Source organism: Heteronotia binoei, chromosome 11, assembly GCF_032191835.1.
Source record: "Heteronotia binoei isolate CCM8104 ecotype False Entrance Well chromosome 11, APGP_CSIRO_Hbin_v1, whole genome shotgun sequence".
NCBI classification, from domain to species: Eukaryota; Metazoa; Chordata; class Lepidosauria; order Squamata; family Gekkonidae; genus Heteronotia; species Heteronotia binoei.
The window spans coordinates 53,251,461-53,511,746 of NC_083233.1; the positions used below are offsets into that span (position 1 = coordinate 53,251,461).

General features: G+C 43.3%; 6 protein-coding genes across 11 annotated transcripts; 3 read left to right on the plus strand and 3 right to left on the minus strand.

The window, feature by feature from the left end:
* Positions 1-9,659: 9,659 nt before the first annotated feature.
* OSBP2 (oxysterol binding protein 2) lies at positions 9,660-162,328 on the minus strand. 4 transcript variants are annotated; one of them, XM_060249834.1, is made up of 14 exons: positions 161,901-162,328; positions 140,250-140,458; positions 65,185-65,435; positions 34,612-34,804; positions 32,285-32,405; positions 31,830-31,896; positions 27,352-27,516; positions 20,070-20,315; positions 17,812-17,932; positions 16,102-16,205; positions 14,362-14,457; positions 12,760-12,947; positions 11,151-11,371; positions 9,660-10,049 (listed from the first exon to the last, which is right to left on the minus strand). In XM_060249834.1, the coding sequence occupies exons 1-14, from the start codon at positions 162,164-162,166 to the stop codon at positions 9,907-9,909; spliced, it is 2,391 nt and encodes a 796-aa protein (XP_060105817.1). In that variant the 5' UTR covers positions 162,167-162,328; the 3' UTR covers positions 9,660-9,906. The 4 variants fall into 4 exon arrangements, with proteins under 4 accessions (XP_060105817.1, XP_060105816.1, XP_060105819.1 ...); XM_060249833.1 differs by having other exon boundaries at positions 32,285-32,408; XM_060249836.1 differs by lacking the exons at positions 140,250-140,458; positions 161,901-162,328 and adding an exon at positions 103,574-103,667.
* Positions 156,856-174,017, plus strand: LOC132579458 (fish-egg lectin-like). 3 transcript variants are annotated; one of them, XM_060249837.1, is made up of 5 exons: positions 156,856-156,946; positions 166,900-166,983; positions 170,259-170,498; positions 171,324-171,660; positions 173,741-174,017. In XM_060249837.1, exons 2-5 carry the CDS (start codon positions 166,926-166,928, stop codon positions 173,919-173,921), a joined length of 816 nt encoding a protein of 271 aa, XP_060105820.1. In that variant the 5' UTR covers positions 156,856-156,946; positions 166,900-166,925; the 3' UTR covers positions 173,922-174,017. The 3 variants fall into 3 exon arrangements, with proteins under 3 accessions (XP_060105820.1, XP_060105822.1, XP_060105821.1); XM_060249839.1 differs by having other exon boundaries at positions 156,865-156,950; XM_060249838.1 differs by having other exon boundaries at positions 156,875-156,946; positions 166,897-166,983.
* Positions 174,018-199,435: 25,418 nt separating this feature from the next.
* LOC132579492 (uncharacterized) lies at positions 199,436-219,593 on the plus strand. Its single transcript, XM_060249894.1, has 7 exons — positions 199,436-199,565; positions 203,774-204,001; positions 204,939-205,278; positions 207,536-207,675; positions 211,913-212,140; positions 213,026-213,365; positions 219,254-219,593. The coding sequence occupies exons 1-7, from the start codon at positions 199,505-199,507 to the stop codon at positions 219,396-219,398; spliced, it is 1,482 nt and encodes a 493-aa protein (XP_060105877.1). The 5' UTR covers positions 199,436-199,504; the 3' UTR covers positions 219,399-219,593.
* A 4,255-nt stretch (positions 219,594-223,848) lies between these two features.
* Positions 223,849-232,072, minus strand: C11H5orf52 (chromosome 11 C5orf52 homolog). Its single transcript, XM_060249341.1, has 3 exons — positions 231,759-232,072; positions 226,367-226,475; positions 223,849-224,164 (listed from the first exon to the last, which is right to left on the minus strand). The coding sequence occupies exons 1-3, from the start codon at positions 231,833-231,835 to the stop codon at positions 223,922-223,924; spliced, it is 429 nt and encodes a 142-aa protein (XP_060105324.1). The 5' UTR covers positions 231,836-232,072; the 3' UTR covers positions 223,849-223,921.
* A 5,862-nt stretch (positions 232,073-237,934) lies between these two features.
* DUSP18 (dual specificity phosphatase 18) lies at positions 237,935-238,568 on the plus strand. Its single transcript, XM_060249342.1, has one exon. It carries the CDS (start codon positions 237,984-237,986, stop codon positions 238,548-238,550), a length of 567 nt encoding a protein of 188 aa, XP_060105325.1. The 5' UTR covers positions 237,935-237,983; the 3' UTR covers positions 238,551-238,568.
* A 1,151-nt stretch (positions 238,569-239,719) lies between these two features.
* Positions 239,720-256,248, minus strand: LOC132579116 (synergin gamma-like). Its single transcript, XM_060249304.1, has 6 exons — positions 255,651-256,248; positions 251,967-252,037; positions 243,503-243,599; positions 241,516-241,676; positions 241,229-241,333; positions 239,720-240,122 (listed from the first exon to the last, which is right to left on the minus strand). The coding sequence occupies exons 1-6, from the start codon at positions 255,859-255,861 to the stop codon at positions 240,012-240,014; spliced, it is 756 nt and encodes a 251-aa protein (XP_060105287.1). The 5' UTR covers positions 255,862-256,248; the 3' UTR covers positions 239,720-240,011.
* Between the last annotated feature and the right edge of the window lie 4,038 nt (positions 256,249-260,286).

Genomic DNA, 260,286 nt, shown 5'->3' on the forward strand with positions numbered 1-260,286 from the left:
CCACGTGTCTCCTCTGATAAGACATTCCACCAGAATAAGGCTATGATGGGAAAAGCCCCCAACCTGGTGGATGCAAGACAGGGCTTCTGAGGACCAAGCATAGTCAAGAAATAGTATGGTGATGAGTGCAAGCACCACATGGGATTGTATTGGGAGAGGCAGTCCTTCAGGTACGCTGGTCCCAGACCATTTAGGCTTTAAAGGTTATAGCCAGCACCATGAACCTAATCCAGAAGCAAAGTGGCAACCAGTGCAGCTGCCTCAAGATTGGCTATATATTGGCAGACCAAGATGAGCTGGTCAACAGCCTGGCAGCTGCATTAAGAGTTGGGACATAAAGTCTGAGGCAGCACAAATCAGAGCTGTGTCTGCATAGACATTCAAGTCCTCTGGGTATAATAGCCATGGGAAATGCAAAGCCCACAAGAGACTGCCTCAGCTAGCCTCAACAGGCTAGCTGGAGAACTAGGCAGATGGTACACCAACAGGATACTCCCCTTTCCCTGGCACCTCATGCCAGGCCCACACATTCAATGCCAGAGATTTAAGGTGCAGGGATCCTCTGAAAGGGGAAACCCCACCTTCCTGTTCTCCTGTTCGAGGCGGATGAAGAACTGAGAAACCAAGCAGAGCTAGCTGAGTATGAGGAACAGCCTCATCAGGACCCAACACAGGTCTTGGTCAAGCAAGCCAGTTCAAAACCATCCCGTTTGATTACATCCTGAAGGACACAGCTTTGTTCCTTTTCAACTGACTTGTTTCTTATTGAGCTTTATTGTTTCGCTCATTACTGAGTAAGCACAACTTATCCCTATACATCTAGAATCGGAAAGCAACCCTCTAGTTCAGAAGCTAGGAGCTTCTTTCTCCCCTATTAGAAATTAAACACGGGTGAGATACACACTGCACAATAACCAGAGGTATTGTAGGACATCCTCAAAGCAATTTACAAATCAAATAGCTGAGAGCATCTTAGCAACTTTAATTTTAACACAGAACCTCCACAACACAGTACTGTGAAATCAGCATCTTTAATAGTTGGAAGAACTGCAACTGGCTGGTCTCAAGTCTGATATTAGGTGCTTTCACACTGGCATGCCTGTTTTACTGATCAGCTATGCTGATGCAAACAGCCTTTGACCTGCGTCAGAATATCCCACCATCATTTAAGACTGCAGCATGCACTTCGAAGTGCATGCTTAGCCATGCTGGCTGTCCTTAAAGACAATGCATGTACAAAGCAACAGAGAAACCACTCCTCAGCCTAAAAGTCCAGGCAGGACATCCTGACTGCACGCAGCATCACTTCTGGCCGTGTGCGTATTTGTGTGTGTGTGCATGGGGGTACATCAGCCACTCCTCCCTCTGCTGCCATTTCTTTGGGGAGCAGGAACTGGGAGAAGGCAGTTGTACATATGACAGCACTGCCAATGTGGCAGAAAAGCCTATTTGGCCAGCCTTACTGAATCTGTTATTCTGAGCAGAGCACATATACCAAGTGCAAGGTGTTACCGTGCTGTCTTTCCTTCACTTGACTTGCTTTCTGATCAATTAGTAGTATCTTTTATTTCAACTCTGAATTTTCAAAACATCTTTTAGTCATATTTCAAATTCATCTCCATTGTAATTGTGACTTGCAAAGTGATCAAAAACAGTGCTTACACAGCCAACCCACATTTTCTTCCCTTGCATCCCACTTTATCACCTATGAATTGCCTAAAGCCAGACATGGTTACCTGCATATAAATTTATGGGCTATTTTAATAGTTAAATGGAACCTCCATATTTGGAAGCAATGAGCCTCTGACAACTAGCCGTTGTGGACATCCCAAAGACATCTGGCTAGTCACTACTGCAAACAAGATACTGGTCTAGATGGACTTTTGGTGTTCTATGTGGAGGATACATTATACTACAGAGAACTCCATACGCTAACGTGGGGTGGGGTGGAGGACCTAGCATGCTGCAGTCTTAAATGACGGGGGGGAAATTTTGATGCAGGTCAAAGGCTGTTTGCAATATCTGTCCACCATAGCTGATCAGTCCTAACGAAAGAAATAACTACTTCGGAGTTTATTCTGTTGACAGGATGAGTACAGTCGAGCTGAACAAGTTTGCTTAAGTTAAAGGGGAGAGGCAGGCTTTAAGTTTTTGTTCCCGTTTAGGCCAAATATGGCTAAGCGACACTGAGCGGTGAACAGCGATCAGGCTCGATCCAGAGACCAGCCTGGGAGCTCGAGGCTCTTGGGACCACCCCGCGGACTTCCCCCGAGCTTGGTGCTCACGGTTTACCCGATGGTCGCAGAAAGCCCGTGCATTCCTTTGCTACCGCCCTTCTTCTGCCGAGAAAACGAGCCCTTTTCTGGAGCGGCCCAAAAAATCAAGTTCCCAACCGTAGAACGTCCCCGGACAGGGTTGCCTAGCAGCCAGGCATCGCGGGCCACTTCAAGCGCTCCCATTGGTGAGAAGTGGTACCTGTTGCCTGGCGACCATGTGACGTAAAATGAACAAGAGGCGGCGGGAAAGCAAGCGCTTTGCCGGACGTCTTGTGGTCCTCGCTCCCCCCACCCCCCAGGGACCGGACCGGGCCTGGGCGTGGGTTTGAAAGGGAAAGTTTTTGTGTGCATATGCTGAGTCCGTGTGCAGTCGTTACAACCAGTGTTCCCTCTAAGCTGAGTTAGTGTGAGCTAGTTCAGTTTTTTAGCCTCTGGTTCACACATTTTTGTTTTAGCTCAGGAAAAATGGCTCCCAGAGGAAACTAATTTATGCAGTAGCTCACGAGTTTAATGCCAGTAGCTCAAAAAGTAGAATTTTTGCCCGCAAGATTCCACAGTTTACAACCTCCCTCCAGTCACAGAGGCTAAGGAAAGGGTTATCTTTTCCAAATGGGGCTTAGCACACTTGACAGAAAAGGTTCTTTCGAATGGGTGGACAGATTTGTGTCTACGAATGTAGGGTCATGCCTCTTTTATTTCACTCATCCCCATCTCTTTTTCTTTCTTTCTTTTCCTTCTAAAACAGAAGAATCACAATAATTATTCACGTGAAGCAGAGGTCCAGGAGGGTAGCTGTATTGGCATAATTAATTATCCTATGGCAGTGTGTGTAGTATAGTCAGCAGATTCTAAGACTGTCTGGCAGCTAGAAGTTCTAGCTCTTTTAGCATTATGTGCTACTAGGTGGCAAGCTAGACTTATTTTAAGGCAAGAGATGTTTCAGAGGTGGGTTGCCATTGCCTGCCTCTGTTAGGACTCTGGTAGTCTTTGGAGGTTGCCCTTCCAAATAACTAACCATGGCGAACCCTGCTTAGCTTACAAGATTGGGCTGGCCTGGGCTATCGAGGTCAGGGTTGTGTTGGTCTGAAGCAGCAGGACAAGGTTTGAGTCCAGTGGCACCTTTGGGGAGGGACGGTGGCTCAGTGGTAGAGCATCTGCTTGGGAAGCAGAAGGTCCCAGGTTCAATCCCTGGCATCTCCAAAAAAGGGTCCAGGCAAATAGGTGTGAAAAACCTCAGCTTGAGACCCTGGAGAGCCGCTGCCGGTCTGAGTTGACAATACTGACTTTGATGGACCAAGGGTCTGAATTCAGTATAAGGCAGCTTCATATGTTCACCTTTAAGACCAACAAAGTTCTATTCTGGGTATAAGCTTTTGTGAGCACACCTACATGAACATGAAAGCTTATACCCACTATATAATTTTGATGGCCTTAAAGGTGCCACTGGACTCAAATTTTGTAAGTACAGTAATAGAAAACTGCTCTGTCTCAAAACTATAGCAACATTGACTATGCAATTGTAATGTGCAGACAGGGCTTTCTTTTGTAACAGGAACTCCTTTGCATATTGGGCCGCACACCTCTGATGTAGCCAGTCGTCCTGGAGCTTACAGTACGCCCTGCACTAAGAGCCCTGTAAGCTCTTGGAGGACTGGCTACATCAGGGGTGTGTGGCCTAATATTCAAAGGAGTTCCTGCTATAAAAAAAGCCCTGTATGAAGATAAACCATTTTAAAAAAAAGAAATTCACCACAAGAGGGAAGAAGAGATTGGATTTATACCCCACCACTACCCAAAGGAATCTCAGAGCGGCTTACAATCTTCTTTCCCTTCCTCTCCCCACAAGAAACACCCTGTAAGGGGCTGAGAGCTCTGACTGAAACGTAGAACTTTCCAAGAGCTTTGCTCTAAGTCTGCTGTTTCAGTTTAAAGTTGCATCATAGTTTTTTCAGTATCATTTATTCTCTTTCATTATTTTCCAGTTTTGTGTCTGTTTACTGAAACTGCTCTTGAGCAGAACAGCTCTGAGAGAGTTATGGCCAACCCAAGGTCACTCCAGCAGTTGCATGTGGAAGAGTGGGGAATCAAACCCGGTTCTCCCAGATAAGAGTCCGCGCACTTAACCACTACACCAAACTAGCTCTGAACCCCAGCTCCTTCTCCAATTATAGTTTATTAGTCCACAGCAGGAATCCCAGCCCAAACTGTGTTGCTTCCCATGCTTAGACAAAAGTAACATACCAGCACAGTGTAAGTTTAAAACTCCTGAATCCAAGTTTTTATTACTGTGTAAGCAAAGAGGGATCACTCACAATAATATCTGTTCAAAAGTATTACATTCAACAGCATTTAACAGTAAGGTGATGTTAAAATCCCTTGGTGGGAAAAATAGAAAGGCTACAAGTCACGGCTCTCATTAAGTGTTGTCATAACTGGGAACCCTGTAAGAGGCTGTTGGTTGAAATGGCTGCTTTGCTGAGCAGATTTCCACCACCCCATTGCCACCAAAGTGCCATATCTGAGCTATTTGCTTATGCAAAGATTCTCAGGATAAGGGGGGGTGGGCTGGTGGTGATATTTCTGCATCTTCTCAACCTACTTGAGTGATCATCTCACTACGGAAAAGCATAGATACCCCCTCCCCTAAATTACTAAATGCAATAAAAGTGGACTGAAATTTCCTGTAAGCTCTCTTGCCAGCAAAGCAGGTTTTAACATTTCTCCCGATTTTTTTCCTTGGGATCAACTGAACAGCCAAATGCATTCCATGAGTTTAAAGGCAAACTTTTAAAAGAGGAGGCTTCTTCATCCCTTTTCAAATCACCCTTCTATTTATAAAGGTTTCGAGATCATCCTTGGCTCTTTCTGTGTTCAGAAATGCTGTGCTTTTCCCAGCTGGAAGGAGATTTAGATGTGGGAGAGGGAGTCCTGAACCCTTTTCCTCTACTCTCCTGCAACACTGCATAGCTGGAGCATCAATACTTAACAAGTATTGACAGTTTCTCACTTTTTATTTTTTTCTAGCTCGCACAGTAACCAGATTCTGTTACCACTGAATCTAAGGGATGTTTTTATTGGAGGGGCAGGGTTGTTCCCAAATTCTTTGCTAACACTCATGTAGTCATCTAAACACAGAAAATAAGGCATTGGATTTGAGCTGTGTTATGCAGGCCATTGTATAAACACTGAGTCGGGCTCTTAAAAGTAAAAACAAAAACCAAAAGAAATCCCTCTGTATTGTTACATCATTAAACTGAACAGAAATAGAACAGCGCCTTCTGGCAGCTCAGCATCTATGGGAAAGTGCATCTTGGTAAAAGGGAGGCTTAATGCTTTGAGGGATCACACCAGAGGCAGTCCAGCAGATTGAACTGCGTTGGCTCAGTGGTTTTACATTGTGAGAGACTGAGGATGGAAGGTGGGGGGGTGGGGCTCACCCACTGCTTCAAGTGTGAGGCAGTCAGACAAGCAGACACACACCTTGCTTCTGAGAAAGCAACTTCTCACAATGCAATTGAATTAGTTCAATTCTCTTGTGGGCCATTCCCACACCTGAAGATGGTGAACAGTATCATCTGAATGAGACAAAAAAAAAAGCAATGTGTACATTTCAGAACCACATATACCAACTCCAGCGAAAGACAGCAAGAAAGACTGAAGGGAATTTGATGGAACCAGAGGCAACCATGATGTACACACTCATTTTTGATCTCTGGGATTATCCGGTCAGTTTTCTGATCACAACACATCACTGGAGCCTGCTGATCTCAGTGGGAAAGGGGGGGAAAGTCATACGGGACTGTGATGACTCTTGGCCCTTGGCTTATCACAGAACCATTTAAGTAAGTTCAACTGTTACTTGGGTTTTGGATTCATATATAGTGTTTACTTATGTTGCATGGTTAATTTGAATTTTTTCTTAATGTTTTTCTCCCATAAGTTACCTATTTTTGCTTTTGGGTAGTTTTGAAAAAAATGTGTATATATATGTGTGTGTGTATGAATGAGAGAACTGGCTACATCATGGGGGTGTGGCCTAATATGCAAAGGAGTTCCTGCTACAAAAAAGCCCTGTATGTGTGTTTGTGTGTGTGTATAGCATTTCTTTTTCACGAAATGACCAGAAAGCAAAATTGTGTGTGAGAAAGTGAGAGAGTGTGCGCATCATAGGCAAGAATGATTCTGTTTCCAGACTTGGGAGTTTGTGGAACTGTCTTCACACTTTGACTAACTGTCTCCCTTCTTCCCTCCCTCCAGCACACCCGATTCAAAAAGTGCTATTAATGAAAGCTATTTCTTATCCAAATTAACCTCTCCCAATTCATCTGTAGCACAACTGTTGCTCCCATGTATTGATCATTTGCTAAAATTATACACAAAGTTCCAGCTTTGGGGTATCACATCATCTCATTTTACAGATAAATCATTCTCCCACGTAGAAAAAAAATACTCATGAAAACATTACATTGGCTTAACCGAACACAGTATTTGGTAGATTTCAGCAATGCTGCAACTTCCAATCATTTCAGTGTTTCTAAATAAGACAATACATACTTTTTTTTAAGATACAGGAGTGATGGAAACAACTGAGAAGAGGCACCCTTGAAATGGGACCTTGAGATAGGTTTTTCAAGTACAAAACAGGAGAAACGCTGCTTTGAATGCTACTGTCTGGCTCAATGCAATCTTCATGAACTAGAAATACAGTCTTCCCTCAGGAAGGAACTGATTTCTTCTAGCAGAACACTTTGGAACAATCCTCTGGGAGTGTGTTCGGCGTAAACCCCCACAGAACCAAATGGGCTTGTGCGAGAGCAAGAATACAGTAAGGCCTATTAGCTTCAGTGGGAGCTTCTCCATAGATTTGACTTGACTAAATCATTTCAACCTGTGGCTTTGGAGCCAAAGTTGTTAAAGGAAACCAAATCACTAAATTAAAGAAAAGAAAACCCACAAACCAGCAGGAAGTTCTCTTGTACAAACCCTACTGAAGTGAATGGAAACTGTGTGAGAACACAGCCTAAAACCACTGCTGGCCACAGTTCACTGTTCACTTCCCAGGGTCTCACGTAAGAAAACTGTTCAACCTTGAACCTCACTACACTTTATTCATTTTTTTGTTTTAAAAAGAGAGAGCACACCGACCCTGAAAGAGGAATCAAAATTTAACGTACACGTTTGTAGTATAAAAAATTCAGACAGAGGCTCTCTTGTCTTCATAATTTTTCCCCCTCTAGTATGTACCATATAAATTTAAACAAAATAATTTTATATATATATATATTATATATATATATGTATATATAAATTAGATGCAAATAAATAAAAGATTAAAGGGTACACTGATATCAGCTGTGTCAGCACACTGACATTCAATCACATTGTTATACTGTACGGGTTATATTTTTAAATATATATATATATAGTGGATGTGGTGGATGTGTGTGTACACAAACACCCACCCACACATGTGCACATGGTGTAAATCATAGTTCCTAGGGGTGCTGTGAAGAAAGGGCTGTTAGAAGCTCCTCTGTAGCCTGGCTGAATATGAACCCTTTTGCATTGGGGGTGGGAGAGACAGCGTGGTTCCTCTTTCCCAAACTCTAAAGAGGAGTATTGCTGATGTTCTTCGTCATGGGTAGGACACGCTGTGAGATTTTCAGCTGTCTACCACAATGATATCATCTCAAGCCAGAGAAGATCTGGGCGGCTCTACGTGATTCAAAGGACATTAGATGGAACATACCTCAAGCACCGGTCAGTCACACTTAGTCCTGGTAAGCCAGTCATATTTGGAAAAGGAATATGGACTGCGGATTATCTTCTTCTAGACAAGCATTATGGCCAGGGCTGAAACCACTGGGTGCCTTTGCAGCTCTGGTCAGAGAAATGTTAACAGGCGAACAGGGAAGGATATCTCAGTAAAGAGGACAGTTCAGAGTGCCTGACTCAGCAACACAATGACCAGGCTTGAGTGGAGAAAAAGAGGTGGTATGGGCAATACTGGGAGCCAGATCCTCAACTATCTCACGAGATCCTGCTATGTGAGGACACATCTAGCATGGAGATTGCTTTCCTGGCAAAACCTGTGCATTAGTTGTGTTATGCGTGGAAACAGTGGTGTCACCACAGTCAGTATTTTAGCATTCCTCCTTGGACATATGTGTTACTTCATGGAGGCTCCTCCCCCCCTCCAATAAACATGGTGTCAAAGGGGAAGAGTATTTCTAGGTAATGTGCACCCATGTGCATCTTAGTTCTGGCTGCTCAGTCATTTACTGTGACTTGGCTATGCATCGCCTTTGTACTGCTTTTTACTGTGACTGCTGGCATGCTGACCGCCGAGGGTGCATGTGAAATACCGTCACAGTAGTGACACAGTGGGAAATTACAGACTTTATGATGGTTGGCAAGAAAAGGAGGCATGTAGTGCTAAATGGCCAGGCTGTAGGAAACGGCTGCCAATGATTCTACTTGTCTTTGCCCGACTCCTATATGGAGATTTCTACAGATAGCAAAAAGACTATTGAGGTATGCCAGGGTTCATTGCAGCTCACTTCCACTGCTCTCCTCCTAATATGCAACAGAAGAGAAAGAATCACACTTTTTTGTTGTCCTCCCCCCCTCCCTCCACAACTGTCCACAAAAGGGCATACAGTTCGGGGCTGCAAAGAACACTGTTTGCAAAGCTGGCAGTCAACTTACAGGGTGTTATTAAAAGTCTCTGTTACAGAGCAAAAAAGTTGAAGTTCTTGGAAGCCTGCTCTAGCTTGTTTTAAGGCAAGCCGTAAGTAAGGCTTGCTGCCCTGTCTCTATTAGGAATCTGATACAGAACCAAAACAAAAGACTGTGCGCCCTCTCTCCATAACACAAAACTTGTCTTTTCAGAGAAAATGGATTCTAAACAAAAATAACAACAACATAAAATTGCCTGTTGGCAGGCTCTGGATCAGAGTACTCCGAAAGCATGGAAGGAAATCTACCAACCCTTCAAGGACGCTCCTCCACCCTTTCCCAAAGAAGCAGCTGCAACTAGCACCTCAGATGCCCCATTTTTCTCTCCAGAATTCAAAGAGGGAACGGAGCACAGAGCTGCCTGCATCCTTAGAAAAGGAACCTGAATCATCAATAGACTTTAAGGAGTAATTTAAGACACACACACACAAAATGAAGAAAACCCAAAAAGAGAATCAAAACATATATCATTCCCCACAATGCGTGCATCTTTGGAAGTCAGAGCCTTGGTTAATAAAAACCAAGCCTTCACAAATATAAGGAGGCTGCAACTCCTGACACAGCAATAATGAGGTCAGGCTTAAAAAAGGAAACCAATCTCATCACCTCCTCAATCCTAATTGGTAGCTAAAAAAGTCACTTAAAAAAAATCAAATGCAATTTTATTAGTGCATAAAAATAGGTTTGGAATCCCTGTTTCATTTTTGTCTTTTTGTTTCTCTTTTTAAATTTTTCTTTTAAATATTTAAACTCTGTATTTTCTTGAAGTTTTGTGTGTTGCCAGAGAGATGCTGCTGCCTGGAGTGCTTCCGTTACTGGCTCTTGGATCCTGCAAAAAGACGAGGAGGCCCCTCCCAGCACCTGCCACCCAGCAAGGGGTGGGAGAGGAGGCTCAGAAGATATTGGGGCACATGCTCCAGTCCTGCTTCTCCTTGGCTTCCCAGTATCCACCCTTGTAAACGCAGATCAGCTCCCCCGTTGCAGGGTCTACCTTCCTTTCAAACCACAGTGGGATGTAGCCTTCATAGTCTTTGCCTATAAAGAAAGAAAACATATGCACAAAAGTTGCACATTACATTGGCTTTTCCACATGGTTTTTTTTTTCATTGAGTCTGGCCCCATACTGCTTCAGTTTATACCTTGATTTTCACATGCATTTTTGCACCTTTACTAATTCTCCCCCTTGTTCCCCCAGTTCTTTTGAGACCACTTTTATCCTGATGTTTTTCTAGAAAGCAGTTTGATGTGTTTTTCTTTGTGCATAAGGTTTCTGTCAGATCCACCCAGTCACTCCCACCCACCTCCAGTCTGCTTTCCAATGATTGGACTGTTATGGTCAGACCATTCCTCCTCCTACCCTGTTCCCCCCCCCTTAAGGCGAACGGTTTCGTTTTCTTTCTTTTTTAAAAAATGGCATGGCACACACACCCCTTTTGAAGAAATGAAACTAAAATACTGATATATTGCTAAAGTATTATAACAATAGCCTTAGCAGGGTTTCTGAATTCCCAGCTTCATTTTTTTAAAAATATAAGTCTCTAGGTTGTTACCTCAGAGATATCCCTTTTCCCCCTTATACCTTCACAAGGGAAGGGTCTAAACACCTTTTTTTTAGTGAAAGTTGGGAACTCAGAGAACCTGTTAAGCCAATTACAAACGCTCTAGCAATATACTGATACTTTAGTCTTTTTTTTTTTTTAAGGGAGGTGCTGTGACACCACAGATGACAACAACACCTTCCCTTGAAAATCCTCATTATTGAATGCAGAGGGAGGGGCAGACCAGTGGAACAGCCCTGCCCAAACTGACTCCTATGCTTGTGGATCGGCTGCCAAGAAAATCAGGCCATGCAGAAAAGCCCACGCCACAGTGAATTCAAAAGAAGGAAGCTGATATGATGGGCTCTGAATCAGAGAACTTCTCCCTGTTCTACAGCCACACACTAGCTGGAGATTTGGTTTTACTAAGTTTTGCACCAGACTTCACTGTGGCTCAGTGACACTAGTCTGCAATCGTGATACTGATTGCTATTCATCAGCATTCCTCTGTAACCAGGTAGCCAGTGGGTCATCAAACTTCCCAGCAGGTTACCTTCTGCTGACCTCAGAACTGGTCCAGGTACACTTTGACTCCTACCTTCTTCCAGGGCCACCACTGCTGCTGCTTCCCGTTGACGACGAACAGCCCTCTGCTTCTCTTCCAGCCTCTGCTTCTCTGTGTTGGCTTCATCCCACTTGCCGTTCTCCATGAGCCGCTGGTCAGGCCTTAGCCGGCTGTCTGTGGGGGCCATGCCATCCTCCATCTCATTCAGGGTCAAAGCCAGGCTGGAGAAGTAGTACATGTTTTCGGCATTCTCTCTGAAGGAGGAAGATCAATGCTTGATGTGAGTGGGAGACAGTGCCTGCTACGAGCATCCCTACCCTGCTTCCCACCATACATTAATAGTTGCTTTTAAAAGTAAAAGTCAAAAAGGGGGGACATTTGCTTCCACTGACACAACTGTTTATTTATTTAATATATTTCTATGCCACCTTTTCACCCAGGTAAAGGTAGTCCCCTGTGCAAGCACCAGTGATTTCCAACCCTGGGGTCTCCCAATTACTGCACCCCTTTGGGTGAATGACTATCTACTTCTGAAGAAACAGAATAATAGAATCATAAGAGTTGGAGAGGACCTCCAGGGTCATCTAGTCCAACCTCCAGCAAAACTGAGCAGTGACCTCATCCCCTACCACAAATGTTGTTAATATCTTGAAGGTGTCACTGGGCTCTTGCTCTTTTCTACTGCTACAGATAGACTAATATGGTTACACATTTTGATCCAGCTATCCCATCTGAGCATCGTGTTTAGGGAAACTATGATATGGTGAGTTTTCATTGAAGACAAGATTCTCCTGCCTTCCTCCTTCACTCCCAAGTTAAGTTATTTAATATTTGGCCACTGGAGCTCCATGGGAAGATAGCAGCAAGAGAAAGACGTGTACAAGATTGTCTTACACATGCAGCTAAGCACTCAGGTACTCATGCATTCTAACTGCAGTGGCATAGAAGACTTAAGAAATGGTGAGTGAGTTGCTGTTTTGGCTTTCTGCTGCAGGCAAAAAAAAAATCTTAGTCTGGACCAATATACCCTGTGCTTTCTCTTCGTTGCACCCATGAAGTTTGGTGATGAAACGTATACTCTGTAAGGAGGTTGTTAGCGGTTCAGTATCTCAGAGCCAGTATGATAAGTGCTGGATGTGGAACACTTCAGTTTTAGAGCTCTAAGTTTTATGAATGTAAGATAGTCTTATGTAATGCTGTAACTTTCAGGCTGGTCTTTGACCATAATAAATATTGGCTGACTGACTGAACACTTCAGTTCAAATCCCCATGGGCCATGAAACTGGCCAAATTATCTCAGGCCAGCCTATTTTACACACAAGGTTATTCCAAAGATAAAGTAGGCTGACTTCCCTCATCCATAAACACCTCCCCGAACATATTTGTGGGATGTGTGGACTGCAATAGTAAGAATTAGTTAAAAGGTACTCGTAGCAGATCTCCTCCCTCAGTCCCTGGAGAAGTGCTGCCTCTTGGGATACATGGATCAATGCTCTGCCTTGTAACCTGGCAACTTCAAATGTTGAGTTGCACCAATCACAGTGGGCACAGCAATGTTCCATTCACATTTCCCTCCACCTCTGAATCGCAAGACACATCTAAGTGGCTTGATAACATGCAATTCCACCCAGGTGAAACTTACGGAAGGGGGTATTTCTTCCACAGGACCCTGGGAGACAGCGTCTGGTAGACTGTTTTCGGCAGTTTGCCTTCCGTGCTGCTGCAACCCATGCTGCTCTGCACTATTTTGGAGCACTCCATCTTTTCATCCCATGTGCCAGACATAACATAGTGAGCCTTGCCTTCCGCGTCCATGACAACACCTGTCACCTGTCCAAAGGGGTTGGACAAGGGGTGGGAAGAGACAGGAGAAGGGATAAATAGCTTTGGCTCTGGTTACTTGAAACTGACACAGTCCAGCTACAAGCACCCCATGCATTTCATTGGGAGAGATCTAAACATACACTTAGCCTTTCTATGAGGAATTAGCATGGTTTCCTTCAGCTGGATTGTGCCCGCACACATTTAAGATCAACAGCAGCACTCCTTCAACAGTCAATATGCAATAATCTTTGCTGTGGAGCCCTGCTTCTACCATTAAAGCGATTTGCCTAAAGAAATAAGGTGACACATATATGCTATCACAAAAACCAAAACTGGGAGGACACAAGTGGAGAGGGGGAGGTGCTGATTACACTTGTCAGCCATCTGACAATCCGGGATCCCTATTGCTGCATCAAAGACAAGGCTCTGACCTGGATGGCCTAGGCTAGCCTGATCCCACCAGACTGCAGAAGCTAAGCAGGGTCAGCCCTGGTTAGTATTTGGATGGGAGACCACCAAGGAGTCCAGGACTCCTACACAGAGGTAGGCAATGGCACACCACCTCTGTTCATCTCTCACTTTGATTAAAACAATTTTATTTGGTAACAAATTATATTTCTTGCATCATTAATAACTTCTTTTATCTAGCCCATATATTACTTTCTACCCACCCCTCCCCCCGTTACTTGACCCCCGCCGGTGTTATTTACTTAAAATACTAATATTTAATGGTACCCTTAACTAATAAAAATAAAAATTAATATTCTCCTTTTTTCTCTAAGACTTAATCATTATCAAAAATTGTCCAATGTCCTTTTACTTTCCACTCTTTTTCTACATATTTTCTGAACTTTTTCCACTCCATCTTAAAAACTTCTAAATCACAGTCTCTTAAAATTCTTGTTAATTTGTCCATTTCACTCCACGTCATAACTTTTACAGTTCATCTCTCACTTTGAACTCTTACAAAGAGTAAGAGTCTGTCGTAAGTCAGCTGCAACTTGATGAAACTTTCCATCTCCAAAGACAAAATCTAATCTTGTCACTGTAAGTGGCTATTTTTCCTTTAGCTGTTGTTGGACTTAGTATGAAGTGGCCAAAGCCTTACAAGGTGGGGGAGTGGGTGGGATCAGCATTATAGTTACAGCAATTTTTTTGTTTGTTTGCTGCTTTTTGCACTGCAAACTGTTGTGCTATGTAGGGGCTCCCCATCACTCTGCTGAGGGTTCTCCACCCCTCTCACCCCCAGCATCTGCCCCTGGACATGCTGTTTTTGTACAGTACTGTGTTACTTTGCAAACCACCTCAACAATGTCTCTGGACAGGCAGGCTAAATAAATAAACACTCTGCACTGTGTACACTGCCAGGGTATGGAAATTGCAAATGAAGATAATTGCTTGTCTCTGGGACAGTGCCTACCTTTCGAGGAACATCCCTGGAGAAATAGCTGTAGGGGGAAAACTTCAGGTGGCATTTGTCTTTTGACTTGTAGTTGATTATTTCGATGTCACCGGACTGAAGGGGAAAATGGCAAAAATACCAATTTTAGATTTTTCTATGCATACATAATCACAGGCACAAAGTATTCTCTGATCACACCGCCCCCCCCCCCCCGAAAAAAAGCATGAGTGAACTTCCTGAGCGCGATATAAATACCAGAGGATGGCTCCTTACCCTGCCCAGCCAATATGGCCACATGGATCCATCCAACAGTAACCTTCAGGCTAGACTACTGCAATGCACTGTACATGGGTTTGTCTTTGAGGACAACTTTGAAACGCTAGCTGGTTCAGAATGCCACAGGCTCATTTATTATCAGAAGCAAGGTGGAAGATGTGTATGATACCTATGCTGTAGTCTTCCTACCAGTTACTGATTAGTTTCTTGGTTAAATTCAAGATGCTGGTCATTACCTACAAAGGCATTCATGGCCTGAGACCCACATATCTGCAGGACCACCTCTCTTGAAATGCTCTGCTGAGACAGCTTCGCTCATCTGAGCAAAGGCTTCTGAAGGTGTCACCCTGCAAAGGGGTAAGAACAACAGCTGTCTGTACCCAAGCCTTCTCTGTTGTGACTTCCACTTTGCGGAATGGCCTGCCTGACAAGGTCAGGAAGGCTCATACTTCAATTGTTCCACAGAATGAGTGAAACTGTTCATGGGGACCTTTTTAGAAAGGGCTGTAGACTTAAAGATCCGTGAACATTTTAGGCAGTTCTCTCCCCGCCCCCTTATATTGCATTGTTTACTGGATGAATACCACTGCTTTTTATTTCATTATGCTCTAACTGTGTAGGCCAGTTTGACTCATTTATTGCATTAATTATCTTTTATTATTTTATAATTCTATAATCTGCCTTGAGTCTCAAGGAGATAAAGGATGACAATAAATGAAGCAAACAAATATCTCAATTGTGCCAAGTTTTAAAATGTGCCCCATTTAGCTTATGTTACTATGTGCCAGTAGGAAATAAATGAAACACTATGAAAATGCCTGTATTACATTTTAAAATTAAAGCCAACACACTCTTTCCAACTAAAAGCAGTGGAGCATTTCTGTTTTCACCAAAATCTAATAACTCCTACAAAAGTTTAAGATGCCTCCAAGTTGCAGTTGCTTTAAAAGTAAAATATTAGCAATCATACTAATAGCTAAAAACTCACACATTTTGATACTTTTGCACAGATCCTTACACAAACAAGAATCAAGACACAGAACCCACTAATTCACCAGTTCCTGCATCAAGCTGTTTCCTTATTTTCTGTGCTGTTTCTGTTATGAGCCTGTTTGGATTGGCTGATTAACTGCTTGTCTTATGCAACAACAAGAATTCTAGTTGTATTGTACACCTGAAAGGGAATTACAGCCAAGCCTTTCTTCCTGGCTTGCACACTGTAATAGGCATATCTATCTATGCATTTCCTGCACTTGAAGTTTCCATTTAACATCTAAAACATAAAGAAGACCCATAAAAAGCATTAAGTTGTGGGTCAGGAAACTGCTATATTATTTAGACACTCCTTCCCACTGCCTGGATTCCTATCTTTACTCTCGGCACCCTTCAATTGTTGTTATTGACTGTTCCCCTAACCTTCTAATAATTGTTTAATCACTCTAGAATTCGAGGGCAGCTCTTGCTTCGCTGCTGAGCACTGACCTGGTCAATCCAGAGCTTGCCCACAATGATGTTGTGAACAGTAGAGGTCACTTTTCTCCAGATGTAGTGGTTGCCACTGGAGTGGAATTCCAGGTGGATGGCACCTACAGGGAAGGGAAGAGAGGACTGCTTCTAGGACAAAGGCATGTCTATGCATTACTAGGAGTAAGGCCCGTTGTGAAGAAAAATACAACGGGCTCTAGAAAGGAGGCTCTGGGCAAGTGCCCACCACCTCTGCTGTCTTCCCATCCACCCAAGTGAAGGCATTAACTTTCCCCCACCTCAAGGGGAGCTATCTAGAGAGCAGTTATAAATCTGAGTGATCTCCAGTGGTCTCCTAGGAGGAAATTGCATTTTACCTGTCTGAGGTCCCACTCCTCCTTAAACCCCACCCTCTCCCCACCACTTAAATATCCAGGAATTTCATAACCTGGAGTTGGCAACCTTTGTCTGTCCCTCTGACTTCAGCTTTCCATCTCCTTCCCCCTCCCTGCAGCCTCTACATAGTCTGTCTTTCTCCACAATGGGGGGGGAGAACCAAAGCAGCTTACATCATTCTCCTCTGCCCCCTTTGATCTGAACAACAACCCTGTGAGGCAGGTTAGGCTGGAAGTGTGTGACTGGTCTGAAATGAGTCAGTCAGCTTCTGTAGCAAGGACCTGGGGCCAGCAGACCCCACTCTGAAGCCTTAGCTCCTATGCCCTCCTCAAACTCCACCACAGAATCTTTTCATGGACCCCCATCCCCACTGTGTGGATTGGGGAGGGAGAGAAACTGGCAGGGATCCCAATTGCATTGAGAAAGAGAGACAGCTATTTCAAAAAAACCCCTCTTATTTACTGAGCATCAAACCCAAATGGTAAGAAAAAAATGTAAAACCTTCCAAACATAGAAGGGTCTGGGTTATGCAACATACAAAATTGACTCATAATTCTTAATTCAAGAAAATTACCGTTTTCGCACACAGCTAACCTCGCAGTCACAATCCTGTTCCCTCCGCAGCGTCCGGTCGGATTTCGCACCATCTGCGCCGGAGTTACAGGAAGTGCCGCGGCTTTTGCATAGCAAACGTAAACCGCTAAAACCCAGTTTACGTTTGCTACGCAGAAGCTGCGGCACTTCCTATGACTCCGGCGCAGATGGTGGGAAATCCGACCGGACGCTGCGAAGGGAACAGGATTATGACTGCGAGATAAGCTGTGTATGAAAACGGTATTTGTCTAATCCTATTTTAGATGCTGCTGCAATAGTGAATTCCTGTACATCCCCCTTCCCTGCAAAAATCTCACTACCCAATCCTTCCACTCTGTTCAAAAATGTAAAAGTATCTATTATGTTCCCTCTTTCCTTATTTGATTTTTATCCATGCAAAAGAAAGTCTGAAGGCAGAACACTGCAGAAGACTAATGTTCCTGTGCTTTGAGAAACAACATTGCTTGCCCCTCTAGCCATGTACTGAATGATTCTTTTTAAAAAAATTAGCTCATAATACAAGGACAAAGGGAAACCTACAATATAAAAGTTATAGAGATTCACTTGGCCTCAACACTACACACAACTAAATAAGGGATCTTGTACTATTTCCTGAAATCTGTAGTGGGCTACAAGGAAGAAGAAGAAATCCACCCAAGAGGAAATGAACTCTGCACTCTAAATTGTCAGTAAGCGGCAAGAAAGTACAACTCTGTGCCTGAAGAGCAGGGTTCTTACCCAGCGGCATGATGGAGAGATATTTGCCCCGAAACTTGCTAGCGATGGTGATTTCCTGCCACAGTGTCCAGCCCCGTCTGGAGTACACATGATGGGCTGCAGCTGGAGGGTGGTGGCTCACCTGGGAAAAACAAGCCCTGACAGTGTTACTCCCAGGGAAGCAGCAAAGCAGAGTACATATGAACATATGAAGCTGCCTTATACTGAATCAGACCCTTGGTCCATCAAAGACAGTATTGTCTTCTCAGACTGGCAGCAGCTCTCCAGGGTCTCAAGCTGAGGTTTTTCACACCTATTTGCCTGGACCCTTTTTTGGAGATGCCAGGGATTGAACCTGGGACCTTCTGCTTCCCAAGCAGATGCTCTACCACTGAGCCACAGTCCCTCCCCAGAGTAGCTTGAAAAGGCCATATCAGCCACAACCAGAGAAGGGCTGCCAGGCACGGGAAAGCCCCTTCAAAATTCATCCTCCACAGAGAAATCCACAGAGCCAGTATAGTAAAGCAAGCTCCTATGCTCCTTTGAAGAAAGTCGGCATCTCTGCATTTAGAGAGAAGAGGCTAGGAATTCTGCAGTGGAATCCCCATATTTTGACAATTCCAATACTCCACTGCTAGAATAAATGACTACTTTTTGCCTGGAGTGCATGAAGAGCTGCAATTTTGTTTCCCTAGTTATGTGGAGGTTCTGGTGTTTTGTTAAGACGACAGATAAGGAAAAAAGGAAAGGTTGGGTGCGATAGATAGCTAGAGAGACAGACAGACAAAGAGAGAGAGAGAGAGACAGATAATAGACAGATAGATAGATGACAGACAGACTGATGATAGATAGACAGATAGACGGACAGACAGATAGATGGGGGGGGGGAGGGGAGCAGGAACCTGGCTGCTGGGAGCAGCGTGGTGGAATTTCTAAGATTTCGTTGAGGCCTCCTCCACTTTCAGCAAAACCTGACTACTCATTTCCATGTTTCTCCCCCTGTCATTTTATAGACTTAAAGGTGACACAGAGCAAGGGATGTCAAGGCCCTCTGAGTTTGCATTAGGGATGTGCCACAGTGACAGATTCCTCTCCTGCATGGCTCTACCATGGACATGTTCAGTAGAGTCCGAGGCATCAGTGTCTCACTGGAGCTGGCAAGAGGAGGTCCTATTTGGATAACTGGTTTTCAGTCAGAAGATTATTAAAATCAGCTCAGGGCAGCTGGAGGGACTAGAAAGAGAAAAAAATGAAGAGGGATAAACGCTGCTGGAACTGAAAAGTCACATTGTGTGTTTGGTTTACTAGTACATACAATGACTCAGGCTGGGGACTCAGGAAAAGCATACCATACAGAAATGCCAAGATGCACACATTAAAAAAAAACTTATTGGCTTGCACCAACACAGAGCAGTGCAACAATTAGAGTCAGCCAAGAAGAAACCATTCCTGAGCAAGCAATGAACGGCAGATGGGACACAAAGCCTTCTGACCCCACTGTGGGAAACTAATACAATTAATGGAAATATATAGTTAGGCATCTTCACTCCACATGCCCTGCTTCAGGCTCAGTTTACATTGCAGCACCTTGAGCAGGAGATGGGGGACAGGACAGGGCTATCGCATTGCATTGTCCATTGCGGCAAGACAGGTCACAAGTACCCCAGATCTGATACACACCAAATTGTGACCCGAAAGAAGCTTGCTTAATCCATGAGAAAAAGTGAGATCTGAACCCAAATCTCCCATATAAACCTATTTGCTGAAGAGCAAGAAGTCTTTAAAAAGAACAACCAGAAATGAAACTCACCTCCGCATAGGGAGGAAGAGGAAGAAATGGGTCACACACCCCTCCAACTTCTTGGCCCAGGGACATGTGCATCCATGTCCGTTCATGCATAGGAAGGAAGAACGCAGTAGCCTGTGTGGGGTGGCAGCAACCTCTGGGAGCAGGTAACTGCATCAGGTGTCAGAGTCCAAGGGCCACAGGTTAAAAGGAAGACCGGCCTCCTTTTGCTCTTTATTTAGTAACATCTAAACACGTCCTTTGTGCATCCTGCCTGCCTTTCCTCCAAGGAAGGCGAGGCATTAATCTTGGGGTTATGGTGCTTCAATCTCAAAGCAGCCCTCTGCAGAGAGGCAGTGACCGTCCCAAGGATGCCCGAGTGACCTTCATGGCTGAGCAGGGATCTGAACCCAGAAACCCCTCACTCGCTAGAGTTCAGCACACCCTCCCTCATCCACTGACACCACGCCGGCTCACCAACCCATCGCTTTACCTGTTCGCAGAGTGAACGGAAGCCCAGTTCATCCAGGCGGTCCAGCTCATAGGTTTCGCCCAGGAGTGGGTTGAATGGCTTGGCTGTCCGGTGGACTGTTGTTGAGTAGGAAGACACGGAGAAAGCAGCCACAAAACACATCTGCTCTGTGGAGCTCTCACACTTGACGGCTTTGTCAAGCAGCTCATGGTATTCCAGGTCCTCTGTTAGCCTCTGCAGCATGGATAGCGGCTCATTGAAGTTTACCTGCAGAAGGTCGAGGGAGTTAATAATAGGTTATATACAGGGAGGATGAATCTGACCTCGAGACTGTGCACTGGATCCTGCAAAATATGATGCTCAGGAGCTCACAAATGCTCATGTTCTATGGTCAGACTATGATGCCACAGGAAGTGATAGCAGCTACAAGCATAGACAGCTTCAAGAGGGGACTAGATAAACATATGGAGCAGAGGTCAATCGGTGGCTATTAGCCACAGCATATTGATGGAACTTTCTGTCTGGGGCAGTGATGCTCTCTATTCTTTGTGTTTGGGGGGCAACAGTGGGAGGGCTTCTAGTTTCCTGTCTCCACTGATGGACCTCCTGATGGCACCTGGGGTTTTTGGCCACTGTGTGAAACAGAGTGTTGAACTGGATGGGCCATTGGCCTGATCCAACATGACTTCTCTTATGTTCTTATCTAGGAGACAAAGGTTTGAATTCCCACTCTTCCGTGGAAGCCTGCTGGGCCACCTTGGGCTAGCAGCATACTCTCGGTCTAACCTACCTCAAAGGTTGTTATGAAGATAAAACGAAGAACAGCAGAATGACATAAGCCACTTTGGGTCCCCCACTAGGGAGAAAAGCAGGATATCAATGAAGTAAAAGAAATAAACACCTGCTAGAACCTTTTCCAGACACTTCTCATCTTCATTCATAAGGATCAAGTAATCCCATTTTAATTCCCTCCTTCTGCCAAAGAGTTCAGGGGGTGTATATGGGTCTCTCTGCTCTACTTCATCTTCAAAAAATCTCTCAGGCCACTTAGGTCCAAGGTCACCCAGCACCTTTCACAGAAGGAGGAGGGGGATTTGAATTTGGGTCTCCCCAGCTGTACTCCAACACCCTAACTGCTCCATCACGTGGGCTCGACCATATCCAGCATTTAATGTATTCAAAGTGCTTCACCTACATTTGTCTCAGCAGTCCTTACAACGGCTTTATTGGGCAGGGCATCAGTAAATAGTGGAGAAGTTCTAAGGCGAAGAGAGGTTTAAGGCTATAAAGGCAACAGACTGACATTTTGAAATGAAAATGGAGATTTGCAGGAACCCAAATCCCACACCCCATATCACATTCTGTGTTCCCACAGAACCACAAACACACTCAGAGCCCTTGTCTTAAGGCTTTTCACCTGCAAATGTAGGGCATCAGAGATTCAATTTAATGTTTGGGCAAGTTTGGAAATAACCTTGTCTCTTCTTTCTCCCCACTTTTGATGGTCACTATTTGGCCAGAGAAACAGTTCCTCAGCTGCCTGCAAAGATGACAGCATGTGGAACACATCTCCAGAGACAGGATACTGGCATTAATTTCTCAGGCAATGGCGGGGGGGGGGGGGGGGGAATGGCCTCTTCCAAAAGAGCCTTTGCTGCTGACTCCCGCCCACACCACAGCCTGGATTTGCACATCGTCATCACAAGGAGGTGAGAGTACAAGGAGGCTGCTGGTGTGAAGGGCAAGGGAGATGGCAATTTGTCATCTGGTGAAAAAAAAAAAGCAAAAGTATGGGGGGGGGGGGGAACCAGTTGGTATTACATGGCTAAAGTGTTTCAAGAGCAAAAGAGGGACATGCTGGAGCTACTGGTACAAAACATCACGGCAGGGACTGCAGGAAGGCCAGCTGACTAGCTTTATTGGCCTGCAGGAGAAACAACAGGATGGAGTGGTTCAAACGCTTGGTTTGGGTATGGGAACCACACAGGCCACCCTCACCTTAGCCCACCTCACAGGGTTGTGGTATTGGTTCTGAGCTTCTTGAAGGAAGATGGGATACAAAAAATTATGGAATGCCTCCTACAGCTGCCATCACAGCCGGACCAGAACTCACGGTAATGACAAAGTACGTTTCTGCCTAGTCGAATGCAAACTTGCTTCCCATGGGTGCCTTCAGATTATTTAGCTTCCTGAGTTAACACCAGTTCACAGGCCTGAGTAGCCAGATGGCTACCAAGCTACTGCTCTTGCCTCCTTCTGCCAGCTTATATTCTACCACACAGTTAGAAAAAAAATTAAGGAGGAAGTAGAAATTTCTACTGATTTCTTTCTCCTAGGGCAGCCTGCTGAACTCCTGTTACATGGGGGGGGGAAGTGTCAGTGAATTTTCAGGGAAAGCTGGAGAGAGGGTGGGGGGGGAGGAAATTGGTGGAAAATGTAGGTGTTCTTCTTTGGAATGTGGTTGGATTTAAGTCCATGTCACCTTTTGAATCCTAAATTCCTCCATATTAGGCCACACACCCCTGATGTAGCCAATCCTCCAAGAGCTTACAGGGCTCTTATTACAGGACCTACTGTAAGCTCCAGGAGGATTGGCTACATCAGGGGTGTGTGACCTAATATGCAAAGGAGTTCTTGTTACAAAAAACCCCAAACCCTGGATGTATCTGATAATACCCATCACACAATCATTATTGGCATAACAAGACAACACATTCCTGAGCACTCATTCTGGGTAATCTACAGAACACTTAATAGTCACAAAGGTCTTCTAAGGACCTCGAGAAGAAGTGTTACACAGCTAAATGCTACCTTCTGCACTTTGTGGTACTGCTACAACTAGTAAAAATTTCAGTCTACTGAAGGTGATCAAAGGAAAGAAGGATTACTTTTCCAGGGTGTTTGGATAGTTCAACTTGGTTCTGTTTGAAAGATGCATAGGTTTTGAGATGTAAAAGCAGTATTGCATGTGGAAGGATTTTAAAGAGGGCAGACCTTTGATGCACTGAAATCTTTGCATAGAGACTACACAAATTTCTTGAAGGGAAATGTGCAGCATCACTGCTGCAGTAAAGTCTGCAGCTCTCACACACTCCCCCACCCAAAATACATATCAATACAAATAAAAAGATGGGAGATCAATCACAAGTCTCCTGGAGTCATACACAATTTGAGCCTGACCAAATGTCTCTTAATATCAAGGTGTCTTCTGACATTCCATTTCCCTATTTGCATTTTAATCCTGCAGGTACAGAACGTTCATATTTAACACCTGGGTGTTGAAAGACCAAGTATGTTGTTCATAAAAGTAGGCAGATTTCAAAGGCAAACTGAAATACTCATTAAAAGAAGGCACCTGAAACGAGAACAAAATTTCAGCTGAGTCACTGGCAAAAGTGACATAAGTCAACAAGATGCAAAATCAGCACCACCAGTTTATTTGCATGCTCATCTGTACGCTGAGATCATATAGTGCCAAGTCCATAAGGAACAGCAGGCATCTTATTTCTACGAGCAGCAAGCAGTCTGTTTTGCAAGAAGGGATCTTGATTCCAAATGATCCACAGCAAACAGAGCAGCCAACTGTGGAGGTGGGAGAAAGTTAGTATTGTCTTGACTTGGTGCTGCAGCAATATGTTCTCTCTCACACCCACACACCTGTGCAAAGGTTGCAATGACCAAAAAAGGGTGAGGAAGAAAATTCTAGAGTAGTTTGGGCTACTGTGCATACTGGAAGGGGAAAGTGTCAAATGGAAAATACGCTGAGATTTGGTATAGAAAGGAAACTGAAGAGGTCATGTTGGATAGCAAAATGGGTGCATTTAAAAACTGGGCAACAAGGAGCAATGAATAGTCCAGGATGCTGCAATATTGCTTCATCTAAGCTGGTGTTATCAGCAATGTGGGTGAGAGAGAGAAGTGCGAGCCACGCACACAAAAGCAGAATACTGATAGAGTTGCATTGTGGGCATGCCTTTAGTACAAGTCTTTTGTCACGTGGCCCAAATGCTCCCTGAGAAATGATAGAGATTTACTGCCATGCCAAAATGATATTACATTTCTAAATATTTCCCAGCATGGCTCCCGCGTGAATATAATCTGTTGCCACAAGCATCAGAGTAACAGATTTAAAGCTTTTAATCATTCTGTTTGGCTACTGCATCTCTTCTGCTTTGTTCTAATCATGCCCCGTGGTCTTGGATACAGGGATGATGGATAAACTGCAATCTAGGGACTGTTAAGAACAGCCTTAGCGGCTGTTACCAAGAGCATGCCCCTGTGTAGCTGGTGGGGGGGGGGGCTACAGTCTTGAAAGGGGGGACTGTGGGAGTTTGATGGGGTGGGTGGTGTCAACAGCCACCTGTTGCTAGCCCAAGAGGATGTTTGCAACAGTCAGCAAGCAAAACAAATAGCAAAACCAAAAGAGAAGCAAAATTATTTAATATATCCTCAGAAAAGCCCTTCTTTAGGGAGCTAAGGAGTTGATGTTCTCTTTGGGTAGGTTATAAAAAAGAGAGAATTGTACCCTTCATCCAGTTTATGTCCATCAGGAAAACACTGGCCCTCTCTCCAAGTGTGTGTGGGATGAGGAAGATGGACTAAGATTCTGAAGGATATCAAGGACGGAACCAGCAGGGAGAGTGCTAGCAGACCATGTTAGAAACTCCAGGGGTAGATGAGTCAAGTCAGGTTCCAATTTTGTAGGGGGCTCTTCTGGCTTAGGAGAGATCCTTTAATCAATTGAAGTGGAACTATAACACCAATTTCTCATTAGCATTGCACTGCCCCCAGGCTTCTGTCTCTGTCCCCTCACCCCTCAGCACAAGCAACTGATTTCCCACCAAGTTGCTCCACAAGTGCATTTTGACACGTGTCTCCCTCCAGTTTCCCTTGTGGCTTTGGGATGCTGTCTTTTAAGAATTAAGAAACCATGAGGGGAACTGGAGGGAGCCGTGCATCAAAATGTGCCCATGAAACAACTGGTGGGAAATCGATCGCTTCGGCTGGGGGAAAACAGAAGGGGCAGAGCAATGCTAGTGAGAAATTGGTATGAGGGTGATGGGATGTGCAGAGGGATGTAAATTGCGACTGCTCCACCATCGCAGAGGAGCCTTGGACAAGCTGTTATGGAGAGGGGACAACCTAGGCTAGAGACAGTATGCACTGATTCCAATTAATTAAAAGCCAAGGCTGCAGCACTGCCAAGTTGAGTCTTTCTGACTTTTGCCTACAACTAAAATGGCTACTACTTATGATGACTCAATAGCCCCTCCATGCTCAGAGGGAGGGAGACAGCTACAATGAATGAAGACTTGCTTTCTTGCCCTGTGTATGGCCATCCTGGTGGCATCTGGTTGGCTTCTGTAAGAAACAGGATGCTGAATGAGACGGTAATTTGATCTGATCCAGTACAGCTTTTTTTACATTCTTGTGAGAAAAGAAAAATAGATTTTTGCACAGCATTGCAGGTGCAATCAATCAGGGCCTTCAAAGTAAGGCAGAGGGCAGGAAAGATGGATAAGGATTAGTTTACTATGTAACACACACAGTGTGAGGGCCGGTTATGAAGTAAACGACAGCAATCGCAACGTTCCCTGAAAAGAGCAGCAGCAACTGCCCTGGGCTGGCCTCGTCAGGAAGCCTCTCTGCTCCATGAGCTGAGAAACACACAAGGAAGCATTCAATTACTTGCCAATTAAGAAAATCTGATCGTTCTGGAAACAGACACTGCTAGAGGCTTGTGTGCAGCTGGAACGCTGCCTGCCTTGGCCAGCTTTCCAGATGCCAGGGGACCAAGGCACACAGGCCACTTTCCTGCCTCACTTGCTTAGTGGCACAGGCCGCACAATCTCCAGTGCACATGTTCTAATTCAGTAGCCATCAAGCTGAGAGTTTTGGTAGCCACCGTGAGCCCTTAAAGGTATCCTTATTTATAATGTGAAACAAGAACAAGGCAGGCCAGAGCTCAGTGGTATAGCTGATGCTGAAGTGCAGGGAAGGGAGCCCTTTGCGTTTCTGGGAGCCACTTAATTTTTTCCAGAACTTTGAGAGCTGCCAGTCTCAAAATGGCCACTTGTGCAAAAATGAAAGCGTTCCAGAGTAGGTCTGTGGGTTCTTCGGTGTTGCTTTCCCACCACCACTGCCTCAACATGTAACTTGTCACCTTTGCATTCCCCTGGAAGATGCAAAGAGCAGCTTTGGTGCAGGGGGAAAGAGGCAACAGCATATTCCTTCCCTGGTACATGTGTGGGTGGGCATGTGAGGGAGGAGAGGCAGGTGGGAAAATGTGCTGGAGCTGTCATTTTCCCATACAGAGCAAAGGCATGCACCTCCTTTGTATGAAAGGAGACAAACTGCCATGATGGCTTTAAAGGGAAGGATCAGACAGTGATTTCAGCAGCACTGGAAGAGGGGCAGAGACCTACCCTATTTATTCAAAAGGAAGACAACCCTGAATGCAAGACGATTCTCCCCTGCCCAAATTTTTATACACACACACATGACTATTGGACATAACCACAACTTGCACGTGAATGTAAGACATATGAACATATGAAGCTGCCTTCACTGAATCAGACCCTTGGTCCATCAAAGTCAGTATTGTCTACTCAGACTGGCAGCGGCTCCCCAGAGTCTCAAGCTGAGGTTTTTCACACCTATTTACCTGGACCCTTTTTTAGTGGAGATGCCGGGGATTGAACCTGAGACCTTCTGCTTACCAAGCAGATGCTCTACCACTGAGCCACCGTCCCTCTCTCTTTGTTTTATTGATGGTATACCTATCAAAAACCTAGTCTTGCATTTGAGGAAATACAGTACTTTCAGTTGCTTGGGCAGTGGTTGGTCATTCCAAGCGACCTTCCACCCAGCCCTGCTTCCTGAGGTCTTTAATTGGAGTTGCTCTTTGAACATGAAACTGCCTTACTTGAAGTCATACCATTGATCTGTTAAGGTCAGTGTTGATACACTGGGCGAAAGGTTGCTTGGAAGCCCTTGGAAGCCCCTGCCTGAGCCCCCAGTATTATATATTTGATCTGACTCTGTAAAAGGCAGCTCCTTATATTATGAACACCACCACCCCTTATTCCTCTGCCTCTACTCCTCCTTTCTCTGCTTCCCTGCATTTGATGGATGGAACAGACTACACATTCAAATTATATTCCAGCAACAGGCTTTGCTTGTCCTAAGACTAGCAGGCCCTGCCCCCCCCCCCCACTTGCTGGGAGTGGGCCCTGTGTCTCAGAGATACATAAGCCTTGAGTTTGCACAAGGGAATAAATGGAGCAGAGACAGAAGCACATACAGGCATCGGGATCTTTGACAGTTCTTTGCCAATGCAGTTTTTCATGATGCTCCAGAGGTTAAGGCTGTAGTTGGGTTTGTCAGGGATTTGAGTTCGTCTGCTCTTCTTGGACACGACATCTTTCCCTGTAACGTCAAAGTTGGACCGAGTGGAGCACTCAAACACCTGGAGTGGAAGGAGAGGTGACAGAGGTCAAGAGCCTAAGATCTCAAATTACCTTATGGAAGTATCCCCCAGCCAACAACTCATTTTTAAAAACACTACCAAAGACAAAAATCTGAAAGGGGGAGTGGGGTTAACCACTAAACTCTACTTCCCTTTCTCTTCTGAGAGACATGATACCTCTTGAAGGGCCTCTCCATGGCATCAGTAAGAGGCCAAGAAACTCTCAAGTCCATTTGCAAAGCATCACACCCTCTTCAGTTAACCCACACTATGGGTTGACTGCCCTGATCTGGATGATCCAGGCTAGCCCAATCTTGTTAGATCTCAGAAGCTAAATAGGGTTGACCCTGGTTAGTATTTGGATGGGAGACCACCAGTGTTCCCTCTAAGCTGAGTTAGTGTGAGCTAGCTCACAGATTTTTAGCCTTCGGCTCACACATTTCTGTCTTAGCTCAGGAATGATGGCCCCAGAGCACACTAATTTATGCTGTAATTCACAACTAATACCAGCAGCTCACAACTTTAATGCCAGTAGCTCACAAAGTAGAATTTTTGCTCACAAGACTTAGAGGGAACATTGGAGACCACCAAGGGTTGCTACACAGATGCAAGCGATGGTAAACCACCTCTGAATGTCTCTTGCCTTGAAAATATAGAGCAGAGGTCCATCAGCCACAGTATTGTTGGAACTCTCTATCTGGGGCAAGTGATGCTCTGTATTCTTGGTGCTTGGGAGGAGCAACAGTGTGAGGGCTTCTAGTGTCCTGGCCCCACTGCTGGACCTCCTGATGGCACCTGGTGTTTGTTTGTTTTTTTACCACTGTGTGACACAGATGGGCCATTGGCCTGATCCAGCATGGCCTCTCTTATGTTCTTGTTCTTATGAACCCTAGAGGGCCACTGTAAGTCAGCTGCAATGAAACACCACTTTTCTCTACCACCATGGATTGGTCAGCAAAAGGCACTGAAGTCTGCAGACCTTCCCCATTTACCCCCCTCTCCCTACTAACCATTTCTGACATTGGGAAAGTCGATGGAACAGTGGGCTGCAGTGAGAAGGATAAAGGGGATGATCTTTTCTTTCCTGCTTCTTCCATCATTGAAGCTCCACTGATGGGAAGGAAGAAATTTTGCTCCTTCTCCCCATGCACTGCATCCCACTAAGCCAAGTGGCTATTACTCCACGTAGGTCCCATGGGAACTGGAAATCAACTTTCCTATGATTAGAAATGGCTGTGGGGACAATCCACAATTGCTGCACATGCTGGTTTCTAGGCCAACGGTATTTTAATGTTTCTATCCCAGCTTTTTATCCAACATTAGGATTCTCAAGGCAGAAAACCAGTGTGATAGAAGTTAAACACCTAAAAGGGGGACAGGCACAGCATCTATCTAATACTGAAGTGGGTGCCTCATGCCAGTCACAAAAGCAGCAAAACCAGGACACCAACAAGCAAGGGGTTATAGGAGTATTCATGTTCCTATACATTTGTCAGACTTGCCAGATATGCAGTAAAATATGAGTCTGGCAATAAAGTTTGTAAAAAAATAGGAAACAAACAGCAACAGCCAATAAACAGGTCTGAATAAAGGGGCAGAGACTGGATTTTTAAAAAGAAAGAACAACAGCAATAATCAACAACAGCACAGGGAACGAGTGCAACAACAGCAATAATCAACAACAGCCAGGGACACTCGGCATCTGCCCAGATCAAATGCATACTTGAACAACTGCATATAGACTGGGCGCCAAAAGGCAAGGAGACAGAGGGCCAAATGTCTTTTGGGCAGAAAATTCCAAGGTCTGGGCATCACCAAAAATGCCTCTAGGTAGCCACCTGCCATACATCAGACAGCAGTGGAACACAGAGCAGAGCTTTGGCGGAAGATCTAAACACACGGGTAGGTTCTCATGGCGACCTTGTCTTTTAGATTTCCAGGTTCCAAGTTATGATTTAAAGGTCCAAATCAGCACTTTCAGCTGGCTTAGCCTTCTCCAGGAAAGGGTGCAGCTAGCATGCTAGCCTACATTGAGCAGAAGTGCTCCTAGTTACAGAAGTCCCCTGACTATCCAGGAACATTCAATCTAAAACAGGTTGAATGCTTAACCCTGGACCAGCCATTTCACTAACCAACAGCACTTCCATCTTGCCTGGATTGTGCCAGTTTTTTAGCCTGGATCCAACCTAGCACAGATCACAGACATCGGCTCAGGACTTCCACAGTCTCCCTGGAAAGGAGATGAAAAGGAGAAAACAGAGTTGGCTATCATCAAAATATTGATGACACCTTTCCCTAAATCGCCAGAAAACTGTCCCAGGAGTTCCATGAAGATGCTGAAAACCATGGAGGACAACAGGGATGCCTGCAGATCTCCATAAACCAAAGGTCATGGAGAAGAGCAGCAATCCTCCAGAACCACCTCTGCAATCTGCCCTCCCAGAATGACTGAAAAAAACACCAGGTGCCATCAGGAGGTCCAGCAGTGAGGCCAGGACACTAGAAGCCCTCACACTGTTGCTCCTCCCAAGCACCAAGAATACAGAGCATCACTTGCCCCAGATAGAGAGTTCTGAAGTCTGCCAGACCTACCAGGAATCCCATAGGGATATTACAGTCAATGCTATCAAAAATCACTGAGTCTAGCAAAACTAATAAGGATGTCCTACAATTCCAAGCAAAAAGGTTACTGATCAGTTAAACGATGGTCGACTTGGTCTTGAAACTGGTTGGAAACCGAGTATCTGTGGAGGTGAGTCACTACTGTACGGTCAAGCATCTCCACCCCAAGTGGTATAATTGGTACCGGCAGGCTGATAGTGGGATCCAGTTTGAGCATTTTCCAATAAAGACTTCATTTAAAAAGGGCTGGTTTTGTGCCTTTTCACAGCCAAGTATTTATTATCTTCTCTGCCAGTCTGTACAGCCCTCCTCTGTCTGCTCTAATTCCTGGGGTCTTAATTCCCCAAGGATTTTATTAACATTATCTGGCTGTACAAACTGAATAGTATCCCTTTAAACATGACAAGTAGAAGCCAAGGAATGCTCAGAACCAGTTCTGCAATGGAAATAGAGTCCAAGTTATGGCAGGGAATGATTTGATCCACAAAGGGCCTTAAAAAGTGGACCAAGTAGCCCAATAAAGAATCCTCCCCGAGGATCCCAATGTAAAAGGCTCCTCCTGTCGAAATCTGGCCAGAGTCTCCCTCTTACTGTATACATCTAAAAGGAGCTCACACCAGCCTTTCAGCACCAACTTTTATTGCTACAAGTAACAGTAGCTGAGCTCATGAAAGAAGAGCTGATGTACAGGGGATAGGCAGAAGAAGTTTTTCCTTGTCCATAAGTGTATTAGATGCCTGCAAAATGAAGACAAATACTGATAGCTCAACATACAGAATAACTTTTATTCAACATAGAATAAAACTAAATTTTATTCAAGATAAGAGCTTTCGTGTGCATGCACACTTCCTCAGATACATGAAAGCTCATACCTTGAATAAAACTTTGTTGGTCTTAAAGGTGTCACTGAACTCTAACTTTGTTCTAGTGTTACAGACCAACACCGCTGCCATCCTACCTAGCTCAACATGTAAACTTATTTTGTGTATATGAAAATATTTTTCATCTATACGTTCATTTTAAAAGGCAATGTTTCTGTCTGAAATGTTGAAAAGCTACTACCAGAGTTATGCAGAACCTTGCTCCTTGACATTTTGTAGCTGTCTCTGCCCTTTGTGGTTGGATCCACCATGGCAGCCATTTTGTGGTTGTGCCCACCACCCTCTGTAAGAATTCCAAAGATGCTTGCAGGCTCAGGATGGCTGGGGACTCCTACCATAGAGACAGGCGATATCCTGTTGCTTCTGTCTCGAAATTAAGCAAAGAAGAGAACCTACTGCCTCGACTAAAAAGGCCAGTGTAGTAGATGTTGGATTGGATCCAAACTACATTTTCCATCAGCAGAATGGAACTCTTCTCCCTCATTCCTCCCACTGCAGCCCACTGAGCCCCATAAAATGCTGTTCCTGGGGGATAGATAGCCTGAGGGATGAAATGAGGGGGGGACTGCTGTGTGAAGGAAGAAATGGTGGAGATGCCAATGTAGTCTGAATCCAACTCAGTGTGTTCAACCCCTGCTCCAGCCATAAAAGTTCCCTCTTCTCTCACAAATTTTGGAAAATGCCAAAATTAGAAACAAGAGACTGATGTCTGACCCTGGTCACTCTTAGGATATGCATGCCACCATCAGGCTGGGTTCATCAAAAACATCCCCAGAGCAAAGGTTTCGGAGCCTAACTGAGTACACTCACGCTGTCCTCTAGATTCCAGTCATCAGCACGACCTTCACTGGCACTGCTCAGGTTACTGTTAGTGCGTCTGCAGAAAAAACAAAGATGATAGTGGCAGGTGAAAGGGAGCACAGTAACCTGATGCAGTGGACAAACAATACCTGTCTACTGCAGAACTTACCATTGAAGGAGACACAAAAGGTAGGTTCTCATATGTAAAATGAACTACGTCACATTCTTACCAACCCAGTTTCTGTGCCCAAATCAAGCTCCTTATTGCAGGGAAGGTGAAGTGAGCTTTGGGCAGCTTCTGTCACCCAGACAGTAAGACACAGAAAAATTGGCTGGCTGCACCAAAAGGAGTTATACCTTTCTCTTCCGGATGAATGCAACAGGTCTATTAATTTGCTGGGCAGTCTTCCAAACGTGTTGGGAGAAGACTCTTTGAAACAGCAGCACTGCCAAGTCACACCTACCTGTGGAGTTTTGAGGGATCTGCAGCTACTGTGATGAAAGATGGTGCGTCCTCCATGGCATCAAAGTATTCCGTGTCCTCATCTTCATCGCTGGCTTCCCCTTTCACGGTCAGCACATTCCCTGCTGGCACAGAAGGATGTTCGGATAAGCTTGCTGCCAAAACGCCTCCCCCTCCCCCATATCAACACATTTGGCAAGCAAAACAGAGGCAGGTGGTTCAAGAAGCAGAGATGCACGACAGAGTTCTTACATAGAATTTGTCTCTTCTGACTGAGCTCTACCAAATGCCCACCTTTAGTTCCCAGACACCCTCCCGCCTAGTAATTCTGATTCTACAGCTGTGGACCTTCAGCAGTAACCAGGGCTTTTTTTGAGAGCCAGTTGGGTGTAGTGGTTAAGTGTGCGGACTCTTATCTAAGAGAACCGGGTTTGATTCCTCACTCCTCCACTTGCACCTGCTGGAATGGCCTTGGGTCAGCCATAGCTCTCGCAGGAGTTGTCATTGAAAGGGCAGCTGCTGTGAGAGCCCTCTCAGCCCCCCACCTCACAGGGTGTCTGTTGTGGGGGGAGAAGATAAGCCCCTCTGAGTCTCTGATTGAGAGAGAAGGGCGAGGTATAAATCTGCAGTCTTCTTCTTGTAGCAGGAACTCCTTTGTATATTAGGCCACACACCCCTGATGTAGCCAGTTCTCCTGGAGCTTACAGTAGGCCCTGTACTAAGAGCCCTGTAAGCTCTTGGAGGATTGGCTACATCAGGGCGTATGGCCCAATATGCAAAGGAGTTCCTGCTACAAAAAAACCCCTGGCAGTAACTATCTTGCTTGTCATTTGCAATTGCCCCAAATCTCAGCCATCAAAAATAGGAGTCTTGTAGCACGTCCTAAGACTAACCAATTTTTACTGGATCGTGGAGTTCCATCTCGGAGAAATCTTATGCTGGAATTAAAAAAAAGTCAAGTATTTTAAGTATTACAAGACCCCTGTAATTTTGCTGTTTGTTTCTGCAGCAAAAGCCTAATAGGGGTATCCTCCTGGAATCTGTTTCCAAATATCAGATCCATATTGACAACTCTTTAATGAAGTAATGCACTCTGCCCCCCGCAAGCAGTGCACAAACACATTTGCCTTGACAACCATTACTAAATTTGGCCCCAAAGTTTCAGCTAAATCTGATTCTTAAAGTTTTCTGCACTGAAATCAACAGAAAAGCTTACTCAGCACAAAGAATAGTGTGCTTTTCAAAGCATGACATATGAGCCATCACTCAAATAAGAGCTTAAATGAAATGCCAAAGGAAGTCTATACATTATATATAACAAATGCACCCCCTCCCCCAATTACCACGGACACCTATCTAGAGCACCATCACAATGCCCGTGGTTAGACTCAAGATGGCAATCCATCAGCAAAAAATTGCCTTGCAAGTTCAGTGGGCAGATTTCATTCCTTTAGAATTGCTTTCATCGCTGTCACTGGAAATGTACTGCACACGGTAGCGCTTTAGCTTACGAGCAGTGGCCTTGTCCCATTATTGCTTTTGGTAAGCGGTGGAAGAATTAGCTTCATTCTTCACTCACCCTTGAGATTTTCCGCCTTCAAATTAATCCTGGGATACGTCCAGTCTACATGGAAGACTGCACTGTCAGAGACTGAGCCTACTCTTAAGGGGAGCCGTGGGACCAAATGACTCATTGTACAACACTGGGAAGCCGTGGCTCTTTCACGTATTGAAAATTGGACTGGAGACCTTTTAGAGGTACCAATTAAGGAGGCTGTAGCATTTAGCAGATGTGCCATTATTACTAGCATGCCTAAAGACTAGAGGTGCAGCATTGTCTGTTTTCATCTGCTCCAAGTAAAGCAGTGGAAGAATAAATTGAAGCTCAAACCAGAAAAGATGGAAAAGATGACATTGTGGGACTCTGTGAATCAGATGGATGTGGAAATGCCTCTTCTGAATGGGAGCGCAATATCCCTGAAGGATCAGGTTCATAGTCTGGATAGTCTCCTGGACCATGGATACCTTTTATCAACTTTGGCGGATTTAATAGCCTTGGCCTCTATGTCCTGCTGTTGGCCCTCCATAATAACTGATTGGCCACTGTGAGAGACATGATACTGAACTAGATGGCCACTGGTCTGATCCAGTAGGGTTCCTCCTCATACACAACTACCGGCATAACCACCGTCACACCCTTGCTCGACAGCACAGCGCAATGGAGTTTGGCTGCATTGTATTGTTCTGAGAAAGAAAGAACTTTATGCAAGGCTGGAGTAATTTCCTTTAGGGGTAGTTGGCGGAGATGAGACGGAGGTGGAAGCTCACCTTTGGGTGCGCGGGTGACAGTATTCACAGTGAGTCCTGGGGCTCCTCGGCAGGCCCGTTCCAAGCTGTTGTGCTGTTTGGCTAACTGCTCAATTGTTTCCTCAAGCCGGGTCCGCTGCTCACGCTCGTACTGGAGTGCCCGCTGCCATTTCCTGCTATGGGTCTCTGCTAACTCTAGGAAATCCCGGCAAGCCTGCAGGGAACAAAAGAACTCAGGTCACGAGTGGGGCATGAGCTGACTGCAGTAGTTTAGAAATATCTTGCTGAGGGCTGCGCTGCACGTGGCAGAAGAGAAGGACAGATATTACTGGTTTGTTTGGTTGCACTGTGCAAAACAGTAAACATACAGAATTATGCAAGTGGGTTCAAATAATCTATTTGTAGCATTTCTTGGCACGGAATCTGGACTGCAGAATTTCAGGGTACAGATTTTTTAATTAATTTGTTTTTTTAGCATAGAAGACATGGAGCCCTGATTAAAACTGGCATGATGAATCATGTTTCAGAAGACAATCCAGAATGGACAATCCAGTTTGGATGGGACATAGCATAACATGAAAACAGTGACCCCATCCTCCTATCAGCATCCCTCTCCCTTTATCTATCTATCCACAGGCATTCTATCACAGTACCCACTAATGCTCCTGCTATCCTTTTGCAACCCCAATATGCAATTTCAAAATGCTAAATGGAATAAATCATGCAAGCAGAGCACATTAAGCCTGCACACTTTACACTGTAAATATATCCGCACAACTTGGGGTTGTCTAAGCACGGGATTTTGATCTGTGGGGCACAGAGGACACACAGCCCTAGGCAAAGGCTCAGATCTTGCATATAAACAGCTGACTTTCCCCACACTCCCTCACCCATGAGGTGAACAAGAGTGGCAGTCCGCTCTCCTTGCTCTTTAGTGAAGTACACTCCAGTCGGAATGGTTGTCCCCTGGGTAAAAAATAGAGGCAGAGTACAGCAAGCTGCACCTGCCAGCTTAAAAGCCCTTCCTTTACAGGTACAAAGAAGACAGGACAGGTTCCCAGGGAGCTGGCTTGCTGGAATTCAAGGCTGCAAATACACGAGCGCATCCCCTGAACAAATTCCAGATTCTACATACTCAGGATCAGAATACATCCCTGACAATTGCAAGAAGAGTTTCTAAACCATCTGTTTAGATTTCTGTTCCATTCTATCCAAAGACAGAGAGCCAGTTTGGTGTAGTGGTTAAGTGTGCGGACTCTTATCTGGGAGAACTGGGTTTGATTCTCCGCTCCTCCACTTGCACCTGCTGGAATGGCCTTGGGTCAGTCATAGCTTTCGTAGGAGTTGTCCTTGAAAGGACAGCTGCTGTGATAGCCCTCTCAGCCCCACCCACCTCACAAGGTGTCTGTTGTGGGGGGAGAAGATATAGGAGATTGTAGGCCGCTCTGAGTCTCTGATTCAGAGAGAAGGACGGGGTATAAATCTACTGGCTTCCTCTTCTTCTAAAGGCTTTGCTAGTATTTTACATTTAAAAGCCAAGGTATACAACCCACTCACCCCACAATATAAAGGTATCAGACCCTCATCGACTAGACTTAGTCTCAGCCGCTGGACTGTGTAACACTTCTAAAAGTTATCCAGTTGAGCAGTTCTCTCAGCAAAAGTAAACCTACCTGCCCAAAATTCATAAAAGATGTAACTCTCAGCTCTGTCTTCTGGTTAGCGAAGACTCACATGTCACTACTATTGAACATTTATTAGCTAGGGTACCAGCTCCATGCTGGAAAATTCCTGGAGATTTAGGGGGTGGAATCTGGAGATTTGGGGGTTTGAAAAGGGGAGAGCCTTCAGTGGGATCAGTGGGAGAGTCTTCTGGAGATCAGCTGTAATCCCAGGAGATCTCTAGCCACCACCTGGAGATTGGGAACCCTACCTGTTTAGCCATTTAAATGAGGGAAGCAGGGGGATAAAGCTCCAACTCCCTCAGATAGTCTGCCAGCTCATGTCATCACTGATGCTGCTTAAGTGTGCGGACTCATATCTGGGAGAACTGGGTTTGATTCCCCACTTCTCCACTTGCACCTGCTGAAATGGTCTTGGGTCAGCCATAGCTCTGGCAGAGGTTGTCCTTGAAAGGGCAGCTGCTGTGAGAGCCCTCTCCAGCCCCACCCACCTCACAGGGTGTCTGTTGTGGGGGAGGAAGGTAAAGGAGATTGTGAGCCGCTCTGAGACTCTTTGGAGTGGAGGGCGGGATATAAATCCAATTTCTTCTTCTTCTCCTGTCCTCTCTGCAGCCAGCAATGGAACATCCAGATTGGGCCCAGCCTGGCCTACAGGCTGCCTGTTGCTGAACCCTAACCTACACACAGTGCCAAAAAAGTAACTTTTATGCCGCTCCTCTTCAGGTCAGAAGCTTGTCTTAGAAGGCTAAAGCAGGCAGATGAAGCTAGAGTTAGTTAAGAGGGACCCATCTCTAGTGTCAGTTTCAGATAGTAGCCTGTAGTCCTTAGTTACAGAGACTACAGTCAGGGTTTGTATTGTGGAACTGGAAAAAGAAACAAACCACAGTCCTAAAAGGTATATGGGGCGTGCGTTAAACAATGACGTTCTGGTTTATGTTGGTGGCAAAACACAAAACAAAAATGTGCTGGTCAAAACCATCAACCAGATTGTTAGATGCTTTCAAGTTGCCCATGGCAAGTAACAGTAATTTCCAGTGGCCAGGTTCAGAATGATCTGCCATATATGGCTAACAAAGATATGTGTGGGCCATGAGGCTAGCAAAAAGACAAAACAAAACAAAAGAAGAGCCTGTAACTTTTGGATTTATTTGCAAGATCACTTTACATGAAAAACTGGGAGCTTTGAAACAGCACTCTGTTGAATTTCTGCCCACATATGCAAACTTCTCTATCATGAATGCAGGAAACTGAGCTTTGTAGTATTTGCCTGATCTGACAAGGGAGGGAGGGAGAATGGGGTTGTAATCTCCGAATTACTGTGCGCAAAGCATAACTAGATTATAAATTATGCTTCATCTCCAGCAGCTCCTGCCTCAGTAATCTCTACTCATGAACCTCCAAAGCCCGATTGCAATTATCTCCTTTCCTCTACAGAACCATAATAGTCCTTTCACTGTAAGAGTCTTTAAAAGCCTCTTAAGTAAAGCTCTGTAATTACAGGTGATGTTTTGGAATGTCTTATTTGAAAACATTCCTTCTCCTACAACTGGGGACAACTGGTAATTTCCACATTAACATTCTGCCAAGCTACCAGGGTGTGTGGGCATGGTCTCTGCTTGCAGGCAGACTGCTTCTTACAGTGTAGAGAGGAAACTTCTTTTGGCAGATAGCGGATGTATGGAGACAGGGGAAGTCAGTACCACTGTCTGATTTCATGCAGCTGTAGTGGCAACATGTCACAGCAACAGGCAAGTGTTCCAAAAGGGGCTGAATGCACCAGCTCTCTTGTTAACCTGCTGCCGGTCTTTGCAATCTGTAGTTAGGTATGTGGAAGGAAAGAGCAGATTCCGTGAGAGAATGCAAACCTGAGATAGAGCGCTAATAAAAGTGCTCATCCATCCATCTGACCTTCCCTGCCTTTCATCTTAGTAAATATTAAAGACTCCTGTCATGTCATGTTCATTCACTCATCAAAAAGGATTTTATTGTTTTTAGCATGCAGACCATAAGGCTCTGGGCATTAACAGCAGTCTGTGTTATGTCCCTGACATCCTTCACATTTGTCCCAGAAACAGGAAGCTAAAGCTCTGGAAATGCTATACTGCACAGCCAGCAGGTTTGTGTTTTCCCTCCAGTGAAATAACTTCCTACTGTTGCTTGTTCAGCTGTCTGATCAGAGAGCTCGCATTCCTCTTTCCTGTCAGTGCGGGTCCCAAAGGGAGAAGAGTTTTGTAAACAGGTTGGTTAAATTGCTTTTCAGTCTTGGAACAGGAAGGTAGGAGCTCTAGCCCATTTCTACACTCCAGGAGGAAGGGTATAGCCACACTGTATATATCTTAAGGAACCTTGGGGGAGGGGCACATTTCCAAGGTCTCCCTTTGACGTGGGCTGTACCTTTTCTAAAAAAGGTTCTAGAAACACCCTTTGACAGATGCCTTACTAGTAATTTTTTAAATTTCATTTGACCCAAAGAAAAATTATGGATAGACTTCCACTAGCCAATTCTGCCCTCAAAGGACAGCTATTGGCAAATGAATGAGGAAAGGAAATCATGAAGGATGCTGCATTTGAAAAGGACGAATTGCTCTTACTGTGGGCAGGAGAGTAGAAGCCTCACTGCAGCAGACTTTGCCTAATCACTGAAGGCTTACCTCGGGCTCTCTCCTTGCACAGGCACTGTGCCAGACAAAGTCCTGTGCAGCTGAGGCCCACAAGCAGGGCTGCAAAAAGGGTGAGCAAATGGCAAAGGCCGAGGGAGACCAGCTGTCAAGGCCCTTTCCCTGTGAAATCTGCCTTGAGAAAGCCAGGCTATAAATAACATTTTAAAATAAAATAAAATACATAAAAATGCTTGTGTCTGTGTTGCAACCTCCAAGCCTTATGAAGAGTTCTGGAGAACTCTAATCCCTACATGCTGGGTTTTGTGCTCTTTGGGTTGGTCTTAATGAAAGGTATTAGACAGGATTTGTTTTTGAAGTAATTGTTGTAGCAGGGCATTGCAACTGGCTAGGCTGTGCTGCTGTCCCGCACATCCCTACTAGAGGCATGAGGGTCATGTGATCAGGAGCTAGATGGTGTCTCACAAATCACCTGCTTGGCCAATGAGACAGTAAAGAGGCAGGCTGGGTTGGAGACCAGAGGCTGAAAGTGATTCCCAGCTCCTTATCTGCTGCCCTGCCATATATCTACTACCTCAGCAGAATCAGGCTTTTACTTCCTAAGGGGTCTTCATATCCAAGGATCTATACTTAAATACCAGTAATACTTTACACAGACTGATTCAGGTGAGTAACCGTATTGGTCTGAAGCAGCAGAACAAAGTTTGAGTCCAGTGGCACCTTTAAGGCCAACAAAGTTTTATTCAAGGTATAAGCTTTTGAGCACACTTCTTAGATACCATGAAAGAGAGGTAGAGGGCAGTGTTCTCTCTAAGCTGAGTTAGCATGAGCTAGCTCACAGATTTTTAGCCTCCAGCTCATTTTTGTTTTAGCTCAGGAAGGATGACCCCAGAGCACAATAATTTATGCAGTAGCTCGCAACTTTTCTGGCAGTACCTCACAAAGTAGAATTTTTGCTCACAAGACTCTGCAGCTTACAGGGAACACTGGTAGAGGGTGAGCAGTAAATTAGCATACAGCATAATGAAGATGTTTAACTCTCAAAGGTGCCACTGGACTCAAACTCTGTTCTTACACAGACTGTAAAGGATGGCACAATCCTCTAGATAGACCTCCCCATACATACCTACCACAAATATCAACAGTTCCTTATCAGGAAAGTCTACAACAGCCTAGAACAATTCACGATCAACCAAGCTAGACACAGTCCATCCCATATGGACTATGGTGTGGTCTAACAGGTAGTGTTTGATTCCTGTACCCCCTCACCCACATTTTTTTGCAGTCCTATGCAGACACTAAAACCAGAAGCTTGGTCAAGTCCCTAGCAGGCCACCATACATAGGTACATCAGATTTGGTGGGTCTCATGTTGGATCCACAAAAAGGACATTGGACCCTAGGCAAGATCCTTGCAGATTTTTTGTTCCTCCCCGCTATATCCCCTCCTATCTCACATGACTTTTGTCCATGCAGGTCCCATGATTCCCAGAACAGCCATTTTGTGTGTTCAAAGGAGCTCCTTCCTCCCTTTTCTAACAGTGGGGAAACTAACTGGATCAAACTCCCTGATCCTCACAGTACTCAGTTTCTAAAGAAATAAAAAAATTAGCAGCCCCTTGATACACTTGCTTCAAGAGTGTTTTTACTGCTGTAAAAGTAACTGAATAACTGAAAATGGCTTTTTATTTTATTTTTTGCACTAATATGGATTTTCTTGGTAATTCATTGGCTGCATAATCAAGATCACTCAGATACATGTGTTCATTCTACCTCTGTTGTGATTTCTGTGAGGCTGGTAACTACTATCTGATTTGATCCTGTCTAAGAAGTCAATCAGTTTGCTCCTCAATTAAACGAAGAAATGAACTCTGCTGGGGCCTTGTTGGCATGCTATGCTGCTTTGAGTAGACAGTGGATCCCAGAGTGGCCAAGTCTTTCTTCCATTTTACTGGCAGCATCCTCTAGCAGGGCAAGATAGCTTAAAGCAACCTGGAGGTTCCAGATGGGTGCCATGAGACCATTCAAATCATGGCTCAGTAAAGCCACTTGTATCAATTACCTCTTCTGCCTACCCTCAGCTCTCTTCTGTAAGAGCAATGTAAATTTCATCCATGGGGCTGGCCATTCATGGGTTCATAGTCTGTTGACTGCAGAATGTGGAATATGAGAGAGAGAGAGAGATTGTTTCCCTGCCACGCACAGCCCCTTAGATCCCCTTTAACATCAAAGAAAGGAGATTAGCCAGAAGGTCAGGCAGCTTCAGCTTTTATTTTCTAATAAACCACAAATTATGATTTTCCCAGTTGCCAACCACTATCAGACTGCAGACAGGGAGACGGATGGCTTGACTGAGCTTGGGCTGGCAACTCCTGAGTTTATTGTCAGCACTTAGCAGCAGGAACAGTGTCAGTGGAACATTGCCTGAGAATCGCTGCCCTGACTTCACGGAGGCTTTCTCGCTCAATCCTGTGAGGCTAACATTTCTTGACGTTAGGTCTTAAGCTGCGTATTTGGATCAGCTTAAGGGAAGGCAGGCAAACACAGCTATCTTGTCTTTATATCTTATATATCAATATAATGAAAGTATCCCTGTGGCTTGAAGGCAGCTTTATGGGCTTGAAGCCTGGCACGTGGGTGAAGCTGTCCCTTGTCTCATGCCTCCTTTTTCACCTTTTGCCTAAATTTGTAGGCTTATGTACAGTACCTGCTACATTTTAGACATTTTTAGAAATATGAAACTGCAACAAGGAAGTTAACCGAGCAGCAGAAATCAGATTTAACAAGTGTTGAACTTGTAAGGGCTTGCAGGGGTATCTTATTCCCCCCCCCACCACCACTATTTCCTCTTCCCTGAATGGACCCATATCCCATCCTCTTTTCCTGCTTCTTTCTCTCTTTCCCACATATAAACTAACCTACCTTTCTCTGCGCCCCCCACCCCAAATATTGAGCTTTTCCTCCTGCTCTCAACTCTTTCCCAGATCTCTGTGGAGCCCGCCTGGGACCAGTTGCACAGTGGAACCTGGATGAACTTGTACGGGGCACCTCACTTTCCTCTGTATCAGCTCACCACAATATTTCCTCTTTTCTTCTTCCTGGTAGCCCCCATAGCTTCACCTTTCCCTGCTTCCCTTTCCTTCCCACCCACCATCCAACTAACCCTTTCTCTGCCTCCATCTTCAGCTATATTTATTATTTATTTACTTCACTTAGACTCTGCCTTTGTCTACAATGGGAACCCAAAGCAGCTTACATTGTTCTCCTCTCCTCAATTTTATTCTCACAAAAACCCTGTGAGTTAGACTAGACTGAGAGTGTGCGGCTGGCCCAAGGCACCATGGTAGAGTGGGAACTCAAACTTCTCTGATCCCAATACGAAAGTCTAACCACTGCACTACGCTGAATTTCATGAGGTGGCTGATGTCAAACACTGGCAAGTATCTAACAGAGTGTGTGAGTCATACAAGTCATATGGTGGTTGCTGGTAGAGCTGGCCCAGATAAGTGCTCCCTCAAAAGTCAAAACCACCCTGGAAGGGGCTCTCTCCCCTCCCTCCCCCTGCCTTTTACTGACAAAAGCCAAGACCTCAAAGCTGGCAATAATGTTGAAGTTGCCTAGGAGCCTCCACAACAGCCACTGAGAGGGTACTTTTTTAGCTACTAGTGCTGCTTCTATTATTTTGATTTTTTGTTTGTGCTGTTCTTGCATTCTTCAGGTTGGTCGAAAGATCTGCCTTATTTGTTCATGCTTCTGGTCTCTGGATTGAAGCATCCACAGATGGGGCCATTTTGAGAACTGGATACATTGACCATCCCTGGGGAGAAAGGGTGAACACTAAACTACCCTTATTCAGATAGCTTTCAGTGTTTTATTTTGACATCCCCATGTTGGATTTGGCTCTGGAGTCCTATGACATGATATGTGTGTACAGAATCTGCACCTGCCATCCTCCTCAGCTGGCTCAAATAGAGACAGGGCATGTTAGTCCCCTGTAAAAGGGGCAGGAGGGGAGAAGAGTTTGACTCTTCCTTTGCTGATGGCTTCTACAAACACAATTCAAATTCTGCAAACTAGTACTTTCTGCTGAAGTGTACATCACTCATCTGATTAATGCTGAACCTCCCAACATAGCAATTGGAGAGAACTTCATCTTGCTCACTTTTTCAAAAGAAGAGCAATCAGATGTAAACACAATTGTCCACTTCTTAGCAGATAATCCATGGTTCCTAGAGTAATCCTAATTCTGACAATCCATTCCCTTTTACAGCACTGCCCTTTTCTTACCACCCCCCACCCAATCGTGCAGCTGCTTGTGCTAACAACGCTGCCACCCTGCTTAATGCAGACCCCTGACAACTTTCCAAGTAGATTTCCTGGCAAAGGCTGGCTTCTAGAAGCAGAAGAACTAATAACAAGCACAGCTTGGAGACCTCTCGGTATAGTGGTGCATAAGATATACTTTTTGGAGCAGAGAATGATAGAAGAAACAGAACAGGGAAATTTAAACTGGGTCAGAATTCATAATGGGAAGCCATAGACTCAGCAAGAAGTGGGACACGGCAAGTTAGAGCAGGGATCAATTAATTAATTAATTAGCCAACCAGCCAGCTAACACTCAGCTGAGATGACAGCCCAGTTAATCTGAGGTGCTTTTTTGGTGAAGATAACCATAAACTCACAACCATAAAATACATGGAAAGGGAGGTGGGCAGAAGACAGCATGGCTCTTGACACAATCAGGACACTGTACCTATTTCCATTTGCAAAAGAATAAGAATATGAGATGTAACCTTGGGTCTAAAACCAGGGCACCAATAACCAGGATGCACATACCGCACAGCTGATGAAAGGACCCTTCAAACTACTACAGAAGCTTCTCAGAAAGACACAATGGCAATAAATCCCTTCTCCAAGTTAACACTGTGCAAGATTAGTGCAAGTTGTTGGTTGAGCACAGCCTAGCAGACTTGATTCTGGCAAGCAGCTTGGTGAAGCAGCATTGTCAAGGTCTCAACACCATGCAGCAGCAAATATTTGGAATTTGGTCTCATGTAAAACAGAATGCAGTCAAAATATATCCATCACAAACTCTTCCATCACAAACTCAGGATGGTGTACCCGTTATCCTCATGGCAAAGCAACATGACCCAGTTTCAGAAAGAAGAGTTCTAATCCTGGAACTTGCCTTTTTTTCCTTTTCTTTTTTTGAGCACAGACCTCAGTGGGAAAATATCGCTATCTCCAATAGGGAAAAAGTACCACCAACTATTGCTACCAGCTCTTTGAGTAAGTCAAAAATTTTGAGCTGGCTTATTTTTGCAAAGGAAAATGGGAGAGCCAAGTCCCCAAAAAAGGTTGTTTTTCTGTATCTGAGATGATGGAGCCAAATGGCCTTAATTCCCAAGTCCAAAAACAGATAAGACATTTTGCTTCTAGATGGAAAAAATTACCAGCTGTCAAAGGAAAAACATCATGTGGAATAGCAGATTTGCCATCTGAATTAAAGTGCTGAAAGCAGACTCAAAGAACTGAGGAGATTTATAATTCCCAAGGCAAAACAGCCATTAGGGTTTGTAGAATCTTTCGGGCTCAAGTGCCGTGTTCTACTGGAGAAAGTTTTTCTTCCAGACATTTCGTTCTCAGCTGCGGAGAACATCCTCAGTGGCGTTGCAGCCGGAGCAGGCGCTCTGACCTTCTTGGCTGCTGTGCATTGATGTTACCAGCCGTGAAAACCTGAAATCTTTGACAAAACAGCCATGTTTCTCTATCCACAGAATCAATGGTACAACTGGATCTTTTGGTACCAAGTACAGCCTATCATAATGAGATGCAACTCAGCTGACAAATTCCCAGAATCTCTGGCTTCTCCTTATAAGAGCTCTGCCAAAAACCACTGAAAGATTCCTGCTCTTTAAATGTGCTTCTCTCGCGCATAATTCCACTTTAGGAGTCCTGCATGGAACAATAGCCTTGGTCTTTACCTGCTAGCACAGCCATTATGTAATGATGGAATCAAAGGATCTCAGTAAAGCAGGTTGAAAGCTGTTTGAACACAAAATTCAAAATCACGTGACTTCTTAAAAATAAAACACTGCACTATTTTAGATGCATGTGAGGCACAGGGCCTGCCCATCTGTTAGCTGCTGAAGCCAACCACCACATACGCAGACTCCTGGTGAACAAAGCTGGCTTGCTGAAGAATGTGTGGGAGGGGTTGCATCTTTCTAGGCAGGAAGAAATCATGATGGGAACTTCACAGCACGCATAACGTGAGAAGTGAAATGCAAATTTCACAAGCTTGCGTATTTGGCTATGAGAAAACTGGCTGAATTAGGATGTTGAAATTTATTATTGGGGCTTTGCTCGTGCAGGGGTGAAGCCAAGATTTCACCACCATGGATCAGTTTGAAAGCTTGCTCTTCCTCTGACTGGCTTTGGAACTCTTGTAGATATTTTAATGTCAACAGAGAAATGCTTGATTGAGCATTTGTTTCAACACTAACCACTGCATGGTATTAAGGACAAATCAGACATGATGATGAAAGATTCATGAGTTGAACTGGGTTGACTGTTGCCTTATTTGTAGAAAACAGAGTTGTGTGGCTGGAAGCACAGTACAGGTAGATATAAAACTGGTGTCAGGGTCTAGTATGATTGGACAGCTGCCACAGACCCCCAGAGAGTCCAGGACCAACCCTGACTGACAGATGGGTAGAGGAAGCAAGTAGGGTATGTTGTACTTCTCCTTGGCTGGGATGTGGGGCTCTCTCAGAAATGCAAGAGGCTCTGTGACAACACTGGTCAGCACCATATCCAGCACCATATCCAAGCACCTTCATGGGCTGAACCAGTCAGCCTGTATTTATTTTACCTCATGCATCTGTATCTCACCCTCAACAAACAATGGCAACAAACCCCAATTTAACCCCAGCAACCAAGTCTGATGTAGGTTAGGTTAAGAGAGCATGACTGGACAGATCATGCAGTGAACTTCATGATTAAACAAAAATATGAATCCAGATCTCCCTTAGTCATTTAAGACTTAACTTAATACATAACAAGAAAGAAAGAAAGAAAGAAAGAAAGAAAGAAAGAAAGAAAGAAAGAAAGAAAGAAAGAAAGAAAGAAAGAAAGAAAGAAAGAAAGAAAGAAAGAAAGAAAGAAAGAAAGAAAGAAAGAAAGAAAGAAAGAAAGCTGTCATAGCAGCAATCCAAGCTTTTCTATTAGGAGCACAATGTAGTGGGAAATTTCACGGGCTGGTTACAGCAAATAGATCTGATTTCACAGCTTGTCAGGGATTAACAGAAAAATCATTAGAACTCTGCCAGTTGTTCACACAACTTACTGCATCAGGTCATCCCACGTTCAATGATGCCATGGAGCATTAGTGCTCCAATGACCTGCAGACTTTACAGAGAGAGAGTTTCCTACTTCCCCCTTTTGCCAACTGAGCTCCCCATATATTGTTCCTGAGGGGTCAGTGGATCCACAAGAACAGAGTGGGTGGCATAGTAGGGGATTGCAGCAGGAGGGGAAATGAGAGAAAATAGTCATCACTCTTTTGAAGACTTGTGCCCTTAAGTCCCTGAAACTGTGTGGCTGGAAGCACATGACTGTGTGCCATGTCATAATTAGGGAATCGTCTGGAGTCAATAGCAGGTTATGCTACCTAACTAATGGTACAAGTACTATGAAGTACTAAAACACTTAAGTTACAGAGCCAATTAACTTGATTTCAAGATAGCAGCAGTTTCATGCTAAAAGATTAAGTAGAACAGCCTCAAACTTTCCAATATAGGTTTCCAGTTTTTAGGGAGACCTTAGAATTACCAGCAAAGATACAGATGATACAGTTACACCCTTCCATGTCCACTGAAGTCAATAGGTTTAGAAGTGTTTTACTTTGCTTAGGACTGTGCTACCAGAGCTCCTGTAGGAGGTACTTACAGAGAATCCGTTAAATAACTGTCAGTGCAGTTCTATGCAGAGTTACTCCAATGTGAGCCTACTGAAATCAATAGACTTATGACTACAGTAAATCTGCATAGGGCTGCACTGCTGGTCTCACATGGGCCAGTATGGTGTTGTGGACAGAGTGGCAGAGTATGACCCTGGGCAGCCTGAGTTCAAATCCACATTTTTACCATGGAAGCTCACTGGATGATCACAAATCCCATCACAAATCCCTGCTTAGCCTATCTCACAGGGTTGTTGTTAGGAGAGAACGGAGGTTGGCAGAACAATGTTCAAGTCCCAACTGGGGAGAAAAGTGGGCTATAAATAAATAAATGCAAAAACGCAAATGAATTTCAACTTGTGAATTGGTTTTCACATGTGATTCAAGCCACTATGGTTGATCTTCAGAACATCCTGCTTATGTGGAGAGAGACAGAGATTTTGGACACATTCCACTGAGGTCTCTTAAGATCAGAGAACCCTCTGATGATTAACAGCCAGCTCTATCTCAAGTTTTAACAGCTTCCCAGTTCGGCATTTCCATTCTTCTTGAAGATCACTAAAGTCAGAGCCCAAATATTTTCTGGAATATATTGGAAGAAGATACTGGATTTATATCCCGCCCTCCACTCCGAAGAGTCTCAGAGCGGCTCGCAATCTCCTTTACCTTCCTCCCCCACAACAGACACCCTGTGAGGTGGGTGGGGCTGGAGAGGGCTCTCACAGCAGCTGCCCTTTCAAGGACAACTTCTGCCAGAGCTATGGCTGACCCAAGGCCATGCTAGCAGGTGCAAGTGGAGGAGCAGGGAATCAAACCCGGTTCTCTCAGATAAGAGTCCGCACACTTAACCACTACACCACACTTACCCACTACACCAAATATATGTTCTGGTTTGGGCAAACACTTTACAGCTGTTTTATAACTTCCCACATATATATTAGCCTAACCTACCTCACAGGGTCGTTGTCAGGATGGAAGAAAAGAAAATTATATAAGTTGCTTTGGGTCTCCCCTGGGGAGAAAGGTGGGCTACAGATAAATGAAGGAAGGAAGGAATGAAAGAATGAAAAATATTATGGAATAAGTTACAGGTTGAACATACATCACCATAGCTTTCTATGAGCCCTTTAGCAGATAAAATGACTTTATCAGTTTCTTTATATGTAGAGAATTGGGGTGGAGGGATTATAACCATCTCATCTCAAAATCTGGAGCACAAATAACCATCACTGCCTTTCATAGGAAGAAATCTGCCCTAAGGGTGAAACTGCATCTCTAAATGCAGTCAGCCTCCCGTATACACCTAGTTCAAAAATTGACGCTTTTAAAAATGATCTCTCTCTGGTGTTCAGTATATGTACAAATAATTAGACCATACAATGCTTACATGAATTTATACCTCCATCTAGAACCTTCACATATCTCTATTGCATTCCTCTATACATCTTTTTTGCTTGGTGATTTACCTGTTACATGAAGGTAAATGAAGCAGTGAAAGGTAGCTAATACACACATGAACACATATGAAGCTAGCGTATATGGAATCGGACCATCACTTCATCAGGGTCAGTACAGTCTACTCAGACTGGCAGCAGCTTTTCAGGATTTCAGGCAAAAATCTTTCGTATTACCTGCTACCTGATCCTTTTAACTGAGGATGCCACAAACTGAACTTGGACCTTCAGCATGCAAAGCAGAGGCTCTTCCACTGAGCCACAGCCCCTCCCCCTCCAGTGTCCCCAAAGCCAGAATCGCTGACAGTGTAATCATGATGCATGATCTCAGAATCTCTATTCTGCCCCCATTTATGACTCCAGCGTCAAGTGGAGGAGCAGAGGCAGGCACCCCAGGGAAAATTCCTCCATACTAACACATTCCAGTTTAATTTACAGTTTCAACTGAAAGAACACACAACAACACCATTTTCAGAAAAAGTGGAATAAAATTGGCCACAACTTTTATTGGTTACAGCTGTAGTAAGCCTTGGCACAGCATAAGGTAAGGATCCCACTCATCGACTGACCCGCCTGCCAGTCAATGCTCAGCTGGTCACCTTGGGATGGCAGGTTAGGGTTTCCACTAGGGCAGAAGCCCAGGGGTGGTCTCCCCTGCCACCTGAGCATGAGGGTAATCCCCCGGTTTACATGTCCCCGGGCTGGGCACCTCAGTCGCCCCTCACGCCAAGATCCCTTAAGAGGATCCCCATACTCTGGAAGTGGGCACGCAGGCTGATTTTCCAGAGAATGGATCCAGCCCCATGCTGATACTGCCAAGTTGTGACAAGAAAATCAAAAAGACAAACCGCATGCAACCCCTGATAAAACACCTAAATAAAGGGCTGGGAGGGTGGGCCAAGCAATCCAATGGTCAAAGAGGGCAGGAAGAGGCAATGCTGCATCCTAAGTAGCTGGTGGCCACCCCCTGCCCTCTGACCCACCCCAAAGACATTCTATAGGGCCTGCATCAAGTTATGGCAGGCCCCTGCTTCTGTGCTTGGTCTGGCCCTGCCCCTCTCTACCAGCAAAAGGCTGCCTTGCCTCTTACCCCTCCCCGTGGCCCCACAAACAGGGATCAGGGTAAATCCATATCTCTATTTGCTTCAAGTGTCCTCAGATGCAATAAATGCCATATCTTATTGTCCTCCATGGAATAAAACCGGTTTATAAGTCTCCCCAGAGAACCCTGAGAATGGTATAAGGATACTAGAGAAAAAAGACTCTTCAGGACCCCCAGCAAGCTATGGTCCCCAAGATTCTCTGATGGAAACCACAACAATTAACTTGGCATAAAACAAATGATTAGTCTGAAAAGAAAAGGAGGCAGGAATGTCCTTTTACCTAGTTATTCCAGGCTAATGACTATATATATCACTTTGCCTCCTGATCTATTTATATTCAAGGGATGAATAAAGGGTCTCTTGCATATTTCACCACACACTATACACAGAGACAAAATCCATGGTTGCTTAGAACAATATTCAGATTCCAGAGAGAAGTGTTCATAATGTGTAGAGAAATCTTCATCTTCCTTTACAAAAACTATGCTTGTGAGCATGTCACGGAACTACATTATGCAGCAACAACAAAAAAAGGGGGGGGGGAATCAGTAAATCTGGTGCCATCTGTTCATATTTATAGTCTGTTTTCCAAACAGGAAGCTCTATGTGGATTGCAAATTTTAAAATTACTACTATTAATAATGCATCTCTTAAAATGAGGCAAAGTTAGTCTTGCAGTATTGATTTATTTACTCTCATCTCTTGATTGCCTGAAAAGTGGGCAGTATTCTACCACACTGTAGAAGGTTTACTTTCTCAACATTCCTGTTCATTGCTGGAGCTCTTCATCCTGACCCCAGTGGAAAGATTAGTCCCAGAATCACAGGATCCTAATGAGAAGAATCCATGTATGTTGTGGGAAGGCTGGAGTGAGGAAGGACAAGGAGCTGAAATTGCTCCTCCTTTCTCTTCTGCAAGTGCAGCTCTGCTGAAAAGAAGGAGTACCGAAATTTCATCCTGTTGACCCTCCTCACTACAGTCTACCCAAAAAGGAAAAGCTGACCTTTTCCTCTGAATGACCCTTGCAATCCCAGTAATGGTCACTCCAAGGCACAGAAAGAGCCACAGCAATGCAGAGATGAATGTTGGAAAACACTCTGCCTTATGCACACAGAGGGTGAGATAGTGCCCAGGAACTTCTAGTGATCTGTGAGCCCCCCTCCAAAAAAAAATAAAAACACAACATTATTATAAACTCCAAATACCATCTCTGTATATTTGTACTACTGTATTATATAAAAGGTAAAGATAGCCTCCTGCGCAAGCACCGAGTCGTTACTAACCCATGAGGTGACATCACATCATGACATTTTCTTGGCAGACTGTTTACGGGATGGTTTGCCATTGCCTTCCCCAGTCATCTACACTTCCCCCTCAGCAAGCTGGGTACTCATTTTACCAACCTCAGAAGGATGGAAGGCTGAGTCAATCTTGAGCCGGCTACCTGTATTATATACAATAATGTTAATATTCATTAACGACCCCCCCCCCATTAGTGAAACTGCCAAATAAATCACTGCCAAATAAATATTGCTCTTGTGTGTTTAATATGATTTAGTATCCCGGTTTTATCTGACTCCAGTGCTAGATTATTAATCTGCTCTCCTCAAGCAGAGGAGGAGTTTATATCTTTGGTCTGACTGAAACTTTGTCTCCAGTTAGATTTTTTGTACACTGGAAGATCCTGCACTTTCATATTAGTGTGCTAATTATATGGCTTTGCCCTGACCAGGATAACCCTGGCTAACCTCATCTTGTCATGTTTCAGAGGCTAAGCCCTGCTTAGTATTTGGATGGGAGACAACCAAGGAATACCTAAATTGCTACATAGAGGCAGGTAATGACAAACCACCTCTGAACATCTCTTGCCTTGAAAATCTTATGGGATCACCATAAGTTGGCTGTGACTTGATAGCAAATAAGTAAACAAACAAATAAAAATGGCCACACTTTTTTTTTTAAAAAAAAAAAGCCTTGAGTAACATTTCTTCACACATACACAACTGATGTTTCTCAGACTGGGACTCTCAGGCCCATTAACACAGCCATACAGAGGTATGTATGAATCCACAGGCACAAATCAAACCAAAAGATCAGGAGGAGAGAAATGCTGTCCCAGGAAGTACTTTTGAAACAGCCGACTTCCCCGTTGCCAACATGAGTCTATTTTGGGCTGCACAGGAGAAGCTATTGCCAGCAACCTCACCAGGGTAAAGAGTGGGCAGATGTGCTTTATCACTGTCTCCCCCTCCTTTAGATGACGTATTCAGTAAGAGTTGCTATGCAGGTCAGGTCAGAGCAAAGGACTGGTTGCAGATCCAAAATTGTGCCAAGACAAGGGCTTGCCTCTCTTCCCGGCAGAGACCTATCAGTTACATAACAATGCACTTCCTGGGGGAAGGAAAAAGCAACGAGAACTCAGACTGCAAATTTTAAACCAATTCCAGTTAGACTCTCTGAACTGTGCAAATATGTTCAATTTATCTTATTTTGCACAATTTATTATGTCTTTGCTAGAGGGGCATGTATGTGTGGGGCCGCAAGGAGTTGGTCATGGGTTTCCTTGCAAGGAAAACAAATGATGGATTATGCAGGCAAGGGGCTGCATCCAAACAACAGCAGTCTCTGGAGGACCGCTGCCAATCTCTAGGACTATTGCTTTTTAAATCTAGAAATATAACTGAGGGGTTCAGAGTAAGGATGGAGTGTCCATACTGCAATGAAGACTGTGCACGTGCACTCGCATTAAAAGGAACAGCCTTTTGACGGGAATGATCTTGGCTCTCTTTCCTACAGCAAATGTTTTTATTGGTGGTGGGAGTTAGGGGATGTCATCATTTCACAATTGCACCATGCAGAAAGAAAGGATCTATTGAAGGAACAATGGAAAATCCTTCTGCAGGGTTTACGCTAACTATGCTGTTCTAATCCCTTTGCGCTCAATATGTAATGCTGGCTAAAAAGATTTTTTAAAAAAATCAATCAGCAAAACAGACTGAGATGCGACAAAAAAAGGAAGTATAGTCTTTAACAAGCTGCCAAAGAGAACAGCCCCTCTTATACCCAGACCCTGTGAGATGAATGAGGAGACAGGCATTGCTGTGGAGGGTCTTCGGTCAGGAGGATCTGCTAAGGTTGCTTACAGATCCAATTTACTAACAAAGTCGTTCAGAATGCTCCCCTCCCTGTGCAATTACTGCAACAGCAGGTGGTTGATGAAACTGGATGATCAATAGACAAAATAATCCCACAGGGCTGCACTCCCATTCTCAGTTCAGAGAATGTCAAGTTGCAATTCTTACTGCACAGATACGCTGTGATGTGTTGTTGCTTGTCACGACTATGACCAAGACCAGTTAGTATGCTTGCATCCTTTTATTTCTCATTAATTGTAGTTTACAGGCAAGTAAACAGAGTCAAACCATGGCTGCAGTCCAGTTCTTTACTCTTCCTCCAGCTTCCCTGAGCCAACCACTGGTGCCTTCACTCACTGTTCAACTTCCTCCTTCTTCATGCTCAATTCAGCCCTGGAAACCCTGGTATGGGGTTAGCAGGATTTCCTGGTAACAGACTTCCTTGGTCCAAAACAGCCTGCAACCTCCTCTCCAGCTCTTGTTCTTTTGCCAAAACTTCCCTTATATCTGTTGCCAGCCTGTCTGCCCCTAATTGCTCCATCAGGGAACTCAAACCACCTTTCCCCATCAGTGTCCTCAGAACACCTTGCTTAGCTTGCCCCTGTCTTAAACAGACCTCCCTCTAGTTGCATTGCTCTCCAGCAAAACTATGATGGCAACAGAATCAACTGTGTTCCAGACTCAGGAACATTTCAGGAGCATTTGCCTAGTGACCAGTTTTGAAGTTCACAATCACATTCTTCTCGAGGCACGTATGGCAGGAGACAGAATTTAAGACCGTTCCACCTTTGGGCAGAGGTGTTATGTAAATATAACATAGCAAAATCCACCCTTGTTCCTGTCATTCAGCAGTAAACCTGTAGCAGAAACATGGCCCTACACTCTCAGTCCTTTTAAAGGACCTGTGTGTTTTGTCAGGTATCATGGAGACATCTGATCAACTCAACCAATTGGCCAGCATTGCCCAGTGACTAGACTGTCAAACTATTGTCTGTCCGGGAGACCCAGGATGGAACTCCCCCTCTGCCACAAAATCTTGTCACCAACCTTGCAGGATTGTTCTGATAAGATGAATGAGGAGGAAATGATGTTGTAAGCATTGCTCCAGTAGGGTGGGAAAAAAGGGTGCAAATAAATGCCATTTTCAACTGGATGGCTTCCACTTTTTTTGCTTCTTGTCCAAAGCATACCAAGGGCTCAGAGTCACAGTATCCAGCCATACCCTATGAAAACTGAAGCCACTGGATGCTGACAAAAAGGAGTTAGGATTATGGCCTGAAAGATCCTTTTCTTTCCCTCTACTTTAAAAAAATCATCCAGCCTGATTAAGAGTCCTGGAGAACCTGAAAGCCTGCATGCTGTGTTGTGTTACTTTGGCTGACCTTAGTAAAAAGTATCACTTCTGCTTTCCTGTCAATTATTCCACTGACGTTCCACTCACTGGCCTGCAAGCTGTAATGGAAAGTGGTTTTTATTGTTAATTGCTGGTGTACATTATATGTTTTATACTGCTGGTCTATGCTGTAATGAACTATTACTACTACAATGTGGAAGAATGGTATTTACAACTGAGTTACATAAAAGAACTAGAAACTTACTTTAAGTGAAAGCTCGGCATTGGGCATGGGGCTCAGAAAGTTCCAAAAGAGCCATGGCCCCTGCTACAGCAGCCCTCTTCCCTCTATGACTATGGCCTGTCTATTCAGGTTGGGGCAGGACTCAAAGCTAGCAAAGAAATCAAGCTTATACTTAAAGTGAGGAAGAGGACGTCTGGCAGGCACCATCTCTCCATACGGCAGCATCTATACGGCCTGTGAGGAGTAACAGCATAAGCTACAATGATCCATTATTTCTTCTGAAGACCTGGAGGCAGCAGACCATCTACTTGCAACAAAAGCTGAAAACAGGAATCCAAAGAGTAACAGAATACATCAGCTGCAGCTGTCAGTGAGGGGCTCAAAATTCCCCACAGCAGCCTGGAAGCCAATGATAGCCACTAATTTCTGTAATCAAGAGCACTATAAGATGTGACAAATCTTGTTGCTTAGTTGAAGTGAGGTAGAGCCCAAGACTGCATGCCAGGTGTGTATCTTAGATCTTAAAAGTATCTCTAGTTTAATGAGCTGGGAGCAGCCTTCACAGTCCAATGAGATACCAGTTAGGATATCAGTTAGTTTGCAAGGGGCAAACTTGCCTGCATACTCCTGGCCCTCCTACCTCCCCTCATACATTGCACTGAGACTGAAGATGGGATTCTTAAACCAAGTCCAGTTGTTCAGGATCTCTGAATGCGGGCACCTTCAACAACTGACATTTGTTCCCTTCCCAGTTACCAAGATTTTTAACTGGGAGAGAACCCCAGGGGGAAGAGGCAGCAGCAAACAGTCTTATGCTCTGTTAGGCACACTGTGAGGCTCACAGACCATTAACTAACCAGCCAAAGTACAATCAGCTGTATTCTAATGCACTAGAGAGTGTTGTTTAAACAAGCAAAGGTTCTAATTGTCTGTGCTTCTGCACCCATCATTAGAAGCCCTTAATCTCTCATTAGAAACTGCTGACTCCCCCTTCCCTTCCCAATAAAAGAAATGAATGGCTGGCAGCATTCGTAACAAGGCTATCTCAGCATTTTTTCCCTGTTAGCTTTTGCGAGTGCTTTCAGGTGTTTAGAGTTCCACTGGGTCACTTCCCTAGGGCTCAAATGTACCATATCCTGTGCTACTGCAAGAATATTGTAGATTCTTCCTTAATTTGCCTGTGCTGAGCTTCTGTGTGCTTCACAAATTTTGGAACACCAAAGACCCTCCAAGGAAAGCAAACCATGCTGAAAAGCAAATTGTCCAAATACATATGATCAAATAATCAATGTTTCTTTAAATAGGTTACCAGCAGTGGAACCAGCTATCAAAACATTGGAGCCTTTAACAGTGGCACAAAAGGGAAAGGAGACTGCATTTTATGTAAAAGCATTCTTGACACTGATTTACATTTCAGAAGATTCAGGAGATGTCGCAGACACAACCCAGAACCATGATTTCTTCTTTATCACTGGCAATGTTCCAGAGGAACAACATTAAACCGAGATGACCCAGGAAGAAATTGTAGGATTCACATACAAACTAAGAGTAATAAAAATTGAATGGCACTTAAGCATTCAAATAGAAAACAATAGAGCTATTATCCAAAATATGTAAAGCAATTCTTTGAATCAAAGTTTATTAAAGTCGTCAAATGCAACACTACAAAGCTATGGTCCCAAAACATGTAAAAGTGTACTTTGCAATATTTATTCTTTTTACAAGATTAAAACCTTTCAGAAAATGAAGAATGTTTGACAAGATTTAAAATGACAGAAAGGCATAAGAGATGAGGATTAGGCGGAGGGGCAGGATACAAACCTTCGGAATATTAAAGTGGTATTACCTAAATGCTACAGCCTCCAAGGTCTTCCTTCTGTGCTCAGGGAATTACTGTTCTTACTATCCAGCTTCTTCACTGCCATGAGGACTAGAGGGCAGCTTTTAAACCAAGGTCAAGAGTCTCAGAATGCTGAACTGCCAACAGCAGGGATCTGTCTGCGGGATTTGAAGGGTTTAGCCATGCAACAAAGGTCTCTGCTAGTACAGCAAATCCCTCAATGCAGGTAATCAGATGAGCTTCAAGGGCCACTTACTGAAGGATGAATGCTGATGAGTCACTGAATGATGGCCACATAATGGCACCAGAAAAAGACATTCAATTAGGCCACAGTTCCCTCTTTCAGCATTAGGATCCACAGGCATGAAAGCAACTGATTTACTGACATGAACACTGGTGAGCTATACTTAGAGCTAACAGCAAGTAAGCAAGAATTTGTGAGAAGATTCTAGTTTCTAGGGCCAGCAGAGAGATTACACTGCTCATTCTTTAAACAGGCTTAGCATACCGGTCTGTGTGCGTGCACAAGATCCATGTACTGACAGCCAGTGTGAACAGCGGTTAGACTGGGGACACATGGATTCAAATCCATGCCCCACTACAAAGTCTACTGAGTGATATGTGGCCAGTCACTCATTCACAGCCTATCCTACTCCACAGGTTGTTGTAAGGATAAAATGGGAGTGTACACTACCCTGAATTCTCTGGGGGAAGGCTAGCCTAGAGAAAGCGGGGGCAGTAAACAAACTCCCTTGCCTCCAGCTGTCCTTCCCCTCTTGCATGATAATTTCTCTTGCCTTCCCACACGGAGAAGTACCAGTACTTGACATGGTTTGAAGAAGTCAAGACTGACTGGTCCATGGGCCAATGGATTTGTGGACACTTGAGCACTCTTAAAGGATGAGGTGCACTGTATCAGCACCAGAGTCAAGGTGACATATCACAGTCATTATTCATTAACATTAAATGTAATCCCTGTCCTACGCAGCAGCCTGTTATTAAAACAGCCTGTTCCTTGTCCTGAAGCGATGGCCCCACCGAAGAAGCTCCTTCAGAGTACAGAGTTCCTTGACACTAAAGCTTTAATTGCTTCAGATTTTACCTTCTGGGGTAGCTTCAGCATTCGCTGGTTATGATTCATTGTGCTTTAATGACTCCTGTCTTTACCTGGCTTCCCATTCCCCTCCCCCTCGCCTCCCCACAGAACACATGCAATACTGAGAAAAATGCTGTAGATAAGCCATACTTCACTGCAATTAATTGAGGACCCTAGAGTATTCTGCTGTGCCACAAGGGCACTCCACTACCCAATTATCTTTGTTCAGGAGGACAGAAAGTGAGGCTATGCCTTAGGTGACATGATTCAAAGAGCACAGTGGTGTATAGTGGCACCCCTCTCCCTTTAGAGCTGCTGAATTAGATTTATATTAAGCCTCCTTGCTTTAATTAGGGAGAAAGTCCAATTCTGGCAAATGTGGCTTCTCCCATGACTCCTACTTTATGACACAGACTGTACCTGCCAAAATGTCTCTGTCTACACAAAGGCCATGGTGTTCTCCCTGGTATGCAATCCTGCACGCATTCTCCTTTGTGACATGCATTTTGAATTCCTGGCATGCCTAAGCTGCAACAAGCATGACTGCCTGGCAATAAAGATTTTTAAGGAGCGGAAGCCAATACCCTAAAGAGCCATGTCTCATCATGCTTCTTAACACCAACACCCTGAACCGCTTTACTGTCTCTGCCCATGCTGCTGCAGTAAGCTGACAAACACAAAATGGAAGACAAAGGGCTTGACACTAGCACAGCTAAGACCCCATGATGACACAAGGACCAATAATCGGGGAGGGAGGAGGGAGGCAAGGGGCAGAAGAATATTTTGCAATTTTTAGTGCATACAGATATCACTGAAAGAGGGATGTAATTGTTTCTGTCTATTTAAGATGGTTGAGCTTCATCAGGAGTTGGCCTTGGACAACTAAACTGGAAAGAAAAGCAAAAACAGGCAAGTTAGCAAAGAGAACAAAGGGCAAGGTTGATGAAACTCTCAGTATTTAGCAACAGCTCCTATGGGAAGACAGATGTTCTTAGATACATGAAGCATTATGGAGAGAATACTGATTCCCTCCCTCCTCCATGATCCTGAAAGATAAGCTTGCATTTAAGAAAGGTAATTTTCAGCATCACATTTATACTGTGAGAGAAACAGCAGGAAAGGTTGCTGTTCATTGTCCATGACAGTTATACTTTGGTATGAATACTCTTGATGATAGCAGGGAGGGTCTGTAGCTCAGTGGTAGAGCATCTGGTTTACATGCAGAAGGTCCCTAGTTCAATGCTAGTAGGTGATGGGAAAGACCTCTCCCTGAAGACCTTGGAAAGTCATTTTCAGTCAGAATAAACAACACTGGCTTTGATAGACCAAGCATATGACTCAATGTAAGGCAGTTTCATATGCTCATGTATCTTTAAGACTAGACCTTCATTTCCATTACTGTACAGCCACCAAGACGCACAAAGAGCCTATGCCTTTTTTCAGACCAAAACATCTTCCTGGAGTGATGGCTGGCCTTCAACGTTGATTGGCAGTGAAGGGCAGAACTGGGTATTACCTTTTATATATAATTCTCCTTTTGTCTTGGCAAATCTGAGATCCCTCATTGGTTGGGACTGGGTGAGACTGTGGTGCATCAACCATTGGCCGTCAAATCATCAATCAACTGCTTGCTCTTGTGTTGCATTGGCTGATCCTGCTCTTCCGCACCCACTGCTAGGCAACTAATCTTGCTTCTTAGTAAAAAGCAACCAGCTTGCCAGTGGGGAAGGCCCTTTCAAGTCCTATTTTGGCCTTTGAGAGAGAACTCATAGGTTGACTCCACTCCTCTCTCCCACCCAAGAGGCTGTTGTTAGCCAGCAAAGCTGATTCTGTCAGTAAAAGGCAACCAACCTTGGTTCTGGCAGTTGCTGCCTCTCCCTACTCTTCCATTGTCTAAGCTGCCTGTTGCACTGCTTTGCAGTGGAAAGAAAGCCTTCTCTTGACTAGCTGAGGGACGGAGGAGGATGGAAAGAGTCATAGAAAAAGCCTTCCCACAATTGGCTGAGGGAGGGAGGAGGAGAGAAGGCTTTCTCTTGATTGGCTGAGGACTCCTCTCTATCCTCCTCTGGGAAGGAAATACCCAGTGGCAGGAGGAAAAATTGTGTCCTGTCTCAGTAGGCCAGATACAGAGAGAGAAATAGGGATTGAAGTCAACGTTATCAGAGAGAGAGAGAGAGAGTTGTTCTGAAAGGTATCTCTAAAAGCCTCTGAGAGACAACTCCTTGGGGTCAGTCCTGACTAGGGCTGCCAGTTTCAGGTTGGTGGGAAATCCCTGGAGATTCTGTGATGGAGTTTGAGGAGGGCATACAAGTTAGGGCTTCAGAGCAAGGTCTGCCAGACCCAGCTTCTTGCTGTGGAAGCTGACTGGGTGATTTCACACCAGTCACACACTTCCAGCCTCACCTATCTCACAGGGCTGTGGTGCAGATCAAAGGGGCAAGAGAAGAGTAATGTCAGCTTTTTATCCCCCCCACCTCTGTGGAGAAAGACTATTCTTTTCCTATGTAGAGGCTGCAGGGAGGGGGGAGGCAATGGAAAGCTGAAGTCAGAGGGGCAGATAAAGGGAAGGAGATAAGAATTGCCAACCCCAGGAAATTCATAGAGATTTAAGGGGTGGAGCCTGGAGACAGTGGGGTTCAAGGACGGGCGGGCTCTCAGACAGGTACAATGCCATACTACCACCTTCCAAACCAGCTATTTCCTCCTGGAGAACCACTATTGCCAACCTCCAGGTGAGGGCTGGAGACCAGTCAGAATTACAACTGCTCTCCAGATGGCAGATATCAGCTACCCTTGGGGGGGGGGAGTGAATGCCTTCACTTGGATGGGTAGGAAGACAGCAAGGGTGGGGGAGCCCTCACCCAGAGACTGTTTCTAGAGCCTGTTGTATTTTTCTTCACAATGGGTCTCATCATAATTCAGACCGTGAACAGCACAGACACTGAAAATGAGAAGCAGATACCTCAAAAGCAGAATCTACTGCCAGACTTGAACCACACAAAAGGTGAGACTCCTGACACAGTGACTTTTGAGTCAGAGACATCAACACCTGGGAGGCAACCTCCATGGAACTAGGCACGCCACAACCTCAATGGAACTAGGCACCTGCACAGAATCATAGAATCACAGAGTTGGAAGAGGCCATACATCTAGTCTAGTCCAATTCCCTGCTCAATGCAGGATCAGTCTAAAGCATCCCTGACAAGTGTTTGTACAGCCACTGCTTAAAGACTGCCAGTGAGGAGAAGCACGTCACCTCCCTCACCTCCCCACTCTTGAACAACTCTCACTGTAAAAAAGTTTTTCCTAATATCCAGCTGGTACTTATCCTCTGCTGCCAAAAGGAACAGCTCCCTGCCCTCCTCTAAGTGATAGCTCTTCAAATATTTCAGGAGAGCAATCATGTCCGCCCTCAGCCTCTTCTCCTTCAGACTGAACAATCCCAAGTCCCTCAGCCTTCCCTCACAGCACTTGATCTCCAGGCCCTGATCATCCTCATTGCTCTCCTCTGTATCTGCTCCATTCTGTTCACATTCGTTTTGAAGTGAGGCCTCCAGAACGTCACACAATATTCCAGGCGTGGCCTGACCAATGCCATGTACATCACCGTCCTAGGATATTATCATGCTGACAGAGGCAAAGCATCTGGCAAAAGTTCCTGGAGATCATCAAAGTGCTAGACTGCCAGTCTTTTGAAGGCACATGGCTTTGCAGGAGGGGTCAGAGGCAGAGCCTGAGCGATAAAACTGCAGAGTTGGCTCCAAATCTCAGACTTAAAAATGTCGGCCCCAGGGATCTGTCCAAGGTGCTGGGTTTCTGCTGTGTACTATATGTGCATTTAGTTCCTATTTGCTAGGGAGCTACTTGGCAAGGTGGGAGTCCTTGCTTCAACGCAGATCTTCACTTAGAGATTGCCCAGATCCTCTATTGGACCCATTCCAAGGATTCTGTAATGCCAGACCTTGGTATTTATTTTGGCATATGTTTGTTCCAAAACTGCAAACAGAAAACCAGAGAGGAAGCTTCAAGAGGAGGACAGGAAGGAGAGAAGTACTTTAACCCCTCCCATTCCCATTGATTCTTTGCTGCTCCCCCCACCTCAACCTACAGACTTACATGCTGGTTTTGGAGCCTGGCTAGGGGACAAAAAATATGAACAGCTGCAGGGGTGCTAAAACATTCTGAAAAGCCTTTTTAACTCCAGGATGTGTTTTCTATGCTGCATTCTAGTGATTTCTCCTCTAACCTTCTGTCTACTGAATCATCTAAAGGGACTCTTCCGGTGCTTGTCAGAATACCCTGTGCAACTCCTCTATTTACCCTGTTAATTAGTTCCTCTGAATCGGGATGCATCTCCTACACCACCTCCACACCAGATTGCTGCTTCCATCTCTGCACCTCCTGCCCATTTCTTCCTCACTCATGCAGTTCCACAGGGCTTACTCTTTTCCTTATTTAGACCTTAATTTCAACGGCATGCAGAAACACAAGACAAGATTATGATCTCATTCCTATCGCTATTCTATTCCAGCAAAAATAATTCTTTGTATGGTATATAAAGGATTTGAAAGGGGAGGGGTAGATATGTATATGTAGATTGTGTGGAACTGGACATGTTTATGTAAGGTTTATGAGTGAAGAGCCTACAAAGGTGAAAGCAGGATACAAAGAGAAGCCTACTCGGGTACTAAAAACAGAAGGAGCAGGAGGAGGTGGTTTTTCTGGAAGGGGAGGGGTCTCCATTCATAAAATTAGTCAGCCTCTGCATCTGCTGGAGCTTCTGTAAACTGGCTGGATTCTGTATTAGTCATGCACAGGAAGTGGGACTCTAAGGATAGCAAGTCAGAATTGGGGTGGGTGGGGGAAAGACTGTGTGTACTCGATATTCAGAAACACGTCACATTCTGTTTGGGTTGCTACAATGGCTGTTTATTCTTTCAAACTCAAGATTATTATGAAGCCAAGCAACTCAATTGGGAGTACTGAGATAACCCAAAGCTCCAGTTGCGGGATAGCAACAGCAAGCATAGCAACAAATATTTATTTGCTGCTTAACTTTTCCAGGTAACGCTGTCCTTAATTTATAACTAAAAGAACAACGAGATTCAATTTGTGAAATACCAGAAAATGGCCATTGTTCAAACTCTATTAAATGCTCAAGCAAATAAAATGACCTTGCAATGCCCCCTAAAAGCCTCCAAGGGTTGTCCCCCCCCCCCACTTTAAAAAGGCAGTTCTAAAAAGGAGGAGCCACTGCTGAGAAGGAATGGGCTGTGGTAGACATTCAGTGGGCAAACTTCAGCAGAGCAGTGACCAAGTGATGTCAACCAGAGGACCATAAGTGGCATATGGGCATGTACCCAGAGAAAAGGTCTTTCAGGTGAGAGCCACTCCATGAAGAACTTTAAATAATATAACACAACATCCTAAATTGAATTCAAAACCAAACCAGCAATCAATGTAGTTGTTTTAAAACAGACCTCAAAGCATCAGTTCAGAAAGAGACAGACATATTTGAAGGTTTATGGTGCAATTCTATGCAGGGTTTCTCCAGTATATTAATTTCAGTACTGTAACTCTGCCCTGTTATATATAGCAATTATAAATCACACATTACCTTGAAATACAGAACTGCATATCATCTGCATATTGATAACACCAAACCCCACAGTTCCAGATGATCTCATTCAATGATGTCATACAAGTAGAGAACAGCACAGGTGATAAAATGAATGCTTGAGGCACACTTCACAAGACAAGTTCCAAAGCATTGACTCTGCCCTTCCAGAGGATATTCTCTGAATCCGATGACAAAAAAGATCCAAAACTACTGAACAGCTATTCCTCCAATACCAATTACCTGTTGCAACCAATGAATATAAATGGAAGGTCAGTTTGGCTCAAAGGTCACCAATAAATCTAACAGTAACAACAGGGATGATTGTCCTCTGTCCTGCCTTAATGTAAATCATTCAACCAGTGCAACCAAAACTGTCTCTATTCCAAGCCCAAGCCTGAAATCAAACCAAAATAGGTCAGGCACAGATTATGGTATTTCAGAAATGCTTCACTACTACATGCCCCATTGTCTACCCCAAGAAGGAAAAACTGGAAACCCGTCTGCCTGTAATTGGCCTCAGCAACTTTAGTCAGGAAGGGTGTCTTATACAATAGTCTTATAACTGCCTCCTTCAGAGGCTTCAAGAAAACACCCTGGTCAGTGAGAAGCTAACAGGGTTTCAATATCTTTTCCTGGCATGATTTGAAATGCCAGGACAGGCATGGATCAAGAGCACAAGTGACGGCTCTCACATCCCCAAGGACTCTGTTGGCATCCACCAGCAAGATCACTATCTATAAATAAAAGGACAAGGAGATGCTTCTGACACCTCAAGTACCGGATCTACTCTTCTCTTGGCCTCCAAGCCACAGCAAAAATACTTGCAAAATCATCACCACCAGAGGCCAAAATTAACATAATTAACCTGATCAGAATTAACCTGTTTTCAAGGCACAATCCACATTAAACAATTGATTTGACAAGTCCAGCTGATATTATATTATAAAAGTACAGAAACACAAAGATTTTTATAACAAAAGGATATAAGCATCACTGAAAAAAAAATAAAGCAACCAGTCTGAGGCTGCAAAGCAAACCTGCAAGTGGAACAGTCTGGGGAAGCCTAACCTCTCTGTGTCCTCATGCAACACAACAATTGAAGTCAGTTGTTCCAGTACCTAGAAAATACAGACACTGAAATATCTACCCTTTCAGTGGTTTCTAAAGATCTGGCTTGCCTTAGTATCTGTCATGGTGGTAACAAAGGAACATTCAAACTGCAGGCCATTAGCCTGTCCTCTTGATTCCATGGCATGCCTTTCAAGAGTAGGCATTCTTTTTGCCTTGTTCCCTGCGATGTGAAAACACAAACATTTAAGCTGAACTTCACGTGGCCTCTCACAGCTCCTGAGCTTGGTGAAGCAAAAGCCTTTTGACTACTGTCTTGGTTTGCGGGAAAGCACTGAAGGAAGCTGTGAGGAAGAGGATAATGAAAACACTGGAGGAGGCCAGAAATACAGCACAAGGAAAAGGGCAGAGGAGAAGCAAAAGTTAAGGAGGCTGGCAGGTGCATGGGTCCAAGTGCCAAGAAGATTCAATTCTAACCTGCCACAGTGGAGAAGCAACAGGTATGTGGGAACTGGGACAGAGGCAGCAGATAGGTGTGAAGACAACAAACTGGTGGCTTCTTTCTGTAATGGAGATGACCAGAGTGAGGGGGTACATCAGATATGTGATCTTGATATTAATCAATGGCATGGAAGCAGTGCTCTGGGATCACCTGATTCCCACAGCAAGAAAAATTCTGATCTTGAACTGCGCCAAGTTTTCCTTCTGGTCAACAGTTTGAGCGGTGCAGGAAGATCTGTCCTTGGGACATTTATGTAGTAAGAGGCCCTGAGAGCTCTTTGGTCGAAAGGGTGAGCTCAGAATTAAAGGGAAGGCACTGACAGACAGCTCCCAAAGAAATAATGTTTTGTTAGAAAGGCCTTTAAAAATTCATATGCATTTGGCTGAGCTTTTTTTCATTAGCCTGCTCCAACTTTTAACTCACGGTGCACTCTACTGCTACTCACTCATTCATCCTTGCAGCAACTACAGTCAATTTTAGCTACTCCAAATCAACAATAACAGCAGCTGCTCTGTGGGGTGCACTATTACTATTCCCATTTCACAGCTAAACTTAGCTCATAATTTAGTGCTTGTCCAAAGCTACTCAGTTAAAAACACAGGAAGAGATCTTCTGAACCCAGGAATTCAAACTCAGGCAACACTGGCAGGGAGGGGGGTCAGATCTCAACTAAGGGATTTGAATCCCAATCCATCAAACAGCAAAGTCTGAAGCACTCCCTCCATAAGACCATGCAAGCTTGAAATGAAATAGCAGCACAAAACATTCCCAGGCTGGAACGAAAGTCATCTGAGCATACATATACTTCCTCGCACACTCACCCCGATGTGCCTACCAAATGGCTGCAGTGATTCCAGATGAATTAACACCCAATCTGGTTAGGGGAGACGACCCATGCGACCACCAGCAGCACCTACCGTGAGCCATTGTGCCCCACTTACATTGATCATAGCATTGGAGGTGATCCTGAAGAGAGTGGCCCGCTCATTGACGGCTTTGATCTTCTCCCCGCTCTCAGCAGGCAGTTTCAGGTTTTCCAGCTCACTCAGGGACCTCTGGAGAGCTGCCCCGTGCTTTGCAATGAGGTCGTTGCAAGTGCTGAGATCCTCCAGCTTACTCGAGAGGTTTTTCAGAGTGCTGTGCAGTTCACTCTTGTCAGACTGCGAGGCTGGCTCCTCATCACCGGAGTCATCTGTAGAGGGGAACGGTGGAGGGGAGGAAGAGACAAAAATGGTTTCCATGGTTACTAGCCGGACTGTATTAAAAACACAGCAATGGTATGTGCAAAGAAAAAAAAATGAAGCGAGGACTCAAATCAGAGTGAAAATTCTCCTGGCCATTCACTGCACACTCATACACACAACCATTTGATTTTCTCCTAAGTAATTCCCTCCATTCAGAGTTTGAAAGGACTTTTCCTTCTCTGCACACTTTCATCCTAAACACATTGCTTACCATGTAAACCATATGGAAGTCAATGAAACATATCTCCAAGCATCAAAGAATGCAGTAAAAAGAAATTCCCCAAAAACTAATGCTATGAGTTGTTTTATTGAAACCAACCAAATTATCACAAAAAAATGTGTAAACTTGTTGAGTTCCCGGGAATTTTTCATCAGGATGGATATTCAGAACAAAAATGGGAGAAGGGGAGAAAAACATGTTTCAGGGCAGGTTCTGAAGAAGAAGTAGATTTATATACCCCACCCTTCTTTCTGAATCAGAGTCTCAGAGCGGCTTACAATATCCTTTACCTCCCCCCCCCCCCACAACAGACACCCTGTGAGATGCGTGGGGCTGAGATAGCTCTCACAGAAGCTGCCCTTTCAAGGACAACTCTTGCGAGAGCTATGGCTAACCCAAGGCCATTCCAGCAGCTGCAAGTGAAGGAGTGGGGAATCAAACCTGGTTCTCCCAGATAAGAGTCTGCACACTTAATCACTACATCAAACTGGCTCTGATGGAAGGACTCCCTGAGACTGCAGCTTGTAGGATCTGACAATGGAATGCAAGATGTGTTACAGGTTTAACCTGATTACGTGATGCTGGAAACAAAGCTGGTTTCAGGATACACCAAAGGCTACTGAAAAGCCTTCACAAATATAAAAGGAAGCAGCTAAAACCAAGTAAGTGTGTTTAAGATAACACTTTAGGGACACATCTTCACTTCAAATACAACTCTGGTTTGGATGGCTGCCCTCCAGGGTTGTGACACAGAGGCAAGCAATGGCAAACCACCCCTGAAATGACTCTTGCATTAATCCCCCCCACCAGTCTAGCTCACCACCACCTAGTGTTGCATAATGCTAAAGGAGCTAGAATTTCTGGCTGCCAGACAATCTTAAGATCTCCTGGCTATACTACACACACGGCCATACATTAACTAGTAATAAGGCCCATTGTGAATAAAAATACAACAGACTCTAGAAAGAGGGTCTGGGTGAGTGCCCCCCCACCTTTGCTGTCTTCCCAACCACCCAAATGAAGGCATTCACTCCCCCACACCTCAGGGGGAGCTGATCTCTGCCTTCTGTATAGCAGTTGTAATTCTGAGTGATCACCAGCCCTCACCTAGAGACTGGCAACAGTGGTTCCCCAGAAGGAAATAGTATTGCACCTGTCTGAGGTCCCACCCCTCCTCAAACCCCACTCTCTCCAGGCCCCACCCCTTAAATTTCCAGTAATTTCCTAGAATTGGCAACTCTATCTCCTTCCCTTTATCTGCCCCTCTGACTTCAGCTTTCCATTACCTTCCCCCTCCCTGCAGCCTCTACATAGGAAAAGGACAGCCTTTCTCCACAGTGGGGAGGGGGGAACCAAAGCAGCTTATATCATTATCCTCTCACAACCCCATGACATGAGTTAGGCTGGAAAAAAAATCACCCAGTCAGCATTCAGAGAAAGACAGTCAGCATCCAGAGAAAGAACCTGGGTCTGGCAGACCCTGCTCTGAAGTCCTATATCTTATGCCACAGTGGCTTTCATAGTGGGGCTGCTGCTGAACAGTAGCAAGCAGTCAGGCATACAGTAGCTAACCCCCAGGTGGAGTCTGAACTGAACTCCAGACAACCGATCCCTCTCCCCATTCTGGAGGAAATAACTGATTTGGAGGGTGGACTCTATGACATTCTATTCATTTGAGGCCTCTCCCTGTACTGAGAAAAGGAGCCTGGGTTGCCTAGTAACAGCCTCTAGCTAGCACTTCCCAGGTGGCAGACTAAAGAAACACTCCCAGTGGGACCTGGCCTCCCAGGTTAATTCTATGGCCTTCAGAGGCTGTGTGTGCTGGGAGGACTTTTGTGAGACCACAGTAGCTCTGCAGCCCTTTCTGAAGCCAGTTGACAGAGAGGACACAAAGAAGTGTTGGAGATGTATCTCCCTCTGAGGTAAGACTGCTTTTGGCAATTTGTTCAACATTCCTTGGCCTAAGTAGGTAGGGGCCGGATTTGTTAGTCAACAGGAGGCCAGAGACTCTGACTGAGCCATGACGGGCCAATTATTTGTTCCCACAGATATTATCCAATAGCAGCGCTGGATTTGGTCATGTGGCAGAAGAATTATTATTATAGATTATTATTACAACTTTCTAAGAACTTGTCAGTTATACCATCTCTGTGATGGTGGCTAATGGACAATCTTCCACTACTTGCAATTTCTATAGCCCTTTCGAGACAACAGGGATTTTCCCACTTCAAACCCACTGTTGCAGGATTCTGCCAACAACTGAACCACAGCAGCTTCTGTCAACAGTGAGCAATGGGCAATATATTGCCTCTGCAATTAACAGGGAGAGTGCATGTTTTGCAGGTGGAAGGTTCCAGGTTCAGTCCAAAATTGGAGAGCTACTGCATAGGTGGAAAGGAATGCATGTCCACAGTCCACATTCTCTGTTGAAAGAGATTTCAGGGTGTTAGACACTGGCAAGCATTAGGCTGCAGACCTATAAAATATTGCTAGGATGATTCTCTTCTCCCCACCATGAAGAAGGGTTGCCCTGTGACTGTCTCTGTAATTTTCTTTTTTTTTTAAACTAGCATGTTCATAAGGAGTTTCAAGATGACACGGGCTTACTCAAACTAATGTTCCAATACCTTCGTCTTCCTGCTTTGGAATCAGGTAAAGAAACTGAAGCGGGAAATGACCCTGGATATAATAATAGCTCTGCACTATTCGTAACACAGGAAAACCCCAGGACAATAAGGCTAAGTGGTCATAACCTCTTAAGCACTAATGGAAGCTAAATCAGGAGTGCACCTGTGCGCGCGTGCACACACACACACAAATGCAGCCAGGAGTAGAGGACATAATACTTGTCCAAACATTCATATGAACATATGAAGCTGCCTTATACTGAATCGGACCCTAGGTCCATCAAAGTCAGTATTGTCTTCTCAGACTGGCAACGGCTCTCCAGGGTCTCAAGCGGAGGTTTTTCACGCCTACTTGCCTGGACCCTTTTTGGAGATGCTGGGGATTGAACCTGGGACCTTCTGCTTACCGAGCAGATGCTCTACCACTGAGCCACCGTCCCTCCCCTTCAGAACACAGGCAGGTTATTTGCTCAGAACCACTGACCCATCTGGAAACATAAACACCTGTGGGGTACTTATTCCCCCCCCCCCCCGAACAAACACATTGCGAGAATTTGAACAACATCTGCAGAAATGAGGGAAACACTGGGATGTGGTCACAGTGTCCATATTACATTCATTCTACATAGCTATTTGTGCAACTTCAGGCATTAAGTCAGCTGCAGTATAGTTTGTGGGATCATCAGCAGTTAACAGATATTTTAAAGGTAAATTTATTTAAAATTACAGCAAATGCAATTTGCCAATTGAAGAAAAATTCCTAGTCAGTTGCAGGGGAGGAGTTAGATCAATTGCTTGAAGTTTCTCATGGAGAAGGTACATGCCCTCAACCTTAAGAGCTGGCTGTCCCCCCATACCAACAAACACGTACACACCTCTCTGTCCCCACAGACTGTATTGCACTCCCAATTCTTCCACTCCACAATATGCTTCCCAAAATGGGCAGCATGGAGTTCCTCATGTGTCATACCATAGCACATTCATCTCCTTAGGAGTCTTCATATTTGCTGTACTTTACTTTTGCCTCTTTATCCTCAAGACTGGAGTTGCCGTTATCTCCATAAGCATCACTTTTAAGTCATCTTTTTAGACCATCCCCATTTTTCATGACCATCTATCCGCCTTTGTCTTTTGTCAGATATTTGCTTAACCCCAATCCTCACCCCTGCCCCCAAACTTATCCTGGGCCTTCCAACTTGGCCAAGTGAGAAAGCATTTAGCCAACAACAGTGAGCCCCTCATCCTCCATTACCTCGAAAATAATGAAACCTTGGAGTTACTTTAGAGAGGATTTTTTCATGACTTGATACCATGGGGCTAACCACACTGCTCCTCTGCTGCCCTACACAAGGGCAATTGCCAAGAAGCCGCACCAGAATGGTAGAAACATTACATCCCATGGAATGCTGTAGAACATCACCTTCACTGAGACAAAGACCAAGGCTCCTGATTGGATGCAAGGTCCTCTATGATTGGTCTGTAGGAACAAGCATTCTGATTAGCTGGGGATCCTGACATTAAATGTATGAAGCCTAAGTATGGAATCAGATCTTTGGCCAGACCAGACTAGTATTATTAACTGGGAGTGGTTCTCCCAAGTTCTCTGCTTGTTTCTCTTCCTGGAAATCCCAAGGAATGAAGCCTGAACTTCTATAGGAAAATATGGGCTTTACCAATAAGCCCATAATAGGAAATGAAAGTTAGTGGGTTCTGAGGTAGAATGAAGGCTTAAAGCAGACCCTAAATCTAGGAGTGGGGGACCATCAGGCTTACCACCCAGCTCTTGTTTTCTTTAAATAATGTTTTATCATTGCTGAGATTTGTGTTACACTGTATACATATACTGTCTTATCATCAAATATATTTTATTGGACCAGCAGGACACTTAAGAAGTCTCAATACCACATATCCAGAACAACGGACAACAGACAATCCAATAAGTGATTTCATCCTGTTTAATGCCTTAGTCATAATGAAGTAGGGCAGCCACCATGACAACAGAACTCCTGTAACACACACTCCAGTGAGACAGCAGGATGGGGAATGTTTCTCGGTCTTAAAGTACAAAACACAACTCCACAAGATACCATGTGTGTGCTGAAGATAACAAAGTCAATCAACTATACCTTTCTGCACACAGAGGACAAAGAGGCAGATGCCGAGGCTCTAAAGTAATTGAAGCCGGAAGGTGAAATGAACCCACAGATGCCAGGTGGGGAGAAAAGAGTAGGCAGACAGACGGATACCTAATCCTGGTCTAATCAGCTGCAAAGCAAAAATGCCAACCTTGAAAAGGTTGTCAGAAAGGTAACCAGTCTGAGGCTCCAACAACATGTTAGGGAATTCTGTTTGAAATTCTATTTCTTTATCTCAAACAGTGTGATGGATCACTGGATCAAATAATCATTGAGAGGCATTTAATATGAAAGCAAAAACATATTTATTACTACAGGGAAAAGGTACTAAGAGGTGAAAATAACAAACACTATAGAACTACATCCTCACACTAGAAGATCATGCTTAATGGAAGACCACTTCCTCCTTCTTCTTGACCTCTCTGCCTGAACAAAGGAAGTCACTTGACTAATTGACCAAACAGACAAAACAGGTTTTCCCACTTCTAGACCTTGATTGACAGCAGTCAGTATCTTCTTCCCAGGTCATGAAGAAAATAGGGAATCAGGCACAGTGTTAACCCTATAATGACTGGAACTTTAGAACATTGCAAAGGACATACAGAACAGATATATATTTCCAACATCCTTTCTCAATGCCTAATGTGCAAGTCATTATACATTCAATAGTCATTACTCATTATTCACTGTAAAATTCACATCAACTAGATTCATCATTTCACATAAATGTTCAAATCTAGCACAAGGTAATGGCTTTGTAAGTATATCAGCTACCATAGCTTCTGTACAACAATATTCTATCTTAATCAGCCCCTTCTGGTGTAGATCTTTCACTAGCTCACATTTAATACCAATAGATCTACTTCTGGCTGTTCTACTTTCCCCTTTACATATAGCAATACAAGCTTGATTATCTTCAAACATTACAATAGGTACAGGTTCTTTTATCTTAAAGTCTTTCAGCACATGAAAAACCCATTCAAGTTCACTGCAGGCACTGGCTGCTGACACACACTCAGTTTCTGCTGTTTTCTGCTAGTCCATTCTACAAGTCCATTTCCGTAGAAGAACAAGTATCCACTGGTTTATCTGTAATTGCACGATTCTTCTGTATAGTTGGCATCTATATATCCAACTAGTCTGGGATTCTCAGAAGGTTCAATGATCAGTCTTAAGTCCATAGCCCCTTTTAAGTATCTGGCAAGTTTCTTTACTGCATTCCAATCATGGTGATTAGGTGAACTTACTCTGCTCAGTATTCCGACAGCACCTGTTATATCAGGTCTGGTAGTTTTACTCAGGTACAGGAGTTTTCCTATAGTTTCGCTGTACTCTCCAATGTCTTTGAGTAGTTGACCACCCTGAGCTCTCAGGTATGCAGGTTCAAGAGGTATCTTAGATTCTTTACAGACTCTCATGCCAAGAGATTCTATAAAGTCCATAATCTTTTGTCTTTGGCACAGTTCCATCCTCGAGTCTCTCAATCTGTATTCCTAGATAGTGTTTAATATCGCCAAGTCTTTTGACTTTGACCTCTTTGTTCAGCTTTTCAACAATGTCTTTAATGTCCTCTTTGTTCTTGCAGCTCACAACCAAATCGTCAACGTAAACCAGGATGTATTGATATTCTCTATCTTTAAGTCTAGTGTACATGCAGGGTTCAGCTTTCCCTTGCTCAAATCCTTGTTGCTGTAGTAGTCCAGTTATTTTGTTGTACCAACTTTTTGCGGTTTCAAACCATACAGTCCTTTGTTGAGTTTGAAAACATAGTTCTCTTTGCCAGGGACTTGAAAACCTTCAGGTATTTCCATATAGATTTCCTCTGATAACTCACCATTAAGAAATGCTGTCTTACTGTCTAGGTGCTCAATGAGCATATCTCTAGATGATGCCACACTCAGTAGTGTTTTAAGTGTAGCACTATTAATAACTGGTGCAAAAATCTCTGAAAAATCAGTTCCAAATTCTTGTGCATAGCCTTTGGCTACTAGCCTTGCTTTGTACAAGTCTATAGTTCCATCATCTTTGTATTTTATTTTGTAGACCCATTTGCAACCAACAAGCTTTCTTCCTGCAGGTAGCTTTGTAAGAGTCCATACATTTTTTTTCACAAAAAACCAGTATCTCTTGTTCCATTGCTTGAATCCATTTCTCCTTTTCTTCATTAGGAAAATCACACACTTGTTTCCAGCTCCTGGGTTCCTCTTTAGGTTTCACAGTCTCTATCGATTTCACAGTGTCACAGTATCCATATTTCTGTGGTGGTTGCCCTTTTGTGCTTTTTTCTGATCATCTTAAAATGAGTGGAGGTTTTGCCACTCCCTGTGGTGCGGTCCCCATTTCCCCTTCTGGTTCAGTAGAGTCTTCAGAAGGTAGACCTGCCAGTTCACCAATGGTCACTACAGGTAACCAACTATACCAATCTTCAGAAGCATCATCAGTAACCTCAGGATCAGATTCAGGTACAAAGGGTGCTCTAGGCAAATCACTGTCATCCACAACACAACATTACAATGTTTAGTCTTATTCAGCTTTGGATGATAGACTCTGAAGCCTTTTCCCACTGAGGGATATCCTACTATGAACCCAATCTCAGTCCTTGCATCAAGCTTCCCTCTATTTTCTCTGGGAACATATGCATAGGCTTTTGCTCCAAAAGTTTTAATATTCTTAAATCCTGGCTTCTTGCCAAACCAAGCCTGGAATAGAGTAATTCCTGTTACTTTTGAAGGTATTCTATTGTGGATATACACTGCTGTATTTACAACTTCAGCCCAAAGGCCTTTAGGTAATCCAGAATGCATGAGTATTGCTCTGGTCATTTCCTGTAACACACGATTAAGTCTTTCTGCACTCCCATTCTGCTGTGGAGTGTATGGGACAGTCACTTTGTGTTCAATCCCTTCTGCTTTCAGAAACTTCTTAAATTCAGTATTGCAATATTCGCCGCCTCCATCTGTCAGCAAGCTTTGAGGTGCACATCCAAATCTGTTTTTAACCATGGCAACATATTCTTTAAATTTATCAAGAGTCTCATCTTTTGATTTGAGCATATAGACAGTGCTATATTTTGTCTTTGCTTCTGTGAAAACTGAGAAAAATTTATTTCTCCCAATGGAGGCTGTTATAGGCCCAATAATATCACTGAATATTGTTTCCAAAAACCTTTCATTATGCACACTGCTTTTTCCACTGAAGCAAGGTGGAGTTCCTTTTGCTCTCAGACAAACATCACAACTTTCCTTGAATTTACCACAATGCACAACATCAAGTCCACAGTCCTTCAGCAACTTCTCAACACTCTGTATGCTTCTGTGTGCTAACTTTACATGCCAAGCATAAACACATCTCCTATGGTCACACTTTCTGCCTTCAGTCTGGCAAACAGTCTTTTCCACAACATCAACAGCATCTAACCTTTCACTTGTTCATAATATAATGAGCTCCATTTCTTTCATCCAGTTTAAAACTAATTCCAGAATTCTTCTGAATAATTTCACCTTCATCTCCTTTATCAAGATATACAGCATAATTGTTTCTTATAAGCACTTGGCTTGAAAGAAAATTCTCAATTGATTCAGGTACATAAGCTACATTTTTCAGTCTTACTGGCATTAAATCTCCATCAGTGGTAAGCAATTTCATTTTGATCTCACCCACACCACAAACTTGTAAGGGTTTCTGATTGGCACCTATCATTTCAGGTCTCTGACTTTCATCCAACTCTGAAAACATGCCTTTGTATCAATAAATATGCATAGAAGATCCACTAACAATAAAAAATCTTCCTCTTTCACCAATAAAATTCACATTATTAACATGCATGGTACTTTCTCTGTTCCTTTCTTTGTTCCCACCTGGGCAATGTGGCTTGGAAAATTTCTGCTTTAAAAATTTCTAGCTGCTATTATTTCTATGGCCATGGGATGGCGCTCGTGTTCCCTCATTTGAAACATGTGCTTTAAAATTGCTATTCCTTTGTTCAGCAGCAGCATCACAATTATTACAATATCTTGCGATATGGCCCTTTTGCCCACATCTATGGTATATTATATCTCTTCTTGACTTATTCCTTTACTGTGGTTTCAGGCCGAAAGCAGACATAGAATCAGACAGATCAGTGTCCTTGTCCCCAGATCTGGAGGCTGCTTCCTCCTTTATAGCATTTAACAGGCCTTCCAGGCTCAAATCTTTTTGCAGTCTCAAAATCATCTTAATTGGCTTGTAAGTACTGGGTAGAGCTTTCAATACAGTTGAGATTAAGTCTCGTTCTGCAATAGTCTCACCAAACTCCTGTAGTCTGGATTGCATGCACATAAATTCCTTCAGACGTTTAGTCACATTCTCCCCTTCTTGCACTTGAAAACCAAATATTTTGCCCTTTAAATCATGAATAGTGCTTATGGGAGTTTTGTTGTATTTATCTTTAAGGCATTCAAGCATTTCTTTTGCAGTTTTTAGAATGTGCAATTCAGGAATTTCATATGCCTCAATAGACTCAAAAATGAGTTTTTGCAAAACCATCTAGCCGTTTAAAATTTGATTCTCCTTGCTCATTCTCAGGGGGATTTTCAGACAAAACTCTCTCAGCTCCATAAATCTCAAGTCTTTGCATTAGTAGCAAGAGCCAGAATGAGAAATTATTCTTAGTTAACTACAGGGTACTAAATCCTATCACTGGTAGGTTACTCACGGTACCAAAACAAAGATTTGCAGTGGCTATTCCTGAAGACATGGAAACAGAAGATCCAGTGGCTTCTCTCTCTGGGTTCAACATTTTTCACAGCAATCAGGCAGGGCAGGGTTAAAGATTCTTCCTTCCTCACTGGAGAGAAAAGGTGGCTGAATGTGCGCGCGTGGTTGCAGCAAGGCTCTTCCAAGGTCTCCGATGTAATCCACAGAAAAAGGGTTAAAAAGCTCCAAAAATTCTCTTTCTAGCACATCTGAGGCTTTTAGACAAAAATAGTAGTGTTTCTAGATCGAGACAATCTGAATTCAAAGCTCATTTAAGTCAGAACACTCTTAGTAATGGCCAGAGGAAAAATGGGCATCGTTTTAAAATTGAGGCTTGTCTGCACAGCATGGCAGCTTTTGCCTATTGCTTTCTAAATGCTCTCAAAGGCGATCCAGATTAAAAATCATTTAGAGTTCAAAAAACAGTCCATGCTATAAGCTACCAGCTTGATGGCAAAAACCAAGAACCATCTGCTCTGCTTTCAATTTTGTTAGGGAATTCTGTTTGAAATTCTATTTCTTGATCTCAAACAGTGTGATGGATCACTGGATCAAATAATCATTGAGAAGTATTTAACATGAAAAAGCAAAACATATTTATTTCTACAGGGAAAGGGTACTGGGAGGTGAAAATAACAAACACTATAGAACTACATCCTCACACTAGATCATGCTTAATGGAAGACCACTTCCTCTTCCTTCTTGACCTCTCTGCCTGAACAAAGGAAGTCACTTGACTAACTGACCAAACAGACAAAACAGGTTTTCCCACTTCTAGACCTTGATTGACAGCAGTCAGTATCTTCTTCCCAGGTCATGCAGACAATAGGGAATCAGCCACAGTGTTAACTCTATAATGACTGGAAGTTTAGAACATTGCAAAGGACATACAGAACAGATATATATTTCCAACACAACAGACTGCCACAAAGGTATATGAGCAGCTGAGCTACAATGATGCTCATGGAACAATGTGCAGCAACCAGGCTAAGGAGATGGCACAAGCCCCTGGAAGGGAAGGTGCCACACTGAGCTATGCATGGTTTCTGTTAATGAGAAAGACAAGCAAGCTGAGAAGATGAAAGGCAGCAAGCACTCCCTGGCCTCTGGGCCAGAAACGTATCCCAAAAGGAACAGCAAAGAAATGCAACCTGCAAGGTCAATCATTTGGGAAGGGTTTGGGGGTAGTCAGTTTGAACCACAATCAACACAACAAGTCCCAGTGGCCTTTGTCAGTCTGGCCGCCTCAATGTTAAAGAGGCAAAGGGCATAGCCTCCATTAGAAAATTGAGACAGCTCTGTTTGCAACACTCCTTTCCTACCATATATGTCCATGTTGTTTATGTAAGTATTGCTCTCTATTTATGTACTTTAAAAAAAATACTTTGCCTTTCTCTGCAGTTGGGAACCCAAAAAGGCTTACAATAGCTCTCCTCTCCTATTTTATCCTCACAACTACCCTGCAATGTAGGTTAAGCTAACAATATATTAGTATAAGGTCACCCAATTTGCAATGTAGAATGGGGCTTGAACATTCCTCTTCCAGATCCTAGCCAACACTCTAACCACTACACCATACGATACATTATTAAATGCCACGTATTTAAATCACATATTCCAAATCTCAAATAGCTGATTAGCTATTAGCTTTTCATCCCAAAGCCAGTGTGGGCTTTTGATTTCCTTCTCTTCCCTAGTAGCTCTTGAGGTATTCTGAAAGCCATTTTGTTCACAACACTATGCAATCCAATCATGATTACAATGCATCCTGTATTCCGTTTTAAGACTATATAAACTTCAGGCTGGAGTTTTTTCCATCATGCCCCGAAACATCAATCATCTCCTCCCTCTTTTTGTCTTTCATGTTGAATATCCAGCTTGATGAAGAGCTTTGAGAAACCTGAAAGCTTGCACGTTGCCTTCTGATATTTTCTTTTGTTCTAATTAAAAGGCATTACACTGCTATTGTGTTTAGACTTTTTCGGAGGACTGACCTGGCTATCTACAGTCTTGCTCAAATTACACAGTATTTTTTTTTTGGGGGGGGGGTGTAAGCAGGGAAGCCTCCAGCTTGGCATCAGCGTCACTTATTCGGCATTTGCAAAAAGCACCTTTGCACAGGTTTGCCTTGAAATGTATAAAGCTAAAGATAGATCCACAGCTTCACAGGAAAGAAGTCCAGGAGCAGACACATGAGCCTTCATGGGATGAAGACACCAAGAAAAGAAGATGAAACAACCTTCAGAAGTCCTAAGCTTCATTAGACAGCACTGGCTGGTAGGGCACTGTTCTTTTTCTAAAAAGTTCCAATTAAAGAGACTGACATTCCTCTGCAAAAAAAAAAAAAAAAATCATTGGTTCCTGTAGTCTGGTGCCAACTCAGATGGCCAAAAAAAAAGAGAGAGAGAGAGATAATTAAGCAATATCATCAGAAAGCCAAAGAATAACATTTTATGTGCTGGATATAAATTGAAATATTTTTTTTAGAAAATCAGACATTTCTTTGGATACCAGGAAAACTACAGGTGCTTCTTTCTTTATAAAAATGGTAGTTTACTAGAATCCCTGCCAATATCCTTCCCTAGTGCAAGATCTCCTCTGCTGTCACCATCATAGCCAGAAACATTTGGGGGAAAGAGAGAACAGGAGGGCCATAACATCACAATAGGCTTGGAAATATGACTTTACATTGGAGGCGAGGGAATTCTTTTAGCAGACCCATTCCAAATCAAGATGGGCTACTAAGGTACTGCTCACCTATCACTACTTAGGAGAAGTACTTGCACTTGGAGACAACACTGCAATTTCACACTGCTTGGCTACGGCATTCACCAGGTATTTCTGACCAAGAAATAAGAAACCGGATAGAATTTAAAATACATGCAGTTATGGCTTGCCAAACCTAAATTCTGTAACATCATGAACCTAAAATACATTTTGTATAGCTCAGAAGTTGACAGATACGACTACTTTCTGAGTTACAGTACATCTCCTTTACTTTCATATAATTACAAGTATACCCACCATTTAAGAACAGAAACACAGCTATATGCCTTAACTGGCAAAGAGGAACAAAAACATAAGAGAAAAAAGAAGCCTAGACACTGGGGTTAGAAGCAGTATGTAGACCTCATCACTTTACATATACCAAAGAAACACATCCCTAGGAAAAGTCTCAGAAACTAACAGCCCTATAACACAATTAGCACAGCTCCACCGATGACTCTGAAAGAGAAAGCATTTTGTTAACTGAAACATTTACTCCCCAGTTCCTATACTTTTCCATATTGTGCGGTGCCATTTACATCTTCTGTCCTGTTACTGCCGACGCCACTGACATAATTAGCTGCCTCAAGGAGAGGAACGTCTGCCTCACGCGGCATCGGGGCCAAGCAGTGGCAATGAGAGATTGATGCCACTCTGATCAGTCTAGGGCAGTTCAAACAAGGACAATGCCCTCTTAATAGGGAGGCTTACATAATAGCTGCAGCTTGCAGGAACACTGAGCTACCTAACACTGATACCAGAGCTCTCAGGCTCATTAGTGGGTGACTTACAAAGGAACAAAGAAGGAGCAGGAAAGGTACTTTGTCTTAGACCCACAGGAAGATAAAGCCCAGCAAACCATGCCTTGTTTTGTTACTTCCTTTTATCATCCGCCTTTCTTGTTGAGACTCAAGAAGATTTACAAAATTAAAAGGACCACTGAACAAAAACACAGGTCTGGGAGTCCCCCCCCCCCAAAAAAAAAATAAAAAAATAGGATTAACTTTTTCAAGTAGTCTGGGTTTGAGAGAAAACATAATACAAATGTTACATCAATGGCACCTTTCACCTATTAGATTAGCTAAAATTTATAAAGGGGCTAAGAACCACTGCTGGTTTGGGAATATAACCCTGGTAGATTCCCTCCCCCACCATATGTGGTGAGGTGAGTTAGAGTTACAAAATTTTGGAAAATTGTGACAATTATGTTTGCAAAGGGGCCAGATTATTATGCTATTCACTCTCCTGAACTTCTTAAAATTGAACTATGTAGTTTCTATCCCAAAGATACTTAGAAGATTTTCTTTATAACTGCAACCAAGGTTAGTGCTCACTAAATTTTGGAAAGAGAAAGGAATACCAACATGCAAAGCTTTAAAAAGAATTTTAAAGGATTTTTGTGTAAAATTATCAGCATTACAAATAATGAAGATTCCATGTATATTGAATTTATCTGGACACAAGCACTAAGTTATATGGAACAATGTTATTATATTTACTTCTGTGGTCTCAATAACATCTATACCTCTGTTTTTTTTCTTCACTGCTTTAGAACTTTCTTTGTAACTCAACTGTCCCGATTTGTATATATTATTATTATTATTATTCTTGTCTGATCTTCTAAAATTTGTTGGACTTTATGTAGCAACACTTGTAAGGACAGATGAACTGGGAAGGTTTAAAGACACCTCTTCCCACTACATTGGATCTGCCTTTGAAAGGGAAAAGATCAGACCTAATTAAAATCAAACCTGCTACTACCTGCATAGCCACATTTGTTTCTTGGTCAAGAATGTTGGCCAATCCCTGGAGAGGTAATTCACAGTACAACCCTAAACAGAGTTACTCATTTCAACATCCATCAAGTCAGCATGTTTAGGAGGGTGTAACTTGGCTCAAGACAACATGATTAGTATTATAAGCCATAGCTTTCCAAAGATGTCCAATAAGACCATGCCCAAGTGGGAAGCTATAAATCACCAGTCTTCTCTTTCTGTATTAAACACCACTTCCTTAGCCTTTCCTCTTGCATTCCAAACACTATTATTTTAGAAATCTATGAATTTTCTCCAGGTTATTATCCTTTAAGTACTGTAATTTAAAAAGTTCACAGTATGGGTAGAAAGAAGAAAATAATTATTCCTGCTCAGGGCTTTTTTTCCCTAGAAAAAGTCCAGCAGGAACTCATTTGCATACTAGGCAATGCCCCCTGACATCATCATTGTTTCACACAGGGCTTTTGTGTAGAAAAAATGCAGCAGGAACTTATTTGCATATTAGGCCACACCCCTGGCACCAAGCCAGTCAGAACTGCATTCCTGTGCGTTCCTGCTTAAAAAAACAAAGCCCTCTTCCTGTTGATGAAATAAGGTGACTTTAACATCAACAGAAACTTTCCTTTCCTGTAGATGACTTTGGAAATCTTCAGGCAGTCATTCCAGCCTAGTTCACACATGGAAGTGAATAAAGAGCAGAATGCTGAAGTGGTAGAATGCACTGCGTTAAACAGCTTTCAGATGGAGGATCATATTATTCTAATATGTTAAAAAATCCCTTGCAAATAGAAAATCAGCACAATAAGAAAATGGAGGGAAACAGACTCTCTGGAGGGCTAGCTTTGCATTTGTAGTGAACTCCCCCCGCCCCCCCAAACTTTCTTTCAGGAAAGAATATTAAAAGCTAGAATCCAATACCTGCAGCCTATTCAATGACTTTGAACCTTTGCCCACAATTATGTGTTATGTGTAAAAATTAGCAATGTGCATAAAATTTTCCACTCTACATATGTAAACATAATATATAGTTGCTGATGTTTTGCAGCAAAGCAATCATGTTATATAAGCTGAAGGTAGAATATGAAAAACTGACAAACTCTGAGCTTGTATATGGTTGAGGCTTACACATGGTATATTTGCAATTTTGGCTAATATTATTTCAGTTCTGCTAACCATATGAGTACTCAGCTTGCTGGGGATAAAGTGTAAATGACTGGAGAAGGCAATAGCAAACCACCCCATAAAAAGTCTGCTGTGAAAATGTCATGATGCGATGTCACCCCAGAGTCGGAAATGACTGATGCTTGCACAGGGGACTACCTTTACCTTTTCTTAACCATATGACTTCCCTATGTCTTAGCGCTTGTGTCCAGATAAATTATTTATTTATGACTTATTTAAATATGAATTGGAAACGTTTCCAATTCAAATTTCTATGGAAAACAAACCTCACTTGTGAGAAATAAGCTTAAGTTATAGAGGGACTCCTAAAAAAAGCAGGGCTGTTTTGTTTGTGGCACTCAGTCTGTGGAGTGTCCTGACCATCTCTATTCAACTAACTCTTAGTTTGTCATGCTTTCATCAGCAGAAGTAATGGGCACCACAAATTTCTGCCCCATGCCTCTCCATACTACAACTTCAAGTCTGACTGCAGGAGTCTCCTACCCCACCAACACTCTTCACACAACTAAGCATCAACTAAGCCTGCCTTTAAAAAGCCCAAATGCTCAGATGAGACTTCAGAAAAAGCTAGCAAGAGTTCCCACTGGGAAAGCGTGCGCTTGTGCATTTACAAGTGAAGATTAAAAACTATGGGGAATCTTGCACCAGATACAGCACAGTGCTGCAAAGTGAGTTGTTGACAGAGGTGTGCATATATTTTATTTGTTACCAATATATTTCAATACAAGAAGCAGGGTATAGGGGTTTTGTGTATATTTAAGATGAATTTCATGGCTAAACTTAAAAGGTACCATATTTCAATTTTTGATTCATAGGGCACCACAAATGAACCAGTTGCCATAGGAACTGCCTGCCTCACTGGAAACCAAGGTAGCTATTTTTGGGCTTGTGACGCTATTAAATCCTTTGTGTACAAATGGATGACAAGCTACCAGCCCTAAGCTCCTTTGAGATGCATCTTCTATCTGTTGGCTCACGAGTGTTATTGCATGCATCTTCGTCCAGGAAACTGTGGTGCAGGCGCAAGGCAGGCCATTCTGGCACGAACTGCCGATATATAATTGATTCCTCTCCTGACTTTCTTGCTGCAGACTCTGGATTCTTAGGACTGTGCAAAAATGACAATGGTTGGCTCCCAGTCCTGCTGAATAATCCTACACAGATTCACACATCAGCACATAGACTTGCAGTTCATCCACACGCTCAAAGAAGAGCAGGCAGTGGGGTTTTCCCTCATTTATTAACACCTAATTACCCAACTGAGAAAATAGTGTGAGAGGACATGTTTCACCAAACCCTTCATTTTCCATGCTCAGACCTATGCTATGTATCACAGATACTGTACATAGGGTATATCAATACAGATAATACAGAACATCCATGTAACTTCTATAGCTATGTGAGATAAGCAAAGTCCAGCCTGAAATTAAGGGCTGTATTAGAAATCAATTATCTGTCAACAGAATGGAACTTTCCTGCCTCTCCCCACAGCCTACTTTTCTCCATGAAATGCTGCTCCTGGGGTATAGTGGACTCCGAGGAACAAAGTGAAAGGACGGGCCTCTGTAGGAGGAAGGGGAGGATCTGTAAAAATCTCCAATTTAACCTGGATCCAACCCTAAACTTGAAGCGGCATTCCTAGCTCATTTGATATTCTAGGCATGGCTTTGACCTGCTGGAACAAGCTCAAATTAAACACAGTTACTTTAATTATAATTGGCCACCCTGAAAATTGCAGACAATGAGATTGTATACTATTGCAGACTTTGCATTAACTACAATTTGACCCATGGGTGTTGATGAGCCTGTTGCAGAATGACACAGGGAGCACAAAGACCAATTTCCACAAGCATAAAATATGGATTAAACTCAAGGGTTCTGTTTTTCATATGCAACAGATGGATACATCTTGGTATGCATATGCATGCTCTTACCACTTTTGCATATTCATTGCACAATCCTAAACAGAGTTATTTCCTTCCAAGTGCATTGAGCTTAGAAGGTGTAACACTGCTTAGTACTGCACTGTTATTTCATCAGAGGTTTTCCTATTCTTGGGAACAAGGTGCTCCTTTCCTCATTGGATAGTGAAAATGAAGTAATGGCCACACCCAGCACTCCCAAACAGTGCTAACATCCCATTTCTGGGCTGTCTATGCTGCTGAATTAGGATTTCTCTCTGAAATAGCATGGAAATTGCAGAAGTGAAGTACTTCACTGCTGGAGTAAACTACTATTGTTTACGAGTTCAATTTTAAGTACAACTGCAGTTGCACAGATGGTTAAAGGAATACATCATCGGGGAACTTCTTGCAAGATGTGGTGCACCAATGGTTCATAATAACACTGTGGTTCTTTTCTATAGCTTACTTAGAAGCCATATGTGATGGGTCCCACTGCTCACACCACCTGGAGGAGTGATTTGTGGCACTCTTGTACCTAATTCCAAGAAAGAAAGGACTAAAGCGTGGAATCCAGGAAGCAAAGTTCATTTATTTATTTTTCTTCTGCTTAAGAGGCCACACAATCCAAAGACTGCCAATCCCAATTATTAGTACCACCAAGCAGAACTCCTCCAGTGTAACATAAGAGTATGCCAGAGACTCCACCCAACACAGGGCAGCACAGTAAGAAGCCCAGCAAGCAAAAATTCCAATGTTCAGGGACTGGAGGAAAAGCATCAAAGAAACCCCTGGATATAGACAAAGGCCAGGAAGACTCTTGGTAGGACATGGTGTCTACAGAGCATAACTAAGAGCCAAAGAGGAGACTAAAACTGTGAGCCAGGAAGCATATGCATCAAATTTCACCTTAATGTCTAGAACACTGTTACAAAGCTGCTGTATATGGAATACCAAATACAATTTGTATTTTTAATCTTTTTCAGCCACAAAAAGCCAGTGTGATGTAATGGTTAAAGTGTCAGACTAGAATCTGAGAAACTCAGGTTCTAACCCTCAGTCTGCCCTGGAAGTTTGATGGGTGACCTTTGGCCAGTTGCATACTCTCAGCCTAACCTACCCCATAGGATTGTTATAAGGATAAAAAGGAGGTTAGGAGAATGTTGTAAACCACTTTGGGTTCCCATTGGAGAGAAGGACGGGATAAAGGTAAAGTAAATCAACAATTAGTCTTCCAAAACAGCTTGTATCAATACAAAATATAAAATACTGGCTATGCAGTGCATGTGCAAAGCTTTGACTGTTCAAAGGGGCATGAAAATAGATGTTGCTGTGTTGCGAGGACATTCACTGAGGAGGTAAAGACTTTTAAGGTTACATAGCAGCCCAGAATACTCTCCACCAAAATATTTATCTGTCCAGTACATTTTTGCCCTGCCTGTTCATCAAGGAGCTCAGGATATTTTGTATACACAAGTCTGTTCTTCTAAAACTAACCCCTCTCCTCAAAAAATGGCTCAAGATCACCTACAGTGCAATCTTAAATAAAGCTGGACCCTTCTAAGTACACTGAAGTCAGTGGGCTTAGAAGAGTGCTACTCTACTTAAAATTGTACTGTTAGTGACTGAGATCCCTTGCTCCCAATCTAACCATTATGCTACGCTGGCTTTCATCTGTTTCCTGTACTTCCCCCCTCCTTTTGTATCCAACAATAGAATGTATAAATATTAGTCATCTACCTAAAGAAGAAACCTTCACATTGTTTTATATCATTTTAATCGCTATGAATATTAAATGCAAACTAACATTCACATTTAATAGCCTGATCTCCCTTTTCATATCATTAAGACAGATCCTTGATTGTAATGGAAGCCATAAATAAGGCAACCGAGGTAGCAGTTTGCTTGTTTCCATAATTTATAATTCATTGAAAATGTCAAATAATATAGGATGCAATGAACAGAAGCAAAATTGAACAATTATTTTTCTTTTTACCATTAAAACACAGCTAGCAGCAGTTATTTTTTTTCCCGTCACAGCTAATGCACAGAGATATAAAAATGGAAAGTGGCCTTTCATGGTTTGCATGAGACATTTCTTAAAAGTCAGCACTTTTGAACACAACAGAGATTTCAGAAGGAATGCAACAGCTCAGCACAGAGAACAGGAGCAGCCTAAACACTAGACAGATGGGACTCTGGTGCTGATAGGGAATGGCTCAGCCAGTTACTAACAGAAAGCTAGACCCAACCAGCTTTTCCAGTCCTGAAAGGGGAAGGAGGAGTGATCCCCTTTTCATTACCAAAAAGACTATGCTTGGGAACATGGGACCTGCAGGGACAAAAGCTGTGAGGGGGTGGAAACTATAGTAAGGAAGGAAATTTTCGATCACAGCTCCCCGCTGGTGGAATCAATTACCAGAAGAGGTGCAGGCCCTGCGGAACCTTGCGCAGTTCCACAGGGCCTGCGAGACTACCCTCTTTCAGCTGGCTTTTTCTTAATGTGGAATCTATTGTACCGTTATCACGTAAAATTGTAAGATGAGTAACATCGAGACTGTAGCACCAAACTAATTTGCTGGAACTGAATTTGATTATTTTAATTATATGGTTTTAATGTAATAGTAGATATAAGTGAATTGTAATATGTAATATGTTGTGTAAACAGTGTGCTTTTATTATTGTAATGCTTGTATTTTATGTTATGCTATGTGAGCCGCCCTGAGCCTGCTTCAGTGGGGAGGGAGGGATACAAATTAAATATTATTATTATTAATTAATTAAATGAGACCTGTTGAAAAAGTTAGCTGGGTCCAGGATCTCTCAAAATTAGGATCCACAGATTTCACCTGTGTAGCTAGATACTTATCTTCTGTATTTTTACCTCGAATTTCAGCTAAAAATTGGTCTCCTGGTAAAATGTATTCAGCATGAATGCCAATTACAAAAATGTGGCTTGGGGAAAGAGTTCTTGGCAAGGTTTGGGTTCAAGCATGAAAGATTACTACTGGTTGCTGCCTCCCTTCTCGAGCCTTGCTATCACCACTGATATCCTCCCTTCCTACACAGAGAATTTAGAGGAAAGGCTGGGTCAGTTTCCCCTTTGCATCAGATTATGAAGATAATTGGAAGCAGCAAGCCAGGTTCCAAGTGCAAAGCGAAACTTACCCCTTCCCTGAATCCTCTCCATACTGAAAACAGGGAAATGGCGCAGTCTGCCTCTTCCACATTCTCTCAAAAAATGAGATCCTCTTCCTCAGCCAGTGTGGAGAACTCAGGACTATACCAGTTACCCAAAGTCACTAGGAGGACTGCTGGTAACCTGGCCACCGCCACATCTGTGGGCTACAATCATGCAGCTAAAAACAGCCCCTGCCCAAAAATGAATCCTTATTTCCCTCAGAATGAGAGAACTGCAGAGGACCAAGTTCTTTGCCATTTACATTCCCAAGGCCAATGTGGGCCATTTAAGAACATAAGAACATAAGAGAAGCCATGTTAGATCAGGCCAATGGCCCATCCAGCCCAACATTCTGTGTCACACAGCGGCCAAATATATATATATATATATATATACACACACATACACACTGTGGCTAATAGCCACTGATGGACCTCTGCTCCATATTTTTATCTAACCCCCTCTTGAAGGTGGCCATGCTTGTGGCCGCCACCACCTCCTGTGGCAGTGAATTCCACATGTTAATCACCCTTTGGGTGAAGAAGTACTTCCTTTTTGTACAGTACTTCCTTTTTGTAGTACTTGAAGTACTTCCTTTTTGTACAGTATGGATTTTTTTTTTTTACCAGATGCTGGTTGAGACTGGAACAGAATGGAGAAAACTTCTACAACAAAAGAATGGGGGCTCTGTGTCCTCCTCAACACCTCTTATCCACAAGGATTAGCAGGGTTCTGAGGTGGCGAAGTGGAAGCAATTAAAGATAGTTTCCACAAGCAGCTAGCCTAACTAAACACAGACCCTTTTCCACACTTGGACCTCAATCCAGGTTTTCTCTGAGCTCAACTTGTGGCCATTTACCTTGCAATTATCTCTTGCTATTACAGCATCCATATACCCTGGAACAACTATGGGGCATAACCAGGGGGACCTCAATTGAATGTAGAAATGAAGAATAACCTGAGATAAAAGCAGGGGTGAACTCGAGTGTAGTGTAGAATGGCAGTTTGGGGACAGAGTTGAACCAGGATTAAAGGTCTGGTGTGGAAAAGTTCATAAAAACCAAGATCCTATTCTCATCTAGGCTCTTTAAAAAAAAAAGTGGCACGCAGGAAACAGGAATCAAACAGGCATGCACAAACACACACACACACACACTATTGAGGCAAAGAACAACAAAAACCAATACTCTTCCATCCATGGGGCTAGTGGTGCAATCCTAAGAACATGTTCCTAGAGTATGCTCCATTGGATAGACCTGAGTAGGACTCTGAGTAAACTTTCTTAGGAAGGAATTGTTAGGACCTGTGATGACCTTCCAGAAAGAACACAATGAGTGGGGAACAGGAACAAAGCCAAGGAACAACCAGGTTCCCTAAAAAGCACCAATTTGGCTTGAATAAAAATTGGGACATTAAGGAGAAACTGTTTTTCCCTTGCCTAAATGTATCATAAACACATCTATATAAAGTTGCTTTGGTTGGAGTGCTGTTTACATGTTCTAGGGGTTTTTTACCTGTGGCATGGGAGGCAGCATTCATAGAATCATAGAGCTGGAAGTAGGGTTGCCAAGTCCAATTAAAAAAATATCTGGGGACTTTGGGGGTGGAGCCAGGAGACCTTGGGGGTAGAGCCAGGAGACATTAGGGGTGGAGCCAAAATCAAGGCTGTGACAAGCATCATTGAACTCCAAAGGGGGTTCTGGCCATCACATTTAAAGGGACGGCACACCTTTTCAATGCCTTCCTTCCATAGGAAATAATGAAGTATAGGGGCACCTTTTGAGGCTCATAGAATTGGACCCCCTGGTCCAATCTTTTTGAAACTTGGGGGATATTTTGGGGAGGGGCACTAGATGCTATACTGTAAATTTGGTACCTCTACCCCAAAAAACAGCCTCCCCAGAGCCCCAGATAACCGCAGATCAATTCTCAATTATTTTCTATGGGAATAAATCTCCATAGGGAATAATAGAGTTCCCAGCAGACATTTCCCTCCCCTCCCCCCGCTTTCTGATGACCCTGAAGCGGGGGGAGGGCCTCCAAACTGGGGGATCCCCTGCCTCCACCTGGGGATTGGCAACCCTAGTTGGAAGGGATCTCAATAATCTTCTAGTCCAACCCCCTGCACAATGCAAAAAATTCACAAATACCTCTCCCCCATACCCCCAGTGATACCTGCTACACCCCCAGAAGATGGCAAGAAGAACAACAAACAAACAGGATCCCTGGCCAAACTGACCTGGAGAAAAAATGCTGCCTGGCCCCAAAGTGGCGAACAGCATTTCCCCGGCAGTCTGAAAAAGTGCATTTCCCTGGTTTATGAGTGAGAACTAAGCATTGATGCAATCCTTCCTGCCCTCCTTCTCACGCTTTGCCTAAGGCCAATAACAGTGTTACAGACTTGGTGGGAGTTAGTAGAATACACAGTAAGAACATGCTTGTTCTTAGATCATTAGAAAGATGTGATTTATACAATACCAAATTCAATGCCAGGCTTTACACTTGCACACATGGACATATGACATAAACCCAGGCCTCTATTTGGTTTCCCTTTTGGCCACACAGATCTTATGCTGTTTACACTCCTTAATTCATCTCATTTATCTCTACACTACTCCCCAAGGCAGACAGCAGTTTCTACACCTCTCAGTATCTTGTACCTGTCAGGCTGCAGGTGAAGCCCCCTTAGGGACCCCAAATTGCTGGATACACACTCCAGAAATTGCAGAGCAATTTGCCAGATATGTAACTACAAATATCTTTCTCCATCCCCACAGATGGAAAACAGCATTATTAGCTCCTGGCTGAAAAGCCAGGCTCCCACATTCCCCAAATGAGGCAATTCTCTCCACTGCAGTTTCACTGGAATGGAAAATTCAATGGAAGCTCAGGTAATGTGGCAAAGCCAAAGTGAGGGCTGGGAACCTGATAACTGCACAGCTGGCGTGGAAAATGGCCAGCTGCATCCAAGAGAGAAATCAACAGGAAACATAACATAACAGAAATAAACCAATCTGAACGCATTGTTCAACAGACAAAAGAAGCCAGACTTTGATATTTCTTACATACCAAGAAAGTTATTTATATCTCTGTATACACACACACAAAAGGGGATCTTCAGTAGCAAGTAGGGCTAAACACTTGGATACAATAGCCATGCATACCTTGTGATAAAAAGCCATCCCTACTATTCTCTTCACCTCTCGGAATTAAAGAAACAAGGAGAAAGGGTTGTTGTTTTTTTAAAGGTATCAAGTCTATGGAAAGGAAGAGCATGAAAGAAGGGCTTGTCAAAGGACTGCATTGGAAATAATCTCCTTTGAAGCTCAGTATACTACTTGTATGTGGTGGCTCAAGGAAGGGTTACAGGAGGCTTACAAGATGGGAAGGGAAAGGAATGGTTACTGCTAAAAACACAAAGAGACTGCACGCCAGTTTGGTGTAATGGTTAAGTGTGCGGACTCTTATCTGGGAGAACTGGGCTTGATTCCACACCCCTCCACATACACCTGGTGATGTGACCTTGAGTCAGATACAAGTTCTTACAGAGCTGTTCCTCTCATGAGCAGTTTCTGTCAGAGCTCTCTCAGGTCGCCCTAACTCACAGGGTGTCTGTTGTGGGGAGGGGAAGGGAAAGGAGATTGTAAGCCACTCTGAGACTCCTTTGGCTAGCGAAGGGTGGAGTATAAATCCAATCTTTTCTCCTCTTCTTCTTCCCAATGCTGCTACAATCCAACTTTTACTCAGAACACAGTACAAGGTTCACAAAATCATGTCAACAACTCCCATCTCAGAAGCAACATCACAAGAGCATCACAGCCTAGCAAAGACAGTATACATCATGAGCAGCCAATGTGCTGCACAAATGCCACTAGTGGCACAAGCAACAAGAATCTGAGGACAAAACCCAGGATACTCATGGGCCTCAGCTCAAATTCCCACTTGCTCTTTCCAGCACTGAGCTGCAGCCTGCTATGCTGAACCAGGGCCACATCATATTGTCAGGCTCAGAGGAAAGGCTCTTTCATAATCAGGACATGAGGAACACACAAGCTCCAAACCAGTGGCTAGTTTCAAATGCATGTACACAGCTATGGGGAGGGTTGTCAATTGGCCTTGAGAAAAATGTTATGTAACAGAGGCTTAATAGGATGTTAATTTCCAGATGATCTTATTTACCTCCATGTCATGAAAAGTGTCAACTGCCCATTTCCACACATTAAACCTCTATTAAAGGGACGGCAAGATATTTCCCCCCAGGCCCGTTGGCAACATTAGCCATGTGTTAAAAGCTTGCCATAAAAAAATTACATAAGTACCAGAAAGTGTGATTCAGTTTCCTAGTAGTCATTATTACAAGACAAACACAATCAAATACAAACTGCAGAGGGAAAAAAAGAACCCAAATTAAGGTTTTCCAGTTATAATTATTTACATTTTGTGCCCTCCCTGCATGGTAGAAAATGGTGAAAACAGAAGTATTTATAACAATGACTGGCTGGACAGAAGCCTGCTGTACTGGCAGACTGGCTTCAGCCCATTTTACAGACTCATGATCAAATAAAAGAACCATCAGTTATCACCCAAAGTCTCCTTATCAAGATATTTCATGTCCTGATAAGGAGACTTTGAGTGATAACTGATGGTCCTTTTTTTATCATAAAATATGTAACCTTCAGCTATGGGGGGAAAGTCTATCAAGATCCTTCATGTCCTGATAGACTTTCCCCCCACAGCTGAAGGTTACGTATTTTATAATAAACTTACAAATGTGCTTTCTATCCAGCACTCTGTAACTGGCCAAGTTATGTCAAAATTATACTTAGCTACATATAACCATAATGTGCACATCTCACACAACTCTCCCACTTAAGATATATTTCTGTTACAGTAATGTAAGCTAACCTATCTTGGTACAGAGGGGGAAATTGCGGTTCTGCACACAGTATTTTGGCAGCACATTCCACCCACTAGGGAACCCCTGTTTTGAACAATATGAGATCTCCTTTCTCTTGAGTATGGAGAGGTAAAGAGGTAGCTTCTATATCATCCAAATATCATTCAAGAGAAGGAAGGTTCTACTTCCTGCGGCTTTCCTCAGAACAATATAACCTCCTGTCCCAAGTCCTTTAGCACAGAGGTCCCCAACCACTGGTCCATTGACTGGTACTGGTCCGTGGACTGATAGCAACTGGGCCGCACTGCCCCTTTCGCCCACCCAAGACCTGGGCAGACGAAAGAGGTGGTGTGGCCTTGCTCCAAAACTGCCTCCCCTTGCAGGGGAGCCACCCTGGGAGCAAGGCATAGCAGCCCCGCCTCCCCTTTTGCCCACCCAGGACCTTATCTGCAGGGGTCTTTAAATGGAAGGGGGAGGTAGATCGACTGCTTCTGCCCCTCACCGCCTAGCAGGGAGGCAGCAGAAGCAGCCCCAGGCTCCCCCCCAATTTACAGACCCTCATGGGGGGGCAGAGACAGGGGCATGGGTGAGGGGCAGCTTGGGGCGGCAAAACCCCCAGCACTGCCCCTGCTCCTTCCTGGTCCCTGGAAAAATTGTTTTCCAGGAAACCGGTCCCTGGTACCAAAATGGTTGGGAAACACTGCTTTAGCATGTTCAAAAAAGCAAGACAGAGAGGGTCAATCACAAATTATTGCAAGCTATTTTTATGCTGTTAGCTTACTTGTACTTACTTGCTTTCAATGTTGGTAGTTGATGTTGCTGGTTTTTAAAAATGATTTTACAGCATTATTTTTACTCAAGAGCTACCTTGAACAGGTTTCCAGAGAGACAGTGTATACATTCTCCCAGCCCTTTTTGACATTATGGCATGTATATGTGGAAGCATCTATGGATAAAGGTTGACTTTCCATCTGCCTGTAGGATACATATTTACACAAGTCTTTGAACTACCATTCCTAAAGCAATCATGGAGAAGCACAGAGATCTGTCATATTAAGCAGACCCATCTAATTTTTCTGTTGTCCCAAGAAGATGGAAGATTTAGTCAGAATCAGATACATCTGAAGAGAGCTCAACTGACCAGACAGATAATTCCCTGATCCTAAGATACACACACTATAAATTAAAAAATATCCTGGTACCACTTCTTCTTCATCATCATCATCATTGATTTCTTAAATGCCTATAGAAGACGGAAATTCCAAAAACTCTCCAGCCATTTATTTAATTTGTCAAGACTGTGCTTTTTAGTCAGTTGGTTTCCCAAAATGTATTACAACGCATAATATACAATACAAGTCCACAGATGTAAGTAAGTATAGCTGACAGAGGAGAGGATTTAAGTAGTCCACAGTTCAGGCTTCATCCAAACACCCATTCTTGTATTTTCTCTTGCCATAGTTCACCAATTTGCATCTATGTATTTTTAATCAAAGCTAGTTGCTAAGATGCATAGCTCCTTTTACCTTATGGAACGAAAGAAGAGCACTGAGAGTACTGTCAGCTGCTAAAGCTGACTGAGTGAGGATAAAGCATCCTCTACTCCCATCTAACAGTTGCATTTTATGATGTCTTGGCAGCAAGCACACCACAACAAAAATACCACCGGGAAGCCCAGATGTCCTTCCTCAAGCAAAGCACCAGTAGCCATTTAAGCCTCGATTCCACTTCACTACAAGCTTACTGTACAGATGCTCTCCCAAATGTTCCATCCAAAGGTGCCTTATTTAAAAGATTTCTATCTACTTTTTGGTCCAAGGTGCCTCCAAGGTGATGTACATAATTGATTATCAACATAACAAAGCAATCACAAAGTTCCTTGTGAAAAAAAATACAACTGAAATGATGAAAGGGCTGGTCATCTCCTAAAAGAAGCATTTAAAAGACTTGGACTTCTTAGTGAGGGCAGAGGTCTGCAAGTCATGAAGGGAGTGGAGAAAAACCTTTGTCTCACAACAGGCCTAGGATTAACATGGGCAACCACACCATAAATACTTAATAGGGAACCTATTAGATATGAATGTATGAAGATGATTTGTACTGAATCTATCAGATCACTGGTCTATCGACAAGTATTATCTGAGTAGATAGTACTCTTGACTGGCCGTGGCTCAGGTTTTTCACATCACCTATGACCTGACTCATTTTTCAATAGGAGCTGCCAACGACTGAAGCTGGGAAATTCTGCAGGCAAAGCAGATGCTCTAACCATACCCCCCTACACTCCCAGATTGCTTTTAAAAAGGACTAATTACCGGGGGGGGGTGTTGTAACATGAACTCATTTGCATATTAGACACCCCCCCATGTAGCCAATCTTCAAAGAGCTTACAGTAGGCCCTGTACTAAGAGCCCTGTAAGCTCTTGGAGGATTGGCTACATAAGAGGGGTGTGGCCTACTAATTGCATTCACAGAAGAGTGCCAGTGATAAACCTATTAGCTGTAACAGCTAAATATAATTCTCAGATTCAACAAGCGATGAAGTGGATACTTCCGTCATGCCCTACTTTTGAGCTTCTTGGAGCATCTGATTGGTCGCCATCAGAAACAGAATGCTGAAATAGGTGGACCTTGGCCTGATTCTGTATAGAAAGTTTTTACATTTAAGTTAGAACATGCTGCTGCATATATGCTACTGCTGAGAACTAAACCAGCCACTAGTTCTAATAAAAACATAAATGGGGCAAAATGCTGTGCACACAGAAGCTCCAGCCTCTCTAAACTTGAAGATAATGCTGACCATGTATAACAGGAGCTTGAGGCACGTAAGTGACACCAACTCACAGACGTCATTGGGAGCTGGGTCCTTTTCTCTGCTCACTTCCAATAGCTCATAGATACAATTTCCCCAGCATGTGCATATAGAAGGCTATCTAACGTTCAAGCTTTTCTAAATGCGTCACTGAAGATAAATTTTTAATCATCATTTAAATACATTTTCCACCCTCTGGACTTTCTAGAGTTTCACCATCACACATGAAGGACATGGCACAAGAACAACTCAACCCTTCTTCCCACATTGAGCATGATTTTAAAAAACGAGGAACAGTTTCTGGTCATACTGCTGGGTTCTGTGCTGTCATTTTAAATGAACATCACTAGACAAGAGGTGGGACACTTCAGACAGTTTTACTATGGTTTGCCACCCAGAGAGAACCTCATGAAATTACCTGTCAAAACCCTTCTAAGGCTTGGTCCACACTTGCAGCTGGAGTTGGAGACAGAATTGTAAGGTGGCAAAATGAGTTCCATCACTTCAGACTGTAGATGAAAGGAAGGCAGCATTTTCAAGAGTCTCCATTGTAAAAAATAAAAATCCCTGCCAATAAAAAAATAAGCACCCCATGGAAAAAAGGATTTAGACTAGCCCTTTGTGTGTAAAGCCAGTTTTCCACTTAGAGGAAATTGTTAGTGTGGGGAGCATCCGAAAAATGTATTCTCTCACACGCAGTCTGAAGAGGCACAATCCACAGTCTATTCCATCACCTTTCTATTCTACTAGCAAAGGGCTTTAATGTGTAGCAGGAACTCCTTTGCATATTAGCCATACACCCCTGAGGTAGCCAATCCGCCAAGAGCTTACAGGGCCTACTGTAAGCTCTTGGAGGATTGGCTATCTCAGGGATGTGTGGCCTAATATGCAAAGGAGTTCCTGCTACACAAAAAGCCCTGTAGCACATTATCATTTCATTCTGCTGTGTGCTGAGACCAGGCCTCTATGACGCACCAAAAACATCCCAGGACATGCAGCAGGGATGAAACATGTTCCAATTTTTTTTTAGCAGGTTGCTTTAAAAAAACAAACAAAGAGTAACAAAATATTAATAAAGACATCATGAGTAAAAATGAGAAACTGAATTAAGAGCCTTGTCCTCCTAACAGCTACTTAAGATACTTGCACAATATAGGTAAAAACTGATAACACTTCATATTATTGAACCTGAGCTAGGCACCTCTAGAGGAGCGCTTAACTATTGGTATATGAGCTTACAAACAGCAGGTGCTTCGTCCTATGAAAGGAACAGGATACTTTACAGCTGACCTTGATCTCGTATTTTAGATTACCAGATCTCATTCACTGGTGCCTACTCTGTTTGCCTTTCCTCAGAGCTGTGTGGGTGTGTGGGGAGATGCCCCTGGCAAGATTCCCTCAGTGATCTTCCATCAACTGAAGGATGTATATGCTCATACAGTACCCACCTTTCTGCAGGAGGAGTTCCTGCTATTCCTTCCCTCTACTGCCACATGCTTACTTAACCTTTGATCTCTCCACCTCCCCCCATAACGGTGACAGGAAAGAGGAGAAGGAAGAAGATGAGTTTAGACCTTCCATCCAAGGACTGGGGTGACCCCTCCACCATCAGCTGTTTAACCCCAGGCAAGCATGGCTTAAATTCCTTCTGCCCAGATGTGGATGAGTCCTTTGGCTCATGATCCACAGCAAACAAGGAAAAAAGGAAAAATAAAGCAGAATCAAGCAAGCAGGATATTTCAGGTTCTCAAGCCCCATCTCTCCACAGATGCCCAAAGTATGCAGGAAGCAAATTCTGAGCAAGCCACATTCCTTCCTCCTGGTTCCTGCTGGCACACCCAGGAGATAGCTGCCAAGCTACCTCTCTTGGCCATCCCCTCCTAGTTGCTCAATTTGCCCATCTTCTGCTCCTCCATCTCTCCCACCAGCAGTAGCTACACAAGCTCTTCCACTAGCAGCACAGAGAGTCAGTAGCAGAAACTATTTGCAGTCCCAGGGGGCAAGAGAGGGAGAAAGGGTGAGGAGGAGGAAGAACCACAGTACAACCCAAGTGGAGAAAACTATACTACAAGTTTTACTGAATACAGCCAAAGGAGAACAAGTGCAGCATGGGATTGGATCCAGCATCCCCAGAATGGGAGAGGCATGCATGCAGGGTATGGTATCAAAACCATGCTGGACACACATGAAGCTGCCTTATACTGAATCAGACCTTTAGTCTAAAGGGTCACTTTTGTCTACTTGGAAATGGCGGAAGCTTTCCAGGGTCAGGGTCTCAGGCAGAAGCTTTTCACATCACCTCTTACCTGGTTCTTTTAACTGCCAATGTCTCAGGGTTTGGACCTGGAACCTGCTGTATGCCAAGCAGAAGCTCTTCCATCAAGCCACAGCTTCTCCTCTGGGGCTTATCTCATGCCATGTACCATGATCAAAGAGGAACAAGAACCTGTGTATCCCCTTCTTCATCACCCCACTTTCAGAAGACAAGAGTAAGCTTTGCTTCAGTGGTACCCTGGGACTTCCCTCACTATTCTTAGTGGAAGATCTGACAGATTTGCTTCCTCAAGCCTGGAAACCTAAGCCCATTACATCTCATTCTTTGCAATTATTGCCAGTTGCCATTACTGCCCTCTTGCTCCCAACTCACTTTCCCAACCACAATTCAATTAAGCAAGGTTGACATTTTTCCTCTGTACGGGAAAGATTAAATCAGTGACCGTGACACATTCCAATAATTTAGGAAATAGCATTATTTAGAACTGTGGATTAATTAGCAATCCCAGCTGTGTCGTATCTGACTGCTGTATTAGATACTGTACACAGTCCTGGATGTCCCATGCTTTGAGCAAGCTGCCATTCCATATCAGCACTGAGAAAGGGGATGTGGCCTAATATGCAAAAGAGTTTCTGCTACAAAAAAAAGCTCTGCCTCATCGTAGATTAACCCAACATAACTTCCACTTCAGGTCAATATATGGTACTTCTGTGTTCTTTGTTCTTAGTACTAACCATATTGTTCACTAGATGTCTCATTGACCAATTTCGCACTCACCCTACGCTGCTCTGACATTCCTCTTTTCAGCACAGCATCCTTCCGGTTTCCCACTATCTGCCCCGGGGCTTCAGCTTGTGTCACCATTTTTGCAAGGCAAAGAGAAACTGCTAAAAACCAGTTTCTCTTTGCCGTGCAAAAATGTCTATCTTTACTGAAGCTCAGGGGCAGATAGTGGGAAATCAAAAGGACACTGGGCTGAAAAGAGGAACGTCAGAGCAGCGTAGGGTGAGTGGGAAATCGGTCATTATGTTATTGATCGTGCTGACTTATAATATGTAATCTTGCCTTGAGTCTCAGTGAGAAAAGCTTTAAATAAATCAATAAAGCAATACACCTACCTAAATAGTAAAGAGTCCTGTAGCACCTTTAAGACTAACACATTTTATTGTAGCATATGCTTTTGAGAAACACAGCTCTCATCATCAGATGGATCTATATATAATACACCTACCTGTAAGCAAGCACCAAATAGCAATAAAGACACCAGAACTTCTACTACTTCTACCTACTTTAGGAGCACAAGAGGGAGATCTGTGTGTATTAAATGGCACAGTCTGCATATCAGGATCTTCACTATGTAGCCCATGGTCCACATATCCCTGAGCTGCAGAAGAGTTCATGATGGTGTAAGCCCAACATGCTGGAAAATAACAGCTTCATTCTGAGGTAGGCAAGTGCTCTGACATATGGGGCTGCTTTTTAAGACTCATCCTCAAATACATGCAATTACAAAAATAGCTTGCATAATTTTAAAGAAGTGAATGGCCACTTCGTTTCTATCTAATACCTTAAAAACTATGCAAAAGCAGCTCTGCCATTTCCACAGCAAAATCTTTATAATAAAGAAGCGGAAAAAGGAATTAAGTGAAATCTTTAATGAGCAGCCGACATTCGTACAGCTCAATGGATACCAACAAACTACTCCGATTTCAACAGTCAGCATGTGACTGTTTAACATATCTGGCTTTGTTGTACATATGGTTGTGCACATTCTCCATTCCTCCACTGTACCACTTGGATCATCTCATTAGATTTGCAAATCTGCAGCAATTTCCTCTAGATATGCATGACTGAATTAAAAAGGGGAAGGCAATGGCAAACCACCCCGTTAAAAAGTCTGCCATGAAAATGTTGTGAAAGCAACGTCACCCCAGAGTCAAAAACGATTGGTGCTTGCACAAGGGACTACATTTACCTTTTTTTATTACACTGTAAATTTCATATTGGAGATGCTGTTGGTAATGGTGGGATTTAACATAATCTTTGACAGTGTGGAGCAACTAGCAATACCTTCCATCATTCACATTCAGCTGCTTTAACTTTTTGCAGACTTGGCAGGAATCCAGCACTATTTTTATTCCAGTACATAATGTGCAGGTATACATCCACATGCAATCTATGCATTATATAATTAGAATTCAATCTTCTCTGCAGATCTGAAGACTGGTGGTGTACTTAGGGAAAACAGCATTCTGCTATTTGGAGGGGGGCGGTGCGGAAGCATTACCAGAAGATTAAACTCCATCTTCAAATCACCCCCCCCCCCTCTTTGTCCAATGCTGGGTTGATCACCTTTCCTGGTGTTTGACAGATAGCAACAGTGCTAAAGAAGCCATTCCCAAGAACAAGATTAATCCTTCATTGATTTATTTTGAGAGGATACATGATTAAGAGGAGATCCAATTTCTTTCTCATTCATGACAAGGAAGGAAGGAAGGAAGGAAGGAAGGAAGGAAGGAAGGAAGGAAGGAAGGAAGGAAGGAAGGAAGGAAGGAAGGAAGGAAGGAAGGAAGGAAGGAAGGAAGGAAGGAAGTCTCTCTTTATGCTAGATATGGGAAGGAAATAATGGCAGCCTTCAGATATTTGGACAAGAATGACAGTTTCATGAGACTTTTATTCTCTTGCTGTATGCATGGCTTATTTATTTATCTTTGCTATACACCACTCAAGAGTGGTTCTGGTCCTCAAAACATTGGGCTTCCTGTTTCTTTCTTGTTCACCACATCTCACTTGCACTTTATTTTCTTTCAAATCTGTAACAGACAAGCCCAAATGTGAGCGCTGAGATGTTGCACCCCCCCCCCCACTCATAAGTAGACAGCAAACAGTATCAAACATCACAACTCCTTGTATATCCAATGTATCTGACCACAGTCCTAAAGTCTGGGGCAGAATATATCCTGCTCTTAAACTAGGACAGCCTTGTAACTCAAACCATAAAAGATATTAGCCAATAAAAATGTTTTAATTAGCTTGCTAGTCACTGGGGGCCTGAACAGGGGTGGAAGCAGATACTCTCTTTGGATTCACAGAAACTTCTCTATCTGGTTATCTGGAGGAGAGTCTTATGCACCATAGGTGACTAAGAGAATGCCTATTAAAAGTCTTAATTAATAGGTGTTTTCTGGCACCCAAATCAAACCTATTACACTATAATTCTAGCACACTATTATTTGTATTATGTTATTTCAGACCACACTTCACTAAAAAGTAAAACATTCTGTGAAACCAGGAAGGAGCACAGTCTTCCATAAGATTATACTTCACCTGCACTAGCTAGCTACATCTACTTCCCTAGCTTTGGAATAAGGAATTGAGCACTAGAGGCCGCCCTCCCCCCCAAAAAAACCCCACCACCACCTTTCATCGGTAAATACACCAACCAACAGAAAGGATGTTGGACAGAGTGACCTATGTACAGTGGCTAATAAGTGAAGGTTTACAAGATTAGTTATCACATTTCTTTTAAGCAGTATTAAAAAGAGGAGGATGTTCACTGAATAGCACCTTGGACACCATTTTTGAGCTACTCAGTATGGGAGACAAAGTCTTACAGGGGTGTCAAACATGCAGTTCAGGAGCTGAATCAGGCCCCCAGAGGGCTCCTATCAGGCCCCTGAGCAACTGGTTGTCATCTGCTTCCTTCTCCCTCTCTTTTGCTTCCTTCTGCATCACAGCTTGCTTTGCAAGGCTTGCTTAATCGCACAGGGGCTACAGAGCAAAACCTTTATTTTCTCCATTGGCTGAGGCTCCTTCTTGGGGAGGAAGGAGGGGAGGGACAGCTTGCTTTGTCAGGCTCTCTCAATTGCACAGCAGAGCGACTGAGCCAAGCCTCTCTACCTTCTATTGGCTGAGGCTCTCGCCCCCCCCCCCCAGTCACCTGGGGAAGGAAGGAAAGAGCCAGTGCTTCCTTTGCCCAGTTCCCTGGATCCCATGGGAGAAATACAAAGAAAGCATCTTTAAAACCAACGAGTGCTAACATTTTAAGCATGTTTAAGTTTTTTAAAAAAATATTTGTGTTTGTCTGTGTTCTTTATAAAATTTATATCTCTGTTACCTAATCTTAAATAGGTACACACATGGCCCAGCCTGGCATGGCTCAGCCCAACCTGAGATGGCCCAGTCCAACAAGGTCTCATTTATGTCAGATCCATCCCTCATAACAAATGAGTTCTAAAGTATGCAAGCATGCACGCGCACACACATGTATGCACACACACACACACTCCATTAGTCTCCTCACAACATCCGGTCTCTATTATAACTGCACAAGATATCAATTTACTGAATTAAAGAAAGCAAAACTAATGTTCATTTCTAAACAACTAAGTTAATCATTTATAAAAATCTTCACATGCTGTTATCCACATTCATAGATTCCAGATACACAAGAATTAAAAATCAAACAGAGTGGGGCTATCAGCATGACGCAAACATAGTGAGGAGGAGACTCTCAGCTCCTCAAAATATTGGAAATAGCCTAGGTGTAGTTTAGCCAGTGAAGGAGGAGTGTATCACAAGGGCAGAGACTTAGCAGCAGGGATGTGGGATAGAAACTTCTGCATTTCTAAAAATTCACTGTTTCATAAAACTAACAACAATGAAAGGATGCAATCAATACTCAATGTTAGGCAAACTTGGAAGTTTCAAGGTTATAACGCATGTTTTTCAGCTGATGATCTCGAGGAACTGAGAATACAAGTGTGTCTTATTGATTTGTAAACTGGGTTGGGGAACGAAAATAAACACAGATAACTATAAAAATCTAAAGGGAGTCTCATGTGATGAATTCATCTTATTGGCTATGCAGGTCAAATCAAAACCAAAGCTAACAGTCTTATTTAAAGGTCTTCATTCCCACCGCCAAAGGGCTACTGCAATTGCCAATTATAACACTGGGAAAAGTCTAGAAAAGATCTCCAACCCTCACCTCGAGATTGGCAACAGTGGTTCTCCAGGAAGAAATGGATGGTTTGGAGGGTGAAGTTTATGGCATTGTACCTGTCTGAGGCCCCATTCCTCCTCAAACCTACCCTCTCCACACTCCATCCCTCAAATCTTCAGGAATTTGCTAGCCTGGAGTTGGCAACTGCTAAGTCACACTGGTTGTCATAGGGGGGACTGCTGCTGAACAGGCTCAAGCAGCCAGGCCTAGTTAAGTCATGCCAGTCAGGTGGCATCAAGCCACCAGAGCAACCTTGGTTGCCTAGCAACAGCCTCTGGCTAGCAGCTTCCCCAGTAGCCCAATCCTCATCTGTGCTGGGTTGAGACTGAGGGAAGAAGGGACGGGGGGAGGGACAGAAAAGAGGTGGTTGCCATGGTCTCTGAGGAAACACTTCGTGAGGCTGCAGTAGAGCGACAGCCCTTTCTGAGGCCAGTTGATGAAGACAATACAGATAGGTGTTGGAGATGTGTCTGTCTCTGAGGTAAGACTGTCTTGGTGGTTTGTTCAATGTTCTCAGGCCTGCAGTAGGCGGGGGACAGGAGAGTCAGCCAATAGGAACCCAGAGGTGGTGACTGATGCATGATGGGTCAGTGGCTTGTTGAGTGCACCTGTCAGTCAATGGGAACACTCCATTTGGCCACCACCATCAGGGAATTATTATATATGATAAGGGATCGCCTTTAAAGTTTTACAAGTATTCTTCCAGTAAAAATAATTTCCACCTACAGCTTTGAATTTGTTCAAACATAACATCCAAACCACACTTGATTTCTGCTTGCTGAATCAAATGTTTCAGCTCAAGTATTTGTTGCTATTGGGGCATAATGGGTATGACACTAGTCAAAATAAAAATGGTAAAACAATTCACACTGTAGTTTGTTTTAAGGTATTTAATTTTTATCTAGAGCATTTAATTTTTCTTGAGACTTTTCTAATTCCTGTTTTCCAAAAAGGTCTTGTGCGTCTTTAACTTGAAGGCCCTGAATCAAATGTTATCTCTTCTGCAAACTCAGCAGAGGCCTTTATTTCTTATACATATTCTTCATCTATATCCTGTCTTTCTCCCCAAAGCAGCTTCCAAAGCAGCTTCCATTTCATCCAAACAACAGTCTTGTGAGGTTGGTGATTCTACCCACAAAGCGTCCATGGCAAAGTATGGATTCAAACCTGGGTCTCCCAAATCCTAATCTCACATTCTAACCACTATACCACACTGGCTCTCTTTAGGCAAACCCTATGTCACGTCACCAGTTCCCTCATCAGCAGAATGAACATAGCATGGGGCTGTTGGGAGGACTGCTGAGATAATGGGTTGAAATCAAAGAATCAAGGGAAAGAAAGACAACCATTGCTACCGCTACTCCTCACATGCTTTGCCAGGAGTTCATGCAGGACTATTGTAGGCAGGCTCTACAGCAGTTCATGTATACAGCAAGAAGAACATTTTTGCACTGAAATTCCAGAGGTGTATTAGTCTGGTGCAGCAGAAACAAACAGGAGTCTTAAGGTACCATGAAGACTTATTTGTTGTTCCAGCATAAGCTGTTGTGGACTAGAGACCACTTGGCTTCATTTTCACTTTTCTCCTGCAACATTCCAGGGCATGCAATACAGCCCTTCTGCTATCAGAAGGCACCTATTGCATAGACAAGCCGAGCTTCAGTTACAACCCACTGTGTGCTAAGCACTATAGCGCTATATAAAATTATAACCATTATTACAGCACAATAATCCACCAGTCACTTCTGTGTACTATAAACCAGTGGAAATTCCCAAAGTCTTTTGAGTATATTCAAATTCAAAATTCTTGTCTCATTACAAACCCCTTGTCACCTGTAATCCCAGCCATATATGCACAATATTGTGCAATTAAACAACTTTAGACCCCTCCCCTTAAAGTCAAACATGGTTTGAATTTTCAAAATCCAGAGCATGCTAAAATTCTGACATCAGGCACTCAAGACTTGCAGTCATGTGCCAGCCAAAAAGATACAGCTGGTAAGCAAGGGGAAATGTTAGGAGTAAGCTTGATATGTAACAGCAATGGGACACAGAGTGAGACAAACAGTGCTTTGTCTAAACATAATATGAATTCAGTATGCATACCATTTAAAAAACACATTCTTCAGTTTTATAAAACGTTGTCTCATCTTAACTCACTTGCAAAGTACAGAGGCAGGACATATGGATTAGAAAGTGACACTATACCATGCTCTTCACGTTGCTAAACTTTGAGCACTAAGACCCATGCAAATATTGATGACACAGTAGATGGATGTCTTTCACCCCTTCTCAGCATGATATGGCTAGTGTTTTGTATGCTTTTTACATGACATCATACTCCCCCCCCCCAGATGCTATGACTTGCAAGATGTAATGCAAGGAAATCCCCCCTCACCACAAACCACATTATACATTATAGTTGTATACAGACAACGACCCCATGCCTTTTAGTTCTGATGGCCCCAGACACTTGACTGAATTGATCATGCAGTGAAAAATGCCAGCAGTGAAAGCCAGAAGGGCCCAGAGATAAATGCAGGCCTCCGGCAGAAAGCTCAGGACAGCTAACTAACCCTTCTTAATTTTATTCAGGCAGCCGGAGTTGCAGAAGGAACGAACGGATCCCGACTCCCAGCAGCCCCTAACCTTCATTCCCGCCGCTGGATGGCTCTGGCAGAAGTTACGGTTCTGGGCATTACTATGAGGCTGAGGTTGGGGGTTTTTTTTTGGGGGGGGAGGTTTAAAAGAACCACTACTAATATTTAAGAAACGTCCTTATTCAGTTACGAGCTAAACTGCTGCATCGGTGTTCTTAAAGAGGCACATTCCACATTATAGATTCTGGCCACATGCTGGTCTTGCAATACATTGAGCCCCAAGAATCTCCCAGCAACCGTCAAGCCGCCTCATTATACCACAATGCACCACAGCTTACTTCAGTGCAATAAGGCAATGCTTAACTCCCTCAATGCTGGGAAGACCGAAGAGCTTTCAAAAAGCAAAGAAAGGGGGGCTTGGTATAACCGTTTGTATTGCATTGCCTGGCTGCCGTTTCTCCTTAACAGAATATGCTTTTACAAAGTCACGTGGAACACCAGAGGATGACACAAGCTATTTGGGAAAGGAATTTGTTAAGAGCTCTGGCCCTTTAAATCCTGCTAGAGGTTATTTTTAGGACATTTGCCTAGAATATGCATCAAACTTATTTTTCTTCTCCTAAAACCCCCAAAACTTTGACACAGTGTTTTCCACAGTCTCACGTCTTGAAAAAGAGCCTGATAACTAAGGCCAAAGAAAACCCCAGTGATTCTGTGGCACCTTCTAAAATAAGCTGGGCAGATTTCTCACCCCCTCCTGATTGGGATACTTGGACTTTTCCAAAACCCAAACACGCAGCCCTTCTGAGAAAAGGTACAGATCTAGAAAGAAAATGCAATATGAATCTGTTTGGAATCAAGCTACAGTAACTGCAGTAAGCGCACTGTAAGAACCCTTCTCAAAATGACTGCTTGCTGCTAAACAACAGTTTACGGAAGCTACTACTGAATGCCTAACAAGCAGCATTTGTTCATTCCTGCTGCTTGTCATTCAGGAAAATTTCCTAGTTTGATAAGCAATAAAAATAAGGCCAAGGCCAATGATGTAAGTAAAAATATACTTTATTACTCAGTTAAAATCCCCTATGTGTGTCACCCAAAGGTCTGTTCAGGGGAATCTGTTCATCATGCAGTATTTCTCTGATTTCGTACTGTTGATGAAGAAACACTACCAGACAAACAGAGTCCTCTGAAGAAGCCTGTTGGTGCAGCGCACAGGGCATTTTAAATGAGTAATAAAATCTATTTTTACTTGCACCATTGGCCTTGGCCTTATTTTTTATCTCTGGGGGCCTGTTATTTTCTCCTAGCTTGTAAGGCAGCAAAGCAGAGGTCAGGATGAAATGGTCAAGTCCAAGGGAACCGGAGAGACTGACAACACAGCCTCTTGACATTTTCTCTGGGCCCTGCCTCCTAAGATTGCTTTAATGTTTTTAAATAGGCAAACATTGAAACAATAGACTAGCAGGAAAGACTGCATCTACAAAACGCATATGGAGATAAAATGCCATACATTTGCTTATAAAAAGGAAGTTTTTATATTGCCGTGTCTTAAGTAAAAAAGGAACTGCAGATTTCATGTAACTACTATACAAATGCCAATTTAACCAGAAAAAACCTGTCCTCCGCCAATTCTATGGAAAGGATTCCTATTTAGTTCCCTACGAGAATATACTAAGAACAATTTTTGCTTGAGTCAATATTCTGGAGGAAGTAATCACTGTCCATTCAGTTACATTTAATATTCATTATTTGATGCTCCAGGAAATGTTAATGTTTATGTTGCATAATGTGCCTTACCATGCCTAGTGTACAAACTCAAATAAATGCATTTTTCTTAACGTTTGTTATCTTTTTGTTGAGTCTATTTCTCCTCATTATACCTCAGATCTCAATCACCTTAACATACAATGTTATTTGAAGGATACTAACTATTGAGACTCACCAATTAAATGTTTTGTTTAGAACTCTTTTTAGACAGCAGAGTTTTGGAAATAGAAAGTTTGAGTCAAATTTATCTAAAGAGACTGGTGGCACAAAACCTGCCAAATCCGACTGGCAACCCTGGAGACTCCTCCTAGTTCTAAAAACTGTGTTGTTGTTGTTGTTTTTTTGGGGGGGGGGCGCTTGTATTTTATATTCTATAAGCCTTGAGGGCTTATAGAAGGCAATATAAAAAGAAACTTGCTCTTTTTCTGTAACAAAAAAGCACAGTAAATTGGTACAGCTGCATTTTATGGCTGGTGATAGCAACAAGCGCAAGGGAACTTTGGTGGCCTGAAGAGGCCAAACATTGGCTCTTTCCATTATACTTTTTCCAATTACAGAAATAATTATCGACGGACAGGGAAAACTGCATGCGGCCAGCATAGCACATCAGAGTTCTTAATAGGTTTCTCTGCATGCCTTTAGGAATCCACAGCATCCATCTACTTCACACTTCACAATGGCCTTGGGGCCATGAGCTCTACTTTAGTGGGGATCAATGGGTACAATCTAACCTATAAATACACAGACAAACTCTCATTCTAAACAGCTCAGCAAAAAAACCTCTCCCTCTGGGCACAACTGCACTTTTGTTGTTGCTGCTGGCAGCGTTTCCTCTCTCCTCCCATGGAGCTCCATGCCAGTAGAGTCAGCTGAGAGGGCTGGGTGATAGCGCTCTGAGGGCAGAAATTTTGGACAACAGCAACAACTATGCCTTGGGCAGAGACCACCAGGGGAACTCTTTTTCCTTTTGTGAACCTCATTGTGAGAGAGGCTTTGCAACATGTACCTTTAGAGCAGGGGTGGCCAAGGGTAGCTCTCCAGATGTTTTTTGCCTACAACTCCCATCAGCCCCAGCCAGCATGGCCAATGGCAGGGGCTGATGGGAGTTGTAGGCAAAAAAACATCTGGAGAGCTACCCTTGGCCACCCCTGCTTTAGAGCATAAGAAGAACAGCCCAGCTGGATCAGACCAGTGGTCCATCTAGTCCAGAATCCTGTTTCATACAGTGGCCAAACAGTTCCTCTGAAGGGTCAACAACAGGGCATAGAGGCTTTCCCCTGATATTACCTCCTGCACTAGCATTCAGAAGTCTGCTGCCTCTGAACATGGAGGCTCCCTTTAGTCACCACAGCTAGCAGCCACCGATAGACCTGTCCTCCTTTGCAACTTCAAAAAGTTGGGGGGGGGGGGGCGTGACACAAACCCTGTTCAACTCTTTGGACAGGCTTATATTTAGACCATGCTGGGAAGTTATAAGAAACTAGGTTCTTATTTCAGCACACTAATGGAACAGTGTGAACATGAGTTTTAAATTTTATGGTTGATTGTTGCCATGGTTTTGTATAGTGGTTACTGGGGCTCATAACATGCCCTGAGTCTTTTGCTATTGAAGAGAGAAGGGGGAATGGTCAATAAATGAAAAACAAAAGGCTAAGCCTGAACGTCTGACTCTGCAGGAGCCAGTGTGAGCAGCCCTAATAATATAACTGAAGGCAGGCTTATGTTCCCTGAGCAAAAAAAGGAGAGAATAAAGGGAAAAAGAAGAAGAAGAAGAAGATATTGGATTTATATCCCGCCCTCCACTCCGAAGAGTCTCAGAGCGGCTCACAATCTCCTTTACCTTCCTCCCCCACAACAGACACCCTGTGAGGTGGGTGGGGCTGAGAGGGCTCTCACAGCAGCTGCCCTTTCAAGGACAACCTCTGCCAGAGCTATGGCTGACCCAAGGCCATTCCAGCAGGTGCAAGTGGAGGAGTGGGGAATCAAACCCGGTTCTCCCAGATAAGAGTCCGCACACTTAACCACTACACCAAACTGGCAAAGAAGCTGGCAACTACATCAACACGGTACCAAACAATACGGATGCTCCCTGCAATTTTCTGGAGCATGTTCACGAGATAATTATAAAGACATCAATATGCACATCTATTATTAATTTTAAAAAATTGTCCAGCCAGTTGGAGGCACAGACTAATTTCAGGCTTTCAGCAATATTATTAATGGCAAGATTATTTTAGGTCTCTCACTCCCCCCGACACATATAAGTGATACAAATGAAAGCAAAATATAGTACAACAAAACGAGAATATTTGTAGTATCTCATTCTATAAAATGCAATAGTTAACTCTTCCCCTGCGTGGAATGGCTACACATGCTGCCTGCATACAGCCCCCCTGCAGCCACCAGACATTTGTGTCCCCCCCACTCCAGACAAACACAAGTAGCCAATTTATCAACCAGAAACTGAATAATGCTCTGATGTACGTTTTCGTTTCCTAGAACACTAGAACAAGTCTTAACAAATCTAGCAAGATCGTTCAGCATCCAGAGGCAGGAAGAGAATGTTTGTGTTATCCCAACCAAAAGACTGAGAAGCTATCTAGAGGAGTGCATTTGACCAGTCATAAGAGATCTGACCACTTGAACAAAATATTGTAGAATAAATGGTCAAGTAGCTTTACTAATTCTCAGAATTTATATCCTGCCTTTTTGCCCAATCAAGGAACCAAGGTGACAAAGTGCCACAAATAAAAACTGTAACCAATAAAAGGTTTGATACTTTCCCTACCCTAAATGGCCCAGACAAGCCCAATTTCATCAGAACAAGGAAGCTAAACAGGGCTGACCCTAGCAAATACTTGGAACATATGAACATATGAAGCTGCCTTCTACTGAATCAGACCCTTGGTCCATCAAAGTCAGTATTGTCTACTCAGACTGGCAGCGGCTCTCCAGGATCTCAAGCTGAGGCTTTTCATGCCTATTTGCCTGGACCCTTTTTAGTTGGAGATGCCAGGGATTGAACCTGGGACCTTCTGCTTCCCAAGCAGAGGCTCTACCACTGAACCACGGTCCCTTCCTCTGAGGAATACCGGAGCCAGACAGCAGGGCAGGATTTATTCAGCCACCCCTCTGAATGTCCACCATGCCCTAGTGTCACCAGAAGTCGCCAAGACTTCTAGGCATGCATTTACGCATGCACATACACACACACAAATACAACCCCCTCCCAAAAAAAGGGTTTTATATTTATGCTAATTACAGCAACAAATTAATTAACTTAGAGGCAGTGACTTTTGCCACCCAGAGCTTATGCTCTTTCCTATCCCTGCTTAGAATACCTGCTGTTATAGCTGAGGCCCATTAAGAGATTATGCTACTTGGCTGGCCCCTGATTGCTGCAGAGCTAAGCAAGGAGGGGATTTTGCTAGCAAACAACACCTTAATGAAGGTGAACAGGTAAACTGGGACATTTTTTGGATTCAAAGAATCTTTAACCATTTTCGGCCACTGTCAAATATTAAACATCATCTGACATTTTAAAATAATCAGAGTTTTAAATATAAAAATTATGCAAGGATAGGAAATACAGGCTACCAATAACTGAAGCCTGGAAAAATATAAACCACATTGTAAACTTATTGTTTTTACTAATGATATGATAGACATAAACACATGTTAGACAGGAATGGGGAAATCATTTTGTTGAGCCAGAAAGAATATTTCGTTTGTGGCCTCCCCACTGAAGCCTATACTTCTATAAATATTTCTTTTGTGGTGTGTTTGATTCATCATATTTACAATTACTAACCAAATCAGAAAAATAATCTATGTTTGATCTCATGGAAATACTATTCTGCTCAATATCTATGGTACCTTCCTGAAATGTTCTAAGCACTTAATTTTCAAGCAAGTGTCCATGCAACGGAGAATTCAAGAAAAATATTTAATTCTGCAACCTGCCCCTGGTCTTCAAGCAAGTGATTGTGGTTAGCGTCCCTGCATCTGTACAGAATGCTGAAGAAAAATACTGAATTTCACATCCTGGCCCCAATATTCAGCAGTGCAAAAAACATATGGGATACATGATCAACATTTTTGGATTATGCTCCTAGGTAGAATAAAGTCTCTACTTCATTACAAATAAGTGTGTTTTGTTATAATGACCTATTAGTATGCAAATCTGTTCAGGAAAATGTGCGACTTGCATGACATGTATGAAAATTGTAATTTAAATCCACTTTGCCTCAATGCAAATCAATCCATTCTGATACTTTGGTGTTGGACGAGGGACCTTCACGCACACATACAAATAGCTTTCCTGCCTTCACACAGTATGCAACATGAATTTCTCCAAACATCTTTTGAAAGTGGAAGAGGGAAGAGGGGGATGCTCACCATCATGAATGAAGCTGCAGACTGCTGATTAAGTTGCCATCTACAAATAAAATTTGTTGCCATCTACAAATATTACCCCCAATCACAAACAGACAGGGATGCATAGTGGTTCAGGAGATATCCGTTACAGCACCGTGTCAGAAGTACTTCAAGACTGAGAGATACACAAAATTCCTGCTCAAGAAAATTGCATTATTTCACTAATGAGACCCTCCCTTAGCCTGCATGTCATAGGAACAGCAAGATCTTAAGGACTTGCATATGGAGCAGAGGTCCATCAATGACTATTAGCCACAGCGTATTGTTGGAACTCTCTGTCTGGGGCAGTGATGCTCTATATTCTTGGTGCTTGGGGGGGACCAAGTGGGAGGACTTCTAGTGTCCTGGGTCCACTTGTGAACCTCTTGATGGCATTTGGGGGTTTTTTGGCCACTGTGTGACACAGAGTGTTGGACTAGATGGGCCATTGGCCTTATCCAACATGGCTTCTCTTATGTTTTTATGTAGAATGTGTTTGAGAGGCATCTATTAAACCTAGCACCTTTTAACTGCCTAAATGAAAACTCAATAGGGATTTTTAAAAAATCAACTCTGGATCTTCCCTTTACATGCAAAATTTCACTACATGCTTCAGCTGTGTGAGTACAGCACATCTGCATGTTTTAAAACTTAATTCCAAAAGACTCAATACCAAGCCTCCCAAGTATTAGTGTTTTTATCTCATGTCCAACAAGCCATAGGTAGCAACTAGAAGACCCCATGGCCAAAATACATCCCAGTGCAGGATGGCAGTCGTCTACTAACTGCAGAGAGACAGCTATAAAGATGCAGTAATCCCTAATGGCTGAACTACCAGAGTCTGAACTACCATGGAGGTTGAACTACCATGGAGATTAGAATCAATGAAGGTCGGGTATTCTCAGATGGCCCACTACTGCTGTTGCTGGCTAGGGGCACTGGGCACCAGAAGATGTGTCATATTGACAATCAATCTGCTATTCTTGTATTATTTACAGTGCAATCCTAAAACATATTCCCTTTTGAATAGACTTTAGTAGAATTCAGAGCAGATCTGCTTAGGATTGTTCTCTTAACACTTGGGCACAAAACTCCCACTTCTCTTCCTCAAAATCCATCTACATTTCATTTGTATTAACACACATTAACAGCATAAACAGAGAGAACATGATGAATTGTTGGGGGAACATCTTGCCAGTAGCACAGCAACTCAGCTGATCTTCCTGCTTGCAGATACTAAAAGCCTGGACAAGGCTAGAGGTGCAAGCTTTTCAGCACAAGCTGAAGGGCGACAGTCAAAGACCCTCAGATCCTAGCCTGTGGCCACTGACTGAACTGGCATCTGGATTCAGAACTTGCACAGGACGTGGCTTTGTGGGGGGAGAGGTTTGTATGTATTTTTGCTTTAACTGTTGCTTGTTTCAATTAAGGATTTTTGTAAGTCACTCTGGATCCCAATTGGGGAGAAAAGCAGGATGGATTGATGGATATAGAAGGATGTTAGTTTGAACAGCAAGTCTTCAAAGCTATTGAGATGAAGTCTTAATTATCAATGTTGCCTAAGAATGAACACCAAAAATGTTTTTTCCTATCACTCCAACATGCATCTAGTCCATGAACAACATGCCATTCAAAAGCCATACAGCTCCTGCTGAAATTTTTGTTTTTAGAAAAAGGCATTAAGTCAAGAAACCAAATATAGATTCATTCTTATTATTTTCATGCACACCTGAAAACAAGGAGAACGAAAGAATTTCCCATACTTTTCTAGCAAGGGGATGACAACACAGAAGTGGCTTTATCTACTCCCAAACAGATCAAGGATTAAATTCAGAATTGTGTGTCAGTTGCATTATTCAAAAGTTTTACCAATGTCAAGCTTAACTAGAGTAAGTTGGCTTTTCCAACTTGTACAAAGAGTTGAAAATCTGTGAAATTAAATCCAAAATACAGTATTTTTGAAAATAGCTAATTAGTGCATGGAGCTTTTGCACAATGAATCTGAGGCTGTCTGGAAGCCATGAAAATCCAGTGCAGCTCCACATCAAAGATCTATTCCTGAGACAAGCAGCACATCTTTCAAATCTTCCTTGAAGATCTGAATCAAAAAGTAGTTAGAAATATTTGAGTAAGTAAAGCACTGATGAGCTTGAATTAATGGAACAGTATAAAAGTCTATGAAATGAGGCTAACCCTGCAAAAACTGTGATGTAGGATCTTTCTCTCTCCCCACCCCCCGGATAAATGTAAAAAGTAGCCTGTTTCCTTATGCTTTCAAGCCCCCAGTCTGGCATGTTAATGCAATATTTGCTTTGATGCTCCACCCTCCAAATCTTAACAGCAAGTAACAAAAACCAACACAACATGACTACAACATCACAGTTAGTAGGCTAACTGGCAGCAACCAGATTGTCCCGCTGACAATTTCACTGTCCTATACAGTGATGGGCCGCTATAGGCTGCCCCTTTTATTTCCAAGATGCCAAAGGAGGATTTGACACAGCAATTCCAAGCAGAACTTAAAAACAAAAATTTAATCCTACCAGCATAACACTATTTCTCAGGTTAACTGGAAAATAAATCCATGAACTTCACATATTCTCACTAGTCTTTCTTTCAGGAATCTCATACCTGCTGGGATTACCTGGAGTAGATTGATATTAGGGATGATTTTAAACCGAGAAGAAAACCAGGGGACAGTTGCTTAGAAGAGAGATGCTGCTGCTGCTTCCTGAGCATCAAATACAGGAATTCCCCCCGCCCCAGTATCAAAGTTTCTGATGCCTTGCCTGTGCGAGTGTCAGCTCACCACCCTTTCCGATTCCCCGGAGCCTCTCACCATATTTACACAAACGAGTCTTAAGTTCTTCCATATGGCAATAGTCCCCTCCCTCCCCCACCCATTACCCCTCCCTTCCAAAGCTTTGCTCCTATGCCTTTCTGACCTTGCCATGTGATGGAGACCTCACTCTGATGAGGTCGCAAGCAGAGATGACCCATTAGGTTAAGGCACATCTCCCCCATGGATGGATGGCGGGGGAAAGGAGGCTTAGGGGGGGAGGGGAACGCAAGGCTTCTTGTGCAGTCCAGCTTCGCCAAGAGACTGGGAACCAAGTGCTTACTCAGAGGCACTGCACAAGCGGGGAGGGGGGGCAGCTAGGATCACCTCTACAGAAAGAACAAGGCACAAGGGGTCCTGGACAGGGAACATCGTATCACCTTTTCTCTCCCTCCGCTCCAACCCTGGGCTCAAGCTATTACTCCCCACCTACCAGAGAAGGGCCAAGCTTCCACCCAGAGCCTCTGCAAAAGAATCTATCAGGTTCTTACATCAGCAAGAGTTGCCAAAATCCCACCTTCTTCATCCCTCCCTCTTCCTTACACTTTGTGCATGGTCATTTTCGTTGTCTTGCAAGAGAAACAGGCTGGCAGAGGGTGCGGCTGTGGGGTGGGTAGGGGAAGCTCAGAACATGGATTGAGTGTGTCTGCTAGAAAAGGCTGCACTCTTCCTAGAATGATCTCCAAGACCTGGCACTAAACAATTCAATTCCCTTATATCTCAGGCTTTTTGCATCTGTAGAGCCACGATACATTCAAAGAACTGGCTAAGGGGGGGGGGGGGGGAATAATCAAAATCCCCCTTTGTTCTGCTGTCACAGCAGGGTGGCTTTGCAGCGCTAACAATGGGACCATTTTCCACACCGCCCCTACTCACCCAGCCAGTTCTGCCTTAGCAGCTGCAGGGACAGATAACTCTTCACCAAACGCGGTGGGGAGTTGCATCGTTCTTCCTCTGCCTGCTTCTCTGTGCGCTTGTTTCTGACCTCAGATCATTTATCTTCAAGCTTTCTGTCTCGTTTGCTGAGAAATCCAGGCAAAGGCAAGGCAAACTAATCTCTGAATGAGGATCTGCACGCAGCTCTGATGAATCTCCACCCGGGAGAAAGCAGCAGCAGCTGCTGATGCTGCTGGGGGCAGTGATCTGATCAGCACCATGGACAGCCGCCAGATGGGTCTCCCAAAAAAGCCATAGGCACACACGTTCAAGGAGACGGAGAGGAGACCTATTTGGCAGTCATGTGTTCTGTTGGGCACAAACCAGCCCCACCCACTTCATTTCACCCTCTGATTCTTGGAAGAAACACACTCTTTTTTAAAAACCCAAAAACCCTGAAGTGTGAGAAACTGCTCTTGTGATTTTCCAGTCATTGTAATTTTCACCTCCTCATTCCCACAAGTCCATACATAAAACTAAATGGTCTAAATACCTAGTTAATTTTGACAACATGTTGAATTCAGCACAAATGGCCATTCCAGGGGATTTGTACATGTTGATTTGTCATCATGAATACCCTGAACATACTCCCCCACCCCCAACCTTGTTCGCCACATCCTGGATTTGACACAATTTTATATTACTTTTCAGGACACCATGAATCATTCAACATACCCGAGAGACCATTTCAGTGCATGCTGCTGAAAACACCACTCTGTGTTCAAGAAAAGGCTAAACTGACTAGTTTTGCGAGACAAACAAGGTAGGCAAGCAGGCAAGATGCATAATTAGTCATTGCTCATTTAGTACTGGAATGACAAAATTAATTACAACATCAAGCCATTCTGGGAGTTTTTTTATGGTTTAATGGGCCCTCCTGCAAATTATTTTTGTACTTGCTGGTTTCATGAGATATGCATTGTTTGCTTCTTTGTCTAGCCATGTAGTTTAATCTCATTTTGAAGAGTTAACTTGTGTTTTTTATATCCTGAGAACTTCAATTAAAAGTTTCTTCACTGATATATTTAGCCCCTCTCTTTTCTTGCTCTAAGCTTTATCAAATATAAGAGTCCACTAGCTGTAATGGACACAAAAATTCATGTTAATGAGATGTAAGTAATGTTATTTGTTTAAATGAGCAGGCAGCAGAGGGGATGAAAGCTTTATATTCACAAAGATCAGGAGAAAGAAGAGAAGTGAAAAGCTCTCTCCATCCTTACTACCCCCCCCCCCCATCTTGTTTCTGTTGTGAGCCGCCCTGAGCCTGCTCCGGTGGGGAGGGCGGGATAGAAATAAAAAATTATTATTATTATATTATATTCTGTACTTCAGCTGGGGAGGGGCCAGGGTTTATGGGCAAAGCAGCTGCTTTGCAAGAAGATCACAAGCTCAATCCTTGGCAACTCCAGTTAAACAAAGATCAGGTAGTAGGCAATATGAAAGGCATCTGCCTGAGATTTTGAAGAGCCACTGTCAAGTCAGAGTAGACAATACTGACCTTGATGAAGCAATGGTCTGATTCAGTATAAGGTAGCTTTGTGAGTTTAAATGCACCATACTGTTTTAGTCACTGAATTTTATGGAAGATCTTAACTATAGCACCATAATGTTAATCTTAATGCAAGTTTTAATGATTTTAAGGATGATTTTATAATTGAAATTGTAATTATTGTATATGGTTTTACTGTACATTGTATTTACGTGTTGTGAGCCGCCCTGAGCCTGCTTTGCGGGGAGGGCGGGATATAAATAAAAAGTATTATTATTATTATTTTAAAAAATAATATGCTCATTACGTGCAAATAGCATGGAAAATGATTCACAAAAGTATTGTGTATAATGCTAGCTAATATCTTGGTTTATTTATTATTTTATTTATTTACATCATTTATAGTCCACCCTTCTCATGGAGACTCAAGGTGGATTACACAGTGCAAGACCATTTAAATCAACATGAACAGGACATCGTCAACCATACAACAGAGGTCTGGATTGGAGAAAATCATGGAGAAATTAGAAGAAAATCTGAATAGATCATGAGCATTAACATCACATTAAATGGTGCAGGAGATACACAGGAGGATCATGCTTATTACAACAGACTGTAGATAGTAATCAGACACCACAGAGCAGATCACACAATCCCTATCTCATTACCAAAACACCTTTCTGAAAACATTTCATTATAGTGTAGTCCTATCACTTGTGTAAAAAAAAAAAAAAAAGCCCTCCTGAATAATTTAGTCTTAAATAGTTTGTGGAAAGTTTGGCATATACGATTCAGCTCCAGATTAAAATGTAAGTTTTTGTGGCACCTTAAAAATCAAGGTATTTATTGTGGCACAAATTTTCATTGACTTGATTAACCTTGCTGTTCTCCCCTCCTCTAACTGCAGGTGGGAAATTAGCACAGCAAAAGCAAGAAGATCAGATTATCATCAATTACTGCTGCAGTGAATGGACACTATTCTTATCTTTGATACATTTGAGCTCTGCATAGAAGTATCACAGGCCTGCTCTGCCTCTTGCATTTCATGGCCTTTTTGTTGCTGCAGCCACCTAATATGGCTAGCCCCCTTTGCAATTATTAAAATTGAATACATGAGCTCAAAAGAAACAAGAGACTCCAAATGATTAGTAAGTTACTCAACTAACTGGCATACTTTGGCGCAAGATCTTGCTGACCAGATTATTTTGATCCATTTACTCAGGTAAAAGAGTTTCTTAATTAACATCTTTAATTTAAAGCACCGTTCCAAACCAGAGAAGCACCTTTCCCAACAGTTCTTGATCTTATAAACTGGAACAAAATTCAGTGGTTTTCAAGGAAACACCCCCGTTTTTAAAATACTAACACAGAATATGCCCTGACCAGGATGTCCCAGGCTAGCCTGATCTCATCAGGTCTTGAAAGCTAAGCAGGATCAGCCCTAGTTAGTACTTCAATGGGAGACCACCAAGGAAGTCCAGGGTTGCCACACATGAAAACCCTATGGGGTTGCCATAAGTCAACTGCAACTTGACAGCACTTTCCACCAATCCAGGAGAGCAGCATCTTTGAAAGATCACTTTTTAGCAGCAATCTATACTGGAAAGCAATCTTTGGTGGTCACAGGCAACGAGTCTACAGCGCAATCATAGGCAAAACTCACAGGTTTAGAATGTAACTCTGTTTAGGATTGCACTGCTAATTTATCAGCATAAACTTCAGCTTTCACAACCCACTGTATCTTCTTGACAATTTAGTATACTGTTTCAGGTCAGAGCCAGGGCAGTCAAGTCAGAGGCCTCACAGGCTTTTAATATGAAATGAAATATAGGGCTTGGAGATTTAACTCCATATTCCACATAGCAGAGAAGAGGAAGAGTGGAAGAAAAGACATAGCATTCACCAGCTGCAGTAATAAGAGGAATTCCACTGATCAGTATTTCTGCTAAGGATTTTCCTGTCCCAATAGCACCAGCAGATTTTCCCAGGGCTTTTTTTGTAGCAGGAACTTATTTGCATATTAGGCTACACACCCCTGATGTAGCCAATCCTCCAGGAGCTTACGGTAGGCCCTGTACTAAGAGTCATGTAAGCCTTGGAGGACTGGCTGCATCAGGTGTGTGTGGCCTAATACGCAAAAGAGTTCCTGCTACAAAAAAGCCCTGGATTTTCCCGGTGTCCTACATTTACACTGCCATTGCCCTATTCCATTCTAACATGGTCTCTACACATGCAGGTCCTTATGCTACAGTCCCAATGAAATTTGGAGGTGTAACATTTTCAGGAATGTTGAAGCCCTGGGAGAGAAAAATATTTTTCTCATTTTGTTTTGCTCTGAAAAGAAATTTTGGGAAAGCTGAAATATATGCAATACTTTCTTATGAAGAATAGGTTTTACAATTTATACTGACATTGCCCTATTCCATTCTAACATGGTCCATACAGATGAAGCCTCAGTTTCCTGTAATGCACAAACTGAGGTGGTTATGCACATATGAACTTGGACGAGACTAATATTTCCTACCTGTCTGAAGCTTGCAAACAGAAGACAATTTTAGCATTTTAAAAAAAATTATTCTAACTTATGCTTAAGGAAGTAACTGTATAATCAGTACTAGATGATGATGATGATGATGAAGAGGAAGATGACAGACAGACAGACAGACAACTAACTTTAGCAATAGAGGTGTTACCAGGGCTTTTTTTTCTGGAAAAAGAGATGGAATGCTCAAGAGGGAAATGAAGGAGAAAGATATGGGTGCCTTTTAAACATTTTTCTGATAATTTTGTTTCCACAAAGAGGTTCCAGAACTCCATTCCACCATGTTTCCCCCAGGGAAAAAAGCCCTGGGTGTTATAACCAAGATGAAAACAAGTGTGAACAAGTAGAAGTGCCTTGTTCAAATCTTGACTGCTATAGATCCCTTAAGTGGTTTTAGTGGTCATCTGTGCAGTCACTCTTATGGATTCCACACCGGTCCCCAGAACTAGCATTCAAATCCCTCTTCAAGAAAGGTCACTCCATCAACACAAGCGGGGGGGGGGGGGGGGCTGCCTTTCTACTTAGTTAATTTACACGACAGCTAGTGGTTCCTATCAAAATTAGGGGTGTAAAATTTTCCAAAATTTTGAAGCCCTGAGAGAAATTTTTTTTCTTGTTTTGTTTTGCTATGAAAGAAATTTTGGCAAAACTGAAATATGTGCAATACTTTCTTATGAAAAATAAGATTATTTTACAACTTTAAAAACATAAAATGCATCAATTATAACTCAATGTACACATTTGGTATATTCATGAAATTTAAAACTAAGCGTGTTAATTTACTACAAGCAAAAATTCAAACATAATACCAACAGAAATCAAGCCACGAATCCCTCTACCTTATGCTACCTTAGCAAATACATCTTTGTTTTTACCACTTGGAAGGTAGGAAATATTTTTTAGCTCTCCCAACAGAAAAATTAGTAAATTTGAAGGGGGAGGATGCTTCCACAATTTTTAAAGAATGAGTGAGACGCTGCTTAAGACAACATTTTATTCACTCAAAATGAGTAGCATGCAGCTTTTTATGTGAAACTACCTACAGTTTAAAAAAATACCAGTTCCTGTGTATACTGTAAACATATACATTATTTTCAATGATATGTTTATTTAAATAGGGTCCACAATTAGTATTTAAATCATATACTATTACAAAATTAATGTTTTCTATTTTTCACCTCCCCTCCCCCGGTCTCTCAGATGACAAAAATGAAGGCGCATATTATAAGGTTGCAAACGGTGCAGCAGTTTGCGTCTCTCTCTAGTATTGGCAATATTTATAATCTTGCTTGCAGGAAAGTAAAGCATTTACCCTTCTCTCTCATACAGCAAGGGATGAGTTTGGGGAGACTGGGATTAGGTACACATCCCTTGATCTCCCCTATAACCTATCAGGGCCTATCCCCCACCCCCATGGAATAATTAATTAGGACTGAATGAAACGCTTTTCCTCTGATCCTATTAATCTTCCCTGACAAGACTTCTTTTGTTTCAGGCTGGACAAAGCACATAACAGCTTACAGGGAAAGGAGGAAAAGATAAAGGTTTTAGAAGAGAGGAGGGCCGGGGAGAGATTAAAATTTGCAGATGCACAGAGCAAGGCACACTCTGCCCTTCATCGCCACCTCCCGGGTACTGTGCAATGTGAGACTACTTGCAAAACAATCTCCCCCTGGCCAATCTTCCCAATTTACACTCACCTGCCCTCAAGACCATGACTTCAAAAGGGCACTGAGCATGCTCACCAGTTAGTGGGCTGGTGTTTTTAAGGGGGGGGGGGAATTTCTTGTTTACATCACTAAGCAGAAAAAATATAACTTAGGAAGCTGGGGATTTTATATGTGAATAAACTAGCTGCACTTCCTTGACAACAGGTACATGAACATTTTGCCATTAGAAAGAATGATGCTGTTTCATTTCATAACTAGAAAAAGCTGTGTATCAGAACAAAAAGGACAAGTCATAAGGGATGTAAGAGCCTGCCTCCTTTGAGTCCTTTTAAGCTCCCCTCTACCTCGAGTTTTTGCAATAACTGAATTTAGGAAACATGTAACAGTGACAGAAAGAGGGATTCCCAGGGATTTCTCTGCAAGACAGCTTCATTAACATATGTCTCCCGCAAACTCTCAGCAAGCTATTTATGTTTTTTTCCTTCTCCATAACAGTTCTCTTTTGATCAAAACACAAGGCCGCGTGGAGAATTCACTGACATTGCTGTATTTTAATACACTCAGAAACTGCAAGGACATTGTTGGCCAGTAAGTTTGATACAATTCTTTCTAAGTCAATGTATTTTAGCAAGATGAACACTTAGAATGCAATCTACCAACAACATATAATCATACTAAAATTAAGGCACTGCAAGGATCACAGTAGAAATGGATCGAGTCATGGATGGAAGACTTGCACAGCAGTTGGGAAAGAGGAGCCTAGAAAAGTGTTCAGGGTCATGTGTAAGAGAAAGATGGAAGAGATCAGATATATCTCAGAAAGGCAGCAGAAAAATGTAAAGCGGTCCCCTGCTGGGACAGACCAGCAGTCCAAAAGTTCTGAGTCCTGTCTAACAGACCCCAGCCAGTTGCTCAGAAAGGCCAACAAAAGGGGCATAGAGGGCCAGTATATCCTAATGCTGCCATCTAGCATTGGTATTCAGTTACAATTGTCAATTTCCAAGTGGGACCTAGTGTTCTCTGTGAATTACAAATGATCTCCAGACTACAGAGTTCAGTTCCCCTGGAGAAAATGACAGATTCAGAGAGTGGACATCCCTGCTGAGCTGCCACCCTTCTCCAAAATCTTTCCTTCCCAAACTCTGCCCCAGATCTCCAGGAATTTCTCAGCCCAGGTCTGGCAACCCTAATAATTCAGTGGTTTACTGCCTCCAGATGCAGAACTTTCCTGTTAGTCTTCATAACTTGTAGCCATTGAGGGATCTTGTAGTGATCTTTTGTAAGGACTCAGACTGTGTGTGTGTGTCTCCCCAATCACAGGGTTAAGTTGAAGAGAACAGGGTAAACATTGCCACCAAACCTAGGATATGCTCCCCAACACCCAGGTGATGGGATGCTGGGTTTCACCTGAGACTCAGCACTTTGACTGGACAAATGGTGCTGTGTAACATAGCAGGGGATGTGTGCGTGGGGGGGGGGGGGGAATACAGACAAAAATTAACCCTTGTTTTACATTGAAGGGAATCCTTGCTGAGCCATCTCAGAGTGTTAAGAACATAAGAACATAAGAGAAGCCATGTTGGATCAGGCCAACGGCCCATCAAGTCCAACACTCTGCGTCACACAGTGGCAAAAAAATTTATATACACACATACACTGTGGCTAATAGCCACTGATGGACCTGTGCTCCATATTTTTATCTAAACCCCTCTTGAAGGTGGCTATACTTGTGGCCGCCACCACCTCCTGTGGCAGTGAATTCCACATGTTAATCACCCTTTGGGTGAAGAAGTACTTCCTTTTATCCGTTTTAACCTGTCTGCTCAGCAATTTCATCGAATGCCCACGAGTTCTTGTATTGTGAGAAAGGGAGAAAAGTACTTCTTTCTCTACTTTCTCCATCCCATGCATTATCTTGTAAACCTCTATCATGTCACCCCGCAGTCAACATTTCTCCAAGCTAAAGAGTCCCAAGCGTTTCAACCTTTCTTCATAGGGAAAGTGCTCCAGACCTTTAATCATTCTAGTTGCCCTTCTCTGGACTTTCTCCAATGCTATAATATCCTTTTTGAGGTGCGGCGACCAGAACTGCACACAGTACTCCAAATGAGACCGCACCATCGATTTATACAGGGGCATTATGATACTGGCTGATTTGTTTTCAATTCCCTTCCTAATAATTCCCAGCATGGTGTTGGCCTTTTTTATTGCAAATGCACACTGTCTTGATGTTTTCAGTGAGTTATCTACCACGACCCCAAGATCTCTCTCTTGGTCAGTCTCTGCTAGTTCACACCCCATCAACTTGTATTTGTAGCTGGGATTCTTGGCCCCAATGTGCATTACTTTGCACTTGGCCACATTGAACCGCATCTGCCACGTTGACGCCCACTCACCCAGCCTCAACAGATCCCTTTGGAGTTCCTCACAATCCTCTCTGGTTCTCACCACCCTGAACAATTTAGTGTCATCCGCAAACTTGGCCACTTCACTGCTCACTCCCAACTCTAAATCATTTATGAACAAGTTAAAGAGCATGGGACCCAGTACCGAGCCCTGCGGCACCCCACTGCTTACCGTCCTCCACTGCGAAGACTGCCCATTTATACTCACTCTCTGCTTCCTATTACTCAGCCAGTTTTTGATCCACAAGAGGACCTGTCCTTTTACTCCATGACTCTCAAGCTTTCTAAGGAGCCTTTGATGAGGAACTTTATCAAAAGCTTTCTGGAAGTCAAGGTAAACAACATCTATCGGGTCTCCTTTGTCCACATGTTTGTTCACCCCCTCAAAGAAATGTAACAGGTTAGTGAGGCAAGATCTTCCCTTGCAGAACCCATGCTGAGTCTTCCTCAATAACCCGTGTTCATCAATGTGCCTACTCATTCTGTCCTTGATAATGGTTTCTACCAACTTTCCCGGTATTGAAGTCAGACTGACTGGCCTGTAATTTCCCAGATCTCCTCTGGAACCTTTTTTAAAGATGGGGGTGACATTTGCTACCTTCCAGTCCTCAGGAACGGAGGCAGATTTCAATGAAAGATTACAGATTTTTGTTAGAAGATCCACAAGTTCAACTTTGAGTTCTTTCAGAACTCTCGGATGTATGCCATCCGGACCCGGTGACTTATTAGTTTTTAATTTGTCTATCAGTTGTAGGACCTCCTCTTTTGTCACCTCAATCTGACTCAGGTCTTTCAACACCCCTTCCAAAATTAGTGGTTCTGGGGTGGGCAAAAAGTTCTCGTCTTCCACAGTGAAGACGGAGGCAAAAAATTCATTTAGCTTCTCAGCCATTTCCCTATCCTCCTTCAGTAATCCTTTTACCCCATGGTCGTCCAAGGGCCCCACTGCCTCCCTGGCTGGTTTCCTACTTCTAATATATTTGAAGAAAGTTTTATTGTTGGTCTTTATGTTTTTTGCAATATGCTCCTCATAGTCCCTTTTTGCCTGCCTGATCACAGTCTTGCATTTGATTTGCCACAGCCTGTGTTCCCTTTTACTAATCTCACTTGGACTGGTTTTCCACCGCTTAAAGGAGTCATTCTTACCTTTTACAGCTTCCATTACTTTGTTTGTTAACCATGCAGGCCTTTTCTTATGTGTTTGCAGAGAACAGCAAAACAACAGCAGAAAGACCAGCGAAAACGAGGCTTTTTCAAATGTGAAAAGGGAATACATGAGGAACAGGATCACTGACTTAGAAGTCAAGGTAATGAGTATGCACATTCGATCAAAGGCAAACTTAAAAGTGTAAAGACATCTTGTATTTCCCTACGTTTCTAATGTCTGCTTTTGCCAGGTCACTGTCTCTCCTTGGGTTCCTTTGATCTAAGACACCACTCACGGAACATGAAGGAGAACAAGGAGAACTCTTACACTTTATAATAATTTCAGATTTTACAAGCTTATTATGAGATTAGCTGATCTATTCCCACCTGAATTTTTCTATTGCAGGTTTGTTATACACTCATCCCTTGAAATAATAATCTATGTGGCCTGCTATCTGTTCCAAGGCTCCAGACAGTCTCTTGCACCCTGCTGGGCTGGGTTCCCAGGCCAAGTAGCTATATTGCTTCTTTTATTACTCCAGTCCCGTTCAGCTCACCTTGAACACAAACAAAAGGATGGTGGGGGAGGATGTTTGGCTGAATCATCTGCAGATTATCACAGGCGGGAATGTGTCTAATCCTCTTTTAAACTCATCTGCACTATAGATCATCACGACTTCTGTGAGCAATGAAGCCCACAACTTTAATTACTGTTCAGATGAAGAAGTACTTCCTTTTGTCCATCGTGATTCTACTTTGCCCATCAACTTTATTAATTACATAAGTGGTAGTGTTTTTGGAGAGGGATAAAAGTTCTCAATGCCTGGGTAGAGAAAGTAGATAACACTTTCTCTACCCCATACATGACTTTATGAGCCTCTATCACATTCTCCCTCCCCTAGCTGACTTTCTGTAAACTGAGACGCCCAGGATCTTTAGTTTCACTCATAGGAATAGAGTTACAATCGATTAAGCAGCAGGGTTCATCCTCTTCCAATTCCGCCCCCCTCTGTATTAGGTGTAGCAACCCAAAATAAATACAGTATTCCATAAAGATTGAGAACAGTTGTCCTACCACCAGGCCACTGAACTTGCATGAACAGGATTCACACCAAAGAGCATTAGGTCTCCTATTGGCGTGGGGGTGTGGGGAGAGAGATGGAGAATGAAGGCTACTGGGATGACTGGAAGTGGGTGGCAAAAATGAGACCCCTGTGTATCAAGTGCAGCAGTATATGGACTTGCTAACCAAAATAAAGAGTATGCCAGACACTCAGTCATTCTGAGCATCCCATCTCATATTACTATTTGACAGGGCAAAATCTCAGCTTTGGTGAGGACTCCATTGAGCCTGCCTGAAAAATCTCCCACCTTGGTTGCAAACAATGGGCTTTGGGTATGCTATACACATGCCTTTCTCTGCTGTCTTCCCTGCTCTACACTATATGGCTGGGGTCAACAGCAGGGCTCTTGGATGATGACCAGTGTTTTGTCTTCCTGTTCATGACAGTCCAAGTAGTGAGTATTGAGAGAACTGCTTCCAAACACAAGTCTCTAGTCCAGCTTCTCCCATCTGTTTTGCTGTTACTGGAATGTCTGCTGGAGAAGCAGCCTCCCTAACTGGAATTGAAACCAGATCTTTCACTTGCCACATGCATGCCTCTTCCCTCTAAGCTATTGGCAAGGGGTGATGGGATTGCCTCTGGTGAAGGAACAGTTGTGCGTACCCTTGTTGCTGTCCCAGGGTCTGCATTCTCCTTGCTCAGCACAAGGCAGGTGCTCTTGAGTCCCACCCTGGACAGCACAGGGCATACTAGAGGATCATGTACTGTCAGGGCTGGACCTGCTGAGTGACCTATGAATGTATGGAAATGGTTGGGATCAAGTGTCCATGTTTCCCACCCTGTTTAAATCTGACAAAGGGAACTGGGACACAGGCAGAGTCTCAAACCCACACCTGCAAAGCTCCTGGAATAGATTTACTGTAGGGCCTCTACAGGGCATGCCACAAAATTCCTCCCAGGGAAGAGTGCCTTGTTGTCGTGGTACATTCCACTCTTCAAACATCCTTCTGCAAAACAGCAGGGAAATGGATGCCCTCTCACTCAGAGCAAGAAGGGAGCTTAGCTGTTCTCCTACCTGCCCCCTGAGAACTCCTCCTCCCTTCCCAATCACTTTTAAACGTTTTCCTTTCATCTGGGCTCCAAAACCAAAAGCGAATCAGTTGGGAGAAAATGGTCTCTGAGGACATCTAGTGGGGGAAACCAGCAGGATCAGACATTGCAATGTTCACTCCCACCCAATATTCTCTGAGCAAAGATTGTTTTAGGAATTTGTGGTACCCAGGACAGGTGGTTCTGCCTCTCAGTGTGTCCCATTGCCCTGGGAAGGAAAAGGTCAGCTGTGGGCAGGAATGGAGCTTTTTCTAGAGTGGCCTCGGCGCCTTAGAAATGATTCCTAGTTCACCATTTTTTATTTAGAAAGGCCACCCAAGCCCTATTTTTAGACCCGTAATCCCCAGCATAAATGATTGTCAGTGTTTCCCAGCACCCACTTCCTTCTTCCTCCACATAAAAGCCAATCTAGGTTTTTCTCAGTACAAGAGAAGAAGGTGCATCAGACGAACCCATGGGGCATCATTTTTGCATTTGCATTCAGAAACAGCTGCCTCCATCAGAGGGCTGTGCTGTGCATGGCTTGGAACATTCCACCATTTTGTACTTTGCCCCAGCCCCATTGGCAGCCATTTTGTGGCAGAATCCACTTCCTATCTTCAAAAATCCTGAAGGACTCACACATGCACCAAGGTTGGGCACGCTTTTAATAAGACGATGAAACCCCTCAGGGTTTAACAGAGATCTTGGTTTTTTTATCTCAGTACACATGCTAAGTCACTCAGTTCTCACTTATACCCAGAATTAAATTTTGTCAGTCTCAAAGGTGCCACTGGACTCAAATGTAGTTCTCACATCTGTTGTTAACTCCTTTACATCTTTGTTTTAAAAAAAACATTTCTAAGTTCCCTTATCATCTGCATGCTGATTTGCTGCTGTTCACAGACCTTAGCAATGGTGTTATTCCTATCTTAGCTGTACTTATGCATCTTGACTCTAATTAGCCCTTCCCGGCAACTACCCTCCTCTATCTATATGTAACACTTGAAGAAATCTGTTTCAATGTATCTGAGGAAGTGTGCCTCTAACTACACTAAATCTCTCATTTATACCCAGAAATGAACTTTGTTGGCCTTGAAGGTGCCACTGGATTCAAACTTCATTCTCATATATTTTAGTTAACTCTTTCATTTGTATGCTAATCTGCTGCCATTCACAGGTCTACCACTTTAATTCAATCTCAGCTATAATTGTCCAGTTACTTAAGCATCTTGAGACTCTAACTAGCCCTTCCTGGCAACTAACTCCACCCCTCTACCTATATGTAATGCATGAAGAAAACTGTTTCAATGTATCTCATGACATGTGCATGCACATCAAAGCTTATACCCAGAATAAAACTTTGTTGATCTTAAAGGTGTCACTGGACTCAAACTTTGTTCTATTGCTTCAGACCAACATGACTTGGTTCTGTTGCCCAGGAACAGTGTTTTTGGCCAAGGCAGAAAATGTTGCTCCACTAACAGATATTCCTTCTGGCAGCAGAGATTTTGTGAGGGATCCAACTCAGTGGGCTTGATCTATTATGGGCAAGGACCCCTAAATAGTGGCTAGGGTTAGGGTTAGCCAGCATTTCTGTCACTCATAGCCATCTCTCTAAAGACTTCTGGGCACACTGCAGGAGCTTGGAAGGGAAGCAGATATTTCTCCTGGACATTGAAGAAACAGTTTTCCCTACAAGTCAGTAAGGCGCTCTGTCATTTGCCTTCTCCAAACTATAATGCAAACTTAGGAACATAAGAGCAGCTGTGGTGGATCAGACCAGTGGTGCACCAATTCCAGCATCCTGTCTCACTCAGTGGCCGGCCAGTCAACTCTGGAGGGCCAGCAACAGGACTTAGAGGCAGAGGCCTTTCCCTCCTGGCACTAGCACTTCTGTCAAGGAAAAGAGTACACATCAGCCAACCCCTTAATGTTAGGTTTGACCCACACCTGCCATGTTTCACTATTTAAGGGACTAACTAAAAAAAAATCTAGGATTTTATCTTCTGGGCAAGGGGAGTAACATAGAACAATTCACCTTTGCTGGCTGTCAGAAGCCACTGCTAGTGGGGAGATGGTGCTGCCTAAAATCCTAACACTTCTAAATTCTGAATCCCACCCTCAATTTTTTAGATCACTCCAGGAGGTGCATATGGCTTTTTAAGAATTTCTGCATTTATGTAAACCAAAGAAGCAAGACACCTCATTTGGCAGTGAAACAGGAGGCCCTCTGAGATTTGACTGATACTCCAGATTCCACTGGAAGAGGGACAATATGCTCTGAAGCACCATCACATAGCATGATTCTGTGTATGAAAATTTCCCCATCAATCCTGAGAAAGTCTGGGTCTTGGCCCACAGACCAACATTTTTGCCAAACACAGCAAGGCATTCATTTCAAGACTTTGAGCTGACATAGCCAAGTAGCCACAAGTCTTCTGCAAGTAATGTACGATGCTTGAATAAGGAACAGGCCCATTATGTACTTAAGCTATAAAAAGCAGCAATTTGTAATCAGTTTAACTACTTCATCATCATATGATCACTGGAGAGATCAGAAGCAGATGAGTCTGGGTTTTTTCCCAAAGAAGAATATTTCCCCCCTTCCCTAAGCCTCCCAAATTCTTGCTCCAGAACTTCTCCTTTTGGGAATGGGTTTCAGACAGTTACATGGGAGGAGGATATATGCTTATCTACCTTTTAGCTAAGAAAAGACCAGCTGGTCAGATACCTTCTCTTGGCCAATTAACTCACCTCCATATCTGCGTTGGTCCTCCAAATAGTAGCCCATCCACCTATGAAAAGAAACTAATCCACTAGGCTACAGAAAAGTCCAGTGATGGTATAGGCTCCATTTGCCTTCTGAGCTGAAACAGATGAGCCAGATCAACAAAAAGTACTGTTTGCTTCAGTATTTACAGACAACCAGTACCAAGGACTTCATTCCTTACTGAATGTGCAGAATGGCCCTCCCTGGGAGAGTGAAGTTGATAGATAGCTGGTCACATAGGCTTAAGTATACCAAAGACTCTATTAATTGGCTCTATTAGCCCTGTACACACCTTATAAGCAGGAACAGGCCAATGTGTGTACAAAAGTGGAGAATGTGCTTTCCCTAAGGGTATTTGCACAAATATGGACCCAGCACCTTATACATTCCTGTGACTGTTTTTTTTTAAAAAAATCTTCCGAGGGGAGCCTATGTATGCATGTAAGCAGATAAACACAGGAAGGGGTAGGGAGGCCGGTGTTCTGTCCCACTCTCCCTCTGCTCATTCTGGCCTTGTGCACAGAAGTGTCAAGTGTACAGTGTTGTCCCCAGATAACCCTATGAGAAGCAGGTTAGCCTGAGACAGCAACTGACCAGAAGTGAAACATTAAGTTTTTACATTGCAGAGTGGGGATACAAATAAGATGGTAAATTATACCAAGACTTCTGCAAAATACAGTTGCTGACTGCACTCTCAAGAAAATCTGGACAGCAAAATGCTGACCATATTAATATATAAAGAAATGAATGTGTGCTCTCATCTACTGAGTTGATATTTTCAGATTTTCCTCCCCATGTACTTCTATGACAGGGAAATGCAGAGATTTTACGCTGTAGGAGTTCTTTTTCTTCTACCCACACCACTCAAGACTATCCACAGCCACAATCTACAGTTAGGTGTTCAGAACAATTCTTACCTGCACCAGCAGAAGTCGCACATAGCTCAATTGTGCCATTCCATTAAGCATAGACATTTCTGACATTGTTTGCCCCCAAGTACAGATCCATGAAGGAGATGACTCACCAAAATGTGATTCCAATGAAAGAAATTCTAAACATGATCCCAATGAAAGAAATTCTATACTCTGTACATCAACGAGACTTCCTTGCTCAGCATCCTGGTTGGTTTCTCCAGAGATCAAATTTTTGTGCATTAAAGCCTAAGAAAATATCTAAGTGCTCAAAAGGACCCATGCTCCCCGACCTTGATAATCCATCAGATTTCAGACGCTAAGCAGGGTCAGCCTTGGTTAATATTTGGATGGGAGACCATCAAGGAAGACCAGGGTCACAGTGCAGAGGCAGGCAATGGCAAACTAACTGAATGCCTCTTGCCTCAAAAACCTCACAGTGTCACCGTAAATCAGCTGTGACTTGATTGCACTTTCCACCATCAAGCTCCCTCACATACAGGCAACATTCTAGGAATCTCAGATTATACATTTTAACCTTTTCGGATTTTGGTTGAACATCTAAAATAATCATAGCCAGCAGACAGAGAATGTGTGCTAATGCTTCTTAGAAGCTTTCTGTGGAGCTCAGTTTTCAGGATCAATATGAAGCTTTTTATGAGATCAGACTTCCTTCCTCTTCTCCCACATGCAGCCAAGACTTTGTTCAAAATTCAGGACATAATAAGCCATGGCTCTCTTCATGGATCAGAGAAATCTAATCTTAACAGAGCAACCTCAAGTCATACTATTAAGCCTTCCTGTTATACATCCCAACATACAATAGCACTAGACTTGTGGCTACCAGCATTTTAAAGCATAGCTGTTTTCAAAAATAAGATGTCATCCCATAAATAATTACACACAATCCACACATGAAGCTGCCTTACACTGACTCAGGCAATTGGACCATCACAGTCAGTACTGTCTACTCAGATTGGCAGCTGCTCTCCAAGGTGTCAGGCAGAGGACTTTCATTATCACCTACCACCAAATCCTTTAACTGGAGTAGCTAGGGATAGAACCTGGGACCTTCTGCATCCTTCCACTGAGCCATAGCCCTTCCACTAATTAGCTATAGAGTTTTGCCTCATTTCAGAATTGTTTTGAGGACAAACCTGTGAGTCCTGTCAGAATGAAGACATGCCAAGAAGCTAAGTCATGAGGAGATGATCCTCAAAGGGATTATCAAAGAGCAAAGCTGCAGAACTAACTAAACATAACCTGTCCCAAAAAAAACCTGGTGGTCGCCCACCATGACTGAAGATGCAAAAAATTAAATTATATTTCTGGGGAAAAATTAGAATACCTGAAGACCTAAACTTGTTTTGATTTTAAATGTTTCCAGTATGCCTTTCCTCCAAAGGCCTCAAGGCAGCTTCCTATAGCTTGCATTTAGGTCTCATATTGTGTTTCTCAGCATTTAGGTAGCCTTACATATCATGAAGTACACCCAAAGCAATATGAGGGTTTCTATGAACTGTCTTCTAATAGCAAAGGACCAACCTCCTACTTTCATTCCTTCCAACAGATAAAGACTGTCCTAGCACCCAAGGGCAATGCTCTTGGCTCAAGGGCCTCTGCTATCAAAGAAAATGCACCCCAAGATATGCCAGTGGGGGGGGGGGAGAACCCCCCCCCCCAAAAAAAAATAGCTACTTGCAGGTCCCAATCGAGAACAGCCACTCAAAGAATTCTCTCACTAGCTGCTGAAATTGGAGGAAGCAGCTGACAAACAAGGCCTGAAGATATGTCAGGGGTGGCCAACGGTAGCTCTCCAGATTTTTTTGCCTACAACTCCCATCAGCCCCAGCCATTGGCCATGCTGGCTGGGGCTGATGGGAGTTGTAGGCAAAAAAAACACCTAGAGAGCTACCGTTGGCCACCCCTGGTATATACAGAAAGATGGAGAATGACAGGGAGCAAGAGGGAAGAAAAAAAAAACAGATGAGGAAGGAACAATGAGGGGGAAGCTAGGAAAAAATGCTCCCCCTTCCTCCCTCCTTGTACACCTCATCTTGTCTAGACATGTCATCATCTGAGGTTTCCAAGTATTTGGGCTCGGCAATCCAGGCTTCACTGACTGGAAAATGATTTAGGTTCTTGGAGCGGGGTGGGGTTTAGCAATCCACCGCTTCACCCTGACCATTCTATAACCAACCTATTTATGTTGACATAAACCACTTGGGACCAGCCAAACCTAATGTGATTATGAAAACTATAGTAGTTTGGGGGAGGGGGGTATCATTTAGGCTAAGCTGAAGAGCAGCAGGCAGCCTGCACTTGAATCTTTTGGGATCAGGACTCAGCGAAGCCAGACTAAGTCTCCAGGACAATATGGCTGTCATCAGGTTGGAAAGGAACAGGTGGGTTCTTTTTTCGTTTGCATTTGAGCTGTTCTAAGTGTGACAGCCCACTGGTCCAGCAGCGCCACCTGCTGGCTCCACAACTTGCTTTTGTACACCATCCAGTTAACCAGATAACATCTACAATTTGCGTTGCAGTGAAAGATCATGGTGCAGTATTAAGGCAGAATCCAACTCCTTGTAAACTGCTGGTGTGACAAGGAAGTCTGCGGGCAGCTGTTCTGCTTACTGCTTCGTTGCACCTTCAAAAAGCAAAGGCACAATTAGTGAGTAGGGAGAAGGTACGGAGAACTGAACCTTGTGGGTTAATGTGATGGCAGTAGCAGCAGAATAAAATTGTTGTGTGTTTTATTATTTGACATTTCAAACAAAAAAAATGAAAAAGCAAACCACAAAAGGTTGCATGCAACATTTATTAACAAACAGTTGAAAAGATGGATTGTTACATGTGTGAAATCAGGTTAATGGAAGCAGTAACACTGGGAGACAAGATGATACCAGCAGTTGAAATGAACACACACACACAAACACAGAGTTTTACTCTGAAATACATGAATGCAAATTGCAAAACAGAACAATGTTTCCAAACAGGCATAAATACATACAACATTGTTAAAAAAATACAAGCTTTCAGCCAAATATGACTATAATGAAATACATGTTAAATGATGTATCTGGATGAAATCATTTGATGTTTTTATAAATTATTGTTTTATTCTATGTTGTGAGCCATTCTAAGTCTGCTTTGTGGGGTAGGTCGGGACATAAACTGAATAAAATAAGTAAAAATAAACGTGACTGTTACAATTCGATTCAATTTTTGGATTTTTTTCTAATTCTGTAATCCTAATCCCTACTGTATTTTTATTCAACATAATATTGAACTGGAATTGTTTTTTATATTTTGTAATCTGCCTAAAATCTCATCAAGAAAACAGGCTATAAGTGAGGTAAGTCAATTAATAATGTCCATGGTACCTATTGAAAACTTCAAAATACTAGGATTTTGATATATGTAGTCTAGAAGTAGCTTTGTGCCTGGTCCAAACCTCAGAAGACTATCAAAATTCATTAAGTAAATTAACTCTAAATTCAAAATGATAGCTAGATAGTTAGAGAGACAACTTGCTTAACCTGAAAGCTTCTTTCTGAATTTAGATAATGGATGTTTTGCAGAATTTGGAGATCTATACAGCTGTGGGGTGGGGGAGGGAACAGCTGCAAACCACAGGAAAAAGAACAGATACAGGGCACAAAATTCCACACTCTGAATTGAGAAACTCAAAATAGAAACCTTATTTGGTCACAGTTTTGTACACTTATGATCTTTTATGTTTATTGCATGAACTGTCTGGGCAGCTTCAACACAACTGTTTAAGAATATGTATTGCACAGTGCTGAATGTGGGAACAGGAGAGACCAGGATTAAATCCCTATTTAGCTATGAAGCTCAAAGGGTAATCTTATGCCAGTCACTCTCTAACAGACATTCCATACAGGTTGTGAGAGGGGGAGAAACATACACAACTTCTTGAACTCTATACAGATGAGGTTCAGGAATAATATAAAACGTCTTTTAAAAGCACACCACTGACTCAATAATGCACCAGCACTTCAAATATTACCTTTGCTGTTTCTGAAGCTGAACAACAGCTAGACTGAATTAGCTTAACCACATCTCAGTTGTCATGCTTGAACACTTAACTACTGCAGTTTTAGGGTCCTGTTCTATGCAGACATCTCCATACAACTTTCCAGATGGGCCTACCTGGAGGTTTCCAAGGTTGCCTTAAACTAGGAAGACTGTTTTTAAAAGTTAGCTTTTAAAAATTAAAGCTAAAGTTTTCAACAGTATAACATCTGTGCAGAATTAGCATCAGATCAGGGTTACCTTCCACTTGTCAGACAATCCAGAGTTATTTATTAAAACCTGATACTTTGATGCCATGTAATGATGTTGTAAGCCGCCCTGAGTCCGCTTGCGGAGAGGGCGGGATATAAATTGAAAGTAATAAATATATAAATAAATCATTACTTTTTAAAATGCAATCGTTAATGCTGAACTGCAGAGGTGTGGGGGGGTGGTGCTAGCAATCAGAGGATTTGCTGGCTAGAATTCCAGAAAGCAGGCCACAGAAAGAATGCTAAAAATAGCTGCCAGTAGGGGGCATTTAAAGCCACGAGTGAAGTGAATTCACAAAATTTTCCATTACAAAATCCTGTAATCCACTGCATGACAAACCAGCACAGAGGATTGAAAGAAAGGATTGACGTAGTGTCACAGTTTTTGGTGCTCCACTGGTATTGCAAAGCAGTCGGTGTTCCTGTGACCAACAGAAGAAAAATGGGCTGCCACACAATCCACACTAGGAACAGCAACCACTGCCTATTCCATCAGTTAGTGGAGACACTATATGAGTCAGCCAAATCTGCAGACACCTTCAGGCCACTGTACAAGACTTCAGGACTCAATGCAACTCTCTGCATCTGATATCCTGTATTAAGGACTTCTAATGGTGCTGTAGCCAAAAGGCAATTTAATAGGAAAGGTTGCTTGATGTGGCTTTGTCAGCTGTAAGTGCCATGTGCTTCCACAGCTACATGCACCAGTTATGCCTGGAAGCCAAACTTCCATGGAAGCTAGCAGCAGAAAGGGCAAAAATTGAGCCTGAAGGTCTATATTATAATAGAACCTCTCCACAGAAAGCAGGGCAAGTTTTGTTAATGCCGGCAAACAGAATGAGTCAGTGGCTATGTAACATATAACCCATGGAGAGCTTAACAGCTGCTCTTGGAAATTCAGTTCAAGGCCTTAAAATACAACAGTTAGTGGTGGGAGGGGGGAGAGAGGAAATCTAAGTTTAATATTTTAGAGTGTTATGATAATATTGAAGCAGAGCCTTGAGAGACTGGCCCACTCATGTACATTGTGAGCACACCTGCTGTTTCTTGTATGCATAAAGATAAGGGAAGGGTGGGCAAAACCAAGTTTTAAAAAAAACGACTGCTGTCTCCCTGGAGTGGTGAGAAGTTAAGCAGGCATGAGCATCAGGCAAAAGCAATACCAGGAGGTGGACAAAGGGAATGAAACAGCTTCATTTACAGCTGTGCACGCCATAAAAGTGAAAGTAAAGCAATGGTCATGTATTTCCTTAGCTGTCAAGCGAGCTCTCCTATTGCTCCATCTTCCATATATGGATATCAGTACTGCAATTTAAGAAGAATGTTAAATTCATCTCAACTCAAGCCCAGGTGTATACCCCCTTCTGAAGCTAATTCTTTCTTCTGATTCAGTTATTTGGGCTCAGAACAGCCACGCAGCTGTACTCACCAAAGTCTAAAAAGGCGGGTTGCTATGAGATTGGGGTATATTATGCTTGGAAGGATTCTACTTTCCAGCTGACACAGAGAATGACTCAGAGGAAGTCCGTCTCCAGTAATGGACAGGAAATTCAGTTACAGGACTGAACATACCATCAAATTAATCATTACTCTGATCCACTTTTGTTTAAAAAGAAAAAGCTAAAGAGGTGTGGTTGAGGGATCAGCTTCAGAGAATTTTGATGGGCAAGCATTAAAACAGCATCACTGTGTAACAACCTTATATCAGTAATACTTTTTTTTTTTAAGCACAAATCTCTAGACAATCTTTAAAAATTCTTGGTTGAAGGGACAATTCCCCCCCCCCCCCACTGGCCGTTGTAGCATTTACTGGAAAGCTTTTGACTTTCAATGTTTCCCAGAAACAAGGAAGTTAGACCAGGAAGATTCATTCAAAAGCCAGAAAGCCAAGGAAGTGGAAGCCCCAAATGACACTGCCAAGCAGGTAGCTTCTGTTGTATAATTTATGCATCCATTATGGCCAACAGACAAAACCACCAACCACCATGGTCAAACAGAGGGATCTAGATGGCATGATTTATTAACAAGCTTCCCAACTGATCTGACCGATGAGTTACAGGATGCCTCATTTACAGGCCTTTATGGCTGCTGAGAGGGGAGTCTCCACAGGCTGTTCCCATGGTCTACGGCTACAAACTTTACATGTAGCATGAGATGAGCAGGAAATAATCACAGATTATAAACATGCTACGAACCCCAGATTTGACTGTAAGCAAAAGATGGTTGTATGATGGAGAGGAGACAGTCATAGAATCATAGAGACGGAAGGGACCTCCAGAGTCTAGTCTAACTCCTTAAACAACGCAGGAACTTTACAAATACCTCCCACACAAACATATATCCCCAGTGATTCCTGCTCAATGCCCAAAAGATGGCAAAAACCTGCAAGATCTCTTACCAAACTGGCCTGGAGAAAAATTGCTGCTTGACCTCAAAGTGGCAATCAACATTTCCCTGGGCATATAAAGAAAGGGCCACAAGAACTAAGCACTGATGAAACCCTTCCTGCCCTCCTTCTCATGATCTGCCTAATTCACAGCACTGCTGTCAGATGACCATCTAGCCTCTGTTTAAAAACCTCCAGAGAAGGAGAGCCCATCACCTCCTGAGGAAGCCTGTTCCATTGAGGAACTGATCAGTGATGCAGTTCTTTCAAATGTTTAGCCAGAAACTGTGCAGTTCCCTTCAGTTGATAGAAACAGTCTGTCAAAGGTTGGATTCATCTCCAGAGAGGATTATAAATCCCTCTAATCCATGTTTGACACCACTCTCTTTTAAAGCACTATAAAATTGGGATGCACTGAATCACAGCCTCACTCATGAGCTGCTAGATTCAGGTGGGCAGCCATGTCAGTCTGAAGTAGAACAAACTTTTATTCTAGGTATAAGCTTTCATGTGCATGAAAGAAATGGGCATGCACATAAAAGCTCATACCTTGAATAAATGTTGTTGGTCTTAAAGGTGTCACTGAACTCAAACTTCGTTCTAATGAGCTCCTAGTAAAAGGTAACTGTACTGAGCAATGGATCCAACGAGCCTGAATTCATCAGCTGTGTGGTTGAGGGGGTTGAAATGGCCTTGGGGCAATTCACTAATTCTCCATGAACATTACTAAGACATTTGTGTTCAATTCCCTTCAAGATAGGGTTACTCTAGCCAGATGGTGAAACTCAAGCTTGCTTTTCCCTGCATGTTTATATTTACAGACATGGAAGAGGAGTGTACAAATGGATGCCTGCTACTACAAAGACTATTTCTCACTTGCAATATATTAAAATAGCTTCAATTATGAAATTCAAGTGCATGGCTCTACATTTGGTGCTGAAGCACATAGCTGGGAGAAGCAACAAAAGGGTTTAAAATTGGCCAGACCGAATACAGTTTGAATGAAAGAGGGAAAAAGGACAAGAAGACGGGTCTATGGCAGATGAAGAAGAAGATATTGGATTTATATCCCGCCCTCCACTCCGAAGAGTCTCAGAGCGGCTCACAATCTACTTTACCTTCCTCCCCCACAACAGACACCCTGTGAGGTGGGTGGGGCTGGAGAGGGCTCTCACAGCAGCTGCCCTTTCAAGGACAACCTCTGCCAGAGCTATGGCTGACCCAAGGCCATGCCAGCAGGTGCAAGTGGAGGAGTGGGGAATCAAACCCGGTTCTCCCAGATAAGAGTCCGCACACTTAACCACTACACCAAACTGGCAGAGGAATGGCAATGGAATTAGAAGAGGCAGGTGGTAAAAGACTCTGGTGGAGCTGTGCTGAGAATTTCAGCAATTGTAATACAGAGAGAATAAAGAGCTTAGAGAATCTATGTACAGATTTACTGTTTTACTGTTACTGTAAAATTGGACAGACTTCTATTCTCAGTTCTAATGTAAGCACCTGCAGGCTGGTGCTCATAGTGCTCCTATTTTTAATTATAGAATAAAAGAAAAAAGAAAAAGAAACCACAGAAACATTCCCAATGTATCTTAAGGCATTAACATTTTTCAGGATACTGAATCCAATACCCAATCACTTTCCAAATATTTTTCCTGATATTGTTTGGGATTACAGTTCGGAAATCTGGAATTATTTTGAAAATAAAACAATTATCCCAAATGACATAGGAGTAATGGCAAGGTAGTACCTTTTTTCAGTACAAGGACTAAAAATCAGTTTTGAGGTAAGTTTCATTTATCAAATTGCAAACATATTTCAAAAACATTAAGGAAACAAAATCATAGCTTCAGAATGCCCAAATTGCCAGCTGACCCAGAGGCAATATGTTTCCGCTTATCCCAGAAACTCACTCTGCCTTTGATTAAATGTATTGTACAAAGCAGCAGTTTGTTATTACATGCAATTTTTACAATAGCTATTTTGAGACTGTAAAATTAGACAAACTTTGTGAAAATTAGCAAGAGATCGAAATTGCCCTAAGTGTTTCACACTTTATTAAATGGTTCAGTCCTACAAGCATATGAGAGTGAGGCAAGGAAATTACAAAAATGCATTAGGTACTCTCTCCCTTGACATGACTAAAGCCAGCAGCAGCTCTTTTCCCCGCTGTAAATCTAAGCAGGCCATGCTAAACATAGTACAGCCCAACTAGCAAGCCCTATCAAGGCAAATGCCCTCCCCTCCAGGTCTCTGCTATGTTTTCCCAAGTGCACAGTAATCTTTTTGCAGACAGGCAGCAAACACAGAAGGTATGCTGAGCCCCAGGTGGGCTGCATTTGGCCTTTTTTAAAGATTTGCACCTATGTTAACAGGTCAACGGAAGTCATGCCTATGTTAACAGCTGCAAAGGAAGTTTTATCACATAGGTTTAGTTTATACATGACATTTTGCACATGTCTCCAAAAAGCAACAAACAGAAGTCTGTCAAAGCTGACTTATGGTGGCCAAGGGAGAACATCTGATGACTGCCCAAGAAGCCTTGCCATGTTTCTTTCACTCAGTAGGAGGAGAATGACCACCTCAATCAGACCACCATCAAGGGAACCCTCTTTTGGTATGGGAGTTCTTCCTTTCGGGAGCTAGGGCAGTGCCATGGGTACCTTATAAGCAACAGGGAAAGTCCTTAACCAAGGACTGATCTCTAATATGGAAGTGGAAAATATGTCTGCTCTGGAATGTTTGGAGATATAGAAAAGGCACACTGACTTCACAAAGCTGCTTCATATGAGGAATCAGCAAGTTGGTATGCATCTTTATGAATTTACAGTTTAGGAAGTTGTTACCATTCTCTGGGGTTTTTTTGTTTTTAGGAAGCAGGTTATACTCAATTCTGAATACTGCTGACTATAATGACTTTGCTTTTGGCACATGTCCCTTAAACTTCAAACTATTGCTGCATATAAAACATTTGGAGATTTTGCTGGTTTCACAGCTTTTTTAGGAATTGGGAAGCTGTTAATTAAAAATATTTAGTTTTTGGTATGAACATTTTAGAATCTTGAGGGTGCTAATTACAATGCTTTTGTTGTTTTTGCACACACTGAAATCTGAAGCCTGGTCTTTCAGAAGACTCCGCCAGTTTTCACAGACACCCTGAAACTTTGGTGCTAATTAAAAACATTTCATTTATTTGCACTTTCAGTTTAGAACCTTTATCCTAGAAATCAGGAAGAAGAAATTAAGTGCAGTGGACCGCACGGAGGAAACTGATAACAGGCTAAGGAGAGCAAATTTGAAAAGTGTGCTGGAAGAGAAAATCTAAAGTATTACCATATGTGATTTGTTTACTGAACAGATAGGTGCTATTTAAAGAATAAATCGGCAACTACTTACCTTTAAAACTCTAAGAGCCAGTACAACTGAGTCTTTTGGAAGCATTACTAGTAACTGAATTATTCAGACTTACTGATTTTCAAATAAAGGAGCAATTTTTTTTTCAAAAATAAAACAAAAAGGAAATTTAGCAAAATTCTCCATATCAAAAAATGTGTTTAGAGCTTCAAATAAATTTGAAACAGTCTTAATAAAACCTAGCCAAGAAAGGCTGTATGGTAAAAATCTGTTCTATTATCTGTGAGACTGATTTATTACCATATCTGTATAAGACAAGGTAAGGAGGAGATATTCTGGAAACCATACTGCTGGCTACACGGAAAATGTTAGAGAAGTTTTTTATATCCCCTAAATGTAGGTATTAAATTAAAAAAAAGAAGATGTTTTATCATTGCTCTTTTACTCCCAGCAGATTGGCAGAAATATGAGAAATTTAATGTTTGAAATGTGGTAGGTATAACGAAACTCTGATACGTATGTGATTCTATGATAATGCAAATATTCTGGTCTTCAGTTAATTATAACATCCAAAAGCTTATGGTATACACAGCTGAATTCTCTCCTATAATGTATATGACAGGAAACACAAGCAAATAAAAGTAAACATGTATAATTAGTAAAACAAAAACTGAAGCTTCGCAACCAGAATATGGAAACTAAGCATATGAAACCAACCAATGAGCTTGGAGGTGAGATGGGGAAAGAATAGTTGCAAAGAGTCTGGTCTATGATCCTGATGAACAACTTAACTTACATGTGGAAGAGGAAACAGACTCAAAGTTTATTTTTCTAGTACCTGTGTTGTTTAATTCAATCAAGACACTGGCCTATTTTATTCCTTTAAAATGCAATTGTAAACTTTTATTTTTGCATATTTATATAAAATTAAATTTTAAAAAATACTCCAACTCTACAAAGCCCTCATCATTTCACTTTGATCACAGGTTAACATTAGCATCCCTGCCATGGCACATGCTAGCTTCACCACTCTAAAACAAAGTGTTTTTATTGAGAGGACATAAGACTTGAGACTGAATATATTTTATACTGTTTGCTTTGCAAGGTACAAAGGCAGAACACTGCTCTTGCTTCTGAGCAATGAAGTGCTGCTTCTGATATTATCTAAGCCAGATTCACAGCTACATGAAGAACTGTTTTGTTAGGTTGCATTTGTCTAACCCAGACAAGCTTTGAGGACAAGCAACCAAAGTCCTTTACATTCTGCTGAAGAACTTAGCTGCCTTGTACATCCAAACCCCATGCCACTTCATCACCTACACTAAACTCAGAATCCTCAATTCTCATGATTTTTTAATCAGAGCTCCAACCTCAAGACCAGCAATTTCAATTAACCCAGCACTTCCACTGCAGCCCTATTCCAAGAATACTGATGAGCAGCCCTTTTTTTCAATCTCACTCTTCCAGCACATTCTTCCATTACTTGGGAAGATCTGCAAGAGGGCATAAGAGTTCTGAGGGACCTTTCCCATGTGTATGCACCAAGCACCAACTCTACCTGACTGGTTGTCCCTCATACGAATGGCTTTGGCCTTAGCCAACTCCAGAGCTGTGACCCACCGCTGCCGTTCCACTTCTGAACTAGCCTTTAGATGGTATGTCCTTCCTCCACTGGAAAGCACAATGTTACAGGAGTCCTCTGTATCAATGTGGGCTGTTGACAGGTTGATGGTTCCTCGGCAAGTGTGAGCCATTTCAGCTTGAGTCCTGCAAAAGTAGTAAAAGAGAGAGACAAACGCCTTAGATTTCGCATCTCTGTCCTTTTTTAAAAAAACAAGTGGCTACATCCAAGAAATAAACATTTCCCTGCCTGTACTGCTTAAGCATGAAAAGTGAGCATTTGGCAACACTAGAAGAACTCACCTCGGTAAAATGAAGAAACCGCCTTTGGTATGAAATCTTCTTATAGCACCTAATAATGTAGTTTTTAAATTGTTTATAAATGTTTTTATTCTTTTATAATTGTAATGTGAATTGTTTTTACCATGATTGTTAGCTGCCCAGAGTCTATTTGCAGAGTGGGCAGTATATAAATCTAAAGTAGATTAAAAAATAAAAAATTGATTAGTTTGATATAACCAAAGCACCTAGGAAATATGACAACTGCACCGTAAAATACCATCTTCATTGTAGAACCAGAGTATTACATGAAATACTGTTGTTTTAAGTGGAGCAACTTGCTCCCATGGTTACAAAGAAAACCTGAGCATGATTGGGCCCACATCTATTCTCTACTGAAGTTCCAATAAAACTATATTCTCTTTCTATGTTCATCAACAGTTTACAATCATTTTGCATACAATTATTTCTTTCATATGTTGTTATGAGTCAGGAATTTCTTCAAAAATGTCTGGAATTTGACAGATGCTATGGATGCAGGAGAAGTAAAGTTACTCAGAAAGGACAAATTAGACATTTCACCCAACCTTCCACCTCCCAATATTATGACCTGTTATACATGCTGTTCTTATGTTTCCAGACACTTCTGCAATTCAAAACATAAGCTTTGTTCAAAAAAATGACAATATCAGAGCTTCCAAATCCACTATGAAGTACCAAGAATTCATATACGTGTAAGATACAAATTCTTCAAATCTGTAGTTCAGTATAAACATAGCCAATTTCAACTGCAAACAATTTTTGTCTGTCTATAACATGGGTTGTTTTCTTGGCAAAGAATACTACCATTCCTGGGTAGGATGCATATGGAATCTTAGCAATGGTTGGTAGCCACGGTATTATGGAAGAATTTTAGTACTAACTTATAAATTCTGGCAGACACAAACTGCAAGCTTATTTTAGCTTTAACATGAACAAACAGCACATTGCCTTATTTTAGTTTTAACAGGAACAAACTGCACATTGGGGAATCTGTGGAGTTAGCTCTCCTTCAGGCAAACTGCCCCAGAGGGCGAGTTTATGCCCCTCAGATGCATCCTACTTGTGAAAACATCCAGCATGCCCCCAATGCACTTCCACATTAATCTGTGCCAAAGACAACTGAAGTTCTCCACAATTAAGCTACCCCTTATGTTGGCACATTAAAAAGATAAATCGAGTTGCTCTGCTGGGCTTCCCAAGTTCCAAAGTATTTGCATGACTTTCCTTCAAGGAGATGAATACTTTTCCAACAGCAGTTATACATGAGAAAGTAAAAAGTCCAATAATGTATGTTGTAAAATTTCCTGAACATTTGAAAGAAGTGAAGTTCTGGAAAAGAAGACAGGTCTTCTCTGCACAAGCTACCATTATAGCAGTAACTACGCAATGCAGTGCATGCCCAAGAATTCTAACTTAAGACTAACTCACAGAAAGAAGTAGCAGCTGCCCCCAATGCCTCTGTAAGAGCTTTGTCAGCCTCATACTTCAGAGCCAGTTCATTTATGGAATTGAAAGGGGATGGGAAGAAAAGCAGACATAGCATCTGCCCCAGGATGGCATAAGCATGCCCTGAAGTGGGGCAGCTGCTAGGGCTCAGGGCTCCCACCCACTCATATGAGAGAACACCATCCATGTTCCTGGCTGCACGTGCAGCTCAGGAAAAGGCTGTAAAGATGGGGCACAATAGCAGCATTCCTGGCAGTCATGGTGGAGAGGCTCCTGGCTGCATGCATTACCCACTCTTACGGAAGGGCAGGCAGCTGTGAGGGTGGCTGAGAGTATGGGTGATGGGAAGGCTCACAGCCAGGTGAGGAAAGGACACAGGCAGTTAGGAGTGGGTGGGGATGGGTAGAAAGGGAGGTGTGAGTGGGGGCACATATGGCTAGAAGAGGAAGGCTTCTGGGCACTTAAGATTTTTTTTTTAAAGCAACTTGATTCTGTCATCAATGAAAGTGTAGCATTCAGATAAATGCAAACACACAGAAAGCTCTCAAGGAACTGTTCCAATCCAGTACCAGTTCCAAGCCAGTACCATTACATACAAAGTCCTAACTGTACCTTTCAGTGGCAAGCAGACCAGCATTCAGACAGATTTTCCTATTCAGCACTAGCATCTCGACGATTGCATAACAAGATGACATAAGCAGGTTTCCATAGCCTCATATTTGAGATAATCCTGAACAGAGAAACACAAATATGCACTGCCCTCAATTGCAATACAAAATTAGATTGACAATCAAGAACAGTTTGCCCACAAGCACGAGGGCACAAAGAAAATGTGAAATTGCAAAATAAAACACTTGGCTGCATGAAGTCAAGAGGGGTAGCTACTCCGGTATGTGACAGCAGACACAAAATGTCATTGTGGGGTACCTTAAATACCAAGGCTTATTGTGGCAATTTTTTTTTCATGGACCAGGGTCCTTGTCAAACTCCAGGGAGTCTCAAGCAGGCAGGCAAGTACATTTGCCTGAAACATCTTTCTTCTTTTTCTGTACAAAACACCCAGCCTGAAGAAGAATCCTGAGGAACTTAAAGGTTTCTTCAATACTGTGCAACATGCACGATAGTTTCAAGTGAAACATATTATGCTGCTCTTTCTGGAATTTTCCCTAAAAGGCCAACATTGGAACTTGCAATGTTTGCCTAGGAAGATACTGCCCGATTAGTGCTGTTCTGAGTATCAGTGTACTCATCTTGTGTATATTTGAGTACTGCATAGAAATGTCATTCTGTACCTATTGCACTTCTCGTGTGTATTTACTGTATTTCATGGATTTTTATAAACAATTAACCATTTTTGTCTATCCCCCAAACATCTATCACATAACTAATACGTACAATACAGCAACAAGTGAATTAGTAAAAGAATACCTACACAGGAAAATATAAGCTGTCCACTGGTAATACAATTACAGTTAAAAAGCTGAAATTTCCAAAGGCATGATAAATAGGACCTTCCTTCAGGGTTAAGCTTTATAACATTGCAGTCTGCAGGGGAGAGAAGAATGGTACCTTTCTCCATCTATTATTATATTTATTATTATTATTTAATTTGATTAATCACTCTATCCCGACTAGTACTGGGCTCTGGATGATTTACATCAGTAATACAACAAATGACAGTTAAAAACCTTAAAACAGAATAATTAAAACTTTTTACAAACCCCCAATGGCACCACGCTACTTCTACAATTCTACACTATAGGTGTTATATGGGGGGATGAGGGGGGGAAACGATGAATAAGATACTAGATAGGAAACTGTCACTGTCCTTAATCGAATGCCTAGTGCAGGGGTGGCCAACGGTAGTTCTCCAGATGTTTTTTGCCTATAACTCCCATCAGCCCCAGCCAGCATGGCCAATGGCTGGGGCTAACGGGAGTTGTAGGCAAAAAACATCTGGAGAGCTACCATTGGCCACCCCTGGAACATCTGTCTTGCAGGTTCTGTGGAATTGTAAAAGGTCCTACAGGGTCCTGATTTCATCTGGCAGAGAGTTCCACCAGGTTGGGGGCAGGACCAAATTAGTCCTGGCCTATGTCAAGGACAGCTGGACCTCTCTAGGGTCAGGGATCACCAGGAAGTTGCTACCAACAGAGCATAATACTGTTCCAGGGACACAACAGAGGAGGTGGTCCTGCAGATACACTGGTCCCAGACCACTCAAAGCCTTAAAGGTCAACATCAAAACCTTGAACCTGACTCAGTACTCAATCGGAAGCCAGTGCCCAGTGTAGCTGGTGCAGCACAGGTTGAATGTGTGCTGTCCATGGTGTTCCCATCAGGACTCACGCTGCTGCATTCTGAACCCATTGGTGGCTTCCGAGTCAGTTCCAAGGGCAGGCCAGAGTAGAGCAAGTTACAGTAGAGAGATTCATACTCAATTTTCCACCTCAGGTTGCTTGCTCATTTACTGTTTCCTCCTATCCCGCTAACACCTCTTGACAAGTACTGCCAAAGTTACTTCAGCCATGATGGAGAACACAAAACAACCATGGCTGCAATAAAGGAACAAATATTCACATCAAGAAGTCGCTTGAAACAAAAGCGAACAGGCAGCTTACTCAGTGTGGTGTAGTGGCTATGTGTGCGGACTCTTATCTGGGAGAACCGGGTTTGATTCCCCACTCCTGCACTTGCAGCTGTTGGAATGGCCTTGGGTTAGCCATAGCTCTCGGAGTTGTCCTTGAAAGGGCAGCTTCTGGGAGAGCTCTCTCAGCCCCACCCACCTCACAAAGTGTCTGTTGTGGGGAAAGGAGATAAAGGAGATTGTAAGCCGCTCTGAGACTCTGATTCAGAGAGAAGGGTGCAGTATAAATCTGCAGTCTTCTTCGTCATCTTCTTCATTCTGTAGAGTGGGACAGCACACTTGTTTTGCTAACCAACTTACGAAAATCAAAACTTTTAAGAATGTGTTCGTAGTCCACACAATTGCATAGAAAAGGACTGCGTGTAAGTAGGGAGATCAAAGCGGGGGGGGGGGGGGTTAATATGGAGACTCAAAAAATGGGACACTGCTCAGCTTGTAGCTGTCTCACTGAAACAGAACTACACAAGGGACTCAATTGCAGGAATCAGAAAAGGATACTTCAAAAAGCAGCAGAAAGATGCAGCAGATGCTACACACATTCTTTCCCCAAGTGAGAAGAGGAAAGGGCTCAGCACAATAAAGAGAAACCTAAGCCAATAATGTAGTGTTCGTGCATGCTTTCCGTTTTGGGTCAAAAGTAGGGAGAGCCTTTTCTATTTCACCTTTTGACAAGAATACCTCTATGTTTTACAGTGAAATTAGATACATATTATATTTTGCCACAGAACAAATTTCAGGAAACAATTTCACCTTTCATATCCATAATTAATTGTTAATATAATTGATACATTATATGATACAAAGATTTTGATTACCTTCTGTTAAAAAGTTCTAAGTGTTGGAATTTTACGATACCTACAGCAAAGGCTTTCATAGCAGAAAATGAAGTACAGGCACTTAATGAGATCAATTTTAATTCTTGCTGTAAGCCACCTCAATTATTCTTGGAGTGGAAAGTTGGGATGGAAGATGATCAATAGTGTGCATAGCTTTTAAGCAACGTGGCAAGTGGCTTTTAAATGTGATAAGAACCTGTATCATGTAGCAGGACTCATAGTGAGCTGGAAAAGTAGCAGAACAACATGGTTCAAGGAAGTCAAAATAATGCAGCTAAGGCAAAAGCTAACCAAACTGAAATGCTGAAATTGGGATGACAGTGAAATATTTCAGCATGCCACTGTGTAACTGGCAGCCTATCCTTAATTACAACACTAAGTCACTTGATAGCAGTGACCAAGACAAGGTCTTCTTAGTCCTCAGCTTGCAGGTCGCATGCCATTCCTGACATGGCAATGCCTAGGCCTGAAGCCAGATCTCAATAAGAGCTGTTTTCCTAAGCACATCTTGTGTGTGTGTGTGTTTAAATTGTTATAACACACTTTAGGAGACAATCTGATTGAAACATAAAGTAAAACAAACCCACATATCTGTCAACTGCAGCTCTCTATAGAGCTGTGACTCCCACCCACCCCACCCATAAAACTACATAGTCTGGTCATATGTTTCAGCACCACCCTGGAACACAAGCCTCAGAAGGAAGCATGAAGCAAATGTGACCTTTGCTACAGGGGCAGCTTAAATATCGAGCCCACAAGAATCAGGATTATTATCCCTGCCTTTGCTCTTTAGCAGAGCTCTCTTTACAAAAAAGGTAGGTAGGAGTTGAACTCCCAAATCTTACAGAAGTTGTTTTGTTTCTTGTAATTTGCCTAATTCGTGCGCTATTCCAATAAATCAGTCCTTCAGAACACCAGACAACACCTGACCTGAATGCCAAACACTAGATCCGAGACTCTCCTGCATTTCAGCCAGAGTGCTTTTACTTGTTTCCAGATCAAGCCACATCACATGGCGTCTCAAAGACTCTGGAAATGCTGCATCATAGATCTCTTCTTTTTGCTTCCATAGCATCAAGTGGTATGGTTCACAGACCCAGGGAAGGCAAGCCAGGTGTTCTGTTGCCCTTATGTGAACAGACTAGGTTTGTCCTACTTTTCTTCTCACCAATCCCTCCATTAAAAGTGCTGTAAGTTTTTAAAAATTATATTGAGATTCAATTCAAAATGTTAACACCATGCACTCAACTGCACTAGGCAGCCTATGTGCATAAAAGGTTTCCTCACATCAGTACAGACAGCTTCCCAACTGTGAGGCAAAGATGCTAATCGCAATAAGCATTAAGGTCCAAAAGAGATGATGCAATACAGACAACAAAAAGTGCAATGGCACATGAAGGAGTCCTCGTGTTACTGAAGGTGCACCTCTGTAGCCAACTTCCAATGCATGCAACAGTAAGGATCCAATCACCCAATGGATATACTCTAGTTTAGAATCCAGTAAAAAGTCTTCCCAAAACACATACCAACTTTGACATTTCAAGCACTGAAACACCAAGCACTCCATGTGGAAGTATAATAAGTACAGTATCTTAACTGTGTAGCTCCCTAGAGATCAATGTTTTTTCCCCCACACTAGAATAAAAAATAAATAAGGCTGCTTTAGAAATGTCAGTATGAAATATCAGTGGTTATGCTTTTGATTCACAGACTTAAACATGATTTACTGTTTGAATTTTAGAAAAGCCACAGGTTCAAAAGTTGGCTTGACCTGCAGTTTACTTTATTGTTGGGTTAGAAAGTATAAACGTGGAAGCTTTGCTACCTGTAGGGAGAGTTTATAAGGCTTGGTCCTCTGAAAAGATGGGTGAAGTGCTATGACATCTAATAACCAATTGAATCTATTTTTCTGGTTTTCTCTAAAATTTAACACTGAGTACTGAAAGGCTAAGAATCTTTTAAATGACCGTCCTCATTCCAGCTTGAGGGCTAGACTACATATCACACTTCCCATATTACAAATTTCACAGATAAAGTGGTGGAGCTAAGCCAGGAACACATCCTCAGAGAAAGAGCTGTCCCTAAATTTCTGACTGTACAATTTGCAACAACCTTAGCTGTGTTTGTTGTTTCACCATTTCAACAGTTTAATGATTTCAGGCTGAAAAACATTTGTCAATTTGATCCCTTCCCATGTAATTAAATTAACAATGGGGTCATTTCCATAGCAATAACTGGTTTTTTAATGGCAAGACAATTTACAGTCTTACATATGAGCACTCATGCGTACTGTTCAATCCAATTTTCTCCCTTTCTTTTCAACTAGAGCACAATGAATTATATTATTTTGTTTCCCTTGCTTGGCTTCAACTACAATGTACATTCCTCTACCAGTTCAAATAGGAAAGACCAGTCTTCCTGTTTTTGATATATACCTTCAATTCTACATTTTGTTGTTGTTGTTCAGTCACACATTCATAGTGAGAGACATCTGGGAGACCTTGCATGATATGAAAAGCTACTGGCCAAGCTGATTCAAAATGTAGCACTCAAGCATCAGATCCTTTCACTTCACATTTGATTCCCAGTGCAGAAAGGTAGCCTTAGAAATATTCTGCATTTCCCTACATTTCACCCTTTGTGAGGTTCCAATGATAACTCGAAATTCTTTACCTAAAAGCCAGATGAACACTGCTCAATGAAAACATTTGTTCTGTTTCTCATATTGCAAAAATACTGCCAGGATGAACACCTGAGACTTCCAATGGAGAATTAGAATGTAAGGGTGTAAAACCCTGGCACAACAAACTTCACAGTGCTGCTGCGAGATATACCTTTTTCTCCTATAGAAATTATTCTGCTAGAAATATGAAACTGCAAACAAATGTACAAGAGAACACACTATTTTACACTTATAGCACTGTCAGCCCAAAGTTGATCCTGCAAAGTAAACACAACTATTTCCTTCTCAGCCGAGGACAGTGGAGTTGCAAAATCAGCAAGCTGTAAGTGTACAATGGCTACATATGGCAGCAACAATCGCATGTTGTCCTAAGACCAGCTGGAGGAACATATTCCTTGAGTTCTGCCTAGGCCGTATCTCTGCTAGGTCATAGGAAAAGTGCCAGAATAGACTAGGTGGGGACAAATTCTTCCTGAGAATATCAGCTTTCCTATTTTTAAAAAGCAAGTTTCAAGTTTATGTGGCTACGAAGACATATTTGAAAGCATGGAGGGACAATAGCTGCATAAGTCTCAGAAGGCAGAGAGGTGAATAAGATCCGCTAAGAGCGGAGAGCCAGTTTGGTGTAGTGGTTAAGTGTGCGGACTCTTATCTGGGAGAACTGGGTTTGATTCCCCACTCCTCCACTTGCACCTGCTAGCATGGCCTTGGGTCAGCCATAGCTCTGGCAGAGGTTGTCCTTGAAAGGGCAGCTGCTGTGAGAGCCCTCTCCAGCCCCACCCATCTCACAGGGTGTCTGTTGTGGGGGGGGGAGGTAAAGGAGATTGTGAGCCGCTCTGAGACTCTTCGGAGTGGAGGGCGGGATATAAATCCAATATCATCATCTTCTTCTTCTTCTAATCAAAAGTGACACAGAGCTTCAGTATCTTCACTCCTCCCATAACTGGCAAAAATAAAATGATGTAAAACAGCAAGAGCTCTAAAACAGAAGAAAAAATATGAAAGATCTCAACTTACCTAACTCCTAAAACCTTTTTCAAAGATTCTTTAGTCTTCATATACAACTTGCATATGCTGACTATATGGTATTACATGCTCATCCATTGCAGCCTGCATTAATAGGTAAGTGGTTGTGAAATCCCCAGGTATTCTGCATATGTGTGCTATGCTTGAGATCACTGTTTACCCCCAAGGAAGTTATGTAACAGCAAGAAATCTTACAAAGACTCCAGTGTGTATAATTATGGTTGCCATGTCAACCCACTTTTGCTATGACTTTAAGTGGTAAAGAATAGTTTGAATCCATAGAAATACTTTCTTGCTTTTGAGAAAGCAGCAATAAGATGCATCTGAATTTGCATTTCACTAACCCATGAACACTAAGTATCCAATCAGGCACACACAGCATTCTGGCATTACAGAAAAACACATCTGAATTTCAGTTCTGGGGATTGCTGCTTTCCAGAGATGATAGGAGAAAACAGTCAATGTCTAACACAGTGATACTTAGTGTTTTGGGGCAACATGCGGCTTTTTGACAAGCACTGTTCCCCAAACACCACACCTGACCTGTCCTATGTTTCAAGAAAGCAAGCATTGCCTTTGCCTGGTAGCAAATGGTATCCACCTTGGAACAGTCACCACCCGAGGAAGAGGTAAGCTGCCAGTCTCCCTGAGGTGCAGGCTTCATGTCAGGGATGAAAGTAAATGTGATGCTTTCAGTTGATGGTGATTGTGAATGTGGCTCTCTGCATGTTACAAAGTACCACTGGTCTAACAACTAAGCAAACAGTATTGCACACTGAAATTCCTTTGGTGCTTTGGCAACAACAGAGTTCTCTAATAAACTTGAAATACTGCTTATCTGTGTATTTACGTAAAAGTCTACATTTCATCTATGGAAAAGCCATATTTTTCTAAAGTGATGTCAGAGGAAGAGAATAATATTTAAAAGAAAATGACTTCAGTATGAACTACCTCACATGCTAAAAGGCTGCCTGGATTCCCTGTCCCACCTTCCCCCATCTCAAAAGCCCAATTCACTATTGGGAAGCCAAGAAGTCTTATGTTCCCCACATTACCCTCCCCCATCACAGGATTCCATTCAAAAGATTTGTGCACTGAAGGGTCATGACCCAGCTAGTAAGCTAATGGAGCCTCTTACAATGCCAGCACCACCCATAAAAATCTGTTAAACAAAATTAATATAGACATCACAAGCTGGAATGAGAGCCAATTTTCAATCACAGCTGTGTGTGTAAAGGGAAGGAGGGAGGGAACACACAAACCAGGTTCTTGCTTATGACAAATAGACTCCTATTTGTTTGTGAAATTTAAATGCAGTCACAAAGTGATTTTTGTTGTTCAGTCGCACAGTCGAGTCTGACTTTTTGCAACCCCATGGACAAAGTCATGCCAGGCCCTCCTGTCTTCTACGATCCTCTGAAGTCTGCTCAAATTCATGTTAGTTACATCAGCAACGCTGTCCAGCCATCTCATCTTTTGCCATCCCCTTCTTCTTTTGCCTTCTGTCTTTCCCAGCATATTAAAAATATGTTTCCCTTAAGTAACAACACAAAGCGATCCCAAACAACAATTAACTTCTACTGTTTTTCTCTTATCTAAGTAAGAGCTCAACAAATCCAGATACCAGGTCACCATGGTGCCCAGTAATTTCATTGTGGTTCCAGCATTTTGAGCAATGAATTTATTGCAGCATCTCTCAGCAATTCTCAGTGGAAGTACATGTTATCACTTCACATCAGAATGGTATTGCATGGCATGATGTTAATGTCACCACTTGTTTATATATAAATTTAACTTTATACCATTAAATGGCAGTAAATGAATTAATTTCTTAACTAAGTACTTTCTTCATACCAAGAAACTGTGAAGACATTAGGATTAGGTTTTGTGATAGCAATACTTAGAAATATAGTCATAGAAATAAGAAACAAGGCTGGAAAATGAGCCAGGCTCCTTAATTTTTTGTCTGGCTCCAAAAGCCAAAGAAAATTTAACAAAACTTGATCTAAATAATGGATCTTCATCAATATTCTTCAACCAAAACATATTTATACACAATTTCTTTAGTACTTTTCTTGTAGAAAATGCTTTATCATTTTTTGCATTTATCACAGGAATTCAATGGGGCTTTTTAAAAGTATTGTGTGTGTGTTTGTGTACTTATATGCCTGGAAGTTAGTGACTTCTGGCAACTTCTAGTGTGGTTAGGACATTTCAGAGAGGTGGCTTAGATACTGCCTGCCTCTGCCTCTGCATCTCAGCCCTGGTATTCCTTGGAGGCCTCCCTTCCAAGTATTTGCCAGGGCAGACCCTGCTTAACTTCTGAGATCTGATGAGACTGTGCTTGCCTGGGTTATCCTGATCAGGGATTCTATGGGGCAGTTTTGATTAAGAAGTAGTAGCTTATTCAAAGGTCTACAACCAACACTCTGGGTTACATGAATCACATCTCCTCTCCACCCTACAGATGTGGTTGCTTATTTTTAATACAAAAAAAATCTACAAAATAAAGCTTTCACTGTATTTTATTGTGAGCTGCTTTGAGAACAGTGTTAGACTAAGAACACAAAGCACAAACAAAATGTACAAAATATACGCTGACCCATGATGATTCTTGGTCTTCCTCTTCCTCTGCTTTCCATAGAAAGCCCTTTAAAGAGATAATGCTTCTCCCAGGTTGGCTGGCTAGGTTAAACTACTGCAGGTTTTAGTGCTCACCTATTCTCTTCCTGTCACCTAATATGAAAGTAATGTTAGGAGTTGCTCTATCTCCATGTAAAATGTATTAAGCAAACACTGCACATACAAAGAGTATATGTATTAATTTTACTCATCAGCATCAGGCAAACAAACTGCTGTAAGTATTGTCATGCCACATTTCTTGATCTTTGCAAAAGCAAATATAGCAGCCTTTGATTTAACAGATTGAGTTGACCAGCCACAAATGATGAAAGAGCCTTTCAACAACTGCAGCTGACTCAAAAGGCTTTCAAGATGAATTATATAGTTCTTTGCAAAAAGCCAGTGCATAGCTCCCAATATTGTTATGCCAGATGCTGCCAGAGCTCTAAATCATGCTATTAATCCCACTGACACTGACCTTGCTTACAATTTTTGTACGCAAGTCGTATGTAACCTAAAGGGTTAAATAAGGAACAAGTAGCAAACCTTCCAGGTTCTGACTATACAACAGTAAGCCTTTGGTTTTCTTTAACAAAGATACCCCGTCCACGTCATAACAAAAGTTCTATTGAAGGTGAGGGGCAGGATGACTTTGATTCCCTTCAAGTCAAAAAACAGATGAAAAGTGTCCAGTTATGGTTTAGCATCAGGTAAGAGCAGAAAACTGTTAGACACAAGGACCACAGCATCACTATGCAAGTCTGCACTATGCAACATGAACTGAGAAAAATGCTTCTCAACCCCAAAATGGGTGTGTATGTTCATTATCAACAACATGCGATAGCATTCCCTGTACATGTTTTCTGAAAACTCATATGTAATATGATTAGCTAACCTGAAAGTTGTTCCATAGTCTCCAGACCATGATCATGTCGGGAACACAGGAAATGTCCTCTCTTTTTCTACAATGCAAGCTTCTAAATTTATTGGTGCCTTCTGGGATCCACTTGTATGCCTGCTTGCCCTTCCTAGAAACAAACCCTACACTGCATGATAGGCGGCAGCCAGAGTGGTGTAGTGATTACATTCTCAGACTAGGATCTGGGAAACCCCCTAAAGAAATCTCCTGTGGGACCTTGGAGTCTAACCAACTCACAGGGTTATTGTGAGGATAAAATGGAGAAAGACAGAACCATGCAAGTTGCTTCAGTTCCTCTACTGGGGAGAAATGTGGGGCATGAATGAAGAAAACATACATAAAATATATCTTAGACCTGTCTGAAACTGTAGAAGTATGTTCCCTGAGGGTCTGTGGTCTTAAAAAAACAACAGTTTGTAAAGATACCCAGACTGCCAATGTATTGAATTAAACAGACACTCCAGAAGTATCACTACTTTCTGGGACTGAATACAGATAAAAACAAATAAATGTTATTGCTATATAGCACTGCTAATAGAGGCTCTTGGAGAAGCCTAAAAGGAAACTGCCCAGCCTTTCCATAGCTGTCTGACTTCGCTACCTAGATATTGCTATAGAATTATCTGTAATACCTGGAAACCAGCCATTTGCATTTTCCACTGTCACCCTCAAACCAAGTTTTCAGTCATATTTATACTGGTGACCTGATTAGCAATGTTCTCTCACTCCGCGTGGAAAGGCAGCTTAGAACTTGCTTACCTACAGCAGTTTTGATTTCCAGTGCGTCTAAAGTACTGACCAAGAACAATCTCTGTACAAAGGACATCTACTAAAACACCATCAGATACAGTGTGAAAGCTAACACTGTAGTTTAGGTATCCTGCTTGAACGTCATAAAGGCAAAATTTGGCACATTTCTTTTGGATAGAACACTCCATGTTGGGGGGAAAGTATTCGATTTATGAACCTATACGTTTCACATCTGAAAGGAACATATTTGTGATCTCACTGATATGATGTAGAGGGAAATTTAACAGGAATATCTCTAACTATAAACACCAGTCAGCAGCTCCAGGAGATTTATGTACCCACAAATTACAACAGGAGCAACAGCTAGAGGTTATCTCTTAATCTACAGCAAAAGGTCATCAAGAGCACCACTGAAAGAACAGACCCTGCTCTGAGAGTGTATTTCATCTATAAATACACCACTTTGGAAAAAAGGTTCACACATTTTCTATCTGGATTTAACATCTGCTGAAGCAAGATGTAGGAAGCCTTTTGCTGTTTCTTCTACATTATGGTCACAAGAAGGCAAGAGATCAAACTCTGGTTTCTTTGATTATTTAGACCAAGTCTTTTTCCAGAAGCCCCTTTGAAAGACTGAGAGTCCACATACCCCAAACTTAGCAAAGATTTCCTTGGCATTTGTAAAAAACTGACATATACCATCCATGGTGTTACACTTGGAAACAAATGGGAAGAACCCCCACTTCCAAAAATGTTTGCATTCTACAAGCAAATGGATAATCATACATGGATTGAATATTTGTACCTGTCTTAATGACAATTTTTACCTGTCTTAATTACTGGGATAATCACCAACTGCTCCATCCATTTAACAGCAGATATGGGATGGTACTGCCTGCCCTCACACTACTGCATTGTACTCTCTTGAGCTCCATCCTACGTCGGTACTCCTCTAGGACTGAATCAGTCACCAGGCCTGCTGAATCTCTCAGAAGCTGGAAGAGGCCAGGAAAGTTTATAGGTCATTTATGACAATGAAGTAAGATACAGCAGCAATAGGAAACAAGCAGTATCAGACAAAAGCTACAACCAGCCAAGACTGACACAGAACCCCAACCATGACACAGCTTGATAATTCCATCATACACTTCAACCAAAGACTAATGTCAGTCAATACACAATCATGTCTCACATCAGGTTTACTCGCCCGTGAACTCGACCTGATCTAAGAAAAGATTCTTGCTATTCACATCTGCTGTCCTTGTGCTTCCAAGTTGATTATGAAATGCTTTGTTATAAAGTAAACTGAAGATGCTAGCACTGACATTTAAAAGCCCCAACATAACTTGAAGCGAGGTTACATTTGTAAACACTCCTTCATAAAAGCAAGGTCCCACTATCTTCTTCCTCAATTCTATACCTAGGATTGTACTTTGGATGCACAGGGAGAACTACACCATTTCTTAGAGCTACTCTTACCCCCAAACAACAAAGCCATGGGTTAGCACTGTGATTAGGCAGTTGCTAGACTTCTAAACTCTATCCTGAAAGGCATGAAACTGTATTTACTTTTAGGTTTCCCTGAAACTGAAACCAAAGAATATCCAGATACATAGTATGTCCCCGTAAGTTCCACCTGAAAGACTTCATGCCAAAAAATCTGACATTCAAAGTATTGCAGAAGAAACATCACCCAAAGAATAAACTGAGTTATGACAGCACTGTTTCTACCTGGACACACTAACTCAACCAGTAATGCAGAGGATCCAAATACCCATAATTTTGCTCTCAAGGCCAAACCATCCAACCATACTGATAGGCAAAGAGTTATCAGCTGACTCAACTGACCCTATTAACATAATCACAGAAGTACAACTAGAGATACAACCAGCTTAAAGAAACTCGGGTATCAAAAGAACAAATCAATGCTTACAATCAACACCTGCCTAAATAGACTAGTTTGAAATGCTTATCCCGTGGGGATCAGCATTTAAAATCAGCCTGTCATTGAACAATATGAACTGTTCTTAACATGAACTTGCAGTTGACCAGGTCAATAGAAAGCAAGTTGGTCTAGACTGCTTATTTGTTTAGAATTGCTGAGTCCGGGACTTTTGCAATACTGACAAAAGGAAAAATAAGTTACACGTTGTATTACCTCTCCTGTAACATGGTTGTTGTGCAATCTGGAAAACCTATGAGTCACTGTAATAAACTCTATAAGAAACAGCTACTTTATCTCATCTTCATAGAAATATGAGTTAGAAATGTCTCGTCCTCCTGCCCCCACTCCACCCCAAGAAAGTAATGCTCCATGGGAAGAAGCAAGAAAGCCACGCTCCATGGAGTTTGTTCTGACCAAAGAAAATCTCTAGTGGAGGCAAGCCATAGTGAATACTGCAATTCCTAGTAGCTACTTTAACATTTTTGCACAGAAAGCAAAATGACCAAACACAATGAGGTGGATCCAATCATCCTTCAAGCAGCCTTGCTCCAAAGAAACAGCCACTTAAATTGGAGGAAGGCTCCAAACCAAGAAAGATGTATACATATTTTACTAAATTAATGGACTTTGTTAGTGGAATGGTAGAACAGGGATAGGCTCCACCACAATATGTACACTAAAAAGCAGAAACACATCTGTGTTCTAATTAAAATCTGGGATGACCTGCTTCCCTTCCAATTACAGGTATTACACCCAGACATCACCTGTGACCCTCAGTGAGCCATAATAATGGATCCAAGACCAATCCAAGATGTTCTTTTCTCTTGTTTATTTAAATTATGTTTATATTTTGTAAGCTACTTTGGGTCCCTACTGAGGAGGAAAAGCAGGATAAAAAAAGTAACTTTTACTTAATTCATGCCCCATTTTTCTTCCCTAAAGGGGCACAAAACTGTTTTCATCTTTCTCCTTCTCACCCTTTAATCCTTACAACAACCCAATGAAAAATCTACTTCTAGTAATGAAAAACAACAATATGTATCTCAGTCCAAGTACAGTTGAAAAATGCCTGGATGCTGGCTCCTTTTGTCTCTCTAGTATTGCTTCACACTTTTTCTGGGAAAAGTTTACTGCTCAACAGCACAGCTGCTTGTCCCAAGGGGAAAAAAAGTTTCCCAGGTCCACATCAGTAGGATTTCTTGTCACTCCCAGCAGAGGTTTTTGTTTTACTTACAACAAATTCAAGGTACAAATATGGAAACTTGATTCAACCCATGAGTACAGGATGCTTTGCCAATTATTTAGCTCCGCCTGCAGGCCAAAAAGGCAGAATAGTGTTTAGGGAGAATGCTTAAATAGCTGTCTCTTCAACTGCATCCTGAAGCAGAATATCTCCTGCAGCTACATATGTACAAGTTCCCAATCTGACTGCAAATCAAGGTAAGTCATGCCAGCTGCTGTGCAGTGATATGGGTTTGTTGAGAAAATACTGATTGATTAGGGCATTGTAAAATGTTCCAAAGCATGACCTGATTTAGCGTATTTATTTTTAACTTACCCTGTAAATGCATTTTAAAACTATCATGTTAATATTACATCCCAAGATGAATACTCACAACTGAAGTATATGATCAGCACAAACAGTAGTTGGAAGGGGGCAATTCAAATGTTATACAAACTTAAAACATTATGTGGAAGATATTTTTAATTGAGATACTATTTGTAAATTTTAAGGACAATATAATATGTACTTCCTTTTCATTATATAGATTTAAGAAAAAACTAAGGACAATAAAATTGCTGGCACACTAATTTTACCACATCCTAAGAACTGAGAACAATATGCCCTGGAGATAGGTGTCCACTTACTATTTCAACAGAATTCAATTCTTCTCATCACAATTTCACTGTTACTCTCCAGAGCATTGCTAGTCAATTACATATTATATTGAGCAAATCTCATTCAGAAGTTCTTGAACACTACAAGCGTTCTATGGGCAAGGGCAACTTATTACACTACTTATTGTACTTGTTTTGACTCTTTAAAAGCAAGAGATCTTGAGAAACAATCATTTGTCTATCCTTTTTGCCTTGATTGAGCTGAAAGTCTTGCTCCATTCATAAGTTTCCTATGCAAACATCGGAGGGAGGGAGGGGGAGAAGAGCCATTGCTCTGTATGTTTTCTGAAATGGAAAAAAAATTAAAAGTTTGGGCTTTGCTTTCATGTACAGTCCAAAATGAAATAGGATTTTAGCTTTGATTTTAATCTGACACACATAACCCATCAGGTAAATTCATAACTTTACATTTTATTTAGATTAAGTGAATTTGTGGTTCTCCTACACCCACCCCTACAAACCAACAAAACATACATATACACAGATAATGACCTAAATAGCATTAATTGGAGTTTAATTGGAAACTACCATAACTGCTGAATGTTGTATTAGCAATGGCATACAATAATTATGATTATTTTTATGAAAACAGTGGATCTTTACAAATGAAAGATTTCCCACAGAAACAAAGTACTGGAAAAATTTTCTACCATACATCTGAGCAGCGCTTAAGGTTGCTATTTTTTAAAATGATGATGCAGCAGCACATGAAAGCAGAGAAGGCTGAGGTCTGCTGAGCTCAAGACTGGAGGAGGGAGACTCAGATACAACAGCACACATATTCATGTGGTAAATGAGAAGATGACTAAAAAGATGGGCTCTGCCACTACAGTCAGTTCAGGCTATGCTGGAAAGGATGGTTTTGCAATAGAATCCAGACAAGGAAAACAAAGGTCAATCAGTTCTGTTGTGGAAAAGCTGCAAAAATCAGGAACTGGGATCCCTAGCGTTCCCTCACTCGTGTAAGGTCAAGAAATAATAATTCCATAGCGTAGCCATACAACAAAAATGAAACTGTGTCCTATGATATCTTCCTAATCTACAAGTATATGCTGGAATGAAGTTGTGTTATTTTAAGTTGTCACAAAAGTCCTGTTTATTCATGTAGGCTCTCCAATGAGTTTAGTATCTCCACTGAAAGTGTATGAAAATAATTGCTCATCAGTTCCTCTTCCAATTTTAGGCTCAAACTGCCTTTTAAAAGTTATATCCTGATTTTCTCCCTAGTAGAGACCCAAAATGGCTTATCGTATCATTCTCTCCTCCTCCCCACTACCTTCAAAGCAAGCACCTTGTCAGGTAGGCTAGACTGAAAGACTGTAATGGGCCCAGAGGCCCCCAGCAAGCTTCCAAAGCAGAGCAGGGGTTCAGCTCCATTTGTCCCAGATCTAAGTCTAGATCAGGGGTGGTCAAACTTGCTTAATGAAAGAGTCACATAGAAGAAATGTCAGATGTTTGAGAGCCACAAGACATGAATGACAGATGTTGGAGAGCTGTGAGAAAGGAAGGAAGGCAGACAGACAGAGGAGGGGGAAGAAGGGAGAGGTTGACAGAAAGCAACTTTACATTACATGCATTATCCAAACTGCCAGCTGGCTTGACTTGGAGAAGTGATTTTATTTATTTATTTATTTATTTATTTATTTATTTATTTATATTGGGATTTATACCCCGCCCTTCGCACCGAAGTGTCTCAGGGCGGCTTACAACATGATAATTCAAATACTACAATTTAAAACACTTACAAGTAAAATTAAAACCATAAATTAATAAAATTAAAAGAGAGAAATGCCTTCTCCAAGCTGGCTGATGGAGTGGTGGTGGCTTTGAGAGCCACAGTTTGGCCACCCCCGGCCTAGATATAAATCCAGCACCATAACCACTACATCAGTCCAGCTCCCACTGATCCAGTAAGTAAACAACAGCAGAGAAGGGCCACCTCTAATCATTACTTTTCCTCCCAGGACCCACTGGAAGATTAGAGGCTTCAGCAGACCCACCACTTTCACCTCCAACAGATTTTATTTCAGTATGAACCTCTGTGAGGTAACCTGATTTGTTTTCTCAAAGGGAAATACTTGCCATAGTCACACTCCAGGTCACTGCATTTAACATGACACTGTACCCCCCTCATTTTACATCTTCTGTGAGTGACTGGAGAATCTCAAAGACCAATTCTGAACATGTGCATTTGGAAATCCCACTGGATACAGTTAAATTTCTATATGAATTTAATCATTTTCCTGATTTTCCAGATTAAATTACAATGGGAATGAAAAAATTTAAAATAGCAATAAAGATATTTAATGCTCCTTCCCCATACTTAACAAAATAAATCACTACACACCTTCCTGAATGAAGTCTGAAAAATCACTGTTCTAGTTAACTATTATTAGTAGAACACTCATTTTATGTATCACTATATATTAAGAAGGCAAGCAGGGCAGCCTCAAAGTTTTGTAGGAATCAAGTCTATTATGATTTTAACAAGTTACAGACAGTACATGGAATCCCTTAAAATGCAAAATACAATCTACAGAAAATATACGCTGTGCTTCCCCATAGACTACAAAACCAGACAACACTCCTAATAATCTTCAATACAGTCCCAGAGTGTACTAGATTAAATCTAGATGTTAGAAAAACAGGAACAGTATTTCCAATTTTGAGATACCATGAACTCTTATATTATAAGCTTTCCAGCCTAATCCTCTGCATGTTGTTCTGAAATTAACTACAATTGATTTCAGTGACCTGCACGCAACCTTTGTTTTTCTGCACAAGCACACAAACTTGCTTACAAGATTAAATATCAATGGCTCAAAATTGTCATTTTACACTCTCATACTTTCCCCTTGGTGACATGTTCATGTAAACAAGTTAGTGTATATGGAACTATGAGTGCATTAAAACCTCATGACAGAAATGTTGGTATGGTTATCATAACTGCATTGACAAGCATCTCACTTCCTTATCCCAACTTCCAAACACCTTACACAATAAATCTACACATAGAATTTGTTCCCATCTGTATCTTATGCAATCTAGACCAGAGCATTTAAAATCTGGTAAGTAATCCTAAATCTGCCATTGTATTCAAGAAAACAAAGTGTAGAGTCCCAATGGCACTTTTAAGACCAACAAAATTTTATTCAGGGTGTGAGCTTGCATGTGCCAAGCTTGTCATTCTTTTAATCAGTTAAAAAAGGTTCACTATTTTGCATACTAATTTACTGCCCACCCTCTATATGTAGAACTGTAAATTACATTCTATTGTCAGATGAAGTGTGCCTGGTACACAAAAGCTCACACTCTGAATAAAATTTTGTTGGTCTTAAAAGTGCCACTGGATTCTAACTTTGTTCTATTGCTTCAGACCAACACAGCTACCCACCTAGATCTATATTCAAGAAAGTTTAAAGAAAAACCTTAGTAAAATGTCCAACTTTTGAGAGCACACTTCTGCTCCAGGTAAGAATACCTAAGAACAACCACTTTGGGTTTATGCAATGCATAAACAATTCTACTACTCCTGAGTGAAAGAAAACACCGCACTACAGAGACAGGTTATTAAAAAGGAGCTTTGTCAAAGACATGCTGACACCAACAAATACTTTTTCAGCTAAAGGGTACTATTAACAAGCTGTCTGTATTTTCTTCTAATACAGAAAATTAAATTAACTTATCCTTTTATTACCATGGCCAAAGTAAGCAGTCTTTGAAAGCTGAGTGCTAGGTCTTCAATACAGAATTCTCTATAGCAGTAAAGGGTACCTACCTTCTGTACTGAAAGAACTCTGTGCTGTTACAGCATGAAAGTGTTCAACTATAGTTTATTGAATGCGAAATCAGTTAAGATTCAAGGGATTTTTCTTCTTTTATTACTTGCTCTTTTAGTCCAATTTATTTATAAGTGCAGACTGACAGGGCTCAGGCTAGCCTTTTGGAATTTGTGCCTACAAAGAAGGTTCAAGCCCATTTAAACTCATGTTGCAATTAAGTTGTAAGCCATTAAGTTGTCAAAAGACTTTATTAAAATGAAACTAAATTGTGAACTTAATGCAGGTCCCTTGACGCCAAGCTCTGAATTTCCATGTCTATACCACACATCACCAAGAATAGTTCCAAAACATACCTCTGTGAAGAGCTCCTTGACAGTGTGCAAAGGAGGGGGTACCTTACCCTTAGTAACTGCAAACTCCCACAACTCCTCAAAGAGCAGATCACGAACAAGTCCACAAGCCTATCATGCTAAAAAACCTCCCCCTCCTTCAGTAGCTACAGTTCACGTAATAGGCGCGCACATCCAAATCCTCACCAAACCCCAGAGCCAACTCGATTGACCTCCACCACCCTTGCCTCCACTACCACTCTGCCTATAGAGAGGACAAGCAGCACCGACTCTCACAGGTCTCCTTCAAGAACCTCCAAATGAAAATACCTCCTCCTGTGCTCTTGACAGCACATCCCTCCTCAGTCACCGTGACTACCGTACCTGTAGTAGCTCAGCAGACCGTTGCTGAGCACGAACCATCGGCGCTGGTATCCCTTCAGATAGTTGGTCCACTTGAAGAGCCAGCCCTTGTAGGTGTCAGAACCGGGCCCGGCGACGGGCGGGGGGGCCTCGGAGCTGGCCGCGCTCAGGCTCATGGCGGCGCGGGAGGGCGGCGGCTGCTTGCAGGCCAGGCAGGGGACGGCGCTGAGCAAGGAGACCAGCCCGCGGGTGCTGCCGCTGCACGACGACGCAGCCGCCTTCCCCATAGGCGCCGCTGCGCCCCGCCGATCCTCCCTCCAGCTTGCCTCACTCAGCTCTGCCGTTCTGCCCAGCCGCCCGGGCTGAGGCGAGGGGGCGTGGCTTCTTCCACGTGACGGTGCCCGGCACGCCCTTCTCGCCTCGGCACGTGACGCCCTGCTGGGAGAAGGAGGAGACGGGCATGGCAGGACAACACGTCTCTCTACCAAACTCGGGGGCGGAGCCTCCAGGTGCTCGGAGAGTCCGCAGGCCCCCTGGCGGCGGAAAAAAGAATCCGGGCCAGGAGCGTTCTTAGAAGCGAGGGATTCTGGGAAAGGGGCGGCCTCGTGAGTGGAAAAAAAGAGCGGGAAGGTCTGTGTCGCCTCAGTGGTTGACTTTTCAAATGGGGTGAAGCGGCCGTTTTGTTCAGGGCATGTGCGGTTGTGTGGTGGAAGTTTCCCTTACTCCTTTGCAAGGGCTGCAATCGACTCCACAAGCATTTTAGAGGCCAACAAGATTTTGTGGGCATAAGATTTCAAGAGTCAGAGTTCCTTTGGTTTTGAAAGATTGTTATGCCAATAAAGGTTTTTGGAATTGGATTAAAGTGAGTAGCCCTGTTGGTTGGAAGCAATGGAACAAAGTTTGAGTCTAGTGGCACCTTTAAGACCACCAAAGTTTAATACCCAGAATTAAATTTTGTTGGCCTTAATTTTGCTATTGGAATCTAACTTTGTACCACTTTGCATTCTTAACCACTGCCCACCAGCTATATGTAGCTCTGCTCACTGTACCCCATTTTGTGGTCTGAAGAAGTATGCATTCATCCAAAGCTTACATTCTGAGTAAAACTTTGTTGGCCTTAAAGGTGCTACTGGACTCCTACTTTGTTCTATTGCTTCAGACCAACACGGCTGTCCACCTGGATGCACTTATCAAAATGAATGTGTGCTAAAGTTCAAAATGGACTGAGTTCCTCCCCAGGTTCCATCCCCAAATCTAGGAGTTTTCCAACCTGTATCTGGCATCTGTAACCCCTCCATCCCCTGCTAGTAGCCAGGGTGGGCTTGGCAACCCTAAACTCAAGACCACCATTATGTCATCTGGATGCTGCCTGATGAGTAAGCAGCCAACTGCATCAGTTTCAATATGGAGTTTAGGATGTTCAGGTCCAAGCACTGCCTGTTTATTCACAAACTTCAAATGAACAAGTTTATATAGCTCACATGTAGATTAAAATAACATTACAAATATGTAATTGACTCTAGCATAAAACAAACTACTATTATGTTAATTAATGGTAAGAAAATATAAATACAATAAAATGTAAACAAGCTTACTTGTCTTTTAAAATAGGTCTTTGAATCAGCAAGGAACAACATTAATCCAGATAAATATCCAACTAAATGTGCAATTAATGACAAAGTCAAGTAAACTCAAAGTTGCCGCACAGTACAGTCTTAAATAGAGTTACACCTTTCTAAATAATTCTTAGTGTTTATCTTACTTTAGTTTTTGTACAATAAAAAGACAATATTCAGTATTTTTCACAGATTCGTCATTATTATTATGCAATCAATGTTTTTTACAATTAGATTTCGGTACAGGGAGAGGCTCAGGAAATAAGAATGATTTACAGTGTAATCCTAAACATGATGATATCTTGGACAATGCAATCCTATTTTCTATTAGGCTTAGTCAGAAGTAAGTCTCCAGTTTATTCTATGAGGCTTACTTCCAGCAAAGCATGCACAGGATTACACTGTAACAATTAAGAAGTTGAATTATAGGTCTCAAGCAGACCTATATATTCCAAATAGCATTGAAGTCAGTGGATTTAGAAGGCTGTCACCAAGAATAAAAAGATAATTTAAACTGAAACTTCTCACTATTATTTAAGATATTACTTTAATAGAACTTGAAGTATATATTAATTTGTTGCTGAAACTATAAAATTATTAATTTAAGTCTAAACAGAGGCTTTATACAACTTCAGAAGGTAAGTTACAACTTTCTTAAATATTTAACTGGCACAATAATGTCCTACCTCCACTCTTGAGAAGGGGTTATATGTGAAAGAAGTTCTTACCAAGGTGCAGAGAACATAGCAGCTATAGCAGCATCCATAGCAGCCCTGCTACAATTCATCAGTTCCGATGTTACGTGATGCCAGTGTGCCCATGAATGGCACAGAGGGAAGCAACCAAGAAGTATTGACTGCAGAGCCATACTTCCTGGCAGGGCTTTTTTTGCAGCAGGAACTCCTTTGCATATTAGGCCACACACACCCCTGATGTAACCAATCCTCTTAGAGCTTACAGTAGGGCCTATACTAAGAACCCTGTAAGCTCTTGGAGGATTGGCTACATCAGGGATCTGTGGCCTAATATGCAAAGGCATTCCTGCTACAAAAAAAAACAACTCCTGCTTCCTGTTATGCTGTTGCCCATGCACAGAAAAACAAGAGAAAAAACACATCACTCTTCACTGTGAAGAAGACTGTGGCATAAAGCAGAAAAGCCTTGCAGTGAACACATTGCAAGGAGTCCTGAGGATAGGGGCTGAGTCCTCTCCTGTTGCTGCTTGCTTTGGTGGCTGTACACACATGGAAGGACACATACCACAATTTACTCAGCAGAAACAGCCCTAATAACAATCACGCTCTTCCCCTCCCTAGCGTTCTGGTCCCAGAGGATGTGGAAGACTATCTTTTGGCCAGGCAACAGGGGATGCTTGTCCCCAGGGGTTTTTTTCCTAGCAGGAACACACAGGAACGCAGCTTTGGCTGATTTGGCAACGGGGGTGTGGCCTAATATGCAAATGAGTTCCTGCTAGACTTTTTCTACAAAAAAGTCCTGTGTGAAACAATGGTGACATCAGGGGATGTGATCTAATATGCAAATAAGTTCCTGTTGGGCCTTTTCTACAAAAAACAGCCCTGCTTGTCCCAGAATGTGCACAAATGCTCAGTAGAGGAGGTTAAGCCCATCTCATACACCATTTACTTGGCCAAAGCAGCTAAGCACAGCTCAGCAAGCAGCCAGGGCAATACCTGGCAAAAAAGCACAGCATTCTTTGGCCAGGCAAAAAGAGTAAAGACACAAGGCCAGCGCTAAGGGAGTATGGTCACAGAAGTTGATCCTATGGGTTCTTTTTCAAGCAGGAGCTCCTCTGCATATTAGGCTACACACCCCTTATGTAGCCAATCCTCCAAGAGCTTAGAGGGCTCTTAGTATAGGGCCTGCTGTGAGCTCCAGGAGGATTAGCTACCTCAGGGGGCATGGCCTTGTAGCAGGTAAATAACGAAGCCCCACACATTGCTTGGTTTGAAACGAGGTATTTTACTTTGACATCAAAGTAGAACTTGTCAGCATAAGCTCAAAATGACCAAGTTAAAATCATCAGCCTTCTGACCATTTTTATTCACAACTAAAAACAAGCAGATAAGCCCACAGTCCTTATCTATTCAAATGCCCCACCTCCTGCTTTCCTTCCAGTAATTTCTTGTAGTTTTCCCCTGCTCTGTCCCTCTGCTTATCAGCAAGAAGCTCCTTCTCTGCGGGGCCCTTGTTATCTTGGATTCACACCCTTAGCCCGTCTGGTTTTAACAGTTTAGCAGAAGCTCCTCTGACAGGCCTCTTAACAGTCACTCTAAATGTTGCATTAGATATTCTCTTTTGAAGGCACAACCATATTTTCAATTATTATTATTATTGAGGTATTCATTAATTATTCAGGGTCCCTCTTCAGCCTAATATGCAGAAGAGCTCCTGCTAGAAAAAGAGCCCTCAGTTCCTCAAGATCTCAGTAGTAAAAGAAGAAGAATTGCAGCTTTATACCCCACCCTTCTCTCAGAATCAGAGACTCAGAGCAGTTTATAATCTCCTATATCTTCTCCCCCCACAACAGACACCTTGTGAAGTGGGTGGGGGTGAGAGGGCTCTCACAGCAGCTGCCCTTTCAAGGACAACCTCTGCCTGAGCTATGGCTAACCCAAGGCCATTCCAGCAGGTGCAAGTGGAGGAGTGGGGAATCAAACCCAGTTCTCCCAGATAAGAGTCCACGCACTTAACCACTACACCAAACAGGCAAGAATACCTAGGCACAAGATAATTAATCACTTCAAATATCAGCAAAGAAATGGCTGACTGGAAAGTAAACATTGCCTTTTAGCCAGCAACAGTACACATAGCTATAAACCGATGGGAGAGGACCAGAACCCACATCACACAGATGCTGTCAACCAACTGTTGAAGTTGCAACATGACAAATGGCTACAGTGATAAATCTGCAACCTGCTATCATGGAGCAGGGTTGCCAGCTTTCTTCTTCTAGTTGAGTTCTTGGACAACTGCAAGCTGTTTGACAAACAGTTGTTTCACCAGATCTGATTCCTATGCAGAAGACTGGACATGGGTATCTATAGGCTGTTTTGGTTTTTGACCTTTGAAATATGAAGCTGGTCTGATTAAACAGATCAAAATTTAACAATCCAGTCCATTTCCATTATACTTCATCAGAACTATTTTTATCTTTATGGGTCAATCCTTTTTCCTATGAACTATGACTGCATTTCTGTGTGGTTGCCAACACTTCAACCTGTCAGACTTCCCAACTAACAAAGAAACATTCCTGCAAATCACTCCTTTTTGCAAGTTTATGATATCATAAAGTGAACAAATTCTGTGTATCCATCTCAGCTTGTTATTCTTGGGGGAGGAATATTTAGTGCTACATAAATTCTTCTCTTTGTTGCCTAAAGCAGAGCTTTAAAGACATCTTTTGAAGACAATGAGGGGGTTTTGTGAGTGGTTGCTACTCCTGCTAGCCTTGTGTGGAAGCACTTCAGGTAAACAACAATTCAGACTTTACATAAAATAATTTTTCAGTCTCTGTGGGCTTACCAGTGCTTAGCAGACAAGAGTAGAATACTTGTTCAATTATTAACTTAGAATAATAATAACAGCATTAGTGTGTATCCAGTCACCCATGGACTTCACAGAGCGCTTATTTCTCCCTCCTGCTGAAGCCCGCTGATTTCCCCAATGTTTTCTTCTTGGGAGCAAGCAGGCCTTCATTGCCAGCACAGGAGACAAATGGGGAGCCAGCAGAAATCACAAGTGAATTCTTTTTTACACAAGTGGAAATGGTGTTTTCCCATTGGGGAAACTGTGGTTGTGTACATGGCAATAGTAATATTATCAACAGTAACATTATATGACAACCATCTATTATTTTATATCAGTTTAACTGTCATAGGTTTTTTCCCCCTAAAGAATCATGAGAATTGTAGTTTGGTGAGAGAGCATTTCACAGCCTTCTTAGTATTTCCTGACTGATACACCAATAAGTCTGTGACACACATCTCTATATATCAAAATATTTAAATAAATGAATACTAGTATCCAATATGGGTGGTCTTAACCATGTGAATAAAAAAATCCATACAAGACCTGCCAGGGTTAGGCAGATACCTATAAATCTGGGGGAACCTTGAGTTTTGTGGAAAAATCTGAAAAGGGGGCAGTCTTTTGACAGCCATAATCTCATGAAAAAATCTTTGTGAAATACCAGGTACCATTTTGGATTCCCAAGGGATTACTGAACAACAACACAAGACCCATAGAGAGTGCTGGGGAATCTGGAGAAGAGTTTAGAGTCCTCTGCCAAGCATTAGGATAATTGGTAAATGATGCTACAGTGAGTAGATGTCAAAAGAACAGAGGAGAATCCATGGGAGTTGTAAAGAAGGAGAAGTTATAGGGGAGGGTGAGAGAGAGAAAAGAGGAACAGAATATTGAGGGAAAGGAAGCAGGAGTAAGCAGAGAGGAAGACAAAGAGGGTCCAAAGACAGGAAAGAAGAAACAGCTGGAGCTAGTTGGGGAGGGAGAAGGAGCAAGGATCAGGGGAGAAAAGTCAGGTTGAAGAAGGGAGCTGATGGAGTGGGACAGGGGGATTTCCCCTCTCATGTGAATCACAGTCTCCAATTTGTAGTTGCCATGTCATGCTTGCTTCAAGATAGCATCACAGCCATTTCCATGAACTAGGCTTCCCAATCCCCAGGTCCCAGCGGGGGATTCCCCGGTTTTACAGGCTTCCCCCCCACAGCCAGCTGGCAGGTGGGGGAAGCCTCTCCCCCACAGCCACCATGTACCTCTAGATCTTGGGCAGGATCTGCAAACAGGTCTGGTTTTAAAATGTGTGTGTGCCTTTAAACTGGAGCAGGAAGTACTTCATGGGGAAGGGTTAGCAACAGCAGATCTAGTGAGAGTGCAGCCCCTCTGTTTGTTTTGTTTTCGTTTGGGACTAGTGAGTGTGTGTGTGTAACAGAACAGCGTAGCCCCTGTACTTTCCAGACCTGGTTGTGGAGGCACCAGAGACTCCTGCTTTGTTCTACTGCTTCAGACCAACACGGCTGCCCACTTGCACCAGAGATAGTTAAGCGTGGGTGTGAGTGAGAGAGAGAAAACTGAGGGAAGGGAGGGAACTCTATTATTCCCTATGGAGACTTATTCTCATAGGAAATAATGGAGAATTGATCCACGGGTATCTGGGGCTTTGGGGGGGGGCTGTTTTTTGAGGTAGAGGCACCAGATTTGCAGCATAGCACCCAGTACCTCTCCCCAAAATACCCCCGCACATTTCAAAGAGATTGGGCCAGGGGGTCCAATTCTATGAGCCCCAAAAGAAGGTGCCCCTATCCTTCATTATTTCCTATGGAGGGAAGGAATTTAAAAGATGTGTGGTCCCTTTAAATATGATGACTAGAACTCCCTTTGGAGTTCAATTATGCTTGTCACACCCTTGTTCTTGGCTTCACCCTGAAGTCTCCTGGCTCCACCCCCAAAGTCCCCAGATATTTCTTGAATTGAACTTGGCAACCCTACCACGAACTACATGGGAAATACCTGTAAGTCTGTTCAGTCTTGTTGAATCATTGTTGAGGCCTCTTCACACATGATAGAATAGACAGGTCAGGTCTACATACTCACCCCATGTCAGATGTAATACAATCATGTGTGAGTCACGGGTTCTTTTAAATTCCCATAATTCCCATATATACATTAATTGATTAAGATCAGGGCCATAGCGACACACACGTAGAAGAGGCTTCAGCCCTCCGCCTGCACCATTTTGCGAGCCTGAAATTATCCTAGTGGGTTCCCATCTGGGGGGACCAGTGCCTTCTCTGGAGGTACATGAGAGTTTCCCCAGCATATGAACATATGAACATATGAAGCTGCCTTATACTGAATCAGACCCTTGGTCCATCAAAGTCAGTATTGTCTTCTCAGACTGGCAGCAGCTCTCCAGGGTCTCAAGCTGAGGTTTTTCACACCTATTTGCCTGGACCCTTTTTTGGAGATGCCAGGGATTGAACCTGGGACCTTCTGCTTCCCAAGCAGATGCTCTACCACTGAGCCACCGTCCCTCCCCAAGCAGATCCAATAGCACCCCTCACTTGGGATTGTTTCAGGTTTGGAATATGGCGCAGGGAGAATATAGAAGCTGCTTCTTAACATGCATCATGATTCTGATTCTAATCTCACTGCACTAGCAAAAATTGAGGAAGAGCCCACAACTTGTGTGATTATATTATGTCTGACCAGCCCCTATATATTTGGTAATGTGTGTTGTAAGCAGAAGTAAGACTTGAAGCTGTTCACATTGTAGGGAATTCTGTTTTTCAGGAGATCACTGACCCTTGTGAGAAAAGACAGCATAGTATAGCCTAACCATATCAGATGTCAGAAGCTAAACAGTGTTGGTACTTGGATGATAGACCACCAAGAAAGACTGCAGAGTTTGCCATGGCAAATCACCTCTGCTTCTGGTCACCATAAGTCAGTTGCAACTTGATAGCACATGTGCCTGCTGTGTTCCTTCAGTATTTGACACTGAAATACCATTTTAAACAACTTAAACTTAACTAACCCATATCTACTTGAATCTAGGTTGGCAGTGTTTTAGCCCATGCACAGAAGTACAGGAACGACAAATAGAAGATGTTCACAAGGAGCTAGTCTCCATGTTCTTCCAATCACCCAGCTTCTGTCCTTTTCTTCCATTGTTTTCCTTCTTGTTGATGAGTCCATGCCATGCTATTTTCCTAATTTCTTTCAGGTTTGCATTCATCTATACACTGTAACTTAAGAGAAGGAAGGGCATCACAGATCGATGCTGGCAGCGGACAAGTCTTTGGTGTGAATCCTTCTAATGCTACTTTTACCGTCACTGAGCATGGGCTGCTCTCCTATCCCGGCAAGCTGAAGGAAGTCTCACCTGGTCCTAATGGCATCTGGGCTGTAAAGTCAAACAACAGAGCTGCCCGATGGTTGAGGGACAATTGGGTGGAGATTGGAGGTATTGTAAAATAGTATTGGGATATTTGGTTAACATAAAAGAGTTTTGCCCTGTCATAAAAATGTGATACTGACTAGTGCAGTAAATTATATTGCAGGAATTATATTGCAAAAAAGGTAAACTTACATTTATTTCAGTAGATCCAGTTTACATTCAGTTCACATTCAGTTTGCAGTCAAAAGAAAAGAAAGAGTATTTCCCTGTCCCAAATAGCCAGCTAATCTGGTATCATGTGTATGGGAGGGCAGGGCACTATCTACAGGAGAGACCTGCAGAAATAAGTGTCCCCCATGGAAGGCCATGTGAACAGAGTGAGAGGATAGAGAGGGAGGAGGGGTCAGATGACAGCTCCCAGGTTAAAACCAAGAGAGGCATCCCATTCAAGGAGATGACTCCTATACATACTTAAAGTGATGTAGTGCTCCCAAATGTCCCGGCATGCTGAGTTGCTCCCTCCAACATGTATGAGAGGAGGAAATAGAGAGAGACATGGATTCCTAAGAAACCATTCTAAAAACCTAGCCACAGTTTGGTGACCCCTGTTATAGGATACTAGTGGATGCTAGTTGCCACTAACATCCCACTGGTCAAATACTGAAATAAAATGTTAGATGTGAAACACAAATATTAAAAATTTGATGACTATTCAGCAAATATTCATGTAGTCAGTGAATTGTCTGAAGAAAACACATCATTGAAACTAATGTGGGAGAAATGTTGGGGGGAAACTACTTTCCGCTTCCTTTGTCCCATTAATTTGGATGAAGAATGTTCTTCACACCCTCCAGATTCAGGCCAGTTTCAGATATATTATTTTCTTTCCAGGACACCTCACACGGATTGATGCAGGTGGAAACCATATTGTTGCTGGAATCATAAATGATGCTGTCCGTTGCCTGCCTAAGTCAAAAATTATCCAAGCTGATGTCAACCAGGAGGTGGAATGGGACCACATGGAAGGGAAAATGAAACACATAGCCTGTGGGCGATGGGGTTGCTGGGCTGTTGATGGAAAAGGCCAAGCCTATTTCCGACATGGCATCACTGAGGATTCCTGTGTTGGAAGCAGCTGGACAGAAGAAGGCAGAGGATTTTCTAAGATTGAGGCTGGAACAGATGGAGATGTCTATGGACTGAGCAATGACCAACGAATTTATCGCAGGTATGAAATGGATTTGGAAGAGAGTTTCCTCATCATAAAGTTGACTGTCATTCACCAGAACTGGACTTTCTAAGTCAGGGCAAAGCCATACAGGATGTGGCAACAGCAGCTCTGTCTTTATATGTAATGTCTTCCATGCCATGTATGCCCCATGGCTATTGACCTGCAGGGTGCCACAGGGCTTTATCTTATCCTCTACATTAATTACCATCTATATGAAGCCATTGGGAGAGGTCCTCCCGAGGTGTCATCAATATGCAAATGACACCCAGCTCTACCTTTCTTTTATTTTATTACCTACTTCTGAAGATGTTGTTAGTGTTCTGAACCCATGCTTGCAGCAAGTAATGAGCTGGATGAGACTGAAAAAGATGAAACTCAGTCCTGAAAAGACAGAGTTTCTCTGAGTTAGTAGAAAGGCAGACCAAGGACTTCAGACCTCTCCTATCTTCAAAGGGTTATAGCCCCCTTGAAAAGCCAGGTTTGCAACTTGGGAGTGCTGATTGACACAGAAACCACCTTAGAAAACCAGGTGGCTGGTGTAGCTTGAAGTGTGTTTACCCAGCTTCACCTGTTCCTTCATCAGCTGCACCTATTCCTGGTTCAGTCAAATCTAGCTACAGAGATCCATGCCTTAGTTACATCCCGAATGGATTATTGCAATGCACTCTACTTGGGGCTACTCTTGAAGAGAGTTTGAAATCTGCAGCTTATGTAGAATGCTACAGCTAGACTGCTGGTCAGCTCAGTTACCAGGAGCGTTTGACTCTCATCCTTTTAAGCAGTGGCTGGACAAACACTTGTCAGGGATGCTCTTGATCCTGCATTGAGCAGGGGATTGGACTAGGTGGCCTGTATGGCCCCTTTGAACTCTGTGATTCTATAATTCTAACAGCAATTACGCTGGCTACTGATGTGCTCCTGAGTATAATTAAAGGTGTTAATTTTGTCCTTTGAAGCCCTACGTGGATTAGGAGCAGGGTATCTAAAGGACGTGGTGCTCTCATATGATATGTTTTTGCCTGGGAATTAAGATTGCAGGGAAGGGCCCTCCTGACTGTCCCATCAATGAAAGAGGCTCATCCGGTGGGCACACAAGAGAGAGTCTTTTCAGTGGCAGCCCCATAATTATGGAACAACTTCCCCAGGGAGCTGCACCTGGCCTTCTCACTGTCAATATTCAGGAGGCAGTTTTGTTTAGGACTGCATTTGACTGATTTAGTTTTTATTTATTTGCTGTCCAAATTGGAGCTTTTAAATTATGACTTTTTATAGGGATTATAATTGTTTTTATTGCTTGTTATAATATTTTATTTCTATTTTAAGCCACCTTGAATTCTACAAAGGAGAAAGATGGCTAATATATGTTTTAAATAAATAAATGTGTAAAGCAGAAGTGGGGATCTGATTTTAAGAATGAAAGGGGCTGCTGAAGGGTGTATTGCACCTGATGCTTACCATGCTGGGTCTCTTCTCCTGATACTTTCTTCCAGTTAGAATCATTTCCACAGTCAAAGCCCAGCTGAGAGAAAAGGACATTGGGAAGAAGAGTTCTGGCCAATGTACCATTTGTGTTCTTAAAATGAAAACTATGGCAGACCCCTGTTCTGTTTGTTCCTAATAGTAAATGTTTTCAATTCCATAATCACTAAGAATGTTGTGAGCCGTCCTGAGCCTGCTTCAGCGGGGAGGGCGTGATATAAATCAAATCAAATAAATAAAAAAAGAACATAAATAGCATATAGAACACCTTGAGGAGGGGTGACTTTTCTCATGCCCCAGAGGCCTGCACATTGCTCCAATACTAATGCCAAGGTTCCCCCCCCCCCCCGATGCTCTTGAAGTCCTATTGATGAATGCAAGTTGTTGACACGAGTCCTAGGAAGGTTTTGATTCCAGGTCACAGATGGTCTTAGCATCTGTCTTTGCTCATGGGACTTGAATTTGTAGTGATTTTTTGAAACTCAGTTTTGTCCTTGCAAAGCTTTACGACTTGAGTACAGAAATGCCACCTGCACAGATAAAAAGCAGAGATGCTGATTATATTTTTAAAAAATCATGTTGTCATATTGTCTTTCAGGGTAGGAATCTCTAAACAACAACCTGCTGGAACAGGCTGGGCTTTGGTGGAACTGGAACCTCATTTTCAAGGTATCAAAGACATGTCCTATGACCTGCGCACATTGTGGATTGTGACACCAGACTTCAGTGTTTTTAAATGCTTAACTTCAAGCAAACTTCAACACAACGAAGAAGAGTAGCACTCACCTTGTATGAATTTAATCTTCTGCTTCTGCTCTTGTTTCATTTATCATAGCCAATGATTTCAAGAAATTAAAAGTATTTCAGGCAAATGATTTGTCTTTGTAACCTCCTCTCTATTGCTTGTAGTTCCTCTTATTGCTTGAAGAGGTTTTTCTTTCAGTGAATGTTCCATATAAAAGGAACATGGTGTTTTCTCCTGTTTCCTCACAATTTTTGGAAAACCCTTAGGACAAATCATTTGTAGTTTTGTGGTTGGTTGCCAATGCCATCAATATATTGCCAGTACCCAACTCTATATATAATCCAAATCTGGTGATGTGCTAGAAGTCCTGAATTGCTGCCTAACTGCTATGGTTAAATGGCTAAGAGTGAACAAACAGAAACTGACCTCTGGAAAGACAGAGGTAATGCTGGCTGGGAAGGCAGAGTTTTTAAAGGACGTTGTGCTCCCTACCTTTGATGGGGTTCAGCAGGCCCTTGCTAACTTAAGAGCCTTGAGGTTACACTGGATCCAACATTATTGCTGGGGAAGCAAGTTAATACAACTGCAAAAAAATCCTTTCTTCCAATTCAGTCTAGCCCAGAAGAGGCCTCCTACCTTGGTATGGCCAACCTGGACACCTGGATCCATTCCACAGTAATACTGACACTAGATGACTGTAGTGTCCTCTACATAGGTCTCCCTCAAAGTCAACTTGGAGGCTCCTGTGATGTTACAAAGTCACCTCTAACTGCATAGCCAGTGTGTCTGTGCAGCAGCAACAGATGGAAGAAGAGGACCAGGGGTGGGATGGCAGCAGCAGCAAGCAGTGTGAAAACTGGGATATGTGGGCACTGTCTCCACCTGCTCCCATCCCACCTATAGCTGCTCCCATAGCAAGGCACTTTTTCATGCCACTGTATAAATGCAAACTTCTGTGAAAACTCTCAGAGACCTGATCACTTACCCAGAATTCTACTCAGTGTCTGGAGACACAGGTTCCCTTAAAAAGGAGCAAGACAAATCAGTTACATTTTTAGGTAGTATGTTGGGGGAGGGGCTGTGACTCAGCAGTACAGCATCTACTTGGCACGCAGATGGTCCCAGGTCAATCCCCATCCAAAAGGATCAGGTAGTAGGTGATGTAAAAAACCTTCCTGGGACCCTGGAGAGCTGCTGCCAGTTTGAGTAGATAATACTTACATTGATGGATCAATTATCTGATTTAGCATAAGGCACTGTCATATGTCTGCATAAGAAAAAACACAAAGAAGCTATGGGCCTTTTCCCTAACCAACTTTCTATGTAAATTATCACGTGCCAATATAAACCTTTTCTCTTTCTGGACCACTAAAGGGTGGCCTTCACAAAGCACCCTCTGAATATTTGGAATCAAAGAGGTGAGATGCGATGCGTGACGCAACCTTCTCCAGGATAAAATCTGATGCTTGCAGTTCAGAGTTTCAGTTTGGAAAATGGGAGCCCTAACAAAAAACAAGAACAGTTCTGGGCATTTATTTATTTATTTGATTTATATCCTGCCCTCCCTGCCAAGGCAGGCTCAGGGCGGCTCACAGATTTGAGGTCACACAGATACATTGTGTAACCTAATACAATAAAACAACAATAAAAACATAAAAACAATTATTAAAAACATCTACTTAGACTGGTATCAAGGTTTCAGACAGCGATTTGAATGGTGGTTAACCATTCTAAGAGGTCTTAGGATCGTGATAGCATGAAGAGGTAGACCGTTGGTGATGTTTCTATGGGCTAATCCTGATGCTGCAGATGTTATCATTAAGAAAATGCATGGCGGAAGAGTGCCATTTTGCAGGCCCTGCAGAATTGTGGAAGCTCTCGCAGGCCCCTGATCTCTTCCGGCAACTCATTCCACCAGCTAGGGGCACCTACAGAAAAGGCCCTGGCTCTTGTTGATTTGGGCCTCGCTTCTCTGATGCTGGGAACTGTCAACAGGTTTTGAGACCCGGACCAAAGTGCTCGCTGGGACATATGCAGGGAAAGGCGGTCTCTAAGGTATGCAGGAACCTGGCCATATAGGGCTTTAAAGGTAATAACCAGCACCTTGGAACGAACCTTATTGGTAGCCAGTGCAGCGCTTTCAGCACATGCTGAATGTGCTCCCGTAAAGGAACTCCCATTATCAGCCTGGTTGCAGCATTCTGCACTATCTGGAGTCGCCGGATTTGGGACAAGGGCAGCCCCATGTAGAGGGCATTACAGCAATCCAGTCTCAAGGTGATCATAGCATGGATCACTGTTGCCAAGTCATCGCGTTCGAGGAAGGGGACCAACTGCCTTGCCATCTGCAGATGGTAAAATGCTGACTTGACAGTGGCAGCTACTTGGGCCTCCATTGTTAAAGAGGAATCCCAGAGCACCCCTAAGCTTTTAACTTTGGGAGTCAGCATGAGCTGCGCTCCATCAAAGGTCAGTAAGCAGACCTTCGGTCCCAAACCGTGATGGCTCAGGTATAGGACATCCGTCTTCGGTGGATTTAATTTCAGTCCACTCAGCCTGAGCCACCCCACCACAGCTCACAATGCTGCAGACAGATCTTCCGGGGTGGAGTCGGACTGGCCACCCATCAACAGATAGAGCTGGGTGTCATCAGCGTACTGGTGACAACCTAGCCCATACCTCTGGGCAATCTGGGTGAGGGAGCACATGTAGATGTTGAATAACATTGGAGAAAGAACCGCTCCCTGCAGCACACCACAGATAAGTGGGTGTCGTCGGGACAGTTCATCTGATGTTGCTATACCTGTTGGCGGCATTCAACATGGTCGACCATCAACTACCGACCTGTCACCTTGCTGACACTGTTATTCACGGATGTGAACTATTTTAGAGTGGTGAGATAAAAATACATAAAATAAATAAAAGATTAAAGTGATAGAACAGATAAAACAGATAAAATCAATAGAGATTTGAATTAATAAAGGTTTTCTTTTTTAAATAAAATCCTCCAGGTCTCACTGAAACAGCACATTTCTTCTAATTTATTTTTGCGGTGTGCTCTTGATGACCAGGAGCCAGCATACCTATGGGACCGCCTATCCCTGTATGAGTCCCGTAAGTCTTTATGATCAGCAACCCAACAACTTCTGTTGATACCTGGCCCCATTTGGCCTCAACGAGGACCAGGGCCTTTTTGGCCCTGGCCCCTGCCTGGTGGAATGAGCTCTCCCTGGGGATCTAGGCCCTGCAGGATCTGCTTCAATTCCACAGGGCCTGTAAAACAGAGCTCTTTCAGCAGGCTTTCAGCTGAGTCAGTGGATGTCACTTGTTACTGGCCTCCCTCCATTCCATCCCAGTGTTATAAGATCTGCTGGACCTGGACAATAGGCCATGTCTGCGAGGCAGAATTTGCCATTTTAGTACCTATTGTTACCCTGTACTTTTAGATTTTATATATTTTAAATTGTTTTTTTCTATTGATTGTTTTTATGATGTAACCCACCCTGAGCTTGTTCTATGGGAAGGGCAGGCTAAAAATCGAATAAAACAAACAAATAAATAAATAGGTAAGGATAATTCTTCAGCCCTTATTGTGAGCTGGAATCTAAGCATTTCAGATTAATAGGTTTGTGGGTTCTGCAGCCAGAGGGTATTAACAAAGTAGACTGTATTTCTATAGGAATGTCTTATGATAATGTTGCTGTTGTATTACCGAAAGCTGCCCTTACTTTAGCTAATTAATCTCTCAGTAGAGGGATCAGAGATATGTGGGTCTTTTATTTGTTCAGATATCTGTACTTTTTAATGGGATCTGCTATGACTATGTGGGAAATTATGTGACCAATATGCTTTCCATGTTATGATGTCAGGTTTTGCAAATGTAGCACATTTACAAATTGAAACTTGAAAAAAACCTGGAATATTCTCGTTTTCAACTCACTGATTGGTTAGCCCTGTCACAGAAAAGACAGATTATGAGAATGACCTCATTTTATATTTTATGAGAAGCTCTATAACATAATTGGAAGGCCTACTTAATGACAGTGCTTAATGACTGTTATGAAAAGAATAACATAAGAGAAGCCATGTTGTATCAGGCCAATGGCCCATCCAGTCCAACATCTGTGTCACACAGTGGCCAAAAAACCAGGTGTCATCAGGAGGTCCATCCATAAGGCCAGGACACTAGAAGCCCTCCCACTGTTACCCCCACCCCCAAGCACCAAGAATACAGAGCATCACTGCCCCAGGCAGAGTTCCATCAATATCCTGTGGTTAACAGCCACTGATGTACCTCTGTTCCATATGTTTATCCAATCCCCTCTTGAAGCTATGCTTGTAGCTGCCACCACCTCCTGTGGCAGTGAATTCCACGTGTTAATGAGTATGTTTTTTTAATGGAATTGTTTGTTCTTGGCACATGTATTAAGGTGCCTGCTCCCCTTGCATTGAAATCTCCCTAGTAATAGAGGCCCAAGGATAGCAATTCCAGTATGTGGGCATTGCTTGCATGCAAACAAAGGTCAGCAAACTAAACAGCAGATCTCTTTTGCTCTTTGGCCTGTTAGCTAATGGATTCAATTATGGTGAAAAGGTAGGAGTGCAATCCCAAAATCCAGGTCCAATGGATTGAGAAAGGTTGAATTCTTCTTAAATTGCATAGTCAGAGTTTAATTAGCAGTGTCCTGGCCTGGATATTGCAGATGGAAAGTGCCCCAAACTGTGCTATACCTCCAGTTTCATGGAAGATTTCTCTGCCTTCATTCTGAGTGTGGTAAACAGAGAAATCAGGGCCAGCTTCGGCAATCAGTGAGGTGAGAACTGCTGCCGTTAGCAATATTGGGCATTGCAATTTTTGACAGAAGCATGATTTTGCTTCCCTCTCTCCCTGTTCTCAGAGAAAAAGCAACCATAAGGAACTGAATGGCAGAAAATGGTGTAGCAGCAACTTTAGCTGTTGGTGGTCAGGCAGAAACAAGGCCACAGGCAAAATCAGGAAGAAACAGCTGTTTATTTAACGTGTGCACGGACCCCAGACCAGACTCATGTCTAAACTAACCTGGGAGCCCTGATTTCAGGAAGGTCTACAGTTTTATAGCCACAGAGAATCATTTCCAGTAAACAATCGCCCAATTACAGGAAAGGACCATCCCATATCCCATACATCATTAGAAGCGTCATATTACTAAAGGAACAAGGAGGAGACAGTGAGGGTCCTTCCATACATGGCATTGATGTTGCTAACGCTCTTGCAGCAATATCCTTCATAAAAAACACATTTGCACCTTTGACCTGCTCCCAAGATTTTCCAAGGTATGTTGCTCAATGCTTATTCCAGCCAGTTTCTAGTTCCTCTTTTCAGCAGTTGCGGTGGGCCAGTGGATCAAGGATTAACTTCCTCTTTCACTGCCTTACACTTCTACAAATGTCTCTTTCCCTACTTTCGCAATGTAGGATAATTTCACAGAGACATTTAGCAAGCACTTTTAAAATCTCTCTGACCTTTTGTTTTCTTGCCCTTGTGCCTGATTAATGGCTTTCAATTTACCTTATTTAATATCTTTTTATTTCAGCCCTGCTTCAGTCCCCCCTTCCAAGCTCGCATAAGTACTTACTGCGCAGCTTGGCTTTTCATATACCTTTGCCGGTTGGCTAGCATCACCTCATACACAGGGTCTTGGGCCACCGGTTCTTCCTTTAAGGCCCTGAGGGATCCAAGATGTTCCATGAATGCAGCAACATCTCAGCTCCCTTCACCCGCCTTCTCAACATTTTTAATCTACGGTTTCTCTTGCTGCCTCTGAAACTTCTTGTGCCATCCTCTGAGCTATGCACTTATTTATTTCAGGAATATAAGGGAATTGGCTAATAAACTCTGAGAACTTTTTATAACCTTGATTCTTCTTCTCTCTCTCTTATACAGTCTCCCACACAGAGTAGTATAGCAAATATCAAACAACCAATTGTTCCTCCAGCCAGCCACATACACAACAACACCTACAACAGACATCTATTTGTTAATTCTACACCTCCAGCACAAGTTATTCCATTGAGGGGGCCTTTCCACACATTATCCACATCTGGGCAGGGCAACCTCTTTGCCTTAAAACCCACTAGAGTTTCCACTTGCTTCTTGTACCTATATCGTGGATACTTTTGGCAATATAACAGAAGCACAGCTACGGCAGGTGTTCTATAATCCCAAACCTGAATACAATAATGGGGACAAAGTTGTTCCTGACTTTCTAAAACCAAAAGGTCTGTGTTTGGCAAGATCCTAGGTGTATTTAGCCAAGGCCTACTTAGAGTATTGAATCAGGTTTCATGACCCCATTCCTCATCATCTTTTACGAAATGTTTATAAGACAATGACATTTCCCACAGAGGTCTAACTCAGCCAATGGGCTTTCCAAATCCTGATTGCTAAAATACTTTTCCTTAACCTCTAACTACAATCCCAACGATTAGAATTTTGGAACAGCAATATTTTCAGAAAAATCCTCTGTTTTCCCAAAACTCTTAGCTTTCACTTAAGTGTGGTCAAATCGCAGAATCCAGCTCCAGTATCTGCCTAAACACAAGTAAAGAATAAAAAACCCACAAAACATTGACTAGGGCTTATTATAGGTCTTCAGCTTGATCAGCTAGTTGCTCCTTTGATGGATTCTTCTCCCTGAGCGTTGAGTACGTCAGCTAGCGTGACGGTAGCTAGGGGTCGTCTAGTTGTCTGTGAACCCCAAGGTTGCCAGTAAGTGGGGCCCAGAGGTCGGTTGTCGGGTAAGTTTTAGGCCCAGCAACAGACCTGGGAAAGCTCGTTTAAGATGAGTCCAGGTTGGAATTTATGCATGGGATGTTGCACCCGGAGAGGGAGAGTTTCTAACACATATTTAGACACAACATTCATAGCTCTTCCTAACAACTGAATCTCTTGAAACCACACAAGAGTCCCTACCTGTGCCAGGTCTCCCTTATTCCATTACACTAGGAGGGGCCTTCCATGAATAATCTCTTAAAGAACTTAATTTCCAGCCCTTTCCTGGGTAAGCATCTCAGTTTGAACAAGGCAATGGGCAATGTGTCAGGTTACTTAAAGCTAGTCCTCTGACACATTTTAGCTACTTCATTCTTCCAATGAACCGATGTGCTCTCTCACCTTCCTCTGAGGCTGATATCTTAGAGGCCTTCTTGGTTCTGATGGGAAAGGCCTTATTCCAATTGGAGTAAGCACACAAAGACTAGTGAGTACTTAGTGATCTGGGCAGCTCAGTGAAATTTACTATCATAAACTTAAATGGGGTAGTTTCTACATGCTGCACCCCTGGGGCTAATTTAGGCCCTATCTTGGATTATTTCTGGCACAGGACACACATCCGGTTGCAGCTGTAGCACACAGTCCACAACACCTGTCTATCTAGTAGCCTTGCTATGGCAGAGTCTCCTATAATGTGTTCTCTTACAAGTTTGCTGCACTAGGGCCAAGCTGCAGCTTTGGGGACAAATAAGTATGTTATCAGATAGCTATCCTTGATCACGATCGGTAGATGCTCCCTGGGCTTTCCTCCTTCTTCTTCCTGGGTTCTTCCTTTTGCTGCTGAATGGCTTTGATGTGCTGTATTAAAAGTCCAAAAGTCTCATGATCTTGGGGCCATATTCAGTAATCTCTTCTGCTGTGTGAATTAATTCCTTCTCATTAGATAGGGCTTCATAGGCATAGAGGGTCAAAACATATATGTTGAATTGGTGCAGATGTTTGCTCTGTCTCCAGATGCTAATTCAAGTGTTCTGGTCAGGGCAATTGGCTCTGCCTTCACAGGGTGACCACAGCATATTCTGCCTGGCGCACTCCCTGGTACAGAACTCCAACTGCAGTCCCATATTTTCTAGGAATGAGGAGGGTGGCAGCCTTGCTGACATTAGGTAGTCCTAGGGCCGGAGCTTTTAACAACAGCCTTTTAACTTCTTTAAGGTCTGATGTTACTTAGTGTCTCACTTTAAAGGGTGTTTGCTCATCCCCCTTTGTAACTTCACTCAAGGATTTGGCAATTGGGGCTTTCTTCTCCTTGGGGAGGCTCCTGTTGGCGCATACCATGTCCTGGCCCTGGGCCAGCTGCTGCTTCTATGCCTCTACTGTTTCCTTGGCCATCTCTCTCTGGTGCAATTTTGGCTTCAGCCTTCAGGAACGAGGCTTTATTGATGCCAGCCAGTTTCCCTTTGAGGATCTTCTCGGTCTTCTGCTTGCTGCTGGGCAGCTTTCCCTTCACCAGCTGCTTGACCTTTTCGTAGATGCCCAGGAGCTCAGATACCTCATACATCGGGACCTCCAGGTCAATGATCCTTCGCTTCTCCATCTGGATCTACACTTCTGCCAGGGTATTCTCTCTTATCTCCTGCAGCAACTGGGGCAGGAAAATGCTATTGAGGGAAGCACTTCAGTCCACAGCTTCCTCTGCAGGCCTTCCACTTCTTGGGCCAGCTGCTTGGATTGATGCCCATAGCCTTCCATCTGACTGGCTAAACAGCACCTCTCTAGTCTCCTTCAGGCTCAACTCAGCCTCCTGCCGCCTTCACCTGATATCTGGAGCTGACTGAGCCACAAAGGCACCACTCACCATCTGCTGAGCACCTGTGACTTCATGGTTGGTGGGCGAATAGATTCGGTGGGCTTCCATAAAGGCCTTCCAAAAAGGCATCTGGCTTCTGGAGGACTTCTGCTACCTCACACATATTAATGGGTTTCGTGGCTGCCTCCTTCATGCCTGCTGGTAGTGCCTGCCGATATTGGCTTAATAGGCAGATGGGAGCCTCCCTGTTGGCATCCCACTTGAGGTCAGTTCCAGGGAAATGAATTGTAGCCCGTCATGGCATGTTGTTCCCTTCTTCCTTCTGTCCCATCGTGGCCCAGGAATTGGGAAGCCTGGATCTGCCGGAGGGGCATCACATGGCTGACGGGGACTTCTTCTGAGGTGACAAGCTGGCCAGAGGCAGGGGGTTTGCTTCTGAATACCTTCTCTATGGGGAAGCCCATGGATCTGGAGTTCTTTGGTCTTAACTGATGAAGGGGCGAGGGTGAAGTCTAAGTGGCAAAAGGAAAAGGCTGGGAGCTTTGCGTTGGGCTTGAAGGACTGGCTCCCTGCAAGGGGCAACGGAGACACTGCCCTATGTCCTAATATCTGGTTCCTGGGGGTGTTTTGGCATAGATTGCCTTGGCCTGAGACTGAGATGCCTGAGATGCCTGTCCAAGAGTAGCATATTTTGCAACCACGTAGGTGGTTTAAAACCAAACTATATTAAGAAGCAATATACAAGGACTAGTCTAGGTGGTCAGGGTAACTCATAATCTTTGTCACATGAACCCTCAGATGACTGAACAACACCAAATGTAGGTCATTCTAAAATCATAGAGTCATAGAGTTGGAAGGGACCTCCAGGGTTATCCAATCCAACCCTTTGCACAATGCAGGAACACACAGATACCTCCCCCCAAATTCACAGGATCTCCATCACTGTCAGATGGCCATCTAGCCTCTGTTTAAAACCCTCTAGTTCACAAAATGTTACAAACACTTCGGGAGCCCTATCTATACCATAGTCTCCACTAAAACCTATGTCAGAATTGCAATCATGCAGTCTAAGGGCGTCCCCTAGACTGTGATCCTCCCATGGTTAGCCAGACGAGACATTCTTAGACACAAAAGGGAAAAGAGAGTGGGTGAGAGAGCAGTCTTGACACAAGGAAACACATGTCGCTTCGTAACAGCTGCTGCCTTCAGCAAATGTCACGTCTCATTCCCACACAATCTCACCACAAGCCCCTTCCCAGTTCCAGTACTAGGCTAGCACAGCTTCAAGGGCGCTGGCGGTGAGAACTACTTCCACTTTCTTCAGCAAGTTTTACTCATGTGCAGCCGAGGGGTGATCAAGCTCTCCTTCCCTCCGAGATGGGCTGAGGCCAAGCAGTCTCTTATGGAGAGGTTCTATCTACTAAACACCATTCTCATACTCACCTGCGCAGGTATTTTCACTTGGGCTGGTTCCTGAATGCCTTTCTGTGGTTCATTTGGCAACCAGTCCAGCCAGGCCAGGCAGAGGCAGACAGAGGCCAGGCAGCTGAAATCAGCTGGGAGCTCCTTCCCGGACCCGAGGCTGGCTCGATCATGGCCCCAGGCTGGTCTGGGGGCCAAAGGGTGGGGCCCAAATCCCCCTTTTCCCGACCAATGCACCAGAAAAATGTAGCAGCAACCTTAGCTGTTGGTGGTCAGGCAGGAATGAGGTCACAGGCAAAATCAGGAAGAAACAGCCATGTATTTAACGTGTACATGGACCCCAGACCAGACTCATGTCTAAACTAATCTGGGAGCTCCGATTTCAAGAAGGTCTACAGTTTTATAGCCACAGAGAATCATTTCCAGTAAACAATCGCCCAATTACAGGAAAGGACCATCCCATATCCCATACATCATTACAAGCATCATATTACTAGAAAAGGGCAACTAGAATGATTAAAGGGTAGGAACACTTTCCCTATGAAGAAAGGTTAAAATGCTTGGGGCTCTTTAGCTTGGAGAAACGTCAACTGCGGGATGACATGATAGAGGTTTACAAGATTATGCATGGGATGGAAAAAGTAGAGAAAGAAGTACTTTTCTCCCTTTCTCACAATACAAGAACTTGTGGGCATTCTATGAAATTGCTGAGCAGTCGGGTTAGAACGGATAAAAGGAAAGTGAAAGAAGAGGACAGAGAATTTATGAAAACATAGATAAACTTATATTTTAAGGAAACTAGAGGAACGGTACCCACTAATATACTATGGGATGCTGCCAAAGCAGTAATAAGGGGTCATTGTATAGATAAAAGAGTATAAAAAGAGAATGGTACGGAAAAAGACAAACCAAATTCCAAGAATTAGAGAAGTTACAAAGGGAACAAATGGTAAAATATTGCCCTATATTACATAGCAAAATTAAAGAGATTCAAAAACGGAGGCACTAGATATATAGCTACAATATGGAAAAGGAAATTATGGTAAGGAACGACTTTCAGAGGAATTGCATTAACACAGCGAAAAGATTGGCGAACTATTTGAAGATCAAAAAAGCAAAACAGAAGGTTAGAAGTATAAAAATTAATAACAACTCAACACAAAGCTCCAAGGAAATCATCAAGGCTTTTGAGAACTTTTATAAAAATGTATATAAGAAAAAGACCACAATAGAGTTTCTGGAGACAACCAGTCTAGTTTTGGAGAAAGAAGGGAAAGAATTACTAGAGGGCGATATTACAGTAATAAAAGATTTTTTTAAAAAGGCAAATCGCCAGGGCTAGATGGTTTCACAGGCGAATTTTATAAAGAAATGATGGAGATTGTTGCACACGAAAGGCAGGTAGTCTTTAACGAAGTTTTGAAAGGGAAGAATGCCCCAGATACGTGGAGGGAAACAAAAATAATATTAATCCTAAAACCTCGGAAGGATCTGGAAGAAGTAGGTTCATATAGACCTATAAGCCTCTTAAACCAAGATTACAAGATCTTTGCAAAAATGTTGGCAAATAGACTACAGGAAGTCATTCCGACAATCATAAAAGGGGATCAATATGGGTTTATTAAAGGTAGAAATATAGCACACCCCATTAGAAATATTCTCAATGTCTTATATCATGGTCAGCAGAAGAAAATAGGGTTACTAAAATTGGATGTTTATAAAGCCTTTGACACTCTTTCTCATGAGTATTTATGGCAAATATTGAAGAAAACAGGGATAGGGAAAGGGTTCTTACAGGCAACTCAGGAGATTTATAAAGGAGGAATTGCGAAAGTAAGAATAAATAATGAACATTCACAAGCATTTCCCATACAAGGAGGAGTAAAACAAGGTTGCTCACTATCTCCACTCTCATTTATAATAGCAATAGAACAATTAGCGGAATGGATTAGAAATTCAGGAAGAATAGAGGACTACAGGATAGGTAACAAAGAAATAAAGCTCAATCTATTTGCAGATGACATTATAGTAATCATGTCAAGCCCTAAAGAGGGAGTTAAAGAGGTTAAGATTATCCTAGAAGACTTCGAAAAGTGCTCAGGGGTAGGGGTCAACATGGTAAAATCAGAAATCATATATTTTAATGTAAATAGAGAAGAAAGGCAAGAGATAAATAGGAGTACGAACCTAGGATTGGGGGTTAAGAAATTTAAATATTTAGGTATAGTTTTGCAAGAAAATTGATAAAATGATAAAGGATAATTATGATAAAATATGGAAAAAAATAGAGAGAGATATGAAAAGATGGAAAAATAAAATGTTGGTGATATCATCTAGAATAAGGAGTGCTAAAATGATTTGGGTACCAAAGTTAACGTACCTATTTCAAACGTTGCCTCTGGGAACAATGAAAAATAAAATTGAACAATAGAACGGAGCATTAAAAGAGTGGATATTTGACAGTAAAAAATGCAGGTTCCATAAGAGAATAATATATAGTCATAAATCAGAATTTGGATGGGGAATCCTGGACCTAAACAATTATTATGAAGCTTTTCAATTAAAACCATTATTAGAAAAAGGCGAGGAAAAGACTCAGAAGTGGGTTAACTTTGAGAATGAAACTAATAATAATATAGGTAGATTAGGCATTTTTTCTAAAGTTACGAATAAAGATTTAAAATTAACAATAGGCCCTAGAAGAGCATCATTAGAAGTTTGGAAGAAATGGCAATCCTATTGGTTAGGAAAAGTTTCTAGATGGGCCCCCCTCAAAACTGTTAACGAGGAAGTGCAAGAAATTAATTGGTGGGAAATGTTAAATCTTAAAGGTTATCACAGAGTGGGTGATATGCTTAGAAGTGGAAATCTTAAACCCTTACAGGAAGTAACGGAAGAGACAGGTAAACAATATTGGTTAAAAATAGCTGGGCTATATAAGGCAGTAAAAACGATTAGCGAAAATGAAGAACTCTGGATAGATGCAACAATGGAAGTAATATACAAAGAAATGGCAAAGCAGAAAAAAGGTTTGGTAGGGAAAATATATAGAAAGATGATAATAAATAAGGATAAAATAACAGAATACTTACAAAGGAGATGGAGCCATGAAGGTCAGATATCAGAGAATATGGCGGATAAAATTATGAAAGGAAGAAATCAAAGTAACCAAATCTAAAGAACTTGAATATAAATTCCTTACAAAATGGTATAAGACACCAGCACAGCTAGCTAACATGATTCCAGGATTAAGCCCGTTATGCTGGCACTGTAAACACTCTAAAGGTTGGTATGCACACATGTGGTGGGAATGTTCGGAAGTAAAGACCTTTTGGAAGGAAATTATCAAAATTATTATAAAAGTATGCAATATAACACTAACTATAGATTTTAATCTAATGTTGTTAAGTACAATAGGAGGCCCAATAATGGATAGGAGTATTCAAAATTTAGTTAAGGCTATGATACTGGTGGGAAAGGCGGTTATAGCTTTGGGTTGGAAAGACAAAAGTAAATGGATAGTAGAAATCTGGCACAACTATTTGTTTGAATTTATGCAGTCAGACATCGTGGCGTCAATCAACAAAGAGACAACATGGGAAGGGAAATCTAATGAAATTAAGACCAGATGGAAGTCCTACTTAGATTGGATATTGAAAGTAGGAAGAAACGGAGCCTCCTGCAGCCCGTCGCATCGCAACGTGGTTGCAGGGGAGATTTTGCCCCCACCAGCGGGAGAGCGGACTTCTCGGCGCGCTTTGGGCGCGTTTAAGGGGAGGCGGAGCTTCAGCCGCGCTTGTGCTGAAGCCTCCATTTCCCGGCTCTCCAGTCCTCTCAGCTCGCTTGGTTTATAGGGAGCGGGCTTGCATGCTCTTAGCTCGGGGGGAGAGGGGATTAGGCCAGGAAGCCGGGAGCGTTCGGCTGATCGGGGCGGCGGTGGCTGGAAGCGAGGAGCGTCGTGGGATCGTATTTGGTGTTCTGGTTGCTGGATCTGTCGTTCGGGAGGGCTCTTGCTCTCAACTGTAGTGACTGTACATTTTGATAAACATTTCTTTCCCATTTCTGCACTTCCCCCCTTGTTTTCTTGTAACAGAATATGCTCTTTAAAAAGCCTGATTTGGCACAAGGGCCCCTGTTGCCAGTGTGTTTGGTGTTGTCTGCCCTTGGGTTTTATGAGCCCCCTTGTCATTTAGGGCTACTGAGTCTTCTCTGCCATATTTTCAATTGTGGAGCGTCTGTGGAGCGGTGGGAGGCCTCCCTCCCACTTTTTTACAAGGGCCCCTGTTGCCAATGTGTTTTTGTGGGGGGCGGATTATTGGTTCTGGGTGGCCCGTGGTTTTGGGTGGCCACCTGAGCAGGGCTGACGTGGTTGTCTTTTTTACAGGCGGCCACTTTTTATAGGCACTGGGGTGGTTGTTGTTTTTCCTTCCCTCTGGTGCTCGGTGGCCATTTTAGGCTCGCTTCTGCTTCCTCACACCTAGCTCTTGGGGCAGACATTTTAGGTGGTGGTGTGGCGGCGGCCATTTTAAAGTGCAGTGGGGCTGCGGCCATTTTTAAGGTCTATTTGGAAGATAAGCCTTGGCCCTTCTCCCCACGTCATTCTGGCAAGACATTTGAAGGGTTTGGTGGGTTAGGCAACTCATTCCTTTTTTGGGATTAGAGTGGTTAGCTGCTTGACAGCGGTCCATTCTCCCTTAATTTCGATTTGTGCTGTGCTATTTAGCGAGCATGTCGGGGCGTAAAGGGAGTGGAAAAGCAAAGAGGAAGCAGCCTGCCCCTAAGGCTCCTAGGCCGCCCCCTAAGCGCCCTCCGCCCCCCTCGTCTTCTGATGAGGAGGGGGACGGTGAAGTGAACGCAGTCATTTTTCAGCGACTGCGAGCATTGGAGCAGGCATCAGGGTTTCCGCCTTCTCAGATGCCCAAGAAGGGGCGGGTTCCTAAGCGGGCGTTCCAGGCAGACATATTAACCCGTTTGTCTCTTTTAGAGGGTAGATCTGCTGCAATGGCTGCTGGAGGAGCTGTGGGACTTGTTGGATCGGATGTTGGTGCGGGCCCGTCGTCCGGTGCGGTTGGTGCCGGGTCAGCATTGGTGCCTGCGTTACCTCCTGGTAGGTCTGGGGATGGCTCCTTGCCTCACACTGGGCCTGTGTGGCCTTGGGGGTTTGCTGATCCATTAAGTGGTTCGGGGGCTCCTTCAAATTTAGGTTTACAGCGAAGCAATTGGATGGCGTCACAGGGTCAGTTCTGTCCATTTAGTAACTGGCCAGGGGCGGGGCAGCAGGGGTCAGCAGGGCCTTGGTCAAGCGGCTGGGGTTTACCATCCCCTTACGGGGCGGTCCCCTTTGGCACTATGCCGTTTGGCGAGGTTGCCTTGCCTCTGGGCGATCACCTGCTGCCTGCCACAAGGGAAAAAATCTTAAAAGGGGAATATGTTGACGTATTCTCCCTTTTATTTAGGGAACTGGAGAAGAAGGACAAGGAGGAGCTGGATGACAAAGAGAAGGAGAAGCTTAGGAATAGGAAGGTTGATCGGACCTGGGCCAATTGGCTTCCAGGGTTTTTTATATATGCGGGAGTGATAGCGCGTGCGCAGCCCTGGCGGGCCGCCGCCTTGATTCAATATATGGACATCATATACAAGGGGTATACGATGTTCAGTGGCCCAGCCTGGATCCAATAGGACCAGGAGTTCAGGATGAGGGCTGCTTTGTACCTGTCACTCCCGTGGGATCGGATTCACCAACAGTTGTGGCTGCAGGTGATGTCACCTGCGTGGCCCAATTTGGGGGACCAATCCGACAGTGGTCACCTTGTATCCAAGGATTCCTCTTCTCCTTCCGGTGCTTCAGTATCCTCCCGCAGCACTGCAGGGCAGGCGGTTCATCCCCGCTTGCTCTGCTGGGAGTTTGGGTCCCAGGGGGCGTGCAGTCGTAAAGCTTGCCAGTTCAAGCACGAATGCCCTCTGTGCGCTGGCCCACACTCTTTCAACGACTGCCGGAGAGTCCGGCCACGCAAGCGTCAGAAAGGAGCAAGGGGTGGCCCTTCTCAATCTGGGGAAGGGTCCCAGCCCAATGAAGGTGGGTCCTCTTGAGGAAAGTTTTAGTTTCAGGTAGGGAGATTAAGTTTTCAGGGGGTAACTTTAGAATCGGCGTGGCCACTACGGCTGCTGCCCTGAGTTATCCTACTTCGTCTATTTAGCCTTGGCCGTTGGCGGTCTCAGGCTTTCAAAGTTCTATCCGCCCCCTTTGCTCCGCTAGTAGTTTTTATTAGAAGCGGGGGTGTAGTTTATGTTAGGGTTTTATAACTTGTCTGTTTTTTCTTTTTAGATGCTGTTGTTCCTGGCCTGAGGAGCTGAGTTCTCATCTGCGGGCACAGTTATGTGTGGGGCAGCACATCAAGCTCCGAGAACTGCTTTGGCTCTCAGCTAGGGCTCAGTGAACATGTTTCGATAGAATGGAGGGGGCACAGGGGTCTTCAGTGGCCTGGCTTGCTCCCCCCCCCTTTTATTTCTGGGGTGTTTAGGCCCTCCTCCGCAGGTATTAATTGTGGGCGGGTGAAAGGCAAGGCGTTGATCTTGCAAGCCCGAGATGATTTCAAGTACATATGGAACAGATGGCCTGGTACCATTATGGTCTGGTCAGTCATGATTCCGCGCTTGGTGTGACGCAGTGCTTGGAATCCTGCTGGGATAGAGGGGGCACGTTACAGAGCGAATAAGGAGATTCACACGGTTTTGGAGGGTGGTTTGGGCCACTATTTGCCTCATCCGGATATTTTCTAGGGAATGTCCCGACCTCTACAGAGGGGATGGGGTGCATCTCTCGGAAAAGGGTAATATGCTTCTCCTGAGGGATCTGCGGCAAGGGCTTGTGTTGGCTTTGGGCCTTTTGGTGGGTGCTAAGCCCTAAGTAGAGACTTGGCCTTAGTAGTGGCAGGTTTTACGGGGTTTATGGCACCATGCGGCCTGGGGAGGACCGGTTAGCCTCCCCCCTTTTGGGGAGTTGGTGGTCTGGCAGGATCAACCTTTGGGTGTGGCCCGGGGTGTGTGAATGCAGACTGTCCTGGAGACTCGGTTGGATGGGTGCCTTTCGCTGAGACTCGCGTCTGGTGTCTGGGCCCTCCAGTGCGAGCCTCCCTGCTGGGCCTGCTGGGCGGGAGCTGTGGCACACAGCTCCGGCTTGGGGGCCGGGTCTCTCGCCCGTTCAAAAAGGCAGGGGAGTGGTCTGAGGAGACCCCTGGCCCTGACCTGGCCGCAGTTCGGTTGCCCTTGCCGTTGCTATGTTATTTAATAAAGTGGCCCATAATTTCACCAATCTAATTGTGTCCGTCTCGTTATTCCGACTTAGGGGGGCAAAGACATTCAGTGGAAGATTAAGACTTTGTGCCCATGGCTGGGGTGAAAAGACTAAGAGTAAAGGGAGGGAGGAAGAGATCGAAATGTATATAGCTACAAATATTTGTTGTAACAGATTAAATAGAATTTTTTTAAAAAGAACGGATAAAAGGAAGTACTTCTTCACCCAAAGGGTGATTAACCTGTGGAATTCACTGCCACAGGAGGTGGTGGCAGCTACAAGGCCGAGGACCTGCCTACCTTAGGGACCGCCTCTCTCCATATGTTCCTCAGAGAGCACTGAGATCTAGTTCTCAAAACCTTTTAAAAATCCCTGGACCTAGGGAGGCTAGATTGAAAAACAAAAATACAAAAATAAATTTATTATTATTATTATTATTACAAGCATAGCCAGCTTCAAGAGGGAGTTAGATAAAAATATGGAGCAAAGGTCCACCAGTGGCTATTAGCTACAGTGTGTGTGTGTGTGTGTGTGTGTGTGTGTGTGTATTGGCCACTGTGTGACAGAGTGTTGAACTGGATGGGCCATTGGCCTGATCCAACATGGCTTCTCTTATGTTCTTATTACTAAAGGAACAAGGAGGAGACAGGGAAGGTCTTTCCATACATGGCATTGATGTTGCTAACACTCTTGCAGCAATATCCTTCATTAAAAACACATTTGCACCTTTGACCTGCCCCCAAGATTTTCCAAAGTATATTGCTCAATGCTTATTCCAGCCAGTTTCTAGTTCCTCTTTTCGGCAGTTGCAGTGGGCCAGTGGGTCAAGGATTAATTTCCTCTTTCGCTTACTTACGCTTCCACAAACGTCCCTTTCCCTACTTTCGCAATCTAGAAGGATAATTTCACAGAGACATCTATCAAGCACTTTAAAATCTCTGACCTTTTGTTTTCTTGCCCTTGTGCCTAATTAATGGCTTTCAATTTACCATATTTAATACCTTTTTATTTCAGCCCTGCTTCAATGGTAATTTCCTTTTTCCTTACACTATCACAAAATGGCTGCCATGGGTGCTGAGGGTCACAAAATGTTAGGAAGTTTCAAGCCAAGTGTCATCTTGTGATGGAGGCACTTTCAAATGGATGGTCCCTGGAACACTAGATGGAGAAGAAGGAAGAAGGCACTATGCCACCTATGGACACTGTGCTAGAGAAGATTACTGGGTTATATGATTTACTCCACATATCCGCTTTAAGAATTGTGTTTGCCAGAAAATTCCAGCTTTTAATGAGTGGTTACATGAAGTGTGGGAAGGTGTCTCCATGGCAACCACCAAACTATCTATCTGAAGTGAACAAAAAGACAAACTTGAACAGATTTATGCGGGGGGGGGGGGAACCGACTACAATATAGTCAGTTATATTCTGATGTCATGTATAATGTGTTAGGGTTTTTTAAATTACAACTTCATGTTATTAAACCAGTGACATTAAAAAACCCAATAACAACAATAGAGAGAAACCCCCCAAAAATGGCAGACATTGATTCATTCTGTGAGGTTGAGGGAGACACCACTGGAATGATGGGACCACATCTTGCCACAAGGTCAGGTCTGTAAATAGAGCTGTCCAAAACGTGGCTGTACAAGTTTGATGGACACTCCCCTTAATGTTCATATGACATCTCTAATGACTAGTAAAACAGATCCAAGTGGGCAGCTGTGTTGGTCTGAAGTAGTTGAACAAAGTAGGAGTCAAGTTGAACCTTTAAGACCAACCAAGTTTTATTCAGAACGTAAGCTTTCGTGTGTTCTCTAAGCACACTTCAGTAGATGAGGGGATCAGGTATTGTGGGCTTCAGTCACACAGTTCTTCACAGTGTGACTGAAATTCTGAATAAAACTTTGCTGGTCTTAAAGGTGAAACTTGACTCCTACTTCCTTAATTAACATTTAATTAATTTAATGAATCAAATCCTGAAGTCATCATTTTACTTAATCTTGTAATCTGATAATTAATACAGCCCAGTGTTTGAGATGACACTTAATTGTACTTCATATTAACATTTGCATTGCAATGTATTGTCCCCATCTACCATGTAAGAGTAGAAGAAGAGATTGGATTTATACCCTGCCCTTCACTTGGGAGTCTCAGAGCAGTGTCATGGGCTGGGGCCGGGTCAGGCAAAGTCCAGGGGCAGTCCAAGGTCTGTAGCCGGTGAGCAAAGAGGGTCCAAGGCGCCAAAACCAAATCACAGTCCAGGTAGCACAGGTCAGAGGTTCAGAAGCCGAAGTCAGGGGGTCCAGAAGTCAAAGCCAAAGTCAGGGGGTCCAGAAGCCAGAGTCAAAAGCCGGAGTGGATGCTAGAACATCAGGTAAGTGACTAGTTGCTTCCACAAAGCCTCCTCCCAAAGCCCACAGCTATATAGCCCTCTGCTGTCTGTTGCCCATTTGGGCTAATTGCTGGCTCAGAGAGGCAGCCAGGATCCTGCTGAGACTCAAGCATCCTCACTCCTAGAAGGGCCAGAATCCTTTCAAAACTCAGGGCTCAGGGAGCGTCTTGCTCATGAGCGTGCCGCCCTCCTCCGATCCCTGAGGTCCTGATGAAGGCGGTCACGCACACGAGCCACCCGAGAGGGCGAGGCAGGGGGGCTTGGATCTTCTCCAGCAGGAGGCAGGGGCACTGGTGCAGGTGGCAGGGGCACAGTTTCTTCTGCAGGCTCAGCTTCTTCTGCAGGGTCCCCAGTACCCATGACAAGCAGTTTACAATCTCCTTTCCCTTCCCACTCACCACAACAGACACCCTGTGAGGTAGGTGGGATTGAGAGCTCTGACAGAAGCTACCCTTGAGCAGAACGGCTCTGAGAGAGTTATGATTGACCCAAGATCACTCCAGTAGTTGCATGTGGAGTAGTGGGGAATCACACTCAGTTCTCTCAGATAAGAGTCCACACACTTAACCACTACACCAAAAGAGTAAGAGTCCAGTAGCACCTTAAAGACTATTTAAATTTGTGGGAAGGTATGAGCTTTCAAAGGGTATCTGAAGAAGCAGGTATCTGGAGAAGTGAGCATTTAGATAGATCAACAAGGCCACACAACTTGATCTGTCCACATGTAAGAGATCTCTTGGGAAACAATGGAATGGAAGATTTGTAGCTGGCACGTTTTCCTTTCCTCCCCTTTCTTTGACCACCCCCTGGTACTCCTTATTCCATTCCCTCCACTGCCCTACTTTGTCCCCTCCCCAGTTCACTGGAGCCCCATCCTCCACTAACCCTGTGTCCTCTCTTTTGATCACCCCCACTAGGATGGTGGAGGTAACGGGTTAGAAGACACAATGGGGGTGGTCAAAAGAGAGGAAAACAGAGATATAGCAGAGGAGGGTTAGTAGAGGAGCAGGTTCTGGTGAGCTGGGGAGGGGACGGAGTGAGAAAGTCCAGATCATTGAATCTTCGGCACATCCTTCACTGATCTTTCTGCTTCTGGCGGGTCTGAAGCAATACAAATAAAACAACAATGATAAAAACCCATTAAAAGTCACAATAAAAAACTCCATTTCGGACTGCCAGTCATTCAAAACTAAACCAGTCAAATGCAGTCTCCAATAAAGCTGTCTTCAGCTGCCTCCTACCCACCTCCTGTTTTGCCATCTCCAGCTTCCTGCCAACCAGGGGTGGAATTCTAGCAGGAGCTCCTTTGCATATTAGGCCACACACCCTTGATGTAGCCAATCCTCCAAGAGTTTACAAAAAAGAGCCTTGTAAGCTCTTGGAGGATTGGCTACATCAGGGGTGTGTTGCCAAATATGAAAAGGAGCTCCTGCTAAAATTCCACCCCTGCTGCCAACCATCCTTCTCCCCACCAACTTTAAATTCACCATTGGCCCTCTTGATGACTTACCATTAGCCCAACAGCAGGCCTTTTTCAAGATGTGAAGAAAGATTCCGTTTGAATTTCTCAATTTACAGCTGTGAATCCAACTGCTGAGCCTCAAGCAGTTGTCTCTGTCTCTCTGGGACACTGTGATGCTGGCTTTATGACATCAAAGTAACAGGGACCAGTCTCTGGGCAGCATGGCAGATGGTGGAATGGGGGGCAGGAGGACAGGAATTAACTTGTGCTATCTACCCAAGACAAGAAATGATAACAAGAAATGATATAGACAAGAAATGATAACTAAGCATAAATGGTTAACATATTGTGACATATTAGATTTTTCTCAAGGAGGTTGTAAGAAATTAAGAAAAGATGTGACAGAAGAATATACTTGCCAATTGTTTTTAATGCACAATTAGAAAGGTTTAAAGCAGATAAAAGATTGCATAGTTTTGAACAATCTAAAACTGAATTTGAAACAGTATTATGTACAAATTAGAACATGCTATTGTAAAATGTATAAACTCTTACTGAGTTGGACTAGAGTACCCTGGAGGTCCCTTCCAATCTATGATTCTATTATTGAAATCTGAGACAGAGGATGAACAAGTGAAAGAATTTATGATAAAATGGGCCAAAAATGTTGGATAATATATACAAGTGGATGAAGGGTCATAAATTTATGCTAAACTCTATTCTTAAATAGAATTTTTATAAAATGATGCTTTGATGGTACATGACATCAGAGGAAATAGCAAAAATGTATGAAATATTTTAAATGTATGGAGAGGGGGACAGTCTATTAGGGACAGTGCAGGTATGTGTCATTTTGGGTGGTCCAAGTATTATTTTGAGGTGCAGCCTGGCCCCAGTGTGTCCATCTGTGTGATTGTCCTGGGGGCACCCCACTTTGGAGCAGCTGGCACAAGAACTGCATTTTGGACCAGGAAACACCTAATGTCCCCACGATGGGGAAAGCCCCCTGAATGTGGGGGTGTATGATTTATGATGGTTCAAACCTTACTTTGGGGTTCAGAGTTTTTAAACTCTCCTCAGTGTTTTTTTGACTGAATTCATCAATAAGTCGCAAATAAAGAGCTGGGAAACAATTTCAACCTGGCCCTCTTGAGATTCAAGTCATTGACATCTCTCTATGCCCAATGGAGGTTTCAGTGTGCCCCTTCTCTTAAAAAGTATTAAGGTTATTGATGGTGGTTCAAGCTAAGAGTCAAACATGAAATGTTGGTTTGCATTCTGAATGTGCATACCAGCATTTCCAATCAAGTAATATTAACGGCAGTGTATTATGCCCTTTCCTCCTCATCTCTGAAAACGGCTCGGCAGCTGACAGATTTGATGCACAGAGTTGTGACCCAAATACACCCGTTAAATTTTCACTTTAATGTCTCAGTGTTCAAGGAAGAAGATTGTTATAAATAATAAACAAATATAAGTTATAAGCATAAGCTATAAACAAATGAACAATTGTTTTTTGAAGAACACTACATTTGGTGCCAAAGATTCTAATTCCGGGGAAAAGTTTCCAAATGGATATTAAATTGATTAGAATAGATATTTATAACTCTGAATGCTTTTGTTGCCAGCAGTTTAGACATTAATGGCTGTGTGTTGTGTAATTTTGAGGGGACAGCACATTTACACTGTTATACAAGCTGTAGACTCACTACTTTACATTGTAGCCAAGTGTCATTTCTTCAGTGTTGTCGCATGAAAAGATATACTTAAATATTTACAAAATGTGAGGGGTGTACTCACTTCTGTGACATACTGTATGTATCCACTTACTCAACATAATCTGTAATCAATATCATCTAGATGTGTCATACTTGAACATTTAGCTTCTGTAATGGGATTTCAAAAAAATCTAATAGGATACATCAAAGGATGAAAAGGAAGTTATGGAGATAACAACCAATGTTTATAAAGAACCCCAAGGAACACACCTGCAAGATGAAGAAACATGAGTTGGTTGGGAACAAACCACAAAATAAGATGACCACACTGCAAGACTGAGAAAGGCAAAGTCAGCATCTGGGATGTTAAAAGATGGATTCAGCAAAGGTGGACAGACACGAACAAGGGTGTTAAAAGTAAGCAATGAGTGACAGAAAATTGCAGGCAGACTGGTCTCTCCCATATTCTGCTGAGACATCAACCCCTGGAAGAAGGGAGGACTGAAGGACCACATCAGAGAAAGACCAAGACTGAATCAAATTGAAGAGGTTCATCCACCTGCTCTAAACTGACACGTTGGTGTGCCACGATTCTCCCATGTAATCTACATGATGTGGTGGCCTCCCAGAACATGGATGTGTGAGAAGATGAATGAACGAGTGTGTTTCTTATGCTGATTGATTGTTATATCTTCATTTTTAATCAATGTTACCTGAATAGTGGAAGGGCCATATGTCACCTGTTTCCTTGCCCATTCTCACCACCTAAAACATCCTGAATTTATTTATCCTGAAGATAAATATAATTTTTAATATAACAAGAAAGATATAACTTTCTTTCTTTCTGTGAGATTTTTCCTTTTTCAAAACATAGATGTAGGGAAGAAGAGACTAGCAAGAAGAAGTTCACCCAGACCTCCAAATTAGCAAGATGGGAGATGGAGTCTTGCAATATAATACTGAATTTCCTGGTTGTCAAATCTGAACACAACAATGACAGCATAATATTACAGCAAACAAACATGACCTTAGATTGGTAGAAACACCAAGTCTTTCCAGTAAAATCCAAAAACTGGGAGTAAACAGCTGGAATGTAATCCTGATTAATTTCAATGGATGGAGAAACCCACCTGTGTGTAGAGACTTCTCGCAAATTTGCCTCCCGTAAACTGATAGTTATCTATTAACTGAAAGACAGGACTTACAAACTTCCTTGTTCCTTCTTTTTCTTACAAACCCATCCCATCCAAACTTCCAGATATGAAAATTTGGTTAAACACGTGTGTACCAGAAACTGTCACAAGTGTTTAGCCCCTCCTGTAGATCAAGAGGGTGAGTTCAGAGAGGGGCCTTATAAATAGCCTCCTCTTCACCTGTATCTTGCAGGCAGAAAGAAGCTCTTCGCAACAGCTTGCTCTGTCAAGAAACGAAGGTAAGGCAAATTATGCTAAAGGGCTGTCCGGAGCCCGTCGCCTCCCCTCGCCCCGGCAACAGCCTTCGACTTAACTGCAAGAAGGGAGAGCTGGGAGTGCCACCAACCGCGAGACCACCTCGATCGCCTGGAAGCCGAACCGGCGAAGTCGGAGGACAGTGGAGGCGGGGAAGGGGCCGACGTGGGGACCTGCGGCCGAGAAGGATCCCTGGAGGAGCCGGCGAGAGAGTTGGGACTCGGGAGTCCAGCGGGGGTGGTGGGCGGCATGCAGAAGCACAGAGTGGAGTTGAAGGGCTGCTGCTGGCCTCAATAAGTGGTGGTAGAGATTCAGTTCACCACACATCCCTCTTGCAGGAAGAGAAAGTTAAAAAGCTGAAATTCTGCTGGTTGCTAGATATACAGCTCTGTTTGAAAAGGTGGTCTGGCACCCCTGTTGCATCTGTCAGCTATTAGGTATTTGCCAGACAACTAGGAAGCCCAATAATGCCCATCGGGTTTCTCTCACCAGCCCTGTAGTAACAGGAAATCATCACTTGCAAATTCTTTCCTCTAGCCTGCTCAGAGCTGCTTCACACTTGTGGTTGCAAAATATGTCCTCAAATGGTTGGGACAAAGTTCTCAAATAGGGAAATCACCGTGCCCCAGTATGCTGCACCTTTTCCCTTTCTTCACAGTTATGCCTCCACTTCCCGGTGTTTCCTTAGACCTTTCCTTATCTGCCTGCTGCATGCCTCCACAATTGGTCATCTAGTTCAGGGGTGGCCACATGTGGCTCTTTCACACATATTGTATGGGTCCCAAAGCCCCCACCTCCCCATCAGTAGGCTTGAAGCAGGCATTCCTCTCTTTAAATCACTTCTCTAAGCCAAGTCAGCCAGTGGCTTGGAGACGGCATTTAAAGTTAAAGTTGCTTTCTTTCCACCTGTCTCCCTCATATATTTTCCTTCCTTCCTTCCTTCCTTCCTTCCTTCCTTCCTTCCTTCCTTCCTTCCTTCCTTCCTTCCTTCCTTCCTTCCTTCCTTCCTTCCTTCTCTCAAACATCCATGTCTTACAGCTCTCAAACATCTGACATTTATTTTATGTGGCTCTTATTACATTAAGCATGTTTGGCCACCCCTAGGCTAGTCTAATGTTTCATCAGGCAGCTAGAACTTTTCACTCAAGCCAAGTGCACCCTCACTGCACTTTTGAGTAAGGATGAAATGTTAGCAAGAAGATTTTGCGGTTTCACAGATTGGGGCAATTTGCTTCAGCCTACCTTTCTCAGGGAAGAGATGTTCAGTGCTGCTATCTAAATTTGTTTCTTTCCATCCAAGAACCAAGGCTTCTCTTGAACATGATGAGGGGCCTTCATGAGTGCTTATTGCTTCTGTTGTCCCTGTGTGGAATCACCTCAGGTAAGCACAAATGTGTCCTTTACACAGAAACAGTCTGGAGCTGTATTTTTTTAATTAGTTTTGTGATGTCAGAAGTGATGACATGCCTCTAGTGGCCCCCCCCCCCGAAAATGTTCTGCCTTTAGACCTCGGGCATGCAGCATTTAAAAGCCTCAAGGGCAGACTTGCAAACATTTGCAGAGGGATTAATTTTCACAACCAGGGATTTTTTTGAGCAGGAACACTCAGGAATGCAGTTCTGGCTGGCTTGGTGTCAGGGGGTGTGGCCTAATATACAAATAAATTCCTGATGGGCTTTTTCTACCCCCCCCCCCCCAAAAAAAAGCCCTGGTCACAACATAGTGCATACAGGGGAAAGTTATTGTACCTTTCTCCAGTTCACTCCGGAGAAAGGTATAAGGATGCCAGCCTCTGGATGGGATTTGGGGTTCTCCTGGAATTACAGCTCATCTGCAGACTACCAAGATCAGTTGTCCTGGAAAAAAATGGATGCTTTGGGGGGTGGGCTCTATGGCATTGTGCCTGACTGAAGTCCCTGTTCTCCCCAGGCTCCATCCTCAAATCTCCAGAAGTTTCCCAACCTGGCAACCCTAAGAAGAGAGAATGTTCAAATGTCAAGGAAAGCTGAACATACTCCCTTGAGAATGAGGAGCCCAAATTCCACGCTCACCTCGCCCCAGATTTAAAAGCCTGCTTGCAGGAAGGGCAGGATACAAATCTAATAAAATAAATTAATGAATTTATTTTATTAGATGTCATCAAGTCACAGCCAATTTATGGCAATCCCAGCAAAGGGTTCTTAAGGCAAGTGAGAAGCAGAGGTGGTTTGTCATTGCCTTCCTCTGCAAGGTCTTCTTTGGTGGTCTACTTTCCAAGTACTAACTAACTAACCAAGTACTAACTGCTCTGAGCTCTGTGAATTCAGGCAAGGGTAGTATATAAATCTAAATTATAAATAAATAAATAAATAAATAACCCTGCTTCACTTCTGAGATCTGATGAGATCAGGCAATACCATGTCGCCTTTCCTTCTAAATACTGAGAGATAGATGGGTAGCTGTGCTGATCTGAAGTAGCAGAACTAGGTTCAAGTCCAGTGACACCTTTAAGTCCAACAAAGTTTTATTCAAAGTATAAGCTTTCATGTGCATGTATGGTTCTTCAGATGTAAGTGTGTGTATACACAAAAACTTATACTTTAAATAAAACCTTTGGTCTTAAAGGTGCCACTGGACTCAAATTTTGTTCTATTGAGACATAGATTCATTAGTGGGGATAGAATCTTCATGTGAATACAAATGGAGGCATCTACAAAGAATACAATTTAGAAAGCCTGATTAAAAGCTGAAGAACAACCTGAAAGGCCAAGTAAGGTTGCCAACCTCCAGTTGGGGCCTGGAGATCCTCCAGAATTACAATGACAGAGTTCATATGACAGAATTCAGTCGTCCTGGCTGCTTTGGAGGTGAATTATATGATGTTATACCCAGCTGAGGCCACTATCATCCCCAGGCTCCACCCCCAAGTCTCCAGGAATTTCCCTACCCAGATCTGGCACCCCTAGGCTCACAAGGAATTATGGGAAGGAGGACTGACAATCAGGAAGTAGTGCCGAGTTCTCTTGTCTAGTTCCGATTCTCATCAACCTATCATTACAGTGCAGTTCCCCTACAGCTCTGGCCTTTGTGCAAAAAGAGACTTGTATATCCTAAAACTGAAGCAGCCCAGAGAAGATGTATGTCTGTTTTAATATCTCTCTCTCTACGTAATTAGAGTTCAGTGAGGGAAACGGAGTCCAGGCAAACATCTCCCTCCCTAATGTAGCACACATATCTCCATTCCAGAGTACTTTCAGCCACAAAGGACCCTGCCTCTTCATAACTAAAGGAATCTGGGGGGAGTGGATCAATTAATTACAAATGGAAGAAGAGTTTTTCTTCTAACCCACAACCACACACTACAAGTCTGATCCAAATAGGATCTCTACATACCTGAACATTAAATTACATCTGGAAACTCCCACTGCACATCTGCTTGATAGAACTTGGAGACAGAATAGTGTATCATATACTTAGACCCCTAAATAAATATTTTAGGGGCTGTGGGAGGGCAGGTGGGATAGCCCAGTCTCATCAGATCTCAGAAGCTAAGCAGGGTCGGTACTTGGAAGGGAGACCTCCAAGGAAAACTCTACAGAGAAAAGCAATGGCAAACCACCTCTGCTTAATCATTTGTCTTAAAAACCCTATGGGGGTCACCATAAGTCAGCTGTGACTTGACGGCACTGTATGCACACACAGTCAAGCCCTGTACTATAGAATAAAGTAAGAGTCCAGTAGCACCTTTAAGACCAACAATGTTCAAGAAGCAACTGAAAACTACCGTGTTTCCACAAGGATTCTGTTCTTCCTTGACTTCCTTTCAACAGCATTGTTTTCAGTAGCAGTTACATCATGTCATCCTCTATTTATCCTTTCTATGTTTTGTTTGGTGTGATCTTTCCCAATCTTGGTCAAAGATAATCATTTTCAACTATCATAGTTAAAGCTGCTTTGGATTATGTGTGGATGGGAAGATGCACATTTTTTTCCGGTCCAGCCCTCACTGACACTATTTTGTTTACCCCAAGTGCTTGCAATGGCCATTTCCTTCCTCCACTAGAGGACTTTCTGGGGCTTTTAAAAATATTAGTAATGGCTATATCACTATGATGTCATAACAACATAATGTCTAGTATAACAATAAACTAGTTCCTATCTTTTTTTAAAAAAATATAAGTATCTAGCCTTTTTAGCTGCTTGGTTATAAGGGGACAGATCCTGGCTGCACATTTTGTCCTATAATTGTTCAATGGAAAGTGCTAGACACTTTTATGCAATGAAAGCTGGGGTCTAGTAGACTGCTACAACAAAATGTTATGCTATAGTATTATAGCTGATGCTTTTTACAAGCTTCAAAATAGCCCTCCAGTTGTAGGGTGGAAAATGGCAGCCACCAAGGCTGAGACAAGGAAAGTGAGGATGAAACTTACATGTGGATGTTCCATTGCTACCGTGAGTGCCTTTGCATCTTCAGGAGCAACAATATAGAGATGTTGTCTCTGTGTGGAAGCAGCCCTGCATAACAATTTAAAAACTAATGTTCATTGGCCACTATCCTTTTGATCTCAGAACTTGTTTCGTTATCATGATTAATTTCATTTAGCGATGTGCCATGATCAATACAAAGCTTATCTCATCTTGAGCTTTCTAAGCAGCCTCTGAGGTTAAACGATCAAAAGGTGGGGTATAAAATGTCAAAAAAGGTAAGAAAGGTATACCCCAGCTTTCTTCAACCATGCCACTCAATGTAACTCACAAAGGATTCCTGAGTGGTTTCCCACCCAAGTGCTGATCAGACCTAAATCTGCTTAGTTTCAGCTAAGCTTCTCTATTATGTACCTTCCACCCATACTCTAAAACGTATTTACTTCATTTAAACCTCTCCTCTGCAATGGGGACCCAAAACAACTTGCACTGTTACCCTTTCCTCCCTTTTATGATCACAACAACCATGGAGACTGAGAGTGTGTAACTGGCCCAAGGTCACCTAACGAGCTTCCATGATACCATGAGGGATTTGAACCCAGGTCTCCAAGAATCTAATCTGACACTCTGACCTCGGGATCTCTAACCTTACTGAGCCTGTGGGCATATTTGGAATTCTGAGACAGTGTGGTGGGCACAGCACAAAATGGCTGTCATGGGATGTGGATCCAGCCATAAAATGGCAGCTGCATCTTGCTTTCAGTCATACAGTGAAAATTCTTCTGCAGTGGTGGAAACTGCTGACAAAGTAATTTTTAAAAAATCTGCACAGTCAGTCAACTCTCCGATGACTAATCAGAAGTCTTGCTGGACAAAACCCCCACCTAGCTCAACCCACTACCTGAAAACACTTGGGCACCAGGAAAGGTGTCAATGGGCACCATGACACTCATGGGCACCACACTGGGAACCCTAACCATTTCAACAGACAATGAAGAAAAATGCAAGGAATATATAGGCCAAGACTGAGCGTACTCTAAGCAGCCAGCTGTGGTGCCCCTTTGGAATGGTGGCCTCCATATCCTTGCATCCACTCAGTTCTTTACCTCATTTCTGGAGTTTCCCTATTTGCTCATAAATCCATGCTTATGATATTTTTCCTTCCATTCTCTCCCACCCCAGCTCTGCAGTGTACTGTAGTTCCAGGAGCTCTTACACAGATTGATGTCAGCAATGGACAAGTCTTTGGTGTGAACAGAGCAGGCAATATTTATACCTTGTATGGAACCACATGGACCCAGTTACCAGGGGCACTGACCCATGTCACAGTCGGTCTTGATGGCATTTGGGGTGTGAACTCAGTTAACTCCATCTATAGACTTGTGGGTGGCAACTGGAAGCAGGTTACAGGTATTTTAAGTCAACTCACTTTGTGGGGGTGTGAAAGGAGAATAAATAAACAGAGATATGGATATTGAAGACAGAATGTGTTTAAAACCCAAATTATATTTTCATAATGTAAGTACAGCCATCTGTATAAGTCATGCACTGATCTCTGCTTCTGTGATAGTGAGAAATTACTTCAGAAGAACCAAAAATCCATATTTTCCTAATGAGAAAAATATATGCATGTGGGGAGAAATGGCAAACTGGAAGAGAAATATACGACTTTCCCTGTGTTTATAATGCACTGAAAATGTTCTTCCATTATTTCTACACAATATTATTCTGTCATATGGGCTCTTGACCTGGAAGTATGCCTGGCTGAAGGGAAAAAAATACAAGAGTATTTTCTGGTTGTACAATATGCCAGTTAGTTAGTTTCTAACCCCCACTCCATCCCATGTTGATGAAATTAGTCTATATGATTGGTTGGACACACTTATACACCAGGTTTATATTACAAGGGGATAAAATAGGGTATGTCAACCTAAACATACCCATGATTGTAATCCCTAGCTGATTTCTTCTGACATATTTTAAAATTTGATTATATCTTCATTAGAGAATTGAACAGGCAAATATTCAGTGTGCCAGAATTCAATTTCAACCTGAAATTTCCTTGAGCCCCAAAATGAGGTGAAAGACCACATATGAATTTGGTAAATAAATCTGCATACATCAATCATCAAATACTGTGCTACACTGAAAACAATACAGGATGTTAAAGATATACTTCAATATTCAACAAACCCTCAAGCAGTCAGAGGCTTATCTGGAATACAGTCAATTATCAAACTTTATATATGGGGACAAATATATGTTGGGAGCAAACTTAATTCAGTTCTGTTCCACTAGGCTTCAAGTCTCATGTCCAGTAGACCTAGATCTTTCTGTTACTTTTCAGGTTTGCTGAAACAAATTGATGCAGGAGGAAGCCAGTTTATAGTTGGAGTCAACATGAATGATGACATCTATTGCCTGCCCAAGTCAGCAGCCATTGCTGCTGATGGCAACTCAGAACTGCCTTGGGTCCACATTGAAGGAAAGCTCAAATACTACTCCTGTGGGCCACTGGGTTGCTGGGGAGTTAACTCAGCTGACGCCATCTTCTTCCGGCATGATGTCACCCCAGATTCCTGTGCCGGATCCAGGTGGCAGAATGTGCCTGGCGGGCTTTCCATGATTGAGGTTGGGACAGAAGGAGATGTGTATGGAGCAAACAGCGCTGGACAGATTTATCGGAGGTACAGAATGGACTACTTAGAGAATGGGAAAGGCTTTCCTCTCCATAAAGCCATGCATCTTACACAGGAACTGTGCCCCTAATATTAATTAGATGTGATAGCGATGGGCCCATCACTTTAAATGTGGATCTATAGGGTGGCAGTTGAGTATAAGAGTTAAAAGGATGGTTGAGAGATGCTGAATCATAACTGTGTCTCATTGGTCCTGGTGCTGTTCTCCCAGCCAGGATTGCCTTCCGTATCAGAAAACAGCTGAGGGAAAAGTAGCATTAGAGGACAGCCAAGCCACAGAGAGATAACCAACTGATAGCGGAACAGTTCAGTATTGCCCACCTGAAAAATACTTCATGCTTAACATGAGATTCCCTGCTCTCTCTCCTTCTCCTGATAGGTGCAGTTTCTTATTTAAAGAGTTAGATAAAGTTTATCCCTCACAATGTGATTTTAGAGATTAAGCCCAGAGAAATCTGAGAAAGAAGCTCCCTGCAGTAGAGTTTCCAATCCCCAGTTGGAGACAGGGAATCCCCTGATTTGGAAGCCCTCCCTCTGCTTCAGGATCATCAGAAAGGTGTGGGGAGGGAAATTGTTGCTGGGCACTCCATTATATCCTATGGAGATCAATTCCCATAAGGTATAATGGATAATTGATCTGTAGGTATTTGGGGCTCCAGAGGCTTTAGGTAGAGGCACCGTAATTTCAGCATAGTATCTGGTAGCTCTCCTCAAAACACTCCCCAAGTTACAAAAAGATTGGACCAGGGGGTTCAATTCTATGAGCCCCCAAAGAAGATGTCCCTATCCTCCATTATTTCCTATGGAAGGAAGGCATTTAAAAGGAGCATGGTCCCTTTAAATGTGATTGCTAGAATTCCTTTTGGAGTTCTATCATGCTTGTCACTCCCTTGCTCCTGGCTCCACCCCCAAAGTCTCCTAGCTCCATCCCCAAAGTCTCCTAGCTCCATCCCCAAAGTCCCCAGATATTTCTTCCCTATGGGGTGGGGGTTGAGAGCCAGTTTGGTGTAGTGGTTAAGTATACAGACTCTTATCTGGGAGAACCAGGTTTGATTCCCAACTCCTCCACTTACAGCTGCTGGAATGGCCTTGGGTTAGCCATAGCTATTGCAGGAGTTGTCCTTGAAAGGGCAGCTGCTGTGGGAGCCCTCTCAGCCCCACCCACTTCACAGGGTGTCTGTTGTGGAGGGAGAAAATACAGGAGATTGTAAGACGCTCTGAGTCAGAGAGAAGGGCAGGGTATAAATCTGCAGTCTTCTTCTTCTTGAGCAAACTTGGCAACCCTACTCTACCATTTAGGTTTTCCTCCATGAGGCAAGTAACACTTCAAAATTATATCAGGAAAGTGGCTCAGGGAGATGACTTAGCATCACCTGTCCTCTTGTCACAAACCTAACCTGAGTTGAGTGTCCTTTGGCTGCTTTTAAAAATCATGGATATCTCTGCATCCGGTCTAGTTTTTTTTTTTTTTAATGACTGAGAATGAAGTTTTAAGTGAATGAAGAAAGGCTGGAACATGGGTAGCCACACACCAGAGATGTTCACGTTAACGAGTCTTTGGTGGTTAAGAAGAGCACAGACTCTAATCTGGGAGAAACAGGTTTGATTCCTCACTCCTCCACATGCACCTGCTGATGGAACCTTCAGTCAGTCACAAGTTCTCTCAGAACTGCTCCCTCAAGAGCAGTTCTTGAAAATGCTCTTTTAGCTCCACCTACCTCACAGCATGTCTGTTTTGGGGGGAAAAGGATATTGTTAACCCACTCTGAGATTCCAAGTAAAGGGCAGGATATAAATCCAGTCTCCTCCTCCTTTTTTGATAGTAGATAGGGGGAAGAAGGAGGAAGACCAAATAGGGGGGACCAGGTGGGTGGCAGTTAGAGCAAGGAGCCCAGAAAGGGTGTGTAGATGCCCAGGCAATGTCATGGTTTTTCCTTCCATTCCAAATTACTTTTAATAACCAGCTGGTCGTTTCCCTTATGCCTGGATTTCTAATGGACAATGCCAATTTTGCCAAACACCTGAAAAGTCCTGGCTACAAAAGTAAGCAATGTATGCCCTAGCAAGGTGTTTTCTTCAGATCCTAGATTTAGTGTCTCACTTTACTCATAGAACACATAACTCTAGCAGTTTTTAAAACTTTATTGTCTGTAACACTTGTACATAGAGACGCAATTCAAAAACTTCATCCCACAACTACAAAGCAAACTAATTCTTAGGATATTCTTGTTAAATTTTCTTGCAGGGTTGGAATCAGTGCTGCCAATCCCATTGGAACTGCGTGGGAACATTTGAGCCTTGACCTTGGAGCGATTAAACACGTGTCGTATGACCTGGGCCACCTGTGGGTTTTGACTACAGAAGGAAAAATTTTGAACTGCAAAGGTTGACCAGTCATTCATAATTTCTTTGCCAGCAGTGCTTGCTTTGTTTGTCATGGCCAGTGGTGTCAAGACATTAAACATTATCCAGTGATACAGGCAAATGCTTCCTGTGTGTCATCCTCTCTTTTTCAAGTTTTCAACAAACTTAAGTTGGGGCTGGAGTTCTTCCAGAGCTGCAACTGATCTCCAGAAGGATCAGTTCCCCCAGATGAAATAGCAGGTTCAGAGGGTATACCATAGAGTCTAGAACAAACTGAAGTGAAGAAAATCACTTGTATTTTCTGTAACACAGTCCCCCTCCTTTTCTTTTAAAGACAGTAAAATATCTGAGACAGATGTTATTTCCCAGCTCTCATCCCTTTCAGAAACTAGACCAAAATAGCTGATGCTTAATATATATTTAATTTGCAATGAAATTCATGTACTTTTAAACTGATAAAGCTTGGTCACTTACGATTCTTGAGCAAGCTAAATAGATTTATGGTTGGAATTTTTTAAAAAAATGAAAGGAAATATCTTCTAAATTTGTTTATCAAACTCAAGTTGGGGCTGGAGTTCTTCCAGAGCTGCAACTGATCTCCAGAAGGATCAGTTCCCCCAGATGAAATAGCAGGTTCAGAGGGTATACCATAGAGTCTAGAACAAACTGAAGTCCTAGATTAACATCACATCCCCGCTGAGCTGCTGCCCCTCCTCAAATTCCACTATCTCCAGACTTTGGCCCCAAGTTTCTAGGAATTTCCCAAGTTGGAGTTGTCAATCTTGTTTTTAAGAAAGAGGAAAGGGAACCTGAGACTGGTTTTTGTGATATTCACAATGGAACTGCACAAAAAGCAGTATGTGTTAAGAGCACTGAGAATAACTACTTTTTAAATACATTCTAATAATCATGGGAATTTCATCATCACTGTTCAAACAGCTCTGCATTTTGATGAACATTTTAAATAATCATCTGAAGCTCAAAGTTTGCAAGGAATGGTGGTGGTCTTCTCAGATCTTCCTAAATGGCATTACTGGATACAGTTTCTTGCACAACTGGTGCTTCCTTTTTAAAGGGAGAAGCATGCATTGTGACACACAGCCTACTTTCTGATCTTAAATTTTCTACCCACAATGTGTCCAGACAGCCTATGCCTATTCAGTGCTGAGAGGCATTATGCTTATGTACAGATGCACATTCTTTTGTTAACATTTCATTTGTGGCAAAGCCTGGGAATTCTAAGCAGTTTCCAAGACTGACCTGATCAAACCGACATTCTTCCTGTGCTTAACTGCTGCAGGATTCCAAGGATGCAAGTGCTTTCTAAGAATTCTGCTATGGAGAGGTTAGAGTTAGAAACCAGTTGCTGACTATCTGCCAAGGCTCTTCTTGGATCATTAGCAGTTTAGGAGATTTTTCCCAGGCTCTGACTTCCCACATCCTTCAAAAAATCCTAATCTGAGGCATTGGTTCTTACCTGCTGTTTGCTATCTACATTTATAACTATGAATGGCCCTATGGCAAATGTCCTCTGCCATTGCCATCATGGCCTGCTTAAAACTAGGTTGAAAATGGCTAAACAAATATGGCAAGAGGCATTCAGATGAACATCATGACATATTAACTTCGCTTGCAAATCCAGTCCAAAACTATACTTTGCAATGCAAATTCACACCTCAAAGTCTATTTTCTTGCTCTAGGATTGCCAGGTCCCCCAGGCCATCAGTGGGGAATGGGGGTAGCATTGCCAGATTGGGAAACTCCTGGAGGCTTGGGATGGAGCCTGGGGAGGGCAGAGACTTCAGTGGGTTATAATGCCATAGAGTCAGTCCACCGATCAAAGCAGTCATTTTCTCCAGGGGCACTTATTTCTGTATCAGGAGATGAGGTGTAATTTGGAGGATCCCCAGGTCCTACCTAGAAGCTGGCACCATATCTTCTCACTGTCATACTGCTTAGCAGAACTCATCAGATGCATCCTTGCTGACTGTTAAGGAGTTTGATTGCCCTGACCTCAATTCACAACAATGGCAGTCACTGATGTGGGCACAGAAACTTATTACATGATGGTGTGGAATAACATGACATGTTCTGATTCAAGCTGAAGTTGCAGGCCTGGAAGGAGCTGTGACTGAAATCTCCAAGGCATATTTAGATGTGGAAGACATAAAAGGTGCAGGCCAAATCAAATTGAGATATGTTTTGTGTGATTAAAGGGTTTTCCCCACAATAATGCCTTGCAATTGTACAACTTTTCTTTGCAGCTATTTGTATTTTATCTAATCTTATGAATCAATATGAGCACCAACATTAAACTATAAACAAGTTTTTATTAGCCTTTCAGTTCTCTGTCATTTACCACAAGGAAAAGAATGAAGAAAAGCAGATAACACAAATAGAGATCATTTTTATATGCGGCAGAACCAATCTCAAGGCAAATATATCTATATGTTGTTATGCAATATTTGACGCATGAACCAGCTGGGAAAGAGAATTGTTGGCAACAAGTATTTTGGATGATTAAGATCTGGGCTGAACTTCTGTTTCCCTTCCTGATACTTCCTGCTATTTAATCTTGGGCGTGGCCAAAGGCTTGAGCCTTTTGGTGTGAGCCAAAGAGCAAGACTGTTTATCTTTGGCTCTTAGCTCACTGTTCATAATTTGTGGTTATGAGAGAGGCAGCCCAATGAATCTAAGAACAGTTCAGAATGAAGCATATTGTACTCCTTGGGATTTTTTTTTTTGTATATTTGTACATTGTAAACTGCTTCACACACTCCACTGCAGAGGAAAAGGGGATAGATAAATACACTGTGTCTCTGTAATGGGTAAGGCTAAATATTTAACATCCTGCAGTGTGCTACATGGTGACCCTTGAGATGCATCTTTTGACCTAGGATGACATTCAAAGATAACATTGGGGTTGGGGGGGGGAGACTAACGGAGGAATCCAGACACTCCAATTGCCTTCCTTGGAGTAAGGGATGGAACAATAGAATGAAGGGGAATGACCCATCCATCTTCATTTCTAATGGCACTGCAAGCACAAGCAAATATGTTGTCAAAAATGTGTCAAGTGGGAGATGTGGATTTGGGGAGTGGGGTTATATGTTCTTCCCCATCTAATTCAAAACAGAATACTCAGTGCCTCTCTTAAAGACAATGAGAGAGACCATTACATGCTGATATTGCTATATAGAATCACATTCAGTAAGTGGGAACTAGAACTTCATTCCTAAACTCTGCAGCCTGTGACTCACAGTAAGGGGGAATTCAGATTGCTGTGGTTCAAATATCCAAGCTTTGCTATGATTACATCAAGGTACCTATAGTATTTATTGATGATGAGTTCCTCTGAATGGCATGAGGGTGTTGCCGCCACGCTGTAAGCAGCAACAATACTGAGGCATGATACTTGGCGGGAGGGGGGCCACTGCAGATACCAGAATGAGGGTTGCCAGCATTGGGTTGGGGATTACCTGGAGATTTGGGGGTGGGGGTAGAGCCTGAGAAGAGTGGGGTTTGGGGAGAGACTTCAGTGGGGTATAATTCTATAGAGTCCACCTTCCAAAGCAGCCATTTTCTCCATATGGACTGAACTCCATTGCCTGATCAACAGGAGATCTCCAGCCACCACCTGGAGGCTGGCAACTCTAACAAGATCTCTGTTAACAAGGCAAGCTCTATAACTGAATGAGCAGGTCCTATCAGGGCAACTAGTAAAAGCGGAGGGGTTGTAAGAGCAGAAGTCAAGGCTGTGGATGTCGCTAGTAGAGAAAACCAGAGCAGCAACCAAGGAGAGGCAAAAGAACAAGGAGGGAGGAATCAGGGAAACCCATATGGAGGCCACCAAACACAATCTTAAGCCCAATACCAGGTGGGCTTTTGCTCAGGCATTATTTTTAGCTAGGCCAGATCAGGAGGAACACACCACTAGGGTGCTGGAGATATGGAACATATCTTTCATTCCATACCATAAATGGAAGACCACCAGGAGACTTCTAATCCTTATCATACAATGTCCTTATCAAACCACAAGGCTGTTCATACCCAGATGAACAGGAGATAATTTTCTTGTTCCAGACTGAGACTTGCATGAGCGATGGTTCCTCACAGGAGCAGGGATATCTGCAGTATTCTACCCATCTCAATCCAATCTTATCCTCTTTGGGATATACCTACATTTGTGATAGACCTGCATTTATGACAGACCTACATTTGTGGATGAGCATATAAACATGACACCTTTTTGCTCTAGTTTCAGATTGTGAACAGGTGCCTGGAGCATTGACCCAGATCGATGTCAGCAATGGACAGGTCTTTGGTGTGAACAGTGCAAGCAACATTTACACCTTGTATGGAAACACATGGACCCAGTTACCAGGGGGACTGACCCATGTCACAACTGGTCCTTCTGGAGTCTGGGGTGTCAACTCAAATCATAACATCTACAGGCTTGTGGGTGGCAGCTGGAGGCTGGTTACAGGTATTGTAAGACAGCTGATTCATGGTTGTATGGATGCATAAGAAACGGGGAGAGGGGATGCTAAAGGCATGCACAAAAAAGAATATTTATTAGCAAAATTTGGCAAAAGGTGGCTTTCTTGTGTAATCACTTTTGCCTCTGAAGTTTTGTTCTCACCCAGTGCCTACAGTCAGCCCATGTTATCTGTCATTTGCAAGCTGATTGAGTCCTATAATGATATAAAGAAAAGGTTGTTGGGTAGGTGCAACCAAGAGAAAAAAACAGCCTTCTATCTGGAGTCTGTATTAAAGGCACTGGAGCAGAAGTTGTGAAAGGGGGATACAGAATCTGCTTTGGTTTGTGTTCCATCACTCATATAGCACAGGCTCTCAAATAGACAACAGATGCCAATTGAATTTTTATGGAGGAACTTTACTTGATTCACAATGGAAGTTCTACACTCAGTAAACATCCAAGGACTGCTCTTTCCCTAATACTTTATTGTAAAACAATACTCATTACAGAGTTCTTTGAATGGTGTGCACCCATAAAACTCGATGTGTGAAAGAAAGGGCTAGCTTTGCATATCCTCATACATTACCAGGCTTCTAACATGCACATCAAATGGCAATTCCACCACTGCATGATCAAAAGCCATAGTACTTACTAAATATGCTTCAGCGTTCCTGGTTGTACAATGAATCCAGATCCCATTCATCTTATATGCCGCCATAAACTCCAGTGGTATGGTTGCCTGGGCACATGATGAACCACCCAGGGCTTAGTTGACATCAGCTGAAACAACTGAATTTCTTTCTGCATATCGTACCAAATGTGACCTAATCCTTAATATATACATTTTGATAGGTTGCCCTAAAATCCTAGATCTTTCTGCTATTTTTTCAGGTTTGCTCAAACAGATAGATGCAGGTGGAAGCCAGTTTATAGTTGGAGTCAACATGAATGATGACATCTATTGTCTGCCCAAGTCAGCAGCCATTGCTGCTGATGGCAGCTCTGCATTGCCCTGGATCCACATTGAAGGAAAGCTCAAATACTACTCCTGTGGGCCACTGGGTTGCTGGGGAGTTAACTCAGCTGACGCCATCTACTTCCGGCATGATGTCACCCCAGATTCCTGTGCCGGATCCAGGTGGCAGAATGTGCCTGGCGGGCTTTCCATGATTGAGGTTGGGACGGAAGGAGATGTGTATGGAGCAAACAGCGCTGGACAGATTTATCGCAGGTACTATTAAGAAGACTCTGGCTGGAAGAGTCTCCATCTTTTGGAGGTGTACTGCCACTTACAGGAGGCTGTGGCATGTCTTGAACCAGAGTAGCAAATACTAAAGCAAAGAGATAATTCTGGAGGGATTTCAGTTCCTTCGTGACCGAATACCTGTGACTCAAGCAGCATTTGAGTACAAACCACCCAGGGCAGGTCATTGGATTCAGTTTCAATCTCAAGCATGACCACCTCAAAGCCAATCAACACATTATACACATTCCTGATGTATTTTTAAATGGGGAAAAAAGTCTCCTGTGGCTGCAACTCTGAGAGGAGATCAGTCAGCAAAGTACGGTTGCCAATCCCCAGGTGGGGCAATACAAAGAACAAACACTGTGATATACAAGCTACAATGTTCAGTAACTTTATGAGTCATATAAATCTGTTGCATGTATTATATTATAAATACAACTTTACATGGGGGTGGGTGGGGGGTGGGCTCCCTCTGGGAATCCTACCCCCCCAGGGAAAGTGCATGCGCAATACATAGCCTCTCCTCTCCCGGTGTAGTGAACGCCGCGTGGTCACTGTCTGGCTATGCCTGGCAGATGGTCACTGCAATGGCCTCTCCTGCATTACTGCATCCGTAGCAACACCTTCTCGCTGGTCCCCCCCGTTTTCACAGAGTTTGCTACGTCATGGTGCGACCGAATGTCCGGCGGTATAACCGGATGGGCAGGCTGGGCCCACCAACCTCGCCAGCCTAAGAGAAGGAAAACTCTAACATCAAACCCGGGCAGATAGAGCTCGTTAATGTAACATCTACCACCTGGAGGACTCGCTGCCAGCGTCCCAGCTTACTGGGCCATGGCAGATGACCCCCAGGTGAAAGGGTGGAGCCAGTACCGCGCACACTGCGCTTCACCTAAAAAATTCCTCTGCGCAGGCCTGAAGGGCATATCCACACACACAACACACAACGCATCAAGTCCTGCAGCGATGGGCAAGGGGCGAAACGGCAGGTGGAAGGTGCCACTGGAAGCCGCAGTCCCGATCCTGCATGTAGGCGGTTCAGGGTATTGGTCACCTGATGCTAACCCGGAGACGAAAGCATTTTTCGGCAGCACCCTGAACGACCAAGCAGCCTTATCTAGGGACAGCACTGCTTGCTCCACACGGAGAGGGGCCTAGAAAAGGTGGCCTAAACAAAGCTCGTCTCCCCCACCCCAGTTGGCTAGCCGCGGTCAACGGGCATCCTTACTTGCGGTCGAAAAATAACAACAAAGAAAAGGCATGCACCTGCCTCACAAAGTGTGCAAAGACTAAAGCTTGCGTGTTGGAACATCAGAACCATGCTTGACACAGTAGGCAGTGGTCGCCCTGAACGACGCTCTGCTCTAGTTGCCCACGAACTTCTCAGGTTGAATATCGACATAGCAGCTCTCAGTGAGGTCCGTTTCCCTGAGGAAGGTAGTCTTCAAGAACACGGTGCTGGCTATACCCTCTACTGGTCGGGTAAGTCAAAGGCTGAGAGCCGCCTTTCTGGCGTTGGCTTCATGGTCAGGAACTCCATTGCCTCCAAACTCGAAAACCTGCCAACAGGTCACTCAGATCGCATCATGTCCATGCGCCTCCCACTTCAAAACAAGCAGCATGCAACACTCTTCAGTGTGTATGCCCCAACCCTTCAAGCAGATCCTGCAGAAAAGAACAAGTTCTATGCTGATCTACGCAACCTCGTACGGAAGACCCCTACAGAGGACAAGGTGATCATCCTTGGCGACTTCAATGCCAGAGTAGGTAAAGACTCGGAAGCCTGGAAAGGAGTACTTGGCAAACACGGCATTGGCAACTGCAATGACAACGGGCGCCTCCTGCTAGAATTCTGCATGGAGCACCAGCTCACCATCACCAACACTATCTTCCAGCAGAAGAACAGTCTGAAGACAACCTGGATGCACCCACGGTCCAAGCATTGGCACCTTATCGACTACATTCTGGTGCGCCAGAGAGACCTTCGAGATGTCTTACACACCCGAGTAATGCCCAGCGCAGAATGTCATACGGATCATCGTCTTGTACGCTGCAGTCTCCGTCTTCACTTTAAACCCACACCCAGGAGAGGAGGTATCCCTCGGAGGAAGTTTCAGGTTGGCAGCCTCCAGTCAGCCGAAGTTAAAGCTGCCTTCCAGGCAAAACTCCAGTCAAGAATTGAGGACCCCAGTTGCCCCACAGACCCTTCTCCAGAAGCACTCTGGGAACACCTAAAAACTGCCGTCCTGCAGATCTCTGAAGAAGTCCTCGGGTTCTCCACAAGGAAGAACAAGGACTGGTTTGATGAGAACAATCAAGAGATCCAAGAATTACTGGCAAAAAAGAGATCTGCCTACCAAGCACATCTTGCTCAGCCCTCCTGTCCTGGGAAAAAAGCAACCTTTCGCGCTGCATGTAGCAACCTCCAGCGCAAGCTTCGAGACATTCAGAACGAGTGGTGGACCAAGCTTGCAGAGAGAACCCAGCTGTGTGCAGACACTGGTGATTTAAGAGGATTCTACGAAGCCCTGAAGGCAGTATATGGTCCATCATATCAGGCTCAGAGTCCCTTGCATAGTGCAGACGGCCAAGTGCTCCTCACAGACAAGGCATCCATACTGAACCGGTGGTCGGAGTATTTTCAGGTTCTCTTCAGTGCCAACCGCGTAGTTCAAGATTCAGCAATCCACCTCACCCCACTTCAACCGGTGAAAACAGAGTTGGATGAGATCCCCACCCTAGAAGAGACTGTTAAAGCCATCAAGCAACTGAAAAGTGGCAAGGCAGCAGGAGTTGATGGAATTCCACCAGAGATCTGGAAGCATGGGGGCACAGTACTACATAGCTCACTTCACAAAGTACTTGTCACCTGCTGGGAACAAGGCAAATTACCACAGGACTTTCACGATGCAATCATCATCACCCTACACAAGAACAAAGGGGAAAAGTCAGACTGCTCCAACTACCGGGGGATAACCCTGCTCTCCATCGCAGGCAAAATCCTTGCCAGAATACTCCTGAACAGACTGGTGCCCACCATTGCAGAAGAACTCCTCCCAGAGAGCCAGTGCGGCTTCAGAGCTAACAGGAGCACCACCGACATGGTATTTGTTCTCAGGCAGCTCCAAGAGAAATGCAGGGAACAGAACAAGGCTCTGTATGTGACTTTTGTCGACCTTACCAAAGCTTTCGATACCGTTAGCAGGAAAGGCCTGTGGCAAATCTTGGAACGTTTAGGATGTCCCCCAAGGTTCCTCAGCATGATCATCCAGCTACACGAAGACCAGCGAGGCCAAGTCAGACACTGCAACGACCTCTCGGAGCCCTTCCCAATAGGCACAGGTGTAAAGCAAGGCTGCGTTCTCGCGCCAACTCTCTTTACGATCTTCTTTAGCATGATGCTTCAAAGAGCCGCAGTAGATCTAGATGATGACGATGGTGTATACATCCGCTATCACACCGATGGCAGCCTGTTCAACCTGAGGCGACTAAAGGCACACTCCAAGACAATGGAAAAACTCATCCGAGAGCTACTGTTTGCTGATGATGCTGCACTCGTCTCCCACTCGGTATCAGCTCTGCAGCATATGACGTCCTGCTTTGCAGAGGCTGCCAAGCTATTCGGCCTAGAAGTTAGTCTGAAGAAGACAGAAGTTCTCCACCAGCCTGCACCCCAGGAAGATTATCACCCCCCCTGCATCACTGTGGGTGAATCAGTTCTGAAGACAGTCCAGCAGTTCAGCTACCTGGGGTGCATCATCTCCTCAGATGCCAAGATCGACAAGGAGATTGACAACAGGCTGGCAAAGGCAAACCGTGCATTTGGCCGACTGCACAAAAGAGTGTGGAGCAACAAGCATCTGAAAAAAGGCACAAAGATCAATGTTTACAAAGCGGTTGTGATGACAACCCTCATCTACGGTTCCGAATCGTGGGTTTTATACCGTCATCACCTGCGACTCCTTGAGCGCTTTCATCAGCGCTGCCTTCGCACCATCCTCAACATCCACTGGAGTGACTTTGTGACCAACACTGAAGTCCTCAAGCGAGCGGAGGTTACCAGCATTGAGGCACTGCTGTTGAAGACGCAGCTGCGCTGGGCAGGGCATATTTCTAGGATGGAAAACCACCGCCTTCCCAAGATTGCCCTGTATGGCGAACTCTCCACCGGCCATCGAAATAGAGGGGCACCAAAGAAGAGGTACAAGGACTCCTTGAAGAAATCCCTTAGCACCTGTCACATCAACCATCACCAGTGGTCTGACCTAGCCTCAGATCGCAAAGCATGGAGGCACACCATCCACCAGGCTGTCTCTTCCTTTGAGAACGCACGCATAGCTGGTCTTGAGGACAAAAGGAGATTGAGAAAGAATCGCACTGCTACGGGACCAACCCTAAATCAGACTTTTCCCTGCAGCCGCTGTGGCCAGACCTGCCTGTCCCACATTGGTCTTGTCAGCCACCAGCGAGCCTGCAGCAAACGTGGACTATTGCACCCTTCTTAAATCTTCGTTCGCGAAGCCAAGCCGAGAGAGAGAGAGAGAGAGAGAGACAACTTTACATACAACAGATTTATATGACTCATAAAGATACTAAACATGGTAGCTTGTATATCACAATGTTTGTTCTTTGTATTGCCTCAATAATGAACTGTAATCCCCAGGTGGGAGCAGGGCATCTCTCGGTTTGGAGGCCCTCCCCTTGCTTCAGTCATCAGAAAGTGCAGGGGGCAGGGAAATGTCTGCTGGGTATTCCATTATTCCCTATGGAGACCGATTGCCATATGATATAATGGAGAATTGATCCGCAAGTATCTGGGACTCTTGGGGGGGGGGCGTTTCTTGAGGTAGTGGCACCAAATTTGCAGCATAGCATCCGATGTCTCTCCTCTGAACATTCTCCAAGTTTCAAAAGGATTGGACCAGGGGGTCCAATTCTATGAGCCCCAAAAAACAATGCCCCTATCCATTATTTCTAATGGAGGGAAAGCATTTAAAAGGTGTGTGGTCCCTTAAAATGTGATGGCCAGAACTTCCTTTGGGGTTCAGTTATGCTTGTCATAATCTTGCTCCTGGCTCCACCCGCAGTGTCTCCAGATATTTCTTTAATTGGACCTGGCAACCTTACAGCAAGGAAAAAGCCAGCATGTTATATGGGTTAGAGTGCTGGCCTAAGATCTGAACCCCTAGGCTGCCATGGAAGTTCAATGGGTGATCTTGGTCCAGTCACACACTCCTTCAGCCTCACCTAGCTCACAGGGTTGCTATTGTGAAGATAAAATGGAGGCCTGGAAAATGATGTTGTAAGACTTTTTGGGTCATAACGAGGGAAGGAAGCAGGATATTCATGAATAAGGCTGCTAGATCATTTCCCCTGAGACCATTTTCCCATCTAAAATAACAAATTGAAGAGAAAAGACATGGCAGCTGTATATATTTATATCTGAATATTCTTTGAGAGGGCAAAAGGATCTAGGAGAGATTTTGAGCAGAATAGCCAGGGTAAAGGTTACGTAGCAACCCTGGACTCATTCTCCCTCCAGTTATTTGCAGTTTTTACAAATAAATCATGGGAGGAAAGTTATCTGCAATTAAATGTAATATGTGGCTTCAATCCACTGAAAACACCTATCTGGAAGCAGGAGCCGCTTCAGACATTCAGCCTTGTTTGGGTCACTTTTGCATCAGATTGATCCATTTGGGGTGAAGATTTGCATCTCTAGCAATTTTTTCTTTTCTATTGGCTTCTGCACATGTGTCTTTAACCAATAGGTAAAGCAACAGTGAATTAGGTCCATTTATCAAATTAACCTCAAGGATGCTCATTTTCATACAGAGCTAAATGAACACCTGTCTTATTACCTTTTCTTCCAGGGAAGGAATCACCAAAGGCAATCCTATTGGAACTTCTTGGTCACTAGTAGACAAAAAAAATGGGAAAGCTAAGCATGTGTCCTATGACCTGGACCGGATGTGGGTTGTCACTTCAGAAGGGAACATATTCAAATGCAAAGTATGACTTGACCTTTACTGAGTAATAAGTATTATTGGCTACACCATCGGAAGACATGTTGAGAAGGACACCAAGAAATTTAAAGTAGTAGCAGATTGATTCAGTCAATGTTTTCTCTCACACCCTTCTCTTTTTCTATAAAACTCTCCCCTTCACTGCTTTTTAATGAGAAGTTTGAAATTAAAATTAAATTGATCAACTTGACTCTTTGGTTATGTAAGTGTACCTTCCTTCATATGAGAAAACATGTTCCTTTTTAAGAAGCAACCCAGGTTTCTTACCTAGTACACACAACAGGAAAATGAAGCCACCTGGCACTTCTGAATGTACCTCTCTGAAAGCAGTATTTCTCATTACTGTTTTTATTCACACTTTGAATTAAGTATATATGCATATACATAGCTACAAAACATGAGGCATAAATGAGGTTTAAGGCTGTATATGTGTTTAGAAAAAATTGCGGCGCTGAAAATTGTAAGGCTCGGACAAGGAAGAAGGAATTACGGAGCATAAATGGGTCTACTTTATAAGAGTTGAAATTAGAATTACACAGACAACAGTCAAAACACAGTAAATTAGCTTATGTAGGGTTACAGAGGTATAAAGTATCACACCATCAAAATGTATTTGTAACAAAGAGTAATAACATTTCACAGCCTAAAAGTTAAGTTTAATATACTGTATGGTCAAAGACCAGCATAGATAAAATACTACAAAGTTATTGATAAAAAACAGAATTTAAAAAAGGCAATAATATAAATAGACAATAATATAGTCGTTATTTTCATCAACCCTGATAACGAAAGCAACTGACAGATTTTATAGGCTGTTGCACAAAATTTTGCAACTGAGGCTGTAGTTGTTGGGTTTCTGTCTTCTAGAAGTAGCCTATCATACTCCAGATTCGTTCTTCCAGGTATTCTGTTAATCAAAGGGGTGATGGTTTTAGTGTAAGCATCTTGATAGAAGGGACAACACAGAAGAATGTGATTTAGTTTCAATTTCTCCTTCATTGAAGGGGCAAAACCTTTTCCCATAGGGAATTCTATTTAATCGCCCATCTAAAACAGCGGAGGGAAGTGTAGCACACCTTGCAAGTGTAAAGGCTCTCCTGTGACTATGCATCTTCAAGAGGGACAGATAGGCAGCCAGCTTTATATATATACGGTGTTCATAGAGGACAAGAAAGTGGGGACCCTCCCTAAATCAAACTGGTGTTCAGTGTTCAATATCCTTTCTTTTATAGCCTGTTTTGCCTGGTCAAAACCTATTCTTAAAACTATGGAAGGTGAAAAGCTTAGACTCGCAAATTTACAAAGGACTGTCTTAAGCCATGCAGACTGATGTTCACCTAGAAGTAGTGGGGTCAAGCCTTAATGAAAATAGCTGATCTTAAGCCAATAATTTAGGGAGGCAAGGCACATCTTAGCTTCCACTCTGACAGTGCCAGTCTCCAGGTGTAGCAATGCATTTGGCACACAACTGGGAACTTGTAGTGCAGCTCCTAGGAACTTTGATTGAACACGTTCAAGGGTGGCAAAAGAAGATAATGTTGCCCCTATCATAGTTCCGCATAAAAGTTAGTCCAAGGTTTTGGCTTCAAAGAGTTTTAGGGCAGCTGGAATGTCATGTCTGTCCTTAGTCTGAAGAAATCCAAGTACATTATGAGCCAACTTTTGCCCAATATCTGTTTCATGAGCAGTGTGTGTGTGTGTTTTAACCAGAGGCATGGAATGCTGTACCAAGGTATTTCAAGGTCTGCACTTGTTCAATCAAGTGGCCATTGATGGTCCAGGTTCTAGACTTCTGTTTCTTACTGAAAACCGTTATTTTTGTTTTTTGATAGTTTATGGCAAGAAAGTTTTCTTTGCAAAGCTGTACTAAAGCCTTTAGACTCTTCTGAGCCCAACTGGGGTCCTTGACAGAATGGCTGCATCATCTGCATAGAGTAATATAGAAATCTGATGATGCTGTAGTTTTGGAGGATGGAAAGCCTGGTCTCTTGAAGATTTGACCAGGTCATTAATATAAAAGTTGAAGGCAGCCAGTGCTAAAATACAGCCATTTCACACCTCTCAAAGTGGAAACAGCATTTGAAAAATGTCCCTTTTGCTGCACCTGACCCTTAGAGAGGTATTTTCATGGATCAGAAAAAGTAGCCTGCTTTGATCGATATTGGTAGCCTCCAACTTATCTCAGAGCTGAGTTCTGGAAATAGAGTCAAATGCCACCTTTAAATCAATGAAGGCGACATATAAAGACACTGCTCTTGTTGAAGAGTATTTCTCTATGAGGTGCTGGAGGATCATACAATGATCTATAGCACATCTATCTTCTCTGAATCCCGCTTGTTCATCAGCAATCAATTTTTCCTGATCAAGCCAAATTTCAAATTTATCAAGGTGAGATGCATATAGTTTACTGATAATACAAAGCAAATTGATTGGCCTGTGATTTGCTGAATCATGCATTCTCCCTTTTTTATAGAGGGGAACAATAATTGCCAATTCCCAGTCCTCAGGAATATGACCAGTTTGGTCGATGTAAGTAAAAAGGGATACCAGCTGGGGGGCTCACCAACTGACATTACACTTTAGGAATTCAGGAGGAATAAAATCAGTTCCAGGTACTTGGCCAGCCTTCCATTGACCAGCCTGCAGGGAAGGAGCTTGTAGGGGCTGTGACAAGCTACTTAGACTCCTCCTTAGCTCAGCATCAAAAAGAATGGGGTCAGGTCTGCTCTTCTCTCCGGACCAGCAGCTCAGATCAAAAGAGTGCAGTCAAATGGGAAGAAGAGGACCAGGTGAGTCTCAGCTTCCTCTCATCCCCACCTGGATGAAGGAATGATTAACATTCTCCTCTAGAGAGGAAGAAGTGGATGTGGGTAAAAGGCCAAGTCTCTGTCCCTTTACACCTAAGTCAAAGGTGGCTGGACTTTCCTCTATGCTGCTAATGCTGGATCACCTCATAGTAATTCTTGAACAAAGCAGATATTATATAAACAAAAAAGGGCTTCTCAAAGAAGAAAAAAATCCCTCTAGGGCAGAGGGGAGAAATGAACACTGGCAGGGATTGAAATAAGAAAAACTGTATCACTATGGGTGAAAAATGCATCTTTCCACCTGCATGGCCCCCAAAGTACTTTGGCTTCAATCTTTCCCAAAAGATCATACCAAACCAAGTTTTGCAAGATTGAAGCAAAGTGGGGGACAACATGGAAACATGATGTGGACAGCATTATGTGGATGTGCCTGAAAACAACTTTCTAGTAAGGAAGTTTCTTTCTCAATGCCTACTACCTGTGATAATTTCCTTGTGTTGCCTGGATTGAATTATTTTGTAAAACTCTGCAACTTGGACTACTTATGTGCTGTAAAGATTGCAGAAATGTCTTTCTTAGAGTAGTATTTGAAAGCTGGCATGTAGCAGCAGTTACAGTGTTGGACTAGGACCTGGAACAACTGGATTCCAATCCTTGCTGTTCCATGGAAACTTGCTGGGTAACTCTAGAGCTTGTTAGTTTCTCAGCCTAATCTATTTCACACAAAGTTTGAGTCCAGTGGCACCTTTAAGACCAACAAAGTTCTTTTTCCTGGGCACGTTTCCATTTTCCATGCAGCTTAATGTAGGGCCTTCCATTAAGATATATTCAGGTGAGTAGCTATGTTGGTCTGAAACAGCAGAACAAAGTTTGAGTCCAGCTACACCTTTAAGACCAACAAAGATCAGAATAAAACTCTGTTGGTCTTAAAGGTGCTGCTGGACTCAAACTTTGTTCTGTTGCTTCAGACCAGCACAGCTGCCCACCTGAGTCTACTTCACATGGCTGTTGCTGAGAGGAGAAGGAAGAGTTCAGAGAACTTCCTGTAGAACACATTATGTTATTTGGATTGGTTTTAATACAAGGCACTATGTGGCTTCTGTTTTCAGAGTTAAGGTTGTATCTGCTTAAGTTGCTCTGAGAATTGGGTAGCAACAACTACCTTGTAAGCTCATGTCTACTATGCAGGGATAAAACATTCACTTTGGCTAAAGAAACTACGGCATATGAATGTGTTGTCTTTTTAAAAGTAAACCATCAATCAGACACAGTTTGAGCCAGAATTTCAGCACATGCCACATGCCAAGATACTTTTCTTCATGATCCAATGATTTGTGGGCTGGGCTTTGATCTGTAAGACCTCAGTTCCAGTTTCCCCTTGGCCATGGCTCACCTTGAACACCATGTTCTCAAGAGTCTCTTTTTACGAGCTCCAATAAAAATTAACAGCAGACTGCTGGGTTATGAAGACCATAAAGGCTGTAAAGCCTCCTGAACATGAAAAATTGCAAGCAAATGATTCCATTCAAGTTGCAAAACAACAACAAAAAGAAGCTTGCATTGCCTGATGGTAGTAAAGCCTTTGGTATAACTTCCATACCCTTTCTCCTAACGAGGGACACCAACAAGAAGGCATGGGAGGGATCACCATTATTTTACTCAGTGTGAGGTGGAGCCATAGCCCACTACCCTACCCTAACACAAGTACTTATTTTGTCTTCAGGATGGATTTCTGTAGTTGGGCAGAAGACTTATGAGCATTCAGCAGCAATAAGCTTGTTGGAAGAACGTCCTGCATGGCTCGCTGGTCAATCTTCTCCAGCATTCTCTGGTATCGACTATACTGCTTCTTCCATCGATTCACCTTGGTCTTCTGGTCATGCAAAAACTTCTTCTTCATATGTTCACAGTAACTGCCAACTTTTTTTTTGCTGTTGTCCAAGTGCCTTAGCTTAAAAACAAACAAACACAGCCACAGAGGAAATAGTAATATACAAGGTTTATATAAGGAAAAGTGGGAACTTGCAAGGACTTGAAAAGACATCTCATTTTCCTGTCCTCCACTATTTCCTGTTTCCCTTTTCTGAAAGCCCTATAGCCTCTCCTTTTCCTGCTTGCTTATCTTCTTCGAGGGTTGCCATCCTCCAGGTAGGGCCTGATGATGTCCTGGAATCACAACAATTCTCCCAACTACAGAATCACAACAATTCTCCCCCATCAGGACTCCCAGCTCTAGGCTGGGAAATTCCTGGAGATTTGGGGGGTGGAACTTTGAGATGGTTGGGTTTGGGGAGGAAACAACCTCAAGAGGGAATAATGGCATACTGCAAAACAGTCTTTTGTGCAGTATGCTGAGTTCATACTGCAAAACAGCCTTTTCTCCAGATGGAGATCTCCAGTCCCTACCTGGAGGTTGATAGCCTGGAGAAAATGCAGTTACAAACTTCAATTCAATGTTATAATGCATATCAATACATATATGCCAATTGATTCCAATTAATAAAGACACATTAAAGAACAAGAAATCTATGCATGATGCTTCATAGATTAATTCACACAATCATTTGTTCCAAAAAAGGAGAGACAGAGTTCACAAAACTGAAGAGCGAAGCTCTGAGGTGTGCGAAATGTCACTGGTCAATTTCTTCCATAGCTGATGTAAATTCTCCAAAGAAAGTTGATCGTGACACACTTCCGGTAAATATTTGTGTTTCAGACACCCTTCGTCTTACAATTATTTATCCTGGAACCTATGCTCATTGAATACTTGCGCGTGAGTCTATTCAATTTCACCAAGGCATCAACAGAAATGTGTCACGATCAACTTTCTTTGGAGAATTTACATTGCCTGTGACTTTATGAATTGGAATCAAATGGCATATATACATTATAATATTGCATTGAAGTGCAAAACTGTATTTGAGTGTTGAATTTTTGTACAGGTTATCAACCTCACTGTTTCCCATTGGTTTGCCCTACCTGGAGGTTGGCAACCACAGTCCCCTTGAGGAACAGCTGCTCTGGAGGATGGAGTCCATGGTATTAAACTCCTCTGAGAACCCTTCCCTTCCCAAACCCCACCCTCCCCAGGCTACACTCCCTGAATCTCTAGGAATTCCCTAACCTAGACTTGGCAACCCTATCTTCTTTCTACCCAAAAGCCAACCTACCTATCTGCCCCATCCCCCCCCACCTGCAGCTTCTACCTAAGAAACTTAAGGCTCGGTTGTGTGGTGCTGGCTGTCAGCCAGGCCCACTAGATGGTAGGAATCCTCAAGGACTTGTGGGGTGGCACCTCATTTTCTGTATCCCTCTCCCCACACTCTTTACTCTTCCATGGGCAACCCCATGTCCTCTCCCCTTTCTCTGCCTTATTCTCTCCTTCTCAGCCATTTACCATCTGCCTTTCATCTGCCTCCCATCTTCAGCTATACTTATTATGTATTTACTTCATTTGTATCCAATGCAGTTCACATTATTCCCCTCTCCTCCTTTTTATCTGCACAACAACCCTATGAGGCAGATTAGGCTGAAAGTATGTGTCTGCTCCGAAATCCCCAACTCAGCTTGTGAAGCAATACAGGAATCTGGTCTCCCAGGCCCTACACTGAAGCTCTAACTGCTACAACACAGTGGAATTCATAGGGTGGCTGCTGTTGAACCCTAGTAGTTGGGTGGTATAAAGTCATCAGAAGTTGCTTCCAGGCCAAGGGTTTCCAACCTCTAGGTGGGATCTAAAGATCTCCCAGAATTACACCTGAACTCTACATGCAGAGATTGGCTCTCCTGGAGAAAATGACTGCTTTGGAGGGAGGACTATGGCATAATATCCAGCTGAGGCCTCTTCCCTTCCACAAATGTTGCCCTCCTCAGCCCACCACAAATCTCCAGGAAATCCCCATGTTGGAGTTGGCAATCATAGCCAGGCCAGGTCCTAATGCATCCTCCCACAAAAGCCAAAATATGCCTGGAAAGCACTCTGCCTTCTCCCCTTGCCTTTTTGTTCTCATAAACCCAGCCTGGAATACTGTGGTTGCCTACCACCAACCACTGACGGAATCCCCTGCTTAAAGGTACAACGCTCCTTTTATCATTTTTGGCTTTCACAGCAAGGGCCAACTTGGGGTTGGGGAGGTTCAAATGCAAACCTTACCTTAATTTCTTGCACTCGCTGAACACTAGTGTTGTCACGAATTATCACATTAGAAACATGGCTCTTGGGTAAAAACCTCCGTATAACTGCCTCACTGCCCGCGAGCAAGCTGCATAGGAGAAAGCAAGCTTGTTTCAAAGTATGCCCCAATTCCCTCTACAACCAGTGTCACCAGATCTTAGCGACGTTCATCTTTATGGTGGTTTCCTACATGGGAACAGGCTTGTGTGGTTCCCGAAAAAGAGAAAAGGGGGGACACACTGTAAAATACATAAGTCCATCAGAAAAAACTACAGCTACCATGCAAACCATATACAAATTAATAAATCATAATCATTTCATAATACAATACATAGTCGGTAAAGTGCAAAATCATATAGTGTAAGAAGAGACAACACGTATGATTTTGTATTTTATGGACCATGTATTGTATTATTAGTTATGATTACAAGTTATTAATTTGTATATGGTTTGCACAGTGGTTGTGTAGTTCACCAGCATGGGAACAGGTTTGTGTGGCTGGCTACACATACAGCAGAGAGGCAATAGGGGGCTTCCATGCGTAGTGGTTAAGTGTGCAGACTCTTATCTGGGAGAATCGGGTTTGATTCCCCACTCCTCCACATACACCTGCTGATGTCACTTTCAGTCAGCCACAAGTTCTCTCAAGAGTGTTCTGCTCAAGAGCAGTTCTGGGAGAGCTCTCTCAGCCCCACGTACCTCACAGGGTGTCTGTTGTGGGGAGAGAAAGGGAAAGGAGATTGTAAACTGCTCTGAGACTCCTTTGGCTAGTGAAGGGCGGGGCATAAATCCAATCTCTTCTCTTCTTCTTCTGGTGGACTAGTAGCCACCATCTCCCCTAGGCTTTTCCATTTCTATTTTTAAATTGCCAATTTCATATTGTTTCATTGATATACAGTTATAGCAATAAATGTAATGAATTCTGTGAATATGTGGCCTTCTTTTTTTAATGTCTCTAGTCTCTTCCACTGCAGAAGTATGCCTTTATGTCTTTGCAACAGAAAAGTTAAAGACTTACCAATTTTTAAAAAATAAAAGCTGGGAACCCACTGCACTTGTTGTAGCAGTATATCAATAGAAGGGTAACAAGTTTCAGATTTTAGAAAAAAACAGTGGGTGATGGGTGAGCATGTGGCCACTAGGAAATGGCCAGGAAGAATGGCTACCGTGTGGATGAGTAAACCCAAAGTTCCCCACCCACATGGCAGTCATCTAGGCATTGTTGAGATCTTTTCCAAAATATCATAGAAAAGTCAGGGAAACACTGGCAAGTGCACAAATGTACTGCAGCCCTATGGAAAAGGCTGCAGGGAAGGGGGGGGGGGAACCATACTTGCAACAGCATTGAACCTGGGGCACATAATTTGGGCAGGATTCATCAAAAGAACCAAAGGCAGGCAACTTAGAAGGGACAAGTCAATATGTCAAGAGGTATTTTGCATCCTGCACAATTCAGATCCAAACAGAGAAGTATGCCTTAAACAGTCTGTTTCAGCGGTGATTTAAGAAATGAAGATGTTTCCCACAACCAACATGCAACCCTGGAGTCAGCTTCCAGGGGGAAGAGAGGAGGTCCCTCCCTTCATCCACGTCCTGAAGCCAGTTCCTGTGTTGGAGGATACACATAGTCGTCCTACCCACACACGTGAATACCTCAATACCTCATTCTGATCTCCTCCCTTCACCTCCCAAATGTAACTAGACTTCTGCAAGTAGGGCAATGCACTCTCAGGGCACCATCAGTACCCCACTTATTTAAGTTAGGGTTGCCAAATTCCAGGTGAGGACTGGAGATCTCCAGACTATAGAGGAAATCAGTTCCAACAGAGGAAAATGGCAGCTTCGGAGGGCAAACTCTACTACGGTATACCATTGAATCTAGGAGAAATGAAAGTCCTAGTAACATCACAACCCTGCTGAGTTCCCTCTCCTCTCTAAGCTCCACCCTCCCCTGAGAATGGGTTGGCAGCCTCCCGGAGATCTCCCGCTTTTACAGCTGATCTCCAGCTGACAGAGATCAGCTCCCTTGAGGCCCCTCCCTTCTCCAAAGTCCACCCTCTCCTGGAGCCACGCCCAAGGTTTCCAGGTATTTTCCAACTCAGACCTGGCAACTCTACCCAGGATCCCACCCCCATCCCCATTCTCCAGGAATTTCCCAAGAAATAGTTGGCAACCCTTAAGTAGCTTGTTCAGCAGCAATGGAAAGGAAGTACATAAGAACATAAGAGAAGCCATGTTGGATCAGGCCAATGGCCCATCCAGTCCAACACTCTGTGTCACACAGTGGCAAAAAAATTATATATACACACACACAGTGGCTAATAGCCACTGATGGACCTGTGGTCCATATTTTTATCTAAACCCCTCTTGAAGGTGGCTATACTTGTGGCCGCCACCACCTCCTGTGGCAGTGAATTCCACATGTTAATCACCCTTTGGGTGAAAAAGTACTTCCTTTTATCCGTTTTAACCTGACTGCTCAGCAATTTCATCGAATGCCCACGAGTTCTTGTATTGTGAGAAAGGGAGAAAAGTACTTCTTTCTCTACTTTCTCCATCCCATGCATTATCTTGTAAACCTCTATCATGTCACCCCGCAGTCGACGTTTCTCCAAGCTAAAGAGTCCCAAGCGTTTCAACCTTTCTTCATAGGGAAAGTGCTCCAGCCCTTTAATCATTCTAGTTGCCATTTTCTGGACTTTCTCCAATGCTATAATATCCTTTTTGAGGTGCGGCGACACAGTACTCCAAATGAGACCGCACCATCGATTTATACAGGGGCATTATGATACTGGCTGATTTGTTATCAATTCCCTTCCTAATAATTCCCAGCATGGCGTTGGCCTTTTTTATTGCAATCGCACACTGTCTTGACATTTTCAGTGAGTTATCTACCACGACCCCAAGATCTGTCTCTTGGTCAGTCTCTGCCAGTTCACACCCCATCAACTTGTATTTGTAGCTGGGATTCTTGGACTCCAATATGCATTACTTTGCACTTGGCCACATTGAACCTCATCTGCCATGTTGACGCCCACTCACCCAGCCTCAACAGATCCCTTTGGAGTGCCTCACAATCCTCTCTGGTTCTCAGCACCCTGAACAATTTAGTGTCATCTGTGAACTTGGCCACTTCACTGCTCACTCCCAACTCCAAATCATTTATGAACAAGTTAAAGAGCATGGGACCCAGTACTGAGCCCTGCGGCACCCCACTGCTTACCGTCCTCCACTGCGAAGACTGCCCATTTATACTCACTCTCTGCTTCCTATTAATCAGCCAGTTTTTGATCCACAAGAGGACCTATCCTTTTACTCCATGACTCTCGAGCTTTCTAAGGAGCTTTTGATGAGGAACTTTATCAAAAGCTTTCTGGAAAACAGGTTAGTGAGGCAAGATCTTCCCTTACAGAACCCATGCTGAGTCTTCCTCAATAACCCTTGTTCATCAATGTGCTTACTCATTCTGTCCTTGATAATGGTTTCTACCAACTTTCCCAGTATTGAAGTCAGACTGACTGGCCTGTAATTTCCCGGCTCTCCTCTGGAACCCTTTTTAAAGATGGGGGTGACATTCGCTACCTTCCAGTCCTCAGGAATGGAGGCAGATTTCAATGAAAGATTACAGATTTTTGTCAGAAGATCCACAAGTTCAACTTTGAGTTCTTTCAGAACTCTTGGATGTATGCCATCCGGACCTGGTAACTTATTCGTTTTTAATTTGTCTATCAGTTGTAGGACCTCCTCTCTTGTCACCTCAATCTGACTCAGGCCTGTGTCAACACCCCTTCCAAAATTAGTGGTTCTGGAGCGGGCAAACACTTCTCATCTTCCACAGTGAAGACGGAGACAAAAAATGCATTCAGCTTCTCAGCCATTTCCCTATCCTCCTTCAGTAATCCTTTTACCACTTGGTCATCCAAGGACCTCACTGCCTCCCTGGCTGGTTTCCTGCTTCTAATATATTTGAAGAAATTTTTATTGTTGGTCTTTAGGTTTTTTGCAATATGCTCCCCATAGTCCCTTTTTGCCTGCCTGATCACAGTCTTGCATTTGATTTGCCACAGCCTGTGTTCCCTTTTATTAATCTCACTTGGACTGGTTTTCCACCGCTTAAAGGAGTCCTTCTTACCTTTTACAGCTACCATTACTTAGTTTGTTAACCATGCAGGCCTTTTCTTATACCTGTTTGTGCCTTTCCTAACTTGTGGTATATATTTTATCTGAGCTTCTAGGATTGTAGTTTTAAATAGCCTCCAAGCTTCCCCAAGGGTTTTGACTGTATTTACCTTTCCTTTCAGTTTCTTCTTCACATGCCTCCTCATCTCAGAGAATTTACCCTTTTTAAAGTTAAACGTGGTTGTGCCGGTCTTTTGGGGCAACTCCCTATTTCTACAAATGGTGAAATCAATAACGTTATGGTCACTGCTCCCAAGCGGTGCGATCACTTTTACATTTCTCATCAAGTCTTGGGCATTACTTAGGACCAAATCCAGGATCGCCCCACCCCTGGTAGGTTCTGAGACCATCTGCTCCATAGCACAGTCATTGAGAGCATCTAGAAACTCAATTTCTTTCTCTCGACCAGAACACATATTGACCCAATCAATCTGCGGGTAGTTAAAATCACATATTACGACAGTTTCTACGTTTAGCCGCTATCTTTAATTCTTCCATCGTAAAGCCCATGAAGAATGCCTTTCTCTCCTTTGACTAATTATAACCAACTCTCCCTTCCCCAATTTGACACTGGGTTGGATCCACCACCTTTTTGTTGCTCATTCTCATGGTTTTATGCACCTTAACTACACCCCCTATAGTTTTCTTCCATCTAGGACCAATGATTCCCACCTTAGTCGTTTTGCTGCCTCCTCCCATTTTCATCAGGAGAAAAGCAGGTTGGTTGGAGCCAACCAGTTTACAGCATTAACTTCCAAGACAGGCAAGTCATCTTCCAGGTTACTGGGCTGGGCTAGTGTGCATCAGGGTGGTTAATGGAGAATTTCAGCAAGTTCAAACTTTTTTTTTTTAAGTCAGTGATTTCTATATACGTCTAACGTTGCTTTATTGTCACTTTAATCTTGTAAACTAGCTTGGGCGTGGGGGGTGTATAATTTTTTAATATTCTCCGACTTCATTGTTGTTTTTTCCCCATGGAAGGAATTCTGCACGTGCTCAGAGACAGGGCAGGTCAAAACAGCCGGCTATGCAGCCCGAAAGGCGGCAAACCGTACTAAATCATGGGGCGCAACTGCAGAGATACGTCTGGACCCACGAAGGCCTTCAAGTACAAAAAGTACGGGAGGGGATTTCATACAAAAGGTCACCTGCCTAGAATCCCGCTTTCTGCTGCCCCCCTCCCTCCCCTTACCTGAAAAGCACCAGCTCCTGGCTTGACCGAGGCTGGAAGAAAGTGACGACGGGGCGAGGGCCGTCCTTGCCGTCCATTGCTCACCCGCCAGTTCTTGAGGCGGCCCGCCCGTGTTGTGCTGTGCCGAGCCGTGGCGAGCCGCGCCAGGAGGCGGGGGAGAGGGTCACAATGGCCTCAGGCCTCCGCGGTTGCCCTGGAAACCGCCGGCGGGCTGGAAAGCCGCTGGCTTTTTCTTGCTGCTGCTGCTGCTGCCGCGGTGTGGAGAAGGGAGCAAGACCGGAGCAGGAAGCTTCAGGGACGGGTGGGGGTAAGAAGATTGGCCCCCCGCCCCGGGGCAGAAAGGTGCCAAAGCTGGGAATGTGGGGGGCGGGGTCATAAGATGCATGACACACGTTAAGATCTCTTCCCCAGACTTCTTTCCCCGGAGGTGACTTTGGCTGGGTGGGGTAAGGAAGGGGGGAGGTATTGGCAAAGAGGGGGAAATAGATCATCCATGTTTAGAGGCAGTCTAAGAAGACGACGACTGCAGATTTATACCCCGCCCTTCTCTCTGAATCAGAGCGGCTTACAATCTCCTATATCTTCTCCCCCCACAACAGACACTCTGTGAGGTGGGTGGGGCTGAGAGGGCTCTCACGGCAGCTGCCCTTTTAAGGACAACTCCTACGAGAGCTATGGCTGACCCAAGGCCATTCCAGCAGATGCAAGTGGAGGAGTGGGGAATCAAATCCCAGGGCCGGATCTGGGGTGGGGGAGAGGTGGGTGCTTGCCCCAGGAGCTGATGGGGGGGGGGGGCGTGCGCCAAATTGGGTACGGAGTTCATTGTGTTTTATGGGACCATAAGACAGAATGGCCATAAGGAGGTGCCATTTTTAATTTTGCCCCCCCTCAAAAAACATGTAGATCCGGTCCAGTCAAATCCACTTCTCCCAGATAAGATTCCGCACACTTAACCACTACACCAAACCACTACCACCTCTGAATATCAGATATATAAGAGGGGGAAAGCAAGAGGGAAAGGGCTCTTCGCCTTTGTGCTCTGCTCGTATTTAGCTAGTTACTGGCTATACATCCGATCCAGGAAGACAGTGCTTGTGGAATCGCAGCCCAGCCTCCAGATGATTTATAGCATATGTGGCTTTAAAGGTCAGGGACTGTAATATACACACAGAGCTATAATAAGCTGTGAGAAATGGAATCTACATCTATATATGCTGGGGGAGCAACACCAGGAGGGTGCTGTTGTCTTTGTGCCCTGCATTCAGATTCCAGGAGTCATCTGGCTGGTCGATAATGGAGACTGGATACTGGAACAGATGCGCCTTTGACCTGATCACAGGTCCTCCCCCTCTTCTTTTAGTGCATATTAATTCAGGACCACTGAGTGCTTTGTTCCTTTTCCCACATCTGGAGTATAACCACAGAACTAAACCCAGTCATCTCCTGTTTTACCTCCTGATTGCTCAAACATTCATATGTGCACACAAGTAGTGTACATTGAGAAGGGCTCAACAGAATTTTTAGTGTCGTGATGTGTGGAAAAGCCACAGCTGTGTCTGGACAAAACCACCTGTTAGTCCAACATAGGCTGTTTGGTAGTGTAGCTTTGGGACTCAGAGTGCTATACTGAAAGCACTTTTCTGAGAATCAATCTTGTGGAGTATTGTTGTTGTTTGCCTCATCCCAGCCAATGCCGGGTTCTAGGTGATGTACAACAAGAAATACACATAAAATCAGTAAAACCAGTAATTTAAAACAGTTGCAACCCAATGAACATACTTTATGTGCTGTAATTCTGCTTTCTAGGCATTGGGAGCAGTCCCCCCCTTAAGAGGAGGGGGGAAGGGGGGTGTCAGCCCAGCAGACGTTGCTGTCCTCAAGCAAAAGCCTGGTGGAACATATCTGCTTTACAATTGTAAAAGATCTCGCAGGGCCCTGGTGTCTTCCGGCAGAGAGTTGCACCAGGTCGGGGCCAGGACTGAAAAAGTCCTGGCCCTCGTTGAGGACAGCCAGACCTCTTTAGGGCCAGGGATCACCAGTAGATTGACCAGTAAAGTGTAGTGCTCTTCCAGGGACATAGTGGAGGAGGCGGTCCTGTAGACACAAGTACAATAGGATTGCTCCCAGAGAACTGGAAGTGTGGACCAGTTCCTCTCTACTTCAGATCTCCCTTGCACTGTTGTCGGAATGAATCATTATGGTCTTTAATCCATTTTATCCTTGTTCACAGAAACATCAATAAATACAAATGCAGTCAGGAAAAGAAATCGGAAGACTACATTTTAATATACATTTCATGCAGGTTTTTTTATGAAATATATAATGTATATTAAAATATAATCTTATTTCTTTTGGAGACAGAACGTGTAGTGATTAGAGAGCATCATCCTAGAATCTGTAAAGAAGAGCAGGAGTCCAGTAGCACCTTAAAGACTAAAATAATTGTGGCAAGGGATGACCTTTAGTAAATCACAGCTCAGCTCACTTCTGAAGAGGTATCTGAAGACTCATGAAAGCTCATCCCTTGCCACAAATTTTATTAGTCTTTAAGATGCTACTTGACTCCTGCTCCTTTCTGCTGCTACAGACAAACACAGCTACTCATCTTGATACTAAGATCTGGGAGACCCAGGTTCAGATCTGCATTGTGCCATGGAAGCCTGCTGGGTGATGTTGAGCCAGTCACATCTTACATTCAGCCAAACCTACCTCACAGGGTTGTTGTGACAATGGAATGGAGAAGAGGAGGAAGATGTAAGATGCTTTGGGTCTCCACTGGGGAGAAAGGAGAGGGTATAAGTGGAGAAGATAAATAAGATGAAGGTCATCAAAGATTTCAGGTTTTCACGGCTGGTAACATCATTAGGGTTTGTAGAATCTTTTGGGATCAAGTGCCGTGTTCTACTGGAGAACACTTCTACTTCCTGACTCACTGGAGAACACGGCACTTGATCCCAAAAGATTCTACAAACCCTAAAGATGAAGGTCCTTGGCTCTCCAATGGGACACAATTGCATTCCCCTATCTCCTGCCTATTGTCCTAACAACAACCCTATGAGGTAAGTTAGGCTGAGAGGGAGTGACTGGCCCAAGGTTGCCCAGTAAGATTCCATGGTAAAGTGGGGACTCTTATCCCAATCTTCCATATCCTACTCTGATATTCTAACCACATCAACAATCAGCACCATAATTTTGGTACTGGCAGCAGTTTTTTCTTCACCTAGCCTCATTGACTTGGCTGCCAGCTCTGTGTAGGGTTTCCTTTGGGGATTATGTATGCTCTTGTGAGCCATCCAGTTCTCATAGTTCATGTGATTATGCACCTGCAACTTCACTGATCGCCTTCCTGTTTGAACTGTAATGGAATTGTACCAAGACTATTATGGATTCTCTCTTCTCCATGCAATCAGAGATTGGAATGGAGCAGGGGTGGCCAACGGTAGCTCTCCAGATGTGTTTTGTCTACAACTCCCATCAGCCCAAGCCAGCATGGCCAATGGCTGGGGCTGATGGGAGTTGTAGGCAAAAAATGTCTGTAGAGCTACCGTTGGCCACCCCTGGAGTATAGGAACGTTGAGACTAGCCTCTTTCATTACATTGTACCTTCTTTTTAGGAGCACTTCTTGTGAACTTCCAGGTGGTCATCAAGCCCTGGAGGCATGCGAAGCTCTCAAGGAGACACACTCTAAAGGTACCATTTCTGACTCATCCACTCCCTGCTGTTTCAAAAGACTTCCTTGCAAGGGGGCTTGCCTCGTTTTTCATGCTGCTGCAAAAGTTACAGCCACTCCCCTTTTGCACAACCTGCATCTTGTCATGGGAAAGCTCAGCTCAGCTGCAGGCATAGCCCCTTTACCCTATCTGGTTGCCAAAATAGTGGTGGCGTTTGGTGATCATAAACCCAACCTTCCCGATTTGAGAGACAGCACTTGTACATGGATCTTTGCAAGTCAGTGATGAGGAAAGAAATAGCTTTGTTGCAGAAGGAAGATTTACTGAATCTTAAAATTTGGACTAATTACAAGGGATTTCCTTTTGTGAAGTTTCAAGACTTGTTTCTTTTTTCTCTCTTTTAAGCATATGTCTAAGACCAGCATGCACATGATGTCCACGGAAAAAGCTTCCTGACTCACTGTCCGAAGGCTACAGTAGAAGCCAGCACTATTTGGCTAGTGGTTATACAGGTATACAGAGAGCAGCTCAAAAGATGGCAATAGAGATACTGTGTGGCAGCACAGCTGGAGAAGGATTTATATCATGAGTTTATTGTGATCATGGTTTTATTTTCAGTTACTGTGTACAGTGTTAAGTTTTGGCAAGAGCCTTGCTGGATCAGACCAATGAGCTATGCAGTTTATTACCCTGTTTCCCCACAGTTCCAACAGATGGCCCCAGAAAGCTTGCAAAACAGGAAATGGAGGTCAAAGCCTAGCCCCAACACTGGGTATTAGAGGTACACTGCCTCTGAACATGGAAGTTCCATTTAGCAATCAGTAGACTTATTCTCCATTAATTTGTCTAATCCTTTTTTAAAAAACCATCTAAGTTAGTAACCATCACTATCCTCTGGCTGTGAGCTCCATACATTAATTGTGTAAATCTACTAGGAAAGAAATTATGTACTGCTGTCTATTGTAAATCTGCTGCCCATAGTTTTATTGGGTGGCCCTGCATTCTGATTTCATCAGCTAGGAAGAAAAAGGTTATCTTTATCAACTTTCTCACCACCACACATAATTTAATAAAGTTCTATTCCCACAGCCATTTCTTATAAAATTCAGATGCGTAGTCATGTTGGTCTGAAGCGGCAAAACAAAGTGACAGTCCAGTGGCACCTTGAAAACCAACGAAGTTTTATTCAAAGTTTTATTGAAAACCAACAAAGTTTTTGTGTGCACGAGTGCTTCCTCAGATCTGCTGGTGTGTCTGTGCACGTGAAAGCTCATACTTTGAATGAAACTTTGTAGGTCTTAAAGGTGCCACTGTTCCATTTCTTATAAGAAAGCACATCAGTCAATGAAAAAATATTTAACTGATTGACAACTCCAAACATTTGCAAATCTGAAACTGGAAACTGAAATATGTTTTATGTTGTTTGTGGGAGGAGGTATTTGGAGCAGAATTTAATATTAGAATTTTAAAAAACAGAAAGCTTTAGAAAAGAATTAGGTTGAAAAAAATTATTTTAGATAAGACAGTTTCAGAGGGTAGCTGTGTCAGTCTGCAGAAGAACAGTTAGATTTGAGTCCAGTAGCTCATAGAACCATAGAATCATAGAGTTGGAAGGGACCTCCAGCGTCATCCAGTCCAACCCCCTGCACAATGCCTCTGAACATGGAGGTTCCATTTAGCAATCAGTAGACTTATCCTCCATTAATTTAATTAACTTATCCTACCCCTGCCCTTCCTCTCATGATCTGCCTAGGTTCACAGAATCAGCACTGATTTCAGATGGCCATCTAGCCTCTCTTTAAAAACCTCTATAAAGGAGAGCCCAACACCTCCCAAGGAAGCATGTTCCACCGAGGAACCACTCTGTCAGGAAGTTCTTCCTAAATCCCACCTCCTCCTGAGGAAGTCTGTTCCACTGAGGAACCACTTTAACTGTCAGGAAGTTCTTCCTAATGTTTAGCCGAATTTAATTTCAACTCGTTGGTTCTGGTCTGACCTTCTGGAGTGACAGAGAACACCATCCTCTATATAACATCCCTTCAAGTAGTTGAAGATGGTGATAATATTTATCTCAGTCATCTCCTCTCCAAGCTAAACATACCCAGCTCCTTCAGCCTTTCCTCATAGGAGTTGGTCTCCAGACCTGTCACCATCTTTGTTGCCCTCCTCTGGACACAAAACAGTTTGTCTATATCCTTCTTAAATTGTGGTGTCCAAAACTGAACACAATACTCTAGGTGAGGTGTAACCTGAGCTTCTTAGAGACCAACAAGATTTTTGGGGTATAAGCTTTCAAGAGTCAGATCTGACTAAGGGAAGTTTGACTGTAGAAAGCTGGAAGACTTGTTGGTCTCTAAGATGCTACTGGACTGGAATCTGTTTTAGAGAACTATCTTTTGGAGCCAAGGGAAATTCACTGATGTTAGTAATGGGGCAGGAATGGAATCCTACATTTGTTTCTCTGCCCAAACTACAACAGCTTCTCTTTATACTTCTTAGCCAGCAAGCAACCATGATGCCCTCCATTGTAGCTGAGGTCTAAAGTTTGCCTTAATGAATACAGCCTTCGGACTCATCCCCCTCCTATTCAGGCATCCGTCTTCCTATGGCCTGTCCCGGATCACCAGCAGCCTGTACCTCAGCGATGGGGAGGCTGCCAACAACAAGCTCTTCCTCTATGCCAACCAGATCACCACTGTTATCAATGTTTCCGTGGAGGTGGTCAACACCTATTTCCCAGGCATTTACTACATTCACGTTCCTGTCGCCGATACTCCCTCAGCCTGCCTTTATGACTTCTTTGACCCTGTAGCCGATAAGATTCACGCAGTGGACTTAAACGAAGGCCGCACCCTGCTGCACTGCGCCGCAGGCGTCAGCCGCTCCGCTGCCCTTTGCATGGCCTACCTGATGAAGTACCGTTCGATGTCTCTGGCCAGCGCACACTCTTGGGTCAAGACCTGCCGTCCCATCATCCGGCCCAACGTCGGCTTCTGGCAACAGCTCATTCAGTACGAGGATAAACTCTTTGGGAAGACCACTGTCAGGATGATTCATTCTCCACTAGGGATGATTCCTGATCTCTACCAAAACGAAATCAGGGAAATGATATCCTTCTGAACAACACTGAATGGGCGGCAGCAGGGTACAGAGCACACAGCACAACACAATGAACACTGATGCTATCTTCACTAAGTTGGGTACTTTTCAGTCCTTAGCACAGTGTACACTCAGCTGCCGTTCAAGGAAAGAGGACTGGCTGACAAGAAGACGATGCTCTGTGTGGTTTTTCTTCCACAGATAAAACAAGAAACATTGGGGGGGGGGATATGGTTAAGTCTACATTTGGCTACTTTGTGTTTCAGCAAAGCAGAGCTGTAGCTATAGTTGATGTTTGGTGGGGTGCGGGGTACGTTGGCCACTGCTAGGATGTTCAAGATCCCTTTCCTGAATGTGCATCTTTTGCTGGGAAAAGAAGCCATGGCGGCAGCCAGCCAGTGTAAGGGCGTCCTTCCTGAGGTTTAAGGAAAACTGAACAAGCAGGATTTTATCTACTTGTTCAGTGGGAAGTCAGCTTGTTCCTGACCAATTAGTGCAAAGGCTTACTTCTGTTTTATTAAATGACGTTTTGCAACCATAACATTACCAGACTACTTGTGTTTAGGTTTGTGCCTTGACCAACAACACTCCTTTCCCCACAGTGTGCTCCTAGGCGCCTTATCACCACCACTACATTTCCTGCAACAAAGCAAGATCCTGGGCCACTTCTCACCCAGGCCTGCCACAGTTTGCTGCCAGCCTACAGCACTCTCCCCACCCCCTCCGAGTTTTCTCATGTCTTCATTTTCTGTTTGCTGTTAGTCCACAGCTTCTTTACTGTTTCTCCATGCTTTCTCAAATTGGATTAAAGGTAGTTTCAGAATGCATAAAGAAACAATGAGGAAAACAGAGATAACAAATAAAAAACACCATAAGAAAGCTTGGAGAAAAACTATTACAGGTCAGCACCCCAAGCCATGGGTAAATCTTTGCATGAAAAGATGGCTAAAAGACTGTTCAGAGTACTGGTTGCAATACTAGACCCTCGCTTGGTTCCTGTCAATGGTGCCTGCACAAGAGTGCTGCCATGGATGTAGACTGGGCTCTCAGGCGTAAGGTCTGTTCATCAGTCACCCTTAGGAGCATCCCGGATGTGCCATTTGAAATGGATTCTTCCCCTTGCCTTCTGGTAGGGCTGTCTCTGCATATGCATGTTTTTGCAAATAAATTCTGACGGCAGATAGGAATGCTTTCTCTGGATTAAAAATATGCTTTATTAGGTACATTTTAAAGTTCCCTGTACAAAAAAGCAAGATTATCTTACTAAACAAAAAGAAGTGAAATGGGTTTCCTCTGTTCACAAAGTCTTTGAGTCCCCAGAGGGACCTTTCTCAGCCATTACAAAGCCTCTGTCCACCAACCAAGGATTCTGTGATTCTTCTTCCTCATAAGCTCCACACCATAAGAGAATCTACACACACAGTCTAGCTCTTAAAAAAAGGGGGGGAGGATGATTGCTGTAGCATGGGAAAGGTCAAAGGATCATTTCTCTCTTGGCAAGGTGGAATCCACACAGTTCAACCAGAAATTAGCACAGCTGGCATGATAACAGCTACCCTGGTATATAACCGGGTCAGAGTTTCCAATCTGCACCTGCCAAAACAAATTAAGAATTAATTCCAGGACATTTTCTCAGCACCGACTGATGGCAAGCTTAGTTTACAACAAATGCTGCCTAAAAAGAATAGCCAACTTTCCTCCCCTTCTCCAAAAAGGACAACAATTTTAGCAACAGGCAGCCTTTATTTAGAGTAGGAAGGAAAGGTCCTCTGTGCAAGCACCAGTTGTTTCCAACTCTGGGGTGACTTTGCTTTCACAACATTTTCACAGCAGACTTTACGGGGTGGTTTGCCATTGCCTTCCCCAGTCATCTACACTTCCCCCCCAGCAAGCTGGGTACTCATTTTACCGACCTTGGAAGGATGGGAGGCTGAGTCAACCTCAACCCAAAACCCCAGCTTCCACTGGGGATCGAACTCAGGTCGTGAGCAGAGCTTAGGACTGCAGTACTGCAGCTTTAACATTTTATTTAGAGTAGTGATAAATGCAATCTCCCAGTTTCACTCTGGACAAAGCTTGGTAAGCCTGTCTTAATAGTTGCCTAATTATTTTGGGTTATGGAAGCTCTGGTTGTGGCAGCGAATACATTGGAAAGGTTTAGTGGTTCTGGAAGTGTCACCAGTACAGCTGATCTCTGCACATGTGCAACAGAAAAACATTACACCTCGTTAGTGTCTCCATAACATCAGCTTTAGACACAGAAACGTGAAGCTGCCTTCTACTGAGTCTGACCCTTGGTCTATCAAAGTCAGCATTGTCAATTCTGACTGGCAGCAGCATTCCAGGGTCTCAGGTCTTTCACATCACCAAGTACCTGATCCTTTTAAGCGGAGATGCTGGGAACTGAACTTGGACTTTCTGCATGCAAAGCAGATGCTTTACCACTGAGCTACATCCCCTTTTTGAGCTGTCCAAACCTGTCTCGTGGACCATCACGTATCAACCAGTCCCCAGCAGTTCTAGTACCATTTTGGCACAAATGGAATTGCAACTGTACTGTGGAATTATGTCAAAAACATAAGTAAGAATGATCTCTTAAGGACAGCATCAATCCAAACAATACCACATGCATGAGACCTCTTCAGGCAGTATCTTGATGGGTCCATAGGAAAGCAATATGCTGTGTTTTTGTCAGTTACCTCTGACTGCTGCTTCACCTCCGTTAAGCAAACCCCGCAGACATGACCTGGTGCCAGGTTAGGACCAGAGAGACGAGTATCACTTTCTGCTGATGGCTCCAGAAGCTTCAAGTTCCATTGGTAAGGGCAAAAAGGGGGCAAGGAGGAAATAGATATTTTAGACTTTGACTTTCCTCCTACAAAACCAGTTTTAGTGACATTGTTACCAAGGTTTCAGCTCCAGCACTTCATGTCTCTCCCCCACCACCCAGATCTACTGTTTACACTCACCGACTGGAATGCCTTACCAGAGTTTGGAACATGGGATGACCAAAGACAAGAAAGGACAATAAATTATTCCAGGCTAAGTCCACCTCTCGCAAAGCGTGTTGCAGCAGTTCGCTTGGTAGCTGCCGAGTCTTCACCCCACCTTCCATACGCTTAGACACCCGGTACACCTCAGACAAGCCTGCAGGTGAGAACAAACAGCAAAGAGTAATGCATCCTGGCAAACATACATAGTAGAGTGGAGTACAGAGGATTCTGGCACTTCAGGCTGCAGGTAGATTGCTCCACTTTGTAGAAATGGGACAATCCACTTTGCCATCTCAAGCGCTTGTGCATTTCTTTATTAGATTGGTCCATGGAGAAGTTTATGACATTTTAAACTACAATTTGTACTGTTTCTCACCCTTCCCCACTCATTCCCTCCCCAGCATCATGTAACTTATTCCCACCACACACCATTTCTGCAACACTTTAAAGACAATCCCCAACAGCAGCAAAGCACAGTCCGCCAAAACAGTTGCATGCCCCCCTTACATCTCACCCTTTGGCATCTGCCTGAAGGCTACTGTTGCCCAGGACTAAAGAGCTTTTAATATCCCAAAAGAAGCCACTGCAGGGAGTGATCACGTTCTATTCTGCTTCAGGTGTGATTCCATTGGTAGGTTTTGAATGGCAGTTTCCTGGATGGTGCATTCTCTACTCCAGGGGTGTCAAACACATTTTTTATGAGGGCTGAATCTGACATAAATGAGACCTTGTCGGGCTGGGCCATGTCAGGCCAGACCATCCGTGTACCTATTTAAGGATAGGTAGCAGATATAAACTTTCTGAAGGATGCAGACAAACACAATTAAAGATTTTTTTTTTTAAAAGCCCCCTTAAAATAAAGGGTTAAGTTAAAATAAAATTAACTTAACGGTACTTTCTTTGTATTTCTCCCATGGCATCCAGGGAACTGGGCAAAGGAAGCTCTTTCCTTCCTTCCCCATGGGGCCAGGAAGGGGGGGGCTTAATCACTTGAGAAAATAGAAGCTTTGCTCTGTAGCTCCTGTGCAATTGCGCAAGCCTTGCAAAGCAAGCTGTGATGCAGAAGGCAGCAAGATATAGGGAGAAGGAAGCAGATGACAGCCAGTTGCTCGGGGACTTATAGGAGCCCTCCAGGGGCCTGATTTGGCCCCTGGGACACATGTTTGACACCACTGCTCTACTCCTTTCTTCCTAGGTCTAGAGACTTTTTAAGGAGCCAAAGTAGACAACAGCCAGGTCTTCTTCTGCATGCTATTGAAGTTTGATTCTCTACAGTCTGCACATGGGAGTGCTTCGTGTATATTATCCTCAGGGCTTTTTTTGAATAGGAATGCAGTTCTGGCTGGCTTGGTATCAGGTTGTGTGGCCTAATATACAAATGAGCTCCTGCTGGGCTTTTTCTACAAAAAGCCATGTGTGAAACAATGGTGACATCAGGGGGTGTGGCCTAGTATACAAATAAGTTTCTGCTGGGAAGCCCTGATTATCCTTATAACCTGTTCACAAATTCCATACAGAATGGGCAAAGAACTCAGTATCCTGGAATTCCCAAGTTTGGGTTTGCTTTGTTAAAGGTCTAGCCTTCGTGAATGCATAGATGACCGTGAAAGCATCTAGACAGGACTTGGTGACTTCTTCCCTAACTCCCATTCAATTTTCTGGTGGTTTGGGCCCAACAAGTTAGGTCCGCCCATTGCTTGCACTGCTACCCTTAATGGTATACAAAAACCAGCAGTTGAAAAATTCATGTCATCTCAATGGGGTTGCTTCTGCCACCGCTATGAATACCCAGAATGTCACAGCCTTGTACTTGAATAAGAATTTAGACTGTTGCAACAGACCTGCTCAGACGCTGAGCATGAGGATAAATTCCAGATGGTAGATGTCAGAGAACACATTCCAGAGCAAAGAAACTGCTAGAGAGACCATTATACCCAGGCTTTAGCATAAATCATATGCATAAATCCTTTGATTCCATACCCAAGATATATGCAGTCCCTGGTTTGGATAGCAGCACCTCGCTGCACACAGATGGATGGCTTATGCCTGCAAGGATTTCATTGGCCTTGCCAATTACCTGCAGAGGATATAGGAGAGAGACATGTGAGCAGAGTGCTGGGGATGGTCACCTCTGCAAATCAGAGTTATTTCCCCCAGTAACCCTTCAGGATATGTGCCGCCAGCAACATAAATACACATTACAAAGCCATACAGTGAACACGAGGCTTTTGCGATGTACCGTTAAATCTTGCATCACAACTGGCCATTTTACTGCTGAATTACAATCTACATTCCATTGCTTTACGATAGGTCTGGTACGTCACTGACCAGCTAGCTTTGACTTTTAAAAAGAGCAGCTCTTTAAATATTTTTAGACAAAGGTCTGGTGAAAAAAGCTGCATCTCTGGGAGAATCATCAATGAAATAGAGCTTTGAGGAGGGCTTCTGGAGGCTCTCCTGAATGGTTTCAGTGCTCTGCACAGACGCTAAGCATAGTCCAGGAAGAGCACTATCACACTCTCCTCTGACTCTGTTCTCACACTGGCAAAACAAACATCCTACCCCTTACATTCTTTGGAAACCTGAATCTGAGAAATCAGAACAAGTTATGCAACACGCAAACAACTGTCTTTTAAAGAATTAGGAATCCAGGAGAAGGGAGAGGAAACGACAAGAGGTTGACCCAGAAATAAATCAGTGTAATTACTAGGCCCAACCAGCAGAGGGGGATAGGATTACACACATGTATCACTGGGAAACTTTTTTTTTTAAATTCACTGCCAGCCAGGCAAAGTACTTATAATTCAATAAACAAAGGACCGTAGGTGTAAAATACATATTGAACAATTGATTTCCAAGTTAGCTTAAATATCATTTTTAAATGCAGCAATTTATAATTCTCATTAACTTTTTCAAGGTGTTATTTATGTCTTTTAAAGCCCTACATGGCTTGGGACCACAGTATTTGTTTGTTTGTTTATTTATTTATTTCATTTATATCCCGCCCTCCCCCGCCTTGGCAGGCTCAGGGCGGCTAACAACATTCTATAAAACATACAATAGTAAATAAAACCTTTAGATTTACAATATAAAACATTAAACTTAAAATTAAAACCAGTCCAATAAATGCAGTTATACAGCGGTATAGATCTTTAGACCGCATTGCCGGATCCTTAATTACCGACCTTCTTAGCAGTCCAAGTGTACGAGTTTAAAAAGGGTGGTCTTGCAGGCCCTGCGGAACTGATCGAGGTTCCGCAGGGCCCGCACCTCCTCGGGGAGTCGGTTTCACAGGGTAGGGGCCGCGATCGAAAAGGCCCGTGCTCTGGTATTCTGATATTTAATCTCCTTCAGCCCAGGGATAGTCATTAGGTTTTTCCCAGTTGACCTCAGTGCTCTCTGGGGTTCATATGGGGAAAGACGGTCCCTCAGGTAGGCAGGTCCTCGGCGGCCAGGCTGTTGTTGGGACTCCCGAAACGGGAACATATACGGCCAGGGCTACGTGAACTGCACTGGCTGCCGATTATATACCGGGTCCAGTACAAAGTGTTGGTCATTACCTTTAAAGCCTTTTATGGCCGAGGTATATGGCCGAGGTATTTGAAAGAGGTGTTTCTCCCATATGTTACTGCCTGGGAATTAAGATCACAGGGAGATGTTCTCCTAACTGGCCCACCAATCAAAGATGCTTGTCTGGTAGGTACATGCAAGAGGGCCTTCTCTGTGGTAGCCTCACAGTTAATGGAACAACTTCTCTGGGCAAGTGCACATGGCCCTCCCATTGTCAATCTTCAAGAGGCAGCTGAAGTTTTATTTGGGACTGGATTCTGGTCGATTTAGCTTTTGTTATCGGCAGTCCAATGTAGAATTTTCAAAACATTTTTATGGATTTTATAATTGCTTTTTAATAGTTGTTATAATGTTTTATTTATATCGTAAGCCATCTTGAGTCCAGTGAGGCAGAAAGGGCAGCTAATAAGTGTTGTAAATAAATAAAGCCCACTCAGACATTTGAGGAGCTGGGAAGCAAGTCTTGCAAACTGTCTTAAAGGCCTTTATAGCCAAGAAGTAAAATCCAAGTGAAACATTAATCAAGAACGGCAAAAAGGGCATGAGGGAGGGAAATCAAGTGGAAAAGTGGGTGTTGAGGGCAGGGGTAATCTTAATGATTCTGGGGCAGTGGGCAAAATTCCCCAAGATAGTGTAAAAGAATCATAAGGCAAAGTTGGAATGGAAGGAGACTGAGACACAGAAGGGCTCACTCCCCTTCCAGCCTGCGTCCTATCGCAAGGATAGCAGGTAGGGGGCCAAGTGGAAATACTCACCTCTGTCCCTGGTATTGTGCAATGCCAGGGCCATAAATAATAAAACCTCAGTCCTGCAGGATTTCCTAATTAGGTAGGACATGGACCTGGCTTGTATGACAGAGACCTGGGTGCGGGATGGGGAGATGGTAGCTCTCTCCCAAGTAGCCCCGCCCGGGTTCTCCGTTCTTCACCAGGCACAGACCAGCGGGCGGGGGGGAGGGGTGGTGTTTTTCATGCGGGAGGATTGCTCCTTCAGGATGCTTCCGCCTCCAAAGATCATGGGCATAGAGTGTGCTGGCCTGATGTGGGATGCTGGGGAGAGTTTGGCAATCTGGCTGGTGTACCGTCAGCCTAACGCATCGGCCAGTGCCTTACCATCTCTGATGGAGGTAATAGCAGGCTGGCCATTGGAGCATCGTCGGCTTATAGTACTGGGTGACTTCAATGTCCATGCCGAGGACGCGGCTTCCACTCGGGCAACGAACCTAGTATCTTCCATGGCAGCACTGGGACTCTCCCAATATATAACAACACCCTCGCATCGGGCTGGGCACATGTTGGACCTGATCTTTGCAGCTGGAGTATTAGTGGATCAGATTTCTGCCGAGGCAGTTCCATGGTCTGACCACTATGACCTGAAGGCCTGTATGGATACTCCACTCTTACCCCGTTTAGGCGGTGAGCAAGTTTTGGCTCACCCACGAAGCCAGATGGACCCTTTGTGGCTTCAAATGGCTTTACAGGATCCCTGGCCCTCTGGTGACTCATTGGATGAGCTGGTGGAGATCTGGAATAGCCAGCTCTCTACAGCCATCAATGAGATCACTCCTCGACGTCCTCTTCATCCTCGTTCACAATATGATCCATTGTATACCCCGGAGCTGCAATCAATGAAATGGCAATTAAGATGACTAGAGAGACAATGACGATGCATTCGTGACGGAGCTACGAGAACATTTTATAGATCATTTATGCGGACCTATGAGATGGCAGTCCAGGCCACAAAGAAGACTTACTTTGCGTCCCAGATTGCGTCTGTGACCTCGCACCCAGCACAACTATTTAGTATAATTCGGTCACTAACAATCTTACCGCAAGGTAAACCAAACATTAGAGAATTGGAAATCAGCTGTGAGGCTTTTTCGAGTTTTTTCGCAGATAAGGTCTTGTTGCTTCGACACGACCTTCCCGCCATAATTGATACAGTGAAAGAACTCGAGGCACCGAGCACGTCTTCTGTTCCATTTCTAGATTCCTGCACTCCACTCAGCCTGGAGGAAGTTGACAGGACCCTTTTGCTGTACGCCCTACAACCTGTAGGTTGGACCCATGCCCGTCCTGGCTTATAAAAGCTAGCCAGGCATCGCTACGTGAGCCACTACAGGGTATTGTCAACAGATCCCTCATAGAAGGGATCTTTCCCACACCTCTTAAAGAGGCTGTGGTCCGTCCCCTCTTGAAAAAACCATCTGCAGATCCGGTCATATTGGCAAATTATCAGCCGGTATCAAATCTTCTCTTTCTGGGCATGCGGTGGCAACTCAGCTACAGGGATTCCTGGATGACACTTCTGCACTGGATCCATTCCAGTTCAGCTTTTGACCAGGTAACGGGATTGAATAGGTTCTGGTCACCCTCATAGATGACCTCATGCGACATCTGGATCGGGGCTGCTCAGTGGTGCTGTTATTATTAGATCTGTCAGCTGCATTAGATACGGTTGACCATCAGCTACTGACTAGTCGTCTTGCCAACGTGGGGATTCAGGGGTCCGTCTTACAGTGGTTCGCCTCCTTTCTCCAAGGTTGGGTACAAAGGGTGGTGATAGGGGAGGAATCATCCCAAAGGCGGTGTGCCACAGGGTGCGGTTCTGTCCCCGATGTGTGGGCTCTGCGGAGTCTTGACCAATTCCGCAGGGCCTGAAAGACCATCCTTTTTAGGCTGGCCTTCGCAGATTGCTGACTAAGGATGGCCGAATTGATGGACCTGCCAAAGTGACTCTGTTCAGTGATCTTCGCCATTATGCAAACAGACAGAATAGTGCCAGGAACACCACTGTTACTGTTAAATTATGTAAATTGGAATGGTTTTTAAGATAATGCTGATTTTAAAATTACTGTATAACTTTTTAATGCTGATTTAAAATTACTGTATAACTTTTTATTTGAATATGTTGTTAGCTGGCGGGTGTGGTAGTTGGCCCCTTTCTTGGAGCATGACGACTTAGCAAGCTATGGTCACCTCAAGAATAGATCACTGTAATATTCTCTACATGGGGCTATCCTTGACCCTGACTCGGAAACTACAGCTAGTGCAGAACGCTGCAGCACGGCTGTTAATGGGGCTCCCTCGATGGGAGCACATTCAGCCAGTGCTGAAAGAGCTGCACTGGCTACCTGTTGTGTTCTGAGTCCATTTCAAGATGTTGTTATTGACCTTTAAGCCCTTTATGCTCAGGGGCCTGACTATCTACGGGACCGCCTTTCCCCATACGTTCCCCAGAGAGTACTGCGTTCAGGGACACAAAATCTACTGTCCGTCCCTGGACCAAAGGAGGCTAAGCTATGCTCCACACGGGCTAGGGCCTTCTCAGAGGCAGCACCAGAAATGTGTAATGCTCTCCCGGAGGCCATAAGGGCCCTGTGGGATCTCTCTACTTTCTGTAGGGCCTGCAAAACTGAACTGTTCCAACAGGCCTTTAATATCTAACTGGGAGAGGACTGCCGCCCCACATCATTACGATACTACATGATCACCATCAGAAAATAAGAACTTGCTTATATTGACGTGGTACAGCACCACATAATGGTTTTAAAATTGTAACTGCATTTTATTGGTTTTTAAATTGTAAATATAAATGCTGTTAGCCACCCTGAGTCCGCTTGCGGAGAGGGCAGGATAGAAATTTAAGGTAAATAAATAAATAAAATCCCAGAATCATAGTCCCAGAATCACTGTCACACCACTGCTGTCCCCCCACCAGAGCCAAGGAAAGGATCATGCCTTGCCTTGTGTCAAGTGAGCAGGAGCTGCCACCGGAAGATGCCAACTGCCCAAGTCTCAAATGGGGTGGGTAGAGTTGTCAACTCTAGCTGCAGAATACCTGGTGGCCTGGGGAGGAGATGGACTGTAAGCCAAAATGCCCTCAAAAGAGGTAGGGGAATTGATAGGTGGGCACCTTTGGCTTAAAAAGGATCTAGAATCTATGTATACAGGATTTCACTTCCAGAAATTATTGCTAAATATACCAAGGACACAAATTAAGTAAAACAATTAAAAATTTATTACAGAAATTATAGAACATACATACAAGGTAATGGATACATACAACACACATACAGTCCTAATAAAAATAGAGAGAAATGCATAGAGGTAACATAAGGATGGACAAACAGGGTGATAATTACTGATTGTAGTTTTCAAGGAAGGCTCCAATGGCGACAAATGAGGACTAGGGGGAAGGGACCCTCAACTGGCCAAGAATTGGGGATGTATCTAAACAGCAGGAATGGGGTACTGCTAGATGCACAATTGTGGGGAGCTGAGTCACGGGTTATAAGGACTACCTTGAGCCCTTAGGGAATGGGAGGTACAGGGGCGGATGACAAGTGGTCAGCTGGTATATGACCTCAGAAAAAGGGGAGGCTCCGCAATGACCATAAGGGCTGGCCTTATGCGGTAGCCAATAGCCAGTTTATTGGGGGCACCTGATTGGATGCCCATACCTGGCCAATGAGCAGACTTGGCCCTGGTTACCTGATTGGACTTTCAGGTAACAATGGGCCAAAGGGAGAGGCTCCAGGATGACCATTAAGGGAAAGAATGGGAGAAATTATTGGGGTGGAGGTGATTAAAGCTATCAAAACTTATCTAAAAGGTGACAATAGATGGCCCAATTGCTACCTAAGGTAACACCCAATCTATATGAAGAAACTTGCTCTGGGTGAAGGTGTTCTTCCTCTTCTTCATTCCTCTACTGGCACCATCCTTTGTCTTGAGTTCCGTTGGACAAAGGCTTTAGGCAGTCTGACAGGATCCACGCCTAAGATAAGCTTGATTGCCTTATGCATAGGTGACATCTGTTGAGTACGTGAGCCTCCCGCTTCGCTGTCATGGAGTCTGGCACTGCAGGAAGATAGTTGCTGGTGATGTTAGCCTACCAATATGGATTCTATGGTCAAGGCTGGAATCCACTTGCCCGGACAGTTCCTGGTGGCGCAACTTCTTCTGCTGCAACGGCCGAGATGGTACATGCACGGAGCCGCTGGAAACCCACCTGTTCTCCTGGTTAGCACTCTTCCAGAGACACGGAGTGCTGCTGCAATGTTGTGGCTGTTAGTACTCACATAAGTCCCTTACAATCTGGTAGACAAAACCCATGTTCTCCTGGCAGATGTGTGTGAGTTGAGTCTCCAGGCACCCTGGCAACCAAACGGGTGACTACGATGTTCTGAAATTAGGGGTCTTTTTCTCACAGGACCTCAGCAAATTATAATGCCCTGGAGTCCACCCTCCAAAGCAGCCATTTTCGCCAGGAAAACTGATCTCTGTCATCTGGAGATCTCCAACCTCCACTTGGAGGCTGGCAACCCTACTAGGGTGTCAGGTGCTGCAAATGCCAGGGACCTGAGTCTGAGGCAAGGTGGGTGTGAGTAGTTATCATTGGAAGCCAGATGCCTGAGCTGCAGTGGGGCATGGGTAGTGGCCAAAACTTGGTCTTTTTCTTTTCCTCTCTCAGGACAGGGTCTGTGATAGCTGCCCCTGTCACCCATTGACGAAGACCAACCCTGGCCAAGAACTTACAAGTTTTTCAAAATACATCACAGGGCAGCAGGTTTCCACCCCACAACTTCATCTGAGAAGTAGGATAGAAATATTTTTAAAAACCCAACCTAAATAACTGACAACGAGGATATGAATTAATAAAACTAGAGATGTCACTTCAAAAAGATCCCAAGTGGCCCTGAGAGAGGATGCTGCAGCAGGCTCTCTGTACGTCTAGCAGCCAGAGGGCACCCTCCTGCCTCCTTCTTTTCAGATTTGTGATAAGTGAAGAAAGAGAACAAGAAGGGCAAGTCGGTGGCAGTTTAAGAAAGGAAAGCCAAAGACAGACCAGAGGGAGAAAAGGGAATAGGCTTGCCAACTGCCTGGAGGAAAAAAATGGCTGATTCTTTTAACAGAGGCTTCATGTAATGCTTATGTACTAGGTGATGTTATTTACCTCTGTTCCATATCTCTGTTTATCTCCAGCTGCCCATCTCCACATATTAGGGTTCTAATAAAAAGACAGGACATTTCCCCTCAGGGTGTTGGCAATCCTAAAAAGCAGGCATTTTAAAGAAGAGAAAACTACACTATGTACTTCAAGGCAAGATTAGCCCCCCGCCCCCAAAATATGCCATTAAAACAGCAATAAAAAAGGGAGTCATTTTGCACCTACTTATTTATTTAGTATTTATTTAGTAAATTTATATTCCACCCTTTCCCATGATGGGCTCAGGGCAGATTACAGACAAAATAAAATGGTTAATAAAATAATAAAAGTCAAAGCTCTACACCTTTGCATACAAGTTACAGTTATGTTCAATTAAAAATAAAACTTGAGAGACTTTTTTTAGAAATGTGATGCTGGAAGAGAAAGCCATACACAGGGATACCCTCATCCTTTCCCTTTATGCCATTTTCCCACTGAAAACTACCACCCACAAGTTGTGTTCACCTCCCCAGGTTGAAAAAAGTTATAGATATCCACCTTTTTTCACCAGCAGGGATAGAAGGAGGAGGGAGAGGGACCGTGGTTTAATGGCAGAGAATCTGTTTTGTACACATAAGGTCCCAGGTTCAATTTCCAACATCTCCACTTGAAAAGATCAGGTAGTAGGGGATGAAACCCTGAAGAGCCACTGCCAGTCTGAGTAGGCAATACTGATCCTGATGGGCCAAGGGTCCAATTCAGTATTTGGCAGCTTCATGTGTTCATGTAATCAAGAAGCCTGGGGAAACCTGGGTGAGAGTCAGGGCCAGTTTAAGTGCTTTGTCACCCCAACAAAGTACCTCCAGAATTTCCTTTCATGTAACCATTGGTCAGATCCATCCCCTCTTACACTGACCAGGAGCTAACCAAGGAGGATCCTTACCTTATGAATCTGCTGTAGACATTTTATCAGATGGGCTGTCTCAGAGGTCATCAGCCTTGGCAGTCTGGAAACTACAAAAAAGGGTAACACAAGGTACACAATGTCACTCACCTAGCATTGCAGTCCTGGGGGAGAGGCTGATTCAATTCCTTTAGGACAGCATACAGATGAAACATTTTCAGTATTTTAACTCCATGCCAAGAGACAAGTGCATCAAGCACCTGCTAAAAGGACAGAGCTAAGTCAAAGTGAGAGTGGGTGGGGAGATCTTTCTGTACATCTGGATGCCTGTTAAAAAGGGGCTTACCCTTCCCACACTATCCCTTGGCACAGCTGTGCACAGAAGACCCTATAATTATTAGTTCATCAGCCATCTGGCTAAGTAAACCAGAAGACTTCTTCACCTTCTGCAGGTGGGTAGTTTCAGGCAGGCCTTGAATTCAGCAGGAGCTCACAGGAGTGCAGCTGCTGAATCTTTCTGAGAGTTCCCCCTCCACCTATCTTGTCCATTGAACAGTAGGTGCAGCTGCATAACAATCCCTGGATTAGAAGAGCAGCCAGCCAGCCACCAGGGATTTTGCCACACCCCCAGCAGCCCTCATTAATCCCTGGAGGAGCTCATGCCACCCTTTCTCCACTCCTTATGTGATTTTGGGCGGCAGGTAGCTTGCTGGCCTTTTGACGGGGTGGTGGGGTGTGGCCAAGGAGAGCCCCAGGTGAGTGAGGCCTGCTTGGGCTGGCTGGCTCTCTAACCAGCCCCGGCAGGCCTCGCTCGTCCAGGGCTCTCCTTTCTTGCATCAGGTTGCTTTTGGTGGGGGGATATGCTAATGAGTTATGCTAATGAGCTCTGGCACCTATTTTTCTACACACCGACCACTGGTTTCAGGTGCATCCTTTTTTATCCTATTATCCACAGCTGCACATGTCCAAAATTCCCTCTTCTGCAATAATAGAATTGTCAGCTGTTCTGATGGGGCAAAAACATTCTGTTTAAAACAATTTATTATAATGTAATATATTGTTGTAGCATATTATCATTTGTTATTAAAAATTAATACACATATATAACATTTTCTCCACCCCACCCCCCTTTTGGTGACCCCCGGCAGTGCCAACTCCCTTAACAAACAACTCCCTATTACTATTTTATTTAATTTGTTATAAGGTAATAAACTCTATCTATTAAAGAATCTTTCTTCATAAAAAAGCAAGAAAAAATACCAAAGGCTATAATTGTAGTCCATCCTCATGATAGTCCTTCTTATTCATTCACAAAGAAATGAAAAAGTTATAATCCAATATCCTGTTTTTTTAAACTGTAATCCATATGTAGTTTCTTTAAAAATTAACCATTGTCAAAGATCACCAAATGTCCTTTAACGTTCCATTGCTTTTCAATATACTTTTGAAACTTTCCCCACTCATTTTTAAACTTCTCTAGATCTTGTTCTTTTAAGATTCTTGTAAGTTTGTCCATTTCACTCCAATGCATAACTTTCAAAGTCCATTCCCACATTTCTGGTATTTTGTCTTGTTTCCACATTTGCTCATATAATGCCCATGCAGCTGAAAGGATATACCAAATTATCATTCTATCTTGCTTTTGAAATGTTTAATGTATGGAAATGGGCAGGTGAAGCATTTCACGACATAAAGGTAAATGGTAAATAGAAGCCTATTAAAGGAATGGGACATTTTTTCCAGGTCATTGGCAGCACTGAGCATAGGCAGGAACATTTAGTCAGTCAACCCACTAGTGTTCCCAGTTACTCAGGCAGCAGTTTTGAAAAATGTTTTAATGTCCTTGTAAGTCTCCAGGTGGGGGGGCACAACACCTCCTTAGAAGCAACATTCCTCCCCTTTCCCTTCCGCACCCAGGAGCAAATCCCTTTTTTGAGGTCATGCTAACTGTGACATGTGAATACATTGTCTGCAACATTCTTCCTTCCAAATTATTGTTGTTGACACATGTAAATATATGCAATTACACTCATATAATTAATCTGCTAAGGGGTTTTTTTTTAAACCAAATGACAGCTTTTCACGGGAGCCCTGCTGACCTCCTTTGAAGCTGTTTGCCTCACTTCCTGCCCTCTATCTTCAAATTCCATGTGGCACTCTAGCTTCAAAGAACAAGCCACTTCCACGGCCAAGGCAGTGTGTTTCTCAGGATTTCATGAATTAAGAATTGTGTAGAATAAATATGGATGACAAACATAGAGGGGTATTGCTGCAGAAAACAACTAGAAGAGATTCCAAAAACTCTGTGACTGAACCTCCAGAATTTATTGTATTGTTAAACAGCAGTGTGGGGAAAGGGAGCTCTGGTTTTTTTGGTGGACCTTTGGTAGGGAGCATGGCCCCATAGCGCAGAATGTTAAAGCTGCAGTACTGCAGTCCTAAGCTCTGCTCACGACCTGAGTTGGATCCCCGGTGGAAGCTGGGTTTTCAGGTAGCCAGCTCCAGGTTGACTCAGCCTTCCATCTTTCTGAGGTCGGTAAAATGAGTACCCAGCTTGCTGGGGGGAAAGCGTAGGTGACTGGGGAAGGCAATGGTAGACCACCCCGTAAAAAGTCTGCCATGAAAACGTGAAAGCAACGTCACCCCAGAGTCGGAAATGACTGCTGCTTGCACAGGGGACCTTTCCTTTTCTTCCTTGGTAGGGAGATCTCTCCTAAGCAGTTATCCAGATTTCAGGGCCCCATCACCACCTGTTGTCTGTCCTGTTTGGTGAAATACACAGGCAAATAATAGCTGGCGGGGTGGATTTGAAGACAGAACAACAGTGTGATGGGGGAAGTTAAATCCTTTTCTTCCAGTGTGCAGCCTCAAGCTGTACAGAGATACCCCCCATGGACCATTTGCTACCTATCAAGAAAAAAAAATGCCCTGAAAATCTATTTACAGTTCATCCAGTCTAATGAGAGAAAGCAGGTTGCTTCCAAAATATCTTCTAAGGTTCAGCTCCAGCCCTGGGACGAGGAATTGCCAGATTTTCAAGCATGCCCTTGAACAAAGCTTGATTTGTAAGAATTAGCAGCTGGAGAACTGCTCAAACCCCTTTGCGCCCCTGATGATAGATTGAGCCACTATTAAAGGCACAGCTAGCCCTGACCTGCAAAGCCCAGGCAAGCCTGATATTGTCAGATCTTGGAGGAAGCTAAGCTTTCACTACTATTTGGAAGGGATGACCTCCAAGGAATACCAGGATTGTGATGCAGAGCTAGGCAATGGCAAACTACCTATGAAATGTCTTTTACCTTAAAAGCAAGTCTAACTTGCCACTTAGTGATGCATAACTCTAAAATAGATAGAACTTATGACTGCCAGGATCTGGCTATTCTATACACAATGCCATGATAATTAATTAAAGGCACAGAGGCAGGAACTGCCTTATCTCTGAGAAACTTTCAGTATAGCACTTTTTCCTCAGCATGAAGCCATACGAACAGCTTTATATAAGTGTGTTGAACAGACAAAGCTGCCTAATCTCAAGTATGCCTTAGCACCTCTCCCTCGTTTTAGAACTGTTGCTCTGTATGTAGCTGTACCTACATAGAACACCTGACCATCTGCAATACCTTTCGTTTTACTTGCAAACAACACCACACACCCTGGTTAGTTCACCCCTCAGACTGATACCAGAAGAAAAGTTTCAGTTTGCAGGAAAAACTTTTTGCCTACCCTGAGATCCAGACAATCCCCAGCAGGTGGAATGCAAAAGTGACCACTTGGTAAATGTGTCTTTGTGCTGAGTCTCTCTCCAAGGGAACTGATCCAGATGAGTACCTGGCAAATTTTTTACTTTCTCCAGGAAGCGTGCTGAGTGCCAGTGTAGAGTCACATGATGAAAACTGAGTTCTGTGCTGGACAGGTCCCTTCCCCCTTCCAGCATTATTGACACAACTGCAGGAGATATGGTTTGCAGATTCCAAAGAGTTTAGTCATTCAATGGGACAGAAAGAATCTCAGCTCTGTAACCTAACATGTAAAAATTTAACAGGTGAAACATTTATTGCGTGGGAGAAAATGTCTGGAAAAACTTCATCAGAATTTCTGTTTGTCATACAGCTGTTAAAACATAGGAGCCACACCAGAGCGGAAAGTTGGCAGCTCCATTTTCTTTTTAGAAATGAGAAAGACAATCCCAAACAAATTGACTTGGATGGGAATCTCACTGAAACCAGTAAAGTAAACCTAGTTAGGAGTGGGATGTAAATTGGGTAGAGTAATTCTGGAGATATGTGTTGCAGGCCTTTCTTTCAAAGGTAACATATGAAGCGACTTTATAAAGACTCAGACCATTTTGTTTAATATTGGCTGCTCTGACCAGGGTTTGTAATAGACCTGGAGGAACAAAAGACCTGTCACTTTAATAGACTCTTAATGGGATGATACTTAACAGGTGCCCTGACCTGAATAGCCCTCAGGAACCTCTCATCTTGTCAGATCTGAAAGCTAGACTATAAATGAAAAAATGTCAGGGTGAAACTATGTTATCAAAACATATATGTAATAGGGAAAACCCTTTTGGCCTCTACTTCTGAATAGACTCTGCTCCTAAATAATCTAAGATAAACAATATAAATGTGCACAAAGGGCACTTTAATAATCCAAAGCTTGTGCCTTAAACAGACTGCAATATGAAACACAAGATTGCACGCAGGCACTTAGACATGACTTCTATTCTCAAACAGTCTGCACCAAAATGAATTCAAAGCAGTCTGCAGAAAAATCACAGGCACTTTTAAAGTGCACGCAGGCACTTTTAAAGTGCACGCAGGCACTTTTAGAAGGTTAAGAATCTGCTGTAGACTCATGAACCAAAATCATAAGAGAACTGTCTGTAATGAATTATTGCATCCAGATTGTACACAGAAACTTAAAGAAACCAATTATCCCACTTCACAGTCTTGCTTGTTCAGTCCACTGTTTTTTCAGTGAGGTGTAGGATAAATAATAAGTTCATCCACATTAAGCCAGTCCACGTTAGCCGGTGTCAAACGTTTCATTGCCGTTTTCAAGACTGATGGCTTTTAATTCTGTCTCTTCCTCACAAGGCTCTAGTTCATTCTTTGTAAGGACGGAGTGGGTTCTCCTAAAGTGGCTTCGTCATTGTGAGGAAGAGACAGGATTTTGGGGTTCCTATTTTGAGAACAGAGGTCATGTCTAAGTGCCTGCGTGCACTCTTGTGTTTCATATTGCAGTCTGTTTAAGGCAGAAGCTTTGGATTATTAAAGTGCCTTTTGTGCACATTTATATTGTTTATCTTATATAATTTAGGAGCAGAGTCTACTCAGAAGTAGAGGCCAAAAGGGTTTTCCCTATTACATATATGTTTTGATTGTATAGTTTCACCCTGATGTTTTTTTATTCATAGTCTTGCTTAAACTCAGGGAGCCCCCCCTTTTCTCTATAGATCTGAAAGCTAAGCAGGGTCTGGGAGACCACCAAGGAAATCCAGGGTTGCAACGCAGAGGCAGGCAATGGCAAACCACCTCTGAACTTCTCTTGCCTTGAAAACCCTACAGTGCCTTGAAAACCTGTCAAGTGTCAGCACATTCCTTCCCCAAGTGATCTTATTTACCTGTATGCCATTAAAACCTTCAACAGCTCCTTTCCAAACATTAGGCCTTGGTGAAAAAGGCAGGATATTTCCCCCCCACACACACACACTCAGGCCCACTGGTAGCCCTAGCTCTGCCTGGCAGCTGCTCTTATTCACAACACCTGCTGCTTGAAAACCTGTAGCTGGAAATCCCAGGAGACAAAGAGAGGGCCTTCTGTATGCAACAGAGAGCTTCTTCCATTTGAGCTATGCCCCATTCTGGTCCTGATCTTCTAACACTGTACATTAATCAAATGGAGTTATTGCCCTGCTTGGATAAGTTGCACCTGTAATTTCTGGCATTAGGAAATCCTATTAAGAACACTGGAGGGAAATGAAAACAAAAAGAAGGTGGCATCCTGGACCTGAGAACATGCATCAAAGTGCTCCAGCATGTTGAAGGTTTAAAAAAAAAACAACCTTCAAATTCCTTCGACTGGCTTTAAAAATTCAAACTGTAGCACTGTGAAAAGGACAGAGAGAGATAAGCAGCACCCACAGAGACTTCCATAATAGGAAAAGCCTGCTATGATGAGGACTGCCCTTAAGAGAAGACTAAGGAGGAGCTGACTCATCCGGCATCCAGCAGTGAATGTTGTTCTTGTTCAGGTTGTCAGAAGTTCTGTGCATTCAGTTTCCCCATGAGGTGGATGTCTCACAGATGAAGCTGTCCTCTAGTGGGGGGATGCTGCACATCCACTCAATTTTCCCACTATGCCGCTAACAGGCTTTACAACAAACCTGCAGCATTTCCTAGCATTGCAAGGCTTTTCCTGTTGATTTTCTGCCTCTTGCCTAGCACAAAAGGCAATGGGGGCCTTGGCAGAGGGGGGAAAGGAGAAGGCAGAGAACAGAATGTTCCTTGTGCAAAGCGAAGGTCAGCATCCTATCAGCAGTGGGATATAATCTTGCTAATCCAAGTGTGGAGAAGCAGGAGGCCAGGGAAGGGAATACAAAAATTTAACCAAAATTGCTTCCTTGTATGGATCTCTCATTGAGGGATTAGTAAAAGTAGGCCTGGCTCAGAAGGAGCCCTGGTCTACTAAAAAATAAAGAACAAGCAAACCTAGAAGCACCTGCCTGGGGCCAGTTTGTATTGCTTGCTGGGTTAACTGCTTTTAACAAGGGACATGAAAGAGCAGGAAACTGCATTCCCCTGTCCTGGATTCACTATGGGACTTGAACAGGTGCTGATGGCAACTGCCTGTGGGAGGGGGGGGAGCCCTGTTCCTTTAATAAGGGCTTAACATGTGGGAGAAGGCAGCTGAAGCTTTTCACGGCATGGCAGTTAAAAATATCACCATCATAGAATCAAGAGGAACCTCCAGGGTCATCTAGTCCAACCCCCTGCACAATGCAGGAAATTCACTAATACCTTCCCCACCACCACCCCCAGTGATACCTGCTCCACACCCAGATGACAAAAAAAGAACCCTCCAGGATCCCTGGCCATACTGGCCTGGAGAAAAATTTACTGCCTGACCCCAAAGTGGCAAACAGCATTTCCTTGGTCATGTAAGAAAGGGCCACAAGACCTAAGCCCTGATGCAACCCTTCCTGCCTTCCTTCTGATCTGCTTAAATTCACAGCATTGCTGTCAGACGGCCAAATCAGCCAAACAACATCCTATTCCATCTCTTTTAAAGATGTGTTTTCTCCAAGTAGTTGGCAATCCTAGTCCTGGGTGAGTCACCCCACTTCCTTCCATGCATGTAGAGCAATCACTGATGCCTGCCCATAGCCGCCGGTCAGAACTTTGACTCACGAGCTTGTAAGAAAACTGGCAAAACTGGTTTCAAAGCAGTTAAGTAGAATATCTTCCTCACACACAAGCGCAACACCCTTCTGACTTTCTTGGGGTTAGGTGTGGCCACATTTGACCATTCATTCCACAAACAGCACCACAGCAGCCTCTACTCTGGGACCATCCACGTGCAGTAACTCTGACCTCCTTGAAGAAATCTCATGCACAGGATGGATGGATGGCGTTTAAGCACATAGCCTGTTTCTTGAGCTCTGTTGAATGTTTACAGTTGCCAACTGGCCAAGTCTGGTTTGAAGCTGGACCTTTGTCAGCCAGACGTGCAGAAACCAGCAGATGGAAGTTTTTCTAGCTGTGGAGACAAGCACTTGGTAATGTGATGTTGTTGCTAAAGGCACAAAAGTCAGGGTCAAAGAACAAGTTGTCAACCTTATTCATAGCTCTACGTGAAACTCATAGCACTACGTGAAATAAGGCAACCTTATTCAGACTTCTACATGGTGCAGCAGCAAGAATGTTGGACTAGGATCTGGAAGATTCAGGTTCAAATATTTAATCTGCCGTGGAAGCTCACGGGGTAACCTTGGGTCAGTCACACTGTCTCAGCCTAACCTACTTTATAAGATTGTTGTTGAAAAGCATGGTATCTAAACAAATGTAGCGGGTTTTTTCATTGTTGTTGCTCCGATGCTTTCACCTGAAGTCTGATAAAAAAAAAACCAAAGAAAAATGTTCCTAGCATGGACTGAAAATTCTGGGAAATGCTTTGCCTGCTCTCGTGCTGCTGTGAAAAGCAGGGGAGCAAGACCCATTTTTTAAAAAACGAAATTAGCAACCATATTTGGGTGTGAGATCTTGATTACCAAAAGTTTCGTTTCTGTTCCACAGACACATTTTTAGATTACTCAAGTGTTGTGCTGGCTGCTAAGAGATCCTTTTTAAAAACAACA

What these genes read in the sequence shown, in the direction of transcription:
- OSBP2 (XM_060249833.1), bottom strand. Translation starts at nt 162,166, where the DNA reads ATGGGGAAGGCGGCTGCGTCGTCGTGCAGCGGCAGCACCCGCGGGCTG. An exon ending in TCTCTCCATCATGCCGCTGG is followed by an intron (nt 16,206 to 17,811) that starts GTAAGAACCCTG and finishes CCTTCCCTGTAG; the next exon opens with GTGCCATCCACCTGGAATTC. An exon ending in GCAAGCTCTGGATTGACCAG is followed by an intron (nt 14,458 to 16,101) that starts GTCAGTGCTCAG and finishes TTTCCCCTTCAG; the next exon opens with TCCGGTGACATCGAAATAAT.
- DUSP18 (XM_060249342.1), top strand. Translation starts at nt 237,984, where the DNA reads ATGAATACAGCCTTCGGACTCATCCCCCTCCTATTCAGGCATCCGTCT.
- LOC132579458 (XM_060249837.1), top strand. Translation starts at nt 166,926, where the DNA reads ATGAGGGGGTTTTGTGAGTGGTTGCTACTCCTGCTAGCCTTGTGTGGA. An exon ending in CTTGTGTGGAAGCACTTCAG is followed by an intron (nt 166,984 to 170,258) that starts GTAAACAACAAT and finishes AATTTCTTTCAG; the next exon opens with GTTTGCATTCATCTATACAC. An exon ending in CAATTGGGTGGAGATTGGAG is followed by an intron (nt 170,499 to 171,323) that starts GTATTGTAAAAT and finishes TTTTCTTTCCAG; the next exon opens with GACACCTCACACGGATTGAT.
- C11H5orf52 (XM_060249341.1), bottom strand. Translation starts at nt 231,835, where the DNA reads ATGGACGGCAAGGACGGCCCTCGCCCCGTCGTCACTTTCTTCCAGCCT. An exon ending in CAGGAGCTGGTGCTTTTCAG is followed by an intron (nt 226,476 to 231,758) that starts GTAAGGGGAGGG and finishes TCTCCTATGCAG; the next exon opens with CTTGCTCGCGGGCAGTGAGG. An exon ending in AGCGAGTGCAAGAAATTAAG is followed by an intron (nt 224,165 to 226,366) that starts GTAAGGTTTGCA and finishes TTTGTTTTTAAG; the next exon opens with CTAAGGCACTTGGACAACAG.
- LOC132579492 (XM_060249894.1), top strand. Translation starts at nt 199,505, where the DNA reads ATGATGAGGGGCCTTCATGAGTGCTTATTGCTTCTGTTGTCCCTGTGT. An exon ending in AAAAATTTTGAACTGCAAAG is followed by an intron (nt 207,676 to 211,912) that starts GTTGACCAGTCA and finishes TTTTTGCTCTAG; the next exon opens with TTTCAGATTGTGAACAGGTG. An exon ending in CAGCTGGAGGCTGGTTACAG is followed by an intron (nt 212,141 to 213,025) that starts GTATTGTAAGAC and finishes CTATTTTTTCAG; the next exon opens with GTTTGCTCAAACAGATAGAT.
- LOC132579116 (XM_060249304.1), bottom strand. Translation starts at nt 255,861, where the DNA reads ATGCTGGAAGGGGGAAGGGACCTGTCCAGCACAGAACTCAGTTTTCAT. An exon ending in GGGATTGTCTGGATCTCAGG is followed by an intron (nt 252,038 to 255,650) that starts GTAGGCAAAAAG and finishes CCTTTTTTGTAG; the next exon opens with TTTCCAGACTGCCAAGGCTG. An exon ending in AGGGACTGCATATATCTTGG is followed by an intron (nt 241,677 to 243,502) that starts GTATGGAATCAA and finishes TCTCACCTGCAG; the next exon opens with GCTTGTCTGAGGTGTACCGG.